We start from the raw sequence: 247,921 nt of genomic DNA, 5'->3' as shown, positions 1-247,921 counted from the left end.
GAAATCTCTAGATAACTTTTGGTTAGAATGATAGAAAATTACGGAGTTAGCACCCCTTAATTGTTAATTTCTAGCCGGTGCATTTCAACCAAATTATATCTTGAATTACCAGAACAGGAAAAGGAAACGAATGTTATATTCATGCACCATTATACAATTTGAACATATATTATATTAATGTCAACTTGAGTGGGTTTTTGTTTGTCATGTTGTCACCACTGCCTGATTGTTAGGCAGATTGGCACTTAACGTGATTGACTTTTCAATTGATTAGTTAGGCCGATTAGTTATACATGTACTTCTATATACTTTTGTGTACATACTAGAATAAGTAAATAAATAAGTATATGTAATAAAAAAGTAAACAAAAAACCAAATAAATAAATAAAATGATTAATTTATTTACCTCGAACTCCCTCTTCAAAATGCGAATACAAATTATTTCCAAATTGTTTATAAATGATAATTTCATAGTGTAAACGTCTACCCTAAATAAGTGTACACCCACCTTGAAAACAAACATGCCTTCATTACCGAGGAAATATTATATCTTCATCTCGCTGTTGTGTCATCTTGTCTTTATACTGATATATGATAAAATGACCCAACCACCATCAAGTTCTCTTTCAGTCCAAACGTCAAAATTATTGGTGCAATCTCGTTCTCTTTTTTAATTTATTTTTAAAACGTTAGCCACCATTTCGAAAACTACAGAGTACTTAGACAATTGTCTATATTTGATATTGTTAAAGTACAGTCAGAAAACTATAGAGTACTTAGACAATTGTCTATATTTGCTGTTGTTAAAGTACAGTTAGAAAAATATAGAGTACTTACTAGACAATTGTCTATATTTGCTGTTGTTAAAGTAAAATTTCTCGCTGTTGTGTCATCTTGTTTTTATCCTGATATATGATAAATTGACCCAACCACCATTTCTATTTCAGCCCAAACGTCAAAATTATTGGTGCAATCTCGGTCTCGTTTTTAATTCATGTTTAAAACGTTAGCCACAAGTTCGAAAACTATAAGAGTACTTAGACAATTGTCTATATTTGCTGTTGTTAAAGTAAAATTTCTCGCTGTTGTGTCATCTTGTTTTTATCCTGTTATATGATAAATTGACCCAACCACCATTTCTATTTCAGCCCAAACGTCAAAATTATTGGTGCAATCTCGGTCTCGTTTTTAATTCATGTTTAAAACGTTAGCCACACGTTCGAAAACTATAAGAGTACTTAGACAATTGTCTATATTTGCTGTTGATAAATTAAAAGTAAAGTAAAGTAATAGTTATTTCAAGTCGGTTTTTTCCTATATACAAATAAACACAGAACATGAGTTCTTTAATTTAGAGCTCTTTAACCGACTAATGTTTTATAGTATAACAGAATATAATAATAAAACGTAGTGAAGTCTTATCACCAACTTATATAAGGTAAATTTTGATAACACATAATAGTTGATAATTATAGAATGGTAACTTATAAACCAGCGTAATTCATAATCAGAATATCAATAAACAAATTGACAAACACGCTTTAGATTAGACCAGCTTTTGTTAGTAGAGGATCAAGATTAATTCAAAGAAAACAGAAATTTGGATTTTACTTTGTTTAGTTTTTGTATAGATTTTTTTTAATTTGGTTTTCTTTGTTTCGCTTTTTACTATCATTGTCAGTTTCGTGTGTGCTTTTTTTTTCAACCAACAAATCTAATAGACGTGTTAGGAAAGTCAATACGATTTTGACGCTGATGTTAAATACCAATACCACTACAGGTTATAGTGGGGACCATCTCAAAAAGCACAGATAATCATTCATTATAGTTACCTGTATGGGTTTGTTTGATAATGCTGAGATGATTTTTAAACAATAAAATAGTAAAAATTTATTCCGCAATACAGGGACGAGGTTCCAGCAAAATCTACAAAGGGATCAAAACAAATGAATAGAAAAAACACAGGAATCAAATCACATTCAAATCTGATTTTTACTCTACATCAATCTTTGTTTAAAACGTTCGTTTATTTGAAATTTATTTAAAAAAATAAATGTCATGTCGGGGCCATTCTTAGCTTTTATATGCGGGAATGGTTTTGCTCCATGTTGGGGGTCTGTCATACGATGATCTATAGTTGCAAACATTTACGTCATTTGGTCTCTGGTAGATAGTTGTCTATTTTGGCAATCATACCGCATCTCCTTATTTAATATTATTTTCTAAAATAGAAAAATGTGTTACACAGTAGCGTAAAATCCTAAAAATAAACCAAACTAGAAATTTGTGTACTTGACAATTAAAAAAAGACTGAAACAAAAGCGTTTTCAATTTGATTATCTTTTATATTTTTATTTTATCCAGAAAGGTCACTGACAATATTATATAATGTTAAATGAATTAATTCTTATTCACATTAAAAATTTTGCCCTGACATTTTCCTTCTATCAACTTTAATCAGTTAGTTTTTTCGGAAAAGAGAAATAACCGAATTAAGTTTTAAAAGATTACAACGCTTGGACATTATCAAGCATGTTAAATTTACGTTTCGGTGAAGGGTCGGAAGTTGTTTTTTTTTTCTTGTTACCACGGCTTCCTCCACCAACAAAACAGAACACCACGATTAAATTAAGATATTGTTGAAAGTGGCGTTGAACTTTCGCATGGAGAAGTAAACGTTAGTATCTTTTGGTAAGGAGGTTATTTTGAAAATGGAATATTCATTTTCACCTCTTTCAAAACAAAGTCTGCTAAATTATATGTCGGGCATTTTTTTTTCGATTTGCTTCATTTTGTTTTGCCTTAGATTCACTATACACTCCGCTTTCTAAATTGGACGGTATTTAGTGATGGTCGAATTGGTCCATCCGTCCGTTTTTTCGTCCCTCTGTCCATTCATTGCATTCATACCCAGATAGTAGTAGACAATACGAATCACATATAGCTCACGAAAAGTGGTTTTCTTGAACATTAAAACGATGCGCAGCAAGACAACCTTCTTCTGTAGGCCCCTGCTTCTTAAAGTTTTATATAGAAATAGCACTGTATCCACTTGTGTCCACTTTTAATTTACTTTTTATATATAGATATAACGATGTGTTCAGTTTAGAACTGATTTGTTTAAGCCACACGTGTATACGCGTCCATGTATTCCTGGACACAAAATGCATGCTAACTATATATTGCAACGGAAATAGGAATATCTATTGTGGAGAGACAAACTGAGTTATTTAAAGGGGCACTAGCTACGAGATATATAAAAAATATAAAATATGATTTTTTTTTTGTGCAATCATTAATGAAAGTGAAATAGTGACATAATATATCGCATGAATTTGACAGCTAGTGCCCCTTTAATTATTAAACATATTCTAATCATATCGCTTAATATATATACAAGTCTAAATTGAAAACAACGTTCAAACCTATGATTGCGTTGGATAAAAACCGCAATTTTTATACGTGTGCATGCAAAACAAACTTCTTGTTAGAGGGGCCTAAATACAGCATAAACAACATTTTCCAAAAAACCAAAAAAGTGAAAAAGTATAGTTTAACAAAACGCATTTGACTAACAGGTCGAACAACAAATGTTCCTAAACCCTGCTGACTGCCATTGGCGATTGCCAAATAAACGCTTAATATATATATATATATATATATATATATATATATATATATATACAAGTCTAAATTGAAAACAACGTTCAAACCTATGATTGCGTTGGATAAAAACCGCAATTTTTATACGTGTGCATGCAAAACAAATTTCGTTGAAGAGGGGTCTAAATACAGCACAAACAACATTTTCCAAAAGACCAAAAAAGTGAAAAAGTATATTTTAACAAAACGCATTTGACTAGCAGGTCGAACAACGGATGTTCTTAAACGGATTATATATATATATGATCCGTTCATCCTATTTTGACTCTTTCAAAATTCAAGAGTCTATCCTAAATTGAGGTAAATTATATGGCCTTCCAAATACCGTTTCGAGTCCTAACATCACTGAAGAGACATTAATTGTCGAAATCCGGCTATGGTGTACAAATTTTTGCACCTCATGTTTGCGGTATACCATCTTTTCCGCAAGTTTATTGTTTTCTATTTGGTAATAATTTAATAATAAGATCTGTTTTGTTACATCTTGTGATCCGTTTATTTGGCAATCGCCAATGGCAGTCAGCAGGGTTTAAGAACATCAGTTGTTCGACCTGCTAGTCAAATGCGTTTTGTTAAAATATACTTTTTCACGCATTTGGTCTTTTGGAAAATGTTGTTTGTGCTGTATTTAGACCCCTCTACCAAGAAATTTGTTTTGCATGCACACGTATAAAAATTGCGGTTTTTATCCAACACAATCATAGGTTTGAACGTTGTTTTCAATTTAGACTTGTTTATATATATATATATATATATATATATATATATATGGACTTGTGGTCGTAAAATCCGTCATTCCAATTCTTGACTCTTACATATATTTTTGTTAAGTTTTGTTTCAAACAAATACAAATTAATGTGTGAATGTATGAAGATCTAGACTACGTAAGGCCAATGCACGTCTTAAAATTTTGAGTCGACGTTAACTGTTCGCTTCATGTTGTATCAAACACACCACAAAGGTAAACTATTATACTACACCGGGATACTTTTCAGTGCAATTGCATTTTGAGAAAGTCCACACTTATATCTTGTATCGGTATTGGCATTTAACATCAGCGCAGTATTTAAACCCCTTTCCTAACACGTCTAATACAATGTAGAAGTTATATCTCCATCATATTACCACAATTTTGTCATTTCAATATGTTATATTGGAATGAGAATTACCTACAGACCTTCTTAAATTCAAACTGACCATTTTTCTGTGCGTTCATCGTGTATCGTGCGTGTTGCGTGCGTGTATCGTGCGCGTACCAATCGTGCGCTCATCATTCATCATTCCGTGTGTTTTCCGTGTAACGTTCGTGAATCGTTCATTCATTCTTAACCGTGTAACGTGCGCTCATCAATCATTCATTCTTGTATCGTGCGTTCATCAATCGTGTATAACCGTGTAACGTGCATTCGTCAATCGTTCATCTCTTATCGTGTAACGTTCATTCATTGTGGTTTTTATATGATAGTCAGTTAAAGAGTTCATCAAAGCTAATATTTTATCTGTTATAGTGTATATATGTTCCGACTTTAAATAAAATTTACAATTTACTTACCTTCTTGTGAACTCTTAATTAACTTCATCGTACATAACGTTCATACAGATTCATGACTTTTTGTGTAAAATTTATTTATTGTCTGTTAATATTTCGTGTTTATTCAGTGAGTCTTCTTGACTGGGACTGACACATTTTGATATAATGATACATGTTCTACGTACAAACAATAACATGATGACATTTCTACGACAGAACAGTTAAAATTGGAATTTCCATTCAACTGAGCGAAATGGGCTAAAAAATATACCGTTGAACAACTGTTATTTGTTAAAAATATTCTGTCAATTAAAAACAGAAGTGCTTTTGCAAGATTTGGATGTGGGGTAGCTCCACTAAAGATAGAAACTGGAAGGTATGAAAGAAAAGACTGAGTCCACGAGATCTCTACTATTGAAGATGAACTTCATGTCCTTTGAAAATGCCCATTATATGTAGATTGAAGACAAATCATGATACATTAAGCTAAACATTTTAATGAACATACGAATATAGTCCCTAGTGTGAACAGTGTATAACTTGCATTTTTTTTTTTGATACACTTTCCTAATTTATTTCTTGATATTTTATGCATGAAATATTAAGTAAGGGGATGAAATTACATGTTAAAAAAATTTGGGTGCTGAATCTTTATGTTAAGTAGTGATTTGGTCCAGTTAAAAAAGGTCAAAAATTAGAATGTCTGAAGCTGTCAAACTGAATTTTAGCCCCCCTTAACACAGAATTGTCAATATTTTGAGTTAGAGCTGGTAGACGTTTCTATAATTTTGATTTTATTTGTATCAATAGTAGTACACTACACTGTAAAAATCTTTTTGAGATACAGCAGGTGCGATTTTTTTAATTTGAATTTATTGTCTAAAAGAAATGCACTACGAAATAACTGTGTTCTCGGGCCATGCTGCTGCTATAGTTGCCAAACACATCAACAATATTTTATTGAAAAGAAACTGTATTTTATTTCACTAGTTCTTAAAGAAACAAATGTTTTATTTTCATTTAGTGTAGATGGACACTGTAAATTTTAAATGTAAATGAGTAAAAATATGTTTATATGTATATATTGTGTCCTAAAAGTCTCTCATAAATCTTTTTAAGATTGGTGCATACAATGCAAATGTTATAATGTTTTATGTTTATTTCTGTGAATCTCATTTTATGTTTGTATGTGGTGAGACTATAATAAAATATTGAATCTAAAAATATTGTAACTATAAACTTACTTAAAACTATACTTGAGTCAGAAAATTAAAACCAACAGTGTCAGAATTAGATTTGTAAGCTGACAAATTTTTGTCCCTCAACGGGCGTTTAATACCATTGATATACTACAGTACCAATCGCAATATAAATGTACATATATTTTGGAAATCTTATCAGTATTAACGTTCAACTTGAGTCATTTTTCCTATGTTGAACTATGCTAGATTATAACTCTTCGCTTATTTGGCAAATTCATATTCTACTAAGATATTTTCAATCATTTAAGTTTTGATAAATACCATTACAAATATCCTATTTGTCTCAGTTTCTGTTGGTCACATGCACATGAGGGTATTCCATTAAGAAAATACAATATACAAGGTTGTCGGGTTGCGGATTAAGATGTTAGATGTCAAACTTGAATTAACAAACTGAGGCGAATTTAACACGAATATATATTTTCTCTTCAACAGTGTTTTATTCTCTGTTCTTTATTTTCATTTAAACTAAGCTAAATACGTTTTGTGGCAAATTAAATAAAAATAAACATTATATGCATTTGAAGGCATTTTGTAATTAAACAAGTATAAGATCAGGCAAATATATCACGTATTCCTTAAGAATGATTTTAAATTGAGGAACTTTTTTAACTTGAAATTGTGTTTACGGGTTTAAAAAACAGTCTTTTTTTTTATTTTCTGATAAAAAAGTTAAATTTATGGTATTATCATAACAAGTCTTTATTTGAATAGAATAAACATGTAACACTTTCTCGGATTCACCTTTCATCGCGTTTATGATTGCACATCCGGGACACCGTTTTTAATGTACGGAGTGTCTATTCGTCCGGCTAGCCGGACGAATAGTTAAAAATCTCTATTCGTCCGGCCATCCGTCTGCGGATGCGCAAATCTTCAATATCAATAAAAGTGTCATGTGACGCGGAAAGTGTCCCGGATGAGGTATCGGAAAACAAACGCGCGTATGCAATGGACGTTTTGAGAATCGGAGATCGTGATTTATATTTAACGATGTCATAAAGAAAACAAGAGAAAATGTGATTGCTTTAAACAAATTTCTATAGGAGTGATTCCAGAACAATAGCGTATACATGTTAACTGTGAGGAATAAGCCTGAAATCAAAGTGAAATTGATGATTTACCCCCATTTACCTTATGGAGGCAAAACGCATTCAGAAAAATACTATATCAAACTTGCTTGGATGCATTATTTTTAAGTTATACTACAACGGAGATCTATGAAAATGCACTGATATGCCTGGACTGGGAATATGACACCAGGGTTGGGGTATCCCCCATTTTTTTTTCTGTTGTATCTAATATTCATTTTTTTTTTAAATTCTATCGAAAACCCAATCCTACTTTTGGGGACATGTTACACGTGCCTACCTTTTTCTCTAATTTCCTATGAATTAAAAATCGCCGAACAATTTAAATGAAGAATCGTGCATAATCATTTCAGGACCTTAATTTAATCAAACTACACAGAAACAATAAATTCAGGATCTTTTGGAATCATAGATGTCTAATGAAGCCAATAATCATTGGCCCGACTATTTACCTTACAGGAAATTCATAGGCAGAACAACAAAAGAGAGAATCATTTTTGCCCCCCCCCCCCCACCCCCCATCCCCAAATTCCTTTAGAATAAAAAAATCTGAATCAAAGGTATAGTTTATTTTTTTATTTGAATGAGTTCTTTTTCATAAAACGATGTTGGACAATATATTTTAAAACTACTCATGCTTCATCTATCTCCTTCAAAACACGATGTCATATCTTCAGCATTATATTTTGGCCGGACAAATAGCGAAAAACCGTAAAAATGCTACTGTAAATTCAGAAATTATTGCGATGTTTTTATTATTGCGAAAAATGCGACATGGTTATAATCGCAATAATTTAAACTCGCATTTTGCAATGTTTTATATAAAATAAACAGGATTTTTCTCAATATCGCAAAAATTAAAATCGCATTTTAGTCTAAAATGACAAAGTCGCATAAATAAATGCACGCAATAATTTCTGAATTTACAGTATTTGTCCGGCTTGCCGGATGAATAGACATTTTTGACTATTTGTCCGGCTAGCCGGACGAATAGCCACTGCCTTTAATGTATGTCTAAAAGATTAATATCCGAAAAAATAATTTACAATAGCACTTTGTTAACCTTCTAGGATTATTCAAGAATGACGGATTTTTTTTACCATGGGGGTATTTTTTGTTCCGTTACTGAGGATATGTTTTGGCCTTTACGAATCCATAGGACAAATTTGACTCCAATAGGGATAAATTTTGTCTGATAGAAAAAACGGTAGTTATTATCCGATAGATTTTTTTTCATTTTTATCGGATATAATAGTTATTTTGAAAATACAAACAATTCATTGAAGTTTCGTATGCATCTATCAAGATCCAGCAAATTTTGTCTAGTACAAAGGATTGCTTTGGTTTTATAGCTCAAAACGGTATTATTTGTTTTGCTTACATTGGTTAAATAATGAAATATATGTTTCAGAAATTTACACAAGTTTAATTTCGGTTTGACTCCCGGGGACACTGTCGTTTACAGTAAAAAAACGACGAAAATCTACACATGTACGTCCTTATAAAAAAGAAGATGTGGTATGATTGGCAATGTTCATAATTATATCATAATTGATGTTCTCCCCTAATAATGAATCTATAATAGATGCCACTGGACGTTAAACGATCAACTATTAATTCATCCATCTTATCCTTTTAGTTTTGTGATAATTTGCATATCAAATACATGAAACAACTGCAGATTTGCACTAAAGTTTGGAGGCCGAAATTATTGCACATATAAAACACTCATTCACATCCCTACATTTTGATCCCCTCACAAAACAACACTTTATAAATTTCTAGGAACGCTCAATGCTAAATATTTGAAAGCCAAAGAATGTATAAAATAGATAAGAGTGTAGAGCTATATGACCAATAAAGGACCTACACATTCACAACATTCTTTGTATATATGTGTCTGTCCAAAGTCAAAGGCACGTAGTTCAGTGGTTTTCGTAACTTCAGTTCTGTTATATATTTGGGCTTTTTTTTTGTGGCAAGATTGCTTTGTTATAAAGAAGGCCGTTAGTTTGCTCAATTGAATTGTTTCATATTTTTTTCATGTCGGGACGGGGCCTTTAATAACCGACTTTACGGTTTCCGTATTTTTTCATTATTGAAGGTCGTATAGATATAACTGCTAACATTCCACTTGATTTGAACTTTCTTGAATAGTTGTCTCACTAGCAATTATACCACATTTTTCCTATTTTTAGGCCAACTTAGTCTGCTGTAACTGAAACCTAAGTTTCTTAAAAACAATTTATTATATTAAATTTATATACTGACAATTTCAGAAATGTTTGTCATAGATATCTGTTCGTGACATACAATGTAAGTATCAAATATTAAAGTTATGAAGATGTGTAAACCCTTAAATAAACCTTATTTCTTTGGGCAATCATACCTACGGGAATTAAAATTATTACTTAAAATAAAAACCATTATTAGAAAATCGGTATAAAAGTGTTTGCAATTATCAAAATCAAGTAAAAAGAAGTGTATATATATGTATGAATCGGAGGTGCAATAAGGATCATGAAGTTTGATGGTCACGCGTGAAGTGCGCTGGTCTGCGCCGAAATGCGACGAGCCGTTCGATGGTGTGCGATGGTTTATATAACGCGGGATACCTATAGATTAAAGTCTACAGTATGGAACACCATGACTGTCTCCTGATGTTGATTGTTTAATATGTTCGGTGCTTTATGTATTATGTTCAGTAGTATTTATATTATGTTCAGCAGTTTTCATATTCTGTTCAGTAGTTTTGACATTATGTTCAGTAGATTTGACATTATGTTCGGTGCTTTGGTTATTATGTTCAGTAGTTTCATTATTATATGCAGTGGTATTTAAATTATGTTCGGTACTTCTGACGTTATATTCAGTGCATTTTTCATTATGTTCAGTACTTTCGACATTATGTTCAGTAGATTCAATATTATTTGCAGTACATTATGTATTACCTTCAGTGGTCCCGGTTTCTTTATATTCGGTGGATTATTCATTATGTTCAGTAAAAGCATCAGTATTACACTCGGATCAATGAACTATATGTTCAGTAGTTGTATCATTATGATGATGCAGTAAAACTTGGGGAATCAATAACGGAAATTGTCGGAAAAAACGAACGCGGACATTTTTGACGGACGTTTTCTTCATGGACACTTTTACGGGATGGAACGAAAATGGAAGAAATGGAAGTAGTATTAAATTGGTTTGGTTTACGTTCCCACTATGGCAATTTTCACAATCACAAGGAAAAAATTACTCCTGACTTAATTTGTAAGATGTCATGATTGATTGATTGTTGTTTTCTGAATGTATAGTGGCAAATATTTCACGCATATTTATGACGGAGAGAAGAATTTTTAAACAAAAAATAAGAAGTTGCATGCGTTGTCGTTGATACACCATGACCATAGATAGACGACAAAAAGACAAACAGCAAAAAAGTGTCGTTGATACACCTTGACCATAGAGAGACGACAAAAAGACAAACAGCAAAAAAATATAAAAACATATTCTATAGCTTTTGTATTCCTAGAAGGTAACCCTTTTTGTTGGTTGGTTGTAGCATATTAATCTCATGCACCGACTTACCGACTTTTAAGAGACCACCAAAAATCTCCTTCTGGATATTCTTATTGTATTCTGCATCCTACCCCGCTAATAGGCGCTTAAATATCAGATATTTATTTGAAATAACCCAAGGTATATGAGGTTGTGGAATGAATAATGTCCATAACCCCCCCCCCCCCCCCAAAAAAAAAAATATCGAATTTATTATTGATATGGAATGAAATGTTGAACTGGTCGTAATCAGAACTGGTTAATTGATGTTACCATGCAAATTATGTACATTCGATATTTTCCTCGAAAATCACGATCTTGCACGAGTTAACAAATTTTGACGTACTATTTCGTCCACTATCGCATACAAGGATAATCTTACATTCCTCTCCTGCATTGTGTCAGAAATTATTACAACAATGATAAAACAGTTCGTGATAGAGTTCAGACAAAAGTGACAGCAAAAAGCTCTGCAACAGCAGAAAAACCAGAAAACAACTAGTCATAAATTTCATACATTCAAAGAGCTACATTGAAATTTATGCTGGTATGCAAGGGTATAGAATGAAATATTATACAAAGTGCTACATTTAATAATGAACATTAAGTATCAGTATGATTGTCATTTTAAAATCATTTATTAAGATCTTCCAAATTCAGGCTGTATACACAAAAACTAACTAGGTCTAAGTGTAAATATGATTACCATAGACTGTCTATTAGACAGGTAATGAATATCAAAATACAAAGTGCAAAACTTTAATTATGTGCAAATTTTCACCAATTCTGTACAGTTATGGTTCTTATTATTTTAAAGTTATGCATAAAACATGACCCCTTTTGTTTAATAAGAGACTAGAAACTACCCAAACCAATAACTTAATATCTGTTCTTGAACAGAGCGTTTAAAAACATATTTCTGGATTTAGTCTCTAGATCCACCAAAGATAACCAGAATGAAGAGGAATAGATTGACTATATCCAGATACAGGTTCAAGGCTAATCCGTGTTACCATGAATTATCATTGATATGGTCATATTTATGAATCAACTTTCTCTATTCTGTAAACCTCATCCACAACCTCATTTATCTTGGGTTATTTCAAAAAAATATCTGATATTTAAGCGCCTATTAGCGGGGTAGGATGCAGAATACTATTGGAGTATCTCCAAGGAGATTTTTCATGGTCTCTTAAAAGTCGGGACATGAGATAAATACGCTACAACCAACCAACAAAAAGGGTTACCTACTAGGAATACAAAAGCTATATAATATATTTTTATATTTTATTTTTTTTGCTGTTTGTCTTTTTGTCGTCTCTCTATGGTCATGGTGTATCAACGACAACACATGCAACTTCTTATTTCTTGTTTAAAAATTCTTCTCACCGTCATAAATATGCGTGAAATATTTGCCACTGTACGTTCAGAAAACAACAAACAATCAATCAATCATGACATTTTACAAATTAAGTCAGGAGTATTTTTTTTCCTTGTGAAAATTGCATACGTGTCAACGTAAACCAAACCAATTTAATACTGCTTCCATTTCTTCCATTTTCATTCCTGATCCCGTTAAAGTGTCCATAAAGAAAACGTCCGTCGAAAATATCCGCGTTCGTTTTTTTCTGAAAATTTCCGTTATTGATTTCCCGACTTTCACTGCATCATCATAATGATACAACTACTGCACATATAGTTCATTGAACCGAGTATAATACTGATGCTTTTACTGAACATAATGAATAATCTACCGAATATAAAGAAACCGGGACCACTGAAGGTAATACATAATGTACTGCAAATAATATTGAATCTACTGAACATAATGTTGATGGTACTGAACATAATGAAAAATGCACTGAATATTACGTCAGAAGTACCGAACATAATTTAAATACCACTGCATATAATAATGAAACTACTGAACATAATAACCAAAGCACCGAACATAATGTCAAATCTACTGAACATAATGTGAAAACTACTGAACATAATATGAAAACTACTGAACAAAATATAAATACTACTGAACGTAATGCATAAAGCACCGAACATATTTAACAATCAACATCAGAAGACAGTCATGGCGTTCCATACTACAGATGTGCAATTATTATGAGCAGTATACTTGTTTCAATGTCAGTATATAAAGCATTTACTAGTGTTATGATCTATGGATGTATTAGTTACAGTTGCATACTAATTGAGAGATCGTCCTATTTGATGTTCTGCATGCGGAAATTATTCTTGCTTCAACATGTATCTTTACTTTTTTCCTCTAATGAGATCCTCATTTACCGTTATATTATAATAATAATAGTTTGTGGACCCGTATGTATTTAGGGAATGCCACTCTCCATCGTACGTAAAAAAAAACTTTCGTATATTTCACGTTTCAGAGTCCTACATGTATATTGAATTTTACTCAGAACTCAAAAAGTTGATACCAGCGCGGGTTTTGCTTAAACCTACTTGTGTTTATGTTGGATTCTTGTCTGATTGACGAATACCCGTCATTTTATATATAATATATTTTTTTTAATTTGTTTTTTAGGGATGCATCCAGTTGCACCTTTTCATTTAAGATATATTTCCGTGACGTAACCTCAAAAGATTAGTCACTTCAATAAAAAAATTTAAGGGAAAATGAAACCTCTTCTCGCATGTTGCACTTCTGCTTTGACTTTCAATTTTGATATAAATATAAAGAAGCCACAATTTGGTTCCTAAAATAAAATGGATATTTTTTAAAACCCCTAAAGCTAGGTAACGCCAGTCTGAGAGACATGTAATACAAGAGATTCGCAACTCTAGTAGAGTCTATATAACAGCCAATGAAATGACGTGGCCACCGGAAAGCCGATTATTCCGATGGATTTATGGGTAAAAACCCGCTATTGTTGTGAAAAAGGTTCTATGTCTCACGATTCTTCAAATGGATAATGCCGATACCTTTCACAGCTAAAGCATGCAAGTATATTTAAAAGTTACAAAAAACTAATTCTAATAATTTGTTATTGATAAAATGTGTTCTAATGATGAGATTTATCAAATACAAACAAAGTTAAAACTCGGCCCATTTTACTTCACCTCCTATTGCCGTAGAAACCATTTGATCTCCCATTTTTTTTCTTAAAACTTGGAAATATGCTAATAAATATACAATTTTATGGGGCAATAATACTCCCAAATGTTGTTTCGTGAAAATAAGACTAATTTCGTAAAATTTGATCCAATAGTGTTTTTTTTCTTCAAAATGATCAACAAATGTGGCGATTTTTTCTTATTGATACCCGAAGCCAGCTGTGCTGGTACTATCATTTTATCTCGTAAAACTTGGAAATGTGCGAATAAATATTCAATTGTATGGGGCTATATTACTCTCAGATGTTATGTCGTGAAAATAAGACCAGTTTCGTAAAATTTGACCCAACAGTCATTTCTAAAAATATCAACAAAGGTGACTATTATTTTGTTATTTATACACAAAGCCAGCTATGCTAATTCAGTTATCAATCTGTTTCGTCAAAACTAGAAATTTACAAATAAATATGTCATATTATGGGGATATATATTACTCCCAATTTTTTTTTCTTTTCTTTTCTTTCTTTTTTTATTAAACTGGCTAAATATTGAAATTGTTCATGGACAAATTTCCTTTAATCAGTCCTTCATTTTTGTGCACTATGAAATTTATAGCCTGCATTTTGTTAGGCAATTTATTCATTTTTCATTCTGTTTATGGTAAAGTTGTTTATTTTCTCCTATGCTGAAGTCATTGTTTTTTCTTCTTTTTAGGGTGCCAAAGATGAACGAATGCAGTAAATTTACAAAAGGAGTAAAATTTTCCTAGTAAAGGAAACCTTCTGCTGGTCGTAATATTATGAATGAGCTTCATGCATAGATCTGTTGTCGTTTCAGACTTCGCTTCTCATTCAAAACATGAACTAATTAATTTTTAAATTAAAATCGTATTGAGGACATTTCAATGGTGACTGCAAAAGATATATATATATATATATTTTACCAGCGTAGATCAGTCAGTGCTGTTTATTGGAAATGTATTTCCACGCTATCGTTGTTGTAACATCTTAACAGTCGTCACCTGTGAAATTTTAGAATTGCACCAATTCATATCACACATTACTATTTTTATTTGAAGCATATCTTTGCAGTCTCTGTTGTAAATAGCTATATAAATTAGGTCATTTTTGAAATTTTAGAATTGTACAAGCGTCTCTATGATGTTCTGTTTTAACTGTTTTATTGTATGAATTTCAAGATTGTTATAGTTTAATCAGAATAGATTGATATGATTCATTTTACATCATAATCATACTGATGAAGGATATCTGTTATCCGACATATTTATAGATAATTACATTTAATGTTTCCTTTTTTTTATTGGTGCTGTTTTGTACACTTTTTATGCGTTTATATATACATGTATATATATGTGTGTGTGTGTGTGTGTAACAAGGTATGTCAAAGTGATTGAAAGTGCCTTCCTCCAAAAATAAAAGTAAAAAAATAATAATGAAATATTGGTATACACTTACTGTCATGCAAGTGAGAGGTTTAGCTAGCAATAAAACGGGGTCCTTGCTGAAATGTCAGGTTTTTTCTTGAATTATCAATTTTCAAATGTGTATTTTTTTATTAGTTTTTTTACTTTGACACTTCATATATTAATTTGTTTGCCACAGTGCTCCTTTATCCTGCAATTTGTTTTCTTTAATATGGAACACATCTAGGTACCACCTCTATACCTTGTCTGATAAATTAGCATAATAGCAGTTCTTGGAACTACTATATTTAGATAAACTACAGTTTGCCTCTTTTTTTTGTTTATACTACTGTTGAACTGAACGTATAGTTTGCATCTGTTTGTACATACCAAAATTGTAATCACCGTACAATGTGCTTCTGTTTGTACATTTCAAAATTATAATCACCATAAAATTTGTTTCTATTTGTACATACCACAAGAATTAATTGTAATCATCATACAATTGCTTCTATTTGTACATACCACATGAATTTATTGTAATCACCATACAATTGCTTCTATTTGTACATACCACAAGAATTTATTGTAATTACTATACAATATTGCTTCTGTTTGTACATACCACAAGAATTTATTGTAATCACCATACAATTGCTTCTGTTTGCACGTACTACAGTTGAACTAAAAATACTTTTTGCCTCTAACTGTACATACCAAATTTGAACTGAACATACAAATTGGCTCTGTTTTTTTTCTTTTTTTACTTCCTACAGTTGAAATCAACATACAAATCACTTCTCATTTTTGTTGTTTACTTTCCACAGTTGTAATCATCATATCGATCGTATTTTTTGGTTTTTACATTCCACAGTTGCAATCACCATACAGTTCGTTTCTAATTTTGTTTTTGTAATTCTACAGTTGTAATCACCATACAAATCCCTTCTCATTTTTTTCTTTACTTTCCACAGTTGTAATAACTATACAGATCTTTTTTTTTACTTTTAACAGTTGTAATCACCATACAGATCGCTTCTATTTGTGATTTTTACTTCCCATAGTTGTAATCACCATACAAATCACTTCTCTTTTTTGTTTTTTACATTCCACAGTTGTAAGCACCATACAGATCGTTTCTCTTTTTCTTTCTTAATTTTTTTACTTTCCACAGTTGTAAGCACCATACAGATCGTTTCTCTTTTTCTTTCTTTATTTTTTTACTTTCCACAGTTGAAATCATCGTACAGTAGCTGTTTGCTTGTGTTTCTTATTTTTTTTTACTTCCCATAGTTGAAATCACCAACCAGATTGCTTCTGTTTGTGCATACCACAGTTGAAATCACCATACTGTTTGTATTCTCACTAAAACATTTCCAAGATGGAGAGTGGTCTGTAGAGGCTTATAGCTTTTTCTTAACCCGAAGACAAAAGGGACGAACTAGGTACTTACCGAAGTTGACCAATTCGTATAGTTTGAACTTGCCACTTTCGTACTTACCATAGTTATTCAACAAAAAGCAGACTATAAGTAATATGATCTTTTTCTGGAACAAATACATTTTCACATTTCGCTTTTTTAAATACAGTTATAACTACATCTCTATGTAATAACCATGTGAACAACAATCTCACGACAATATCCCAACATATGATTTTCAAAATATTTAAGATTTTGATATACCACGTGTATCTAGGTGTACTTATTGATGTTTCAATTAGAAATATCTTGTCAACAAATCAATCATAATTTTTATATGTAAACTTTATATCAACAAATATCTTCAAAACAAAGATTACACAGCACAAACTACAACTAACAACTTGTTACAGTTCAAAATGAAAAACGAGTTATATTTTTAAAATCAAAACCAGATTTAAAAAGTAATTAACGACAACTAACAAATCTACAAAATTAGTGGGATAAATAAGTTAATAGATATAGGAAGATGTATGAGTGCCAATGAGACAACTCTCCATCCAAGTAACAATTTATAAAAGTAAACCATTATAGGTCAAGGTACGGCCTTCAACACAGAGCATTGGCTCACACCGAACAGCAAGCTATAAAGGGCCCCAAAAATTACTAGTGTAAAACCACTCAAACGGGAAAACTAACTGTCTAATCTATATAAAAACGAGAAATGAGAAACATGTATGAACTACATAAACAGAAGACAACTACTATACATCAGATTCCTGACTTAGGACAGGTGCAAACATTTGCAGCGGGATTAAACGTTTTAATGGTACCAAACCTTCTCCCTTTTCTGAAAAAATAGTATAACATCACAACATAGAAAGACACACTATAAACTATCAATTGGAAGGCTTAACTAAATCAAAAAACGTAAATTAACACACAATGAACGAATAAATTTAATCTGTGATACCTGAATGCAAATACATAGTTAATAAAAATTATAAGGGATAAATAATTAAGGTCAAAAGTAAATAAACAGGTTTAAACAAAGTTAAAGTATGATACCACTGTGAAATGTTAAACAATTTTCAGAAAATCATCACTTTTGAAAAAACCTGCGTCATATTATACACAGGTAGATGAAAATAATTTTGTTTTTAAGTATATATCTCCTCTTTGTGTGTATAAAATCTTCCGTTTAGGAATACCAAGAAATTTCTTTAATATCAATAAAACTAATCCAACACTTGGTACATATGGGGTGGATATCAACAATAAAACTATACAATTAGTGCTAGATAAAACTTCCTGTACAGGTGCAAGAACAGTATTTAAGGAGGAATGAAATAATTTTGATGTTCATAGTACGAAGAAATGAAGTGAAAATTTGTAGTAATTCAAAATAATCAAAGCTGGTATATAGACAAGATCCATGTTAACATTAAATAACAAAAAAAGCATTACAAATTGTATCAACAGGTCAAATAAACAAGAAAGTACGATTTGAGAGTACTCGCAGTTACTGACAGCTGGTTAAAAGCCAAAACAATTAATAATAAAAAATCATGCATCAGAGACTGAAATCAACTAAAACACATCCAAGGGATTTAGTATTTTAACGTCATGAACAGTCAAAGAAGACATGACTTGTGCAATACCAAAAAATAATTGTATCGACAGGTAGTAGGATAGTTAGAAGTGACTTCTTTATAGATCAAAATGAACGTGTGTGTGTCTCTATACATCCCGTTTGAAAAGAAAATACAAATTTAGCTATGTTTTAATTTGCTAATGACAAAATTGATATTAGTGCCGATGTAAACTATATTCAGAGATCTAATTACAACATTGGTACGATAACCCTTCCTAATAAGTTTGTTTAAAGGTTCGATGAGTTTACACGGATCACCGCGTTTTAAGTACAATATTACCATAAAATTTAGGATGTGGTACAGCCAAATTTACTAATCAAATCTTTTTATCTATGAAAGAATTTAGTAAAAGTTTTAAGTTATTTATGGTAACGAAATCCCTGACTTAATAATTTACCAGTGATGCATTGATTACGTTCGTTAAAATCTATGACATCACTACACACACGGGCATATCGAACGAGTTGGGATATATAAACACCGTATGATGGAGCCAAAGGCACATCGCCGTCTGAAAAAGGAAAATTAACAATAGGGAAGAAAAATCGTCTCTTTTGTCGTAAATTTTAGTATGGAGTTTCCCTTTAGAAATTGAAATGTCTAAATATAGAAAAGATCAACTGCTGCTGTTTATGTTAGATTTAGTTAAAGTAAGTTCTTTTGGGTAAATTTCGGTAGTATATTTAGAGAACTCTGGATTATTTAACAAAAAAATATCATTCAGATAACGATAGGTATTGTTGAATGTATCAACCAAATGTAACAATGATGTGTCTTTACTGAGTTTGGTCATAAACTGAGATTCATAGCAATACAGGAATAAATCTGCTATTAAAGGGGCGCAGTTAGTGCCCATAGGAATACCTACTACCTGACGATACACTTTATCGCCGAAACGTACATATATGTTATCTAGGAGGAAATTTAAAGCTTCAATCATATCTTCACATTTCCAGTAAGTGTATCTAGCATACTTTCCTTTTTCGTTACAGAAAAAGGCTTTAAACGAGTTACAGAAAATAAATTTACAATGAGATTTTTCGAAAGACCATTTTATTAAATATGAAAACTTTTTCTTATTAGATTGTGTGGAAGTGTAGTGTAGAGAGTAGAAAAATCATAACTGTCAACAGAATTAAAAGGACCATCAAAAGCATGTATTTTATCTAAAACCTCTAAAGAATTTTTAACACTCCAAAAATAATTAATACCATTATTTTCATAAGCTTTATTACAAAAGTTAATAACCAGTTCTTTGATAGTAGTAAGGAAGGTAGTAAGAAGCACTGATAGATTAGTAGTAGAACACTTACTAGATGCGGGGATGAAACGGAATTTAAATGGTTTTTGGAAAATTTAAATCTGCACATGGCACATGTATAAAACATCCAGGTCTTTGTCTATTCAATATAATCAAACTAACATTTGTTGATGTGTTACATATTTGTTTTTCGTTAATTTTTTTGTACGTAAAGTAGGCCGTTAGTTTTCTTGTTTGAATTGTTTTACATTTGTCATTTCGGGGCCTTTTATAGCTGACTATGCGGTATCGGCTTTGTTCATTGTTGAAGGCCGTCTCATTGGCAATCATACCACATCTTCTTTTTTATATTCACTTCACACACACATATATATATATATATATATATATATTATATATTTGATAATAAAAGATTTTATTTATACCAAATGATTGTCTCGTGGAAATAAGGTTATAAAATACTTTTTAAATGGTGTCTTCCATGTTGCTTTGATGTATGACCTCGGCTCCCACTTCAATGTTGTGTTTTTTTTATAGATTTGTGTTGCTTCGAGGACACACATATCCATCTATGAATGCAGTATTGTCAATTGTTTTTGTTGGTGGGTCTCTCGCTTATGTCTTCGTCACTTTCACTATCAACATAGAGTTCGTTATCAGTTTATTCAACTAGGAGTATATCTAAGTCGTAACTATTAAGATTGTCATCCCACGAAATAAAATCGGAATTTTCCATATTGCGTGCTCATGAATGAAGCGTTATTCCAATGAGAAATTAATTTTCTTAAATATTAATTCTCAATACACACTTCGAACATGAAGAAACCATAAATTTACCGACAATCATTTAAAAAACAACTCAATGCAAACCTATGATGAAACTGTCAAACAACACTTAGAAATCAAACATTTACCGACAATCCTACAGAAAAACTCAATGCAAACCTAATTAATGATGAATATAAAAATAAATAAACCCATTATGAAACTATCAAATAAAATGAACTCTGACACAATTTATCAAGTGTTAATTAGTTAATATCAGTTTTTTTATAATACAATATCAAATATGTCTCTTTTTCAATAATACAAATCTGAAATCAAAATTACATTAAAATAAATACTTATATATGAACTCAAATTATTTAATTGATTATGATAAATTTAACACTGAAATCGAGTTTATGTTATGCTTAAACATTCGTCCTTACTTCGAGTACTTTTAATACTTTTATTAATGACTTGATTACCTAAGGAGATCTCGCGAGGTTTAACTAGTGGCTGCGTGTTTTTACGGGATTTCGCCGAGTTGCGAATCTCTTGTCTTATATGTCTCTGGTAAAGCCTATCTCTTGATATAGGCTCTTAAATTCGGCAACTGTTAGAGACCGACCATGCGAGGGATTAGTCTGTATAGCCAGTCAAGGTCGATAAAACTTTCATCATTCTTTTAGAGATTGTTTGAAAATACGATGGTTTTTGCCTTTTTCGAAACTAAAACGTGATCAAATGTAACTGGTGGCCTTCGGCTGTTATCTGCTCTTATCGGGTTTTTGTCTCTTTGACATATTCCCCATTTACATTATCAATTTTAAATAAGCTAAAAATATGATAAAAAATGAGGATCATCAGTAGTTGATTATTGTATCGCCCCATCTGAAAATATAAATAGTTTTAAAAAAATTGAAGTCATTCGTGCAAGTGAGTTAGCAAATAAAAGTTTAACAACAGGATCAATTGAGCCAAAATACATCCCGGATCATTCAGTTTTATGCTGTATTTTGGCAGCCATTTTGAAAATGGTGGCAATGGATAATTTTTTATCCCTGAAACCCTTATGAATAGCGTATTCAACTTTTATACCTATTTCGTTAAAATCCGAGCACAAAACAAAAATGTTTCTCAAAATCTGAGATTCTTTTAAAAACAAAAACTAAATTCTTAAGTAAACGCAAATTTTACACCGGGAGTTAATTTGGAATTATTATAGTGTTTTATACCGTTATATCAATTTTTGTTGAAATTCAAGCACAAAAAAGGTGCTTCTTAAATTTTGTGATTTTTTTAAAGGGGCACTAGCTACGAGATATATAAAAATTTAAAATATGATTATTTTTTTGTTCAATCATTAATGAAAGTGAAATAGTGAAAAAATAGTTCGCTTATAGCGACCAATATGGTTCAATTTTGTCAAAATAAGCTAAGAAACATTGATGATGAGTTATTCACTTGCAAGTGAATAATTCGACCTCATTGAATTCGTATTCATGTAACTTCAATTCAACCCTTAACTAGAGATGGATAACGCATGCATTGTGCGTGTTGAGTTTTTTAAAGTAAAAACATATCAACATTGAAAGTGAAACAAAGGTAAATCATTTGATTTACTGATTCGATCCACAAAACACCATTCTTCTACGGGTAAAAACGATGATTAACATATATTTTTAATCTATAATATGAAATTAAACAGACCTAGAAAAATCCAATTGCACGAGTTAACTTTCTATTTATATCTATATTTATGTTTATATCGCTAATATGACCATGGGAGGTATTCGGAGGTCAACGCGATAGTTAATTAGATGGCGTCTAGACTAAAATACACACGAAACGAAGTTACATATTCTCCAGCCCATGCCCTGTAAATTGTTTATTTTAGACTTTTTATAATATGGACAAATGTTTTACATGGTTATAAATCAAATATGAGAATTTGAGTCAAATCGGTGAACATGAATTTGACAGCTAGTGCCCCTTTAACAAACATTTTACCACAAATGATGTTTTACAATTTCACTTACCGCAAATTTTACACTCATCTGGGAATCAATTTGGAACAGCAGTGGCGTAGCAACCTAAGGCTAGACTAGGCACGTGCCTATACATAAATTTGTCAATTAGAGGTTCCCGATCTAACACTTCAACATTATACACAGAAGACATGTGCTAGGTTTTCAATTTGTTTGGCATTTGTTTCTAAACAATAAGCATTTATCATATTTGATTAAACTGACTTGTCACAGAATCTGACCTACACACAGTATGCATGTAGTCTATTTAACGTATACAAAACTTGTTTAACCCAGCCATATTCTACACATGTACCTGTCAAAATTTATTAATAATAAATAATTAAAGATTTTATTTAATGTCGGGAATACATATAACCAAGGAATTGTATATTTAAAAGGAATGGAAACGCAACCGACTTTAAAGAGAATTGTATGATGCATCTGGCTCCAGATCACAATTAATTCCCTCTGTTCTAGGAATAGAGTTTCCAAGTATTATATGGGGTATTTCTTCCGGAGTATTCTGACTACGGTTTTCTTTGAAAATTTTACTATTTAAGTAGTCATATCAGTTGCATATATATTGAAATGAGTAAAACCTGTGGGAAAAAATATTGTTGAAAGTGAAAGTAGTGATTTGGCCTGAATGAAAGTAGGGTAGAAATTAGCCTTCATCATGTATTCAAGATTCAAATCCTATCATTGGCATGTTAAATAATAAATAGAGCTATCAAAAGAAAAAAAGCAGAGATGGTTTGTCCTGGGACAAGCATATTTTATCAGAATAATAATGGTTTATTTACAGTTAAATTTATTTCTCGTTTGGACTGGTGCAAATTTTTAATTCAATTTGACTTTTACAAAGAAATGCATTGTAACCAATGGTAAGAATAATTGTGGTCAGATATGCCATCTCTGTTTCGGGCGATGTGTTAATTACGCCCCGTACCTTAAACTGGCTAATTACTTGTCTTGCATTTGTTATCTATTTTACTAGCGGTCACTGGTATGCTATATATACAATAAAAGAGTAATCTATAAATGTACGCCTTCTGAGTGACACACTTTCAATTTGGGTATAAATGTTTTCCCCAAGAAAACGGTAGATGCTCAAGGTAATTACGTTGATTTTAAAAGGTCATATTGGGAACCCGTACGCAAAAACACAGTTGCGTACACATCGTAAGTTATTTTCTGCATAAAATGGTCCAAAATTCTTTAGCCTCGCTACGCTCGGCGAATGGTGCAGACACTTAATTACAAGTCTAGCTACGCCCCTGAACAGCAGATGATAGCTACACATCTATTTTATCTTATTGCTGAAATCCTTGGATAACAAGATGTTTAAAAGCAATTTGATTTTTTAACAAAAATTAAGTTGTTTACAGCCATTTTTTTTTCTAATTTCAGCAACAACAAAAACTGACACCCCGTCCGGTAATAAATTTGGATAAGCACATTACACCTATCAATCAGTTTTTAGGTTTTATTTTATCGTAAGGATATGTTGGATTTTCGGTTTCGATATAATGATGTCTTTATACTTTATAACTGTGTTCCTCTTTTTGCAGGTTTGCTGTTTTAATGTCAGTTTAATATAACGACACAACGATACACCAATTGACACATTTTGTCAACAATACCTGAAGATAGTTAGACGACATATTTAATTCCTGTAAATAATCCTCATTTGTTAAAATATGCAAATGAAATGTTTTCACCTGGACTACTTTTTATTATTTTTACATCAAAAGTGACCGTTCCCCTTTTAAATCTCTTACATTAGACTTCCTGAAGGTAAACACTCAACAAAGGTTGTGTCCCTTACGATCAGGTGTGTCGAAATTTGTCTCGCATTAGTTTTTGAATTTTGAGTGTTAAATCGAATTTTTTGGATTTATTTGTGAACTGGATGCTTATTCTCTATTGCCAGGATTGCTAACATTCAAATTTGTGAGTTAAAACATTTATCTATAATTCGTATAAAACAGAATATATGAAACAATATGCACAACACAACAGTGAAAATAACTCACTTAGGGTATATTGTGTGTACTCTATGGTTAACGATCGTCCGTAATTATTAACTTGCACTTTGGACTCTATTAATCGCCTACAGAAGATACGGTATACTTGTATGATTTCTACAGTTAATAGCAGACGAAACGTTTACCTACAGACAAGGACTTGCGAAACTATCCGAATACGCCTAACTATACTTAGTTATTATGAACGACTCTTACACGATTACTGAGCTCCAAGCGGTTGGTTTGTCGTATTTACAATACGGTCAAGATGATAGTCACATAGAAACGATCAATGAAATGGATCTGACACAAAACAAAACGAGGGATGATTTTAATGAGTTCGATGGACCCGACGATTTAGTGTTTAACTATATGGATATATCCTCTCAAGATGCAATAATTAATAACTTCGATGAAAATTTCAGAGGCTGCCCAAAAGAAACTTCCATTTTAAAACTAATCCAAACAACCAGTAGCGATACACATAAACTTGAAGAAATACGAATGCGTTTCTTTTCGGAAGTTAGAGATCGGGAATATTTTCCATACAAGACAGCAACTTTGAAAAAGCGATATGGAGCACGTTCAAAAAATGGGGACACATTATTACAAAAATTAGCCAATGATTGCTTTATTTTGTATGTTGCTTTGAATGACAAGTGTAACGACGAATTGTTAGAAACTATTAATATTCCAAAATCGCAAGGACCAAGGCAATTACAAAACCGTAGATCATCTCATAACGGACAAGATGTAGGAACAGACAGTTCCAACGACTTATTCCTCAGAGAAGGCTTAGCACGGTTGGATCGCGATATAATGACGATGAAAGGTGAAAACGCACAAGATATCGATAATATTGATAAAAGAATACGAGATATGATTAAAGAAAATGAAACGTTAAAAGATGTCGTGAAGAAACAAGCAGATAAAATATACAGACTCCAAAACTCGATTGACAAATCTGACTCTGCTTTAGTTGAATTCATGGCCGAGATTAGATGCGAAATCAAAACGCTTAAAGATGGAAACCATCAGACTAAGCAAAATAGGCACCCCTTGATTGAGGTCAAAAAGGATATTTCAGAAATCGACACAGTTATAAGTTCTCTTGCAACTGAAACAGGAAATAACTCAACCAAGATACAGTCAGTAAAAGAAGATATTGATGCTTTGAAAACGTCTGAAAAGTCTGTAGATTCTAGGATAACAAGGCTGGAAGACTCGAAATTTAGCGGAGTAGATGCTTTACGTGCTAACTTCAAATTATTGAGAAAGGATATATATGACTTGAATGAAGAAATAGACACAGTTAAATCAGACATCAAAGTAAACAACAGAAGTATCTCGGATTTACACAGAAGCGGTGACATAAAGAAGACAAAAACGAAAACAAAAACAACAAAGAACCATCCAAATTCACCGAAAATAAGTACAGACAGCGACATTGATCTCATTTCGTTCGTGAGTCCAAAACCTCTTTCAAAATTTCAAATGGTAGAGCTAACAGGTAAAGAACAAGGAAAGTCGACAACTGAACATCAGTACAGAGGAAAAAAAGATATAATTTCTGATAATTCTACAAATATAGACACAGTCATCGATGATAGTAGTATGTCAGAATTCAGTTCATATGAAATGTCCAAGACTATAGAAAATCATGGGGAAAAACAAACACAGAATCAATCCTCACCAGAACACATTAAAGTTGTTATATCGAGTGATCAAAACATGGTTTCGTTAAACAATTTTAGGGGAGTATCGGATAAACGAGTCGAACGTTTGTATGTCGGGGGAATTAGGAAAGACTGCACCGAAAATGACATGCGAGCCTTCCTACTTGACAACAATATCAAGTTCACCTATATTCGATTTTTCACCAAAGGATTATATAGTAACTCTGCTCAACTAAATGTACAACCCTCAGAAAAAGAAAGAGTGTATGATTCTAACTTTTGGCCAGATGGCATTTTTTTCAAACGATGGTTATCCCGTCGTCAGCTACAAGAGAGAACCAGTTATAAGAATGAAAAATATGGCAATTAACAAATTAATATATCTAGTAATCATCTATATCTTATGTGACACCTTGATGAACATGTTCAGTAAACTAACATTTATGTCATGGAATTGTAGAGGGATTATGTCAAGTGTCCCATATTTAGTGGAGTGCTTGAAAATCCACGATGTTGATATATGTGCTTTACAGGAACATTGGTTGCGTAGACACTGTGTAAATGTACTCGAAAGTATTGATTCGACTTATTCATCTGTAAATCCAAAATGTGTTGATGATAGCTACCCTGAAGCATTCAAAATTCGAATGGAAGGGGGTGTGACTTTTATTGTTAAATCTTCAATCGTCAAATATGTAGAAAGTATTGATATTGACGACACGCGTATAACAGGAATAGAAATTCACACCATTCACTCCGAGAAAATATATTGTTTCTGCGTATACTTACCTGCATCGTCAAAACCATTCGAACATTTTAGAATTTACGTTGAGCGACTGTATGATATATACATGATATACTCTCAGCTAGGTACGGTCATCATTCTTGGAGATATAAACGCCAAAGTAAATAGTCCGATATCATTTAATTCCGGTAGAGATAAACGATCAGAAACATTTGCGAAATTTTTGGACGAATTGCGTCTCGTTTCCTTACATTTAAAATCCTTTGGGGAAGGAAATACATTTACATTCCAGTCGTATGAAAGTGGTCCATCTACCGCTATAGATCATATTTTGATATCAAAGGATAATATCAGTCTGGTAGATTCTGCACGAGTGTTAGACGATCATTCGTTTAATGTTTCGGATCATCACCCAATTATAGCCAAGCTAACATTAGACAATACAGTAATTGCAGACACGGAAACAATAATGAAACAATCTAAGGTATCATGGAATAAGGCTCGAGAAAAGAACAATTTGGAGGACTTCTCGTTTGCAACTTCATAGTATCTGTGGAACGTTGAAATACCGAGTTTAGGATGTTCTAATCGTGATATAGAGTGTTGTTATTCAAATATCGTCGATGCAATACAACAAGCAGAAACAGAAACTTTACCACACAAAACTTTCGTAAAATATCTTAAACCATACTGGACTCATCCTGTAAATGCGTTGCATGAACATATGGCTTCAAAACGTCAACTATGGATTTCTTATAATAGACCAAGGGGTGAACACATCATATTTCAAGAGTACAAATCTGCCAAGAGAAATTTCCGACGGGAATTACGAAATGCATATCAAAAGCATATGAAAGAGACATATGATTTACTCGAAAAGGATTTTGATATAGATCAAAAACGTCTCTGGTCATTTCTGAACAAAAATAAAAAGTCTAAAAGCTGCTTATCAAGACTAATTGTAAATGGGAGACAATGTTCGACCCAGGATGATATCTTAGATGGATGGGCAGAACACTTCGAGTCAATTTTCAAACAAAATACCGAATCAGAACCGATTAGTGACAAGGAACGGGAGATAACCAAGACTGTTGAGGTTGCTCACAAAGATTTCAGAGGAACATTTTATAACAATACTAAGCTAAATATTACAGTTAACGAAGTGGAAAAGGTGTTGAAGAGCCTAAAAAATAATAAAGCGTCTGGATTGGATAACATCGAATATGAACATCTGAAATACGGTGGTAACAGTTTGAGAAATCACATGACAAAGCTTTTCAACTTAGTTTGTTTCAACTTTTATATTCTCCCAAATCTTGGAAATCAAGTTTGATTGTCCCTTTATTCAAAGGAGGAAATAAATGTAAAAGTGAACCAAACTCATATCGAGGAATAAGTTTAGCACCGTGTATTGGAAAAGTGTTTGATAAAATCATTGATTTAAAACTTGAATTGAAAAAAGACAACAAATGCTTTCCAAACCCACAGCAAACGGCATATCAGCAGTGTCTATCGTGTTTACATACATCATTTAATATCCATGAATCCATTTATCACCATCTTGAAAGACTAGGAAATGTTAAAGTTGTTTTACTTGATTCAACAAAAGCATTTGATACGGTTTGGCACAATGGAATGTTGTATAAACTGCTTGAATATGGAGTAACAGGAAAATTATGGTTGCTTATAGCTAATATGTACTCGGACGCTAAAAGTGCAGTTCTTTATAATGGTCAAATCTCACGTTTCTTCCCAGTTTATCGTGGTGTTCGCCAAGGGAGCAGCTTATCATCTAAATTGTATCTGTTATACATTAATGACTTGTTAGAAGAGCTCTCCGACTGTAGACGTGGCATACTCGTAACGGACATTCATATTTCATCACCCGTTCAAGCAGATGATATCGCTTTGATCAGTACTAACTGTTGTAACATGCAGACGATGGTAACAGTATGTGAAAATTATAGCATTGATTGGAAATTTAAGTTTAACCCACTGAAAAGCATTCAACTTAATTTTTCCAAATCAAAACAACATACGGATATTCTACTGTACAACAGCAGCATACATTTGGAAATTTCCGCAAGGCACGTAGGAGTGCTATTGAACAGTAACCTTAATTCTATGGACAGAACACTTCAAGCCTGCAGAACATTACGATCTTCAGCATTAGGGTTAATCAAATCAGGTTTACATCCTTCCGTTATCAGTATTGACACTTGTAACCGTATAGTTCGTCAGGTGTGTTTCACGAAAGCTTTTTTCGGATGTGAATTGTGTACCGAAATTACCAACACCGAGATTTTATTACTAGAACGTGCACAGCGATATGTGTGTAAATCAATACAGGGACTACCAAGGCAAACTAGATCTGATATGGTAAATGCGTTGATTGGCTGGAAGTCCGCCGAGTCATACATAGATGAACGGAAATTATTATTTCTTGGAAAGTTAGTGTTAATGAAAGACTCAATGCTTCCGAAGCAGATATTTCTTACCCGAGCTATGGAATTTAAATATAACTGTGTGAAACACCAGTTTGGGTTTATTCCTGATATACATAGAATTTTGATCAATTATAGATTGTCAGACTTTGATACTTACCTGAGTACAGGTCATTTCCCAACTTACATTCAATGGAAGAAGAAAGTCAAAGTTGCCGTCCAAGAAACCGAGGAATCGTTGTGGCGTTTCAGGACACAAATAGACAAAGATTTTAAATTCTTCAGTCGTATACATACACTTTCAAAAGGTCTTCGTCCTGCTTGGACTTTTAGCCGAAAACATCAATTACTTATAGAACAGTGCCGTTTTATTGTCAATCTATGTACCTTAACCCGTCCATACGAAGAACCATATTTTCTGTGTGACAAATGCGGAAGGTTTTTCGGTGATATAACTATTCACATCGTACTCTCTTGTGAAACTTTCCAGTCAAAAAGGGACAAGTTTTGGTGTGATTTAATAGATATAGGTCCAATCGAATTCAGTGCTTAACTACATAGTTTAACTGACAAAGACTGTTTAGCATGCATCTTATCATGTCATACAGACTTCGATCTAGACGAAGATGAACGGACTATGTTTCAAAAGGCCTGCATCACAAACATATACTGGATGTGTGCGACTTGAATTGAATGAATGGAACAATTTCTACATATTGGACAATAGTTTTGTGTAAAAGATTCTACTGTGTGAACATTGCTACTTTCTTAGGCTGATAAACATTTAATTTTCTTCTCTGGTTACGCATTCTTCACGTTTATATATTTATGTAAAGGTTAATTTTGATATATTGTTTGTAAATATACTGTCCTATCTTCCAACTTTACTTTCACTATCGATCTAACTAATGCTCTTCATTATTGGAGGAAATAAAGATATATATATTGTTTAAATTATTTCCTTGATAGAGATCCTCTGTGGTCTCTTGGTGGATCCTCCGTTGTCTCGGTTTTCTGGAGTGTACATCGCTTCGTGTGTTCGCTAATTTAAATACAGCGTTCTCCAAGTATTTAGGCAGTGTCGTACAATTTTTAAGGGATGTCTCTCTTTCGAAATTTACATTATATTTGTGAAAGTTACACCAAAGAATACAATATTTTACACCACAGATGAAAATGTTACAGTTAAACATTGCACACAAATATAATGATGATGACAAAAATGAATGAATATTAAAAAAAGCTACAATGATGGCGTTTTGCAAAAAGTATGTAATGAATGCTAAATTTGACTCTTAATTTTCATTTTCATGTTGACACGATTTATTCACCTTTTAAGGGACTAGTTTTGGTTCACTTTTATGCAGAGCAACATCGCGAAGTAACTTATCTTAATATACAAACAATTCTAGGTTAAAACTTGATAAGGTTACAAGTTTATAACTATCAGCTGATGTACTACGAATACAGTATATGTAGAACTATATCAGTTAAACTAAAAGGAGAATTGAAGGAAAGGAAAATGTTTGAACATTGAGCTTCTCGACACTGTTATAAAAAACAACAAATAGATTTTCAAAAAAACAGAAAGTAACACACAAAAACAAGCAAACAAACAAACAAACAAACAAACAAGCTAACAGAAAGACACAAAAACAATCAACGAAAGAAACTTAACATAATATGTATTATCCATAAAAAGGAACGTACTGGGCATCATTAAGGAGAGCCTCTTAATATAAGTATCCAAATTTATCGTATTTAGTGATTTCACTTTTATTTTGCCACGCTATATTTGTATCAGCTGCGGATTGCACACTGTAGAACAACAAAAAAAAAGCAAAACAAACCAAACAGACAGACAGACTGACAAACGCAAAAAGTTTGATTTGAAAAATGCATTTGATGGCCATCATGACAAGCCATATCCTTATACTTTGATATTATTACGTGACTACTTCTGTATTGGCATTGTAATTGGTCCAGACATGATGCCGAAGCACAATACAGCTGGCCGAGAACCAATAAAAAGGCCAATATAGAAATAGTCACGTAATGATATCTTTATTAATTAACTACAGTATTTACCCTTTTTGCTTTTAGATTTATTTCATTTCACAAGAATTTAACATTTTTTGTCTTGAAATGGAACTATTCAAAACTGATTTTCCTTTTAAAAGCTGCAATCATTATGTCAAATAAACTGGTGCTGTTTCGAGGGGGTCTACGTTTGTTGATGATTTGTTCACCCTTTTCAGTGTGTTACAATTCATATTTATCCTCAAAACATAAATAAATAATAATTGGAAAGGAACTGCCATTGCATGAGAGATCCAGAAACAAAAGGATTAAATAAAACTGGGAATTGAATATGATTGACAATGAGACAACTATCGAATTCCAGACACTTCGGCACCAACAAATAATCGGCACGAGGATATTGTGGCATCTATAAAGACATTTTTGCACCCAATGAGGACATTTCGATATCAAGTCAAATCGGCACCTCATAATGACAAACACTTACTTTGTTTATTTTCCACGTATAGCTTTCAGAAGTTATTAATTATTACATATCTCAACGGTTTAAGTGGCCTTTCCTTGATGGCCTGTTTGATAACAACTGATGACGAATTGCCCGACTTTGTTGTAGTCATTTGAACACCTGACGTGGTGAAACTAGATTTAAGTAGGATCTCAGCTCGCTTTTAAATGTTCATCAGTTGAAAACTATCCATTAAAGGGACACTAGCTGTCAAATTCATGTTCACTGATTTGACTCAAATTCTCGAATTTGATTTATAACATACTAAAACGTATATTCAAATTACAATAAGTCTGAAATAAACAGTTAACACTGCATGTACTCGATAATATTTATCAGAATTTCGTGTGTATTTTAGTCTAGACGCCATCTAATTAACTTTCGAGATGACCACCGTAGACTGCCGATTGTCATATAACCAGATATAAACATAAACATAAATAACTAGCGACCTCGTGCAATTGGATTTTTCTAGGTCTGTTTGATTTCATGTTATAGGTTAAATAAAAAGTTAATTATCGTTTTTACCTGTATAAGAATGATTTTTTTGTGGATCGAATCAGTCAACGAAATGGTTCACCTTAGTTTCACGTTCAATGTTGACATTCTTTTCCTTTTAATGGCTGGCCACGATTTATACATGCGTAACCAATCTTTAGCTATTGGGTTAAATTGAAGGTCACGTGAATACGGATTCAATGAGGTCGAATTATTCACTTGCAAGTGAATAATTCATCAGCAATGTTTCTTTGCTTATTTTGACAAAATTGAACCAAATTGGTTGCTAAAAACGAATTATTATTTCATCATTTCACTTATATTAATGATTGAACAAAACAAAATCATATTCTAATTTTTTTCATATCTCGTAGCTAGTGCCTCTTTAAAGTTTCTTGATACTGGATGTTACAATATATGGCTGGCGCGTTATAGCTAAACAATTGGAATATTAAAAACAATAAAATCTATTTACATGTATTTCATTTTCTTTAAAAATTTAGAGATCAAACGATCACCATCTACAAACACAAGCTGTGAACTTTTGATCGTCGGTACGAACAACCTATTATGGCTACTTAAAATATTCATTAATGCATAACTTTACAATTAATTATGTTTTTTGATAACATGTACATATCTTTAATCAATATAAAAGCGTTTGGATGGGGTTTACATAATAGAGAATAATTGACCAATACTACAGAATAATGGGCCACACAAATTAAGAATACAAAAAAAGGCCCCAAAAATAAAGATAAGAGAATAATGGGGTGTTAAAATGCAAGGAATAGAGAAAAATGGGGTGTTAAAATGCAAAGAATATAGATTGATTGATTAATTGTTGGTGTTTTAACGCCACTTTTAAGCGCCACATTTGGGCTATTTCGTGGCGGCCAGTTTTTATTGGTGGAGGAAGCTGGAGTGCCCGGAGAAAACAACCGACCTTCGATAGGAAAACTGACAATCCTAGTCAATTAAGGTTAGAGTCGAGTGCACCCACACGAGCGGGGTTCGAACTCACAACCTCAGTGTTGACTGGCTAGTGATTACAGTAGTAGAACTTCTTAGACCACTTGGCCACCGAGGCCCACAAAGAATATAGAATAAGGGGCAAAAAAAATAAAGAATAGAGAAAAACGTCTTAAAAAATTAAAGAATTATTATTATACAGAATTGAGGGACCCCCATCCAGACCCTCATGAAATCAAGTTTTGTTTAGAGAACAATGCACTTTATTGTACATATTTGTTAACCGGATTTTCGAAGGACCCTTTTAGAAATCTTATTATGTGATTGAGTTATTTCCCTTTGAACAGAAATTAATAAGTTTATGTATAGCTGAGATGTATAGATAGCCTATCAATGATTGTATCTGTTCAATTGATTAGTCAGGAGTTGTCAAAAATTTACATATTTTTTTAAGTCATGTGTGTTTTGAAGGTAGATGTCACAGTTGCTATGTTGTATTTTATTTTTGTTGTGTGTGTTAATATGAAATTTTTACTTGGTCCTGTTTGGGTGTCAAGATTTGCAAATATCATTTATATTAGATAATAATCTATTCTTATTAAAGGATATATTTCATTACATTACATTGTGTAGATAAAGTTGTTGACATTGATAGATAAGTTGCAGATAAGATAATAGTTTTTTACAAATAAAAGAAAAAATATTGGGAACTGTTAATTATATTTGATTATAATTTGAAAACATCATATCTAATTTTAGAGAACATTTTTTTCAGTGGTGAAATTATATCTAATTTTTGATTTGCATTACTGGTTCATGGAAACAAGTTTGAGTTATTTCCCTTTGAACAGAAATTGTTTCAATTAATAAGTATTTCATCAAAAATTGAATTTTTATGGTTCTTTGATAAGCTGATTCTAACAATGTACTTAGATTTTGGATATTGAACCATAATAGGTAATTGTCCAATTTCAAATTTTTCAGTTCTTTGACCACATTTATTTTGTGTCACAAACCTATGCTGTATCAAATATTCAATCACAATCCAAATTCAGAGCTGTTTTAAGCTTAAATGTTGTGTCCATACTTGCTCAACTGTTCAGGGTTCGACCTCTGCAGGAAAATCCGGTTTGCTGTCACTCTGACAGCCTCTTGTTTTCTTTTTATCATCATGGTGAATACAAATTAATAGCAACTGTATGACAAACAATGAGGTGCCGAATTGTCTAGGTCTAGAAATGTCCGAAAGGGTGTCAAATTGTCTTTGGGACAGGGTGCGAAATGTCCTTGTACCACAAATATCATAGACCAATTGACCAAAGAACAAAAATTAATTACAATAGATTTGATATTTCCTTAAAGATTGCAATTTAGTTGATATGATAAATCAATGATTTTGGTGTTAATGTTGATGAGACTACATCCCAACAATAATATTTCTACCAAAGTATGTATTTTGAGGGAACATACCGTCCCCTGCGATAACCAGACGCTAACATAATTGTTTTCAAATGTAACAAGTGTTCAAGTATTTCGTTTAAATCCTAAATTTTGTTTTTGTATTTGGACGTTCATGTTAAAATTTATAGTAGACTTTCTGCTTACGGTCCCGCAAATACTTATACATATAAAAAAGAAGATGTGGTATGATTGCCAATGATAGACATCTATTTCCCCGTAATTCTATTGCAAATCGGGCTTTGATGACGGTAATAGTTTCTTTGTCAAGACACAAATAACGAAAAGAAGACATCTAGAGGATGCGATACAGTCTTCAACAAAAGATAGCTGTCTATACAATATGTCCACCTCTGAAGATGGGCCCTAACATTACAATGGTTATCCAGTCTTTATTTTCGAGAGAAAATAAGATTCCCAATGAACGACCCCATTAAGAATTGAACAATGAAGAACAAGTAAGAATAAACAGTAATTTCTGATAAACATCACATTTCCATGGTAAACAATGTCGGTAACTAGACAGGTACATTGTATATAAAATACAACCAGACCTATCAGTTGAATCCATACTCAATTATCAACACACAGTTAAGAAGCAACATGACCGATTCATATCCGAAACTACTCGAAAACATTAGTATCTTGTTAACGTACAGTTTTTAACTAGTTTGTACAAGCACATCTTATATTTTTACAGAAAATGTCGATTTGCCAATTGCTACCATAAATATTACGGAATAGTTACTACTCGATTGTCGAAGATGGGCGAGTTATGGTATATAAATTTTCTCCTGCTCACCAATCATGTCTAACAATTACATTTGTACTTAAGGTTAATCTGAGGGATCGTGCAAAGTTTCATCTCACAAAGACCTGACCCATGTCAATTTTGATGACTGATTGTAATGTTTTAAACAGAAGGAATTCGAATCAATCGAACACATCTTATCATAAGCACGGATTTCTTTTGCAGATCTTTTCGAAAGAAAGTATTACACAACTTTTAAAAACAAGCTCCCTTTTGACTGCCATTCCATAGTGTTGTTGCTTTTCGTTCCAATTGCAAGTTTTATGATATCTCAAGTGTTAACAATATACAGATCTATTCGGAATGTTGGATATTTTTTGGTTTCTTTGAGACGAGCACGTTTTCTTTTGAAAGCCTTTTTCAGATTTATTGCTTATATCAACAAATATTTAGTTTCTATACACTGATACATGTCAACAAGACATCAGCCTTACAATGAATAATTACAAGTAGGCTTCTTTTATATACTTTTTTAATGATATTCAACCATTCTGAAATACAACAACAAATTATATTAGCTGTAAATTTTAAAACTATTTTCAACTTTTTTATTGTCAACCTACCAAATTAACATAATTTCATAAGCCTACCCATTAACGATCTTAATTCTTCAAAATTCATCTAATAATTAAAAACAATACATTACAATTTTCATAGAGCAATTCAAGAGTGATTTTTTTGAAAACGAGCCGTTTTTTAGCCATAATGAATATATATTCTCGAGCTAAAATTAAGGATATGTGGTTAAATTGCCAATGAGACAATTTTCAGACATAAGGCAAGAACAATATTGCTTTATTGTGGACGATATACCCTTAGTTTGTAAAAATCCGAGATTTTAATGAATCGATTTCGAACTGATAATTTTTAGCGAAATATCTTTTGGCTAAAATATATGTAATTGACTAAGTCTATCAAAACATACATAGAAAAAGTACAAATTGGTCATTTATGAAAGTTACTGTCAAATGTTTCCAATAACCTCATACATCTTACCGACTGATGTTTTTCCTGATTTCTTGATTTCATATTTCTATATTATTTATTTATGTCTAATCTTATTCGACGAATTGAACTTTTTAATCAAAACATATTTTACAGTTAAAAATAAAAGTCTTGAATGATTAATATAATGTTTTTTTTTTATTTCTATGAATAAAGATGAAATAACTTTGAAGGCAATGCTCACATTTATTTTCTTGCTAAATGTTCTCTTTTTATGTCATATATCATGATGTATCCTATTGAAATGAGATTTATACAGAACATACACGTTCTTTACTTTTATTATGAACAAAGTATTATAAGTAAAACTATGTATAATATAAATCGACAACAACAAAATTAAGATGTTCCAGAATACAACATGTACATAAATAAATGCAATACCAGGTTACCGATGTTGAAACGTCACCAATCGATTAAGAAGATAAAACATGCAAAATCTATCATAGATCGAAAAGCTACGGTTTCTTTTTTACAATATGATAGTAAAATATAAAACAACACGTTATTAATGTCATGCGTCCGAAGCGCTTTTCTTGATTTTCCTTCATCAGGAACGCTCAAAGCCGAATATTTAAAGCCAAGGATGTTTAAGAACCGAAACAGTTGAAAGCTATATTACCAAAGGGCCTTAAAAATAGCCATATCCATCTAAGGTCAACTATGCCTGAGGGAGTTGAAACTTAGTTCCCTTATAATTTTAAAATGTACAAACGAATGATTTCAGAGTAAGTTATATGTACAAAAAATGTAAGTCTTCTTCTTGAACTTTCCGAAACCTTAAAAATGTCATAATCAGTTAAATATTTTTTTTCAAGTATTTCGTTTCGGTTTTGGTTTAACAATAGGCCTCAATGCTATTTTTTCTTCCGGATTTGTCTTCTTTGTCATCCCATCAATGTTTACATACTGAGGATTCAGTGGTTTTCTAAGATCTGAAATTATAAATTTAAAAATATCGGGACATTTAATAAAAAAAAAATAAACATTAAAATTTTTCCAGTTTCAAACTTTGTCGGATGAAAATAACCCACTGTATACTTCGGCGTACGATTTTAAGCCATTTTAGCATTCGCTACCTCGCACTAAATAAACTGCTGTTTTTTTTTTTTGGGAAAATGTCGCAAGTCAGGAGTCTGTAATTCAGAGGTTATTGTCGGTTGCTGTATGCCATATCTGTAATTCGTTTATTGTTTTGTCGTAAATCGGGCGATTTGTTTTTTTCGGTTGAATTGTTTAACCTTGTGACCTTTTTGGGCCTTTTATAGCCGATTGTACGGTATGGCGTTTGCTCATTGTTGAATGCTGCATGGTGACCTTTATTGTTGCTTACATTCACGTCATTTGGAATCTGGTGGATACTTGGTAATTAAATTCAACTTACATTCTGTTATCAATGAATCAGTATTATAATTCAAAGGGAAAATCATCCACTATGATATAAATATATTACAGCGCACACTTTCATTTTTGTTTTAAATTAAATTTTCAACAAATTTTAATTTCTCATTTTTACAATATTCTTTTTCGTAAAATATACTTCCGTAACATAAATGTATTAAATCTTTGAAAATTTCTCTTTGATCGGATCTTAACATGATAAACGCCATTATTTGCCCTAGTAATTGGAAACATTATAAAATTATTCAATCCTTTCAATATTGTATTTGATAAGAGAATAGGATGTTATAATATTTCAGAACCATAGTTATGATGTCATTGTGGGGTTGTTCACATGTCGAAATCAACATATTTGAAAAAAAATGGAATTTTACGGAAAGAAATTTGATAAAATTAGTTGTGAGTCGAGACCTTATCCAAAACATATTTTATTCACAATTACATTTTTGAAAAAAGTTCTTGTACCAAAATATTTTTCAGGGTAAGGCTTTGTTTCATACAAATAAAGATAAGATATTAACATGGCGCTATTTTGTGTTTTTTTTTTAAATGGTGCATTTAATACAATAAGGTTGAATTCTTATTAAGCCTCAATCAAGTACTTTACGTAAATCGCATTTTAAAGACAGTCGTACTGTCATCTGACGAATTTATGTCTGGTAAACATCTGATGGATTTTTTTTATCGATTTAAAATACTTTTTGAGTTACGAATTCAAGAGACGAAAATAGTGTCATATCCAAATCTTATCTTCTCCTTGTTACTCGTCGGTTTTTTTCCTGTCTACTATTTGTCTTTTGATTATGTTGTTATCTGTCTTTTCTCAACTGTTGATTTGTATATGTTCCATTTCTTACTACATGTATACTATTCATTATCAAATTTGACCATTTATTAGTAAAACTTAATTGCAAAACGGAACAACATGTACAACAAACTAGTGATGGATACAAAGAGCGGTTTTAATTTATTATAAACAGGTAATCTGTCATTAAAATGGTTTCTTGAAAATGTAGCTATATAGACGAATACATTGCTAAGATGTTTCGTTCTTTTTTGTGTTCTGTTTTGTTAAAACTGAATTGTCTGGTTGTTCTGAAATATTCCTCGCCAAAATTAAAATAATCACTTGAGTAATTTCTATAAGTCTGCAACATTGTCATGGCGAGCAGATGTTTGTAATAATGGTTTCAAAAACTTTATCACCTTAAATATTGGTTTAAGGTCTATTGACATTGTGGATAGACGCACACCACCTATTCCTGGCCCTCATTCCTATCCACGTTAAATTTTTCACTTCCATACATTTTATGGGGGCGGGATCAATATACCGTTATTTATACACCAGACCGTACTGGTTGTCGGAATTTTAGATACCCCAAACCAGGTACTTCATATCTGAGAAACAGGCAAGATATGCCCTCAATTTTAGAATTCATTCATAAATTATTGTATTATTCAAAATCATGTCTATATGTGTTCTACAAGGATCACCAGTCCTTCACCTTTCATCTGATACCTTAATTACTAAAATATATTCTACAGTTTTTTATTTACACATGTGCGTAGGAACTAGTTTGTTTTAAATATGTACTACTTTCCAGTATGTTCTTTTTTGACCTGTCCCGATTTGGTGGTGTTACATCTTACAAAGTCTATCCAAATAATTTTGCAAAGAATTCCGCTCAAGCAGGTGCCAGAGGCCGTCTTAAACTTGCAATGAGGTGAGAGTTTTTTTATTGCTCCGTGTTGAAGGCCGCATTGTGACTTTGAGATGAAGAACAGCATTTAAAGCGCTGTTCCTTTGCTTTTTGTGTGTTTTTTTTGCTATGCATGTACTGATTTTGTGTCATGGATGGATACCCAATATCCTTTATTTTTCCATCAATGTATTGAATGATTTGATGACATGGCATGATAAAAATGTTTTAAACCGTGATCTAAATTAATGTTAATCAACTTTTTTCGCGAAAAGATTGCAATTTCATTGCTTTAATATCGTATAATTACGAAAAACTTGTTGCTGACGACATTCTACATCTGTTAAAGTTCTCCCGTCGAAGTTAACATTTCTGTAATCCGAGTTGACATTTCTGAGTTCCATGTTGAAATGTCAACTTAGAACCAAGAAAGGTCTTTCATTGTTACAACAATCAAACGCCAAGCTCTAATGCTGACAGAAGAATCATGTCTCAACATGCAAACAAGATTTTCTGTGCTTGTTGGCCATACTCTTAAAAGTGTTTACATTGTTTTATAGTTAATAAGCTTTACATCGTTTTTCAATTTCAACGATTTAAAGCTCAATGCGGACGACACGTGTTTCCTGAATACGACAAACAAAACAAAAAGTTGGGCAAACCAAATTATGTGCAAATGTCAACAGTACTATTCGGTAGATTAATTAGTCAAAGTATAAATATTGTTAAGGGCTGATGTAGGGAGATTTTCTAGCATAAACTTAACATCGTGATAAAGATAATATAAGAAAGTTGTAGCATATTTTTCGAGCGTATAAAGTTTTATTTGAAACAAAAGGGTATTTACACAATATGAATTCGATAAATATTACGTACCTGCAGGTTTAACTACTGGAAGAGGTAACGTGGTGTTTTGTTTCCCTCTTTGAAGAGGTTCATAGGCGTTCTCGCTGAAATGATAAATATTAACAAAATGAGTATATAACGCCCTGTAACTGAATAGAACATAACATATTACAAAGTAGCCGTGGAGATATACTTACTAGAGCTATGAGCCGAAATTTTACCCACAATGTTTTTCTACATGCTGTCTTTTACAAAAATGTTAAATTAACGTGCTTGAAATATCGTTTTAGGTTAGTACTTGGCTCGTACCATTTTTGTCAAAAACCTACTAGTTAAGTTGTCTTTTTAATTCAATATGTTAATTGTCGCATGTGACCAAAACCATAGTGACACCAAAAGTGATTTTTCTGCACAAAAATGTTCAACTTTATCAATCGGTTCATTTATAAATAACATTTAGTATAATTTTGAAAAGTTTGAATATATTTTGTTGGCAATTTTAAGGCAAAATAAGGGTTCGTTGTCTCTTTATATCGTTATTTTTTTTTATTATTTTACCATACTTCCTACAAATGCAAGTAGTTGTTCTATTATCATGACATCTAACTATCGAAAAAAATCAAAAGGAAATTCCAAAAATGATAAAAATAAATCCCATTTTTCCTCACATAAAAAACGATGGTTTTAATAAGTTAGTGAAAGACTTTATTTGCCATCATAAATCTGGCTTAATATTAAGTGTCAATGTATAACGTAATATGAACACATTATTTATGTCACTTATGGTAAAATATAAATCATACGGTGAAACCGTGAAAATCCTTACCAATTGTCTTTAGCTGCTACGTTTGAGTCTATTTTGCCTGAAAAAGTTAGTAGTTTTCAGGATTTATCATTCATATTAAAAAAATCAAACTACAATACATTATAATTCTTATAATTATCTCTCCTTATAGGAAGTTGTTCAACGCATAGTGCATTTGCATATCATTTACTACAGCAATTTCTTTAAATGATATCTCTTTTGGAAATGTTTTCGAAAAATCTAAGCCATACGTTCAATTTCGGATTTTACAATATGTTAAATTGTCTTGCTTTTCTTATTATTTAAGATCTAAATACTGTCTGTTCACGTCAAAACTATCAGGCAACACCTTATAGGAGTTATTGCCCTTAGGGAGTAGGCCTTGGTAACCCCAAATCTTTCCTCTCGTTTATTTTTTCATACATTTACAACATTGAAATGGTAGGGGTCCATGCATCATCTGCCAAAGTCTTGTGGAATTCACCGTTGCATTTTATGTTTAGGGTATATTGAATATGACCAGTTAAGGGGTTCCAAAACAAACGGTAAAAAACTAGTAGGCATATAGTATTGTGTGTTTTTGCATAATTAAATTATGTTCTTCACAGGAATACCCATGACTCTACAAATGCGTAGAAAAAACACAATCTAAAGTAAATTTGAAATTAACGGTAATATTTGTATCCTGAATGTAAATAAATTGTTTAAAATTAATTAATAAATTGAAAATTATGGCCAGCTCAGACAACACATTTATTTTTCTAACTTTTCCTGAAAAAAATAATATCGTTTAATTCCTGAAAAAAAATTGCAGAAACTATTATCATTTATAAACCTTGAAAATTACAAGCTTTTATTGAATTTGACCGTTTGAAATTGACAAAACCTTCAAACAATATGGCTTACAGACCTAAGAAAAAAGGATTTTTTTGTTGTTGACAAAATCCATTTTTTTCTTTAAAAGCTTCTACAGTTTCTCTATTCATTATTTTTGTGTGCATACGTGAAAATTGTATGGTCCCAATAATAACCGTAGTCAAGTTTATTAGGAAAAGCAGCAAAATTTAGTATGGATCGATTACCCTTAAGACGAATTGACATCTCAACATTATAACACGTAATGTTGGTGTCTCTCCCCAAGACTATAAAATGCCCCTGTCAGCAGACGCTAAATTCAATGTTTTGACAGTTTGTCACTATCTAAGTACTATATTTGCATTAGCTAATGTAGGTTACTAGTTAGCATTACCTTGTACTATGATGGGTGTTCAGATCATATCTTCTAGAATATTGCCGTTTGTATGTATTTAAAAAACCAAGGACATACAGTAAAGCACATTTTATAAACCTCAAACCTTCCAAGATTTTATCTAAATGATTTCAAGAGTCATTCCAAAAATTCCTCAATACATATTATGTTGATGCATTTCGTGAATGACTATTAATTTTCTACCTTTTCAGCATTAGATTTTTAGAATCTTTAATTAATAAATGTAATTCCTTAATTTAATACTTGCTGAAGTCAACCTTGTACAACTTTCTAAATGCTCCTGCATCACTCTTAAAACCAAATGTAAACAACATAAATGGTTGATCACTGTTTCAATTACTGCTACGTTAAAACGCACAAATGACTTCCAATATATTGGAAAGAGTTGTCTCCCATACCCAGGTCTACCCCTTTAAGAGCAGTGGTTGGTCTGTACAGCGAATAGAAACAATTTGAATCCCGAAACATTGGTAAGAATATGCTAAAGCCAAGAGACAGAGTTAAGTGTTAGTCTGTGTGTCATATTCCAACCCATCGAAATTTATCGGATATATACATATTATGTGTGTCCTTAACGTACATGTATCATGTTGTTTTAACAGATATCATTTATGTAGTATCAATTTAAATTTCACTGAAAATCTCTTTCCAAAACAAGTGCAGTGTATTAAGCGATGAAAGGCAACATTTTGAATTGGAGATATATTCCTTTTTCCATTATTTATGAACAAGGGAAGCTATTTCTTATTTTATATATTACCTTACATTACTATTTTGACAACAAATGTACGATAAATATTTTTTTAATATTTATGGTAATACACAAAACTGGAATATCTGAGTATATTAAATTGTTTGACATGTTCATGGATAGGATAAAAGAATATTCACCTTAAATGTAATCTTTACCCTAAACACTATATATAATAATCCTGCCACATGAACATTTGCCACACAAATAATTTTTTTTTGTGTTTCTCTTTTTTCTCTGTGAAATAAATTTCTGTTCAAGACTTCCTGCGATTTAGAGTTGTCTATTTTCGAAAACAGTATGTTCTCTTCTAGATGTGTATAGTTGTGTTACACGGCTTGTGTTTTATTTGCTTTTATTTTATGTTGTTTAATTTAAAGTAAATACCCTCTGAACCATCAAATCCAGGATTACTATACTCAGACGTGGGTTGTGTATTTTCATATATTCCTTCTTTCCCCTTTGATGATCTATAAGATACAGAACTAATAGAAATATTCGCAACGTCAAACACAGATTAACAGTGTAAATTACAAATCATATGATAACAATCTGGGTACTTATTAAACGAATTTTATATGATAGATATGGCCGTGTTTTTAAGTTTGATTACCTCCATCTCATTTTAAACCAGAATTAGATATTTAATGGATGATTGAGTATTTTACTCTCTTTAGTTTTAATGAGATGTTCTTGTTTTCCTACTTTGCTTCCATGCATCTTGGGAAGAATGTCTTTTGTGAAATAACAGACAGCTTTCCAACGATTTGCACAATACTTGAGGGGCTATCTGCTATCAATTACATTTTTTATCCAGTACCAACACATGATTTACCATCGAGATGAGGTTATATATATAGAACATAATTCTAATATAACAATAAATCAAAATACACATATAATCTGCACCATATTTGAAAAATATGATTTTCAATTATTCACATAGGGTCACTGCTGGTGGACTGTTAATCACCGAGAGTATCTCAGGTCAGTAATTGGTGCTTCAGTATCAACACTATTTATAACATAGTTCTCTTAAAGTTTTCGTTGATAAATATAGAAATTAATTAGAAACTAAGGTTCCAACTCCATCAGGCAAAGTTGAACTCAGACGAATTTGGCTTTCAAGTTTTGTATTTTTTTGTGAAGAAAAATCCATAAAAGCACATCCAAAGGACGGAATTTAACAGGTATAGTTGCAAAATGGTGCAAAATTTGTTTGTATAAACCAAATATTTTCTAACTCTTAATTTCAACGGTATGAGGCATATTTTAAAACTCTTTACATAGAAAATCTACACATATACTACATTGTTTTGATAAACCATTAATATTTAAATTGCAAAAGACATACAATGCTACTGAGTATTGATTTTTACAAAAAGTACAAATCTGATTGTGGCAAAAGACCAAGATAATGACAATTTGTAACATTTAAATTTGTAGGTTCTGGAAACTTTAAATACTTTTTGTTATTACAAAAACATGAAATGGTACCAACTTCAATCTGCTTACCTTAATATTTTTGTGAAACATTTGTGGATACAACTTTGACTATGTGTGTCTCCAAATCCTGAAGATTAACGCACAAGAGAAATAACATATTTTAAGTGTAGAAAAAAAGTGAAATAACAAAAATACAAAACTTCAAAAACAACAAGAAAACGCATCTAGCCATGTTTGTTCTCCATTTTCTGATATATTGATTATTTACCATCCCTCAATAAGCCTAAATTAAGTGAGTGCTTTCAATTCATGTATCCCAGTGAATAAGAAATTAAGGATACTATCGACACTTGAAGGATTGTTCGTGTCTTGATCTTTTCCTTGATATATACACATGGACGACTTTAAGCTAAACTTTAATACAAACGCGATGATTTCAGCTAAACAGTTATTAAGTTCCAATTACCTAGCAGTAACACACCCTTTGCATCATCGCATTACTTTTACATATCTCCATAAGTTAGCTACGGTCGAGTAATTCCCTATTAAATTGACTTCGTGAACAGAATTATGCCCCTAACAGAACAATTTCTACAACAGGGATATGAGGAACAACGATTAAAATAGTCACTAGTTGTACGGTCACAATTACAAATTGGTTGACTGATACCATGTGTCTGGTTCAACTAACTAGCGAATTTTTTTGGTATTTGATCTTTAGATACCTGAATAGTCGTCTAAACTATACAGTAAGTGATTTTGTCCAACTCCCTATTGGAGTATGTATTCGAATGTATAGCGTACTAGTACCTTTTCGAAGCTCCCAAACTCGCTCCTTTGTGAGTTCATGCGATTCTTCAAAGTTTTTTTGTTGTCGTTGCATGTGTGTTCTAAATAAATTCTATGTTGCATCTAATATCTTACCTCCTCCCCAAGGGTGACTGGAGAATAGAAATATGGCCATTACGGGTCTTCTTCCGACCGACAGTAAAACCCTTGCCAAGTCGGGCGTACGTTTGGCTGTGCGGGATGTATCAAGTACGCAGTCACGTCCGGTCAGAATAGAGATGTTAAATCCGATGCTTCGTGTAAAGAGAGTACCAGGCTCTCTGCACGTTAAGAACCCTTGCTACAACTCTTTGAGAGATCCGTCAGTGGTCTGTTGCAAGGCGAAATTTCTCTCCCTATCCAATTAACCCTCTTTTGCAGTGGTAGTCTAAATTGTCCCAACCTTCATCCCGGCCGGCCTCTTATTACAGGACCTACCTACTGTATTTATTGTTAATTTGTTCTCGTCCTGACATGCATGAACTATTTGCCACTGGACGTTAACCAACCAACAATCAATCTAACATCTTACCAGTTTGATAAACCACACGTTGATTACATTTGTCTTGTTTTATAAACGTAATATCAATTTGGAACATTGTTCTAGCTCTTACATTTTTCATTTATGTTTGTAAAATTCCTAAAGCCGTGTGCAATTTTCAAAGCAGAACCTTTTGCTAATGACGGTGTCTCTACTTGTTATTTCTCGCATATTCATTGTGAATATAGCGTTTGTAATGCTTAAAATGTCTTAATGAATTATTTAATTTCAAAAATAAATCACTTACTATACAACAGCATCAAAGTTATAATTACAGCAAAAACCAACAAAGCAAGAATAATCAAACTTATTCCTCCTATCAAAGCACCATTCACTTGGGAATCTACCGCTTCAGATGCTGAAAAAAGAATATATTGAATACAATATATCGATGTCTTGGAAGATTAATTCAAGACTATACTGACACAAACGATTTTTGTGTTCTTTTCACTATAATATTGACTTTTGTAACTATAGATTGCTTATTTGTTTATCTATATTTTTAAAACACGTCTCAAAATCAAGACAGATGTAACGTATCTCCATATTTACACAATTATTAAATCTCATTGGTGTATCTTAACAATTCTTTCGTCGAAAGAGATACCGTTATATCATTTTAAATGGAAAATATATACTTTGAAATGTCCTTTCCAGAAAGGCTGAGTCCAACTGCGGCATTTATGTAATATTAAATCACCGACATTGTGATGCTTGCTCCTTGCTGCATAAAGAGGAGAGAATTGTAGTTGAACTTTGTTCCCAATTCTAGTGTGATCCTGGTATGTTCAGGGAAAACAATGACCCGGTAGTACAACGTCTACATCCAACCTTTACTTTGCAATTATTGCGTCAGACATAATTTGAATTGTGGAACCTGAAATTGATTCTCTTTATTCATACAAGTCTCATTGACATCGTTCAAGAAATATTAGTAGCTAGGACTTATATTTTATTTTTTGTTGTCTCGAGCATCCCCAATGAAGGTTGTTCTAAAACAGGTTACTTTTACACTATAACTCGAACCAGACGTTTATTTCCTAATTCGTCTTCTTATAATCTTCTTGTTTCCTACAGATTTTATTCTATGAAACATCTATATTACTTTTGATCTTACACAGACACACCACCTTTGTAGAATTTTGAAAATTAGTCATCTTGGATTGTACATACCAAAAGTTTTACAGCTAACCTCTTCCGACTCCGCACGTCCTAAATAGTTTCCTGATGATATTTTAAACATGTAATTTGTCAATGGTGTCAGGTTTTCTATATGTATGAGATAAATGTTTTGTTGATTTGTGGAGTTAGAGACACCACGAGTTTGCCCTGATTTACTGTTTGTTCTGTAATGTATTGTATAGTTTTGCGTAGGCAAAACGGTCAGATCTGGAATCCAGGCAATTGAAACTGTTGAAGATCCGGTGCAATCCAAAGTCAGTTTTGTTATCTTGGTAGGTAATGCTGAAAAGTACATTTAAGTATTGATAATATATTACTTCATAATTTAATTATACATCATGACACATTGCCAATTTAATGTATTTGCACTTTCGATATCATTTAAATGAGTAGAAAAAATTGCCCGTCTCAATGACACCGCTTTACAAAATTTGAAAATTAGAAATAATTCATTGATTGAAAGAAAAGTGAAATGAGCCCAGATGCATCACCTATTTTAAAGTGAACTAAACTTACTGTGTACAATTATTGATACAGAAGCTTCAGCATAACGGTATGACGGATTTATGATGTTACGAGCTCTACATGTATAGGTATCAGTTGAAGTTCTCCTTATTGATGTTAACGTTAAATCTTTGTTTGCTGAGGACCAGGTATTTTGCCCAGTCCATTGATAACTGCAAGTAGGTCTACAGTCAGCTGTACATATCACACGAACAGTCGTATATTCTCGGACAATAAAGGGTGAGTTGGTTGGTGACAATCGTATTGATTCCGGAGGATCTAAAAAGAACTGAAATGATTATATCACTTGATTTCACAAGTGATAAAAAAAATGTTGATGCCGATTTTAGTGTTACGCTGATTGTTACAGAACTAAGGTTATGTTTTGATATCAGTATAATTTTTACTAATATTAAAACTAACTGTAATCGCTTGTTCAAAACAATGTTTATGTATTGCTTTTTGTTTACGTTACTTAACTTCTTCTTTTATTCATATATATATAAAACAAAACAAAAACACAAAAAAAAATATGAGCAAACCTTGCGGAGTTACGGAATGACAAACTGATCAATTCAATTTGAGTGCGCATTTTATTGATTCATAGTTAGTTTGTCTATAAATATATCTCCACCGGACGTTAAGAAACCTTCAGTCAACCAAAATAAATATATCTTGATTTTGTACGTGCATATATACATTTACAATTATACATATTTTAAAAAATGGTAAAGTTAATAAGATGTTTGGATTTTTAAAGCAGTTTAGATTTCTTATTGTAATGTCAAAAATATATATTCAACTAAATGTCGAACCATTGTACTAGCCTAGGAGTCTTTAAAAATAACACAACTTACAATTTACTGTAACCGTAATGGTTTTCTCTGAATAACCGATGAGGTTGTATCCTTTACATTTGTATACACCATCTTGTGTCCTATTTAGTCGACCAATCATTAACGTGCTACCCGGGTACTTTGTACCATCTTGATACGTCCATTCGAAAGTACACGACGGTTTGCAATCAGCCGAACATGTTATGTTCCATAACGATTCTCCTTCCAGTTTTGTATAACTTGTACTTGATGGCGAAAAGAAAATGCTGTTCCCAGGATCATCTGAAATTTATTGAATTCATATGAAAACTGCTTTCATGCTACTAGTAGTTCAATTCATATGCATTTCAAAAGTGTGAGTTTATGAAAGTTATAATCTTTGTAAAATGACAACACATTGTATATATATCTTAACCGAATAAAAAAGTATCTTCTATGCAAAAAATACTTGACAGTAGAAACTTGGTCATTAAGATAATTTTGAGATATAATAGATTAAAAACTAGAATAATCGCCTTTAGTTCAAGGGGTCGTTAGTGTGATTCTTGGCAAGTCAAATCAAACACTGTTACAATTGGTATTTGCTGCTTCTCCCTTAAGTATGTGGGATTCAGATTAATAAGCAAAGTCTGGTCTTTCAGAGTCGACAAAAAATTCCGAGTAGGATAAAATGTCTTTCTGTGAACTGTTAACTTGTAATATAACACACTTATGATCCGATTCATCATGTCAATTAAGGACAAAAGTTCCTTTTTTTTTTACCATGTTATCGCCCTAAATATAAATGTTGCATTAGCCACATTATACAGCAACAAATTAGTAATCGCCAATCATAACTAGAGGCTCTAAAGCGCATGGGTCGACAATGTTGACTCATTTGTAGCTTTGCACATACATTTTAATGTTTACAGTTTTTCCTTAGTTACCATAGTTTGTGCTAAATATGCAAAAGATGGGTAAACATCTTCATAAAAGGCCAATAACTCATATAAGGAATCATACGAAGATTTCTGTCATGTTGACAAAGTTAATCTTGTTCTTTAGGTCATTGTTGCTGTTTATAAATCTCTGCATATATTATAGTTTCAAAAAAAAATGAGCAAAACTGTCAAAAGTTGGCAAAGATCGTCGTTTAAGGGTAATAATTCCTGCATAGAGTCGACCAGCGACGAATATCAAATGTCTCTCTATCTATTATTTTTTTCACGGTAAAAGGCAAAATATTTTTTTTCAAACGGCAAAAGTCATAACTTACGTGTAAGAAGTCGTCCCACAGTTTTGATGAAAATATACGATAGAACTTTACATGTTGATCAATATTGTCCCAGTCAGATTTTCTCTATTTACAGCGGTTTTCGAGATAGCAGACACAACTTTTTACGATACATTTTACCAACATGTTCAATTTACAGCCATGTTGGCCATTTTTGTTTTTAGGCGGGTCATCGGACACTTTTTTGTCAACTAAATACCTAATGATGATTAATGTCAAGTTTGGTTCCAATTGACACTCGGTTCAGGGGAGAAGATTAGTTTTACTATTAATGGTCGACGACGAAGACAGACGGTAGACGTCGGACGCCGAGAAATAGAAAGTGCTCACTCGACCCTTAAAATTTTAAAACACATTTGGGTCTCCATTTGTTTGTATAGAAATTAAATGAATTAAGATATAAGCGTAAAGCCCAACTCGAGTAAAAAACATGTGTGGTAAGCTACACTTTATGTCCGTCACCGTACATCATTTTGACCAATTTATTTTATTGAGTACATATTCTGGTAATAGAGGAAGAACCGTTCTGTAAGAAAATCTAGAAACCGTCCTTCACAAAGACGTGTGCAACAATAAGTTTTGTTTCAAAATTTGCTTAACAAGATTCAAGATTTTTATTGACCAATCATGGACCCAAAAGGGGCATATACTCCAAATATGAAAAAATCACAATGATTTTAGCATGTATTAACAATCGTGTTGAGACAAGATGAAAAAATAAGTATTTTGTTTAGAGCTGAGGACATATTTATTATTTCAATAACAAGTAGAATGGATGATATTCAGATGATAATTAGATCAAATGATGTATCCCGTTAACACTCAACTAAGATATTTTACCAATTATGGAGTTCGAAAATATTTTCATGAAGATTGAAATAGAAAATGGAAAGGTAGTATAAGTTCCATGTTAAAAAAAATCATTTTTATGATAGTCAGGACGAGAACAAATTAACAATACATCCAATTATAGGTAAGTCCTGTAACACAGGCTGTCTGGATGAAAGTCGGTAGAATTTTGAAGGACATTAAAAAATGAAGGTATATTGGATATGAGCAGAAATTTTGCAAAGCAACAGACACCTACGGGCCCCTCGCAGAATTCGGACGTTCTTAAAAAAGGGATCGTCTCTGCGATAGGATACAAATCTTTTCTTAACCGGTTTAAAATGTTTCCTTTTCAGTATTTTGTGAAAATTTTACTTACAATCTACTGTAACAGTAACGATTTTTTCTTTATATCCGACATCGTTGAATCCTTTGCACTTGTAAATTCCATCATGATTCTTTTGTAAATAAGATAGAACTAAAGATGCGCCATTACGTTTTGTGCCATCAGGGTATGTCCACTCAAACCGACAAGCTGGATTACAATCAGCCGTACACATGATGCTACCAAGTGAATCTCCTTCTTTCTTTGAGTAATTGGAATTCGAAGGTGATAGCAAAATTTCTCTGGGACCAACTGTAATGTAAATGATATATTTGAAACACATACTTGAAATTAGGGGCAGTCTTTCAATAATTTCAGATTTAAGGCTGATGGTTAAACTGGTTGATAATTTTAATTAATTAATTAATTTAATAAAATTGAGAAAGGAAACGGGGAATGTGTCAAAGATATCACTACCCGACAAAAGAGCAGAAAACTGCCCAAGGCCACCAATCTTTTTAATCAGATACTTGCTTTCGATGGAATTTTTATCAGAAAATAAATAATAATAATAAACATGCATAAGGAAATTATTGTATACAACTGAAGACGATTTGACGCAAACATATTACCGAATAATACTTATTGTTTTAACATAGCACCACATATTTAATGGAGATTTCTTTGTAAAACAACAATGTAATGTTTGCTGATTTCCTAACTAGGCTTAAATTATATAATCATTACTAAAAATGAGCATTTCCGATAAGTTTAAGATATTGCTTCTTGACTGGTATTGCATTCCGTACTTTTCCCCTAAAGTGAGGATCCGAGGACGTTTTCAAAACGATATTTGCACGCACGCAGTTAAGAGGTAAACAATATAGGAGAAATTGACAATCAATCGTTTCTGCAGTTATCAGAGCAGTAGGAAATGGACGAAGTATTATCAATGTTGCTGAATATGTGATGCTATATCATAAAAGGGTATGTGTACTTATATTGAGGAATATGAATTTGTCCAGAACAGTATAGCTTATTGAACGAGCAATCGCAATCTTGTGCAATCTGATATATTCCTGAATAATAGTGTTATCACCCTATATTATGATCGTATTACAAGAGGGCAAGGGTAGTTGCGGGCAGCAAAACTTTTAAGAATTTCAACTATAGTTTATCTAAACATTATAAACAATTTGGAGTATAAACTAAACATTATAAACAATTTGGAGTATCTTGAAATCTTTACTCACAGTTTATCGTAACCGTTAAAGCTGATGTTTTATGGCCGAAGTAATTAAATGCTCTGCATGTGTATTTTCCATCATTTGTTCGTTGTAATGATTCGATTTGTAAAATGCTGCTGTTATGTTTAGTATTATTTGGATACGTCCACTCAAAATTGCATGCAGGTTCACATAAAGCTGAACATGTTACGTTTAGGGAATCACCCTCTTCCTTTGTATAATATGTAATCGATGGAAAAAGCGATATATTATTAGGACTATCTGTAACAAAATTGATTAATTTAAAAGATAATACAATATTTTATTTCATGTCAATAATAAACGAAATTTGATCAATTACCAACACATTGATGCCATTTAAAAAAAAAAGAAAATCACCATCAATTGGGTTTAATTTTTATCTCTTTTCAGTACAAATTACGAAGGCAAAAGAGAATGCGTCAGTGACGACGTAAGGCCTCGAGCCGAATAGTTTATAACATACATGTTTGCGCGAATGTTACCAGTTGGAAAGTCAAAACGCATATAACTGGATTTTTTCTATATAAAACAATTTACTTGACTTTTATTAAAAAAGATATGATTTCCGGAATTTTGTCAAAATAAGCTAAGAAACATCGCTGATGAATTATTCACTTGCAAGTGAATAATTCGACCTCATGGAATCCGTATTCATGTGACCTTCAATTTAACCCATTAGCTAGAGATTGGTAACGCTTGTATTAGTAGTGTTCAGCCATTAAAAGGAAAAGAATGTCAACATTGAAAGTGAAACAAAGGTGAACCATTTCGTTGACTGATTCGATCCACAAAAAATCATTCTTATACAGGTAAAACGATGATTAACTTATTTTTTTTAACCCATACCATGAAATCAAACAGACCTAGAAAAGTCCCATTGCACAGCTTATGCCCTTTTAAAAACAAGAAAACTGAACTTAATTTATTGACCATTTTATATAAACTTGTGCATGATTGATCTCTACTCGCCAATTGTTCACCAATATACAATTTGAAAATACACTAAACAGATGGAGTGTATCATCTACGAGACAAATAAAGGAAAGCAGTCTTTGAATTTGTATGGATATGCAATGTACTTTCCGTATGAATACTAAGTTCAAAAATAGAGAAATTCCCTGGAGATGCACACATTAAATATGCAAATGTACAATAAGGATTGACCGAGTATATTGCTAATGGGGACAAATAAACATAACCATGATATTGATGAACGCAAATTATAAAAACAACAAATTCGCTACAAAATAAAGGAGAATGCTTCTGATATTTCCAAACGTCCGTTTAAAATAAGAACTACAGACAAATGGTAAAAGTCATCTTTTGCCACAAGACTTGAAGAGCCTACCTATGACATTCTTTGTTCAAAGAACGAAGATGAATTTAGCCTATCCTACCAAATACAAGGAAAAGGTCCATGACTGATTACAGTATTTGACAAGAGAAAAACAAAGGTTAAAATAAAAAAATAAAATGATATATAATATAAAACAACAACCTCTATACAAAAACTACACTCCACGAAAACCAAATAAGATACTAGTAGACAGCAACCAAAAACATACTTCATTTTTCTAAAAAAGAAATCAGATTAATCTCAGGGTTGAAACAAAGATAAATTCGCACAAAAGCAATATTTTTCAAAATCCAAATTCGCGCAAATGCGGTTTGCCATAAAATATATAAAATGGTGACTCAATAAGTGCAATACGTTTTTTCTTTTGTATATTTAGATATTTTTGATGTTTTTTACAGCTAAGAAAATTAATTATACTGGCGAAATACAACCGAATCTTAAAAACTACAATTCTGGTTCACGAAGATATTCTCAGAAGAAGTTTGTTATAGTCCTGCAGATCGGTGACAAAATTGGGGGTTTGATGATAAAAGCATCAAATTTGGCATGGTAGTAGTTATGGGTGTTTCAAACAATATTAGCTATGGACCCACCTTGAAATTTCAACATGGCGGCTTTTTACAAGATTGCCGTCTCAAAATATCAAGATTAACAAATATCACTTAATATATAAGTTCCATGTTGGCATGTTAGTAGTGCAGGGTGCTTCAAACAAAATAAGCTATGGACCAAAATTGAAATTTTAATATACGGCTTTTCCCAAGATGGCCGCCATAAGATATTAAAAATCAACAAATATTCCTTATATATGTAACACTCCAAAACGTGTCCATCCAACCAAACGTGTCCGATCCCCCAAACATGTCTGTTTTGCCCAAACGTGTCCTTAAAATCCCAAAATCGCCCAAACGTGTCCAATTTCACATCCCCCAAACGTGTCCGATAATTGTTATTCGCCATACCGTGTCCACTTTAAGACGCATGAACGTCTCAAAACTTTACGCGCTATATTATGTCCTCAGTGACGTCTGTGACATTAATGGCAATTCAATCTTTTAGAGGACACGATTAAAGATGTCGGGTTGCGATTGGAGATTAAAGCTGCATTCAAGAGACATAAATGCTGAATTATGTTAGCACAATTACTGGAATTAAAAAAAGGAACAGAGTTGACAGAAGAAAATCCAAAATAACATTAATTAACTTTTTAATGTTGATTGCTTAAAGTCCAGTTACAAATATTTCATGCATATTCAGGATAAACAGGCAACCGCAACAATCTGCATGTATGACAACGCTACGTGAATAAGCTTTATATACAGGTAGTTCAAGAAGACATGATGTAGGCAAAAGTCTTTTCAACAGTAATCAAAAACATTAGTTGATAATCGTTTTGGTAAATATTCAGATGCAGTCGAATTATTTTATTGAGGCAAATACGACGCTATCCATTTCGAAGTTAATTCTGTTTTATTCTTCTTCAATCCTTCATTCAAGTCAACTAGAACCATCTCATAATGTACACAACCCTTCTACTGGATGCTAGGACCAGTAGAGGAGGTACTAAATGACAAAATGTAGAGTTTACATTGGTCGTATATGTATGATCCAATTATCCGTTTATCTTCACTCAGTACTTGAAGATTCCATCTATGGAACATTAAGTATTGGATATGTGGATCCTTCCGCGAATCCTGGTGGTTTTATAATAGAAGCCGTTGACAAAATTGACAACAAGAGTTCAACTACGACTGAAGAATCGTTACACAGTACGGACATTTCAATATTTCAGCATTTATTTAGTCTATCATTGCAAATTCGTCATAACCTAATGCTTTGAAATATATGCATTTCCCTTATATTCTCTGGAACTTTCACTAATATATTATGCGCCAGCACACATTTTGCTTTATTGCTATAACTTAGTATATAATTATATTACCATAGAATAAGATATATCCTTAACAATAACCAAAGATAACCATGCGTTTCATACATATATCAATAATAACCGTTTTATGGACATGTACTCTGTCAATTGTCTAACGATATAATTAGTCTATTGTGCAACTCTAACCTTACATGGTATGCATAAGTTAAAAAAAATGATAACAGATAGATTGAAGCAGATGATAATGAAATCATTAAGTATGTTTTCTGAGACATGTATCAACTATCACTTGTGATCAATCGATTTTTGATTTTGCCAAATCGAACAGTTGAACTGGGCAAACATATTTTAGCATAACAAAAAGTTGTTTTGTTTTGGGTATTCATATAGAAATGGCATCGTTGAAACCTTATGTGATTGGTTAGAAAACAGTAATTGAACAATTGTTCAAACAAGGATACATTGTACGTGTACATCATGAACAACAGATTCATTTTAGAGACTCTTATGCATCATGAACAAGACATTGCCATAAGGTTACCATAGGTGTACTTATCTTTCTAACATAAAAATTCTGACATAATTTTTACTGAGGAACAAGACCCTTGTGAGAACTATGTAACATTCAAAGAATGCAGTAATAAGATGAGATTGGGTCCACGTAACCACAATTGGTCTGTAACATTAAACTGAATTGGACATTTTGATGTGAGATTATCTAGAGAACGTTCCTTCTGCGTTTATATGTATTTCATTATACTGCTTATATAATTTTTTTTCCATTTTACCATCCTAATTATGGTTTCTAGTACCCGTGTGCGACATAATGAGATTCAACTATACAGTTCAAGTGTTTCATACGTAGTTTGAAAATGGTAAATTTAGATCAAGCCCATGAGAAGAATTACATACTTGTAAAAGGAGAAGGTTGGGCAATCGGATTAACCGTTAATATCGCACAAATACAGCATTTAACATGTTTAAATATGGTGTCTTGTCCAGAAATGGCTATAGTAATTATCTGGATATATATATCTATAATTGTGCAAAGTTTCATTCTTTCATCATCAAACCTACAATTTCTCTAAAAATATGCACGAATTTGTTGGCCTAATATCTCATGATATTACAAAGACAAACACATACTTTAAACATATTTATTATCAAAACAAGAAAAACTACAACGGAAAAGACACATGCTATTAACTTTCGAGGTCTTAAAAATAAAATTTCATCAATAAGATAACATGATAAAAACTTAAAATATTTAAACTAATACAACAAATTCATATTTTGGAAAATATATGTACTCCAACTTCTATTAAAAATGAATTAACATTCTAATATATAAAGCTTTAAGACATTTTGATTTTAACATTTTAATATTAGTAAGAAAGGTTAACTTTCTATAAAAAAAACAAAAGACCAAGAAATATGGTTTCATCAACCATTCTAATCTGGTTGCCGTATAAGTAAAGTTCAGGATCTAGATGCAATTTCCGTTTGATGCAGAAATGCATACCGACGGTTTTAAAATCATTTTCAGAAGCCCATTTTTCAATTCTACCAAGACATAATTGTAATTGACGTTCTATATAACTCATATTTTGGCCTCTGTAACAGATTAAGAAATCATCAACGTACAAAGAACCTTCCATATTGCTTTAAAAAACTTCTACAAGACTGGTAATTTTCAAACTGAACAATTATAACAGACAACATACTCCACTGAGGGACACCCAGCTCCTTATTATAAAGATCAGACATGACTGAGTTAACTCTAACATTTAATTGCCTGTTAGAAAGAAAATTCGACATGAAATTTGGCACATGCCTTTCAACCTATATCAAAAAGATCTTTTAAAATACCATACTTCCAAGTAGTGTCATTGGCCCTTTCAAGGCCGATAAAGACTGACACTACATGCTCATTTTGCGCAAGACCATTACGGATGAAAGATTCAAACCGAACAAGATGATCAAGAGTACTACGGCCCTGTCGGAATCCGTACTGGATATTGGCTAAAAGCCCATTAGATTCCAGGAACCACACAAGGCGATCGTTGACCATCCGGTCAGCATTTTGCAGACACAACTGGTAAGAGCAATTGGTCGATAATTTACAGGATCCGTATGATCTTTATTTGGAGTAGGCACGACGTTGGCAAGATTCCATATAGATTGTAAATCACCAGATTCCCAGATGTTATTCATGAGCTCTAGAAGAGCTTCAAGCGAGGAATTGATAGTGGATATTATCAGGACCACAAGCTGTATCATGGGCCTTAGATAAAGATGTTTTAAGTTCTTCCAATAAAAAGAGTTTATTGTTATTTTCCCCATTTTTCGATTTAAAGTTCAATTTTGTTTTTTATTTTTATGTTTTAAATTTCTGAAAATCTTCTTTGTAATTATCAGAAGAAGAAGATTTCGAAACAGTTTCACCTAGCTTGTTGGCAATATCTTTTTCCGATGTTAATAAAGTATTGCCTTCCTTTAAACGTTTGACCGTTGGTTTAGAATGTTTACTTTTGATCCTTTGAATCATGTTCCATACTTTTGTCATCGGAGTGCGATATGTTATTCCCGAGACAAAATTTGCCAAGAAGAACGCCGAGCTTGTTTGCATGTCCGTCGTGCATTTGCACGAAAAATAAGAAAATTGCGATGGTTTTCCGATATAGGTTGTTTATTAAACCGTCTTTCGGATGTTTTACGGTTATTTATAGCTTGATCACAATCGACATCAAACCATGGTTTGCTGGGATGTTTCAGATTTGCTGAGATCTTATGAATTGTTCTGTCAGCAATTGACGTTAAAACTATATTAAGAGTTAAAATTGGATCTTCAACAGCCTCAAACATCTTCGACTGTAATTCCTCTCTGCAGAGAGTCTCAAACAAAGGTCAATCAGCCTTGTTCAGTTTCCAACGAGGGACTCTCTGTTGAGCAGAAGTAAAGAGATGCTCAAGTATTATTGGAAAGTGATCACTTCCACAAAGATCATCGTGTACACGCCACGAACAATAATGCAGAAGAGAAGGATCGCATATAGTTAAATCAATAGAAGAAAAGGCACCGTTTCCAGGATGAAGATAAGTATCCGATCCATCATTAAAAATGCACAAGCCTTCTTGAGACACAAAGTATTCTATAATTTTGCCTTTATCATCCAAAGATTTGTTTCCCCATATTGGATTATGGGCATTGAAATCCCCCATCAGAATACAAGGTGAGGGTAACTGGTCAGTTAAATTTTAAGTTTGTTTTATCATTTGTAGAACTAGGAGGAATATTAATTGAACATAAAGTAATTTTTTTATCCAAGGATAATTGAACATCAACTACCTGCAGATCTGTGGTGAGTTGGGCCGTACTATGAAGGACTTTGCCCTTCACAAGAACTGTTGAACCTCCAGCAGCACGGTCATCTTCCCTAGAAAAAGTACTATACATGATCTATCCCTTTAAAGAGATATTTTTACTTTCTTTTAATTGAGTTTCTTGAAGACAAAAAACAACAGGTAAAAAAGGCTGAACTAAAAGTGTTAACTCTAAAAAACCTCGGCAAATCCATTGGATAATATTGGTCATGAATTAGAAGCAGGGCGAATGTGATCAAATTTTCCAGCATTTTTCTTTCGATTATCCTGTGATTATGATTTTTCTGATGGAACAACATCATAGCACTCCATCTGCGAGTCCTCTAATCCAGCAAACCTACTTTGAGAAGTGAGAACTTTCTCTACTTGACTCGATTTTTTAATGAGGTTTTCCCACCTCGCCCCGTATCACGTCTCAGCTTTCTGGGAGGATGGTCTCATTGGTGATTCTGTGCCTTCCTTCGGGTTTAAACTACGAAGTTGAGACGGATGTTTGGGTGGCTTACTTTGGATCGATTCATTTTTAGTATTCACGGGCCAGATGTTTACACTACCCCAACAGTCGGGTTTTTCTGTAACTTTTACATTTGAAACTGGATTTTCATTTTTTGAAGAAGACTGCTAACTCTATAACGAAGATTTTGTTGATTGATCGGTTTTAGATTTGGTGGTTTTCTTGGAGTTATTGTTTTATCGGAAGGTTCCGTTTCAACAGGCAACATTATAAAAGTGTCAGCATCAATTGGCCAGGTCATGCGAGTTTGTGTAGTCTCATGACTGAATGAACGGTCAACTTTACTGGCATACGATGGTTTGTTTGAAACTAAAATATCATTCGAAACAGAAGCTATCTGTTTAGCTTCTGGGTAACTGATGTTTCTTTCTGTTTTGATTTGATTTGATTTTTTTTCTTTAAGGTAAACGGGACATTCCCTAGATGCTGAAAAATGGGATTCACCTCAGTTTGCATATTTAGAAGATTCAGAGTTACAAGTTGTTCCCTCATGCCCTTCGTCAGAACATGTAAAGCATTTCTGCCTACCATGACATTGTTTGATTCTATGACTAAACCTTTGACATTTGAAGCATCTAACTAGATTAGAAATAAACCGGTCAACTCTGATTCCGAAGCATCCCGATTTAATAGATGAAGGAGGAGTTGGAGTTCTAAAGGTCAAAAGATAAGTATTTAGTTTGATTATATTGCCATTCTTTTTGGTTTGAAATTTAACAACATCAGTTACACCTTGGTTTGAAAGTTTATCTTTAATTTCTTCCACGGTAAGGTCAGCCAGATAATGACTTCTGTCTCGAATGATTCCCATACTACTGTTTAAACTATTGTGAGGAGAGACAGACACAATAAAGTATGTAATGGTTTTCATTATCAGCAAATTTGTTGATGTGCTTTTGTTGGAATATTCAACCAACAAATTCCTTGATTTCATTTTCGAAACTTTTTTCACAGTACTAGCAGTGCTTTGAATTTGTTTGGGAATCACAAAAGGAGATAACTTTTAAATAGGTTTTTCATCTGTATATTTAATTACTATAAATTGGGGCCAACTGTCATCCGGACATGGCGCTGAGTCATCACATTTTCGTATTTTTATTTATTAAAGCTGATTGAAGGGGTTGGTTTTGGGGCGCAATAGGAAATGAGAAAGATTCACTATTCGTGTCATCCACCCACCTCGGAGTGCCTACAAGGGTGATGCTATGTTTCCATGGCGAGCTGGGGTCAAGTGCTAATGCTGAAAACGAGCTCCAAGTATAATGTAGCTCGTCCCCAAAATTAGCACCGAAGATCCTCTGGAAAGCACCAGATGCTCCAAGAATTGTATACTAAAGCAGAGCGTATTAATCAAGGGAATTAGAAAGCGTACCACTTGATTGACCCATGAGACGTCGCCTTCTTCAGTTATCCTAAGTATTAATAGCTTAATTTAAATACATGTGTATACATTGAAAATTGTTAAAAGAAAGCTTATTGTTGAAGAGTAATTGAAGGGCTCGACATGAACAGCCGATTGATCGGACCGGGTCCATCCTTCCTTTCGTTTAGATGATATCGGAGCCAAAGCAGCTTATTGAAACTGTAGTCTCGTCCGTCCGGGTATTATTTGGTACGGAGTCTGGCTACAGTCCTCATCCACAAGGATCTCGTCAACCACCGAAACTGGTAATAACCCACGGTCTACGGGCTATTAAGAAGATTACAAATAAAGATAAAAAAATTACTCGTCCAATAATGATACAAGGACATATAAGCACCAAAAGTACTTCTTTAACTTAAAACAGATGAAACAAACGCATTGTAAACAGTAATTATATATATATATATATATATAAACAAGTCTAAATTGAAAACAACGTTCAAACCTATGATTGCGTTGGATAAAAACCGCAATTTTTATACGTGTGCATGCAAAACAAATTTCTTGGCAGACATGGTAGAGGGGTCTAAATACAGCACACACAACATTTTCCAAAAGACCAAAATGAGTGAAAAAGTATATTTTAACAAAACGCATTTGACATATATATATACGCCCTTTAAATATATATGAAGTGAAAATGCCAGGACCTTAATCATACATGTTTTTTCTACTGAAAGAAAGTTAACACTTAAGTCTTTTTATGTCTCTATAATACAAAAAAAAAACAACAAGTAACTTACGTTGAACTTTAATTTCCATAAAGTTACTGTAATTTGTTCCTACGACATTTGTTGCTTGGCATTGGTACTTTCCAGAACTTGACTTTTTGATGTTGCTCAGTCTTAATTTATCATCATTGTTTATAAAATTGTTTGGCCCAGTCCATTTAAAACTACATTCTGGCCAACATAAAGCTGTGCATGTGAAATTGTGAACAGTTGCATTCTCTGTCACTCTAAATACTGGTATAGCAGGTGATATCGTTATACCTGACAACTCTAAATAAAACAAAAACACTTCTGTACGACTTCATCAAAAGTAGTTATGCGTAAGAATAATTGGTAACAGGTTTATATTTTACGAGACAAGTTACCATAGACTAATCATTGTTGCGTATAGTCATCATTTATTTCATTGTTATCCTTTATATTTCCAAACAATTGGATCATATTAAACCACTATTGCTAATACACCTAAATGTCACATGAAAGCACGACATGTTTTACATCGCAGATTCCTTGATAACGGTAAACTGATGTTAAAAGGAATCCATTGCTCTGTGCTTAAGTACACGGTACAGTTAACTTCAACAAAAGTAACATCCTCGAACACGTGGTGTGTTTGTTTGTATTGTTTGTGTAATGTCTTGTGAATTTATATTTCAAATGCCAATTCAACAAAAACAAAACAATAGAATATTATCTTATTTTACAGATTAAGGCGTTTGGAAAGTGGATTTCTTCTTTCGTGATATATAAGATTTTATATTGCCGAATTGTATTATAATTGTCTTGTTTATTGTTCTGGTACTCATTTATTAAACAAGAAGAAATATAATAAGGTAGGTTGAAATATCAATGTTTTATTGTTTAACGTGTCGTTAAAATGCTGTCTCATTGACTAAAATATTACATTTTATCTAATGTCAAGGCAAACAATAAAATGTTTACTCGTATGAGAAAATAATAACTGAGGTTTTTGTGAAATCGATTTGATCGATGTTATGTCTTTGTTTCTTAGTTTGATAATTTTTTATTTCGAAAAAGCAGATACAAACTATTTGTTCCCCGGAGAGAACCTTTAACCTTCGTTAGGAATACTAGTAATCGATGTGAATTTGTGTCGAACGCACTGTTTCTTGTGGGGTTCGAATTACAACCTCAGTGTTGAAAAACTAGTGATATGGTATATGAAATACTAAGATTGATGTCTCCTTTACGTCCAGTTGCCAATATTTCATGCATGTTCAAGACGACAAATTTACATATACGATACAAAAAGTAGGCCCTGTAATAGGAGGTCGTCAAGAATGGAGGTGGGAAATTAGGACTACAACTGGAAAATGAGGTATATTGGATAGGGATAGAAATGTTTTTGTTTTACAACAGGCCACATACGGAGCCCTCAAATAGTTATTGCAGTGGTTCTTAACGTGCAGAGATCGTGGCCCCCTATCTTCACGAGGCATCCGATTTAACGTCTCCATTTCGATAGGACATGACTGCATATTTAAACATACCGCATAGCCAAAAGGACACAGTTAGTGTTGCAATGGGCATTAATTGTGCATTCCTACTGGACGACTTGGTAAGATAAACATTCGAAGCAATTCATACAGAATCTCCTCAAAAACAAAAAGAAAAAGCATCTTGCAAAGTTCTTATTTTACTTTCAGATATATATTAATGATGTGTTTTCAGCGACTGCATGCATCTCAATAACCGAGTGAACTGTAGATTAAGGATACTGCCGAAACTAGAAGGTATGTTTCTTATATTGGTCTATTACTCAATACTGACACAGGGAGACAAATTCAAACTAGAATCTATGTCAAACGTAATAATTCCAACTTTCAAATTGACAACTTCCGATTTCACAGCAGCCATAGGGATGTGCTCCTTACACATATATTGCTCCTGTATAGTTATGAGAAGGACGACTGAAATCGACACTTCGTAAGTTTTACTGTCATCATCTCAAATTGGTCGATCGATACATTATGTATGTTTCCCTATTTATTGTTTATAATCGAAGATTTTTAGATCACAGACCTATTCCCGATTGTGACATTCAGACTGAGTGTGGACTCGCATTACGGGTGATGCATATATAGCATATACTATCTCGTTGCACCAGGTTTCTTTCCGTTTGGAGATTATGCAATTCCGTAACATTTTGTTCGTTATGGTGAATTGTATCTTCTCAATTGATTCATGAAATATGAGTATCAGTAAACTATAAAGCAAACTGAATTTGTATAGTTTTGGCCTTAAATTACCATATATTTGTAAAACTGTTATATAAGACAAATTATGTAAAAGCCAGTCCTCCGAGTTAATTTCATTGTATTTATCACACATGTATGTAATAATTATACCTTATGATTAGGTGTATATATGTTCTCTATAACTATGTTATTGTAGTTTTATGAGAAATAAAGTCATTCATTCGAAACACAACATAATATAAATGGGACGATGTTGTAGTGCTGTCTGAAATATCTGTTAATAAACCAGTTCGTGGCATTTTTAAAAGTTAAAGATAGATTAAACAATATGTGTATATGTGTAGGAGATTAACAAAATTTAATAAATTTGACAAAAAAACAAGATATAAATGACTGCATGACACCAATTATAAATGAGAGGCGGGAGATACTAAAGGGAAATAATAAGTTTCCATTCACAAAATATAGTTCTTTCCCTTGCCCGATGTTAATTGTATCTGTTTTGATTTATTATTTCATGTTGTGAACCAACACCCGATGTGGGATTGTTTGAAAATTTAAGTTGGTAATGAACGTGACAGTAACACTATTTTAATATAGACATTCGTTACGAAATATGATGCATCAATATTGCTGAAAAAATCGTTACTCTATTATCTGTACTTGCTTAAATTTTGAAACTAAACGCAAAACCTAATCAAAGCCATTCTTGATAAAATTTAAATCTAGGTGACCTTATTTTTCATATAAATTTCCATGATACGTGATTGCCTTATAATTTGTTGTTGCTAAGACTTGAACATTAACCAAAATGTTCACAGGGCGCACATATTTAAAGGTTCATCCCGTTCCCGCTGTGAAAATCAAGTTGGTATGAGATTTTACATACTGACTGATACGTGCAGTAGACTAAACTAACGTCTTCTGACATACCCCTTTTGATACTTAGGTGTTCAGGTAAATTCAAATCTATGTTAATTTTATGTGCATACACGCAGAGCAGTTGATAAAAGAAGTGGATACAACTTGTCAACTGTATTAATAACACAGATGTAGACTGTGGTTCAGGAAGTTGAAAGTCAAATATTTCCTCAAGTGACCTCAGAAACACATTTTGTACATAAATCCCATTGTGTGTTATCAAATAAGTGGTCATGTGAAAAGATAAAGTTGGAAAAACCTTTTATATTTGAAATAATTGTTAAGAAAATCATAAAATTCTTTGTTAATTAAGAAACAAAATTAAATTTCAAAACTCTATACCTTTTTTAGGGTTTACATGTGTATCTGTTGTTTTCCATATATACCAAAACACATATTTTACAGTACCATAACCCTATACACACACAAAACGAAATGATATACAATTGGCTGAACAAGACCAATTCACATACACAAAATTTGATACAATACTATAAACGAAAATCTTAGAATTGCACTCTATATCCTACCATAAACATTGTTGTAAATGAAAGGATTATCGAATGTTGTCCGAACAATGCTTGAATGCGGCACAAAACATATTGGTAGGTTGTACGAACATTGAACGACAGATTCACGTAAGAAGGATGTCAGAATTAAAGAATAAGATATTAGTTTAGTTTTAATATAACTAGGGATTAATATTAAACTAAGTTACTTTTATATATAACTATGATTTCGTGATAAAGCGCAAATTTTCATGCAGAGTAAATCTTTTTTCATTAAAAAATCGATTAAACAAGAAGAAACCGATGGAGAGTTTGACACAAATATGTTGAAGAAAAACTGACACATATCATGCTGGAATTGACTAATGCAAAGTCGGTCGACTTCATGTGTCAACCTTATTATTGTGCAAATTATGCATATCACTCAATATTTGAATATTTCAACTGATAATGACTTCCGTGATATTTTTTTGAAACCCATAAATTGAAAATATTCATATTATGATTTAATCAAGTTTGGGTGACAAACTTGTTTAACTGTGATCACTAATTTACGTACCAGACATTCGTAAGGATTGGTTTCGTATTTCATACATACTACATATCAACCGTCCCTGTCCTTGGAGAAGGTCCGTGTATTAATACAGAATATGTAAGAGTGATACTATGTGTTTTTTCATGTGTGATATAAAATTCTTCTGTGTACTTATAAGTTAGTTCCATGAAATGAAATAACTAAAGCTTACCAGCCTTTTTGACTGTAATTCTATCACTTTGAGAATTACCCATAGTACAGTTAAAAGTAGCATCAATCACGTTTTCACTAGACGGTGTATAGTTCCATATATATGTACTTGTGTTTAAATCACAATGACATTTAGTTGTTAATGAACAGGATGTCATTCCATTTTCACTGCAATTTCGAATGAAGCCAATCAATGTTGCGTCTTTATGGAATGTCACCCATGGATCTGAAAAGTTGTTATCTAAACTGCAGTTCAATGCCAGTTCAGTACCACCCAAGATATAGTCCGGTGAGACTAATAATTTTATACATAATACATGTCCTGAAAATTAAAACAAATTATATAAGATCATTAGTGCAACTTAACTTTGTTTGGGTTGAGACGACTTTTTAATAAGTAAGATAATTGCCACTTTTCATCAATTGCCTAAACAAGTACCTTGGTCCATGGAAAACAAATATATTATTTTTTAACAAAGGAAGTCTTATACAAAAAGCCATTTATATCCCCTTCGATTTTACAAAATAGTACTTTTCGTTCTTTCAATATTGTATTATTTTTATCGATGAATATAAACAGGATAGAGAATGATAATAATAATGCATAAAAAAGATAACAAAAAGATTGGAAACTATGACATACCAACTGACAAACAACCGGTAACTTTGACGTACAAACCAGACTACAACAACGAACAACACATGGTCCAGATTGTCAGACTTAGTAAACTGTGTTGAACTAGTTTTACGTGCGCAACTACGTATGTAGTTTTATTTTTACTTTAACATATACATATCATTTGGATTGTCATTCTGAAGTCATCAACAATCGATAACCATTACAGTCGGATTTGAATTAAAGCTTTCACTTTGGTCTGCTAGATGTGCTTGTCGCTCGTGTAAGGATCTGGGGACATCCAATCAGGAGTCATGTTTAGATGTACTTTCTTCATCCAACAATATCCTCGCCTTCAAATATTTTTGGAATATTTTACTATGAACTACAAAAATTATTGTCGAGTATCTGCGTAATGTTTCAGAATATAGTCCGAAATTCTATGCTTTAACAATTTTCCGACATCGTTTCGACTCTTAAAAGACGACCTTATGGCAAACATTTCTTAACTTAACAAAATAATTATTTTTTATTGTTTTTGAATTTTATATATTATACATATTGTGAACTGGCAAAACATTTAATCATTATAATGTTGAAATTTTGATACAAGATACAATTGCGTTAAACTATGTTTTTGGTTAAAACATTGTAATTAAAATGACGGTTTGTCATCCCAAATTATTGGTTGACCAAAATTTGCATAAAATGGTGTTCAAGATGACCTAAACATCGGATTGAGTGAAAGTCTTTTACATTATGCTAGATTTCTGTATTATAAGGAATACAGCTACAGAGTAATATCAATACATTTCAAATTATTTTGGGGAAATAAATGTAACAAATTCGGCCATATATTAGCCCAAATATAACAAACAAATTATAAACAGTTACACAAACATAGGACACATCACGAGATTTGTCAGATAATTTGGCGGAAAAAACGTAGTCAAAAGAGAATACACATATAACAGAAAGCAATATCTGACGTTCTCAACACTTACGAGAAAAGAACATTATGTCAATATAATGGAAAAGAAAGGATATGGTGAATATTAGAGGCAAGATATACACTACCCCAGTAAAACTTTGAAGCTTCCTCTTTTGAAAACAAATTGAAACAAAAGAAAAAACCACCGACGAAGGCCAGGTTAAATCTAGATTTAGGTTTAACTTCTTCTTTAGTTTTCGTTGCTACGCAAACCATTAAAAGCGTTGTTGATTTGTTTTACCTGACTGAATTCTGAGTATTATATTAATTTTACTAAAATTGAAAGACATGCATAAACACAATTTACTGAATAAAGTATTTTATCACACATAAGAAAAGGATACAAGATTTTAAATATTAATATATGCGGAAGTTACCTTATTTGTGTTTGATTTGATAAAGACTAGTCAAAGCTTCACTTAAAATTGTAAATTATTTGGTGTTTTCGATTTGTTTTCGCTCACAAAAATTTCAGAAATCGGAAATTGTGAATTGATGATCCGTCTTTTTGGAGTAACCTGTTTATGTTTTTTGGGTTTCCTTTTAACAAAATGATATATTATAATTAAATGTGTTTATTTTAAGTATTAAAGTCTACAGAATCGATAAAAATCGATAAACATCGTTACTAGTAATATTTGCGAAAGAGGGATGATAGTTACAGTGTTAATTTTTACAATGTTAAAGTGTCATTGACTTAATTTAACATGTGTCCGAATATTTTCTCTTTATATGAAACAAAGCTTATGGGATGTACAGACATATCATTAACTAATCGCCGTAAAAAGCCCAATTATAACCATAAAGAAGTTACAAACCGCGTTGTTAGCCTCATTAAGGCCACTAGAATCAAACTTTTGATTTAAAAATGAAAAGTCTGCCTCTGAAACTTGTTTTCTTCAAATTTAAGCAAATGTTACAATAAGGGTGTTCCCCGCGAATTAGGGCTCAAAATAGGCCTTATTTCGTTAAAGTTTATTCGATTGTAATGTCATGGACTTTTACATTTGCCGAATCATATTGGACAGCAACTGTCCAAACTTACCCTTCTGTCCTAGCATCCACGGTTTTACCCTACGTTTTTGTACCGATCAACGGCAGGACACGTTAATGTTATATACTTTTTCACAATATGAATATACTTACCTGTAATTATACAAGCGATTAGTGTTGACAATCTGACACAAGTCATTGTAACTATTGGTGAAGTTAGTGCTTTGAAATACTGAAATAATAATAATAATAATGATATTAATAATAATAAAAAAATAATAATAATAATAAAATAATAAATCAATAATTACAGTAATATTAATATTATGGAAATAAATCATGATAAATTCAAACTTATCTATTTAAATTCTCGTATGTTAAGTATATCCCGAAAAACCAGAACTAACCGCAAAGTCTTGCAAAGCAGACCATTCTTAAACAGTCATGCTATGGGAGTAGAGTTAAAAATTAAGTATCACCAAACAAAGAAGTGATCAAAAACAAATATGCGATCACGGTGCAACACATTATTAAGCTTAAAGTTCCTTATGGAATTTTTTAACAAGTAACACAATTAGAAATGACGAACTGATAACTAAGGCAATTTGAGTTTCGTAATAAAGAATTAAATATTCTTAGTATATGAATATTCGATATCGGTTTGTAAGAATTAAAAAAAAAAGATAACATTTAACAAAAAATATATGTTATATGTTACTTATTATTGTCGGGATCGAACTTTTCCAAATCATTACACATGAAACTCTGCGGAGTTCGATGCTCAGTTTAGATTAAAACTCGATAAATATGTTTTAAGATCGATAACTTTTAGGATAAGTTGTATTGAAACTTAATGACTTGAACCTATTTCCATGCTTACAAATTGATGGCATAGGTCTAGAAAAATGAAATTTGACACGATTCTAAAATAAAATCGCCGTTTCGTAAACACTCGAAACGAAATAATTCACACTTCCGTTTCTGCATCATGTACATTCTCAGCTCTCAAAGTTTTGAAAATAAACAAAAAAACAAACTTATCAAAAATATCAGATACAAATAGTTGTGTACTATGGAACGCCACAGCTGTCTTATGTGGAACTCTGATATTACTTTATGTTGTTTTATTATTACTTGATGATATTTTGTCTTTACTTAATATGGTTTTGACATGACGTAATGATGTTTTGATATAACTCAATATGGAATAGTCATTACTTAATGATATTTCGATATTACACGATATGGTTTCGTATTGATTTGATGTAGTTTTGTCATTACTCAATATGGTTTTGTCATTACTCGATGTGGTTTCACCATTATTTAATGTGGTTGTGTCATTAATCAATGTGATTTTAACATTACTTGATGTGAATGTGACTTAACGTTATGTAGTTGTTTCATTACATGATGTGGTTTTGTTATTTTGTAATGATGATTTGCCTATTCTTTATATGGTTTTAACATTACGTAATGATGTTTCAAAATTTGACGATTTTACACTACATGATGTGTTTGTTTCATTATTTGATGTGGTCCTGTCATTCTTTGATGTGGTTATCCCATTACTTGATGAGGTAAAATCACGTGACCAATTCGGAAAAACCTGTTCTATTTTTAGATGGATTTCCATGTTGTATGTGCTTTGGATGAGTGTGGCCATCCATCGAATTAGAGTTCAAATTAAAGTTCGGGTTACTGTTTGAGTTATACTTTGAGTTAGTCTTCGATTTCGAATTCAAGTCATTATTAAAATTAAAGTTTTAGTTAGCATTGAGTTTCGAGTTGGACTTCAGAGTCGAGTTTGAGTCACATTTAAAGGTATAGTTCTAGTTACAACATTAAATTTGAGTCACTTTTTGAGTTTGAGTAAGATTCGAATTTAAGTCTCATTCAGATTAATTAAGATTTTGAGTTGAAATTCGAGCTATCTTATATGAGTTCGTAATTAAATTTTCTATCGCGGAACAAGGACTTTTGCTCGGGCTTCCGAAAAGAGGGCTCTTGGGTATGTGTACAAAAAATAAACAATATTACAGTATACAAAACGCAACATACATGTAGAAGTTTAAATAAAGTTTGATGTGGTGTGATTGACAATGAGACAACTATCCACCAGAGTTTAAAAGCAGTGGGTGCAAGAAATCATATATTGGCAACCGTACAGCCTTCAACACACCGTATAGTCAAGGTCAGCTACAAAAGGCCACCATGCACCATGTGACAACAAAAATTCAAACGACAAAACAAACGGTCTTATTTATATTTAAACAATCTACAAAAAAAATGACACACATTTATACAACGACAACAATTGAACTTCATGCTCCTGACTTAGGGCAGGTACATAAAGAAAGTGCACGTGGCGGAGTTTAAGTTCAATTATCTCCCAAAAGAGCAAATGATAATAAAAATAAAAACCTTGACCACATGCACACCTTCAATAATTGTACAAACAGCCAGCAGAGTGAAAACTTCCTAGCATTCAAACTGTAGGAGGAGTTATCTGGAAACGCTCTTCTTATGCAAGTAAATTTCCCAAAAAATTACAAAATAAATTCAACTATCTCCCAAAAGAGCAAATATTAATAAACATTAAACCCTGACCACATACACACCTTCAATATATGTACAAACAGATAGTAAAGAGAAAACTTCCTAGGATTCAAACTGTAGGAGGAGTTATGCGGAATAACTATATATCCATAATGGGACGGACAGACGGACGGACGGACGGACAGGGGTAAAACAATATGCCCCCAACTTCCAGTTGCGGTGGCATACAAAACAGTTTCATTTGGCTGACTCAATAGATCGGTATGACTGGGTAATATAAATCCATCGGGGTGATCTCGGATGCTCCAGAAAGGCACCCGTCGTGTTATTCGAGAAAGTACAAACCCAGTGATTTGGTTTTTTTTGGTAGTTCACATTCGAGGAAAAGATGACGGTATTATGGTTACGACCACTGGAACATGTCCGTCGTCACATGTGAAACAGATATTCCAAAAAGTTTATTTTTCAATTAGTGCGAGGTAGATCAGGGAATTCAATTGGTTACAAATAAAAGATTGATATTCATATAAGTTCGCTAAAAAAAATCGGAGAAATCTTATTTTATAGTATTTATGCTTTGTCGCTAAGTCGTCGGTAGTGGCGTCGGCGTCTCCATCTCCATTTTTTAAAATTTCTATTGAGTTTAGCCTTTCATTATACATGTTGCTAAACATGTATGCCATCATAATTTTGTACTTTTAGAATATCATACTGTATTTATTTACCTCAACTATTGTATCTGTATTTGTATTGTATGTTTCTCTGTAAACTTGTAATTAGTTTTTAGAGAATAAAGTATCTATCTATCTATCTATCTATAGATCGTTAGGTTTCTAGTTTTTTACATTTTTCATTTCGGGTCCTTTTATAGCTTACTATAGAGTAAAGGTTTTGCTTATTGTTAAAAACCATACAGTTTTGTTTTAGTTAAATAAAACCGAATTAAACTGTTTTGACATGATAAATTTGTAAACCTCCATGAAGTGTTTTAAAACTTGTATAGGAGTTATAATTCCTCAATTTCAAGAAAAAGCATTTACAGAAAAACATTTTTTTTTTAATTTTGTTTTTACCGATAAATGTATAGATAAATGTACAGCCGATCAACATGAGGCTTTTACACTTACAGCAGCAATATCAGGCGAGACACAGGGTTCCGTGGAATATTTTACAAATTTATTACAAAAATACTGCTTCCGTTTGAGAACTTAGGATAAAAACAACAAGACCAAGTGGTTTGGGGATATCCCAATTATGTCCGAAGTACTGTAAACTTTTTAGTACCTTTTTTCTTATTATTGTCCGCCGTTCCCCTTTTTCATACCAAAAAACTCTGAACAACCACTCGAACTTTAATTTTAACTTTAACTCAATGGATAGCGATACCCATCCAAAGCACATTAAACAAATTAATGATATATTGAAATCTGTTTAAAAATAGTACATATTTTTTTCCGAATTGGTCACGTGATTTTACCTCATCAAGTAATGGGATAACCACATCAAAGAATGACAGGACCACATCAAATAATGAAACAAAAACATCATGTAGTGTAAAATCGTCAAATTTTGAAACATCATTACGTAATGTTAAAACCATATAAAGAATAGGCAAATCATCATTACAAAATAACAAAACCACATCATGTAATGAAACAACTACATAACGTTAAGTCACATTCACATCAAGTAATGCTAAAACCACATTGACTAATGACACAACCACATTAAATAATGGTGAAACCACATCGAGTAATGACAAAACCATATTGAGTAATGACAAAACTATATCAAGTCAATACGAAACCATATCGTGTAATATCGAAATATCATTAAGTAATGACAGAGACATATATATATGTCTCTGGTAATGACTATTCCATATTGAGTTATATCAAAACATCATTACGTAATGTCAAAACCATATTAAGTAAAGACAAAATATCATCAAGTAATAATAAAACAACATAAAGTAATATCAGAGTTCCACATAAGACAGCTGAGGCGTTCCATAGTGTACCCCAGATGCAGGTTTCGTTCACATAAATATCAAAATTAAACAGCTGTTTACCAAATCAATAAAAAAGTTGTAGTGCACTGAAAACCAAATATATTGTAATAAATCTGTTCAAGGCTATCTAACTTTAGTGGTTGAAGGATTTGTGCCTTTCATGAATGATGAATATTATTAAAGAGAAAATGACCGTCTTAATGATACATATATTTCATGCTAGAACAGGATTGCTAACTTCTGGTACGTAAAAAATATATTAATTCAAAATTGAGTAAGGTTTCAATACATGGTTACATTTTCATTTAGTAATTTTATATATCGTCGAGTAGTTTGCAAATCAAATACATTTGCTATGTGCTATGTCAATACAAGATAAAATGTCTGACAGAAAAGTGTTTTTCGTCTTTAAAGCTGTGGAAAATATTCCTTCTAAATTATTTTTTATATAAAGTGCAAAAAAACACATTTTTTATAAAGTGCAAAGCGAGAGATATAATATTATCTATACTCACTGGAATGCCTGTCTGTCAAACGTCAAAGTTTCTTTTACGACATAGTTGTCTTGCAGAATTTAGAAAAAGGATACAATACGTTATATATCTTTTACAACTGATAATAAAAAAACGATAGTAAATCACGGTTCTAATCACCTGACATACAAATATTAAGAGGAAATCCTCTAATAAAAGACATAAAAACATGAACACTTCCGGGTGACTTTTTAAATTAAATGTTATGCTTGAGTTATTAGGTATAAAACCTAAATCATTTAAATTTGGGTTATCAAATACTACAATTACAGTTAATGTAAAATTAACTATATGAATTTAAACAACACGTTATAAATATTCAATCAACAACTTAATTACAACAAGTGTGGATATTATAGGGGAAAACGATACATAGGCATATTTGTTTACGTCAAGTGTTGGCCTTACTCCAAAAGCAAAACTGTTATCAGTCTTAGATCTTCTTCTTCTTTAAGCTTTCCAGTCTTCCATCTGAATAAAGATGATTAATAACTGGTGCATACGTGGCCTATTTATTTAAACCAAGTTAATATAAAGTTATATACAAAAACAAAACGTTGTGATTAAAACTATGTACAAGAGATGAAGCTATTTAAATGAGAGTGGAGAGAACAGCATATGTAAGCTGCTCTCTGAAAGAGTCGACTGTCTGTGAATTAACAACTGTAGTTAGTAGGAGATTCCATTGCGTTATTGTGTATGGGGAAAATGAAAATCTGTACGAGTCTTTGGATGTATAAATATGTCTGAAGGTGTGTGAATGATGTTTTCTGGTTCTTGCGTCTGATGGAATGAGAATTGTGCTAGATGGTATAGCAACTAGATGATGTGTGATCTTGTACATCATAACCAGGCGTGCACGTAATCTGCGCTGTGTTAATTGTGGCCAGTTGAGTGTATTGAGTATGTTTGATACACTGCTAGTGTTATGATACCTGTTGCAGGCAAACCGAGCAGCTCTCCTTTGAACCATCTCTATCTTCGAGATAGATTCTGAAGTGTGGGGGTCCCAAACCGAGCAAGAGTACTCGAGTTTGGGACGGACAATTGCTTGGTATGCCTGGCTCTTAATGTTTTGATTTGATGTTTCAGGTTTCTTCTAAGAAAGCCTAGTGTTTTATTGGCTTTCGAAATATTGTCATCTATATGTTTGTCCCATTTGAGGTTAGATTACAGTGTGATGCCTAAGTACTTAGCAGATGTAACAGTTTCTAAAATATGATTGTGAAGAGTGTAATTATGTTGTAAAGGTTGACGTTTAGTTGTGACAGAGAGAACAGTACACTTGTCTGGGTGGAAGGCCATCAGCCAGTCGACTTCCCATTTTGCAGCTGCATCAAGATCAGCTTGCAGTTTGAGGCATTCACCTTGGGATCTAACTGGCATGTATATGATAGTGTCATCAGCAAATAATCTTAGTTTGCTATGAGTAAGGTAGTCTGGGAGGTCGTTAATATAGGCCAAGAATAGGACTGGACCTAAGACAGTACCTTGTGGAACCCCAGAGATGACTGGGACTGTGCTTGATGATCTTCCCAACAGAACAACTGTCTGAGTACGGTCGTAGAGAAATGCAGAAATCTAGTTTAATGTGTTTCCATTGATGCCAAAATGATTTAATTTGTACAGTAAGTGACGATGTGGAACTTTGTCAAAGGCTTTTGCAAAGTCCATTATTATAAGATCTGTTTGTATTTGAATTGTTTGTGGATTGAAGTCCTTGGATGAAGGAAAGTAGTTGTGTTTCGCAAGATCGAGAGTGCCGGAAGCCATGTTGGAGGTCGTACAAAATGTTATTTGATTCAAGATGTTTCATAATGTGGGACGTGACTATGTGCTCCATTAATTTGCAGCAAATACAAGTAAATGAGATTGGTCTATAATTAACCGGTTTATGTTTGTCCCCCTTTTTATATGCCGGGGCGACTCTAGCATATTTCCATTCGTTAGGTGATTTTCCAGTGATGTAGGATTTTTTTTAAAATTTGGAACAGAATTGGTGCAATTTGTGTCTGCATTTCTTTGAGTAAGCGGCCACTGATGTTATCCTGGGCCGGTGGCTTTATGAGGGTTGATCTTATTTAAAAGCTTTTCGATCCCTTTTGATGTTATATGTAATTTACTGATTTTAGGATGTGAACTGATACCCTTGTTTGGTATTGGGTCATTTGTTACTGGGGTAAATACAGATTGAAATTGTTCGTTTAAAAGATTTGCTTTCTCTGTAGCGTCTGTAATGACGTTGCCGTCTTTCTTTAGTGCAGAGATACCAGATTTGTCAGTTCTTATTAACTTGATATATTGAAAAAACGTTTTAGGTTTACTCTGATTTTGTGTTGGAATATCTGGTTCATTGGTGGGAAGATCACAGATTAGTTTTTCAATATATTCCCATTAGGCTTTCCTTTGTTCTTTTTGTACCTGAGCTTTCATCTTCTTATATTTCTCAGTGTTTTTGCTGTTTTTTCGCTTTTCGTACAGTTTATTTTTCTTGTTTATTTGACGTCTTAATTTGTCAGAGATCCACGGTAATCGGTGTTTGTTTGTAGGATCTTTGATGGAATATTTCTTTCGACAGAGCTGATGAGTTTAGATTTAAAGAGTTCCCATAGCTCATTAGTGTCTAGAGAATCATAGGTGTCAATGATTGTTTTATGGATGATACCTATGTCAGTTTTAATGTCCTCCCAGTTGGCTTTATTGTACTTGGAAACTTTTTGTGGGGTTTCTTTTATTTTCTTACGCCAGATGTCTGTTTCGGCATAGACAATATCATGGTCGCTTGAACCTATTGGTGGTAGTGTGGTGACTTTGCTTATGTATGTTGGATTGTTAATCATGATCAGATCTAGTATACGGTCATTTCTTGTTGGTGTATTGACAATTTGATGTAAGTTTGTGTCATTCATTATATTTAAGAGATTTTGGTGAAGTTTGTCAGGTTTGCCTGGTATTGTACATGATTTTGACCAATCAATATGTCCCAAGTTAAAATCACCCCCAACGATGATGGTTGCATTTGATTGACTATTGATACGATTTAGAGATTGATGGAGTTGCTCTAGTGACAAGCCTGTATCAGATGGAGGTCTGTAATAGGATGATAAGATGTGTTTTGAGCCAGCGATATTGATTTGTGCCCAGACTACTTCACATTCTGTTTCTTCTTCTTTTACCTCAGTCTGTATTCTTTTGTAATTGCTATAAGTACACCCCCATAGCTTTGGTTGTTGTTACTTGGTGCCCTGTCATTGCGATGCACATTATATAAGTCTGACGGAAAGTACTCGTAAGAAGAAGTGCTTGGTTCTAATCATGTTTCGGTACCTAGTATGATATATGGTTTGACAGTATCAATGATTTCTAGTAGGTCAGCTTTTTTGTTTTTTATTGATTGGAAATTCATGTTTATAATTTTTTAATCTTCGTCATTGTTCTGAAACTTTTTTTTAGATTTATCCTTAAACCACAGCAATGCACACAATATGCATAAAATTAAACAAAAAGTAGTTGGTAAGATCTTAGTTTAGATTTTATCCTATCTACGATTTAAAATGTCGTGTGTATTTAAAACATACGAAATCAGAGGCTAGAATCTATTTCAGAATTGAGCATGTTGAATGTTTATTTTCTTCAAATTTTGCATGAAAGACGGACATTCAATTATTAAATTCATAGATGTACAAATAGTGTTTTGCACAAGGTACATGAACAATTTATAAATTGATTAGGTAGTCGGGGCTTATCATTCTATAAGCTTGGGCTGCTTTCGTGATTTAGGGTTGTATTCATACTAAATTAAAGCATATGACGGAATTACTTGATTTGTCTTACATCCAATACAATAAAACTTTCATAGTTCTCGTGTACAATGCAACTTGTTTAATAAGTCATTTGCTCATGACAGCTGATTTGATCGGTGATACGTAACACACAGTGACATCGTTCGAAATTCCGATTCAAGCAAAATACAACCTATCAAAGCAGTGATATACACTTATATATGAAGAGTGGAGCAAGTGATACAGGCACAAAAAAGCCCTATTGATACGCATTCATTACGTTTGAATGAACTTGTTCAGAGAGTGTTCCCTAAAACCATTTTTTTGCAGATTCCGTCGGTGATTGGTTGCCAAAAATCTGTCTATTTTTAGTGATAGTCTTATAAATATTTCGATCATCATCATGGTCAGCTGCCCATTTGACAGAACGTAATGCTATTACATTGTCCGATTTGTAAACGACTTGAAAATGCATGAAACATTTCTCACTGAACGTTATAAAAAACATTGTCAGTCTAGCGGATTGATTACTGCAGTGCACCGCGGTTAAACAAGGGTTGTCATTCAAGAAACTGGCTGAATAATCAAAGAACCTTTGTGAGCACGCTCACATACCCCACCCCTCCAACATTGTCACTGGGCAACCAAAATATCACCAGATTCCTACGTTCAAAGACTCATAAATCCTACAAAAGTCAAATGATAACATTTGTTTTGTAAATATGTATATTATTTCCTAATTAATCACAGAGCTTCATGAAATTCTGTTGTTTGGTTTTAGAGGAGTTGCACTGACTGGTGCAGTAGTATATTGTATGGAAAGCCGATCAGTGGTGCCTCAGTGTAATGCTATAAAAATGTTTCCCTTAGTGTATTGCTATTAGAATGACAGTGCTTTTGTAATAAATTACATAAATAGGGAATAACAGTTTACATCCAGTATCGCTTTCATTGGTAGCATGGTACTCTGATATTCCTTGGTATGGTTGGTTCCTCTGGTATGGTAACACCTCGGATATAAAGGGTTTGGGTTATAGGTTTTGGCCTGTGAAAGTGTGTGGTTTTGTATGAAAACACTCCATAATTGATGTATGTATTAATAAAAGACTCGTTAAATAAAATCAACGTATATTAACACTAAATATAGACACTACATTCATATATATATATTAGACAGATAAATTAATAATCTTCAAATCTAAATAAAATATTTTATCAACCGTGAAGTAAAGAAAATGGATAGCGGAAAAATATGCCGAGAAAGTTTACTTAATGGAATTCAGTAATTGACAAATCCACTTTATTTGAACTTTGGTGGACAGTTGTCTCATTGGCAATCATACCTCATCTCCTTATTTTTAAATGGTAAAATTTAATACAAAAAGACATGTATGTGAAGTTAGCAGCCGGTTCGTTATTCGATATTCGATATTCAATATCCAACCGGCTGCTAGCAGTCGGTTGGATATTCAAAATTTAGTTGAAAATCATAAAAAAATTAAATACTTGTTAACATTAAAAGCACGATTTTCATAGTTAAGAGGACTGATAAGATGCGTAGGAAATCGTTTAATGACCTCTTCAAGCTGTCGTAAATTCTCGTTGTCCTCGAAATATAAACCCGTTTCTAAGTTGCATATTTGTCTTTATGTAATATAGATTTTTATCAATAAAACAACTTCAAATATGTACTTTTATATATTATATTTCTTAACACAAAAGGAAAAACCTATAACTCTAGAAACATTTAGAAATATAAATAGAAATTTATGGAAAGCCCAAAAAAGAAATGTATAATGAAAACCTACCTGACACCGCTTAAATGAGGGTGAGACCCCCCTGGTCTTTCAATGTCCATAAAATTCAACTTAATCATAGACTCTGTATATGTAAAGGTTGTATTAGAAGGATTTTCCAGAATAATGTCATCTTCGATATCTACGGAGGGCTTAGATTGTCACTTTTCAGCTACAAATTGTCAAAATTTTAGGACAAAGGGCACAGGGCAATGGTGAGAGCCCCCTGATCTCTCCATCTTTCTAATATTATGCAGACATTTAGTTAATAGGTAGATACAAACGTGACTAAAAGGAATTTGGGTACACTTTCTGTCTTCCATGTTTACGGAGCGCCCAAAGTGCCAGTTGGATATTCAAAATATATAGTGAAAACCTACCTGACACCGCTTAAATGAGGGTGAGACCCCCCTGGTCTTTTAATGTCCATAAAATTCAACTTAATCATAGACTCTGTATATGTAAAGGTTGTATTAGAAGGATTTTCCAGAATAATGTCATCTTCGATATCTACGGAGGGCTTAGATTGTCACTTTTCAGCTAAAAATTGTCAACATTTTAGGACAAAGGGCACAGGGCAATGGTGAGAGCCCCCTGATCTCTCCATCTTTCTAATATTATGCAGACATTTAGTTAATAGGTAGATACAAACGTGACTAAAAGGAATTTAGGTACACTTTCTGTCTTCCATGTTTACGGAGCGCCCAAAGTGCCAGTTGGATATTCAAAATATATAGTGAAAACCTACCTGACACCGCTTAAATGAGGGTGAGACCCCCCTGGTCTTTTAATGTCCATAAAATTCAACTTAATCATAGACTCTGTATATGTAAAGGTTGTATTAGAAGGATTTTCCAGAATAATGTCATCTTCGATATCTACGGAGGGCTTAGATTGTCACTTTTCAGCTAAAAATTGTCAAAATTTTAGGACAAAGGGCACAGGGCAATGGTGAGAGCCCCCTGATCTCTCCATCTTTCTAATATTATGCAGACATTTAGTTAATAGTTAGATACAGACGTGACTAAAAGGAATTTAGGTACACTTTCTGTCTTCCATGTTTACGGAGCGCCCAAATTGCCAGTTGGATATTCAAAATATATAGTGAAAACCTACCTGACACCGCTTAAATGAGGGTGAGACCCCCCTGGTCTTTCAATGTCCATAAAATTCAACTTAATTATAAACTTTGTATATGTAAAAGTTGTATTAGAAGGATTTTCCAGAATAATGTCATCTTCGATATCTACGGAGGGCTTAGATTGTCACTTTTCAGCTAAAAATTGTCAAAATTTTAGGACAAAGGGCACAGGGCAATGGTGAGAGCCCCCTGATCTCTCCATCTTTCTAATATTATGCAGACATTTAGTTAATAGGTAGATACAAACGTGACTAAAAGGAATTTGGGTACACTTTCTGTCTTCCATGTTTACGGAGCGCCCAAAGTGCCAGTTGGATATTCAAAATATATAGTGAAAACCTACCTGACACCGCTTAAATGAGGGTGAGACCCCCTGGTCTTTCAATGTCCATAAAATTCAACTTAATCATAGACTCTGTATATGTAAAGGTTGTATTAGAAGGATTTTCCAGAATAATGTCATCTTCGATATCTACGGAGGGCTTAGATTGTCACTTTTCAGCTACAAATTGTCAAAATTTTAGGACAAAGGGCACAGGGCAATGGTGAGAGCCCCCTGATCTCTCCATCTTTCTAATATTATGCAGACATTTAGTTAATAGGTAGATACAAACGTGACTAAAAGGAATTTGGGTACACTTTCTGTCTTCCATGTTTACGGAGCGCCCAAGTGCCAGTTGGATATTCAAAATATATAGTGAAAACCTACCTGACACCGCTTAAATGAGGGTGAGACCCCCTGGTCTTTCAATGTCCATAAAATTCAACTTAATCATAGACTCTGTATATGTAAAGGTTGTATTAGAAGGATTTTCCAGAATAATGTCATCTTCGATATCTACGGAGGGCTTAGATTGTCACTTTTCAGCTAAAAATTGTCAAAATTTTAGAACAAAGAGCACAGGGCAATGGTGAGAGCCCCCTGATCTCTCAATCAGGGGGTCTCACCGTCATTTCAGCGGTCTCAGGTAGGTTTTCGCTATATTTTTTAGTATCCAACTGGCACTTTGGGCCCTCCGTAAACAAAGAAGACAGGAGAAGTGTACTTAAATTCCTGTTAGTCACGTTTGTATCTACCTATTAACTAACTCTCTGCTTAATACTAGGCAGATTGAGAGATCATTGAGGTCTGACCATTGCCCTGTGCCATTTGTCTTGAAATTTTGACAAGTTTTAGCTGAAAAGTGACAATCTAAGCCCTCCGTAGATATCGAAGATGACATTTTTCTGAGAAATCCTTTTGACACAATCTTTATTTATTCAAAGTCTATGAACTCGTCGAATTTTATGGACATTGAAAGAACAGGTGGGTCTCACCGTCATTTAAGCGGTCCCAGGTAGGTTTTCGCTATATATTTTGAATATCCAACTGGCACTTTGGGCCCTCCGTAAACATAGAAGACAGGAAGTGTACCCAAATTCCTTTTAGTCACGTTTGTATCTACCTTTTAGCCAACTCTCTGCTTAATACTAGGCAGATTGAGAGATCAGGGGGCTCTCACCATTCCCCTGTGCCCTTTGTCTTGAAATTTTGACAATTTTTAGTTGAAAAGTGACAATCTAAGCCCTCCGTCGATATCGAAGATGATATTTTTCTGAGAAATCCTTTCGATTCAATCTTTATTTATACAGAGTCTATGAACTCGTCGAATTTTATGGACATTGAAAGAATAGGGGGTCTCACCGTCATTTAAGCGGTCTCAGGTAGGTATTCGCTATATTTTTTGAATATCCAACTGGCACTTTGGGCCCTCCGTAAACATAGAAGACAGAAAGTGTACCCATATTCCTTTTAGTCACGTTTGTATCTACCTATGAGCCAACTCTCTGCTTAATACTAGGCAGATTGAGAGATCAGGGGGCTCTCACCATTGCCCTGTGCCCTTTGTCTTGAAATTTTGACAATTTTTAGATGAAAAGTGGCAATCTAAGCCCTCCGTAGATATCAAAGATGACATTTTTCTGAGAAATCCTTTTAATACAATCTTTATTTATACAAAGTCTATGAATTCGTCGAATGTTATGGACATTGAAAGAACAGGGGGGTCTCACCGTCATTTAAGCGGTCTCAGGTAGGTTTTCGCTATATATTTTGAATATCCAACTGGCACTTTGGGCCCTCCGTAAACATAGAAGACAGGAAGTGTACGCAAATTCCTTTTAGTCACGTTTGTATCTACCTATTAGCCAACTCTCTGCTTAATACTAGGCAGATTGAGAGACCAGGGGGCTCTCACCATTGCCCTGTGCCCTTTGTCTTGAAATTTTGACAATTTTTAGTTGAAAAGTGACAATCTAAGCCCTCCGTAGATATCGAAGATGACATTTTTCTGAGAAATCCTTTTGATACAATCTTTATTTATATAGAGTCTATGAATTCGTTGAATTTTATGGACATTGAAAGAACAGAGGGGTCTCACCGTCATTTAAGCGGTCTCAGGTAGGTTTTCGCTATATATTTTGAATATCCAACTGGCACTTTGGGCCCTCCGTAAACATAGAAGACAGAAAGTGTACCCAAATTCCTTTTAGTCACGTTTGTATCTACCTATTAACCAACTCTCTGCTTAATACTAGGCAGATTGAGAGATTAGGGGGCTCTCACCGTTACCCTGTGCCCTTTGTCTTGAAATTTTGACAATTTTTAGCTGAAAAGTGACAATCTAAGCCCTCCGTACATATCAAAGATGACATTTTTCTGAGAAATCCTTTTGATACAATCTTTATTTATACAGCGTCTATGAATTCGTCGAATTTTATGAACATTGAAAGAATAGGGGGGTCTCACCGTCATTTAAGCGGTCTCAGGTAGGTTTTCGCTATATATTTTGAATATCCAACTGGCACTTTGGGCCCTCCGTAAACATAGAAGACATGAAGTGTACCCGAATTCCTTTTAGTCACGTTTGTATCTACCTATTAACCAACTCTCTGCTTAATACTAGGCAGATTGAGAGATCAGGGGGCTCTCACCATTGCCCTGTGCCCTTTGTCTTGAAATTTTGACAATTTTTAGCTGAAAAGTGACAATCTAAGCCCTCCGTAGATATCGAAGATGACATTTTTCTGAGAAATCCTTTTGATACAATCTTTTTTTATACAGAGTCTATCAATTCGTCGAATTTAATGGACATTGAAAGAACAGGGGGGTCTCACCGTCATTTAAGCGGTCTCAGGTAGGTTTTCGCTATATATTTTGAATATCCAACTAGCACTTTGGGCCCTCCGTAAACATAGAAGACAGGAAGTGTACCCGAATTCCTTTTAGTCACGTTTGTATCTACCTATTAGCCAACTCTCTGCTTAATACTAGGCAGATTGAGAGACCAGGGTGCTCTCACCATTGGCCTGTGCCCTTTGTCTTGAAATTTTGACAATTTTTAGCTGAAAAGTGACAATCTAAGCCCTCCGTAGATATCGAAGATGACATTTTTCTGGGAAATCCTTTTGATACAATCTTTATTTATACAGAGTCTATGAATTCGTCGAATTTTATGGACATTGAAAGAACAGGGGGGTCTCACCGTCATTTAAGCGGTCTCAGGTAGGTTTTCACTATGTATTTCTTTTTTTGGGGCTTTCCATATATATTTCTATTTATATTTCTAAATTTTTTCTAGAGTGATCGGTTTTTGTTTTTGTTTTAAGAAATATTAGATATAAAATTACAGTTTTGATGTCGTTTTATTGATAAAAATCTATATTACATAAAGACAAATATGCAAATTACATAAGCATTGATAATTGGGTTTATATTTGAGGACAACGAGAGTTTAAGACAACTTGAAGGGGTCATAAAACGATTTCCTACGTATCTTTTCACTCCTTTCAACTATAAAAATCATGCTTTTAATGTTATCAAATATTATATTTTTTATGATTTTGAACTAAATTTGAATATCGAACCGACTGCTAGCAGCCGGTTGGATATTGAATATCGAATAACGAACCGGCTGCTAACTTCACATCCATCAAAAAGACAAGTTTTTTTTAAGCGTAACTTGTAAAGGAATTAACAAACCAAAAATTTACGGACCTAGTCTCCTCAGACATGGTAATCTGTCGTCTGCCTGGTAACTACTACTACTTGGTCTGGTAACTGGTATCTTTACTTATATATCTAAATCGCGTGAAATTAGCGCGAGTTACTTACTCAGGGTAAAGTTGTGCTAAAGACTTATTTGAATTTTCCGCCGTATTTATACTTCGATTGACCAATTTACCGATTTAGTATACCATATATCATTTGCCATAAGTTACAATGGAAATTCCTAAATTACCAAAACCAGAACTCGTAAATACCAAAATTATGTTCGGGTATTTGGTAAAACGTTTTTGTACCTCATTTGAAATAAACAATTAAGAGGTGTTCCGAATATAAAACCAAAAGCATACAGAAGTATCTTTTTTCGGGGGAGGGGGAACAAGTTTCATTTCAGGGAACCGACAATTCAATAGAACTTATCAATTAATTAAAGGTACTACATGGAGAGACATATGTGAAAATTTAAAATCATGTACAAGGCTATGATTGCTGGGTATCAATTTCGTCACACTTCCCCCATTTTGAAACACAATGTTTGTCCCCAAACATGCATAGGTATTCCTTGAATTTAAAATGAGTTCAATATCATTCATAAAAATATTTCATAACATACGTATACAACAATACTTATATATTTTATATGTAAGTCTTTGAAATGTTCATTGTTCACATAAATTATGGGCTTCAATGGAAGCCGGATATCACAGTCTTTTCGGATCCTTTATTCTTGATAAATGATTATAGAGCACCATTATATCTTTTTGCATGACGAATGTTCACAATACACTACTATCATCGTACAAATGAATGTTCCCGAAAATCATTTACATATTAAAACAATCATTAAATTGACAATATTAATCAAAATTTCACCCTCAAAATTCATTAACCATATACACAATAATACTGTCAATTGAAGTCCGACCCCCGTTAATGACAAAACCACAACATTAATTTTTAAGCAAGTTCATTATATTTATAAATTTTAAATATTCTAGTAATTGGCCAAGTCTATATCTGGCATTTTGTTTCAACGTCTTTTTTTCTGTTTTCTTAGGGTTGTTTCGGATCGGATACCAGGGAAGTAATACACGTATACTTACTTCCATCTGGTAACTAAAACTGACTGAAAAAGTAGGTGACGCGAAAACATGTGTGATAAATGGCAGTACATATATTGTGGTGTCGGTGTTCATGATGGTGATTGGATTCAGAATTCTTAAGTTGGGTTGATGAACTGGTAAAATTTGTAGATATTTGACGAAATATCGGACACATTAAATATTAAGAAGTTGAGTATTTTGGTTTAAGGTTGACCGAATAATGTTGTTGTTGGCATCTGATGTTTCAGTGGGATGTTCATGGGGCAAAACCTTACGGGGAGGTTCGAAATCTAAACATACACCACTTTCTTGACAAGCATTGTATAAAAATTCAAACACATGCGCATCTACATTTGCTGGTTCTAATAAGGAGATAGGTGTTGGCGATCTTAAGGGTGATAGAGAAAATTTCTCTAATTTACCATAGTTTTTGAGACAGTCCTTTTTTCCTTGTATCGTGTAACCAAACCAGTGAACATACAGGTATTGAGATTTGTTTATTTGAATGTTATAATTTCTTTCTATCATTCACGGACACACTCCATTTGTTTGGCGGCTACTGTATGGATTCGATCAAGTCTACTTATAAGGTTTGTTGCATAATCAGAATGTGAACTGCGCACCACGGTCAGTGTGAATTTGTTTTTGGAATTCCGCACCGAGAAATAAATTCGGCAACAAATACTTTACATATGGTGGATGCCTTGATATCTGGTATAGGGTACACTTCTATCAAGCTATCCATTACATCGGTGCACCAACATCATATTGACCAATACTGTTTTTCTATATAGTTGAACTGGTTGTTCACTGAGATTGGTTGTTCGTATTGGTAAGTACGGTGACTAGTATTTACCACTGGCTTGGCAATTAGATTGTCTGTGAGCAAATGAATAACAGGTCTGATTTACCCATTTACTTTATATATATATGTATACCTTGTAATACTAGTATTTCCCCTAAAAAAATAATCTCACACAGTGGAAAAGTTTCTACGTCGTCATCAGACGAAATGTTGAAAATAGAATTTAAACAATGTTCATTCTGACAGGTAATAAATAAATTGATCATCAATTTCAATGGTCCTCTTTCGTCTATCTAATAAACATTTATGAAAATCAAATAACCATTGGTATATCTATGCCTGCAACAATGAGACGGCGATAAACTATTTTATTATTCAACTGTACTGCAAATACAGCAGTCCCCATCGGCAGATCTACACTTACGTTAGCCATACATAAAACACTGCATTCATTGGATAACACTGGCTTTAAACTCTTAGTCATGGTATTATACACAGATGAGTTATGGAAACTATGGACCATGTATCAATGAAACAATTTCAATTCATGTGAAAAACACTGACAGTTACAGATAAGCTATCAGGATTGGTTGAATTAATTTTACTTGATATCTCAAAACTATTGGACTCTTCAAAATCAATTTAGTTTCACCCACTGATATTTTCTCCGACCAATCATTTGGTCTGCCACTTTTCTTAGAATTGGATTGATAGGTTTGTTACTTAGGAACCGTTTGGATCTGTTATTTCAGAGTTGACATTTTCTTTCAAACGCCCGGAAACCCCACAACGGTAACAAGAAAAAGTTTTCTTATTTTTTTTCCAATTTCGCAAGACGACCCGAAATGTCATAAATTTTTCCAGACAAATGAATTTCACTATTTAGATCAAAATTATTATTTAACCTTAGTGTCATGTTTACGTCTACTATTTTGGAAGGTTTTATATGCATGAGCTACTTGAATAGTGTTATCAATACTTTTTGCTTTGGCCTAGAAAAAAGCCCGTTCCATGTCAACATCATTTATGGAATCAATAAACAATCGCGTGCTAATTGGTCTTTTACCTCCATCGGAGCTGAAGAATACGTTAATCTTACTAGACGTATGTCTTGGTTTAACACAGGTATTTCTTCATTCCGTCCGAGTATTTTACTTTTCTTTTGCGCCCTGTACATATCTGCTTGGTTTTCCGGTTGAAAAACGAAATGCTAAAGCGGGTGTTAGTTGTTTAAAATTAATCCATATGTCTGGAATTAAATCTGTTAACAAATTTTGGGCAGTGCCTCTTAAGCTTGTGGCTAGTTCTTAAAGTATTCTCCGTGTCAGACCATTTGTTGAATGCTGTAAGTACTGTAAACCAACTTATTTTCGCGGATACTTTTTTTTCGCGTTTATCCCTTTCTAGCTCATTTCGCGGCGATTTAATTTCGCTATTTTCAAATTTACTTGGTGTAGTTACGTAAGGAAAAATCCAAGTTTTACATATTCGCGACGATTTATATTTGCAATATTTTGCGAAAATCGCGAACATATATCGATCACGAAAATTAGTTGGTTTACAGTAATTAAAACTGAACTAAATAGTCTTCCCAATTACCCTCCCCATCATAAAGTGTAATTTAAAAAGTTAAATTTTGTTAAATTTAGTATTTTGTAAGTTAATATTACAATCACGCACAAAAATTGGTTCATCACTAATGCTAGCATAATTTGAGCTATTTGTTATTTCATCAGTACGGTATTCATGGTCGGTCCCGTTAACCCCAAATCTGAATCGTCCGCCGAACGTCAAAGGTAGTGCTTGGAATGTTGTCCCTTGGCAATGGGGTACGCCCCGGACCAAAATTTAAGGTAATTCAACAAAATCCCGTCTACCCCGTTCTGCCTCGGATTCACAAGACGCCATAGCTCGTCTTCAACTACCGGAGTCTACCTGAGCACTATCCATTGCTGTCTGACTCTAAAATTCATACCTAGACACTATGGGCGGGTTCTTGTGGTACATGAACTGACATTGTTTTTGGCTCTCCACCCACCTGTTTTACCTTTGTTTTCGAAATGCACAACCATTGTCCTATTTGAAACTATCGGGTTTTTTTGCTTGATCGCTGGCCACTTTCCTCCACGGTAATACATTACTTGACAATGGACGGTTGTCAGTCTGATGCATACCATCCTTATTGTATCTATCAACATTCACTTGTTAGGACAATTGATCTTGGTTCACTCTAATGCTTATCTATAAGGTCGGTGTCAGAAAAAGTTTCACAGGACCGAGATCGGGGAAGCACTGGTCTACCCTGGGCATTTAACCTAGGTGTTTCAAATTCATTTTCTGCTTCCGCGCGATCCATTTTCCTTTATAAATATTTATGCCTAATTTCAAATATAATAACAAATTTTCAAAAAAAAATATAAAAACGTAGGTACGTGCCTGCGCTGCAGACACTGTAACGAAAGCCGAGCGGTCGAGCCGTAGTGTAATGCTATAAAAAATGTTTTCTCTTAGTGCATTGCTATAAACATGTATTTTTGTAATAAAATACAAATATAGAGAACAAAGTGTACATTCAGTAACTCTTTCTTCGGTAGCGTTTTACTCTGGTATGTCCTGGTAAGGTTGGTTCCTCTGGTAAGGTAATACTTCGGATAAAAAGGGGTAGATTGTGGTATAGGTTTATAGCCTGTGTTGTGGTTCTTAGCATTGTGGTTGAGTTTCATAAAATTTGGACGAGCTCTTTTTTATCACGAATTAAATTCGTGAAAACGAATTACAAAATTAGTGATTACGATTTTGATTAGTGATTACGAATTTTTAATTCGTAATTCGTAATCTCGAATTCAAATTATATTAAAAAAAGGGCTTCCACAATAGAGAGGTGTAACCATAGAAGTTAAGAATATATCTCTGGTATAGGACGGGGTATCTGAATCCGGTTTGTGATATTCAATAATAAATAACAGGAGGTGGAATGGGCATTAAACCCTGTGCTATACCCTTAGGCGCAATGCCTAGGTATTGACATGGTAAGCAAGTATATTTACTGTCTTATTGTCTCCATTTGCCGGAGTGAATTTAAAGAATAAACGAATAACTTAACATTAAAAATGTGTCTGGATATTTAGCAATACGTTCTCTAAACTCATGCTTGAAAGAAAAATCCAATGAAATATGTAAACCAAAAAATGAAGTGAAATACCTTTTGGTGCTCGCTTTAAAAATGAACAGATGTTTCTCTGACCAAGCATAATCTCGCTCGTCTTAGAGGGACATTTTTAGTACTGTCACTTGAACAGAATAGTCAAGGAATATCTGTAAACAACATTAAAAAATTTCCCGTGCATTTACAACAACCGATATATGACCCTCTTGTCTCGTCTAAGGTGCTTAATAACACATATGGCAACTAAAATAAAGCCCCTTAAGTGTCTTATAGTGCAAGAAGATGGTGATTTTTTATATGGCTATATGTTTTAAGTAGCATTCTGTCTTATAAATTTAGGGCCTGTTATTTTACATGATGTTAACTTTGATATAAGTTTATGTTTCATACAAGTTAAAAAAAATCAGTGCAGATAGATTTTTTATAACTACAGTTGTGCATGCAACGTTTCGTTTTATTATTCTTACAAGAAGCTTTTAGGTATAAGTCAAAAAGACAACAACCCAACGAAACAAGAGGGTCATATATCGGTTGTTGTAAATGCACGGGAAATTTTTTAATGTTGTTTACAGATATTCCTTGACTATTCTGTTCAAGTGACAGTACTTAAAATGTCCCTCTAAGACAAGCGAGATTATGCTTGGTCAGAGAAACATCTGTTCATTTTTAAAGCGGGCACCAAAAGGTATTTTACTTCATTTTTTGGTTTACATATTTCATTGGATTTTTCTTTCAAGCATGAGTTTAGAGAACGTATTGCTAAATATCCAGACACATTTTTAATGTTAAGTTATTCGTTTATTCTTTAAATTTACCCCGGCAAATGGAGACAATAAGACAGTAAATATACTTGCTTACCATGTCAATACCTAGGCATTGCGCCTAAGGGTATAGCACAGGGTTTAATGCCCATACCACCTCCTGTTATTTATTATTGAATATCACAAACCGGATTCAGATACCCCGTCCTATACCAGAGATATATTCTTAACTTCTATGATTACACCTCTCTATTGTGGAAGCCCTTTTTTAAATATAATTTGAATTCGAGATTACGAATTAAAAATTCGTAATCACTAATCAAAATCGTAATCACTAATTTTGTAATTCGTTTTCACGAATTTAATTCGTGATAAAAGAGAGGCGAAAGATACCAAACAGACATTCAAACCCATAAGTCGAAAATAAACTGACAACGCCATGGCTAAACAAGAAAAAGACAAACAGACAAACAGACAAACATTAGTACACAAAACACAACATAGAAAACTGAAGACTGAGCAACCCGAACCCCACCAAAACAAGAGGTTATCTACGAATCTGAGAAATAAGTTACCCCATATTTTTGTTATTCGTGATCACAGATTAATTTCCAATTTCACAAATTGTATTTTTCGTTATGACGGATTAAATTTATAATAACGAATCTGTGGGATTAGTAATCACATTTAATATGTAATTCTTCATCATGAATTAATTACGTATTATTTATTTTCAAACCCGTGGCAACGATTTTTGTTTTAAATTGCAAAAACGAATCCGTTATAACTAATAAAGAAAACCTGTGATAAATCGTGAATTACAAAAATATGTATGTAATCACTTTGTAACGAATTACCATTCTTGATAACGAATTATATAATTCATGATAACGATTTAATCCGTAATCTCGATTCATCAAGTTCATTAAATCGAATTCTTAATAGGCTTTTTGGATATCATAAATGGGCTTCCGTATTCTAGTGCACCTTTTGCTATATCCCTGTGGAACATGCACCGCCACTTTTTGAAATTTTTGAAATTATTAAATAGAAAATTTGTATCTAAGTTATCTAAAAAATAAATAAGGTGTCTCGTGATTGTCAAAATGCATTTTACATTGAGAATGTCGGGCAATTTTTGACAAAATTAGTTACATTTATTTGACAATTTGTTAATTGTTCATAAACCCAGCAGTGGTGTTCTTCCGTTGTAAATTAATAGAATTAGAAATAAAGCAAAGAAACCCACTAAAGCTGTGTTCAACATAAAGTGAGGGAATTCCATCTAAAAGTTCCAATTGGACAATAAATGAGATGAAGAACAGCAATGGAGGCGCCTTTCCTTTCCTTTTGTTTTGTTTTTATCTTAATATGTACGTACTGATTTTCTTTTCAGAATTAATTCACAGTCTTCGTCCTTTGCCATTTTATAACTGACACTATCTTGCCTTGACACTATAAAGAGACAGTTTTGCCTCAGCTATATACTGTTTGACGTCACATAGTTTATATGGGTCCTGACGATAACTCAGTAGTACCCTACAGTAGTCACTATGTCTGTTTGTTCGTATGTCAACACTTTTTATATCGTAATATAAGTCAAGATTGTCTCGACCAAATAATTACAGTGTTGAAACCTATTCAAAGAAGGTCCCTTTCGATTTTTTTTTATAAATTTATACAAGCTCGGGGTAAAAAACTTAGTTTCTGGTTGAAAAAAAATATACAATTTTTGAGAAACTTCTGTTTTTGTTGTAGATTTTCATGCTATTTAAAATGGACTCCCAATCAAAAAACAAAGGGGGGCAATTTGGCTAATTAAACGGAGTTTTCGTTTAAAGATCACAATTGTTTTACTTTTCGTGCTACGATTTCAATATCAAATAACTTGTAGGTATGATATGCTATTCAAAATTGTTTGCAGGTGTCTACAATTTATATCTCTTAATAATTAAGGAAAAGATCAAGAGAAGGAGGTATCACACTTACAAATTTTATATTTATATGTTACAGTAGTTTATGTATGTTCAAACTGTTTTTTCATCGTACTACTAGACTTGATTATTGTTTTTTGTTGTTGTTTAAAATAATGTCTTATGTTGTAATATGCTCTTTGTGACCCCCATTGATGGAATATAAAACATTGTCTTCTTGTATCTTCTAAATGGTATGTGACTAATATAATTGAATTTCACATCTTTACATTACAGGTTACAACATTATAAAAAGTCATTGGGTTCCAATATACCTTAATAAAATTCTGCCAAAAAAATGTGCTTTCCCGTAGGGTTTTCTGCTGAATCATTATCGGAAATTTATTCTAGTTTGCCAAAAGAGTCAAAATCGGTCTCTTATAGTTCCTTTCCACATTTCAAGCATTTTTATGATTTTTCTATCACAATTCTGCATTTATAAATGGTGGACACTATAAATCTTGATTTACACATTAACCTATGTTAGCCCTTTGTCTAAGGGGAGATAAATCAGTGATATTACTTCATTTTTACAAGTAAAAAAGGTTGATACTAAATAATTTTATTATAAAATATTGCAAATATAATAATAATATGATACTTTTACAATGAAATCATGATAGGTATTTACACTGAAGTATGTATTATATATAATTGTACACACAGTCACATATATATATACAAATTGATGGATGTCTTTTCGAGTAAAATAAAACTGGTATAAACATCTTCCTATGTTAGCAAAATACAGAATTCAGTATTCCCTGGAATATATAAAAACAAATATAATTTCAAAACACTAAACTACTTTTTTGGAAATTAGATATAGCACTTTCATTTTAAAATCCCAAAAATCTACTAAATATAAATATAAAATACTGTTACAGTACAGTCTCCTAATATATATAACTTAATAATTAGTGTTGAAATAGTCATGGTGTAATCCCAACTTAGTAACAAACACATTCTGCATTATTTTTTAACATAGTAAATGGATTTCTTGCAGTTCAATTGATAAAATAAAATTAGACAAAAACAACTCGGATACTGAGATCAATTATACAGCAGAAATCTATACTGTCAATTTCAAATTTTGTTTACAAAATTTCAACAACAAAAAATACGATAAAAAACAAACGGTTTGCATATAGTATAATACACTGAAGATAGGAAATAACATAAACATTAATTAAGGTATAAAAAACTGCATAACAAAGATTACTAACAAATTTAAGTCATTAAAGATCCTCCGTATCTTTACATTCATAATTAAATATACTGTTACTATGGTAACAGTTTATTCATAATTTAATATACTGTTACTCACAAATTACAGTCGTTCTATAGTCAGTGTGACAAGTCTTGCTAGTAGTCGTATAGAAAGACTACAAACATAACCACTGGACTGATGATTGACTATAATTTACTCTTGTTAGTTAATCTTTTCTTTACAAGTTCGTTTAGTAGCGCTTCATGTACATGTACCATAAGATTACCTTGTTTGGTTTAATTATTCAATCAACACCTGATTGCAGTATAGAAAAATGACAAACAATTCACCTGACCATCTTGCAGTACTATAATATAAAAATAAGGAGATGTGGTATGATTATCAATGAGAAAAATATTTACCAGAGTTCCAAATTAAGTGGATATAAACAATTATAGGCAATCGTACGGCTTTCAACAATGAGAAAAACCATACCGTTTAGTCGGTTATAAAAGGCCCCAAAAATAAAGAGATGTGGTATGATTGTCAATGAGAAAACTATTTACCAGAGTTCCAAATGAAGTGGATATAAACAATTATAGGCAATCGTACGGCTTTTAACAATGAGAAAAACCATACCGTTTAGTCGGCTATAAAAGGCCCCGCCATGAAAAATTTAAACAATTCACTATTGAGAAAACTAACAGCCTGATTTAGAACAAAACAATTTACGAAAAATAACTACGACAGATATAAACCAACGACAACCACTGAACTACTTGTGACAAGCACAATAGAATAGCAGAGCAAACATAGCGTGCGATTTCCTTCTTTTCACACTTTATGAAGTTGGGGTTTTAACTTAAGTCTCCTTTATCATTTATTACAAAAACCAGAAGACCAGTGTAACAAATTTAATGAATTAATAAATACATTATTTGTCAATATTATAAACTGTAAGTGAATGACTGTCACATGAAAGCTGGTGACCAAATCTTTGGTTTCTGTTTATCAACTAGTAGGTGTAAATGTTTACAGTCGTTCTATAGTTAGTGTGACAAGTCTTGCTAGTAGTCGTATAGAAAGACTACAAACATGACCACTGGACTGATGATTGACTATAATTTACTTTTGTTAGTGAATCTATTCTTTACAAGTTCGTTTAGTAACGCTTCATGTACCTCAAGATTACCTTGTTTGATAAAATTATTCAATCAACACCTGATTGCAGTACATAGAAACTGAATGACAAACAATTCACCTGAACATCTTGCAGTACATAATATAAAAATAAGGAGATGTGGTATGATTGTCAATAAGAAAACTATCAAACAGAGTTCCAAATGAAGTTAATGCAAGCAATTATATGAAACAGTACGGCCGTCAACAATAATAACCTCAGTGTCAGGTATAGAGATGTGATTATTTTCTGTGACAAGTGCTTTTGACAATCCACAAGAACTTGCGGTCATCCGATGTTCAGTACTTCAGTACCTTGATTCTATACTGCAATCAGGTGTCGATTGAATAATAAAACCAAACAAGGTAATCTTAAGGTACATGAAGCGTTACTAAACGAACTTGTAAAGAAAAGATTAACTAACAAAAGTAAATTATAATCAATCACCAGTCCAGTGGTTATGTTTGTAGTCTTTCTATACGACTACTAGCAAGACTTGTCACACTAACTATAGAACGGCTGTAATCTCTCTGGTAAAACACATTAATGTGGTAGTGTGGTGTGAATACAACTTTCTTTGAAAGCAAACAATAACATCATTTATGCAACTCTTTTCACAAAAAAATATAACGATTAAAAATAATTGTAAAGATTAAAATTAATCGTGAGTTAGACTGAAATGTTTAGGAGTAATTTTACTCGTAATATTTTTTGTGAAAAGAGACACTGGTTATTAAATATCAATTATGTGTTAAAAATTCATTTCAGACCTTTAGTATTGTATATAAAATATTTATTTATAGTCTTATCTCTATATTATCAAATTTGTTGTTATGACAACATAAAAACTAGCATGGAAGCCAGTAGAACTAAGATTATGGATGATGAGATTGGTAGAGCTGCCAGGTAAGCAAACTGTGTAACTGTCTGGTCTATCAATGTTGTGCCTCCAGCTATAAAACAGAAAAAAAAACTACATTGTAGTACATTCAAACCTGCTTTAGAGACCAACTGTATTAAGCAAAAACCTGTGTTATAAGACATTAATTTTAGGTCCCTCGATCTGTAGTGCATTTCATATAGATTGAACCTGTATTAAAGGACCACCTGTCTTCTGAGATCACTATTTTGCTCTCCCTTAAGTGGTCTCTTAAAACAGGCTTCACTCTTCGTGTATTCATATTCTACAAACAGTGTTCCCGCTAGGATTTCAAAAGGGCAGGGAGCCAATCATGAAAAGGTCAGTTTAGCACGATGATTGATATTTCAAAAAGGGCATGTCAAACATTGTTTTATGTTAACTGCAGGGGTTTCAGCTAGGAGTTTTGAGGGTGTTTAGTCTCTTTTACGCTAGATGAAAATCAACCTTATTTTGGGTAACAGTATTAAAGGGACCATGCAAGGACGTATATTACGCAGGGCGTTTTGTAGAATTATTTTTATTTCATTAGTGAAATGAATTGTGCATGTCAGTTAAAATACTACACTAGATCTGCAATACAGTCAGGCCAAGGCTCCGTGTTGAAGACCGTACTTTGACCTATAATGGTTTACTTTTTTGACTTGGATGGAGAGTTGTCTCATTGGCACTCATACCACATCTTCTTATATCTAGGAACAATACCTTAATTACATTTTCTCCAGGGGCCAACCTGGATCCCAATACGTTTTTCCAAGGGCCCAGTAGAAATTTTAAGGCCCTACCAGGGTATTTTTACTACAGGTACATACTTATTAATAGTCTTGAATGTTCTTATAAAGGCAATAATATATGTTTGAAATACCTAATACATGTAGCCCAGTGTTTCTGATTATGATAGAAATATTAAATAAATTATAATAAACCAGATTGAGCTTTTCAGAATTAAAATCCATTTAACCATGTCTTTTCAGACTGTTCAACTTATATTTGTAATATTATACATAAAAAAATCCCCCCCCCCCTTTTTCCATTTTACACACCCCTAAATGTAGAGTATTAAGTATTATCAGTTTCACCCCAAGAAAGTATTCATTTTTAATGAAATAATCTTAGCAGTTAATCAAAATGAAAATCTTACTGTCTATATTTAACAATGAAATGTAACTGTTTCTTGTTAAAGGGGTTTTCCGAATTTTCCCGCCAAAAAAGCACATTGCTTTCAACAAATGTAAACAAAGCAGTCAATTTGTGATCATGGATTACAGCTTTAATTAATTTAATTTGGATATAGATATACAATGAAAGGTACAGTCAAGCATTGTTTTTACTTTCTTCTGGATTAAAACTAGTTAAAAAGATCAATTTAAAAAAAAAATCTTTGACATAACAACAGACGATCTACGGATACATCTAACGCAAATTGTCATCTTTTGAGAAACATTGAAATTGAAATGCTGACTGACCGAATTTAATGAGAAAAATTATTACAAGTCTAGGTTAGTCTATGGAAAGGTATATACTATGAAATTTAGAGCGAGGGGCTTGCCCCAAGCTCTTAATTTCATAGTATATACCTTTCCATAGACTATCCAATTTAGCACATATTTACAACTCGAGTAATCTTTTAATTGGTCTATTGATAGTTTATTTTGGCTGACTTCTTGTATCACAGGTGTTTGTAAAACGGAGCTCATTAACGAATTTTGTAAATCTACTCACTAGTATCATTGTAAAATATGTGATTTCAAAAAGCCCTTCACTCCAGAATGAATGGATGGTAGCTGCTGGTGTAAGTATGTATACTGATATAAAGCGGTGTTTTACTATACATGTTCTTCTTACAAGGTAAGATGACAAAATAAATTGACCAAAAGCAGGCAATAATTAAATTGCAGTGGAAGCTTTACATGTTTTGAAAACATTTTTTTAATTTCACAGTAAAACTAAAGCTATAATAAATTTGAAACATATAGATAGTTTGTCCCCAAAGATATAGTCTAGCAGATAGGCATTAAAAAGCAACTACAAATAGATCAGAGATTATAGGTTTTGTGTTGTTTTTTTTTTTTATTAGTTCAAAGTAAAAACTAAAAGATTTATCAGAATATGTTTATAAATATATATATATATAGGTGGCACATTATCTTCAGACATAATCACAGTTTTTCAATTCATGACATCGTCCTGAACATGCATGAAATATTTGCCACTGGACATTAAGCAACCAATAATCAATAAATCAATCAATTCATGACGAAATAGATCACTTTCCTTAAGAAAGTTTAAAAAATTATCACCAAGTTGCTTTAATTTTCCTTCACAAGGTTTCATAGTACACACTTTTCTGTGTACAAAGTAATTGCATGGATGATACATTATCATAGTTTTAAGATATCGTTGTACTCTAATCAAGGTATAAAGAACCATATGTATTACCCTTTATTCAAATGATAAAATTTGCAATTGTCAAAAACATTTTTTAGATCCAAAGATTTTAATAGCAGGATATTTAAAAATCAATGTGAAAACTAATTACAAACTATTTAATTTAATTTGGAACACAGCATTTTATTTCAAAATAGCCAGTGGCAATTTTTGTTTTAAATATCTTGATTACGATACAATGAAATCTTACCCTTGTGGTCATTCATGCTAGTTACTTAGTATACAGGAAAAGTATGTACTATGAAAATTAGAAGGCAAATATAAGCAATTTGATTGGACGAGAAGTTGTAAGTATGTGCTAATGGTAAATTATGAAGTTTAATTAACGGATTAATGACCCATCCTTTGTCGATAAGCGGATTATCTGTAATCACAACTTATTACACTAGCTGTAAATGTTAATTAGCTGAGGGTCATAAACTTGTCATAAATATGAAGACAGGTAGAATAATTGTATTTTCATTCAAAATATTACGGCAATAAAGGCATGGACTTACGAAAAAAGGCAGGGCGTCTTAAAAAGGGCAAAATAAAAAGTATACGACGGGCGGGAGACGGACGCAAAGTGGTGGCAATAGTTCACACCGACCCTTCAGTCCAGGTAAACTTACATCAAGAGGTTCAAAATAACATCATTTTGAATAAAATTATTTGATAATAATGTGAAAGTCTGATCAGTTATTTAGAGCGGGAATGCTGAAACAAGAAACATAGTATCAAATATGCGCAAAAATAATAAACTGTGCAGACTTCAGCTTAACCCAGCAAACACATAACATTTTTAAAACATTTTTTAAATGTCATAAGGACGTCTTTCAGAAAACATTGCAATAATATATCATTTGAACATCAAAAGAATGTTTATTGTAATGTTTTAATTCTAACATTAAAGTAAAATGTTTTTACAACATCCAAACAATATTGTTTGTTAATATCTTTTATTCACGTTTTCGAATATTGTTTTAAAATATACCGCACATATTTGTATAATATCAAAATTTATATTATCTTCATTAGGTATTTTGTGTTGTTAAAACATTTAAAGTAAATATTTTCCAAATATCCCCAAAACATTCTGACAAAAACGTTTTGCAGAAAATATAGTTTTGCTATTTGAATAAAAATTAATGTTTTAAAACGTAAAATTAAAACGTTTTACATTTAACATCTGACAAATATCGGCTAAATGTTTCCTATAAAATATTTTGCCATTCACTTTAATCAATATTCATACTGATACTTTATTCAACATTTTACGGATATAAAAATAACATGTTACTTAAACTTTGTTCAAAATCCCACAGACAATGTTTTATGGAATTAGCTTGTTGTTGTTTTTCCCCCATTATTTTATAACACTGTAAATCTTATCAATACTTTAATCATAAAGTCAGATTTTATTTCTTCTAATATCAATATTCAAAAGAGTCAACTTTATATTAAGCTATAATGTATTAATAAACAATAACTTTTCTACAAAAGCCGAGAAGGATCATTCAGAATTCAAAATTCAAAATTTACCGAATGTCATTTCAATCATTTTTCGAATGTGTCATGTTTTTCCTCAGTTCATAACTTGAGAATCATTCATAATGTTTTCATTTTCCTCGTACGATACATTATGTCACTCAGTGATGTATCAGTGAATAATTGGACTTTTCCAGAGCGATAAAATAGTAACTTGCAAGGCACAATTCACAATACACTTATATCATAGTTTAGTCGAAAAATTGGGCGCCAGTAGGTCACGTTTAAAAATTACCCGATGCTAAACCGATCCGAACATTCATAAAGGTCAAAGGTTAGACGCAGATCCATGCATGCTTTGGTGTTAGATGGGGGGCTCCTTGAAATTAGGCATTAGAGGATTTTATTTTGACGCAAAATTGGCTGTAAATGTACCTTTATTACACATTTTTTTTCTTTTTTAAATGGGGGGGGGGGGTGGCAAGTGCGCTCCCGCTTGAATCCGCACCTGCTGGTAAATAAACGGGGCTTATTACATACTTAAATGTTTTCAGATACTATGAAGCTTAAATCTGTTACCTATTCCAAATTCCATATATTAAATTTATTTGCATTTGTTTAGTTTGCAGGTGAATCTTTCTGTGGCAAATTGTACCATCTACATTTATACAACACAAAAATTCATTGCGTCCGCTTTTCGGTGTAGTGAATAAGAATAATTGTCAGGTGTAGAATTAGAGAATAGGCAAGCGAAGAGCGCAATGCCTCCACTGAGGTGACCAATCGATGGAGACCGTAGCGATGTTTTTTTTATTCACACAGGGAACAAATTGAGAATTCTATGCTGTAAGAAATAAAGCGAGAAATCAAGCATTTTCGCATTGTGTCAGAAAAGACAAATTTTCTTACATCGTACAGACGAACAAGCGTAAGGGTTAAAACTAATGCCCCCTACGCGGAGGCTGAGATTTTTCCGGTGACACGTCTGTGTATACCTTCGTATAGGAATAGTCCATTTATAAGAATGGGGTAGGCTGAAAAGTGTGTGTGTGTGGAAAAAGGGGTGGGGGATGGTGGGGGACAAACTTCTGAAAGTGACAAGCAAAAAAAACTATTTTCTATATAGTGTTACAGTCTTAAAGTTAGTCATTGTCCTCTTTCATTTTCAGTATTTAGTTTCAATGTTTGGCTTAAAATTGGAGGGGGCATAGTTTTGTACCTCTTTTTGCCCCTGGTTCCTACGCTAGTAGATAAACTTTACATAGAAAAAAGTGTACGAAGACTATTAGTGCCCCAAGCCTATCATATTGGAGTCACGTTCGCTTGGAAATGCCCCCTTTTTTATTTGTTAATTTTTAATTTAAATAAAAGTAATTTTTTTCATTTCTTCAGTACTTTTACTTATCCCCCCCCCCCTCCTTTTTAACGTATTTTTGCTATTATCGTTTGATTTAACGTTAAGAGTATTGTATGACCGATGCCCCTGTATTCCAATTTTTACTAAATTCCAAAAATGAAATTTAAAAGGAGGGTCCAATCCTCTAAGCGCCTGTGACTGGAGATCTTGTAGAATTCGAGAATTAATCATGAGAAAGCACCTTTAAGAAGGGAATCACATTTTCTTAAAATCTCATTATTTTTACAATTTGAAAACATTATTAATTTTCATGAAAACAGTCTCAAATACATTTGTCTTACTACATTTGTAATATATCAGAAGCTGTTCTGGTAATTTTTAACATTTGACATAGTTTTCATTTGTTCAGTTTTATGCGTGAAACAGATTACAACGACGTTCACATTTAACATGTTGACGACAAGATTTGCGTCATCAGTAATGGTTGCGGTAATCTGGGTGACGGTTTAAAAACAAGAGAACGATTTTCAACTTTCGTGTGTTCAACATTATCTTTATATCTTATGTAGGTAAACTATTGTAGATAAAACACATAAGTATTTTGAAACGCACTTGGTTATTGTCATATATGTGTATTCATGTTTATTTAAAATTTAAATGTGTGGTTCCTCTATGCTTCGCCTCCTGGGTGATTGTGGACTGTATGTCGATCATGCAAGTGTCTGCAGAAGGGAAAAATACAAACTTTATTACAATCTATTATTGCTGCTTTTTGTGCATTTTTTTCTCTCTATAATATCATATATTTATGATAACAATTCTAGTATATCATATCGATGCATCTCACTTGCCATCTTATTGGCGACTAATTATTTATTAGCTACTGATCTGCATTCTCAAATCAATTGAGGTCAAAAACCGAGTGTCTTGGCTTGTCGATTTCAACTGTAGAACGTGTACATTTACAGTGTTTATTGTTTGAATTTATTGTTAGAAAAGTAGTTTGTACTTGTGACAGTTTAATGAAATTGTGTGCTTTGTTAGGACTTTTTACCGTCTGCTCGGAGACGGTATTAAGAGTTGAACAATGCACAGTCTACGGGCTAAATGCTACTTACTATCTGATTGGAAGATATTACTGACTCTATAATAGTTATGTTCGTTGATTGGTTGGGAGAATTCGAAACCTAATAAATGTCTTTTAATCTCGTAGAGTGTTGGATTTGAACTCTTTATTTTAGTAATTAGATTTTGCCTGGTTACCAATCATGCATGTCGGTACACAGGTAACACTAATCTATTAATGGTCAAAACTCCTGAAATTTTGTAAACACACACGTGATTGTCTCACCTTCTACATCCAGTCGCTCACTGTTACGTACATTTTTAATGATTTTATACATGAAAACATAGGAAACACAGCACATGCTTTTCTCTTAAGTTATAGATATTTATACTTAGCATATGCTTTGTATAATCCAAAGGCAACAAAAACATTGAAAAACGGAGATATATCCAAATCTTATTTTCGGTTAATATTAATTTACACGGGAATCCTTATCCTGAGTCTTTATCTGAAGGGGCGGCGGCGGTGGCACTTCGGCCTTTTCAAGGTAGGGGTGAGCAGCTGAGACATCCAATACCCCACCCTTTTCATATATTTTGAATAACAAAAGAACATACTTTAGCTATCATATTTGTTTTTACAATAAGTATGCCTACTGTACATATAGCTATCATTGTTACGCTATGTAATGGGGAGATAAAAAGTTATGACAAATTTCTTAAGCATTTACGACAGTGATTTTAATTCAGTGCATCTGTAAATAAATATCGACATGTGATTAGTTTTAGTTTCAATCATCAACCTTGATTTATATATATATATATATATATAGATATATATATATATATATATATATATATATATGAATAGCAAAAAAAAAAAAAGAAAAAGAATTCAGATATTACTTAAAGCAATGAGCAGGGTCAGGAACAAACTTCTAATAATCGTTTCGAGGTTTATTGACTATTTATACTATACATGTTATGTGAGAGAAAGAGAAATAAAAGAAAATTATAAATTTAAAAGACGAAAATACTGTTGGCATTTTAAAAGACTATTCTTAATTGTATATGTTTTCTACAAATTCAAAATAGTAAAACGAGTATAAGTATACATATAATATGATCATAAAGCAAAAAGATACTTATATGTCAACATGCGAACGGTCTCCCACAAAACATTATGTCAATCAAGTATTTTAAGTTTTGAAGGGTAAATACGATAAGGGCATTATTAGTCAACCAACATTTAATGGTATAATAGTAAATAAATTTGAAGACATGTACAACTAAAACAATAACAAACGATACAGGTTGCAATTCTGTAAATATAGACAATGCAATTTCCCATAGGAACTCCCTTTGCGGCTAAAACTGTGACACTTTTACTATGAAGTTTCGTGAAAAAAAATATCCTAGAACGGAAAGTTTATACACTACTATTTTATTCAAAGGTCAAAATATAGGGCTGTGCGGCATATTTTCAACATTTATATGCCTGGAACTTCTAAGAGTTTAAACTTATACTAAAATTCTATACTACCCTTACCTCCATTTTTGGACCTCCTAAGAATTAAAATTTAGGCGCTACCATGTTTTTCTATACTGGTTACATTCCCAAGTGATGTCTCTATGAAATGAAACACAGAGATCATAAATGGGAACCAGTACGTTAACAAATTAACATATCTATGAATATTAAATATCTCCCCAAAAGAGGCGTGGTTTGAGAAACAGCTGTATTTACAAAGTGCAACCTATACAAACATTTTTTTTCAAATAGAAAACTCTCTAAAAACACTTTTTCTCACAACAATACTTATTTATCAGAATTATAGCCTTAAAGAAATCACTGCATATACTCTAAGTTTCCTTTACCAGTACATTATATACCCCTACCCCTGTTTCAATTTTTTAAAGAATTTGAAAACAAGACTTTAATTATTGCCAGCTTACCCTATGTGCATGTTTTCTGACATGAACTGTCTAAAACCTGTTTGAAACTATTCTGATAACAAATTGAAAGCATTTTGAAATACTATAAATGTAATGTTTAGTAGTTAATCATTCCAACATTCAAGATTATACAAAGTATCCAATCCTACCTGTGTCTCCAGTCCACATCTTACTGTATGCCTATTTGTCAATGAAAGTTCATAATTTCTGCCTCAAATGGTCAGTTTAGAATTCATGTTACAACAGTATCATCCCTAACCATATATCTAACATAAGTTAGTTAATATATGAACTAGAAGTGTTTAAACAAAGCCATATTTGCAAAAGTTGTATTTATGAAGATATCAGTCTGGTGCATAAATTCACTAAAAGTTTGATAGAAATGACTGCTTACATCTGATTTTTGCATAACTTCCTAGCACAGTTATTGTTTTCTTTACAAAAGACCTTTAAAATAATAAAATCATAGCATTTAGAAGTTAAATTATCTGTTTTATGACCCAGGGAAGGCATTTTTCTCTGTTTTTTGCCCCTGGGGCCTCACATTTCCTAAAATTTTTCCCTGTTTCTAGCAATGTGGAATATTTGGTACATATTTAGGATAGAACACACTATTGTAAGTTTTACTGAGGTCTTTTTGTAATTCTAGCTTGTACTTTTTATGCCGCAGTCACAAAAAAGCACATTTAGGTGTTACAGCTTACTTTTGGGTTATCGACAGGACAAAAACACCCCACCTAAAATATTTAAGAAGGATCAATGAGTTGCAATGACTGCGAAGAGTAAATATAAGCACTTCTTAACAATTTATATTACAAATAGGCATATATTATGAATTTATTTTTAATTCAGGGCTTTAAGTAAACAATGCATACTGTAAACTGTGAATTTATGCTGACTCATCATAGTTTAGGCCCAGGATTTTCTCAATCAGAATCTTCATGAAATATTTATAAAACTTCATATTTGAGTTAAATTCTTCAAAATCTGAGATAAACAAGATTTTGTGAAATTCTGTATGTTCTAATTTTTAACCCTATATAGGTTGCAATTCTGTAAATATAGACAATGCAATTTGCCATAGGAACTTCCTTTGCGGCTAAAACTGTGACACTTTTACTATGAAGTTTCGGGAAAAATAATATCCTAGAACGGAAAGTTTATATGCACTACCATTTTATTCAAAGGTCAAAATATAGGGCTGTGCGGCATATTTTCAACATTTATATGCCTGGAACTTCTAAGAGTTTAAACTTATACTAAAATTCTATACTACCCTTACCTCCATTTTTGGACCTCCTAAGAATTAAAATTTAGGCGCTACCATGTTTTTCTATACTGGTTACATTCCCAAGTGATGTCTCTATGAAATGAAACACAGAGATCATAAATGGGAACCAGTACGTTAACAAATTAACATATCTATGAATATTAAATATCTCCCCAAAAGAGGCGTGGTTTGAGAAACAGCTGTATTTACAAAGTGCAACCTATACAAACATTTTTTCAAATAGAAAACTCTCTAAAAACACTTTTTCTCACAACAATACTTATTTATCAGAATTATAGCCTTAAAGAAATCACTGCATATACTCTAAGTTTCCTTTTACAGTACATTATATACCCCTACCCCTGTTTCAATTTTTTAAAGAATTTGAAAACAAGACTTTAATTATTGCCAGCTTACCCTATGTGCATGTTTTCTGACATGAACTGTCTAAAACCTGTTTGACACTATTCTGATAACAAATTGAAAGCATTTTGAAATACTATAAATGTAATGTTTAGTAGTTAATCATTCCAACATTCAAGATTATACAAAGTATCCAATCCTACCTGTGTCTCCAGTCCACATCTTACTGTATGCCTATTTGTCAATGAAAGTTCATAATTTCTGCCTCAAATGGTCAGTTTAGAATTCATGTTACAACAGTATCATCCCTAACCATATATCTAACATAAGTTAGTTAATATATGAACTAGAAGTGTTTAAACAAAGCCATATTTGCAAAAGTTGTATTTATGAAGATATCAGTCTGGTGCATAAATTCACTAAAAGTTTGATAGAAATGACTGCTTACATCTGATTTTTGCATAACTTCCTAGCACAGTTATTGTTTTCTTTACAAAAGACCTTTAAAATAATAAAATCATAGCATTTAGAAGTTAAATTATCTGTTTTATGACCCAGGGGAAGGCATTTTTCTCTGTTTTTTGCCCCTGGGGCCTCACATTTCCTAAAATCTTTCCCTGTTTCTAGCAATGTGGAATATTTGGTACATATTTAGGATAGAACACACTATTGTAAGTTTTACTGAGGTCTTTTTGTAATTCTAGCTTGTACTTTTTATGCCGCAGTCACAAAAAAGCACATTTAGGTGTTACAGCTTACTTTTGGGTTATCGACAGGACAAAAACACCCCACCTAAAATATTTAAGAAGGATCAATGAGTTGCAATGACTGCGAAGAGTAAATATAAGCACTTCTTAACAATTTATATTACAAATAGGCATATATTATGAATTTATTTTTAATTCAGGGCTTTAAGTAAACAATGCATACTGTAAACTGTGAATTTATGCTGACTCATCATAGTTTAGGCCCAGGATTTTCTCAATCAGAATCTTCATGAAATATTTATAAAACTTCATATTTGAGTTAAATTCTTCAAAATCTGAGATAAACAAGATTTTGTGAAATTCTGTATGTTCTAATTTTTAACCCTATATAGGTTGCAATTCTGTAAATATAGACAATGCAATTTGCCATAGGAACTTCCTTTGCGGCTAAAACTGTGACACTTTTACTATGAAGTTTCGGGAAAAATAATATCCTAGAACGGAAAGTTTATATGCACTACCATTTTATTCAAAGGTCAAAATATAGGGCTGTGCGGCATATTTTCAACATTTATATGCCTGGAACTTCTAAGAGTTTAAACTTATACTAAAATTCTATACTACCCTTACCTCCATTTTTGGACCTCCTAAGAATTAAAATTTAGGCGCTACCATGTTTTTCTATACTGGTTACATTCCCAAGTGATGTCTCTATGAAATGAAACACAGAGATCATAAATGGGAACCAGTACGTTAACAAATTAACATATCTATGAATATTAAATATCTCCCCAAAAGAGGCGCGGTTTGAGAAACAGCTGTATTTACAAAGTGCAACCTATACAAACATTTTTTCAAATAGAAAACTCTCTAAAAACACTTTTTCTCACAACAATACTTATTTATCAGAATTATAGCCTTAAAGAAATCACTGCATATACTCTAAGTTTCCTTTTACAGTACATTATATACCCCTACCCCTGTTTCAATTTTTTAAAGAATTTGAAAACAAGACTTTAATTATTGCCAGCTTACCCTATGTGCATGTTTTCTGACATGAACTGTCTAAAACCTGTTTGACACTATTCTGATAACAAATTGAAAGCATTTTGAAATACTATAAATGTAATGTTTAGTAGTTAATCATTCCAACATTCAAGATTATACAAAGTATCCAATCCTACCTGTGTCTCCAGTCCACATCTTACTGTATGCCTATTTGTCAATGAAAGTTCATAATTTCTGCCTCAAATGGTCAGTTTAGAATTCATGTTACAACAGTATCATCCCTAACCATATATCTAACATAAGTTAGTTAATATATGAACTAGAAGTGTTTAAACAAAGCCATATTTGCAAAAGTTGTATTTATGAAGATATCAGTCTGGTGCATAAATTCACTAAAAGTTTGATAGAAATGACTGCTTACATCTGATTTTTGCATAACTTCCTAGCACTGTTATTGTTTTCTTTACAAAAGACCTTTAAAATAATAAAATCATAGCATTTAGAAGTTAAATTATCTGTTTTATGACCCAGGGGAAGGCATTTTTCTCTGTTTTTTGCCCCTGGGGCCTCACATTTCCTAAAATTTTTCCCTGTTTCTAGCAATGTGGAATATTTGGTACATATTTAGGATAGAACACACTATTGTAAGTTTTACTGAGGTCTTTTTGTAATTCTAGCTTGTACTTTTTATGCCGCAGTCACAAAAAAGCACATTTAGGTGTTACAGCTTACTTTTGGGTTATCGACAGGACAAAAACACCCCACCTAAAATATTTAAGAAGGATCAATGAGTTGCAATGACTGCGAAGAGTAAATATAAGCACTTCTTAACAATTTAAATTACAAATAGGCATATATTATGAATTTATTTTTAATTCAGGGCTTTAAGTAAACAATGCATACTGTAAACTGTGAATTTATGCTGACTCATCATAGTTTAGGCCCAGGATTTTCTCAATCTTCATGAAATATTTATAAAACTTCATATTTGAGTTAAATTCTTCAAAATCTGAGATAAACAAGATTTTGTGAAATTCTGTATGTTCTAATTTTTAACCCTATATAGGTTGCAATTCTGTAAATATAGACAATGCAATTTGCCATAGGAGCTCCCTTTGCGGCTAAAACTGTGACACTTTTACTATGAAGTTTCGTGAAAAATAATATCCTAGAACGGAAAGTTTATATGCACTACCATTTTATTCAAAGGTCAAAATATAGGGCTGTGCGGCATATTTTCAACATTTATATGCCTGGAACTTCTAAGAGTTTAAACTTATACTAAAATTCTATACTACCCTTACCTCCATTTTTGGACCTCCTAAGAATTAAAATTTAGGCGCTACCATGTTTTTCTATACTGGTTACATTCCCAATTGATGTCTCTATGAAATGAAACACAGAGATCATAAATGGGAACCAGTACGTTAACAAATTAACATATCTATGAATATTAAATATCTCCCCAAAAGAGGCGTGGTTTGAGAAACAGCTGTATTTACAAAGTGCAACCTATACAAACATTTTTTCAAATAGAAAACTCTCTAAAAACACTTTTTCTCACAACAATACTTATTTATCAGAATTATAGCCTTAAAGAAATCACTGCATATACTCTAAGTTTCCTTTTACAGTACATTATATACCCCTACCCCTGTTTCAATTTTTTAAAGAATTTGAAAACAAGACTTTAATTATTGCCAGCTTACCCTATGTGCATGTTTTCTGACATGAACTGTCTAAAACCTGTTTGACACTATTCTGATAACAAATTGAAAGCATTTTGAAATACTATAAATGTAATGTTTAGTAGTTAATCATTCCAACATTCAAGATTATACAAAGTATCCAATCCTACCTGTGTCTCCAGTCCACATCTTACTGTATGCCTATTTGTCAATGAAAGTTCATAATTTCTGCCTCAAATGGTCAGTTTAGAATTCATGTTACAACAGTATCATCCCTAACCATATATCTAACATAAGTTAGTTAATATATGAACTAGAAGTGTTTAAACAAAGCCATATTTGCAAAAGTTGTATTTATGAAGATATCAGTCTGGTGCATAAATTCACTAAAAGTTTGATAGAAATGACTGCTTACATCTGATTTTTGCATAACTTCCTAGCACAGTTATTGTTTTCTTTACAAAAGACCTTTAAAATAATAAAATCATAGCATTTAGAAGTTAAATTATCTGTTTTATGACCCAGGGGAAGGCATTTTTCTCTGTTTTTTGCCCCTGGGGCCTCACATTTCCTAAAATTTTTCCCTGTTTCTAGCAATGTGGAATATTTGGTACATATTTAGGATAGAACACACTATTGTAAGTTTTACTGAGGTCTTTTTGTAATTCTAGCTTGTACTTTTTATGCCGCAGTCACAAAAAAGCACATTTAGGTGTTACAGCTTACTTTTGGGTTATCGACAGGACAAAAACACCCCACCTAAAATATTTAAGAAGGATCAATGAGTTGCAATGACTGCGAAGAGTAAATATAAGCACTTCTTAACAATTTAAATTACAAATAGGCATATATTATGAATTTATTTTTAATTCAGGGCTTTAAGTAAACAATGCATACTGTAAACTGTGAATTTATGCTGACTCATCATAGTTTAGGCCCAGGATTTTCTCAATCTTCATGAAATATTTATAAAACTTCATATTTGAGTTAAATTCTTCAAAATCTGAGATAAACAAGATTTTGTGAAATTCTGTATGTTCTAATTTTTAACCCTATATAGGTTGCAATTCTGTAAATATAGACAATGCAATTTGCCATAGGAACTCCCTTTGCGGCTAAAACTGTGACACTTTTACTATGAAGTTTCGTGAAAAATAATATCCTAGAACGGAAAGTTTATATGCACTACCATTTTATTCAAAGGTCAAAATATAGGGCTGTGCGGCATATTTTCAACATTTATATGCCTGGAACTTCTAAGAGTTTAAACTTATACTAAAATTCTATACTACCCTTACCTCCATTTTTGGACCTCCTAAGAATTAAAATTTAGGCGCTACCATGTTTTTCTATACTGGTTACATTCCCAATTGATGTCTCTATGAAATGAAACACAGAGATCATAAATGGGAACCAGTACGTTAACAAATTAACATATCTATGAATATTAAATATCTCCCCAAAAGAGGCGTGGTTTGAGAAACAGCTGTATTTACAAAGTGCAACCTATACAAACATTTTTTCAAATAGAAAACTCTCTAAAAACACTTTTTCTCACAACAATACTTATTTATCAGAATTATAGCCTTAAAGAAATCACTGCATATACTCTAAGTTTCCTTTTACAGTACATTATATACCCCTACCCCTGTTTCAATTTTTTAAAGAATTTGAAAACAAGACTTTAATTATTGCCAGCTTACCCTATGTGCATGTTTTCTGACATGAACTGTCTAAAACCTGTTTGACACTATTCTGATAACAAATTGAAAGCATTTTGAAATACTATAAATGTAATGTTTAGTAGTTAATCATTCCAACATTCAAGATTATACAAAGTATCCAATCCTACCTGTGTCTCCAGTCCACATCTTACTGTGTGCCTATTTGTCAATGAAAGTTCATAATTTCTGCCTCAAATGGTCAGTTTAGAATTCATGTTACAACAGTATCATCCCTAACCATATATCTAACATAAGTTAGTTAATATATGAACTAGAAGTGTTTAAACAAAGCCATATTTGCAAAAGTTGTATTTATGAAGATATCAGTCTGGTGCATAAATTCACTAAAAGTTTGATAGAAATGACTGCTTACATCTGATTTTTGCATAACTTCCTAGCACAGTTATTGTTTTCTTTACAAAAGACCTTTAAAATAATAAAATCATAGCATTTAGAAGTTAAATTATCTGTTTTATGACCCAGGGGAAGGCATTTTTCTCTGTTTTTTGCCCCTGGGGCCTCACATTTCCTAAAATTTTTCCCTGTTTCTAGCAATGTGGAATATTTGGTACATATTTAGGATAGAACACACTATTGTAAGTTTTACTGAGGTCTTTTTGTAATTCTAGCTTGTACTTTTTATGCCGCAGTCACAAAAAAGCACATTTAGGTGTTACAGCTTACTTTTGGGTTATCGACAGGACAAAAACACCCCACCTAAAATATTTAAGAAGGATCAATGAGTTGCAATGACTGCGAAGAGTAAATATAAGCACTTCTTAACAATTTAAATTACAAATAGGCATATATTATGAATTTATTTTTAATTCAGGGCTTTAAGTAAACAATGCATACTGTAAACTGTGAATTTATGCTGACTCATCATAGTTTAGGCCCAGGATTTTCTCAATCTTCATGAAATATTTATAAAACTTCATATTTGAGTTAAATTCTTCAAAATCTGAGATAAACAAGATTTTGTGAAATTCTGTATGTTCTAATTTTTAACCCTATATAGGTTGCAATTCTGTAAATATAGACAATGCAATTTGCCATAGGAACTCCCTTTGCGGCTAAAACTGTGACACTTTTACTATGAAGTTTCGTGAAAAATAATATCCTAGAACGGAAAGTTTATATGCACTACCATTTTATTCAAAGGTCAAAATATAGGGCTGTGCGGCATATTTTCAACATTTATATGCCTGGAACTTCTAAGAGTTTAAACTTATACTAAAATTCTATACTACCCTTACCTCCATTTTTGGACCTCCTAAGAATTAAAATTTAGGCGCTACCATGTTTTTCTATACTGGTTACATTCCCAATTGATGTCTCTATGAAATGAAACACAGAGATCATAAATGGGAACCAGTACGTTAACAAATTAACATATCTATGAATATTAAATATCTCCCTTAAAGAGGCGTGGTTTGAGAAACAGCTGTATTTACAAAGTGCAACCTATACAAACATTTTTTCAAATAGAAAACTCTCTAAAAACACTTTTTCTCACAACAATACTTATTTATCAGAATTATAGCCTTAAAGAAATCACTGCATATACTCTAAGTTTCCTTTTACAGTACATTATATACCCCTACCCCTGTTTCAATTTTTTAAAGAATTTGAAAACAAGACTTTAATTATTGCCAGCTTACCCTATGTGCATGTTTTCTGACATGAACTGTCTAAAACCTGTTTGACACTATTCTGATAACAAATTGAAAGCATTTTGAAATACTATAAATGTAATGTTTAGTAGTTAATCATTCCAACATTCAAGATTATACAAAGTATCCAATCCTACCTGTGTCTCCAGTCCACATCTTACTGTATGCCTATTTGTCAATGAAAGTTCATAATTTCTGCCTCAAATGGTCAGTTTAGAATTCATGTTACAACAGTATCATCCCTAACCATATATCTAACATAAGTTAGTTAATATATGAACTAGAAGTGTTTAAACAAAGCCATATTTGCAAAAGTTGTATTTATGAAGATATCAGTCTGGTGCATAAATTCACTAAAAGTTTGATAGAAATGACTGCTTACATCTGATTTTTGCATAACTTCCTAGCACAGTTATTGTTTTCTTTACAAAAGACCTTTAAAATAATAAAATCATAGCATTTAGAAGTTAAATTATCTGTTTTATGACCCAGGGGAAGGCATTTTTCTCTGTTTTTTGCCCCTGGGGCCTCACATTTCCTAAAATTTTTCCCTGTTTCTAGCAATGTGGAATATTTGGTACATATTTAGGATAGAACACACTATTGTAAGTTTTACTGAGGTCTTTTTGTAATTCTAGCTTGTACTTTTTATGCCGCAGTCACAAAAAAGCACATTTAGGTGTTACAGCTTACTTTTGGGTTATCGACAGGACAAAAACACCCCACCTAAAATATTTAAGAAGGATCAATGAGTTGCAATGACTGCGAAGAGTAAATATAAGCACTTCTTAACAATTTAAATTACAAATAGGCATATATTATGAATTTATTTTTAATTCAGGGCTTTAAGTAAACAATGCATACTGTAAACTGTGAATTTATGCTGACTCATCATAGTTTAGGCCCAGGATTTTCTCAATCTTCATGAAATATTTATAAAACTTCATATTTGAGTTAAATTCTTCAAAATCTGAGATAAACAAGATTTTGTGAAATTCTGTATGTTCTAATTTTTAACCCTATATAGGTTGCAATTCTGTAAATATAGACAATGCAATTTGCCATAGGAACTCCCTTTGCGGCTAAAACTGTGACACTTTTACTATGAAGTTTCGTGAAAAATAATATCCTAGAACGGAAAGTTTATATGCACTACCATTTTATTCAAAGGTCAAAATATAGGGCTGTGCGGCATATTTTCAACATTTATATGCCTGGAACTTCTAAGAGTTTAAACTTATACTAAAATTCTATACTACCCTTACCTCCATTTTTGGACCTCCTAAGAATTAAAATTTAGGCGCTACCATGTTTTTCTATACTGGTTACATTCCCAAGTGATGTCTCTATGAAATGAAACACAGAGATCATAAATGGGAACCAGTACGTTAACAAATTAACATATCTATGAATATTAAATATCTCCCCAAAAGAGGCGTGGTTTGAGAAACAGCTGTATTTACAAAGTGCAACCTATACAAACATTTTTTCAAATAGAAAACTCTCTAAAAACACTTTTTCTCACAACAATACTTATTTATCAGAATTATAGCCTTAAAGAAATCACTGCATATACTCTAAGTTTCCTTTTACAGTACATTATATACCCCTACCCCTGTTTCAATTTTTTAAAGAATTTGAAAACAAGACTTTAATTATTGCCAGCTTACCCTATGTGCATGTTTTCTGACATGAACTGTCTAAAACCTGTTTGACACTATTCTGATAACAAATTGAAAGCATTTTGAAATACTATAAATGTAATGTTTAGTAGTTAATCATTCCAACATTCAAGATTATACAAAGTATCCAATCCTACCTGTGTCTCCAGTCCACATCTTACTGTATGCCTATTTGTCAATGAAAGTTCATAATTTCTGCCTCAAATGGTCAGTTTAGAATTCATGTTACAACAGTATCATCCCTAACCATATATCTAACATAAGTTAGTTAATATATGAACTAGAAGTGTTTAAACAAAGCCATATTTGCAAAAGTTGTATTTATGAAGATATCAGTCTGGTGCATAAATTCACTAAAAGTTTGATAGAAATGACTGCTTACATCTGAATTTTGCATAACTTCCTAGCACAGTTATTGTTTTCTTTACAAAAGACCTTTAAAATAATAAAATCATAGCATTTAGAAGTTAAATTATCTGTTTTATGACCCAGGGGAAGGCATTTTTCTCTGTTTTTTGCCCCTGGGGCCTCACATTTCCTAAAATTTTTCCCTGTTTCTAGCAATGTGGAATATTTGGTACATATTTAGGATAGAACACACTATTGTAAGTTTTACTGAGGTCTTTTTGTAATTCTAGCTTGTACTTTTTATGCCGCAGTCACAAAAAAGCACATTTAGGTGTTACAGCTTACTTTTGGGTTATCGACAGGACAAAAACACCCCACCTAAAATATTTAAGAAGGATCAATGAGTTGCAATGACTGCGAAGAGTAAATATAAGCACTTCTTAACAATTTAAATTACAAATAGGCATATATTATGAATTTATTTTTAATTCAGGGCTTTAAGTAAACAATGCATACTGTAAACTGTGAATTTATGCTGACTCATCATAGTTTAGGCCCAGGATTTTCTCAATCTTCATGAAATATTTATAAAACTTCATATTTGAGTTAAATTCTTCAAAATCTGAGATAAACAAGATTTTGTGAAATTCTGTATGTTCTAATTTTTAACCCTATATAGGTTGCAATTCTGTAAATATACACAATGCAATTTGCCATAGGAACTCCCTTTGCGGCTAAAACTGTGACACTTTTACTATGAAGTTTCGTGAAAAATAATATCCTAGAACGGAAAGTTTATATGCACTACCATTTTATTCAAAGGTCAAAATATAGGGCTGTGCGGCATATTTTCAACATTTATATGCCTGGAACTTCTAAGAGTTTAAACTTATACTAAAATTCTATACTACCCTTACCTCCATTTTTGGACCTCCTAAGAATTAAAATTTAGGCGCTACCATGTTTTTCTATACTGGTTACATTCCCAAGTGATGTCTCTATGAAATGAAACACAGAGATCATAAATGGGAACCAGTACGTTAACAAATTAACATATCTATGAATATTAAATATCTCCCCAAAAGAGGCGTGGTTTGAGAAACAGCTGTATTTACAAAGTGCAACCTATACAAACATTTTTTCAAATAGAAAACTCTCTAAAAACACTTTTTCTCACAACAATACTTATTTATCAGAATTATAGCCTTAAAGAAATCACTGCATATACTCTAAGTTTCCTTTTACAGTACATTATATACCCCTACCCCTGTTTCAATTTTTTAAAGAATTTGAAAACAAGACTTTAATTATTGCCAGCTTACCCTATGTGCATGTTTTCTGACATGAACTGTCTAAAACCTGTTTGACACTATTCTGATAACAAATTGAAAGCATTTTGAAATACTATAAATGTAATGTTTAGTAGTTAATCATTCCAACATTCAAGATTATACAAAGTATCCAATCCTACCTGTGTCTCCAGTCCACATCTTACTGTATGCCTATTTGTCAATGAAAGTTCATAATTTCTGCCTCAAATGGTCAGTTTAGAATTCATGTTACAACAGTATCATCCCTAACCATATATCTAACATAAGTTAGTTAATATATGAACTAGAAGTGTTTAAACAAAGCCATATTTGCAAAAGTTGTATTTATGAAGATATCAGTCTGGTGCATAAATTCACTAAAAGTTTGATAGAAATGACTGCTTACATCTGATTTTTGCATAACTTCCTAGCACAGTTATTGTTTTCTTTACAAAAGACCTTTAAAATAATAAAATCATAGCATTTAGAAGTTAAATTATCTGTTTTATGACCCAGGGGAAGGCATTTTTCTCTGTTTTTTGCCCCTGGGGCCTCACATTTCCTAAAATTTTTCCCTGTTTCTAGCAATGTGGAATATTTGGTACATATTTAGGATAGAACACACTATTGTAAGTTTTACTGAGGTCTTTTTGTAATTCTAGCTTGTACTTTTTATGCCGCAGTCACAAAAAAGCACATTTAGGTGTTACAGCTTACTTTTGGGTTATCGACAGGACAAAAACACCCCACCTAAAATATTTAAGAAGGATCAATGAGTTGCAATGACTGCGAAGAGTAAATATAAGCACTTCTTAACAATTTAAATTACAAATAGGCATATATTATGAATTTATTTTTAATTCAGGGCTTTAAGTAAACAATGCATACTGTAAACTGTGAATTTATGCTGACTCATCATAGTTTAGGCCCAGGATTTTCTCAATCTTCATGAAATATTTATAAAACTTCATATTTGAGTTAAATTCTTCAAAATCTGAGATAAATAAGATTTTGTGAAACTCTGTATGTTCTAATTTTTAACCCTATATACAAACATTTTTTCAAATAGAAAACTCTCTAAAAACACTTTTTCTCACAACAATACTTATTTATCAGAATTATAGCCTTAAAGAAATCACTGCATATACTCTAAGTTTCCTTTTACAGTACATTATATACCCCTACCCCTGTTTCAATTTTTTAAAGAATTTGAAAACAAGACTTTAATTATTGCCAGCTTACCCTATGTGCATGTTTTCTGACATGAACTGTCTAAAACCTGTTTGACACTATTCTGATAACAAATTGAAAGCATTTTGAAATACTATAAATGTAATGTTTAGTAGTTAATCATTCCAACATTCAAGATTATACAAAGTATCCAATCCTACCTGTGTCTCCAGTCCACATCTTACTGTATGCCTATTTGTCAATGAAAGTTCATAATTTCTGCCTCAAATGGTCAGTTTAGAATTCATGTTACAACAGTATCATCCCTAACCATATATCTAACATAAGTTAGTTAATATATGAACTAGAAGTGTTTAAACAAAGCCATATTTGCAAAAGTTGTATTTATGAAGATATCAGTCTGGTGCATAAATTCACTAAAAGTTTGATAGAAATGACTGCTTACATCTGATTTTTGCATAACTTCCTAGCACAGTTATTGTTTTCTTTACAAAAGACCTTTAAAATAATAAAATCATAGCATTTAGAAGTTAAATTATCTGTTTTATGACCCAGGGGAAGGCATTTTTCTCTGTTTTTTGCCCCTGGGGCCTCACATTTCCTAAAATTTTTCCCTGTTTCTAGCAATGTGGAATATTTGGTACATATTTAGGATAGAACACACTATTGTAAGTTTTACTGAGGTCTTTTTGTAATTCTAGCTTGTACTTTTTATGCCGCAGTCACAAAAAAGCACATTTAGGTGTTACAGCTTACTTTTGGGTTATCGACAGGACAAAAACACCCCACCTAAAATATTTAAGAAGGATCAATGAGTTGCAATGACTGCGAAGAGTAAATATAAGCACTTCTTAACAATTTAAATTACAAATAGGCATATATTATGAATTTATTTTTAATTCAGGGCTTTATGTAAACAATGCATACTGTAAACTGTGAATTTATGCTGACTCATCATAGTTTAGGCCCAGGATTTTCTCAATCTTCATGAAATATTTATAAAACTTCATATTTGAGTTAAATTCTTCAAAATCTGAGATAAACAAGATTTTGTGAAATTCTGTATGTTCTAATTTTTAACCCTATATAGGTTGCAATTCTGTAAATATAGACAATGCAATTTGCCATAGGAACTCCCTTTGCGGCTAAAACTGTGACACTTTTACTATGAAGTTTCGTGAAAAATAATATCCTAGAACGGAAAGTTTATATGCACTACCATTTTATTCAAAGGTCAAAATATAGGGCTGTGCGGCATATTTTCAACATTTATATGCCTGGAACTTCTAAGAGTTTAAACTTATACTAAAATTCTATACTACCCTTACCTCCATTTTTGGACCTCCTAAGAATTAAAATTTAGGCGCTACCATGTTTTTCTATACTGGTTACATTCCCAAGTGATGTCTCTATGAAATGAAACACAGAGATCATAAATGGGAACCAGTACGTTAACAAATTAACATATCTATGAATATTAAATATCTCCCCAAAAGAGGCGTGGTTTGAGAAACAGCTGTATTTACAAAGTGCAACCTATACAAACATTTTTTCAAATAGAAAACTCTCTAAAAACACTTTTTCTCACAACAATACTTATTTATCAGAATTATAGCCTTAAAGAAATCACTGCATATACTCTAAGTTTCCTTTGACAGTACATTATATACCCCTACCCCTGTTTCAATTTTTTAAAGAATTTGAAAACAAGACTTTAATTATTGCCAGCTTACCCTATGTGCATGTTTTCTGACATGAACTGTCTAAAACCTGTTTGACACTATTCTGATAACAAATTGAAAGCATTTTGAAATACTATAAATGTAATGTTTAGTAGTTAATCATTCCAACATTCAAGATTATACAAAGTATCCAATCCTACCTGTGTCTCCAGTCCACATCTTACTGTATGCCTATTTGTCAATGAAAGTTCATAATTTCTGCCTCAAATGGTCAGTTTAGAATTCATGTTACAACAGTATCATCCCTAACCATATATCTAACATAAGTTAGTTAATATATGAACTAGAAGTGTTTAAACAAAGCCATATTTGCAAAAGTTGTATTTATGAAGATATCAGTCTGGTGCATAAATTCACTAAAAGTTTGATAGAAATGACTGCTTACATCTGATTTTTGCATAACTTCCTAGCACAGTTATTGTTTTCTTTACAAAAGACCTTTAAAATAATAAAATCATAGCATTTAGAAGTTAAATTATCTGTTTTATGACCCAGGGGAAGGCATTTTTCTCTGTTTTTTGCCCCTGGGGCCTCACATTTCCTAAAATTTTTCCCTGTTTCTAGCAATGTGGAATATTTGGTACATATTTAGGATAGAACACACTATTGTAAGTTTTACTGAGGTCTTTTTGTAATTCTAGCTTGTACTTTTTATGCCGCAGTCACAAAAAAGCACATTTAGGTGTTACAGCTTACTTTTGGGTTATCGACAGGACAAAAACACCCCACCTAAAATATTTAAGAAGGATCAATGAGTTGCAATGACTGCGAAGAGTAAATATAAGCACTTCTTAACAATTTAAATTACAAATAGGCATATATTATGAATTTATTTTTAATTCAGGGCTTTAAGTAAACAATGCATACTGTAAACTGTGAATTTATGCTGACTCATCATAGTTTAGGCCCAGGATTTTCTCAATCTTCATGAAATATTTATAAAACTTCATATTTGAGTTAAATTCTTCAAAATCTGAGATAAACAAGATTTTGTGAAATTCTGTATGTTCTAATTTTTAACCCTATATAGGTTGCAATTCTGTAAATATAGACAATGCAATTTGCCATAGGAACTCCCTTTGCGGCTAAAACTGTGACACTTTTACTATGAAGTTTCGTGAAAAATAATATCCTAGAACGGAAAGTTTATATGCACTACCATTTTATTCAAAGGTCAAAATATAGGGCTGTGCGGCATATTTTCAACATTTATATGCCTGGAACTTCTAAGAGTTTAAACTTATACTAAAATTCTATACTACCCTTACCTCCATTTTTGGACCTCCTAAGAATTAAAATTTAGGCGCTACCATGTTTTTCTATACTGGTTACATTCCCAAGTGATGTCTCTATGAAATGAAACACAGAGATCATAAATGGGAACCAGTACGTTAACAAATTAACATATCTATGAATATTAAATATCTCCCCAAAAGAGGCGTGGTTTGAGAAACAGCTGTATTTACAAAGTGCAACCTACAGTATCGGATTTGTTGATTCTATTATGTTAATGTTCTCATAGTGAAATCTAAAAATAGCGTTGCAGAACTGATCACCTTCTTTATAACCAATGACATTATTATAATTTGAAAAAGAATGGTGAAACTCTTATGTTTTGAATTTCAAGCGCTTACAATTGGTCTTGTATATCAAATTACCCTTTTGAGTATTATTACTTAAAACAGTATATATTAGAGGAGTCCAATAAAACCAAATAATCTCAAAAGAGAATCATTCAATAGTAAGGATACTCATTATTCAAATATGAAAAAAAGAGTCGTGGGTATTCCACATCGCAGTCCAACTACAATGAATGGACCTGATCTTCAACGACAATGAAAAATAGACATACATATTTTAAGAATCATTTTGAAAAGATGTGAGATACCGTTGGGAATATATTATTTGTGTTCTTATATGTTTAAATTTTACTACGTTTCACTTTCTACACTTTTCGATGCCTATTATGAATGAAAAACATTCAGGTGGATGCGGCCATACCTTTCTTACACAAAGAAATAAACAAACAACCAAGAAAATGTAAACGAATAACATAAAATTGAGAATGGAAATGGGGAATGTGTCAAAGAGACAACAACCCGACCATAGAACAGACAACAGCAGAAGGTCATCAACAGGTCTTCAATGCAGCGAGAAATTCCCGCACCCGGAGGCGTCCTTCAGCTGGCCCCTAAACAAATATATATACTAGTTCAGTGATAATGAACGCCATACTAAACTCCAAATTGTACACAAGAAACTAAAATTAAAAATAATACAAGACTGACAAAGGCTAGAGGCTCCTGACTTGGGACAGGCGCAAAAATGCGGCGGGGTTAAAATGTTTATGAGATCTCAACCCTCCCCCTATACCTCTAGCCAATGTAGAAAAGTAAACGCATAACAATACGCACATTAAAATTCAGTTCAAGAGAAGTCCGAGTCTGATGTCAGAAGATGTAACCAAAGAAAATAAACAAAATTACAATAATACATAAATAACAAGACTACTAGCAGTTAACTGACATGCCAGCTCCAGACTTCAATTAAACTGATTGAAAGATTATGTCTTCATCATATGAATATCAGGCACAATCCTTCCCGTTAGGGGTTTAGTATCATACCATCATAACATATATGAGAAGAACATAACCCGTGTCATGCCAACAGCTGGTTTTTAAATAAATGTGTTTAGTGCCGATGCAAATACCCTATAAGTGAATCAATATTAACGCCAAAATATGCAATCTTTAATGACCTGACAACAGTATCGTAACTATATCCCTTCTTAATAAGTCTATTTAAAGGTTTTGTTAGCTTCAGAGGTGAATACTGACATTTTTGTGCTTTATAAAGAATATTTCCATAACAAATCGGATGTGAAATACCTGAACGTATAAGAAGTCTGCATGTTGAGCTATATTTACGAATGATGTCCTTGTTATCTGTTTGAAAAAAAAAAAGATAAAAAGGTACAAACGCAGATGATTTAGACATTACCCTTCCCATTTCAGTGTTAATACATTCCCCCAAAAAAGAATATGAAAAATTGTATTCACTTTTTATCATTTTTGTTATCCACTACTATCTATATGCATGGCTATTTTGAATGAACTAATCCACATAGCGAAAACATTTCTCAGTTTCATCAGCTATGAAACGGCTAGCTTTTAAGAAAAGCTATTACTTGTATATAATATTCATCGATTCTTGGAGAGAGAGAATGAGGCTAAGCGATTGGTGCTTTAGGATGTTTAGTGTATCAAAGGTATGAGTTCAAATCCCGTTGAGGGACAAACATTTGTCAGCATAAAAATCTAATTCTAACACTGGGTTTTAATTTTCAGACTTTTATTATAATATATATATACATGATATGCATATCTTTTCAAGACACATAACTTTATGAATGTATAAATTGAATTACATAAGTAAATGACAAAAGTGTCATCTTTCGTTTAATCACAGACCGTGACTCCTAAACAACATAAATTAAAATCATCAAAAACTTGACTCGGATTTTGGATACACAAAATCTATCTGTTGTTTATACATACTTATTTTAATAACTAGAATCTTCCTTTGGAATACCGGGTTATAATAAGAGATAAGTTGTTGTTTGCTTAACCTCCAGTGGCAAACATTTCATACACATTCATAACGAGAGAAAAATAACAATTAATACAAAAGGTAGGTCCTGTAATGGGCAGTTGATCGGGATGAAGGACAATAAATTTGGAATGCCACTGGAAATAAAAATATATTTGGTGGAACAGAAATTTGGTCTGGCAACACGACCACTCAATAGTTGTTGCAAGGGTTCTTAACGTGCAGAGAGCGTGGCATTCTCTCTACACGAAACATCGGATAAAACGTCCCAAATATGACCGGGCGTGACTGCAAACAGCCAAAAGGACTTTATTTGTCAAGCGTTTTACTGCCCATCGGAGGAAGACCAAGGGATGACCATATTTCTATACACCAGTCAAAAATAAAAATAAAAAGAGACGCACCTATATTATTATGAGACAAACTTTAAACAAGAGCTTCTCAGTTCAAATGAAAATAACTGGATTTATCTTAACTTTACTTCTGATTCGCTACATAGATAAATAACTCAGCGTTCGTCGACTTAGGTTATTTAAATCTATATTAATGAACATGAAATAACGATACCATAGGTACAGTAAAGTCTGTATTACATTCAGAAATTGACAACGAGGGTCGGTTGGCATTTAAAACTTCACGAAAAAGCGATGTTTTCAATTTTTCCATTGTGACCGTTCTATTTAATTCAGTGAAGCGCACATTATATATATATGTTACAGGCATTTTCTAAATTTAGGCATTTTGTAAAATGACTGAATTTTCAAACAATTTATAAAATGCCTAACCTTGACAGGCATTATATAAAATGACTAAAAATACCTAGTCATTTTGTAAAATGACTGAAATTTTAAAACAAAATTCAACAAATTGCCTGTTCAGTTTCAGGCAATTTGTAGAAAAAGGATATCATTGAGATACATATTACAAAAAGTGGACAAAAACACAACATCTTGCAAAGAAAATATGTAATGGTTTGATAGAATTAATTTATTCTTAAAGAAACAGCTGGGAAAGTTTGTATGTCATGTGATATGTTATTTTTAGTGAAACTACGTTAAGTATGTACTCACTCTGTATTTCAGATAGTAAATTTAATGTTAAAATGGCAGATAAACAAATTGTTCTTTCTATAGAACAAAATTTACAAACGAATTTTTAGAAATGAAGCAGAGAAAAAGAAGTTTGTTTTTAATTGACTGATTGTTGTTTGTTTGCTTTCAGTAGAAAATATGTCATGCATTCTTAAGACGAGAACAATTTGGTAATAATTCATATGGGCTATTTCTACAGTGAATTAACCTGGATAAAGAACTGGAATTTCTACTGCCGCTTCAAATGAAGGTATTTTTGATAGGGACAGAAAATTCCACATGCAGAACAGTCAAAGAGTTCTTAATTAACGTACAGAGAGTGTTGCACTTTACTAACATGTGGCAATATAGTTAATGTCCCCATTCAGAAAGAATGAGAATTTATACATCCACATCCAAACAAATTCCCCTCTATAGCATGGGTTTCGCTGTACAAGGCCGTGTTTGGTTGTGATGCAAAGATATGAGTATCTTCATCTTCACTGCCTCAAGGAAATCCTGGGTTTTGCAAACTGATGAATTAATGAGACATTAGTTAAATGTGGATAAAATCTCCATAATCGACCAAGAAGAGACAAATAATTTTGCATTGACAAGGTACGTGTCTCCTGTTATAGACGTATCACTCCGTCATTGGCAGATCTGCTTCAGTCCGTTTAAAGCTATCAGCCAAAAGGTACAAAATGTGTACAAGTCAAACTAATCATGACAATGTACTTTGAATCTTTTGGGAACATATGAAAAAGAAGATATTCATGTGTGACGTTTGTGCCTATTGCGAAACCCAATGTTGTCGAAAGTTAAGTGTTTTATCAAAAAATGTAATGAAAGAGCTAATTAAAATGTGTCATGATCTAGATTTCTCCAAAAGCAGATTTTTCGCCAAACAATGTATTTGCAAAAAATCAGGACAAATATTGTGTAACAATTTTGCACCCAAACATTTTAAGAAATAACAAATAATTGTCGAGTTCTGTGCTTGTGTGAATTTGGAATAATTCAGTAAAACTTATTTTTGATTATTAAAACTCTTAAATTGCAAGCTTTAACATTCAGTAATTGCATAAATAAAACTGCTCTGTTGCACAAAACTTTCAATTGTTTTTTTTAACATTTCATTCTATAAAATAATTTCAGGCATTGTGTAAAATTTTTAAGTTTTTGAATTATTGAATTTTTGTGAATTTTGAATTTTGTTTGGAATTTTGAATTTTGAAATTTGAATGATTCTTCTCGGCTTTCGTACTTTTCTTTACTGTTTATTCTATCGTTCGTGTATATTTAGTAAATTTAGAAATGAAAACTGTCTATGAAATATAACTGCCCTCTTTTATTCCATATTCCATATTCATATCGTTATGCAGTGGGAAATCTAGTGACAAAATATTACCTCCCCTGTAAATATAGAAAACTAGATCTTCTCAATGTTTGTCCCAATTTAGCAAGGACGCTATCAATTATGGATTCAAGGGAAAACCTTCTGGTAAAAAGTAAAAATAGAAATAAGTTGAAATAAAAACAAAATTTCCATTCAATGTTATCATTTCCCTCCTTAAGTAGCAAACGACGAGTACAGCAGGCTATAAAAGCTTGATATAAAATTTGTTTAAAATGTATAAATGTAAAAAAAAATTCCTGGAGTACCAACTTAAATTTATTTTTCTCCTGGCTGTATACCTTTCTGGAACGTGCTAATTATCCGAATATATATACAGCTAGATCAGAGAAAGTCAGGGAAAAAATCCAAAAGAAATCGATTGATATGCAGCAAAGATTGGCACTTTTGATTTGATTGATTTACTAAAGAAATTCAAACGGACCTTATCTCGATGTAAACATTGAATGTGAATAGATCGGGAAGACCGCAAATACAAGTACAAAAATTGAGACGACCTTTTCTTAAAATTGTATAAAATATAGTAGAAAGATACCTACTTTATAAAAATAGTTATCTTTTAATTTCTTAGCCTACACAGCCATACTTTTAAATCTTTATATTCACAAAAAGACAATATTTCTCTATTGAATGTACATGTGACAAGAGCAGACCGGTGTGCTCGATAACTTAGGTGTGAAAAAATAAGTATACTTTGGGACTTTGTAACATGCAAAGGACTTTGTGGAACACTCCGAAAATTGGTGACCCGAAAGATCTTTAGATTTTGTATGTTTGTTATCAATATGCAGCAAAGATTGGCAGTTTTTAAATTTCAGTTTCACAAGCTTCTAATGCAATTATCTTGATAAATACTGAACATAAAACATATTGTATTTGCATGTATACTTCTAATAACACGGTTTAACAATTAATTTATTTAAAATGAACAATTATTATTTTGAAATAACTTTTGATCAGTATCGTCACCGGCATTGTTTTATTAATGACTGTCTCGACTCATAAGAAGAGGGAATTTTCTTTTGTTTTCGTTCACTGGATATCCCATTGTGCATTACGGAAAACCGACCTTTTCCGGAATAGGCGCAGAAGTCGACCGTTTTGTTTTACTACAAATGTGAATATCGGGATACGGTAGCGGAAATACAATTTGAAATTTGAAATGAAATTTGAAACAAAGAATTTTCATTTCATATACATTTATATCACCAATAATATCATATTCATCGCCTCAATATGAACTTTTTGCGCTGTTATGGCGTTTAACTCCATTAATCATTAAATCAAATGATTGTCACTCTGAAGCATTCTATTAGTATTGTCTCCACACTTTTTTCTTTTAAATATATACTTCTTAGACTTTTCCTAAGTCGACATGTTGCGCCCAGCGTAGCCTTTTATTATTTTTGTGTTATATTTTAATAGATATATCATTAGTCTTTTTTATAATAAAATGATCAGGGACTTTCTTTAAAAAGCGTTATCGAATGAGCTTTGGTCCTTGTTATCTCAACGAATCCGCTGGATAACTTGAATGACACATAATTCCCTCGGCATCAAATTTTGATTGCACTTAATTTTTCCCTAGCTACGTAGCTTATTGTTGGTTTTAGGATAAACTTAAAATCATATATATGCAGTGGCAGATCCAGAACTTTTCATAAGGGGGGTGGGGGGCGTTGACTGACCTAAAAGGGGGGGCCCAGTCATGCTTCAGTGATTCCCTATATAATCAACCAAATTTTTCCCACGAAAGGGGGGGCCAGGGCCCCCCAAAGCCCCCCCCCCCTTGGATCCGCCTATGATATGGTGAAATTGCTCTTGCCTTATATCAACCAATGCGAAAGACACATATTATTACTAACAGTGGAAAAAATTATCTAGAAATTAAAACAATACTTTTTATTTCAAAAATTTTCCATCATAAATCCTCTATTTAGATGTGGATATCCACCTATACATGAGCAATAACGCATCCAAAAATATCATGGTGAAAGTATAGATAGATTTTGGTCTCTTTTAATGATTTTTAAGCATCTGTTACTACATGTACTAAAATCTCCATTCTACGACTTCCTTCATCTTCCCCGTTCCCTATCTCTAGCACCACTGCTTCTCGTTGTTTCTATTCCTGAAAAAGGGATTTATGGGGGTGGTAGGGGTTTACACATGTCTGTTCATGAAGGGACGTGCGGGAATTAATGTATTCTAGTATATATAACAGTGTTATCCGTTTGAATGAAATTCTTTTTTATAGACACGCTTACGAAATTTGACTACATAAATCTATATTTATGACATTAATCTATTTAAATCCGTGTTCGAGTTTCATTGAGTTGTGTATATCTGGTTAACATTAAAAATCGTTATTTCAAAGTAAAGAAAAAAATGTCTGAGGGTTTAGATGAATAAAATTTTCAGAAAACGTGTTGCCGGATTAACCCGTTTTCACTTTAATATAAATTTCTGAGCGACTCAGCTAGTTGCAATGTACTTTTATGACAAGATTAAAACCCCACTGTATAATTATAAATACATATTAAGGAGCAACAAGCCCGCTTTTGTTTGTTTTGTTTTGGTTTGGTTTGGTTTGAAAGAAACACTGCTCCAGTAAATATGTCTTTAGTGGATTCTGGTAATTTAGAATGCAGACTTCCCACAGACACAACAGTTACGGATAAAAAAGTGTTGGGCGTTGCATTTAATAGGAAAAGAATGCTAATTTATTTCACATTCAGATATATTGATGATGTTCTTTCCATTAACAATCCCAACTTTTCTGATTGGGTTCCATTAATAACTCTTTATTATACATTTATGCTTGCTATGTGCTATTTTATGACCTGATATTATATTCTATTTTTTTATGATACTTCTATTACACATTACATGTGCAAAATAAAATATGTCAATATTATAATTTGTTCATGTTTATTTTATATTTTATAAGTTACATTGATTAAAAAATTACCTGTATTTACCTGTTGTACTATTTCATAACAAATTAATCTTTGTCAAAACAATTCCCGATTGTCCCACATTTAGACTTCCCAATTGTCACAAACATCTTCCCGATTGTCCCACAAAATTTCATTACTTTTTTACCTGTAATTACAAAAAGTGGGACAATCGGGAAGACACCTATTAATATATAGAACTAGAAATTAAAGAAACATCAGACACGGCTTCCTCCGCCTCGTTTTCAGACTTAGACCTCGAATTTGACATAAGCTGTCATCTCAGTACCAGAATCTATGACAAACGAGACGATTTTAATTTTGAAATACAATTTCCCTCACCTTAGTAGCAATATACCAACTTCACCTGCATATGGGATATACATTTCCCAACTCATTCGTTATTCAAGAGCTTGCAGCTGCTACTCAGACTTTATAAAACATCACCATTGGCTGAGCAGAAAGTTAATGAACCAGGGTTATGTCAAAGAACGTCTCGTCCTTTTTCCAAAAAAAAAAAGTTCATCGGAAGATACCAAGATATTGTTGATAAATATTCCGTATCAACTTCACAAATAATACATGATGGTCTTGAAGTATAGATCCTAGGTACTGACAGCTTAATTACGTGTTATAGTGTTCTTAAATGTGTCCTTGTAAATTATTAACCTTTTACTGTTTAGTCCATTTTTGGTAATATCCTTTTGGAGTGGCTCGGTACTTATAGATCCCGCCATTTTGTTATTGTGCTATGGTCATTTTTTTTATTCCTGTCTTTCATTTTTGCTTATGTGCTTTGTCTATATGCTATTTTGTTTTTCTTTGTTGACATATTTGTTTGTTTTTATAGTGATTAAGATTATAACAATGTTGACTGCTGTACCCCTATTTTTGACATTTTTACCAGTATGTTTGTTTGTTTTGTTCACACATTGTTGTCAACATAATGGAATTTTATGCGACTGTCATACAAGTGAGAGGTTTAGCTAGCTATAAAACCAGGTTTAATCCACCATTTTTTACATAAGGAAATGCCTGTACTAAGTCAAGAATATGACAGTTGTTTTTCATTCGCTTGATGTGTTTGAGCTTTTGATTTTCGCATTTGATAAGGGACTTTCAGTTTTGAATTTTCCTTGGAGTTTGGTTTTTTCGTTATTTTACTTTCTATTTCAGCAGGTTTTGCAGTTTTGCATTAAATTTAAGAACTTTGAAAGTCTAATGCAAATCGTGTTAGACAAAATTCTAAAATATAAGTATACTGCTATACTTCTGTAGGATGGTGTTTGATAGATTTGCAATTCTTTTTATACCCTACTCGCCCCACCCTATACTGCAATTACCTTGTCCGTCCGTCTGTTCGTCCGTCCAAAAAAATTCCGTCAATGATTTCTCAGCAGTATAATGGTTTAAGACTTGGTCTTTAGTTTTATCATGATGAATTGTCCTGTGTAAGCTATTACCAGATCTACGGGACAACTATTTTCTGTTTGCCGACACTCATAAGAGTATTGTTTCATACAGTATTAACACACACTTCTCAGCTTATGCCCAGGAGAATAATTTGATATTTGGTCTGTAGCTCGAAATCCTGATGAATTGTATTATGTATTGCATAAACCATTTTGGTACCGGTCAGATGGCTACTTCCTGTTTGCCAAAATATCGAATGTTTGAGATAGGGTTAAATATGTTACAGGCATTTTCTAAATTTAGGCATTTTGTAAAATGCCTGAAATCTTTAGGCATTTTCTAAAATGCCTGCAAGATTCAGTCATTTTACATAATGACTAAATTTTATTAGGCATTTTACAAAATGCCTGGAAAAATTGAAAGGCATTTTACAAAATGCCTGAAATAATTTTATAGAATGAAATGTTAAAAAAAAACCAAGTGAAAGATCTGAACATCGGAGCAGTTTTATTTATGATAAATACTGAATTTAAAAAAAGAGTTAAAATAATAAAGAATAAATTTTTCTGAATTATTCCAAATTCACACTAGCACAGGACACAACACTTATTATTACTTCTTAAAATGTTTGGATGGCAGAACTGTTACAGACTATTTATCTTGATTTTTTGCAAATACATTGTTTTTATACGACCGCAAACATGTTGTATTGTTTTGAGGTGATTGGCTGTCAATTTATTTTTAGAAGTTACTCTTTCAAAAATGCTGATAAATGGTAATTTAAATCTAGCCATGATTATGTATGTCATTTTCTATTTTAAGACTTTTATGATGTATTTAAATGGATTATAATGGTTGCAACTCCTTTGGAAATTTGACCATATCTTGAGGGCCAGATTTATTTTTTGAAAAAGGGGGGGGGGGGGGGGGGACAATTAGATTTCAGAAATTAAAAAGAAACTTTTAATTGCGCAATAGATTTTTAATATCTTTGACAACATTTATTTTTGTGTCAGAAAACTATATGTCAAATATTTGATCACAATCCAAATCAAAACAGTATTAAGCTTGAATATTGTGTCCAAATTTGCCCAACTGGTAAGGGTTCGACCTCTGTGGTCGTATCAGTCTGCGCTCAGGGAAGCATTTTTATTTCTTGTATCTTTTGGCTTTTAGCTTTTAACGGAGGAAGCGATTCTGTCCATGACGGGTGATGCAACTATAGCAGGAGACCCTTATCCTGTCAAAGCACCGTTATTTGTCTTTTCTTGGTTGATTTTTAAAATTCATACCACAGTCAACTACATGTACTGTCTCATTTATTCATCAGATTGCAAAGACCAAGGAACTCTATGGCTGTTCTGCAACTGGAATTTTCTGTCCTTATTCAAAATACCTTCATTTCTATTGCAAGTTTCAGTCGAAATTCCTATCCTTTATCCAGGTCAATCCACTGTTGACATAACCCATATGAATTATAACCAAATTAAAAATGCATATTTGCGACTGAAAAGAAACAAACAGCAATCAGTCAATTAAAAACAAACTTCATTTTTCTCTGCTTCATATGTTTCTCCTTACTGACAAAATAATCATAAATTAACTGCTAGTATTTGAAATACAGAGTGAGAATACGTACTTTACGTAATTTCACTAAAAAAGACCATATCATATGAAATACAAACCTTCCTAGTTGGTTTTTGGAGAATAAATTATTTCTACCGAAGCATAAGTTATTTTCTTTGCAAGATATTGTGTTTTTGTCCACTTTTGTCATATGCATCTCAATGATATCCTTCTTCTACAAATTGCCTGATACTGAACAGGCAATTTGTTGAATTTTGTTTAAATATTTCAGTCATTTTACAAAATGACTAGGTATTTTTAGTCATTTTGTATAATGCCTGTCAAGGTTAGGCATTTTATAAATTGCCTGAAAATTCAGTCTTTTACAAAATGCCTAAATTAAGAAAATGCCTGTAACATATATATATAATATAAGAATTTGTTTTCACGGCTTTCTTTTCCTGTGTTTCATAGAATAATTTGATATTTGGTCTAACGCTTAACTATGGTGAGTTAATCTGTGTAAGCTATATTGGTGCCTGTTGCTACTTCATGTTTGCCAGAGAGAGAGAGAGATCATTAACTAAATCAATATATCAAACTCGACCTTAGTTTACGCGTACGTTAAAGATCTATCATCAACACCAAATTATTAAAAAAAATGATTCTTTCTCACACTTGTAGTGATTACACAAAATCTGCACGAACATAATGATAGAATTCTAGAAAAAAGCAATTCTGACACTGCTATTTCATGTGTCAATCCTGCCACTGCTTTTCCAGATGTTATAGATAAAAATGTATAAATTGTTGCTACTTTTAAGAATATCTGGTACCCAGGACTAGTAGAAAGTATTGAAGCAGATGGGTTACTTGTAAACTTCATGCATCCTTGTCTTTTAGACAAGAATAAGTTTCAACGGCCATGAAAGTTGGACACAATGAAAGAGGAAAGGAAATTCGCTTTTGTTTGTATGTTTAACCCCAAACGTTTTCAAGGGGTGAACAGTTTTGTTAGAAGGGTACGATCTTACTTTGAAGTTATATAGTTAGATTTCAAGAAAACATATGTTAGAATTAATTTATTGATCAGTTCAAGTAACTGGCTTAACTTTGGTCCATAGCATATATGCAACACAAGTATCAAAGTATTAGATACAACAATTTTGTAGTTAAAAGTTTCAACCCTAGTTGTGAATTTGTATTTATATTTCAAAGAATATTGACTTGTATATAGTAGGTTGGAAATAAAACTTGCATGTCACCAGTGTTTTGTCGCAAGTACGATTTTTTGTTATTATAAGGTCATAATATATCCCGACTAGAAACTTACTTTTTTTATTTGGCGGCATTTTGTCCAAGGTTATGGTTGACTTTCTGGTATTGTTTTACATCTAACCCCCTTGTTTTAATAATTTTGTATTTACATTTGTCATAGATCAAATTTATTCGTTCAGTGTTACTATGTTCACTTGTTTTTGTTAATATGTCTTTTGATTGAGTTAAGCCATTTCAATTGATATTTTATAGTGTGTCTTTCTATGTTGTGATGGTACACTTTTGTTTCAGGTAGGGTGAAGGTTGGCGCCTATTTAAACGTTTAAACCCGCTGCTTTTGTTTGCACCTGTCCTAAGCCAGGAACCCGATGTTAAGTGGTTGTCGTTTGTTGGTGTGGTTCATAAGTGTTTCTCGTTTCTCGTTTTTTATATAGATTAAACCGTTGGTTTTCCTGTTTGAATGGTTTTACACTAGTCATTTTTGAAACCCTTTATAGCTTGCTGTTCGGTGTGAGCCAGGGCTCAGTGTTGAAGGCCGTACTTTTACCTATAATGGTTTCCTTTTACAAATTGTGACTTGGATGGAGAATTGTCTCATTGGCACTCATACCACATCTTCTTATATCTATTATCTCCTTAATTTTACATTTTTTGAAGCGCAAAAACTGGCATACTTTGACTAATGTAAATATCGCAAAAGTTATCATTTGTAAATCTATAATCGTCAAATCATGTGATTGTTTTAGAAATTGCGTTGTTGCTTTTCAGGTGTTTTTATACTTGTATAATTTTTGTTTGAATAGTTTTTTATGCATGTAGAATGGGTATTTTACCTTATAAACCACCTCGAATAAAGCTTTGAAAATGTGTGTATCAAAAGTTCATAATTAATTCGTGTGCTGTTCACATATTAAAAAAGAATACTAGCCTTGATTTGAAATACAAAATGTTAGGATGATTTAGAATAAAATGAATAATTTGTAAAAATAAGAGTGTTCCATTTTCTTAGTAGATATTCCTGGTTTAAGGCTTGAATATGTGTACAATTTTTTTATTGTATTTATTTTAGATTTTATTTTCGACAAAAATATTATACTAAAGTTTGGTCCACAAATATTATTTTATTTAGGTTTTAATAGCCCTACTATTTTGCGAAGAAATATCTAAACTTGTGATATTAATATTATATGTTCGAAAATATTTTATGTGTTTTTATAATACATGGATAAGAATAATTGAAATATGACATTTGTACACTTGTTTAATTTTTGTTTAGAAGTGTTGAATATTGCTTCAAAGATGATCACATTTGTTAGTTTTTCCTGATATAATAGTAAAACAAGAATGTGTCTATAGTACACGGATGCCCCACTCGCACTATCATTTTCTATGTTCATTGGACCGTGAAATTGGGGTCAAAACTCTAATTTGGCATTAAAATTAGAAAGATCATATCTTAGGAAACATGTGTACTAAGTTTCAAGTTGATTGGACTTCAACTTCATCAAAAAACTACCTTGACCAAAAATTTTAACCTGAAGCAGGACAGATGAACGAACGGACGCACAGACCGAAAAACATAATGCCCGTCTACTATCGTAGGTGGGGCATAAAAAAAGATTTTATAATTACTGTCATCTAGATTCCAATACTCCAATGATATAATCTTTATGAAGAAAGCAAGATTATACAAAACTCGAGGCAATAAATCTCGAACAACTTGATTACAGTAGTATCTAAGTGCCTGAAATTCCTTGATATAAAAAAAGGAGATGTGGTATTATTGTCAATGACACAACTATCAATCAAAGACCAAATGTCATAGATGTTAACAATTAAAGGTCGACATAAGGAGTTCAACAATGACCAGACCCATACCGGACAGCAAGTTATAAAAGGCCCCAAAAATGTAAAACGATTCAAATGAGTAAACCAACAGCCTGATTTATGTAATAAAACAACCAACTAAAAACAAAAATGAAATACAGTTATATGAGAATGTTAATACGAAGAAAAGGAAGCAAAGGAATACACGTCAATTTCAAAGTATACAAACTAACACAAAAAAGACAAAAAAGGGTCAACATCAGCTCATCACTATAGACAAATATCAGCAAAAATACAAAATGAAAACACCATCTGGTATGATTTTAGTGCGCATACCACGTGTTTCTGGAATAACCTTGTTCAGGTACGACCCAAAATCAATTAAGAATGAAAACATTGGAGATTCCATGATTGATTGATTATTGTTTGCTAAACGTCCAGTGGCAAGTATTTCATGTATGTTCAGTCCGAAAACAATTTAACAATATATGCAATAGGTAGGTCCTATAATAGGGATCGTCTGGGATTAAGGGTTGGAAATTTGGTCTGCAACTGAAAGATGAGGATATAGTGGATAGTGACCGACATTAAGTTTTGAAACGGGCCGTCTGCGGACCCCTCAAAGAGTTGTAGCAAGGGTTCTTAACGAGGTTCTTTTTCTACACAAGGCATCGAATGTAACATCCCAATTCTGATCAGACGATGTTACATACTTTAAGTCTTATACATTCCTCATAGCCAACAGGACGCCTATCTTTTGTAAGGGTTTTACTGCCGGTTGGAAGAAGACTAAACGATACCATATTTTTATTACCCAGTCATCCTTGGGGCTTGGAGATTCAAAAACACCAAAATTATTTAAATACGTGTAAAACAATTCAAATTTTCTTATGTTAACTTTGCCTGGGTGAATTTCAACCTTGTCTTAAAAAACAACATTTGCCACATTTTACGGATAAAGAACGTAAGTATTATATGATTTCATCCAGATTCATTAAACGAAGCACATTCATCAGACTCGTTCCAGACCAAACGGTTAGGAGATAAAGAAAGAAAACAAATATAAAACGATGAGAAACTGCCAGTGCAATGTTCCGAATTGATATGGCGGGCATACTCAATTTAGGTAAATTAATACTCAAACTTTATAACTTCCTATTTACCGCAGTTTATAAAGACCAATAAATTCTTAATTCATCTCATGCAGGTGCAAATGTTTTTAAGACTCATCCAATCTTCACTAAAATGTCCACCATCATATACTTTTAGGGACATGTTTTCAAAAAACAGTCTGGCATATTTTCTTTTACATGCTTGTTATAATGGTGTAAATCGTAAATACTATTAAGATGGCCTACACATGCAATTTTGAAATATTTTGTAAGGATATCCTTCAAAACATTTTGGGTCTTGCAAAAGATGAAAAATTCGCTATATTGTTTTTAAAAGCACTCAACAGCATAGTGTAGATTTGAATAAAATTTCGAGTTTTCATAACATAAGGTAATATTTTTCAATTGTTAAATTAATTCCAGTGTGTGTTAAGATTCGATTAATACCACGTGTGTAAACCAAATGCAATACATCTTTTGATATTGTTAGTTACCATTGTTTTTACCGAAAAAGCCTTTACTTGTATTGTAATGAGACACAATTGAACGTAAGAAGAACTTTATGGTTTGTCATAAGTTTGAATATCAATGAACTTTTATACCAAACCCTTAATCATTAAAACTATATAAATAGCTAAAATAAAATTAACAATTTATTAGAAAGAAAAAGAAACTAGTGACATCATCCAAACAGAAGTCAGTATTAAATTTTGTCAGCAAATGACATATTATGGAAATTCATTTTATTGCATTTCTCAAATCTTTAGCTACATTATGAAATTACTGCAATTAAAGCTATAATTATCTAACAACATTTGCGTTTACTTTTATTTATCAGTTGACGAAATTAGGTTGTATTGTTAGTTTTTTTTTTCTAAAGACAACGTCGCTGTCAGCATGGTCAGTGAGACTGATAATTAACACCGTGTTTATGAAATACAATAATTATTGTATTTTCCTTATCTACTTAAAGATGATTAAGATTACAAGATTTGAATTCATCTCGATAGAACAAACAACTGCGACAAAAAATCTAAATAAATTTTCCGACCTGTATTCAGATAATTCACTTTAATTCTACCTTAATCACGGGTGTCATTCGTTATATCGAGAAAAATGATCGTGAAAGAATAACTAACGGTGGTCAAGTTGCGATCAGATCGTGAAAGATCTGGTATCGGATCGTGAATGTAATTAATTGTAATTCTACTTCAAAATCTGTGAATAAAACTGCTCTATTTTTAAAAGGTGGAACAAACCAGTAAAAAAAATTAAGTCTGTCAAAATGATTCAACATCCTTAATAATACTGTGCACTTAATTACAGAAAAAATGCAGTACTTATTAAGAAAACACAAAAGGCGACACACAATTATTTCAATGAGAATCATTAAGAAAAAAAATCATGTTTTGTATCTAAAATGGTCACATTCCAATATATTATGATATATTTAAAACTTAATCTATATTGTGTCAAATAGTCCGGAAAAATAAAAGTATGCTATTACTTGAAAAAGTTCAGACACTGAATATTAAGATATTATTATTAAATAATAAGAGATTACAGACACCACATATACAGCTTCCTCGACCTCATTTTTCGACATAAACCCAGAATTTGATTACAGCGGTCATCTCAATAACAGAGTCTATGACAAACGAAATGATTTTAATTTTGAAATATGAATTATCTTCACCTGAGCAGCGATTTACCAACTTCATCCGCATATAAAGTATACATTTCTCATCTCATACGATTTTCAGGAGATTGCTTCTGCTACTCAAGAGTTTGTAAAACATTATCAGTGCCTCAGCAAATAATCAATGAACCAGGATTGTGAAATAACGGCTCGTCCTTTCCCTAAAAAAGTTCATAGGAAGGTAACAAGACCTAATAGATAAATATTCAGTGTCTACTTAATATATAATACAGGATGGTTTTGAGTTATAGATTCAAGGTGCTGACTCTGTGTAGAATTTTATCTATTTTACAGTTTTACCTTTATTTGCCTTCGTACGATTATGTTCCATTTGATCGTACGCCTCTTGACATGGTTCAGTATATGTGCATCAAGCTTTTAGCTTTTGGCGTTCATTATGCGGGTGGGTCCAGAGATGCAATTCGGACACATGAGGTTTTTATAGTGTTGTTTTCATTTTTTTATATCCTTGTATTTATATTTTAATTATTTTGTATTTTATCGGGAAAGTGTATATGTCATTATTTAAGGAGCTCCTTACGGAACTGGTGCGCACGTCTTTCAAACTTCATTAAAGTCATGCACACCATTTTGAAAGTCGTACGCTTGAGTCAAAAGTCGTGCGCACCAGTTTTACTGATCATGCGAACAAGTTTGAAAGTCGTGCACACGAGCTGAAAGCCAGCACCAAATTTAATCTCCAGAAAACGAAAGCATTTATATTTACATGACACTTAAGGGACTCCGTAATTACGCTTCACTTTTCTGACTGTATTATCAACTACACAAACTTTTTTGTGGGCGTATTTGTTTGATTTAATGTAAGTGTGTTTGAACGTTAAATGCAGTTGTGTTGAATATGTGATGTATGTTTACACAGTTTTTGCTGCTGGATCCTAGATATGATCACGTTAACCAATTATGTCTGTTTGTGTTGCTCGCCCAATTTGGCAAAATTACGGAACTACAAACAAATGTCATACAAGCAAAAAACCAGATTTAACACACCATTTTCTTAGGAGAATACCTGTGACAAGTCAGAAATATGATAGTAAAACAATGTTTTTTTTTCAATTTTTTTAACAAAAATCAACAAGGATCTTCGTTTTATAAAGATTACTGTGTATAAAAATTAATGAAAATCAGATGAGACAATCTTAACTTTTCAAAACATATGCAGGACGGACAGACGAACTTATATTGTTATAAGAAAACTAGTCCATGTGGTATTATCAAATAATCGGATCCAATGGCATTGAACCACCATAGTTCTATTCACAAACAAAGGTAAAGTGAAATAAGTCATTCCAATCCAATCGTTTGTTATACAAATTAGAAATTTAAATTATCATTTACTAAAGAAAGATTTGATCGTTTTCGTGGAATATTTTTGAAATAACGAATAAGCGGCAACATATCTTTCATGATCCTTTTCACGATCATCAAAATGCGGTACCCGATCTTTCACGATCCGAACTATCAATTTTTTACAAATATTACAATTTTTGCAAAGTTTCTGATTAAACTAAATCAAAATAACTTTAAGAACTATTTTAAACAATAACATTGAACAACATTTTTAAGAAAAAAGTAGTTTATGCAATAATTAAAAAAATTGAAAAAAAAGCATGTTTGTTTACATTTTTATTTCGATGAGCAATCTGCCTTTTGTATTTTTGTTAAACGGCGTACTTTTAAGCCTTGATTTTTCTCGGATACTGATTATAATGTTGAACCATTTTGACAGAGTTTTATTTTTCCAATATTTGTCATTATAACTGATTAAATTAGATTATTTACTGACATTGCATGTGTCTTCTCGATAAGATTTCTTTCACGATCTTTTACCAGATCTTTCTCGATCCAATCGCAATACTTGACCACTGTTACTTATTCTTTCACGATCACGATCATTTTTTTCGATATTCCGAATGACAGCCGTGTTAATACGCTTATTTGTATGTATTTTAGCTGTAACTGTTGTATGATCTTTGTAACTACACACGATTTCCTCAAAAACAAATGTTTGAATGCGATTAAATTGTTACTTGATATTGACCTTCAAGATAAAACTCCAACCTTGATAAATGTGGAATTTTGCGAAAGACTGTGATTATTTATGGTTCCGCTTTTAACAAACAGGATGTTTGATAATGAAAAAGAAGAAACGCATGATAATGTGTCAAACGCATTCATAGTGTATCAAAACTCCACTTAACAAAGATAATTATTGAATTTCAACATAAAGTTCGAAACATAAGGCCGTCAAAGGATAAAGCATATTGCACGACCAACTGGCAAGTAAGTGCAATCTGATACAATGCTTGGGATATTCCTAAATATAAATGCACCCCCCCCCCCCCCCCCCCCATATAATTGATCGTTTTACAGTGAAGGGTGTGGTTGGCTAAAATTATAAGACTTTAACAATAATTTATCTAAATATTTTGGGGTATTGGAAATGTTAACTCACAGTTTATTGTAACCGTTATAGCTGACATTTTATAGCCGAAGACATTATATGCTCTGCATGTGTAATTTCCATCATGTGTTCGTTGTAATGATTCGATTCGTAAAATGCTATCCTTGTGTTTGATATTATTTGGATAGGTCCACTCAATATCACATGCCGGTTCACATCGAGCTGAACATGTTACGTTTAAGGAATCACCCTCTTCCTTTGTGTAATATGTATTCGCTGGTAAAAGAGATATCTGAGCAGGACTATCTGTAACAAAATTCATTAATGTAATTTAATACAACATATAAATGTCGATAATATGCCCCACAAAGATCCAATTTAGAAAAAAAGAAAATCTCCTTCAAGGGGGATTTAAATTTCTATCTATTTTCAGTAGACAAATGCTAAAGGCTAAAGTGGATGTGCCAAGGATGACATGGGGCCTCGAGCCGAAAAGTGTAAGAATCTATTCCATTTAAGTACATGTAAAACATTGAATCAATAGGTTCAATACATTTTTTTAAATTTTGTTTTTCATTCCTTTTCATGGATTTTAACCGTAAGTAAAACCAGTTTTCAAATAAGATAAATAATGATGATGGCGAAATACAACACGATGTGTAATCATGTTTCGTCTTTAATTGTTTTTTGCCATTGCATTGTCAGTTTGTTATTACTGATGAATATCCCTTTGGTATTTTTCGCCTCTTTTTTATAAACTATAAATTTGGTTCACAAAGACATTCGCACAAGAAGTTTGTTATCTGTTATTAATCCAGAAAATAAAAATAATACTTTAAACATGTTTATTGTCAGAACAGGACAAAATACAATGGAAAAGACAGAAGTTTTTGGAACTTACGAGGTTTTCTAAAAAAAAACATTTTATGAAACTCTGGCTTTTTTTAGTGGAAAATAAATATTTCTGAAATAAGCCGATTACAATATCTGACAATAATCAATCTGTCTCAAACGTAACTTTTGAAATTTAATGATATAACTATCAATTAATATCGTCAATTCAAATTAAACCTGAGTCATTTTTTTACATTTTTGAAACGTGTTTATTAAGAAGATTACAATAGACTTTTTTTTTTCTATGATGATACAAGGTCATATGCAACAAATGTACTCTTTAACAGAAACAAATGAAAAAGAAAAAAATGCATTGAAAACAGTAATTATTATAGATACACGCTTTAAATATATATCTGAATAATATTCCGTGAAAATGTCACAATCTTGATCATTCATGTTTTTATTAAGTAAAAGAAAGTTAACACTTAAGCCTTTTTGTGCCTCTATAATGCAGAAAAACAAGTAACTTAAGAACATTAAACTTACGTTGAACTCTAATGTCAATAACATCACTGTAATTTGTTCCTACGACATTTGCTGCTTGGCATTGGTACTTTCCAGAACTTGACTTTTGAATGTTGCTCAGTCTTAATCTATCCCCATTGTTTATAAAATTGTTTGGCCCAGTCCATTTAAAACTACATTCTGGCCAACACAAAGCTGTACATGTGATATTTTCAACAGTTGCATTCTCTGTCGCACTAAATACTGATATAGCAGGTGATACCGTTACACCTGACAACTCTAAATAAAACAAAAACACTTCTGTAGGACTAGTTATACGTAAGAGTAATTTGTAACAGGTTTATATTTTACCAGGCAACTTTCACTACATTTACCGTAGTCTGATCATTGTTTGGGTAAAGTCTTCATTTATTTCATTATTATCCTTTATATTTCAAAAATGTTTGAATCATATTAAAACACTAAAATTGCTAATACACCTGAATGTCACACGATAGCAGGCCATTTTTTATATTGCAGATTCATTGATACAATGTAACGCTATATTTCTCCTTTTCTTTTTGGAGGAATCAATTGCTCTGTGCATATGTATACGGTATAGTTAACGCCAACAAAAGTTACAGTAACATCCTCGTACATGTGGTGTATTTGTTTGCATTGTTTGTGTAATGATTGATTGATTGTTGGTTGCTTAACGTCCAGTGGCAAATATTTCATGCATATTCAGGACGAGAACAAGTTTACAATAAATACAATAGGTAGGTTCTGTAATTGATTAAGGGATTAAGGTCGGAGAAATTTAGACTGCCACGGGAAATGAGGGTATATTGGATAGGGACAGAAATTTAGCCTTGCAACAGGTCACCTACGGACCCCTCAAAGAGTTGTTGCAAGGGTTCTTAACGTGCAAAGAGCGTGGCACTCTCTTTACACGAGGCATCGGATTTAACGTCCCCATTCTGACCGGACGTGGCTGCAAATTTGTACATCCCGCACAGCCAAACGGACGCCCCACTTTAGCACGGGTTTTACTGCCGGTCGGAGGAAGACCAATGGTGACCATACTTCTATTCCCCAGTCACCCTTGGGGGTGTTTGTGTAATGTATTTTTAATCTAAATTTTAAATGCCTATTCCACACAAACATAGAATATTTTCCTGTTTTACAGGGCGAGGCATTTGAAATGTCGATTTCTTCTTGCATAATATATAATATTTTATATTACCGAATTGTATTTTAATTGTCTTGTTTTTTGTTCTGGTACTCACTCTGGAACAAGAAGAAATATTATAAGGTCTGTTCACATATCAATGTTTTTTTTTATTATTTCACGTGTCGATGAGTTCCTGTCTCGTTGACCGAGAAACAACATTTTATTTAATGTCGAGGCAAACAATATAGGATTAAACAATTTTTTTCTAGAGGTTATTGATGTGTAAACTGCGGCGATTAACTCACAAACTGACTAAAGGTCAACAGGACTTTTATGTAAAGTTTGTGACTATTTACTATCAAATGTACAACTGGCATTTCGTAACTAAGGAGTAAGCCGCCATATTGACTTTCTGAAATCCACCAATGTCCGATTGATGCAATAGAATCTAAATTGAAATAACACCTACTTCAAAAACTTCATTTTAATGAGATATTATTTAAATTTGAAGCGTACAAGAAACGGAATAATCTTCATCGAGAGTGTTCATTCACATGACGTTAAATTTTCCCACGACGTTAATGCGCCAAGCTCATTCATGAAATTTCGCGGAAATTAATTTTATTGTAAATTTATACATTTTCCCAGCTTTAATGCATTATTTCTTTTTCACATTATTAGAATAGAGATGACAGTTTTGTAGATTTTTTTAAATCTCAATTTGCTTGAACCCCGATCACATGCATCTGTATCGCGCATGAATAGATCACAATAAAGGTTACGAAAATAGTTTCGGCAGCATGGTTTATCGAAGTGTAAACCAAGGGAAAAAATGCTAACGAACCAATCCAATTCAATTATTTGTAGATATGCAAATCATGTACGAATTATTTAAATGTAACTCTACTCGTATGAGAAAAAAATAACATAAGTTTTTGTTAAATCGATTTGGTTTATGTTATGTCTTTGATCTTAATTTGATAAATTTTTATTTCGAAATAGCAGATACAAATTATTTGTTCCACGGAGAGAACCGCCGACCTTCGGTAGGAAAACTAACTAGCAATCGTAGAAGATTGGAGTCGAATACACTGCTTCATGCGGGGTGGGTATTCACAACCTCAGTGTTGACATCTATTGATACAGTATATGAAATATCTAGATTGATGTCTTATTTACATGCAGTGGCCAATAGTTCATACATGTTGAAGATAACTTATTTACAATACAATTCAAAAGGTATGTCCTGTAACAGGGGTTGTCAAAGATTAAGGTCAGGAAATTTGGACTGCCACTTGAATGTGGGGGTAGATCGGATAGGGATATACTTTTTGCCTTGCAACATGCCACCTGCGGACCTCTCAAAGAGTTATTGTAAGGGTGCTTAACGTGCAGAGAGCTTGGCACCCTCTCTTCATCTGGCATCGGATTCAACGTCCCTATTTTCACTGGATGTGACTGCATATTTATCATCCTGCACAGCCAAACGGACGCCCCACTTTAGCAAGGGTTTTACTTCCGGTCGGAAGAAGACCAAAAGGACCATATGTTTTAGTCTTAGATACATGATTTGTTTATTAGTTGTTATTAGCTTTTAATTAGCTGTCAGTAACTATGAGTACTCTCAGATCTGTACTTAGGTTCTTGTAAATTCCATGTCATGTCCGGACTGTGCTTTTGTTGGTTGTTTTTCTGCTTTGTATAGATCTGATGAGTTCAGCCTTTTTCAACTGATTTTTATAGTTTGTTGTTTTGTACCACTACCGTCCTAGTTGAGGGGAGGGTTTGGCGTCAGCAAAAATGTTTAACCCTCTCACATTCTGTATTTGCCTGCCTCAAGTCAGGAGCATGTAGTTCAGTGGTTGTCGTTGGTTTATGTCTTGTCATATTTGTTTTTCGTAAATTGTTTTGTTATGAAAATAGGCCGTCAGTTTTCTCAATTTAATTGTTTCACATTTTTTATGTTTCACATTTGTCATGTCGGGGACTTTTATAGCCGACTATACGGTATGGGTTTTTCTCATTGGTGAAGGCCTTACGGTTGCCTATGCTTGCTTTCATCCACTTCATTTGAACTATGGGGGATAGTCATCTCATTGTCAATCATATCACAACTGCTGGTTTTTATATATGTCTTTTCCCCAATCACCACGTGGGAGGAATTACCTAGCCTACTCGGCCATTGAGGCCTCTAAACGTACACCGCAGATGATATCATCAAAGTCCTGGACTTTAATTGACAACATATTTGAGTTTGGAAGATTGTTATCTCAACACACAGTTGATATTGCAATGGGCATTAATTGTACATTCCTACTGGCCGACTTGTTATGATACACATATGAAGCAAATTCATACAAACTCTTCTCAAAAACAAGCAATTATACCACGTCTCCTTATATTTATATTGCAAAGTTCTTAAATCTTACTTTCAGATATATATTGATAATGTGTTTCTCAATAACCCATTTTCAGCGAGTGCATACATCTCATATAACCAAGTGAACTTAAAATAAGGATAATGCCGAACTAGAAAGTTTGTTTCATATCCAGGTCTATTCCTCGATATTGACACATGTGGACGAATTCAAACAAGAATCTATGACAAACGTGATGACTCAAACTTCCAAATTGTCAAGTTCCGATTTCACAGCAGCCAAATGGTATCGAGATTCAAATTGATACGAAAATTAAAAGTTAGACTTGTGCACGTTCACACTATAAGGACTTCATTAACAGGATCTTACACAGATAATGCTCCTGTAGAGTTATGAGAAAGACGATTGAAATCTACACTTCGTAAATTTTACTATCCCCATCTCGAATTGGTTGATCTATATTTCAAGTATGTGTCCCTATTTATTGTTAGATAAGAACTTTGGATCCCCAAATTTTACCGATAGTGACATCTAGACAGTAATATGGACTCGTATGACGGGTGATACTCTCTCGCTGCACCAGGTTTCTTATCGTATCGAGATCATGCAATTCCGTAACATTTTGTTTATTACTTTGACTTGTATCTTTTTCTTAATCGATTGATGAGATCAGATCATCGGTAAACTACGTAAGCCTGAATTTATGTAGATTTGGCAAGAAATTACCATATATTTGTAAAACCTTTGTACCTTGCCGTGCCGAGAGAAGACATTTCAGTGATTTGCTCCCCCATGACTCATTTTAAAACAAGTAAGGTCAAATTACATATGACACTATCTTACTATAAAACAATTTAACAAGCAGCTTTGTCTTTTTATTTCCGAAAATACAATAGACTAAGTAACAGAAGTTTTTTTTCAGATAATTTTAATACGATACATACAATTACTTTCAAATGTTGCATTTAAAATTTGCGTATCATTACAAAAGCAAAATAACTTTCTATACATGGGACGATGTTGTAATGCGGTCTTAAATATCAGTGAATAAACCAGTTCGTGGGATTTTTAAAAGTTTATAGTTAGATTTAACAATATATTTATATGTGTATATGTCGTTTTTTGAAAATTATAATATAAAAAAAATTAACAGGTTTGACAATTGAGCAATATATAAATGACTGCATTACATATATACCAACTTATATACAAGAGGCGGGATATACTAAAGAGAAATAATAAGTTTTGGTTTTACAAAACAAAAAGACAGTTCTGTCACTTACCAATGTTACCTCCTAATTTTTCATATAAATTCCAATGATTCATGATTGCCATATAATTTGTACTTGCTAAGACTTGAAGATTAACAAACATTATACAGGGCGGACATATTAAAAGTTACATCCCTTTCTCGCTGTGTAGAGCACGTTGATATGAGATTTTACATTCTGATTGATACGTGCATTTGCACTACAGTCTTTTATATTCTCCTTTTAATACTAAGGTGTTTAGGTAAATTCAAAGTTACGTTGATTTTATGCAAATACACGAAGAGCAGTTGGTAAAAGAAAATGATAAAAACTCATCAATGCTTTCAACAACGCAGTTGCTGATTTTCATGTGAAAAGTTAAATTTGGAAAAACCTTTTATATTTGAAAAAATTGTTAATTAAATCAAATAAGACTTTTGTTATTTAAAAAACAAAATTACGATTCAAAAACTTTGTATACCTCTTTGATGGTGTACATGTGTATATGTTGTTTTCCATATTACAAACACGTGCTTCCACGTACAAATGAGGTTTTGAAAACAATCTTAAAATCAAAACAAATACTCAATTGTACCATAACCGCATATACACACAAAACGAACCATAAGTTTAACGGAAACATATGCAATAGGCTGAACAAAACCAGATCCCATACACTAAATTTAATCCAATACTATAAACAAAATGCTAAGTATTGCACTCTATATCCGACCATAAACAATGCTGTAAATGGAAGGATTATCGAATGTTATCCGAACACTGATTTAATGCTGCACGAAATATATTGGTAGGTTGTACGAACAGACATATTCACGTCACAAAACTAGAAAACTGAAAACTATACTAAGAATTGCTCTACATTTGTCATATCGGTGCCTGGTATAGCTGACTAATTTTGCGGTATAGTTTTGCTCATTGTTGAAGGCCTTACGATGACCTGTAGTTGTTAACTTCTATGTCATTTAGTCTCTGGTGCAGAGTTGTCTCATTGGCTCTTCTTAGTTTTACAAGGTTATCCTAATGAAATAAAAAGATAGTAGTTCAGTTTTTACATAACTAGGGGTCAATATAAATTTATGGTACTTTTATATATGCCTATAATTTCGTGATAAACTTTTTTCATTAAAAAATTGGTTAAACCAAGAAGAAACTAAAGGAGAATTTGACAGACATATGTCGAAGAAAGACTGACCAATACGTATCAGGCTAGATATGATCTATGCAAAAGTCGGTCGACTTAATGTGTCAACTTAGTTATCGTGCAAATTATGATTATCTCTCCATATTTGAAATATTAAAAGACTTCCTTGATATCATTTTGAAACCCCTAAATTGAAATAGACATGTATTATGATTTTATCAACTTGGGGTGAGATACTTGTTTAACTGTTATCAACAATTTACGGACCAGACATTCGTAATGGTTGGTTTTGTATTTAATACATAGTGCATAAAAACCGACCAGGTCCTGGGAGAAGGGTTGTGTAGCACAGAGTATGTAAGAGTGTCATTAAGTGTTTTTTTCTTGTGATCTTAAATTCTTCTATGTATTTATCAGTTAGCTCCATGATACGAAATAATTAAAGCTTACCAGCTTTTTTGACTGTAATTCTATCACTTTCAGAAGCACCCATAGTACAGTTAAAAGTAGCAACAATCACGTTTTCATTCAACGGTGTGTAGTTCCATGTATATGTACTTGAGTTTAAATCACAATGACATTTAGTTGTTGATGAACATGATTTAATTCCATTTTCACTGCAATTTCGAATGAAGCCAATCAATGTTGCGTCTTTGTTAAATGTCACCCATGGATCTGTAACTTTGTTCTCTAAACTGCAGTTCAATGCCAGTGCATTGCCACTCAAGATATAATCCGGTGACACTGATAGTCTTATGCTTAATACATGTCCTGAAAATTAAAACAAATTCTATAAGATCATAAGTGCAAGATCACTTTCTTTAGTTAATTGATTGTTGGTTACTTAACGTCCAGTGACAAATATTTTATGAATATTCAGGACGAGAACAAATTAACAATAAACACAATAGGTAGGTCTGTAATAGAGGCCGTCCCGGATGAAGTTCGGGGAAATTTGGACTGCCACTGAAAAATGAGGATAAATTAGATAGGGACAGACATTTAGCCTTGCAACAGTCCACCTACGGACCCCTAAAATTGTTGCAAGGTCACTTAACGTGCAGAGAGCGTTGCACTCCCTATGCAAGAGGCATCCGATTTAACGTCCCCATTCTGACCGGACGTCACTGCGTACTTGTACATCCCGCACAGCTAAACAGACGCCCTACTTTGGCAAGGGTTTTACTGTCGGTCGGAAGAAGACCTGTATTGACCATGTTACTATTCCCGAGTCACCCGTAGGGATTTTGTTTGAGTTGAGATGACTTTAAAATAAGAAAAATAATTGACAAACAATCAGGCTTTCTTTGCATCATTTGCCTAAAAAAGTACATTGGTCCATGATAAACAAATATATTATCTTTTCACGAAGGAAGTGTTATGCAAAGAGCCATTTATATTTCCTTCGATTTTTCAAAATAGTTTCTTTTGTTATTTCAGTATTATTGTATTCTTTTTTTATCGATGCATATAAACATCATATAGAATGATATATTGCATAAAAAAGACAACAACATTAGAAACTATGATAGACAAACTACCAAACAACCGACTACTTTGAAAAAAAGACGTACAAACCATAGTACCAATATCGAACAATAAATAGTCAGAATTATGTTTTATTGAACCAGTTTGAAGTGCACATACCCCGTTTTGCCTATTTATACCGTATGTGGTGTTTTATTTTAATGTAGAAATATCAAATGAGTTGTCAACCTGAAGTGATCATTCAACAATCGATAACCATCCGAAATGATTAGATGATAAACAAATTGCATAAAAGATCATTCGAACAATACCCCTGTTGGGATGCCTTTGAATTCTCGCATGAGCAACAAGCGAATATGACGGAGCAAAGGGAAAGAACTGATTACATATTTGCATAGCCATACATAATTTGAAACAACCACATAAACACTGCAGTGAAGTTAAAAAAGATATGCTGTTTTACATCATGACAAAAAGAGAGGCGAAAGATACCAGAGGGACATTCAAACTCATAAGTCGAAAATAAACTGACAACGCCATGGCTGAAAAAGAAAAAGACTAACAGACAAACAGACAAACAAAAGTACACAAAACACAACATAGAAAAATAATGACTAAGCAACACTAACCCTACCAAAAACTGGGGGTGATCTCAGGTGCTCCGGTAGATAAGCAGATCCTGCTTCACATGTGGCACCCGTAGTGTTGCTCCAATTAGTAAAAACCCAGTAACAAGTTTAATTCGGTAGGTCACATTCGTGAAAAGGGGACAGGATTGTAGTTACGATATTAGGAACATACCCGCTATCATCTGTGAAACGGATATTTCATAACGGTCAACCAACTCGTCTGTAAAATCTACGAAAGGATGATTTCAACTTCATCATTTGAAACTCTTGGTTTTATAGCTTCCTTGTAAGCAGCAACCCTCTTTCAATGAAATCATGATAGGAAATACAAGCCCGTGGGAATCACTACAGCCCATGAAACAAACAAACACACCTGTTTCATTGAATATAAGGAATCTCTATGTCACATGGAGACCTATAACATAGACCCATGCTCACTGCTAACGTCAAGTTCAAGATGACCTACGCATCGTATTGAGTTCCAGTCTCTTAAATATTTCTAGATGGCTGTTTAATGAGGAATACGGCTGCAAAAAAATATCAATAAATTTCAAACAATTTTGGGGAAATAGATGTAACAAATTCGGTCATTATTCGCCCAATTTTAACAAAGACAATATACACAGTTACACAACCATAGGACACATCAAGATGTTTGTCAGATAAGTTTGTTGCAAATCGTATAACGACGTCGATAAAAAATTAGTCAAAAGGAAACATACACATTTAACAAAAAGAAATACATGACGTCCTAAACACTGAACGAGAGAAAGGATGTTGAAGGCCGTACGGTTGCCTATAATAGCTTACATCCACTTCATTTGAACTTTGGTGGATAGTTGGCTCATTGGCAATCATACCACATCTCCGTGCAAGGCAGACCCCCATTCTTAAACATTCATGCTCTCTGAGTTTTGCTAAACAAAGAAGTGATATAAAACAAAAATTCGATCATTGTACAAAACATAATTAAGATTGAACAATCGTTATTTTTTTGGCGACAGAAGGGTGATAGTATCTTTTTATCTTTGCTTAGTATTAATATTTACACCGTTCAAGTGTCATTGACTCAACCGATTTCCGTGTCCGAATATTTCCTCTTTATATGAAACAAAGCAATCGAGAGTTCAGACATATCATAAAGGACAAAATCGCCGTAAAAAACCCAATTATACATGTTATAACAATAAAGAAGTTACAAACCGCGTTGTTGGGACACTATAATCGAACATTTCAAAAGGAAACACAGTTGTTTTGAAACTTTTTTTTTTCTTTAAATGAATGCCAATGTTACGATAAGGGTGTTTTCCGCATATTACTGCTCAAATTGGCATAACTTCATAAAAGTTTACTCGATTGTAATGACTAACATTTGCCAAATCATATCGGACAGCTGAACAGCAACTGTCCGAGCTTACCCTTCTGTCCTAGCATCCACTGTTTTACGCTAAATTATTGTACCGATCAACGACACGACACATACGTTTGATTTTATATACTTGTTCACTATGTAAATTTACTAACCTGTAATTATACAAGCGATTAGTGTTGACAATGTGACACAAATCATTCTAAATATTGATGAAGCTAGTGCTTTGAAATACTGAAATAATAACATAGTAATAATAAAAAAACAATAATCAAAATGATAGTAATAATATGAAAATAAATCATGCCAAAAAAAACAACATATCTATTAAAACACTCATATGTTAAGTAAAGCACGAAATGCTAGAACTTACCGCGATGTCGTGCAAGGCAGATCCCCATTCTTGAACATTAATGCTCTGTGAGTATTGCCAAACAAAGAAGTGATATAAAACAAAAACTCGATCACGGTACAAAATATAACGATTTCCGTGTCCGAATATTTCCTCTTTATATGAAACAAAGCAATCGAGAGTTCAGACATATCATAAAGGACAAAATCGCCGTAAAAAACCCAATAATACATGTTATAACAATAAAGAAGTTACAAACCGCGTTGTTGGGACACTATAATCGAACATTTCAAAAGGAAACACAGTTGTTTTGAAACTTTTTTTTTTCTTTAAATGAATGCCAATGTTACGATAAGGGTGTTTTCCGCAAATTACTGCTCAAATTGGCATAACTTCATAAAAGTTTACTCGATTGTAATGACTAACATTTGCCAAATCATATCGGACAGCTGAACAGCAACTGTCCGAGCTTACCCTTCTGTCCTAGCATCCACTGTTTTACGCTAAATTATTGTACCGATCAACGACACGACACATACGTTTGATTTTATATACTTGTTCACTATGTAAATTTACTAACCTGTAATTATACAAGCGATTAGTGTTGACAATGTGACACAAATCATTCTAAATATTGATGAAGCTAGTGCTTTGAAATACTGAAATAATAACATAGTAATAATAAAAAAACAATAATCAAAATGATAGTAATAATATGAAAATAAATCATGCCAAAAAAAACAACATATCTATTAAAACACTCATATGTTAAGTAAAGCACGAAATGCTAGAACTTACCGCGATGTCGTGCAAGGCAGATCCCCATTCTTGAACATTAATGCTCTGTGAGTATTGCCAAACAAAGAAGTGATATAAAACAAAAACTCGATCACGGTACAAAATATAAAGATTGAAGTGTTCTTTATTGAGAGCTTGTAACACGCAACAAGGGTAAGAAAAGACGAACGGACATGCCAATTGTTATTTCGTACTAAATTATTGATCATTTAAACCCTTTATGGAAAAAGGCCTTCGAACTCTCGAAATCCCTTGATTCACAATGTGTATATTTTTATATACATTTGCTAAGAACCGTTATGCCTTACCAGACAATAACCCTAAAACCAAAATGGCCAACTGTAAGAATATTATTAATGTAAAGCATTTAAAATCAGAATTAAAAATGAAAGAAATGACTTATATAAAGAATCATATAAAAGTAAAAGAAAAAAAATCCAGCAAACTTTTTCTGTATAAAAAAATAATACCTTCACTTGAAACAATTTGTTACTCATTGTTTTTTTTTTATTTTTACAAAACGTTGCAGAAATAGAAAATGGTTGTTACATTGAAAAAAAACCTCTGGAAAAAAAGACTGCAAAACCTGCTTTAAAGATGAATCTCATTTTAGTGTGAATTGCAAACCAGAAAATCAGACACAATCTATTTCATGATATAAAATTAGATGACAATATTTTATTCATCTTGTTTGCCTATAAATGCAACGCTTCAACGAATGAATCTGATAACAAATAACGAGTGTCAGTTATGTTCCTCAAATGCGACTGAGAATATCTTTCACGTTATGTTCGATTGTCCTTCTTTCTCGGCTATCAGGAAAAGAACGAGTACTGAAACTCAAGCATGTTTCGAGAGTTTAGAAATGGATATCTGTTTTTCAGAGTTGCCGCCCTTAACACAAATACAGTTCATGATAGGTGATCTGGGTTACTTGTATTCTCCAGACTTAGGTAATAGTTTAGATAAGATCGTGAAAAAATACCTTGTAGACGTTATGAATGAACGTTCTTTTCTACTTGATAAAATTTCCAATGTATAATATCTTGAACTTTGTGCGAACGTTTTTAGTTTCAAGATTGAAATTTTTAATCTTTTATGGACGAAAGATTCCCAATTATATATGCATATGAAATTGTTACTGTAATGTACTTTTACGAAATAACCAATGTATTATGATATTTTAGCGTTAATGTATAATAATTTATTAGACTTTTAAATATTTGCAAGCATCTTGTACCATTTTTATTACAATCATAATGTTATTTGTAAACACTACGATGTCTTTTTGATGACGCAGGTGTCAGTACCCCGCTGGCGCTTGCCCCCGTTGTAAAGGGGTAGTTTCACAATAAAATATATATAATATATAATATATATCTTCCTGACGAACAAATATTATTTTATATAGTAAATCCCGCTTTCTTAAGACATATTGGAACTATTGGCTTCTTTTTGAAATGCATTAGTACTGAGAGCATACGTCTCATTATAACATTTCTGTTCAATATAATTGTAAATCTATCACTTATGTTTTTGGTGTTCTGTTTTGTTGATTATTTTTTGTTTAAATTTCTATTGCCACACACATACTGTAAATGTTTAATGACAATAAAATCGATTTTTTTTAATTGATTTAAATAACTAACTAAATATTCGTGAAATATGAATTTTCAATATCGGTTTATATGGAGATAACATTAGAAAAATTATAACTCGATAAGCATATTTTAAGATTGGTTTACTTTTTAGATGATTTGTATTGCTACGTAATACGTCTAGAAAAATGCTGAAAGCTCAACATCGGTTTGAAAGGACACGGTTCTTAAATAAAATCATCGCTTCGTAAAAATTCGAAACGAAATTCTTCACACTTCTGTTCCTACATCATGTAAATTCTGCTGGCAAAGATTTGGAAAAATAACAATTTTATCGAAGATATCACATACAAATACTTGTGTACCCCTGATGCAGGCTTCGTTTACTTACAAACCAAGTTTAAACAGCTGTTAACCAAATCAATAACGATTGGTCGAAGGATTTGTGAACGAAGAATATCATCAAAGAGAAAATGACCATATTGATGGTACATATATTGAATGAACTTATGGTCCGGCAAACACTATTATATTAATTCAAAATTGAATAACGGTAAAATACATTGTTACATTTTCATTTAGTAATTCTATGTACAGTAAAGTAGTTTAAAAATCAAACTTAGAATTTGCTATCTTGTCAATTTGAGATTAAATTTCAGACAGAAAAGTGTTTTTCGTCTTTAGAATTGTGTTTGCATTCTGAAACTTTTTAAGTATAAAAAGAGAAATATAATATTATCTATACTCACTGGTATGCCTGACAGTGTGTGTCAAATGTCAACGATTCTTTGTTTGACATAGTTGTCTTGCAGAATTTAAAAAAAAAAAAGATAAAATACGTTATCTTATCTTTTACACCTGATAATCTAGAAACGACAATAAATTTTCACGGTTCTTATCAACTGACATAAAAACGTGAACACTTCCTTGTGACTTTTAAACATGAATGTTATGCTTGAGTAATTAGGTATTAAACCTAAATCATTGTGTATCAAACACTTAATTACAGTGTATGTAACATTTTCTATTAATATTCACTCTAGATCTACAACTTTTATCCTACACAAGTGTGGATATTGTAGGGGAAACGATACATAGGTATATGTGTATATGTCAAATGCTGGCCCTACTCCAAATGCAAAACTGTTATCAGATCCTAATCTTTGTGATTGTGTTGACATTATTTTCAAATTAAAACACAACAATGCACAGTATGCATTCAGACTCAGCAAATAAAGAAAGAAAAAATACCCGTAATTTGTAAGATCCTAGTATAATGTTCATCCTTTATACGTTATACGAGTATATAAATGTCATGTGTATTAAAAAAACCTAAGAAATCAAAGACTTCTTCTATGACATGTATACTCTATTACAGAATTGAACGTGTTGAATTTTTTTTTCACAGGGCGTACATTCAATTGTGATATTGATAGATGTACAGATAATTGATTTGCATAAGGCACACAAACAATGAGAACGAATTATTGATTGATTAGGTAGTCGGAGCTTATAATTCTATAATTTTGGTCTGTTTGCATACGGCATGAATTCGTCTTTCAGCCAATAAAACGTAGGTTTTCATAGTTCTCTTGTAGAATACAACTTTTTCTCTCAGTCATTTGCTCATGGCAGCAGGTTTATCTATCCAGAGTCCGCAAAATACGACGTCTCAAATCAGTGATATACAATAACATGATATGAAGAGCGGAGCAGGGAGACACAAGCACAAAAAGGCCAATAAATACGCATTCACGTCCAGTTTGAATGAATACGTCACATAGGGTATAAACATGAAACAACTTCTTTCAGATTCCGTCGGTGCTTTGTTTCCAAGAAACCGTCTTTCGCTATTCATTATGCCTTATTTTTTAGTGGTAGTCTGAAATCTTTTGTTTGTCATCATGGTCAGCTGCTCATTTGACAGAACCTACTGCTTTTCTATTGGTCGATTTGTAATTGACCTGAATATGCATAAAATATTTGTATATGTGTAAGGGGAAGGGGATGCGGTCGAACGATTACTTTACCTGTGTGAAAATAAACAATGCCTGATGGACATTCATACTTGGATCACTGAAAATCTTAATGCAAGCGCATTGACGTTTCTGTGTTACGCAAATACTTAAATAAACAAGTGGTAATAACATCAGCGTGGATATTATTTTTTAGTTATTCTTAGTTGGTTTGAGTAGTGTTTCTTCGGAGATTTCATACTGTTCTTTTCACAATGCGCATGGTACAGATGGTGAAATTATGTAAGTAACAATCCTATTATTTATTCCTTTTTAGAACAAAAAACCGGTATTTTTTATATTTAATTTACGGGCTTAACTAAAATGAATATTTAGTATGGTGTTCACTTCCCTAGTACCATGCACGATTTAGTTTAAATGTGTTGAAAGTTTGTTTTGTTGTGAAAATGCTGTTTGTAGGTCTTTTTCCTACAGTTTTATGTTAAACTTTGTTCTACAATGACAGCCATCTTGGATTTCAGATTAGCACCAAACACTTGAACTTATTATGAGTTCACCTTGTATCAAGATTTTTTTTAAATCTTCGAGACGGTTCCAGAGCAACAGTTATTTGTATGTTGTCAAATATAGTTCAATGTTAAATAAATCCAAAGTGATGTACATCTTCTGTGTTCATTTATGGACCAAAACTAAAAACAAGCAGAGAGACACCGATATTTTATTTATACGTCATTTTGGTTTCAATTTTTGTGATTATTTCTACCAAAAAAAAAAAAAAAAAAACTCACAGAGAAAAATTTGGTATTTGTATTTCTAATATAGTTAATATTATATTATTTTCTAGCCAAGCATATTAATATTTCTTATTTTGCTTTAGCAAAAGAAACCTGAGAGTAATATAATGCACGAAATGGGAACGCCTTGTACCACTCTCCGGCACGTCAACCCGCCCTTTGTTGTACATTCATAACATTTTATAATTAAACAGTCTTTAACGGTTCGCAACCCGTTCATACGTTCTGACCTTAAGTAATCCTTTATGTTAAAAGGTACGTCGATATTAATTTTGAAAACGCAAATATTAAAAATACCAAGTATATGTAGGTTGCACTTCTGTAAATATAGACAATGCAATTTCCCATAGGAACTCCTTTAACGGCTAAAACTATACCACTTTTACTATGAAGTTTCGTTAAAAAGTATGTTCAAGAATGGAAATTTAAAGCTCATGTGCACTACAATTTTTTCAAAGGTCAAAATATAGTGTTATGTTGCATATTTTCACATTTATATGACCCTATGTTTGAGAGTTTAAACTTACATTGAAATTCTGTACTACACCTCCCTTCACTTTTGGTCTTCTTCAGAATTAAATTTTATCGCTATCCATGTGTTTCTATAGTGGTAGCATTTCCGAGTAATGTCTCTACGACATGAAACATAGAGATTGCTGCTTTTTTAAATACACTTTTAATTCTTCCAATCTTTTATTGCGTAATAGTTCTGTATTTGTAATGGTAATTATTCTTGACGCTAGATTAAAAGGTATATTTAATTTTACATGTTTTGGATGATTTGAGTAAAAATTTAAATACATATGTGTATCGGTGTCTTTGGAAAAGATATCTGTGACAATTTCGTTGTCTTCCGTTACAAGTACTAAAATATCCAAAAACGGCATTTTGTTGACATTTCTGTTAATTGTGAAACGAATATGTGGGTTTAAAGAATTTAAAATCAGAATGAAAATCTGAGACAGATATATCCGAATTCCAAATTATAAAACAATCGTCAAGAAATCGTTTTCAGTTTTGACGTAGGTAAATGGCAAAGTCATTTCCGTATTTATGGTCCATTTTTTCGTATAATAATTGTTCCAAATATCCAAGTACTAAAGTGGCGTATGAAGGCGCCTTTTTAGTACCCATAGCTGTTCCTTTTTTCTGATGATAGTATGTGCCGTTAAAGTAAAAACTATTTCTTTCTAATATAAGTTTCAAAGATGCAAGGATAAATTCTTTTGTTAATCTGTTTTCAATGACGTTTTCCGTATTTTCTAACCAATATTTTACGGCTGTAATTCCTAAGTCATGTGTGATATTTGTGTAAAGACTGACAATATCAAAAGTAATGAGTTCTGAATTAGGATTTACAGTTGTTGGTAGATGATTTAAAAATTCCAAATCGTCTCGTATAAAACTAGGAACTTCACGACATAAAGGTCTAATCACAATGTCTATAAAATGGCTTAAATTCTGTGTGACGCTGTTGGGTCCGCCCACAATAGGTCGAAATTTTAAATCATTTGGTCTTAAAAGTTCTATGTATTCACTGTTTTGTTCTGATACCGCATTTGAAATTTCCTCACTTTTGTGAATTTTAGGTAAACCATAGAAATAACTTTCTGAAAATTTAGAGTTTGAAATGTAATCATATCATCAGAAACAACGAATACCCAGGAGACGTTCCGGAAGGAAATAGCCTAACAAACACGGAAAAAATTCACCCTAGAATTATAAACTTGTCGCATTAAAAATTACAATTAAGGGAAATAAATCTTTTAAAAAGAGGATTAAAATTTACACCAACTCCAAATGAGGATAAAACACAACTTGGAGCCGACATTGATGAATTTGGCAGAAGATTGAGGATAAATTATATTTTTTGTGAGGATAATGAAGAAAACGAAGAAGAAGAAAATAAACTACTAGTAAGAAATAAACAAAAACCCACAAAAGATAAAGATTTAGAAGAAACAATTAAAACATTAAAAACGAATTCACTTCAAAGCAATAAAAATGTCAAGGACAATTTAACCCACGAAGAGAAAACAGCTTTGCAAAATTTAAAATCAGATAAATCAATAATAATTAAAGAAGCGGATAAAGTGAATGCGGTTGTAATCATGGACCGTGAGTATTACCGAGATAAAATTTTAAATATGTTACAAGATGAAATGGTTTATGAGGTGACAGATAAAAAAATGGACAAACAAACAAGTACATTGATTAAAAAGTTACTAGATAAACATAAGACTGAATTGTATAAAGAAGAGATGGATTACATTTCAAACTCTAAATTTTCAGAAAGCTATTTCTATGGTTTACCTAAAATTCACAAAAGTGAGGAAATTTCAAATGCGGTATCAGAACAAAATAGAACTTTTAAGACCAAATGATTTAAAATTTCGACCTATTGTGGGCGGACCGAACAGCGTCACACAGAATTAAAGCCATTTTATAGACATTGTGATTAAACCTTTATGTCGTGAAGTTCCTAGTTTTATACGAGACGATTTGGAATTTTTAAATCATCTACCAACAACTGTAAATCTTAATTCAGAACTCATTACTTTTGATATTGTCAGTCTTTACACAAATATCCCACATGACTTAGGAATTACAGCCGTAAAATATTGGTTAGAAAATACGGAAAACGTCATTGAAAACAGATTAACAAAAGAGTTTATCCTTGCATCTTTGAAACTTATATTAGAAAGAAATAGTTTTTACTTTGACGGCAGAAAAAAGGAACAGCTATGGGTACTTTATACGCCTTCATACGCCACTTTAGTACTTGGATATTTGGAACAATTATTATACGAAAAAATGGACCATAAATACGGAAATGACTTTGCCATTTACCTACGTCAAAACTGGAAACAATTTCTTGACAATTGTTTTATTATTTGGAATTCGGATATATCTGTCTCAGATTTTCATTCTGATTTAAATTCTTTAAACCCACATATTCGTTTCACAATTAACAGAAATGTCAACAAAATGCCGTTTTTGGATATTTTAGTACTTCTAACGGAAGACAACGAAATTGTCACAGATATCTTTTCCAAAGACACCGATACACATATGTATTTAAATTTTTACTCAAATCATCCAAAACATGTTAAAAATTAAATATACCTTTTAATCTAGCGTCAAGAATAATTACCATTACAAATACAGAACTATTACGCAATAAAAGATTGGAAGAAATAAAAGTGTATTTAAAAAAGCAGCAATATCCGGAACAAGTGATAGATTACGGAATTCAAAAGGCACTGATAAAAGGACCAATCATTACAGAATCACAGCGAACCGAAACAACCGAAGAATCATCAAACAGTTTAGACAAAATTATCCCGTTTGTCACAACATATAACCCACGAGATTATGATATATTTAGTTTCATGCGACAAATTGAAAATAATTTACACAAAAGTGAAAAAATGGACAAAGTATTACAAAAAAAGAAGATTATCAACAGTAAAAGACAGTCAAAAAGTCTAAAACGATATTTAACATCTTCAAAATTCGACTTTAATGAAACTTTGCCTATTGTTAGAAAATGTACCGATAAACGATGTCCAGATTTGATAGAAGAAAGTTCAATTTATTTCAAAAATGGAAAGCATTTCACAGTTAAACAAAATATGTCTTGTAAAAGTTCAAACGTTTATTCTCTCATATGTGCAAATTGTGAGGAATTCTATATTGGAGAGACAAAAACAGAAAAGCGGACTAGAATGACTGTACATAGACAGCAAACTAACCATGAAGATTTAACAATCATCAGGGCTAACGACCATTTCCATCGTTGTTCTAATGGACGATTTAAAAATATTTCCGTTGTATATGGTCAATTGTCAAAATGATTTTCTCCGGAAGAAGAAAGAAGAATTATTCATAAACATTCTCAACCCGGAATTAAATGATAAATAATATTTTAATTTTCACGAAACATTTAAAACTTTACTCCAATTTTAAAATGACATTAGTAGTCTCCCTTGTATTTGTTAACGTCATACTATTGTTAACGTCAATCAATTGTTTTATAACATGTATGTATACAAGTCACATTATCTGTGAAAGCAGTGAAAGCGCTAGTAAAAGTGATGAATTGAAACCGTCATTATCTTATATTATTTTTTATATATATATATATATATATATATATATATATATATATATATATATATATATATATATATATATATATATATATATTAAACGTATGTACACCTGTATATAAACATTACCACTGTATTTGTTTTGAATTGAATGCACTTATATATAAAATGTTTTTGATTTGTTGACTAAAAAAGAGGCACGACATTTGGAGGTCCGTGGAAATATTTCGTGACTTAATTTTGACGGTTGTGTGATTTTTGTACGAACTGAATCATAATTTATTTGAAACTTTTTTGGGAGGCAAAAATGTCCAAACTACCAAAATGTGACACCTCTACAGCCTCACGAACCCTCATAAGACCTTTCAAATGATCTTAAGTATGTTTAATACCTACTTGGAAATATATCTGCAATGTTTGTTGCTTTTCAGTACATGTGATATGGTAAACAAGCAAGAATTGTTAATTTAATCTCTGCTACGATTACAATTTTTCATTCAACCGAGAGCTACTATACATATATGTTTTTCAAGATACTTGCAACATGGTGCATTGTAGTTTCAGAGAAGATCTGATAATGTCTGCTCCAGTTTTTAGAAAGACCGTAGGTGTTTCTCGTTTGTCACTAGTTCCAGCGGGAACTTGCCTATTGTTTGTTTTTGACCACGGTTTTGTCTTATCTCTTAGTTTTTGTTCCACATGCTTGACATTTGTTTTTCGATCATTTCCTCTGATCCGTTTGACCAGGTAAGGCCATTCTGTGCCCTTACGAGAGCGTTCAAAAAGTCAAAGAAACAATATTCTGTCATTTCCATTATTTGCCTATGACTTCTAGAAAAGCTTGAAGGAAAATCGTGATTTTCCTTTTAAATAATTAAGGTGGATCATCGGTATATATTTCCTCAGATAGATTTTTTTATACTTTGCCAAAATGAAGATTTTTCAATGCTTTTTTTAAATATATAATAATAAGTATGGGTCACCGTGCTATTTTTCAAGCTACAAGTCGTGCAAAATTGCCCGAATTTCTATAGATTGTTCATGAAAAAACACATTTTTGTAAATAAAAAGAAATCTATGAGATAGAATTTTGAAATAAAGTATCAGGAGATACGTTTTATAATATGCTTTCAGAAAATAAAAAGAAAAAATGGTGTCAAGACGAGTGTAATGCTTGCACATGTGTTTTCTAATCAAGTGTCCACACTAGAAGAAATGACATATTACACACTAGAAGAAATATTAGTCTCCGACGCATTCTAAGGAAACTCTCAGAAGCGCAACATTGATTGCTTGCTGAACGTCCAGTGGCAAATATTTCATGCATGGTCGGACGAGAACAAATAAACAATACATTCATTGGTAGTTCCTGTATTAAAGACCGTCCGTGATGAAGGTAGGGGACATTCGAACTGCCACAGGAAAATGAGGGTGCATTGGATAGGGACAGAAGTTTAGCATTACAAAAGGCCACCATTACGGAGGTTTTGAACGTACAGAGAGTGTGGTACTCTCTTGAAACGAAGCATCGAATGTAATGTTCCACATTCTGACCGGACGTGGCTGCGTACTTGTACATCCCGCACAACCAAACGGACGCGCCACTTGGGCAAGGGTTTTACTGTCGGTCGGAAGAAGACATGAGCCTAAACATATTTCTATTCCCCAGTCAACGTTGAAAGCCGCAATATTGACAGACTTTTACTAACAAGACGACATTTTTAGAGAACTTAGGTACGTGTACTATTAATTCATAAATTGCGGTAATGTGAATAAGTATGCCTCAGTAACTGAGTGATTCCTTGATAGTACGATAGCATGATGAATAAAACGTCCGTACAAGATAAACATAATAAATTCACTAATTATATGACAATACCTTTCATAATCTCCTTTTTAAGAATCAATTCATTGCCAGACACATGGAGATTGTGTGGAATCAAAATGAACGAGGAGCTGGTAACCTCAAAGATTTACTGGATACAAATGAATACCAAAAAAAAAAAAAAAAAATAAAACTGATAATTGTTTTTATGTAGTCCCTTATGTTGTGTTTTGTGTATTGTTGTTTGTCTTTTGGGCTTTTTCTTTTTTTAACCACATGTATGGCGTTGTCAGTTTATTTCAATCTTATGAATGTGAATGTCCCTTTGGTATCTTTTGACTCTCTTTTACCAATCATACACAATGCACATAATTCTTACAGCTCCAATTATGGTCTCGTACTTTTTACATTTATTACTGATTTCAAATAATTTATAAAAATTTGTTCAAGAATTGAATAGAGATTGCTAGCAAAAGTCTTATGACTCCTTGTCTTCTTAAGTAGAAAACCCTATTCAGTTTCATGTTTTCCCTTATGTAATTGTAATGAACACGCATGACATATTTGTCCATCAACGTTAACACTCACTCAATCGTTATATATAACAATATACATATATCGCATTCTGAACACATTAAGCAGAAAGTTAATATCACAGTGTGAGACCAATGTTTAAGAATCTGTGTTCCTACGAATTTTGTTATTAAGATTTTGTCCCAAATGGTATAATGAACAATCAGGGGGTTCGTATTGCTCTGTTTTTATATATTTATATATATGATGTGGTTTGTATACTTAGTTTGTCTTTTCGTAATTTTTCACGGTCTGTTTTGGTCATTGCATTTTTTAATAAGTTTATTTTGAAATTTTGAATATGCTGTTATGTCAAAGAACGTCAAGTCCTTTTTCTAAAAATAATTCATCGAAAGATTCTTTGACTTGTTGATAAATATGCAGTATCAACTTCACAAATGATGGTATTGAAGTATAGATTCTTGGTAATGACGTTGTTTATTTTATCTTAATTGCGTGTTATAGTGTTCTTTTTATTTGTCATTGTATCTTTCCAACCTTTACTCTTTAGTCCATTTTTGGTAATATACTTTTGGCGTGGCTCGGTATTTATACATCCCACCATTGCGTTATTGTCCTATGGTCCTTTTTCGTATTCTTGTCTTTTTTTTTTGCATATGATCTTTGTCTATATGCCATTGTATTTTTTTCTTTATTGAAATAGTTACTTGTTTTTATAATAGTGATAAAGATCATAACACAATGTTGACTGCTGTTCCCCAATTTTTGACTATTCTACCATTATGTCTTTTTGTTTTGCCCAAATTTGTACTTATAATGTAATTTTATGCGACTGTCATACAAGAGAAAGGTTTAGCTAGCTACTCAACCAGGTTCAATCCATCATTTTCTTATGTAGAAAATGCCTGTTCCAAGTCAGTAATATGACAGTTGTTTTCCGTTCGTTTGATATGTTTGATTTGTTGAAATAGTTATTAGATTTTATAATTAAAGTGATTAAGATCATAACACAATGTTGTCTGCTGACTGCTGTACCTCAACGTTTGACAATTTACCTATTATGTCGGTTTGTTTTGCTTACACATTGTTGTTAATATAATGCAATTTATGCGACTGTTATACAAGAAAGAGATTTAGCTAGCTATAAAACCAGGTTCAATCCATCATTTTCTACATAAGGAAATGCCTGTTCCAAGTCAGACACATGACAGTTGTTTTCCATCAGTTTGATGTGTTTAAGCTTTTGATTTTGATAAAAGACTATTTTACTTTTTATAATCTTCAGCCTTTTTTATAATAGTATAAAAAAGAAGCCGTTTACCCTTTTATATCCATTTGAGATTTATAGATACATATTTGCTAAAGATGTTAATATGGTGACCTGAATTTTTTATGTTATTGTTGTTATATTTTGTATGCTTCTAGCTGCCAATTTTCCTGTCTTATTAAAACAACTGAAAATTGCAAATTCAAATATTAGGTTTTCGATTATATTAGAGATCTGACAGGATTGATCGACAAAACAAAGATGAGGCAGTGGATAATGGTTGTGTGTGATGGATTACACATTAGGCAGTAGAACCCATTTAACATGTTTAACGAATCAGTATGCCAAGGCTGCAAAAAGGGAGTTTGATTGATTGATTGGTGTTTATCGCCAATTTTCGGCAAGACTGTGCTATTTCGTGGTGGTCAGTTTTTATTCACGATGGAAGCCGGAGTGCATAGAGAGGACCACTGAAAATCCTAGTCAGTTAAGATTTGAGTCGAGTGCACCTGTCACGTACGGTATCGAACTCACAACCTCAGTGTTCAAGGGATAGTGATATAGTAGTTTAACTACTTAGACCACAAATGAAGTTTGATGATGCCACCGAAGTTTTAGACCATATCAAACAAGAAGGCCATTGTAGAGATCTTAGTGTCTAGGAAATACAATAATATTATAATGAAACCTAGTAGTTATGTTTAAGGTAGAAAGATAATTGCATTTGCAGATCCACATACATTGGGGCTGTTCACGAAATAATGATAATATTGAGTAAGATTACTATTTATGGGATTATAAAGGATATCCATTTACCAGACAGGAACTTCAAAGTATGAATGCTGATGAGACAACTATTCACCAGAGATCAAATGACGTCATCGCAAGACAATATATGTATCGTTCAGCCTTCAACAATTGACAAAGCCTATGCCGTATACACATGTAGTCTACTCTAAAATTCCCCAACAGTACAAAATGTAAAACAATAAGCGAAAATCAAATACAATAGGCAACGACCAGTGATATGCAGGCATGGGGCGAATTAAATTGTAATGTTATGCATTATATTACAGTTACTTTGACAAGACCATGCATTGAATTACAATTACATGCATTTATCAAAGTAATGCATTAAATTATAATTACTTTTGCAAAGTAATGCATTGAATAACACATTACATTTGTAATTTTTTTTATCAAGTAATAATATTATTTTATTAATATTGTACTTGTATTGTGTCATAGATCAAATTTATTCGTTCAGTGTATGTTTACTTGTTTTGTCAATATGTGTTTTTGATTGAGTTAAACCATTACAATTGATATCTTATAGTGTGTCTTTCTATATTGTAATGTTACACCATTACTTCAGGTTAGGGTGAAGGTTGGCGCCTGTTAAAACCCGCTGCATTTTTTTTGTGCACCCGTTGTTCAGTGGGTGTCATTTGTTGGTGTGGTTCATAAATGTTTCTCGTTTTTCATATAGACTAGACCGTTGGTTTTACTGTTTGAATGGTTTTACATTAGTCATATTTTGGGGCCCTTTATAGCTTGTTGGTCGATGTGAGCCAAGGCTCAGTGTTGAAGGCCGTACTTTGACCTATAATGGTTTACTTTTTACCAATTGTGACTTGAATGGAGAGTTGTCTCATTGTCACTCATACCACATCTTCTTATATCTATGTAAAAAGTATATTCAATACGACTATTACATTTTAACATCATAAGGGTTTCAAAGGTTTTATCCTTCATGCGCAATCTATGTTTCAATGTATATATCTCTGTGTTTTCTCTAAAGAAATTACAGAGATGAAGTTTTATACTTATCTTAACTTAATGTTAACTTTACTTTTATAAATATATATTTGTTTTTTTCTAATTTCAATCAAAATATTTACTGGGAATTTTTTTCCTCATTATATAATAAACATAGAGCTTAATTTATATCCAAGTGTCAAAATGGGGAAAAGATTGATTGTAAAACAAACTAATTAGACTAAGTGTTTTATGACAATGTTCAATTATCTATTATATAATCATGACAAGGTATCCATTAATCTTTTGACAACAATGGAATACATTAATGCTTTTCAAATATCAATCTTTTTTTGCATGAAAATGTGTGAAAATGTGTGAAATAAAATGAAATAAAAAAAGGACTCAATCTGATATATACATTGCTGTGTTATTCATTTAAAATTTTAATTTGGTCATTCAAGTATTTATACCATTTTTTTCAAGTTCTACCTGGGGCAAGGCTTAATCTGTAGTGATTTATGTAAAAGGGGGAAATAAATATTAAATAAAAAATCAATTTTCAAATGATTATGTCCTTAATTAGTCAAGAAATCTTCAATTATGTTTCAGTTAAATCTCTCAATAATCTGTTAAAGATATATAATATGTGAAAAAAGTAATGCAATGCAATGCATGAAATTACACAACTTTTTGCTAGAGTAATGCATACATTTACATGTAATGCAAAAGTTGCTGCATTACACATTACATGCATTTACTTGGAAAAATGTACCATGCATTACAAATTTGCATTACCCCATGCCTGGTGATATGCAACCACTGAAATACAGGCTCCGTATTGTGACAGGCACATTTGTTGTATTTTGTCCACATGGTATTGCTCCATGTCTTCCTTTTGTAACGTAATAATCTCAGACTACTGTTCTATATATTTTGCTATCTTTTCTGATTTCACGTATTGGCCATAATGTAATAAACATGGTGAAACTGTTGTTGGATATTTCTATAGTTGATTTAGCAAAGATGCTTGGTTTTTAGAGCCCGAAGGCCTTGGAATGCTTTCAAAATGTTGGGTGATAAATCTTATAAATTATTACATTGATGTAAATAAAATACCGCAATTTCAAATTGAATTAAAAAAAAAGTTGATTATGTTGTGGACGAAAATTAACGACACGGCCGTTATAAATCTGCATGAACTGTCGTGTATGTAAGGAGCTCTAGACATTATAAACAAAGACATACTAATAAACATGTTCCAGATTAGAACAAGACCATTAGCGTATGGCTTAGTTAAACATTTAGGCGAGTTCTTAAACTCCCCTTTTATACGTGTGAACATAAAAAAACTGCGAAGTTACTTGATCAACTATTATATAGTAGAAATTATTTGTTAGATAATATGCTAAACATAACCACCACAAAAGCTGGCAGAAATTCATGATGTTTGTTCACACAAAGGCAAAAAAGATTCTTGTCCTTTACTGCCGTCAAGAAATGATGAATATTGCCAAACCTAGCTTGACCGGATACTTCTATATGAATTGTGCTACTCCTATGAACAACGATTTTCTTTCAGAAGTATTACCAAATACTGTATGGCACTCAATAAATTTAGACCGTGATTCAGGCGTACAACTACAGACAATCAAGCAGGAAAGTTAATGTTTCGGTTACAATATGACTTTGATATTGAGACATTTATCAGCAATTCATTTGTCTGCGCACAATATCCGCCAGAAATATTCGAGTTCACCCCTCAAGTTTGCTAAAAAGAATTTTCAAGAGCTCAACAGTCGATGATAAACCACTCGACCAGCATCTGATTAATTTCACCAACAAATGAAAAACTCATAGGAATGAATTCTGGTCACAAGTAGTAAAATATAACTTGGCCACAAAAAAAGAAATACGATCCGGGTTTTAGACAGAAAGGAGTATTTTGATAAAACATGTATAAGTTAACACGTAGAACCAAGGCAGATATAATGAATGCTGTGGAGATCAAAATAAAAAGTGTAGTGACGGAATACATACCAAGAAATGGACGAAGGTTAAGAGAAAGAACATAGCCGACCTCTTAAGTTTTCTTAAAGAGATACACATATTCAAACATTTGATAATAGTACTAGAGCATGTTCTTTTTTAACATGTCATTTATTTGAAGTCATTTATTTTTAATTTATTTAAGTTAATTCCATAAACATTGATATCAATATAATACCATTGATTGATTGATTGTTGGTTGCTTAACGTCCAGTGGCAAATATTTCATGCATATTCAAGACGAGAACAAATTAACAATAAATACAATAGGTAGGTTCTGTAATAGGGGCGTCCGGGATTAAGGTCGGAGAAATTTAGACTGCCACGGGAAGGGTATATAATACCAAAAATATTAATTGTTGCTTGCAAAATGTCCGATGTCAAATAAAAAAAAATCCAAAAAGAAAATTAGATATATAGACGTAGGAACTACGATATCGTCTTCAACATGTTCAATTTGTTGGTTTTCTCATGGAATTGTTTTACATTTTGTCATGCTTTTTACGTGCGGTATTGATTTTTACATCGCGATGACCTTGAGGTCATTCCGATGTATTGCTATCGCCTAGATTTCCATTATGTAAATTAGTTTTGGGTTTGTAACCGATCTATAAACATGATAAATATGCGCACATAAACGAGTGCAAAATAACATTCCTTATCGTTTGATATAAATACATCTCTTCAATGCAATGAATACTGATAAAAATATTTTTGTTTACAACATAAATTAATAATATGAAAATGTTTTGTAGTTAGATATATATATATAAGTAAAAAATCATTGATAATATCAATGCACACGTACCTAAAAATTGTGTTAAAGCATGCAGAAGAATATCTTAAAGACCGTTTTGCGACAATACCGGCAAGGACCGGTAACTCTGTAATTGTTTTTGCGGGAAAATATGAATGCCTACTCGTATCCAATCTTAGAAAAATCGAATTTTAACAGAAAAGTGTCCACCATGCACTTGCATTGCACTATTATTAGAATAGTAGAATAGAATGATATACAAATGGATGCAAATCATATATATATGTAACTGTTATTTTAATATAATATATACCAACAAATCAGTGTATACTGATTTGTATCACTACAATATAAAAGTTATTACGGTGAAGTTGAATTTCCTGTCATTTATTCATCATCCACGCACGAACTTGTCCCAGAAAAAAAATATATCTCTGTACATTAACCTCAGTTTCAGGTAAAGAGATATGTTGTTTTTTTCTGAGACAAGTGCTTTTGACCATCCTCAAGAACTTGTGGTCATCCGATGTTCAGTACTTCAGTACTTTGATTCTCATTGTTGAAGGCCCCATGGTGACAATAGTTGATAACAAGTCATTTGGTGGATATTAATTTATAAATTTTGAAATTAGTAAGAAATAAAGGTTTTAACTCCCTCAGTCAAAGTAGACAAACAGCACGTCAATCCTGGTGTCTATGATGAGTTCACAAACCCTCGAATGATTTGGCCATTAATTTTGGTCCTTTGTGGTCATATAGATTTTTAACCGTTTCGGTTTTTATCGGTTTGGTTTTTTTTTTGTATTTTTTTTTGTTTTGCAATTTTTCTGTTAAATGTATTGTTATTTAAGTGTTGCAACCAAAAATGAAGATATTTAATTTGTTTGTTAAATTAGGCAATTCGGAAAATTTTAGTAACTTTTGTGGAAACAAAATTGTTAAGGTTGAATACAAAATTATAAAATACCTTACAGACTTATATCTGGTAAATATCTTAGTTACTTATTTACGATATTTCAATGTTAGAATTATTTTTATTTCAAATGTCAAAACAGCAACTTTAACATACCTCTTTTTTTACTGTTTCAAACAAAAGTGGAAATGGGTATAAGATTTCAATTCAGTGTTTCAAAATTTAAAGCAGTGTTGGTTATATTTTTAAAAGCATACATTTGTTGTTGTGATTAGTTAAAAGTGTCATAAAAAATGAATCTTCAAGCAATGTTTTTTTTTTCTTTCTTTTTCGTGTTAACAATTGAAACAATGAAATTACTAACAATCCTTTAGATTTAGAAACCTTGAATTTAACAGAATTTAGAGCAATTCTTTTTAGGAACATATTCATTCAATATTCTCAAAATATGTCCTCTTTCTCTTTTAGACTGTTTTAAACATAAACGCTCTAGGCAATTTAACTATCCCGACGAAACTACCGGAACATTATGTTTTATACGTCTGTTACACAGTTTTAAAATTGTAAAACATTGAATAAAGGAGTACTTTAACCTTAACAAACAATGAAGTCTTAAACAGAGGATCAAGTAATTTCCTATTCCTACTGAACATACATATATCATAGAATGGTCGAATGCAATGTCGAAAAATAATAAAATTGCCCAAAGCAATTAGGTCAAAAAAGGTCATATTCAAGTGTTCATAGTAACTACTAATTGTACAGTTGTATGCCAAGTATCTGATCAATATAAGGACAGTTGAGATTGATTAATTCTTGGTTACTTAACGTCCAGTGGCCAATATTTCATGCATGTTCAGGTTGAGAATAAATTAACAATAAATACAATAGATAGGTCCTATAATAGAGGCCGTCTGGAACGAAAGTCAGGGAAATCTCGACTGTCACGGGGAAATGTGGGTATATAGGATAGGGACAAAATTTTATATTTGCAACAGGCAACCTACGGACCATCAAAGAATTGTTGCATGGGTTCTAAATGTGAAAAGAGCGCGACACTCCTTTACCAGAGGCATCGGATTTAACGTCCCCATTCTGACCGGACGTGGCTGCGAACTTGTACATCCTGCACAGCCAAACAGACGCCCCACTTTGGCAAGGGTTTTACTGCCGGTCGGAGGAAGACCAATGGTGAACATATTTTTCTTTCCCAAGTCACTTTTGCTACGGCGTTGTCAGTTTGTTTTCGATCTATGAGTTTGACTGTCCTTCTGGTATCTTTCGTCCCTCTTTTTTGGAGGGCAGGACAGTTGAGGAAGTTGAAGCAGTAGGTTGCATGTAAAGTATTGTGAGGAGTCCCTGAACCATCATAAATTCGAAAGTAATTATGTAGGAGAAAGACAACACTGACTAATCGTACACTATTAATACTTTAAAGAATAGTATGACAGAATGGCTACAAAAAAGGGAAAGCTACAAGCAACTAATGTAATGCTATTTTTTTTCCTCGATTGCATTAATTTTGTTTTTCACAAATCATTATAAATGGAATCATCTGTAAAAATATAAACTAGAGGCTCTCAAGAGCCTGTGTCGCTCACCTGTATCAACTGTGGTTTTAGAAATCATGTAAAACAAGCATTCTGAGAGTATTGCATGGCAATACATAGTCCCCTATCGGTTAAAATTTCATTTTACAGGAACAAAATCATTATAAATGGAATCATCTGTTAAAATAAAAACTAGAGGCTCTCAAGAGCCTGTGTCGCTCACCTGTATCAACTGTGGTTTTAGAAATCATGTAAAACAAGCATTCTGAGAGTATTGCATGGCAATACATAGTCCCCTATCGGTTAAAATTTCATTTTACAGGAACAAAATGCTATTCTTGATCTATAACTTGTCATGCTGTAAGCTATATAACAAATATCGTCAATATCTTCAAGCATGATGAAAAAAGGTGTGGAAACTGATTATTTGAGTGAATTTTCCAAGTTCAAGGACAATAACTGATTTGCCGGACTGACGGACGGACAGAGTGCAAACCTAAAGTTCCCTTCGACTTCGTCGGTAGGGGACTTATAAGGTTAAAATCATAATAAATAGTATTAGATACCCGAATAATGATTGAGGCCAAAGTTGGTTTAATTTGGCCTAGTAGTTAAATTAAAAGCAGGTCATCCCATTGTAGTCTTACAATTGTTACTGAAGACCCCTTATCATTATTTAAATCAGTTTCCAAGTTGTGACCATTTGAAATTGTTTTTTTACAATTTTCCCTGAGACTTCTATAGTTAACCCCTATGTTCTATTTTTAGTCATGGTACCATGTTGGATGGATGGCAGGGTCATCGGATACATTTTTCAATCAAGATACCCTATTGAAAATTGTGACCAAGTTTAATTATATTTGGCCCAGTAGATTAAGTGGAGAAGATTTTTGTAAAAGATTACAAAAATTGTTAAAAATTTACTACAAAGGGCAATTACTCCTTAAGGGGTCAATTGACAATTTTTGTCATATTGACTTATTTGTAGATCGTACTCTATCTTCATCTATAATAATATTTAAGATTATAACCAAAAACCGCAAAATTTCCTTTAAATTACCAATTCAGGGGCAGCCACCAAACAACGGGTTGTCTGATTCGTCTGAAAATTTCAGGGCAGATAGATCTAAACCTGACGAACATTTTGTTTATGTCAGATTTGCTCTAAATGCTTTAGTTTTAGAGATATAAGCCTTAAACTGCATTTAATCCCTATGTTCTATTTTCAGCCATGTTGGTTTGCAGGCGGGGTCATCGGACACATTTTTTAAACTAGATACCCTCAATGCTCTTCAACTTTGTACTTTATTTGGCCTTTTTAACTTTTTTTATCCGAGCGTAACTTCTGAGTCTTAACTAGATAACCTATATGCTAATGATGATTGTGGTCAAGTTTGGTTAAATTTGGCCAAGTAGTTTCAGAGGAGAAGATTTTTGTAAAAGTTAAAAACACCATTATGTCTTCAAAACACTGAAATAGAGCTCAAGGTCAATTATCAATTATACCTCAATGAGACAGCAACCAAACAACACACCAATTCACACATCCAAGTGTCAACATATTGTCTTCAACAATACATAATTATATTTAGTATGTCTACTTGTATTATAAATATTAGTCTGAAAAGAATATGATTATATAATAATAACAGGTGGAAGAAATTGGACATTTATTGGTGAATTCTCAAGATTTTAATATCATAATGATATTGTGCTACTTAAAGCTGAACCTAACGCTCTCGCTACTGTCATTTTCCCCTCAACTGTATTCAACTTGCTGATTTATATAAATAAGAAGATGTGGTATGAGTCATGTGAGTGCCAATGAGACAACTCTCCATCCAGTCACAATTTGTAAAAAGTAAACAATTATAGGTCAAAGCACGGCCTTCAACACGGAGCCTTGGCTCACACCGAACAGCAAGCTATAAAGGGCCCTATACATGTAATATTTAACACGTATTTATCTTTTGAAGAAAACACTAACTTTCAAATGTACCTTATGTTGTTGCAGACATTAGAAATGCAAAATACTTTTATGTCTATATCACATGTATAGTACAATAAATACAGTAATCATTAAAGGACAATATAGAGTTATTATTTAGAAATTTTCATTTTTTTAATATTCCGTGATATAATCTTTTTAAACTTATGTAATATCATAAAAGCGGGGCGAAAGATACCAAAAGGACATTCATACCCATTAGTCATGTAAGTCGAAAAAAAAATGACAACGCCATGGTTAAAAAAGGAAAAGACAAACAGATAACAATAGTACACAAAACAAACACAACATAGAAAACTAAAGACTGAGGAACACGAACCCCAACAAAAACTGGGGGTGAACTCAGGTCCTCCGGAAGGGTAAGCAAATCCTTCTCCACATGTGACACCCGTCGTGTTGCTCATGTTAGTACAAACCCGGTAATAAGTCTAATTCGGTAGGTCACATTCGGGAAAAGGGGACAGGATTGTAGTTACGACATTTTGGAACATATCTGCTATCATCCGCAAAACGGATATTCCACAACGGTCAACCAACTCGTGATCGCGCCCGTAAAATTTACGAAGGGATGAATACAAATTCACCACTTGGAACTCTTGGTTTAATAGCTTCCTTGTGAGCAGTAACCCTCTATCAAGGAAATCATGATAGGAAATACAAGCCCTGGAGTATCGTATCAACTGGGAGAAATATACTCCTTATGCAGCGCTGCTATATGTTGCTACTTAAAAATGGAAAGTTCACAATTGGGAAGCTGAAATCACCTCTTTTGTCATACAGTTTTGTTTTTAACAATTTCAACAATTATAGATCAAAGTACGGCCTTCAACACGGAGCCTTGGCTCACACCGAACAGCAAGCTATAAAGGACCCCAAAATGACTAGTATACCTTTTTAAGTATCAGGCTGAAAATCTTTCCCTCCGTGTTGCTCAGTCTTTAGTTTTCTATGCTTTGTTTTGTGTACTATTGTCTGTCTGTTTGTCTTTTTCTTTTTTCACATAAGCTTCTACCTGTAAAATAAAAGCAAGAAATTTGTTAATACATTGTATAAATCTGAACTCCTTTGCTTCAGGACATTGCCGTTGAACTCAAATTCTACATTCAATATGACGTTTTATATTTATACTATTCTTTGATTGCTTATCCTCTTAAACTATAAGAGAAAACAATAATTGATTGATTGATTGATTGTTGGTTGCTTAACTTCCAGTGGCAAATATTTCATGCATGTTCAGGACGAGAACAAATTACCAATAAATACAATTAGTATGTCCGGCCGTCCGGGATGAAAGTTGGGGACATTTGTACTACCACGGGAAAATGAAGGCATATTGGACAGGGCCAGAAATTTAGCCTGGCAACAGGCCTCCTACGGACCCCTCAAAGAGTTGTTGCAAGGGTTCTTAAAGTGCAAAGAGCGTGAAACTCTCTGTACCAGAGGTATCAGATTTAACGTCCCCATTCTGACCAGACGTGGCTGCGAACTTTTCATCCCGCACAGCCAAACGGACGCCCCAATTTGGCGAGGGTTTTACTGCCGGTCGGAGGAAGACCAATGGTGACCATATTTCTATTCCCCAGTCACCATTGCGGAAAAAAAATATTGATATTAGGCTTGTTGACAGCAGGCAAAAATTTCAAATATTATAAAAAAAACAATCTGATGACATTTGTATGAGTTATTGCCCTAACATATCTCAATTAAAGATGAATTGTTTATAACGTCCATCTGGTACAAGATAAAGCCATTGAATCTTTTGCTTAATGATGGGAGGATTGTGACTTAAACAGATCAATTAAAAAAAAAAACCTTATGCAAACCAGAAGTACATGTCTTTTTACAGTTATTTAAAAAAAAAATTAATGCATGCATGGCCAAGTAGTTTCAGAGGAGAAGATTTTTGTAAAAGTTAAAAACACCATTATGTCTTCATAACACTGAAATAGAGCTCAAGGTCAATTATCAATTATACATCAATGAGACAGCAACCAAACAACACACCAATTCACACATCCAAGTGTCAACATATTGTCTTCAACAATACATAATTATATTTAGTATGTCTACTTGTATTATAAATATTAGTCTGAAAAGAATATGATTATATAATAATAACAGGTGGAAGAAATTGGACATTTATTGGTGAACTCTCAAGATTTTAATATCATAATGATATTGTGCTACTTAAAGCTGAACCTAACGCTCTCGCTACTGTCATTTTCCCCTCAACTGTATTCAACTTGCTGATTTATATAAATAAGAAGATGTGGTATGAGTCATGTGAGTTCCAATGAGACAACTCTCCATCCAGTCACAATTTGTAAAAAGTAAACAATTATAGGTCAAAGCACGGCCTTCAACACGGAGCCTTGGCTCACACCGAACAGCAAGCTATAAAGGGCCCTATACATGTAATATTTAACACGTATTTATCTTTTGAAGAAAACACTAACTTTCAAATGTACCTTATGTTGTTGCAGACATTAGAAATGCAAAATACTTTTATGTCTATATCACATGTATAGTACAATAAATACAGTAATCATTAAAGGACAATATAGAGTTATTATTTAGAAATTTTCATTTTTTAATATTCCGTGATATAATCTTTTTAAACTTATGTAATATCATAAAAGCGGGGCGAAAGATACCAAAAGGACATTCATACTCATAAGTCATGTAAGTCGAAAAAAAAAATGACAACGCCATGGTTAAAAAAGGAAAAGACAAACAGATAACAATAGTACACAAAACAAACACAACATAGAAAACTAAAGACTGAGGAACACGAACCCCAACAAAAACTGGGGGTGAACTCAGGTCCTCCGGAAGGGTAAGCAAATCCTTCTCCACATGTGACACCCGTCGTGTTGCTCATGTTAGTACAAACCCGGTAATAAGTCTAATTCGGTAGGTCACATTCGGGAAAAGGGGACAGGATTGTAGTTACGACATTTTGGAACATATCTGCTATCATCCGCAAAACGGATATTCCACAACGGTCAACCAACTCGTGATCGCGCCCGTAAAATTTACGAAGGGATGAATACAAATTCACCACTTGGAACTCTTGGTTTAATAGCTTCCTTGTGAGCAGTAACCCTCTATCAAGGAAATCATGATAGGAAATACAAGCCCTGGAGTATCGTATCAACTGGGAGAAATATACTCCTTATGCAGCGCTGCTATATGTTGCTACTTAAAAATGGAAAGTTCACAATTGGGAAGCTGAAATCACCTCTTTTGTCATACAGTTTTGTTTTTAACAATTTCAACAATTATAGATCAAAGTACGGCCTTCAACACGGAGCCTTGGCTCACACCGAACAGCAAGCTATAAAGGACCCCAAAATGACTAGTATACCTTTTTAAGTATCAGGCTGAAAATCTTTCCCTCCGTGTTGCTCAGTCTTTAGTTTTCTATGCTGTGTTTTGTGTACTATTGTCTGTCTGTTTGTCTTTTTCTTTTTTCACATAAGCTTCTACCTGTAAAATAAAAGCAAGAAATTTGTTAATACATTGTATAAATCTGAACTCCTTTGCTTCAGGACATTGCCGTTGAACTCAAATTCTACATTCAATATGACGTTTTATATTTATACTATTCTTTGATTGCTTATCCTCTTAAACTATAAGAGAAAACAATAATTGATTGATTGATTGATTGTTGGTTGCTTAACTTCCAGTGGCAAATATTTCATGCATGTTCAGGACGAGAACAAATTACCAATAAATACAATTAGTATGTCCGGCCGTCCGGGATGAAAGTTGGGGACATTTGTACTACCACGGGAAAATGAAGGCATATTGGACAGGGCCAGAAATTTAGCCTGGCAACAGGCCTCCTACGGACCCCTCAAAGAGTTGTTGCAAGGGTTCTTAAAGTGCAAAGAGCGTGAAACTCTCTGTACCAGAGGTATCAGATTTAACGTCCCCATTCTGACCAGACGTGGCTGCGAACTTTTCATCCCGCACAGCCAAACGGACGCCCCAATTTGGCGAGGGTTTTACTGCCGGTCGGAGGAAGACCAATGGTGACCATATTTCTATTCCCCAGTCACCATTGCGGAAAAAAAATATTGATATTAGGCTTGTTGACAGCAGGCAAAAATTTCAAATATTATAAAAAAAACAATCTGATGACATTTGTATGAGTTATTGCCCTAACATATCTCAATTAAAGATGAATTGTTTATAACGTCCATCTGGTACAAGATAAAGCCATTGAATCTTTTGCTTAATGATGGGAGGATTGTGACTTAAACAGATCAATTAAAAAAAAAACCTTATGCAAACCAGAAGTACATGTCTTTTTACAGTTATTTAAAAAAAAAATTAATGCATGCATGGCCAAGTAGTTTCAGAGGAGAAGATTTTTGTAAAAGTTAAAAACACCATTATGTCTTCATAACACTGAAATAGAGCTCAAGGTCAATTATCAATTATACCTCAATGAGACAGCAACCAAACAACACACCAATTCACACATCCAAGTGTCAACATATTGTCTTCAACAATACATAATTATATTTAGTATGTCTACTTGTATTATAAATATTAGTCTGAAAAGAATATGATTATATAATAATAACAGGTGGAAGAAATTGGACATTTATTGGTGAACTCTCAAGATTTTAATATCATAATGATATTGTGCTACTTAAAGCTGAACCTAACGCTCTCGCTACTGTCATTTTCCCCTCAACTGTATTCAACTTGCTGATTTATATAAATAAGAAGATGTGGTATGAGTCATGTGAGTTCCAATGAGACAACTCTCCATCCAGTCACAATTTGTAAAAAGTAAACAATTATAGGTCAAAGCACGGCCTTCAACACGGAGCCTTGGCTCACACCGAACAGCAAGCTATAAAGGGCCCTATACATGTAATATTTAACACGTATTTATCTTTTGAAGAAAACACTAACTTTCAAATGTACCTTATGTTGTTGCAGACATTAGAAATGCAAAATACTTTTATGTCTATATCACATGTATAGTACAATAAATACAGTAATCATTAAAGGACAATATAGAGTTATTATTTAGAAATTTTCATTTTTTAATATTCCGTGATATAATCTTTTTAAACTTATGTAATATCATAAAAGCGGGGCGAAAGATACCAAAAGGACATTCATACTCATAAGTCATGTAAGTCGAAAAAAAAAATGACAACGCCATGGTTAAAAAAGGAAAAGACAAACAGATAACAATAGTACACAAAACAAACACAACATAGAAAACTAAAGACTGAGGAACACGAACCCCAACAAAAACTGGGGGTGAACTCAGGTCCTCCGGAAGGGTAAGCAAATCCTTCTCCACATGTGACACCCGTCGTGTTGCTCATGTTAGTACAAACCCGGTAATAAGTCTAATTCGGTAGGTCACATTCGGGAAAAGGGGACAGGATTGTAGTTACGACATTTTGGAACATATCTGCTATCATCCGCAAAACGGATATTCCACAACGGTCAACCAACTCGTGATCGCGCCCGTAAAATTTACGAAGGGATGAATACAAATTCACCACTTGGAACTCTTGGTTTAATAGCTTCCTTGTGAGCAGTAACCCTCTATCAAGGAAATCATGATAGGAAATACAAGCCCTGGAGTATCGTATCAACTGGGAGAAATATACTCCTTATGCAGCGCTGCTATATGTTGCTACTTAAAAATGGAAAGTTCACAATTGGGAAGCTGAAATCACCTCTTTTGTCATACAGTTTTGTTTTTAACAATTTCAACAATTATAGATCAAAGTACGGCCTTCAACACGGAGCCTTGGCTCACACCGAACAGCAAGCTATAAAGGACCCCAAAATGACTAGTATACCTTTTTAAGTATCAGGCTGAAAATCTTTCCCTCCGTGTTGCTCAGTCTTTAGTTTTCTATGCTGTGTTTTGTGTACTATTGTCTGTCTGTTTGTCTTTTTCTTTTTTCACATAAGCTTCTACCTGTAAAATAAAAGCAAGAAATTTGTTAATACATTGTATAAATCTGAACTCCTTTGCTTCAGGACATTGCCGTTGAACTCAAATTCTACATTCAATATGACGTTTTATATTTATACTATTCTTTGATTGCTTATCCTCTTAAACTATAAGAGAAAACAATAATTGATTGATTGATTGATTGTTGGTTGCTTAACTTCCAGTGGCAAATATTTCATGCATGTTCAGGACGAGAACAAATTACCAATAAATACAATTAGTATGTCCGGCCGTCCGGGATGAAAGTTGGGGACATTTGTACTACCACGGGAAAATGAAGGCATATTGGACAGGGCCAGAAATTTAGCCTGGCAACAGGCCTCCTACGGACCCCTCAAAGAGTTGTTGCAAGGGTTCTTAAAGTGCAAAGAGCGTGAAACTCTCTGTACCAGAGGTATCAGATTTAACGTCCCCATTCTGACCAGACGTGGCTGCGAACTTTTCATCCCGCACAGCCAAACGGACGCCCCAATTTGGCGAGGGTTTTACTGCCGGTCGGAGGAAGACCAATGGTGACCATATTTCTATTCCCCAGTCACCATTGCGGAAAAAAAATATTGATATTAGGCTTGTTGACAGCAGGCAAAAATTTCAAATATTATAAAAAAAACAATCTGATGACATTTGTATGAGTTATTGCCCTAACATATCTCAATTAAAGATGAATTGTTTATAACGTCCATCTGGTACAAGATAAAGCCATTGAATCTTTTGCTTAATGATGGGAGGATTGTGACTTAAACAGATCAATTAAAAAAAAAACCTTATGCAAACCAGAAGTACATGTCTTTTTACAGTTATTTAAAAAAAAAATTAATGCATGCAATCATATTTCATAGTAATGGAAGACACTCAGACAGAAGTTTTTGCAAACAAGAAGCTCCTTGGTTGATCTCAAATGTCTAGTAAGTTTTAAGTAATCGATTACATGACAACTAAATTGTCTCCCTTATTTCAAGCTTAACTACAACAAAGCAATATATTTTATAAATTCAGGAAGTGTAAAAAGTTAAGTAAACAGGAATATGAAATCATCTCTATTTTTATATAGAAAATAATTAAAATCATATATCTATAGAAGGAATATATATGTAACTATGTAAATGAGAAGTGAGATTTAAAGCAGAATAATTATGTTCTCGTTCATTATCTAAAATAAAATTAAGGAATAAATATGCTTGTACAAGTCAATTTGTGATCTGAGGGTGATCACAGGTGCTCCGGAAGGGTAAGCAGATCCTGCTCCACATGTGGACTTAATACAAATCCGGTAATCAGTCTAATTCGGTAGGTCAACTGATGCCAATTCATGATCTAAAAGATAGGGGTGTGTATGTGTAATTTGTGGCCTCTGAAAACAATGTTATGAGTGTGACATGTATAAAGTTTTTATTTTCTGAACACTTTGTACCTCAGTATAGTTAGGGGGAAAATAAAGAATATAAATAGAAACTTTTCATTTGGCACTAATATTTGGGCCAAATAAGGACCTTATTGCCCCTGTTACTTCGAATGAAATATACAACTTCAACATGTGTGGAACCTTTCTGTGAAGTATTAGGGATTTGGGTTAAAAACTGTTATATTTATTTATTCAAACTAGGAACTAACTTTTCAACACCCATTTGACATCATCATACTCCAAGCCGAGGTTCGAACCCACGACCCCAACACTCGAGGTGAACACGCTACCACGAGACCACCGAGGCGGTTTTTGTTATAATTTAACCACAAATTTAATGTTCAACAAAGTACATATTTTCTTTTGGGTTTGATGCAGGTTTGGCAATACCACGAAATCAAGTATCTACTAAATTTTAGTTTTTCATTTATCTACAAAAATTAAATTGGTATTCATGAAAATGAATGAATCAATAGTAATCGTTTGGCAAAATTTATCATTGATAAAAGCTCTCTTACATTTGATTTGGAAAAAACTTCATCATTCATTCACATGATGGGCAATTATTCTATAGACAGCCTGAATTCACTGGTTAAACATCTGGTGGACATACAAAACAGTGCATTGAAAACTTTGACAGGTCATGAAGATGGCCATAATCTTGAAAATAGAAAAGTATCAGATTTGTGCAATAGGTCAATTGAACATATAAATTAAGAAAAACAAAAAAGGTAAAAAAAAAAGAAAATTGTTTGATCGTGTTGATTCAACGAGTTACAGCTATTGCTGAAGGAACAAAAGAGGAACTTCTCAAGTCAAAGGACAAGGTACGATAAGCCCCCGTTTTGGACCCCCTATTTTCTCATTTTTCAAATTTTGTTTTGGAAAGCTACTTATTATGTTGAAATATTCCCTTAGGTTTGAAGTTTGTTTGGATGAACTTCAAAACCATTATTTTCAGCAACTAGATGAGGTGAGGGAGGTGAAAGGGCATCAAAAACGTCAAAAGTAGGAAAAATTACGATTTTTGGCCTCTGTTTCTTAAAATTGAATAGCGTGCACCTACGTGACCCGGAGAAAATTATGGCGATCTAGACAGCAAAAACAATGATAATGACATTGTAATAAAAAAATTCCTGGGTCACGTTGGCGCAGGCACTTAAAAACTAAAAAATCGTTGTACAGAACACCTCCAAAGTGAATAATAATTACAATATCTGATTAATAACGGAAAGTTTACCCCCATCACCTCACCCAGTTGTTGAAATTAATGGTTTTGAAGTTCATTCAAAAAAACTTCAACCCCAGGGAATATTTAAACATGATAAGTAGCTTTCCAAAACAAAATTTTGAAAATAAGAAAATAGTCGGGGGGGGGGGGGGGGGGGGGGGGGGGCAAAACGGGGGCTTATCGTGCCTTGTCCTTTAATTACATTGTTACATTTTCTCAAAGAAGCGTTCTATAAAACTGTAAAAAAAAGAACAATTTTCCAAAAAATGAGACTCAAAAAATCGATTTGTTTTCAATGTGAATTTTTTAAATTACTAACAAACAAAGCATGTTATCCATGTGAAGTGTGTTTATTCCTTAAGATCGCTCTCACACTTCCCTACAACCAGTGGCCTTATCGCTTCCAATCATTCCTATAGAGCAAAAATACTCAATGATTAATATTACATTCCACCGAAATTAACAAATGATGACTTTGCTGATGCAATTAGCACAGAAACATTAAAAACAGAGGACGTACATGGTGACATTACCAGTGACAAAATAAAAAAAACCCATAAATTTGGAAGACGAAAATTAAATTATTTATACTGTTACCCCTATAGGTCTGATTGATGAAAAAGTAAATGGTGTTTTGTCAGACGAAATTAACTCCACTGACCATTATTACACTGAGGAAAACACTTGTTGTAGTTCACCTTGTCACTTAAAGCTTTGCCCATTCTTGCACCTGATATTCCATCTATAACTAAACAAAGAAAACCTTTGATTTTCATGACTTGCCCATATCTGTTCATTACTCTACTGTCTTTTTTTATCATTATGTTTATATTTGGGAGCACCTTGCACTGGTCAATTAAACAGAAGCAAAATATTCATGATGAGTCCATAACAGGAACTCAAATGTTCAATTTCATGGTTAAGGAAGATACTATTCAGTTCTTCTCTTTTCGTGATGGAGTATCTTTGAAACTGCTTGACAAAGATGTATTAAGACAGAAACAAGATAAAGTTGAAATTGCACTAGAAAAAAATGTAAAAATGTAAAAAAAAGCTGAGAAAGTATTTGTTTAGAATGCTTGCAAAATGCGATATTACGGATTTGTCTAAAACAGATAAAATTTATCTTCTACAACAATTGTTGTTAAATACATCAAATCATGAAAAAAGACTGAAATTAAGCGAAACAGTTTTCATCCCAAACAAATGAGCAGCACAACAAGAGGTGAAATTAAAGTCAAATGTAAAAGAAAGAATAACAAAGCTGAAAACAAAAGTGCATTAGCCTGTATTTTAAAAGAAACTGATTCAAGCTTATCCTGTTGCAACTTCAAATGATGCTGAAACATGAAAACCAATTTGTGGCCCATCTGAAACAAAGGAGGCCAAAAAAAAAAAAGATAATTGTGTAACTAAAACAGATCCGATTTCAAAGAAAACCCTTACTATTGAACAAATTTACAGAGACCCACAATACTCAAAGGTATCAAAATAAGACATAAATGGAAAGTTAACAAAAAATGTGTAAACCTTAATGGGGAAATACTTGGCCTTACGGACTCAGATGTAACACCTGATGATTCAGACACTGATCTTGCAAATGAAATCTGCTTTAATGTTAAATACTACAAGTATAAAAATAAAATTTATCATTTCAGAATTTTTCCTCTATTGAAATCTGGAGATTTATAAGTATTAGATTAATAGTTCAACCATTTAATATTAATAACTCACTAATGATACCCGGTGTCTATTATTATAACAATACTGATAATTATGATTTTAAAGTAAAGGAAGATAATTTGTATCTCTTTCCTATTGAAGCAAATTGATCACTTAATAGTTAACAAATATCGTTTATTAACATTTACCCTTTAAAACCTCTACTTAAAAAAGTGTTATATTTGCATTTTTTATTTTATCACAATTTCATTGGTAGAAAATTTTAGTCATTTAGATTTAATAAATTGACTATAACAGTCCTATTGACCTTCCTGTAGATCTCATGTTTTTCATCCTTTTTGCAATTCAAAGTTTTAGAGTAATAGGTCTCATAGTGTTGAAGGTATAAGGTAACAAGACCAATAGCAGGTCTGGTCTTGATTCGCCCATGCAATTGATGAAGGTAACATGTACTGGACTGATCATTCCTTTTCAATGAAGTCTAATAATCTTTAACACAAATTTGTATTGTACAATTAGTGTTGTAAAATTTCAAACTATCTACAAACAGGAAGTGGCTGAACAGTGGCTGAACAGTGGCTGAACAGTGGATGTAAAAATTACTAAATAGTTACAACCCAACAATATCAAGCTAAAACCAAATATTAAATTCACTTTCAATGAAGCCACGAAACTTTGTATGATAAACTGTTTAATAAAATTGAGAATGGAAATGGGGAATAAGAGACAACAACCCGACCAAAGAGCAGAAAACAGTCGAAGGCCATCAATGGGTCGTCAACACAGCGAGAAAATCCTGCACCCGGAGGCGGGCTTCAGCTGGCCCCTAAATAAAAATGTGTACTATTTCAGTAAAAATGAACGTCGTCATACTAAACTCCAAAACATATAAATGAACTAAAATTTAAAAAAAATACAAGACTTACAAAGACCAGAGGCTCCTGACTTGGGACAGGCGCAAAAATGCGGCGGTGTTAAACATGTTTTGTGAGATCTTAACCCTCTCCCTATACCTCTAGCTAATGTAGAATAAACAAACACACAGCAAAAAGAAGTCCGAGTCCGATGTCAGAATATGTAACAAAAGAAACTAAGCAGAATGACAATGATACATACATTAACAAAAGAATACTAGCAGTTACTGACATGCCAGCTCCCGACTTTCAATTAAACTGATTGAAAGATTAACGTTCGGGGTTTAGTGTCATCATATGAAAATCAAGCACAATCCCTCCCGTTAGGGGTTTAGTGTCATCATATGAAAATCAAGCACAATCCCTCCCGTTAGGAGTTTAGTGTCATCATATGAAAATCAAGCACAATCCCTATCGTTAGGGTTTTAGTATCATACCATCATAAAATATATGAGAAGAACATAACCCGTATCATGCCAACAACTGGTTTAGAACAAATGTGTTTATTTTCATTTACCTGTTTTAAAAGTTATTGCAAATGGCTGATATTTTTGTCCAAACATATTATTTTTCTTAAATTATTTAACATTTCACAGCAGTATAACATGTTACTTTAATTATTTTTCCCTTAGTTTATTTATTTTGTATTTACATTGTATCATAGATCAAATTTAATTGTTCAGGGTATGTTGACTGGTTTTAATATGTCTTTTGATTGAGTTATCAAGCTTCTCCTCCCAGTGATTTGGTATGGCTTTTTTAAGTTTTGAAAATTCAGCAATCCAATTACATTTGTTTTTCAGTTTTAAATTGATTACTTCTACTGATATTTGCCCTCTGTTATCAACTATGTCGTTTATAACTAAAATGTCACTTTCAATCCATTTGTCAAAAAACAGACATTGTCCTTTAAATTTTATCAAACTATTGCCCCATATTATTTGCTTTCTGATCTGTAAAAAGTTACATATTTGATTATTTTTAGCATCATTCAAATTTATCCATGATTTTATCAGTTCTTGATAGAATAGTGGTGTATTGTTCCATATTTTTTTATCAAGTAATTTTATGTTTCTTATATTTATCTGGAAAATTAGCAAAGTTCTGCCAAACTTTTTCAGGTATAATTTAGGCAACACAGACCAGTTAGCATTTTCTGATTGTATTATTTTTTAAATCCATTTTATATGTATTGACATTATATAAGACTCCAGATCAATCAATTTTAAGCCCCCTTCAGCAAAACTTTTTGTTGATATTGACCTCTTTATTTTATTTTTTCTTCTATTCCAAACGAATCTATAAATTATATTGTTTATGATTTGCAACTTATCTTTAGTAATAATACCGTTAGTAGCAAAATAAGTTTAAGTTTGGTAGCAGAAGAGCTTTTACAATTAAAATCTTTCCAATTTATGTTAAATTTCTTTTTGACCATCTGTCTACAAGTTTTGTAATTTTATCCAAGATTTTGTCTATGTTCAATGTTTGACATTCCTTATTATCATACCCAAAATAAATACCAAGACTTTTGACTGGTTTATTTGTCCAATTGATATTTTCATATCTATCTTTACTGCTTTTTTAATCTCCCTAACCACATCCTTTCTGTTTTATTCCTATTAAGTTTCAGCCCTGATAGACTTCCAAATGTCTCTATTATACTGAGAGCCAGGCTTATGTCTTTACGAGACTGAAGAAACAATGTTGTGTCATCTGCTAATTGACAGATTTTTAAATTACAAGATTGTCCGTCTAATTTTATTGTTATTCCCTTAAGTTCTTTATTTTTTCTCAATCTTATTGCCATTAATTCAACTGTTATAACAAACAGTAGAGCAGAAATCGGACATCCTTGTCGTATTCCCCTATATATTTTAAATGGACTTGAGACCCACCCATTAATCAAAATACACCCTTTAATATCGTTATACATAGTTCCAACCCATCTGATAAATCCACTTTTAAATCCAAACCACATCTTCTTATATATAATTATTTCCGATGCAAAGACCCTATGAGTGAATCAATATAAATACCAAAATATGCCATCTTCAATGACCTGACAACAGTATCGTAACTATATCCTTCTGAATAAGACTGTTTAATGGTTTGGTTAGCTTTTGAGGTGAAAGCCGACATTTTTTTGCTTAGTAAAGAATATTCCCATAAAAGATTGGATGTAAAATACCTGAACGTATATAAGATGTCTTCATGTTGATTTATATTTACGAATAATGTCCTTGTACCGATGATAAAATTTAGTAAATTTTTCGACTAGTTTGTGATATCGAAACAGATATGTCTCGCCTGTCTCCAGAATATTTGAAAAAAAATCAAATTTGATAGACAGCAACATTGCAACAATTCAAAGTCGCTGGACCATGACCTAGGGGGTAGGGACTTGAAAAAGTCATCAAACTGATTTGAACTGACAGTAATGCAACTATATAGAAAATATCATTGATCTATCACAAGTATGTTCCTATATCAAACTTACTTAAGCAGAAATCTTAAAAATTGTTGACGCATCCTCCTCCGCCGCCGTAAAAGCAATATCTATGCCTCGCTTTCCACGACTTTTGTAGCAGTTGAGACAAAAATGAAAGTGTTATACCCAAAATCTTTCAAAAAGTAAAATAACAAAAATAATGAACTCCAAGGAATATTCAAATCGAAAAATCCCTTATCAAATTGCAAAATCTAAAGATTAAACAAATCATACAAATGGAAAACAACTGTTATATTCCTGACTTGGTACAGGCATTTCATTATATAGAAAATGGTGGATTAACGGACAGCAAGACGGAGTGGAGCAGTTGCTAGACTTGATATTGCAGTTGGCGATGCTATTTGTGAACATATCGACTTACATAATTGTAGATCTGGTCTCGTTGATCATTTTGACTCTTTGCCAAAAAAAAAAAAACTCGAAAAGGGATACAAAATTCACCAAAGCCAAGGACAATAACTCTTATAAGCAGTCTCCCCATTTATTATAGTCTTCAAATATGGTAGTAAAAAACGATTAAATGGTAAAAATTGTCATTAAAGGGACACATTGATTGTTGTTTGCTTAACTTCAGTGACGAATACTTCATACATATTCAGGACGAGAACAAATTAAACAAAGATGCAAGAGGTTAGTTCTGTAATAGAGGTCGCCAGGGATGAAAGTTGGTGAAATTTGGATTGCCACGGGAAAATGAGGGTACATTGGTTAGGGATAGAAATATGCCCTTGGAACAGGCCACCTAAGGACCCCTCAAACAGTTCTTAACGTGCAAATAGCGTGGCACTATCTTTACACGAGGCATCGGATTTAACGTCCTCATTCTGACCGGACGTGGCTGCGAACTTATATATCCTGCACCGCCTATTGGACGCCCAACATTGGCGAGGTTTTACTGCCGATCGGAGGAAGACGTTTTATTCCCCAAAAAGGGGGGGGGGGGGGGTTATTGGAAATTATATATATATATGGAGTTGTAAGAGGATTACTGACATGTTGTCATTGATAGTAGTAACAACATGTGCACCATGTAAAAGGTTCATTAATCCTTTTGAATTTCTACACAATTTTAGTTAAACATATGAAGAGCAATTTCTTAAAGAAAAGCATTAAAAAGTATCCACAGATGGCTTCCATGACATTCTGTTGTACAATTCCATCAACTATAGATGTAAGCGTTCCATTTAGACTGTCAACATCTGGAGACATTAGTTCACTGAAAGGTACAGAATACTATACAGTCAGAGAATGGTGTAAAATGAATTTATAAAACATTTGCCAAATACCAAAAGTTATAGTCAGATTCCTAAGAGATTTTTTTCACACAACCTGGCAGAGGTGGACAGTCTATTGTTCAAAATATTCATGTTCTCGAGTCGATTCAAATTCGTGATGAACAAGGTTAAGTTTTTTCAACGCTAAATGAAGATTGACATTTGTCAGTTGAGAAACTTTTCCTGTAAACCCCGATGAAAATTTCAGGTTTTCATCTACCTACCATTTATATAGACACTTAATCAAATTTCAAAATTTGAATCAACTATGAATGAAAGCTCACTTGGAACACTTTAATATTTTGATTTATTATTATTTGTTTTCTTTCAAAAATTGTAAACCTTAAATTTCCAAATGGTTTGAAAAGTTGACACGAATAATTAATTCCTTCTAAAAGATCAACTGTGATCAACTCCTGTCTGCCCTCAATGAACAATGATGGAGATAATTGTGATGAAAATATTGTTGAAGTTGCAAAGATGATATGTGAAAAATCTTTAGTCAAATTCTAGTCAGTGTAGTTCAAACATGAATGTAAAATATCCCCTCATATCACTTAAATATGCATGGTCAGTTATAAATGATGAATGCAAGAATTGGATAATTAAAGTAAAAGAAAATGATTGTGCAAATATATGGCAAACTGGTAACAATGACCCAACATTTACCACCACCACCAAAAAAGAAAAGAAATAGCAGACAATTTGACATGGAAGTTCTATTCTAGTAAAGAATTCATTAATTTAGAAAGGATTGATCTGCCCTTGAAATTATTTGAATTTTCATTGCTTTTAAATATTGTAAAAATTAAAGATGATAAGATGCCCATTTGTAAAGGCATTTCCATTGATACATTTAGAACATTTAAGAAAAAAAGGATTCTATATTTAAAAAAAGGGATCTTTTGAAAAATCATATTCTAGTCATAATGAAAAAGAAAGTGACATTTTTCTCAAACATTTCTTACAAGGCCATTAGCACTTCCCCAAATTGCACGAGATGGCATCCAGAGGTAATAAAATTCTGCTGAGCTATTTATCATTCAAATAAATGTTATAACCAATTGGCCCAGTCTTGTTTCCTGAATCTTCCAAGTGACAAGCTCCTATATTTGTACAGGAGATTTGAAAAACAAACTTCTGGCTGGTGCTATCAAAATATTGAAAATATGTCCACAAATTTTAAAAAGCGGTAAACATGTAGAAAATAAAAATAGGGTGCTTATTTTAATGAAATGAAAATTCAAAAAGGTTAAGTGTGGTCTACCAAAACAAATAATTTGCTTAGTTTCACAGAAATTGAAACTGCCGAAAGGGGGTGAAATATTATACAATTCTTCTTCAACATGTCCAAGAGCATATTAGCAGACTTTGCATACCCCAGTGCATATTTAGACAAATTGACAGGAGCTCAGGTATATAATGCCTTCTGGGAAGGGATTTACTGCTTCACCATTTTATTGTCAATCTGTGATGGTGCTTCTGAAAATAGAAATTTCGTTTAATCTTGTGCAGAATCATTTCTTCGTTACCCACAAGCTCAACATTTATGCATAAATCTAGTGAATGGGGGACTTAATTTTTTCATGTCTGATCCACTCCATCTTATTAAAAACAAATTCGTAATAATATTCATTCGAGTGATCATAAAGAATGTCATAAAAGGACAGTCAAACTAGAAGGCAAAGAAATCATTTGAGAACATTTTGTATCTGTATTTAAGAGGGAGTGTAAAAGAGTCTTGCCAATAACAAAGCTAAATGCAGATGCAATTTACCTCAACAACTTTTCAAAAATGAGAGAACATCTAAGTAATGCTGTGACCAAAGAAATGGAAGAAAATGAAAATGAGGTTATCAGACCCACCATAATATAAAAGTGTGTTCAAGAATGTTTGAAATTCTAAATAGTGAAGAGCCAGTGAAAGAAGAAACTGACCCCTGAATGGCTGCACGTGAAGAAATTAATGGAGTGATTTTTTACATGGTCTACAGAGTTTATGTTGCCTTTCATAATACAAAAAACGAAATATTTCCTGGCAAACCATTCAAAATGTACACCTTACATTGTCTTTTTTCCTAGACCTATTGAAATATGTATGTTCGCAATAATTTCAAATGAAATATCCAACAAAACCATACATAATTCCTACAAGATTCAATTAATATATTGTTGAGGGATGGTTTTCTCATTAAAGAGGCTGATGTGGAGATAACCGGGAACCAATAGTCATCCTATATGGTTGTAACAACACAAAGCTGCTTTCTTTAAAAGGGCAAAATTAGAAGTAGAATGTTACAGCTATGGAGCAAAAATTAAAGAAGTAGAAAGGGAGTAAAATAGTTTAAAACTCGTAAAAACGAAAACAAATAGAGCCAAAGCTTACATGGCCAATTAATATATGAAATTGTTCAATAATCTTCCTTTTTTCTTATTTGTATACGGCAACAGTAGGGTCAGACAATTAAAAGAACACCTACCAATGGCCGTGGAAAAGTTTTTCCGAGGCGAAACTGTTGGACAGATCAACAAAAGATACCAGAGGGACATTCAAAGTCGAAGATAAACTGAAAACGACATGGCCCAAACTTAGCAAACCAACAATTAGGTACTTAGAAGGATAAAAAGATTTTATATGTTGTAGGTGGTATTTGTAATTTAACACCGACAAGAGTAGTACGTATGAAGTGGTTGTGTACCAGCCCTCTACAAATGTACTGTTCAAGTATCTGGGTGAAATGCAATCAGGGAAGGATTTGTTTGCCGGCAGTGACTGTGTGCCCATTTATTGCAAAGTGCCAACCATCAGTCTCAAAACATGGAATGAGATAAGACTGTCTCAGAGGAAGACAGCCTACCTTAAATTTGAAAGCCAATATGATCAAATGCAGAAGAAATTAAACAAATAATTTTATAGGTCAACAAACAAATTGTCAGATACAATTCCGAGAGATGGTTTACTCATCAAAGAGGCTGTAGTGGAGATACCCGTTAACCGACAATCATCAAATATGGTTATAATAACACAAAACTGCTCTTTTAAAAAGAGCAAAATCAGAAGCAGCATGTAATAGCTATGGAAAAATAAATATTAAAGTGGGAGGGAGTAAAATAGTTTAAAACTTATAACATGTATAAAAAAAAAATATATAAATAGAAAAAAAAACGCTTACAAGCCAATAAATATTTGAAATTGTTCAATAATCTTCTTTTTTCTAATTTAGAATGTCCACATTTGCGTACGGCGACGGTAGGACCAGACAATTAAAGGAACACATACTAATGGCCGTGGCAAAGTTTTCCACAGGCAAAACTATTGGACAGATCACCACCTTAGCAAACCAACAATTAGGTACTAAGCAAGGTAAACAGAATTTATATGTTGTAGGTGGTATTTGTAATGTAACACCCACAAGCCCTTAGAGCAGTACGTATTTAGGTTGTTCAATAATCTTTTTTTCTTATTTAGAATGCCCACATTTGTGTATGGCGACAGTAAGGCCAGACAATTAAAAGAACACATACTAATGGCCGTGGCAAAGTTTTTCCCAGCCAAAACTATTGGACAGATCATCACCTTAGCAAACCTACAATCATGTCTCAGAGGAAGACATCCTATCTGAAATTTGAAAGCCAATAAGATCAAATGCAAGAGAAATTAAATAAAATAATTCTATAGGTCAACAAACAAATTGTTTCTTTCAATTCCGACAATAGATTTTCAACACCACATATTTATCAATATATTATAAAATTTAAGAAAGGCAAATATTGGTATTACTATAAAAGATATGTTGACGGTATTCCCCCAAACGACTCTGTTATAAAGATATAGGGACACCAATTGAATAATGCCATTTGTGAAAATTACAAGCGGTCAATAAATTAAGAAAATGCCAGGCACACGTAAAAAAGACAAATTTTTAGGAATCCTGATGATGTTAATCTGAAAGCAGGCATTAACTATACATATGTTAGACATTTTAAGTACTGTCAAATCACATTTTATTCCATGTAAATTTTTAAATCAATTTTTAATTGCTTCAAAAATTATATAAATTTTTACATTATCAATTCATCTCATCATTTTTCAGAAAATCAATACTTTTAATTCACAGTTAATTGATATAATCTTTAACATGCATATTTATTTTGCATGTTCACGTGCTACTGTAAACAAGAGGCTGTCAGTTAGACAGCAAACCGGTTTTTCCTGCTTGAAAATGATATTTGCATATCAGGACCCTAAACAGGATCAAGTAAAAAAAATGAATTTTTGTAGGTTTCAGAAATGATAAGGGCAAAATCTATCTCGGTATCACTTTTCGCTACTTAAGGTCTACAACTCAACAACGATAAAAGCTACAATTATGAAAATCGAACCTGACCTTCATTTAGTCACAGGAAACAACATATCTAAATTTGAACAGATTTCGTCAAAGCCTTTTTAATTTATTGCACAGACACTTTTTTGGCAGCCGCCCGCCGTACATCACCAAATTATTAACAGATATTTTCCTTCGTAAATCCGGTTTAAAATGTAATCAAAGATAGTCTGGAAATGTTTAATGCAAAACACTAAGTCCATCTATCACTAAAATACCGAACAATCAAGTACATGAAGTACACCACTAATTTATTGCTCCATTGCTTTCTATGTTAAATTCCTCAATTTCAAGCATGCACAGCTCTTTTGTCTTAAGTTAAAATAAAGTGACAATCATTGCAGGTCAAAGCAATATCTTATGATGTTTTGTCCTAAAAAAATCAACCTTTAAATGCATATAAGAGAAAACTGGTACCCGAAACTTCGGATGTCCAAAAACAGGTACTTCAGATCTGACAAACAGGCAAAACGTACCCTCCTTATTAAATTTCATGCAATTTTTTTATTATTATAAAATTATAAGTCAAAAAGTGTTCTACAATGATCATCAGTTATCCAGCTTCTATTTGATACCAAAATAACCAAATATTCTACATATCTTGAAAGTTTATGATTAGGAACTAATTTGTGTTAAAAATGTACCACTTTCTGACCGGGCCCGAATTAGTGGTGTTACACCTACACAATAAAATTTAAAAACTTTCCATTCACCAAACATAGGTCTGTTTCTAACCACGAAAACTTGTGACATGAACCAATGAACGATGAAAATGAGTTCCAGTTCATATGAGCGTGTACGACAGACATGTTTAACTAACAATGATTCCATACACCAAATTCAGTTGGCATGTTGATTAGAGTATTTGTTGATAAGAGTATAATGTATCTCAAAAACAGACTTAACCAGAAAACTAAACACCCTACAATCTTTCCATACACCAAATATAGTTGACCTATTGCACATAGCTTCTTATATAAGGACCTAATTATATAACTTTAACCTTGATCACTGATCTGTGGAATGAGGTAAGGATCATGTGAACCCTGTACATATGTATGATGCGAAAACTTAACATTGACCAGTAAACCATGAAACAAGGTCAAGATTTAATAATACTTACCAGTAAGACATGGATAGCTTACAATCAAATCAATCACTAAATATATATAGTTGACCTATTGCTTACAGTATCTCAGTAACAGACCAAAAACACAAAAACTCAACATTGAAAAATGGACAATGTAAATGAGGTCAAGGTCAGATAAAACCTACGAGTATGACATGTACAACGTACAATCACTCCATGCACCAAATATGATTAAACTACTACTTATAGTATGTAAGAAATGGAATATACCCCTTGACCACTGATCCTTGGAATGAGGTCAAGGTCAGTTGAACCTGCCATGCTACATCTGACATGTAGACCTTGCAAGGATTCCATAGACCAGATAATATTAATCTTTTGCTCATAATAAGTCAGACATTCACATGACCAGAAGACATAGTTCTTTAACCATTAGCTGAACCATGGAAATGAGGTCAAGGACAATGCAAACCTGCCAGCAGAATACTTAAAACATAAGGCATTATTATACAATGTATGCTTAAGCATCTATGTGTATACAAGTCTGCATCTTTCAATCAAGCAATACAATAAACAAACATACAGCAGCACAGTTGGTTCATAATTTTCACGGATTGATTGATTGGTTGCTTAACGTCCAGTGGCAAAAACTTCATGCATGTTCAGGACGAGACCACATTAACAATACATACAATAGGTAGGGCCTGCAATAGAGGCTGTCCGGGTTGAAGGTTGGGGAAATTTGGACTGCCACGGGAAAGCGAAGGCATATTGGATAGGAACAGAAATTTAGCCTTGCAGCAGGCTACCTTCGGACCCCTCAAATTGTTGTTACAAGGGTTCTTAACGTGCAAACAGAGTGGCATTCTGAAAAGACGTGGATGTGTACTTGTACATCCCGCATAGCGAAACGGATGCCCCAATTTGGCGAGGGTTTTACTGCCGGTCGAAGGAAGACCATATTTCTATTTCTCGGTCAACTAATTAAAGGTGGTGCTACTCCAGCCTTTAATTGGTTGCTACCACCAAATCTCATTTCTAGCACCATGCACTCTTGATTTCTCAACATAACCCTCAATCAAAGAATTACATACAGCATTTTTATCTTTTTTCTATATTAAAGCATCCCATTATTCGCTATATATGGGAATATTATCATCTCCCGGCTCAAGTGAAAATAAGGGGAAAACAGAGTAATTAACTTGCATATCTGGAACATCATGTTAACCAAATTTGCTGAAATAACTACAGTCAGTGTTGATTTAATCAGGTGCCGATTTGACTATACTGGAAACCTATTTGACCAGGTGTACAATGGTTAGAATTTGTAAGACCTTTAAATGAGGATTAGGTTTACAGTTGTTAATCTTTTTACCACTTATTGAAATCAATTATCAAAATTGATTAAGTAAAATTGAGAATGGAAATGGGGAATGTGTCAAAGAGACAACAACCCGACCATAGAGCAGACAACAGCCGAAGGCCACCAATGGGTCTTCAATGCAGCGAGAAACTCCCGCACCCGGAGGCGTCCTTCAGCTGGCCCCTAAATAAATAAGTGTTGGTTACTTAACGTCTAGTGGCAAATATTTGATGCATGTTCAGGACGAGAACAAGTTAACAATAAATACAATAGGTAGGTCCGTCCGGGATGAAGGTCTGGGGAATTGGACTGCCATGGGAAAATGAGTGTAAATCGGATAGGGACAGAAATGTAGCCTTGCAACAGGCCACCTATGGACCCCTCAAAGAGTTGTTGCAATGGATCTTAACGTACAAAGAGCTTGACACTCTCTCTACACGAGGCATTGGGTTTAACGTCCTAATTCTGGGTTTTACTGCCGGTCGGAGGAAGACCAATTGTGACCATATTTCTATTCCCTAGTCACCTTTGGTAGTCATTTTTCAAGAAACTAATTATTGTTTTGAATGAACAATGATTAATTTCATGCAGGTACATGTATCTCAGGTATGAGCAATTAATTTTATAAGTAATAGATGTAAAATTGTAATGTTATAACCCAAGTTTGCAATTAAAAAAACAGGTGTCCCCATGAGACGGACGCTAATTTGAATAACAATAGTATTTTTCAATATGTGCTTCAAAACGAACATTTAGGAGACGGTCCGATTTATTTGTATAATAGTTTCATTTATATCTTTATTAAACTCCCAACTAAGCTAACGTTCCAGGACATTACTTATCAATAAAAAAAAACTGACAATTAACAAAACTTCATAAAACCAAGACTTTACCAAACATGTTTTTCCTTCATTCTGAGAAATGTTTTCTTAAATCAGACTTTCAAGTTGACCTACTAACGTATTGGAAGTAGACCAGTTTTCCTTTAATATGGCGTCTATTCGGCAGTTAGGTAAACCTGGATGATTCGAGCATTTTATGAAATCAAAATGGCGACTGGCGGAGAAAAATGTTAAGTGTGAAAACGATTTATGTTGGTATTTAAGTTGTAATAATTTTAAAAAGGACGCATCTTAATTCAATCGTTCAGAACAACACATTTTATGTTATTAAAAGCACTAATTAAATCTCAAACCAATGAACAGCTGATGGAAACAAATTTATCTAAGACCAACTTTGGCTGATTGAGTTAACACCTTAGTTTCTTAACTATAAATTTAAAAACACAATTGTGTAATTGTTACAGTTAGCACGTGCAGAAATAGATATTGCATTTTAAACAATATCTAACTTATGGAATGTCTCAACTAATCGACATAACAGAATCGTAGGAAACCTCTTTGTAATGTAATAAAATATTGTATGTTCATACATCTTACATTGGGCCCCCAAGGGTGACTGGGGAATAGAAGTATGGTCACCATTGGTCTTCCTCCGACCGGCGGTAAAACCCTCGTCAAAGTGGGGCGTCCGTTTGGCTGTGCGGGATGTACAAATTTGCAGCCACGTCCGGTCAGAATGGGGACGTTAAATCCGATGCCTCGTGTAAAGAGAGTGCCACGCTCTTTGCACGTTAAGAACCCTTGCAACAACTCTTTGAGGGGTCCGTAGGTGACCTGTTGCAAGGCTAAATTTCTGTCCCTATCCAATATACCCTCATTTCCCGTGGCAGTCTAAATTTCTCCGACCTCAATCCCAGACGCCTCTATTACAGAACCTACCTATTGTATTTATTGTGAACTTGTTCTCGTCCTGAATATGCATGAAATATTTGCCACTGGACGTTAAGCAACCAACAATCAATCAATCTTACATTGGTATTGAGTTTCATTAATTGTATAAATTTCAAGATTATGGATTTTAAAATTACCTGGGTATGAAAATAAGGATTGGATGTCGATACTAACAAGTTCAATGTGGCATTGGGGTTAATGAAAGAATTGAGAACTAAACTTACTGTACAAGGAAAAGTATATGATAACTCTGCAGAAGTGCAGAAGAAATAGTAAAAGGATGGAATGAACACTTTGCTAATCTGGCTACACCTAGAAATACTCCAGAGTATGACTATACCAACAGGGAAGCAGACCTTAATGTAATCATGGAATCCTGTATAGATGACCCAACTCCAATTTCTTTCTCAACCTTGGAAGTCAAGAATGTCATTAACAAGTTAAACAAACATAAAGCTATTGACGTATGGAATAACAGCTGAACATTTCATCCATAGAGGACCATACAAGGTAGGTGCATTGACAACAATAATTAATAACATCTGTATATCATGTGCTATTCCAGATGACATCAAGATGGGAATTTTATCACCAATTTTCAAAACGAAAGGTTTATCTACAGATCCTATAAACTACAGAGGCATTACAGTTCTTCCTGTCATAGGCAAAATCCTAGAAATACTCCTCAAAGAACACCTATGGCAAATCATTGCTGCCATCCAAAACAGATTTCAGAGGGGGTTCACGTCAAAAATATCACCATTATTTTGCGCTCTTCTACTTAATGAAGTGATTATTGATGCAGTATACAGGAACACACCTTTATATGTAGCACTGTTTGATGCAAAATTAGTATTTGACGTCGTAAACCATAGTAGTCTATATATGTGTATATCCTCAAGACTGCGGATACTAAATGGTAGATTTATAGGTGACTCCTTGGGTTATTTTACTTGTTATACTTTTAATGGTTGTAGTACTGTTGATTATGGTCTAGTTAGCAAGGACCTCCTGTCCTCGGTGAAATATTTTTGTACTAAAAGTCCTAATTAGCTCTCTGACCATGTTCAGATTTATTTTGTTTTGAAATGTAAGTTGAATTTTTCTCATAAAATTGAAAAGACCCACTCTTTAAAAAATTGTACAAGCTACAAATGGACACCAGAGTCTAAAGAAAAAATTTATAAAACATTGTCCTCTAAGGAAGTAATAAATATGATTGTAGACTTCCAGCAAAAAAAAATTGAAATCAGTGAGTCAGGTATAAATTCAGCATCTGAAAACCTCAGAATCATATTTGACAACATATCGAAAAATGTCTGCTTAAGAAAAAGTCCAATTCATTATAAGAAAAAAAAGAAAATTATAAAACCTTGGTCTGACAGTGAAATTAGAAACTTAAAATCAAAAATAAATTTTCTTGGGAAACAATTAAAATCTAAGCCATTTGATAAAACATTAAGAAAAAATTATTTTATAACAGCTAAAGATTTGAAGAAGTGTGCTAAAAGGAAAAAAAACCAGTTCAGACAAAATTTTATAAAAAAATTATTAGATGCTAAAACTGAAAATCCCCAAGAATTTTGGAAATTGTTGAAAGACGCTAATAGTTATACCCATAAAAACATCAATACACCTAGCAACGATAACTTTCAACCCAAAAATTTAATGAAACACTTCCAATCTCAGGGTGACTGGGTAGAACCTGAAAATAAAACTCATATAGAAGAGATCGAAAACTTTCTATCAGATTTAAATAATTACAAAGATAATAATATTACTGATAAACCTATAACAATAACAGAGGTTAAACGAGTAATTAAGTCTCTTAAAGTTGGTAAATCATGTGGTCCTGATCTCATATTAAATGAAATAATAAAAACAAGTTGTCCTGTTATTGTTTAGTCTGTAACTATACTTTTTAATTTAATATTTTCATCAGGATTTTATCCAGAAACTTGGCTTAACTCATATATAGTCCCTTTATTTAAGGGTGGTGATCCACTTGACCCAAATAATTATAGGGGTATTTCACTCTTAAATGGTGTAGCAAAAATATTTAGTGCGATTTTAAATGAAAGGATAATGATTTATATGGAAGACAAATTCAGTAAATTTCAATTTGGTTTTCGACCTAAAATGAGGACAACTGACAGTTTGTTTGTACTAAAAACTTTTATAAATAAATACATACATCTTGGTAAGAGAAAAATTTATGCATGCTTCATTGACTTGCGCAAAGCTTTTGATTCTGTGTGGCGTAAAGCTTTATTTTTTAAACTTTTGTCTTCAGGAGTTGGCCATAAGATGATTAATATGATTAAATGTATGTATTCTAAGACAATGTAAGCACTGAAAATTAACAATTGTTTTACTGACTACTTTGATATAAACCGAGGAGTTAGGCAAGGGTATTCTTTAAGCCCTACCCTTTTTAACATATATATAAATGATGTTCCAAATTTATTCTCAGGAAATGAGTGTCAACCGCTAACTCTCGAAAATTCTGTTATTGGAAGTTTAATGTTTGCAGATGATTTATTAATAATGTCAGAATCAAAAGAAGGTCTTCAGGAAAGCTTAGATACATTTTCTTCTTACTGTGATAAATGGCAACTCACTGTTAATTGTAAAAAGACTAAAACTATGGTTATTGGTCATAGTCATAAAAAGACGCAAAATACAAAATTTAATTACAAGCACACTGTTTTAGAATCAGTAAATGAATTTAGGTTCTTAGGCAACTTGCTCTCACAAAATGGAAACTTATTGTCATCTGCTGAAGCACTTTCAAAAAGGCCCTTAAAGTTATGTACTCTATCAAAAGCTATACAAGCGGTCTGAACGAATTACCTGCAAATTTATCTGTTCATTTATTTGATTCTTTGGTTCGTCCTATTCTTACATATAATTGTGAAATTTGGTATATGGATGTGTACAAACCATACTATAATGCAATTGCTAGAGCCAGAAAAAATAATTCTCCTTTGGATAAACTCAGTTTTATAGATAAGAGTCCTCCTGAAAAAATTCACAATAAGTTTTGCAAATTTACACTTTGAGTTAAGAAATGTGCTAGTAATATTGCCTCTAGATCTGAATTAGGAAGATTTCCCCTTTTTTGTTTCATTGCCACACAGTCACTTTTATATGAAGACCGACTTTTGAGTGAAAACTCATCTGATTTACTTAAAGAGTGCTACTCTCTTTCTAAATCACTTCATGATCAAGGTATATACGCATGGTACTCATATGTAAATCATATTAGGTCCGATAATAATATTAGTTAACCCAAAGATGTAACTAAAAACAAAAACGGAGACTGTAAGAATTTCAGTAAAAAATTCTATAAAAATGAATTTCAGCAAAGATATAAAGAAATATATGACAATAAAATATCATCTCTCGACCAAAATAGCATACTTCTTCTGTTTAAGCATATAAAAGCTGAATATAAACAAGAATTTTATTTGACATACCCTAATCTTGATACAAGAAAACTTATATCCAAATTTAGAATAAGTGATCATTCCCTCACTATTGAAACTGGAAGATATAAAAATATTCCACGCCCTCAAAGACTTTGTAATAAGTGCAAAGTTGTGGATGATGAATCACATTTCTTTTTAATATGTAAAATAAATGATGATTTAAGACCTGTCTTTTTTAATGATTTAAAAACTCAATACAAAGATTTTTCTGATAATAAAATGAAATATATACTAAATCCAACCACTAGTCAGCAAGTGAAATCTTTAGGCTCCTTTATTAAACAGTCTATGGAACTGAGGACAGGGGGCACTTGAGGTCATTTGTTGTGTTTAATGTTTTGGATTATTTTTATTTTTTATGTAAATTTTAATGTCATCATTATATTGTTGTTATTACATGTACTTGTCATGCCTTTGGCCCTCTTGTGGGTGTAATTTGTGCTTTAATAAATAAAAAAAAAAATTATATAGAAAGTTAAACCTAGCAGGGATATCTGGTTCACTATGACTTCTTTTGCATGATCTGAGTGTAGGTGCACAAACATCAGTGCGATGGGAAAATTGGTCTCAGAAACCTTCGACATTAAGCAAGGCGTTAAGCATGGTGGAATATTGAGTACAGAGTTATACAAGCTATATATCAATGATATTCTAAACCAAGTAGAGGACAGTACACCTGGATCCTACATTGGTCACATCCACTGTGCTATACCGACTTGCGCAGATGACATCACACTGGTTGTAAATGACCCCATAAATATACAAACCCTCTTAACAACAGTGGAGAATTACAGTCAACAGGAAACATATTCCTTACAGCCTACAAAACGTAAAATCATCAAAACTGGAAAACCAAAATTAGAGGATAACTTCAATTTCACATTAAATGATACACCTATTCAAAATGTTGAAACCGCTGTACATTTTAGGAATTACCCACAGCAAAAATCATCGGCAAACCATCCCAATACATATCCAGGGAAAACATCAATAAAGCAAGAAGAACTATGTACAGCTTGATGGGGACAAGCTTGCATGGCAAGAAAGGCCTTAATCCCGTTACATCCTTGCAGTTATTCCAAGTATATGTGTTACCTCATTTATGGCTTAGAAATACTATTACCAAATTCTACACAAATGGAACCAATTGAAGTATTCTATCGAAAAAGCATCAAACAAATTATATCTATTCATAATTACACAACAGACATGGCCGTATATATATACTATCAGGTACAATTCTAGTAATCAGTAAAATCCATAAATTAGCTTTAGGAATTTTTGCTAACATTTCAAGACAAAAGACCTCTATAGAAAGACAAGTTGCCAAAAGACAAATCCTTATATCAACAGCCGTAAAAGACAGTTGGTTCACAAAAAATCAGATCTTTATTACAGCTAACCATAAATTTTTAACATATTGGATGAACCCCCCTCGAAATTAAAATGGAACAACTCTTATCAGGAAAGCGATTGATACTTTCTGGATCGAACATGTTGTTACCATGTCTGTATACTTAAGAGTATTTCATTTATATCAACATCTAATTACAAAACTGTTCATCTACACAATGCTCTGGCAAGTGTCCAGACTACTGCTAAAGACATCCAGCGTCTCTCCATCAAGCTTCGACTCCTTACTGGTACAGATATTCTCCAATGTAATAGGGCAGCTTTCAACCAAGTTGACGTCAACCCAACATGTCTCTTATGGGAAGAGGACTCAGAAACATTAGATCATTTCATACATTCATGTACTTCTCTTGCCTCTGCTAGAAACTATCACTTGCTTGAACTTTCACAAATTATCAGTTATAGCGAGCTCTGCGCGAAATGTAGAACAATAGAACAATTAGAAATTAGTACACATCTAATTTTGGATGCTAGTGCCTTGATCTGCAACTGTCAATGTAAATGTGGATGTACAGACTTTCTTCATCTTGTAGAATACATTAGTAGAAAACCCTGCTTTGCTCTACACATAAGACGTAATATGATATTATTAACATTACCGGTGAATAAAAAGAAAGGGTTGCTTGCGACCACGCAGTCAAAGGCGTGAATATATAAAATCTAAATTATCTTTTGTTTTAGATTTTAAAAGTGTAATAAACTTTTTAGTGGGTGTTAAATACACCATTTAGGTTACTCTGAAACCAGAGGTGTGCTTTTGAAAGGCAGGATCTTAATACAAGACCAGACAAGACAAGACAATGGCAGTCGAATAATGAGACATAATAACTTTAGTAATCATCCATCATCATGTTTAGTCTAAGGTTCCTCCGTCGGTCTCGTCTACATTTTGTTTCAGGTTAGGTCCAAATGGATATGTACAACAATGGCTGTTTTTACACCTTGACAATTAAGCGGGGGGGGGGGGGGGGGACCGATCCCAAATCCCGAGTTTTTTTTTTTTTGCTTAATTCCGATTTCCTGGGCCTTATTCGACAATAACGCAAAATCCCAATAAAACAACATGCTTTTTTGGCAAAGTTCATCAATGAATGATTGTATACTGCTCAACGTAATCAGTCAGTCTGTTGTGCAGATTCCCTGTATCTTATTAATTTAATCTAGTGAGTTTAGTGTAAAACAGATTATATATATATGGAGATTTCGACATTCCAAAACTTAGAAGACTCATACATAAGTTGGCTAGTTTGAGCTCAGTTACTTGGAGTATGATAGTATATGTTATCACTCTTCTTGGCTCGGCAACTTTTTTGTGTGCCAGTCCGAAGCCAGGATACAGTGTCAAGTATTGGTATGTATACAGTGAATTCAATGTTGGTTTTTTTTTCGAGCATTTTTTTTTTTGTGTCTTACCCATTTAATTTTGTCCGACAATTTATTTTTAATTTAATATGGGTCCTCTTTAGCTCTGTGGTATGGGGGATCACTGCCGCAGTGACTGACATTATTCTTTAAATAACTTTGCAGAGTGCTTCGAAACTTAAGATTGTGTAACCCGAAACTCAAACAAAATATATTTTGGGGTCAAAATCAAACGCTTTGGAAGATTTACTTTGTCTTTGAACACTAATCTTATGCTGACGGTCACGCACCTTGTTAAATCCTGTTTTGTTTCTATGGTATCGTGTCCTCTAGTGTAATAATTTTTAAACTCTAACATTTATAACTTATATAGAACAAACAATGTGCAAATATATCCCAAGTAGTATTAAAAAAATCATAAACCGTTGAACAAATAAACGGGGGTACAAAAGGAACAATCACAAACACAACACCGAACACTAAAAAACATAGACCACACGAACTCTTAAAAAAACCAGGAGTAAAACCAGGTGCTCCGGAAGGGTAAGCAGTTTTTCTGTTCCGCATAAAAACCCGGGAACATAAACACAACCAAAAACCTTGAAGAACAAAAACTCTCTTGTATAGCCAGGTTTTAATGCAAATTCTCTAGAAGGATAATCAGTCCCTGCTCCTTTAACGTCACCCCGTCACCCGTTGTGATGACATGAAAACAAGTTCGATTTCATCTTCAACACTGATTCTCTTACAGTCGTTTAATTTTCTTTAAAAAAAACATAGCGCTCAAAAGTTTATTAAAAAACATGATATTTTTATGTTCCGTCTAGATCTAGACACCCCATAATTTACGATAAAATGGATTTCCTTTGCTACTTCTGTGTTGTCATGATTATTGACAATACCATTATCCTTATCATCATCTCCATCTTCCTTTTCGTCATCTGTATCGTATTTTTCATCCACTCCCTAGTCATTTGAAGCATTCTCCTCGTTTTGCTGCCAATTGAACACATGAGCGCTCCATTCATAGTCCTTATGCGAAAACATATTCAATGGTAAAGTGACACACTTGTACACAGTGGTTTGTTGTCGCACCGTCCTCTGTCTCCCGCATTTACCATGTGTTTTTGCCCAATCGTATAACGTTTTGGATTCATCTGATGTTATGACCGAGGATCCGGCTTCATACATTTAGGTATATCCTTCAAATAGATTACGCTGTCAGGGGGATATCTTTATTGAACTTATTCATTTTATTACGGATAATTGTATTGATCAGTTAACCATAACCAAATTACTGACATTACTGATAAACATTGTTGCCATTGTTGATCATTCTTTAACTTATTTTCACATTAACGTTGAATGCAATTTTTTTTTTTTTATCTTTGTCTTCAAAGAAGAGTCCCAATAGATAAAATTCCACGTAAATACACGTAAATCCCGATATACCGATGCTAATATAGCTCGTTCCCGAAATCCCGAACTTAAAATGGACAATCCCGGAGTCCCGATAAAGGTCCGATCCCCCCTTTTTTACCCCTCTATTCTCGTAGACAGTTGGAATAGTTTTAAGGCCTATGATTTCCCAAGGGTGACTGAAGATTACTTATATTGCCACTTTTGTCTTCTACCGATCGGCAGTACAACTCTTGTAAAAATGAGGCATCCGTTAGGCCGTGTTGGATGTATAATTACGCAGCCACATCCGGTCAGAATGGGGATTTAAATCCAATGCCTCGTGTGGAGAGTTTGCAACGCTCTCTTCAAGCTACGAAACTTTGCATCAGTTATATGAGGGGCCCGTAGGTGGCCTGTTGCATGGTACTATTTATGTATAATGTATTAGTGAAAGAGTTTTTGATATTTGGATAGTAAGAGAGACGCGAACATTGGCGAAGGATACTAAAGAGACATTCAAACTCGGAAGTCGAAAAATAAACTGACAACCCCACGGCTAAAAAAGAAAAACAGACAGATTAACAGCAGTACACGAAACATAACATAGAAAACCATAGACTGAGCAACACGAACCCCAACAGGTTGATCTCTGTTGCTCCGGAGGGTAGGCAGATCCTGCTCCACATATGGCACCAATCGTGTTGCTGATGTTAGTATATTAGGAGTGAAACATGTAAAAAGTCTTTGCATAATGATACATGTATCTCCATAAAGGAAGTCTAAGGTCCCGTGCCACCTCTAAATCCGCAACTGCATCTGACAAGGATATTATACATTAATATTCTAATGACGTTTAAGTTTTGTTTTATTAATAATTTTCAAGATATTGTACAAATACTTTTATTTTACAGGTTCGTTCGGAAAGTATTTTAAAAGAACACAACTACATGACTTGTATATGTTATTAAACATTAATTGATATGGTTTTTATGCCCCGGCAACTGAAAGTTGTGGTCATAATGTTTTACCCCTGTCAGTCAGTCAGTCCGTCCGTCCCAGTATGGGTATATAGTTATTCCAGATACCTTCTCCTACAGTTTGAATGCTAGTGAGTCTTCACTCTGCTGGCTGTGTGTACATATATTGAAAGTGTGCATGTGGTCAGGGTTTTGATTTTTATTGACATTTGCTCTTTTGGGAGATAGTTGAACTTTGTCATTTGTGGAGTATATACTTGCATAAGAGGTGCATAGCATTTCCGGATAACTCCTCCTACAGTTTGCATGCTAGGACGTTTTTTTTTTTACTTTGCTGGCTGTTTGTACATATATTGAAGGTGTGCATGTGGTCAGGGTTTTGATTTTTATTAATATTTGCTCTTTTTGGAGATAGTTATTGTTTGGAGTATTTACTTGCATAAGAGTGCATAGCGTTTCCGGATAACTCCTCCTTCAGTGAACCTGAACCTATGTGCGCCAATGCTCAACTTTGTGTATTTTAAAATAGCACTTGGCATCTGCGGGAGCATCATTTGTGTCTCCCAGACACAATTATATCTCAAAGAAAGTCCTACATAGACTTTGTTTATTACAGTTACTTCAGAGTGGAGTGCGGGGCATCAGTTTTTCTAGTTTTTCCTTATTTGTTAATGGTTCTCATTTAAAATCATATTTATAAAAATTCTTCAGAAGCGATAACTGATTATTACCAAACACTTAAGACATCCCTAATATTAAAAATTTTTGTTTTAATTTTCTCTCAGCTAATCTTTGTTTAGTTTCCTACATAGTTGAGAGGCGAATATATTTCAGAAAATGGGGTGGAGCTTTATCCATGGAATAGCATCAAAATGAACATGTTGTATCATAGCTAAGCTCCGCCTATTTTTTTAAGATTCTAGTTGGGTTCGTGGTTAGTTATCAAAGTATGGTGCAACATCAAATTAAAGATAATAGACCATGATTTTTCATCAACACACTTTTTAAGGAAATTATTTCATTAAGATTATAAGAAAAAGTGCAATTTATATAACTATGAAATTGAGAATGGAAATGGGGAATGTATCAAAGAGACAACAACCCGACCAAACAGCAGGAAACAGCCGACGGCCATCAATGTGTCTTCAACACAGCGAGAAAATCCCGTACCCGGAGTCGGGCTTCAGCTGGCCCCTAAACTAAATGTGTACTAATTCAATGAAAATGGACGTCACACTAAACTCCAAAACATATATATGAACTAAAATTAAAAAGCATACAAGACTTACAAAGGCAAAAGGCTCCTGACTTGGCAAAAGCGCGAAAATGCGGCGGGGTTAAACATGTTTTGTGAGATATCAACCCTCCCCCTATACCTCTAGCCAATGTAGAATAAACAAACACACAGTAATACGCACAGTAAAACTCAGTTTATAAGAAGTCCGAGTCCGATGTCAGAATAGGTAACTTAAGAAACTAAGCAAAACAACAATGATACATACATTAACAAGGGACTACTAGCAGTTACTGACATGCCAGCGCCAGACCTCGATTAAACTGATTGAAAGATTGTCTTCATCATATGAAAATCAAGCACAATCCCTCCAGTTAGGAATTTAGTAACATACCATCATAAAATATATGAGAAGAACATAACCCGTATCATGCCAACAACTGGTTATAGAATAAATGTGTTTATTTCCGATGCAAAGAACTATGAGTGAATCAATATAAATACTGAAATATGCCATCTTTAATAAAGTATACTTATACCACCCATCAGTCTATATATACCTTATAGCACAGGGATTATACAATTTGAACATCAACTTATTCCATAACTGCAGAAACGGCTGCTGTATGAATACAACCAGGTATTCTCATCTTAAAATCTAAAAATGATTATATATAATAATCCACAAAATATTTCAAACTAAGTGCTGTCATCGGCACTTTAAGATTGGATCCCCTTTTTCCTTTTTGTTTACCTTATTTATGTATTTAAAGGTAAAATCTCTTACAAACTTATTTTCCCGTTTTCTATCTGTTTTATTTACGATCTAACAAAATCAGTATTTTAAGCCAATCTACTCTTATTTTCTACTGACATCGCCTAAAAATATTGGCATTTTTGAATCGTAAAGATAATTGCAAGAACACTTTTAAAATGGAGAAAAGAAGTTTAAATATTTAATGTGTGGTTAGCTTCAATGAGACAACAATCCAACAACAAAACTATTTAAAGAGAGAAACATACAATTTGACATTACACAGGAATATCACAAGCTTCAGATCTTCACAAATCCATATATAAAGTTAACAGTAACAAATAAAGAATCGAAACCCAGTTGTCTTATATAAGTAAAGTGGCTATTAAGGAGATAATTTGAATGACGATACAAAATACGAGTTCATACAACTGGGATGAGCGAGCAGCCAATCCTCATTCACCCGTAAACACTTTAGATTTTATTGTCGCTTCTATTCTTGAATTCACAGTTTATAGTACACCCCCCCTGTTTTTGTTAGGTTAGTCTTGCTCAGTCTTTAGTTTTTCAATGTTGTGATTTGAGGACTGCTGTATGTCTTTATGTCGTTTCTTTATACTTTGCCATGGCTTTGGAAGTTTGTTTTTGACGTGGGCGTTTGATTGCCCTTTTTGTATATTTCACTTCTTTGAGATAGCAAATGATGCAGCGTATACATGTATGTTTCAATGTCGGATTGTTTTCATATGCTCATTCCCCAAGGGTAACTGGGGAATAGAAATGTGTTCACTTCTGACCGGCAGTAAAGCCTTTGCCAAAGAGGGTGTCAGTTTGGCTATGCGGGATGTATAAGTACGCAGCCACGTCTGGATAGAATGGGACGTTATGTTGATGATTCGTGTAAAGAGAACACCACGCTCTATGAACGTTAAGAACCCCTGCTACAACTTTTTGAAGGGTCCGTAGGTGGGCTGTTTCATGGCAAAATTTCTGTCCCTATCCAATGCACCCTATTTTTTCCTGTGGCAGTCCACATTTCCCCGACCTGCATTCCGGTCGACCATTAATACAGAACCTACCCATTGTATCATCAATTTGTATTGTTAATCTGTTCTCGTCCTCAACATTCCTGAACTTTTTGCCACTGGACGTTAAGCTATCAACATTCAATCATTCTTTGTTGTTCAAAAACCGACTGTAAATATTATCGTCAAATTCGTTTTCTTTGCGCATTCTTAAAAATATAGAATCGGCACATGGTTTGAATTGAAATGGCGATATGCAAAATGTTTTGTCAACCGGATAAAAAAGGATGAGTTAGGAACGAAATTTTGCAATTTAAATGCGATAAGAGTTTCTTTTCATTCATTTTAAGGTTGTTGCTATTAATTTTATTAGTTTTGGCAGTGGGTTATTAATTTTAAAAATTGCTTCGAGAAAATAGCTACTTCCGATAAGACTTCGTGGTTCAGCATTAATAGTAAAAAAATATCCGATAAAAAACGTTAAATGCAACGATATGAACCTACGAAGTCTTATATTATAGGACTAGAAACAATCACAAACTGTGACACGTAGCTATAATTAGATGCTGAGAAGATACAGACAATATTAACAGTGCTCTAGCTATATAAGAATAAGGAAATGTGGTGTGATTGCTAATAAAACAACTATCCACGAGCCAACAATTAGTATTTTTTATTAAATTCATCTGTAGATGGATAATTTTATACATATATTTTTATATATTAATATATAGGTTGTCATTGTAATCACATTTAACAACAAGGAGGGTAATGTTAAAATAAAGTGGTATCCATCTATAAATCAACATCAAATTTCAGATGGATAGATGTAATGTCCTCATGAAGATAGTTTGTCGAGGAAAATGTTATGATTTTATGTCAATCTTTATAAAGTATCAAGTAATTTTTAAGCACTTCATATGATTTTAATTTAATGACTGCTTCTGTTGCACTCATAGATAAGATAAGAATTTTTTTTGCTATTTTTAGACATTATATATATACAATATAAACTATACGTTAATATAACATGTATAATGATTTAACTAGATATGCTATGCATATAAAGGGAAACGTACCTTCAGAATAAGTAGAGATCATATCAAATCATCTAAAAGCCCGTCAAAAAGAAATATCTTAACAGATTATAACATGACCTTTTCCTTATCGGTATCACCTAAAGAGTCCCATATAAGTCGGAAATTGTTATTGGAGTCTCAAATTGATTTAATCACATACAGTACCATCATATTAACATTCAAAAGTTTAAAGTCTGAATGATTTGCAACAGGAGGGATTAAAATTATCAATAAAAAAATAAACAAATGCTTATTGGACCATATAACAAATATTGAAATATCGAAAAATTTATATGCAGTTCTGATTAAAAATTCAATAACAACTGACTATAACACTAGAAAAGTAATATCTGTGTTCTATGATGAATAATCGCAAGCAAGACAACGTACATACTAAAACGTGTTAATGTCTTGCCATCATAATCTTGAAAGACAAATTCTTGATAGTTGTTGTCTACACTAAACAATCCATTATTTCATTTCAGTTGATTAATGTAAACTTCTGTAGGCAGTTCATTGCATTGGTACATTCAGTGATGTGAATCCCATCATTACATTGGTACATTCATTGATGTGAATCCCATCATTGCATTGGTACATTCAGTGATGTGAATCCCATCATTGCATTGGTACATTCAGTGATGTGAATCCCATCATTGCATTGGTACATTCAGTGATGTGAATCCCATCATTGCATTGGTACGTTCAGTGATGTGAATCCCATCATTGCATTGGTACATTCAGTGATGTGAATCCCATCATTGCATTGGTACATTCAGTGATGTGAATCCCATTGGTACATTCAGTGATGTGAATCCCATGGGAACATGCCTTTTTACTTTCAACAGTTTCGTCCATAATCTACAAATTGAAAAACCGTAGAAACTGTATGTAGAATAAAGATGACAAAATTAAAAGAAACCTTGGATAACAGAACCATCGGATTGGCTAATTGTCAGGTGTGCATTAAGCTTAAGTAACATATATTGCCGGGCTAAATTTCTGCAGCTACCTTACATCGTTATTTTTTTTTATGGCAATCAAATTTATCTTTTATTCTGGTTAACTCACTTTTTGAAGAACCTACCTATTGTATTATAGCACTGTGATCCTGACTGCATGAAACATTTACCAGTGGATTTAAACTAACTGAATTCAATCAAATAAAAACTACCTGCCCATTGCTGATTGCAATAACATCTTGCCACAAGCTACAAGAAGACGACTACACACCTAACTTTTATTCACCAGATGTCCTTACTTCTTTTCTTAAAGTGGCAGCTCTTATTCTTTTCTGAAATACAGTATGAAATTTAAATAAGTAAACTAACATAATTATTTGATGAATGGTAAATGTATACATGTATCTGTTCTATGTGACAAAAAATGTCCATGTAACAGGTGGGTGGCATAAGTATACATGTATCTGTTCTGTGACAAAAAATCAAAAAATGTCTATAATAGGTGGGTGGTATAGGTATACATGTATCTGTTCTATGTGACCCAAAATGTCCATGAAACATATGGGTGGTAATAGTATATATGTATCTGTTCTATGCGACAAACATATCCCAGTAACAGAAGGTGTTATAGATATACACTTAACTGTTCTATGTCACTTTAAAATTTCCAAGTAACAGGTGGGTGGTATAAGTATACATGTATCCGTTCTATTGTACAAAAAATGTCCAAGTAACATGTGGGTGGTATAGGTATACGTGTATGTGTTCTATGTGACAACAATTGCGCTATAACATGTGGATGGTATCAATATACATGTATCTGTTCTATGTGTGAGAAAAAAAATCCATGTAAAAGGTGGGTGGTATTTTCATATATATATATATATCTGTTCTATTGACAAAAAATATCCATGTAACATGTTTGTGGTATAAGTACACATGTGTGTGCTCTACGTGACAAAAAAGTTTGTCTAACAGAAGGGTGGTATGTGATAAAAAGTGTCTGGAACAGGTGCGTGGTAATAGTAGATATGTATCTGGTCTGTGTGACAAAAATATCCTTGTACCAGAAGGGTGGTATAAATATACATTTAACTGTTCTATGTCACCAAAAAATGTCCATGTAACAGGTGGATGGTATTAGTATACATGTATCTGTTCTATTGACAAAAATGTCCATGAAACAGGTTGGTGGCATAAATGTACACGTATCTGTTCTATGTGACAAAAAAGTCTGTATAACAGGTGTGCAGTATAATTATACATGCATCTTTTCTATGACAAAAGATATCTTAATAACAGGAGGTGGTACATGTATAGGTCTACATATATCTATTCTATGTGACAACAAATGTCCATGTAACAGGTTGGTGGTTTCAGTATAAATATATCAGTTCTATATGACAAAATACGTCCATGAAACAGGTCGGTGGTATAAGTATACATGTATCTGTTCTTTGTGACATAATAATGTCAATGTAACAGATGGATGGTTGGTGTTTACATGTATCTGTTTTTGTGACAAAAATGTCCTTGTAACAAGTGGATGGTAAACGTATACATACACTAGTAATTATTTTGGGGCCCTTTATAGCTTGCTGTTCGGTGTGAGCCAATGCTCCGTGTTGTACCTTGACCTATAATGGCTTACTTTTATAAATTGTAACTTGGTTGGAGAGTTGTCTCATTGGCACTCATACCACATCTTCCTATATCTATGTATGTGTTGTATGTGACAAATCTTGTCTATGTAATAAGTGGGTGGTAAATGTATTTGTATCTGAACACATCTTAGAAGGATTTGTTATTCTGAAGCACAAAATGCACTTTAATTTTATATATCTGGTGGATGCCAGGCCTTGAAACTGCACAGGTCACCCTGTACTCAGTGTAGTTTTTGAGCTGAAAACACCCATTTTTTTTGTCCATTAGTTATGTCTTATGATGAACCTTAAATCATTAAACGGATTGTGGCAACATGAATATCGAAGAAACACAACATTGTTTGTGGTTTCAATTATAACTGTTTTGGCATACCTTTTTACTGGTTCTGACATATGTAAGTATTATGTCTGTTTGTTTAGTGGTGTAACGGTGGTTTTGTTAATGTCATCTGCACAGGCATTTGTCTCTAAAAAAAACCTATATACTTTAATGTAACACAAGGTACCTAACTCGTATATTTCAGAAATGCAATGTAGTCGCGAACGGTTGAAATATAAAGGAAGTTCGCGACTAGATGATATTTCTCAAATATACGGGTTAAGTACCTTGTGATATATCAAAGTATATAGGTAAACTTTTTAGAGACAAATGCCTGTGCAGATGACATTAAAAAACCACTGTTACACCACTAAACAAACAGATCTAATACTTAAATATATACGGGATAACAAGTTTTAGTGGGATAGACAACCGGAAAATCGAAATACAACAGAAGTTCGCGACCGGGTGACATTTCTCAAACATACGAGTTTTTTTCAGAGAAAATTGCATGCGGTCATTAAAGAACAGCCATTTTTTTAGAGCATGCGCAAACCGTTATGAGAACTACGTCACCGTTCTATGTATTCTATTTGGAGACGAGTCACATAATATACCCCAGATACTGATCTCATCTGAGCGACATGGTATAGATAGAACCCATCATGTCAAGTGGTTGTCTTCTGTTGGAGCTTATTGTTTTTAGGTTGTTTAAAGTTTTGTGTAGATGGCAAATCTTTGTTTATTTTTAATGTATATATACATATATTAGGAGCCACCATTTATTTTTCGAGAGTTCGGGACAAGAATAATCCCTTACAAGAGTTGTTAGCCCGGCTTTTCTGTATCACACGGCTAAACAAATCATTGTATACACAACTATTTCCTGCATTTTGTTGCAGCTCTTGAAAGGGGAATATTGTATGGTGCATGAAAATTGTTGTATGGTTTTAAATTAAAAGTTTGTTTTTAAAGATGTATCGAAATTTGTAAATCCCTCAAGCACGTTAGCATTGTGAGATATTTTAAATGCTAAAAATCTTCAATGATTTGAAAAGGGGAATAGTGTTTCAATTAATCATTTGTATGTGTTTTTTTTACATTTTTTACAAGGTAAGAGGCTGTATGCAGTTTTATGACTATTGAACAGCGGTATAACTACTGTTGCCTTTATTTACCTAGGCAATAACATCGCTTTTGTCATCAACAAATTAAAACATAACTAAATTTGTATTCTTTTCGAATGGTTTTTGGGATGTATAAATACACAGCCACGTTATTTTCTGTTTAGAGATTGGTTTATCTATATATAACATGATAAATGAGGGACGAAAGATACCAGAGGGAGAGTATATCGTGTCATATGATAAATATTTATTATAAGGTTAAATCCTAACGATCCTACTGCCTGTCGATACTTTTATTTTGGCATTGCACAAGTCAAGTCTTCTTTAACTGTCCATGGCGTTAAATCACTAAGTCCCTGGGATGTCTTTTAATTGAATTTAGTCTCTGGTACATGATTTGTTATTGTTATTTTTTTTTTTTTTTTTTTTTGCTTTTAACTAGCTTTGAGTAACTGCGAGTACTCCAAAATCGTACTTTCGTGTTAATTTGACATGTTGACACAATTTGTAATGCATTTCTGTAATTCAATGTTTACTTATTTTGTGTTATATCTCGTCTCACTATTTTTCATATGTACCACCTTTGATAAGTATTTAGTATGACGATAAATTTTCACTTCTGTACTCGTGCTGTGAACAACAAATTTATTAATTTTGTAAAAAAATGTTTACTCCAGTACTCCTAACAACAAAATTATTATATTTAAATTTACCTGTGTATGTTGTTTTATTTAACGCCATTTTGTTGCAGGTAAGAGTTGTCGTATTGACACTCTTCCTACACCTTTTTTATTACTACCTAAAACGTCTGTTATATAGGCAACTACGTTTTAATATTGAATTGATATTGTGTCATAGATCAAACTTATTCGCTCAGTGTATGTTTACCTTCTTTTTTTTTTTGTTAAAATGTCTTTTTGATCGAGTTAAGCCATTTCAATTGATATTTTATAGTGTGTCTTTTTATGTTGTAATGTTACACTACTGTCTCAGGTTAGGGTGAAGGTTGGCGCCTGTTTAAACGTTTAAACCCACTGCATTTGTATGCACCTGTTCTAAGTCAGGAGCCTGTTGTTCAGTGGTTGTCGTTTGTTTTATATAGATTAGACGGTTGGTTTTCCTGTTTGAATTGTTTTACACTAGTCGTTATGGGGCCCTTTATAGCTTTCTGTTCGGTGTGAGCCAAGGCTCCGTGTTGAAGGCCGTACTTTGACCTATAATTGGTAACGTTTTATACATTGTGACTTGGATGGAGAGTTGTCTCATTGGCACTCATACCATATCTTATTTATATAGCAGGATACCATTAACTTGACGGCAAACCCGGGCTCGCTCCTTTTGGAGTTCATGCAATATTCTCAGTCTTTGTTTGTTACTTTGTATCTTTTAAATTGATCTACCAGATTTGAACATCGGTAATGTAATGTTTTCTTTATTTTACGACTATTAAGAATAAATTGTTAAGAAAAATAAGTCATAATATTCAAAGACTTTTATTTTCCATAACAACTGTATTCCCACCTCGTTCCGAAAACCTTACAGGTACACCCATCAGAATTCTTCTGACCTTCATCTACACATTTACCATTTGTGTCCTCGCATTCTACAAGGGAAAATATATAAATTTTTGATATTAACAATCATAACAATGGCCAAATATTGACGATATTCAATGATATTCTTACGCTGTTGGAATTAAATTACATTTTTTTTCAAGTGTTACATGTATATTTATCAGTTCTTCGTTTTGTCAGTTCAATCTGATGAAGACGAACCATGCGCCTATCGTTCCAAATTATAAGCTTGGTTTCTTATGCGATTTTTTATAATATATTGACAGGGTGTTATACTGGTGGAAACTTTATTTCTCTAACCGCTGAGACTACTATTATACATTACTTAATTGTAAAACAAAAGAAGAATAGTTTTCGATAAAAACAAAACATGAATTTAAAAGATTTTGTTTAAAACACCAACAAGCAATAAGAAAGAATGCATATCGTCAACGGAATTGATATTTTGAAATAAAATGTAAGAATGATCACAATCTGTTAACCCTGTCATGTTCACGATTTTTACAAAAGTATACGTACGTGTTTTCACTATTGATGTTGCCCATTTTGTTTCGTAACCATTGGAATCAACAGAACATTTTTTCGTCGAACATTTATCCAACCACTGTTCATTGGCAGAATAGCAAACTCCTTTTACGTTGCAACCTTTACAACCATTTGCTAGTAAAAATATAAATATTAGAAATGAAAGGCATGATATTTGTTTATAGATTCGACACAATAACGTATGTATGAATATTTAAAGTCCGCATTCTTCCAAGAGTTTCAAAGGTTTTTTATTTGTGAGAGGCAGGACATATTTCCCTTGAATTTAGTTCACATCTAAGTCATTCCTAAATATTCATTAATTTGATTGATCCAATGACACTAAAAAATAAATAGATTTATCTAAAACGTTGAAAAAACTTGAATGTTAATGAATTTGGCTCATTCATAATCAAATGTAACTAGGTAAAGATTTCCGGTAGGCGGTAACGGTAGCCATTACCTAAATTCTCCTGCCCATATCATGATCTTGGATATGTATGATGGCTCGTTTCGAAGCTTAGACATTTTCACATATGTGGTTAAATTTTCTTGGAACGAAGTGAATTTCATTTTTCCGTAATTTAGCACACCTTAAAAAGCTTTATGTGATGCGGCTTCTCGAGGTAAAAAAACTCCCCTTTTTCACAAAATAAGTTCTTTGAAAATTTAGTTCTTTGCATAAATTAAATAACTCTATAGTATTTACACCTTTATTCTATGGTCCTCTGCTCTCCAAATCAGCACAAATGGATAAGCTTAGTCACTTGTTAAACATTGAAACATTTCCAATATTAGTGCACAGAGATTATTCCTTTACGGACTACTTTTATGTTCCTCAATTTGAGGTGCATGAGGGATATTGACCCAACTAGCTTGCATTTGACCCCATTCAAAAAATTAAAACAAATTCCAAAGATATTGGTAGTACCTTTTTGTGCTTAATATTGCACGCATCTAAAGTCTTGTAAATACCAATTTGATTGGGTTTATAACACTTTATGAGATAACAAACAAAACGAGCCATATTGTGAAGGGGAAGCATCTTATTTTTTCTAAAAAAAAATTTCATCGTGTTTTGCTGAATAACTGTCGATCGTAAATCTAAAGCAGAAAAAACTAATCGATAGATAGTCATTTATAGTCATTCTTATAAAATGCGCTTCTCTTTAAATCATGAATACTAGATAATGAATAAAATTCAATTGTGAATAATTACATTACATGTATGTTTCACGAGAATCCGTTAGTTATGATTGGCTAACAACAATCGAACGTCATTCAAAAATTAACCTTCATATCAAAATGAAATGTTACATTCGTGATGACACGTGCTTCCACAAAAAATCTCACAGGTAAATAAAAGAAAAACTTGATAAAACTTTTTTCATCGTCTTATTAGCATGAAAATGTAATTATAAGAAATGAATGCTTCTTTTGGTAATTTTATCAGGGTGTAAAAGTGTTGATTGTGCACACATTTTTAGAATGTGCTTCGGTCAACACTTTAACAACCCAATAACATAACAAAAGGAAGCATTCATTTCTTAAGTATCTGTCACCATATCAGCTAATTGTAAAGGTCGCATGATCAGGTGCAATTCAAATGTCAATTATTTCCCCGTAGAACTTTTATTTTTTAAGGAGAAATTAAATTGGATGTTAATTCGACAATAGAAATGTATTGCTACATATCTAAATAAACCATAACCTTGTATAGTAAATGTGGTAATTATATAAAATATAAATGAAGGCAATAGTATACCGCTGTGCAATAGTCATAATTCGATTAAGCAAAAACAAATCCGGGTAACAAACTAAAACCGAGGGAAACACATCAACTATAAGAGGAAAACAACAGAAACACTGAACTAAACTAAAATTATCTTGCACAACATTATAATTGAAACCAGAAACCGTTATATGCTAAGAAATAGTGAATAATTCAAGAAACGCATCTAACATTTGGTATTTTATCCTGTTCAATTTCAAATTTTAAATTTGTTTTACAATTATTTCGGGTATGTGTTCTCAAACAAAAACATTAAATCGGAGTGATCCCCAAGGGTGACTGGGGAATAGAAGTATGGTCACCATTGGTCTTCCTCCGACCGGCAGTAAAACCCGTGCTAAAGTGGGGCGTCCGTTTGGCTGTGCGGGATGTACAAATTTGCAGCCACGTCCGGTCAGAATGGGGACGTTAAATCCGATGCCTCGTGTAAAGAGAGTGCCACGCTCTTTGCACGTTAAGAACCCTTGTAACAACTCTTTGAGGGGTCCGTAGGTGACCTGTTACAAGGCTAAATTTCTGTCCCTATCCAATATACCCTCATTTCGCGTGGCAGTCTAAATTTCTCCGTCCTTAATCCCTTAATCTATTACAGAACCTACCTATTGTATTTATTGTGAACTTGTTCTCGTCCTGAATATGCATGAAATATTTGCCACTGGACGTTAAGCAACCAACAATCAATCAATCAATTAAATCGGAGTGAACATAATTGACCTTTTAGTATTAATTAGTATGTGCGACAACTGGTTTGTTTATATTTCACATCATGTTACATTATGTAATAATATATAATTACTTATTCCTAACTGAGCAGCCATTACCACTACCATCAAAATCAAGCCACTTAATAATGCATTCATCTACAATATAACAGACATTTCATCAGTTTTATAAAAGGGTCTTTAATAATTAGACATATATGTATCATTGGTAAATTGATAAGTCATGGATTTCGTTACATATACCACAAATAACTTAAAACCTTCGATAAAGTGTTTTATAGTTATAATGATTTGGTTCGGAAGTTTGATTGTCCTGTAGGCAACTTAAAACTTATGAGATATCGCATCCTAATTTTTACTGTGAGCCCGTAAATTTAGATCAGTTCATGTTAGCTTATCGATCCTTTGAATAAACGTATTTTCAAAGGTTATCAATTTATCAATAATTCAAAGCATAACTAAATATGTATTGCTATTAGTTAATAATGTATAAGCTCTACTTCATGTTGATACTTATATTTTGGCATTGGTCATGTTTCCTAGAATGTTTAAAACGTCTTGACATTATATCTATTGGATGTGTATTGATTGATACACACTTTTGGATACGTGGTTTTTTATGAGTTGTTTTTTGCTTGGAACAAGATTTTAATAACTACGAGTACTCGCAGATCGGTATTTTGTGTCTTGAGTGTTTTAGTTAGTTGTTTGTTTTGCTTTAAAATCGATGAGACACCGGCAAAAGCATGGGCTACAAAACACTACATAGATACTAAAGACCGAACAACTTAACATATTAGTTGTTGGTATACTTTACAGAGATCATGCAAAAACACCTTTATTATATAGACACTCCAGACGACCTTTACACATTTTTTTATTACGAGCCTAAATTACCGTATCCGTTATAATGAAATGATGCTTTACGCGTAAGTCAAATTTCCAAACATACCAGCCAACAACAAATATACAAAAGAAAAAACACTAACAGACACACACACACTGAACTTTACATTGCAACTGTTTAATGTATTAGATTTTTAATATTATTCTTTTTCAAAAATGTTATCTTTAAAACTGCACATCAGTATATAGTGTTTTTTGTTTTTGTTTTGAACCAAAAAATGATTTAATACATTCATATATTTGACCTTACTTCATATGTTTCCTTGATTTGTGTGTTTTAATTGACCTCACACCATCAAAAACATACAAGTGACAAACGCAATGTAAAGCAAAATACAACTATGCCCTTTATACTGGCCAATGAATTCGGTATACACGAAACAATTATTACAACGTCAATTCTAAATTATGAGCACAAAATTTATGTAGAAATTGTGTTTTTCAACCTACCTTGTACAATATGAGATCACAACATTGATGTAAATGAATCTATCAAGTTGTATATATACTGCACAAAAAACACAGCTATTGAACATCCTCATTGAAATTCATTAGAAATAAACGATTAACTATAATTCATCATAAAAATCAAATAATTATGCAGAATCATGAGATGTTTGAGTCATTATATATTCCACTCAACAAATATATTTTAAAAAAGAAATACATAGTTAATTTTGAATGCTTTGACGTTGACATAGGTTTCTATTTTTTTTTTTGCTTCTAAAATTAATCAGTACCGCTCATGGTTGTCTGTCAAATCCCTGATGATACTATCCGTAAAGAAGCTTGAACGTATTAAACCAAGAGTTCCAAGTGGTGAAGTTGAAATCAACACTTCGTAAGTTTTACGGACGCCATCACGAGTTGGTTGACCGTTACGGAATATCCGTTTCACAAATGATAGCGGATATGTTCCTAATGTCGTAGCTACAATCTCGTCCCCTTTTCCCGAATGTGACCTACCGAATTAGACTTATTACCCGGTTTGTACTAACATGAGCAACACGATGGGTGCCACATGTGGAGCAGGATCTGCTTACCCTTCCGGAGCACCTGAGATCACCCCCAGTCTTTATTTTCTATGTTGTGTTTTGTGTACTATTGTTTGTCTGTTAGTCTTTTTCTTTTTAGCCATGGCGTTGTCAGTTTATTTTCGACTTATGGGTTTGAATGTCTATCTGGTATCTTTCGCCTCTTTTTTGTATTCCAATAGAACGAATTTTTCGCACTGGAATCGGTATCATACATCTACGTTCTTTTTACCTTGAAGTTTACTTTATTTCTTCGACGACGTTTTTTAATATCAAATAAGATTGTTGACTTCTACCAATCTGCAGCTTTATCGATCCTTTACCGCAGTTGTATATTAGATAATCATGATACATTTTAATTGTTCCTTGTACAAATAACTGTCAAATAAAGTGTAAAACCCATATCATTTGTATTATATTGACTTATCAATTGAAATTTAAATTGTTACTTTTCATTGAGAGAGAATCAATGTTCTTCATCCGGCAGTTAAAATAATTTTGTATAGTCCTTTTAATAGGACCATTTAATAAAGGAACGTCGGGAAATTTGCTCACATTAGATTTAACATTTGCAGTTCAACTTCGTAGAAATCATTTTTAAAACATTGATGTATTCTTTTCTGTAAGTAAAATGTGGACGAATCTTGACATGTCTTTATTTTAGAAACACCAAGGAAAATATAATAGTCCTACTACATCCGCAATAAATGGTGATTCATGGACGAATTTCCAGTTTCGATGCATTGTGACTATGTTATAAACTACGGGTAGAGTGACAACATAGACAGCAAAATTAACATACATGTAAACTGATTTTGATGGTAAGTCAAACGTGCTTTTTTTTACCTTCATCAGGAACGATCAAATCCAGTTTTTTTTTGTCAAGCATGTATAAGAATTTGAATATATATGTAGCAGTATGACCAAACCAGACCTTAAAAGAATAGCCAATTCAATATGAGGTCAACTTAAGGGTTTTTGAAACCATTATTGCCTGTATTTTCGGGATAGTTTTAAATATATCAACGGAGAACTTAAAACAGTTATGTTATAAAGCATGTTGCTTAGGACGCATGGATTTGTTTTTGTATTAATTTCTACATGTTCTATCAGTACTAAAATACTGACAACTGAGCTGTTTTCGCCCTCGAAACTATGCCAAACTTCCAAAATAAATATTTGTATCTATGAAAGAATTTAGTAAAGGTTTAAAGTAATTTGTGGTAACGAAATCCCTGACTTAATAATTTACCAGTAATACATAAATAACGCTCACTGAAATCCAAAACGTCGACACAACATAAATATAGATTCTACCACTGCATCGAGTGTAATACGATATTTATCCACTCGAGACAGTTAAATTTTCAAATTTAAAACGCGAGGCTCGTCGAGCCTTTTAAATATTTAAAATTTAACTGTCGAGAGTGGATAAATATCGTATTACACGAGATTTGGTGGTGGAATCTGTTTCTCTAATGATTTTCAAACAATATGAAGGCAAACTTATTCCTTCTTTTCGAATGATCTGCAAAAAGATGTGTTCTTTCTATGTGACGTCATCAGGCATGGTCGCCTTTTTTCATGCCGTCACAATAGGAAATTCAGAGGAAAGCAAGAAAATTCGACGTCATAATCGGATTTAAACCAATGAAGAACTGAGATCAAACGAACCACACGTTGATTAAATTTTTTTATACAATGGGTGCAGAAAGGGATAAATTGACGAAGAATTAGAGAAACGGGCATAACGAACGAGTGGTGATATATAAACACCGTAAGATGGTGCAAAAGCAACATCAACGTCAAAAAAAAGAAAATTAATAATAAGGAACGAAAAATCGTCCCTTTTGTCGAACATTTTTGTGTAGAGTGTAAAACTGTAATATCTAAATCTAGGAAAGGACAGTTATTACTGTGTATATATGATTTATTTAAATAAGATCCTTTGGGTAAATTTCGGCAGTATATTTAGAAAATGTTTGATTATTAAACGAAAAAAATATATCATCAAGATAACGGTAAGTGTTTTTGAATTTATCAATTTAATGCAATTTAGACAGGTCTTTTCTGAGTTTGGTCATCTTTGATTATTGTTAAATATCTTTGTCACATATGACAATGGAAATGCTCAATTTGTAATAGATATGTTTTCTTTTCATTATTTATATAAAAATGTTGACAACACTTAATGCGACTTATCGCAGAATTTTTTCTTTGTGTGAAATTCACTACGGGTGCCCCAAATTAAAGAGAGACAGCTTAACAATCGAGGACAACTTGGGTTGATGTTGCTCAGTCTTTTATTTAATTTGAAGTGTTCTGTGAATTTTGCTTTTCTTCTTGTGATTTTGCTTTCTGTCTTTGTCTCGCTATTTTGGATTACCCACTTTGTACATTGATATTTTGTTTAAAACTAAACATATAAAGAACATACATATAATATTCAGTATGAAAGAAATAATGAAACACCACAAAAATGGATTATCTGTAAAAGAAAAATCTAAATGCAAATGATAATTTCAGGAAAAATACTGTTTTTCGACAAGAAAACATTATATATATATGGTTTGATTAAATCAAAATTATGCAGCTAATGAAGGGTTTAAAGTTATTTTTTGTGTCAGTGATTTTTATCTTGAACTAGTTATATCTGTCCTTTGAGAACAGTGTAAGCAGTTACTACAGCAAAAAGCGAAGTGATCGAAAAACGTATCACCTCCAAAATGAGTAATAAATAAGTCAACCTTTCACGCCCGATTCAAAATGTGGTACAACACTTAGTTTAAAAGTATTTTCAAAAAACATTCGCGTTAATAACCGCTTCTAAAATATTGGTTAGCAAAATTAAAAGACACCAATAAAAGAATGCATCATTATTTTACTTGATTATGGATACAAATTTGATATTAGATTACATTTGACTACTTGAATTATTCAAAACTGATTGATTGTAGTCAACATTTAAGATTTTAATCAAGTTGTAAAATAGGCAATGACACACATATGTGTTGTTGTCACGACAACTTTTTAAATCAGAAAAGATACTGAATTTCATTCATGAACTAGATACTAATTTTGGAAATTCCAGTCATTGGTATGGTTATTTAAATATTAGGTATTAACAAATATCAGACGCTTGAATAAAACAATAAACCAATATAACTAAATTTGGTGTATTTACTGTCTTCTGATTGGTTAAAAGTATTACCTTTATTTTCAATGTTCTAAATTTTTATGGCGACACGCCCACTCTGACGTTGTGTATTCATACGCCAACATGTGTGTACGCGGTTATTGTTAATATGAATAATATAAAAAGCTCTTTGAACCTTATTTTTGATAGAAATTTATTTATAATGAATAGCTATTATTTATTTTGAATTTATTGAACCCAAGGATTTGTATTATACAAATCCTTGTTGAACCATAAAATTATTTTTTGACTCTTCACATTGAATAATCCGCGAAGTTCATAAATTCAAAATAAATAATAGCCATTCATTAAGTAATTTAAGGAGAACGCTAAAAACCAGTAAACGAATCCATTTGCATCGGGAGGACAACCCTATTCTAAAAAATATTTTGCAGTTTAGACTTTTCTCAAGATATAATATTACGATAAAATCATGCTAAAACTTTAAATTTGATTTGATTGTGTTTGTTTTCAATTTCTTTAAAGGCAGGGTACACAAGTATACATTAAAAAGATATTTTAGCTGAATCCTATGTTATAGCATTAAATATGAAAATAAACAATATACCTATATTTGTAAAGAATTTCGAAAAGAAAAAAAAAGAGAAAGACAAAAGTGTTTTCCGTGATTTTCTACTCAGAACCAGGCTAAAGGTAATTAAAGCGCATAGTTATTTCAGCTTACTTTGCGACACATCTTAATTTATTTCAATCGTGATTACAAAAACATACACGGAACCAATTTTGATGTACCAGATGCGCATTTCGACAAATAATGTCTCTTCGGTGATGCTCGGGGCTAAAACAGCTTGGAAAATTCAAAAATCTAATACAAAAGCGTGGATCAAACGGAATAGGACCTAAATTAGGCAAATATCAGACAAGGAATCAGAACTTTGCATGAGGGAGATATATTCCTTAGTTTGAAATAATACAACTGTGTGTTTTCGTTACCTTTTAATGAAATACTATCTATGAGTAATTTTGCGGTTCATTTTTTGGATTACACAAAGTGTGCGAAAGCTTAATGGTATGGCATTGACATAAAATGATTATATATAGTTTTATTGTTAATCAATTAAAATTATCCTATATATTTGATTTCGTTGATAAGTGATGAAACTGTTACACCAATGTTCTTTTATTAAAACTGATTCACTTGTCGTCCATTATGATAATTAAAGCAACACATAACATGACATTAATTCCTCGATCGAAGGTAAGAAATAGTGCGCGCATGCACAGATGCATTTTGAATCATTTGAAATGCTTGATTTAAATCTAGATACTAAATTATAGATTTTGTTTAGAACATTTTGGGAATCAATTTAGATTTGATGGTCACAAATATTCATTTACTGGCTTCGATGATATGTAACTAATAAACTCAATTTGCGATCAACAACCGCAAATTATTGCCCGCAAATAGGAATGATTTGTTGAAAAAATGCGAATGACCGTTCAAAGACAAGAACCAAGAGATTTCCAGTGGACGTATATAATAACATGCTTGCGCAATAAACGTTACACAGGAATATACAATTCGTCTCCGCTATAAGTGTCAGGTACAATTGATTTTTTTTTTCTGAGTAATGAGATGAAAAAAGATTACGCAATAAAAAGAATTGGTTTGCTTTTACCTAAACAACTTAAAGTTACTGTACCAATGGAAATGCGATATTCCCAAATGTTACTGGTTTAACATGCATTCCTCGTAAATAACAGATGTGACTGTGGTATAATCCATTAAGTTGTCATTTGTTTTGTTTAGCAACGTTCGTTATATTCAAAATTAATGTTTTAATAATTAAACTTTCGTCGTCTTGTTCATTATTTAATGTAAAGATATTTGTACATTTATTATCAAATTTTAATGTTACAAAACTAGAAAAGTTATTACTTAAAATTTGTTGGAAAATATAAATCCTTTTGTTCTATTTTTATGCTTGTAATGTAAATTTTTCTACTACTTACAGTATTTTTTATTTATTGCCGATTTTTGGTTTGTAGGATTCCCGACACATATTTTCAGTTTAAATGTTGGAGATAATTAAAACATATGATGCAATTGTGTCTAATATTTATTATTTTCAAGTGTCTGGAAATTTTGTCAAAATGATAATCTGCGGGGAAGTTATTCCGAAGATTTTAAGTTTTGCAATCAAGCTGAGGCAGATCAAATCGCCGAAGATGATTATTTTGAAGACCACTAAACTAATGAATTTGACGGAATTCTAATGTCGAAGAGATTGTTTTAATTGGAATAAGAATAATAATTTCGTGGTTAATTGTTGCTTTCCATTATTTGCATATCATTCCCTTAGAAGTTATTAGTATACATTAAAACTAAAAGGCGACCATTTAAGATTTAGCTTATATGAACTCATATTAATTAAAGAAATAGCAGTGAACTTGTATAAACAATAATGGAATACCGATAGCGTGGTAACCTCGGGTGCGTGATGTCGTGCGTTTGTTCTCCAGCAAATCACGCGGAATTTGGGATAAAGTGCAAGGACTTGTCCGAATGAAGTCGATATAATTTGTTTGCGTATGATAATATGTCTTCCGTGGAACTGTGAACTGGCACCTTAGTGCATGTATGTCAGTGTAGTACAATGCATGACATATGTTAGTGAATTAGCATATTTGCATGTCACATTTGTATTTTTATATTGAGAAGCCATTAATTTAAAATATACGAACGGAAAAAGATAGCATCTTCATATGATAACGCAACTGGTGAGGGTTTTTAAAATATGCATTATCTGACTTATATACCGTCATTTTAACGATTTGCAGGATTTGCATCCTATTTTACCGACCACACTAAAGTTGGATTTTCTTTTCTGATGCGTTTAGGTTTTAATACGCACTGCAGCTCATTTATAATGTGAAGTCAAACTCACTAATAAGAATAGATATAAACTTTAGAAATCATTATCCAGTTACAATAAAGAAATATTACTGTAACTGCATGAAGCATGACATAATTGAATTGTTACAGTGTATGAAAAATACAATTCTCTTTGTAAGTAATTCTGTGTATCAACTTAGTTTATGAACGGGGGATGCCATGCTTTTCTTTTTTTCATTTAATTTCTATCGCGGAAAAGCAGATCACTTTTTCAACAATTATTAACGAACTGTTTAGAACAATTCTTTTCTCTCTCTCTCTTTTGTCTGGCAATACATTTTTTAAACTGAGAATCAGGATTAAATATTTTATAACCCCAACTCCTACCCCATTAAAATTTAAGCGGCTGTTATTCTATAGAAAATAAGAATATTTGGTCATTTGATCATTTGATAGAGTAACATGTATATATAGATGTCAAAAGTTAAGAGCTTGTACGAAGAGAGCACGTAATCATAATACGTGTACATGTTACACGAAAAACGAATATCCATAGGTTAAAATATAATGTCCAATACTGTGTGAATCATACGATTTTCAAAATCCTACACACGAATGTGTTAAATCTGGCTTGTTTTAAACGTGTTATGGATAGTTTTGTATTATCAAATTCATCTCACACAATGTCCCTTTAATGTTGTAGTGATAAATTAACAAAACTTCACATTTTTTTGTTTCAAAAGTTAAATTGTGAGTCATCGACGATTTTCGGCATTTCTGTCTAATAAAGGGAGGAAAGGATTGTTTCTACCTAAAACATATAAAGATGGAAAATTAAAAAAGTAAACCCCAATAGACATAACATACGATTACTATCAAACGAATAAAATGTTAAAATCCTTTATAGTTTGCATTCTAATTAGGGAGAATACACAGGTCATTATTGTATGCCTTGAATCAAATTTCATTGAAACTTGGTATCGTCATGGTTGATTATTTAAAAGAAAGACCTATCGTTCTGAAAGAAAATAACTCCATATAGGTATATAAAAGCAGGTTAATACTTTGACCCTTATTGTGATTGACTAATTGCTTTTTTTTTTGCGGTATTATTTAGCAATCTTTGTGTAGCATTGTTTTGGTTGTCTAAAATGCCGATATTTCTTATATTTTTAAACTGATATTTTAATTGTCGTTTTTTATTCACCTCAACAGCTGTGACATGTGGAACAGAATCTGCTTACCCTTTCGGAGCACCTAACCCCCGGTTTCGATATGGTTCGTGTAGCTCAGTCTTTTGTTTTCTATGCTGTATTTTGTGGACTGATGGTCATCCAGGGCATTGTCAGTTTATTTTCTACCTTATAGTTTGACTATTCTTTTGGTTTCTTCGGCCTTTTTTAAGTTATTCTAATGGTTGATTTGAATTTGGAGTCCACACAGAGAGACGAAAGATACCAAAATCGTATTCAAACTCATCAGTCGAAAACAAACAGACAACGCCAAGAAAAAAACGAAACCAAGACAGACAACTTATTTCTTTTTCAACGCTTTAACAAAATTATTGATATTGAATTTCCAAACGTTTGATCTTGAGCGTTCTTAATGAAGGTTACTCCAGCAAAACGTGTGCAAAATTGATAAATATCAATGATTAAACCCCGTCAGATATGCATGTGACTGACCCAAGTAATGGACCTCGTCATTGGTTGGATTACGTTAAAAATACATGATTGTAGGGAGATTCCGGCAGGAATTAACCTTAGTGGAGTGACAAATCAAGAAAAAGGTGCTTATTTTACGACTTTAATGGACCGGCCTAACTGCAGGCTAAAAACGATTTTTTTGCAAAGCCAATACCTTAAGCTAACTTTTTTGCCCGGTCGTAAACATTTTCTGCGGTGCAGTTTTTTACAAAATGGAAAGAAAAAAGACATTTGGATTTTTTTTCAAATTTCAACGTGGGAAAAAAATTGAGTTTTGTTACTTTGTTTTTGTCTTTTGACATATGATTTTTCATTTTATACATAGTTTAAGTGTTTATTCATATTGTAAAACTAGAATTCCTAAATTTTCTTAATTTTGTCCATTTTTACTAAGTTTAACGAAAGTACACTCTGTATTATTTTAACGAAGTGGTTACAACATTTGTAAATTTAGATTACATCGATAATTTCATGACTTTCCGAATTAAAATGCTATAAAACTTCCTATTGTAAAGTTTTGGAGCCATTCCTAGTTAGTATTTCTAATAAATTAACTTTTATGAGGAATTTTAACATTGCTTTATAGTTCAATGACTATGATATGGACCTCCTAGTTATTCTGATGCTCATGGAAAGAGTGTAGTAATGCTTCTGAACTTCCTGCCAACAAACTGCGAAAGGTCCTGTTAATAGCAGAATGCATACTTGCTTTAAACAAAAATATGTTTACCCCATTTCATCTTGGTTTGACATTTCAATTACACCATGAGTTTGGCTCTATAAATTTGATTGAAAATCCAAACTCTCATGGTTTTTGTGCATCCTACTCTGAAGTACGTAGATATCGGACTAGTTTAGCAAATTTGGAAATAGACAGAATCCAAGACATGTCCTATATACCTTATGGTATTGCTCTATTTAGAGAAGGTGGTCGTATTATACAGGAGGGAGCAAAATGCTGAGACAATCGATGGTAAAAATACCTTTCACTCCATGGCTAGAGCTGTATTTCAGTATCAAAACGAATCATCAAACGCCCACATAAGTTCCATCAAGGTTAAACAGGGACTAGAAAGATCTTTGACGTTGAATGATTAGAATACCAATCTTATGGCATGTTTACCTTTCGACAAGCCAACAGAACGATATGGACCTCCTCGTTATTCTGATGTTTATGGAAAGATTGTGTCTTGTTTCATGGAAAACCTAGATATATCTGTCATGTCTTTGGTATTTCTGCGACTTCTTTCGAAACAGAACTTAGATTCGATTCCCTTTTCTGCAGAAAGTACTGAACAAATTGTTCCATTTTGGACTGGTTCTTACAAAAGGCTATCAGAGGTTAAATCTGAAATTTTGTTTGTAGCCTATGCTCCGGTTATAGATGACAAGCCTAGCGACATGGCAATAGTGTTTACAACTATGAAACAATGTTTAGATATGTCAAAACATGCCGGTCAACAATATGCTGTGCAAACATTCGACAATTAGTTGTATGCTGTTGCCCAACAAGAAAAATGGTCTATGCCAGACATTTTCAATCACACATTATAAGACTTGGAGGAAGTCATGGCCTTTTCTGTTTTGCAGTAACAGTTTGCAAGTTATGGGTACCAGCTGGGATTTATGACCTTCTTGTTGACTCTGGAACTTATGCTCCTAATACGGTAGATCAGATGATTGTTGGAAAACAGTGTAATCGTGATGTGCGAGGATTAACTTTGGCATATCAGGCTCTCATGGCTCTTTTGTTTAATTTAAAAGCATTCTTCAATTGGTGTAGAGATGACAACCGTTTAAATAATATTAAACCAAATATATGGAAGGCGTTCTTTGACTGTCACAGTTCATTTGCTGAAACACCCAAAAGCACTGAAGGTATTGAACATTCTTTTTGTTTTTAAAGAACATATGTTGCCATTGTTTGAAGAATTCAGAATACACTCTTGTAAACTCTCACCAACCTTTGCATTTTGGGATATGTTTCTTCGTGCAGTTGAGATATTGTTACAGAACATTAGGGCTGAACGGAATGGGTTGTGGCTTTTACATTTGCAAATGGTAGCTGCAATCTTGCCATGCTTTTTCATTACCAATCGGACGAACTATGCTAGGTGGACACCAGTCTACATAATGGATATATTGAATCTGCCTGAAACGGTAAAATCTGTCTTTTTGTCAGGTGAGTTTTCAATCAGACAAAAACCTGGTTAAATCAATTTTGGAAGGCTGCTTTAATGAGTCTGTAACCCGTGTCTTCTACAGTCCTATTTCGAGGTCTCCTCTTAATACCTTCGATGATATGACCAAGACCTCAAAACTAAAGTGTAAATCAGGTGACTTTGTTAAGGCACATATAAACCCAGTAAAATTATTTCGTCGTGCTTTAGTTCTTGCTTATGTTCGTGAGGATGTGACTGTAGTCAGGATCTTGGCATATTTATTGGTCCCATACCTTCAGCTCTGTTCCATGATGATGGTACCATGCGGAAGTGTTGTAAATCTGATATATTTCACCTCCTTGAAGAGGAAATTTGCTCTTCTTTCAATTTTCCAAGTTATGACAATAGTTATCAAAGGTACCAGACTTATAATTTGAGGCGCGTTCCGTCTACAACAGACTCATCAGTGACGCTCAGATCAATATAGTTAGAAAGCCAAACAAGTATAAACTTGAAAAGCATTGAGGATCAAAATATCAAAAAGTTGTGCCGAATACGGCTGAGGTAATCTATGCCTGGAATAAGAAAATCCTTAGTATTTCGAATAATTAATACTTTTGCAAACAGTAAATTTATAAAAATGACCATATAGTTGATATTAATGTCAACACCGAAGCGCTGACTACTGGGCTGGTGATACCCTTTTCCGATAAGTTTAAAACGGGAGATCAGGAATTCGCCGTTAACATTGGAAGTGCATTTGTCGCCTCATTGTATGATTCCAAGGGAAAGTTCAGGAATCTTCATGATGATCTAAACAAGCTAAGGGTGAAATTTGCCACCACAAAGGATGCCAGTCTTGTGAAAATTTCCCCATGTGAAAACTCGTTTTTACAGCACATCCCACGTACAATGCTTCAAACGCAAGTTTGGATGAACTCTCATATTGCTAAACCAGTGATTATACTTTCCAAAGACTGGTTGACAAGAGAGTAAACACGGTTTGCTCTCGGTTTTCTTTGAGGAACCTATACTAGCAGATTTCCTTCAAGACTTTGTTTGTACGTATACGTATACGTGCAAGGGAAAAACAGCTTGCAATAAAAACTGTATATGAAACCAACAGAATTTGGCGTGTACCAATATTTGTTCATGTGAAGGGTCTGATGGTTGTAGAAATTATTTAACTCAGCGAGCAATATTGGAAGAAGACGACGATGAACACGATGACTGATGTCAGGTTTTCGAAATTTGTCATGCCCTTGAATTGTTAAAATACCCCTACAACCACTCTTTCTGAGGGCCCATGTGTGCTTTTGTAAGGCAACATCTCATAAAACCTAAAAAGTTTATAGAGCTAGAATATACGCTGAACCTTTAGTCCTTCATTAAACTCATTTGATTTAATTGCCTTGTTAAATATTTGTGACTGGCAATAAAAATACGACAACGTTAAAATCAAATTGACTTCGATTCTTTTTTAAAAAGCCGTAAAATTCAGAAATATATCTTTAGAAGTACATGCAATGTACAAAAATGAATTGAGAGTCGGTTGTTGTTCCATCTTCTATTTTCTTATTGCTGCTAGTCTGAATTCCCTTTAAAATGGGCATTTGGTGGTTTCATTATTTTCAAATTCAGTTGAAAATGAAGTGTCACAGTTTATTTTATTATAAATGTCTTGTTTAGTAACAATGCAGATATTATTTGGAGACTTTTTATAACCCCTTGTGAAATAAATTGACAATAGTGAAAAGCTCAATCACTAACCTTTGATTTGGTTTTCTATGTTGTGTCATCTGTACTATTATTTGTCTGTTTGTCTTTTTATTTTTGGCCATGGCGTTGTCAGTTTGTTTTCGATCTATGAGTTTGACTGTCCCTCTGGTATCTTTCGTCCCTTTTTTTTTCTTTGACCTTATTTTAAAAAAAATTGCACCATATTTCAATTCAAGGCAAAACTTAAAGAATAAACATTTCTCTTTCCAAAATGTCGTGATTTAGCCTGCAGGTAGGGTGGCCCATTAAAGTTGAAAAATTATTGGCTTGGTCACTCCACTACCTATCTGATGTATTATTGAATTGCGGTAGTATAATTCCCCTTGAATTATAAAGGCCTGAAGATATTTGTAATCTACATGTATAATATGAGTAGCCCCTAAATGAGTGAGAAAACAAGTCTAGATATACATATGTATAAAACTAAACTAAATGACTTAGATAGTTTTTAATGATTAAAACAATTACTTAAGAACTAATATCATAAAGTCAATATTATGTATAATCATGACCAGACAATCATGTGATGTAGATTTATTAAGAAGTTTTGTGTAAAGATGCCCCTAGGTTCGACAAATACATTTTGATGCTTTAACTATCTATCTAAACACTAAACAAATACATTCTGGAAAGACAAGTATCTTGTGCGAAACCCAGATGGTGTAGCTTGGGCTGGTGGGTAGGATAGCTGATTATAAAACAAGTTGATTTAAAAAAAAAAGACAATACGTGAACCTTAGTTACAACTTTTTTGTTCTAATCATTAATTCAACTGAATAAGAAATTATATATCAGTGTTATCTTGGCCATGTGTGTGGAGGATAATATTTTCTTTATATTGTAAATCATTACAATTTTGGCATGTTGAGAGAAGTGTTAAATATAAAGCAAGGAGAGAAAAAAAGATTCCCAGACGTATAATTTCTTAAAGAATAATAATAATTCAAAACATGGAGGACACATGTACCTTCTTCCAAAAATTCATAAGATTAATCTAGAAATAAGTAATGAGGCATTGCGAACTGGTCAGCTAGCAGGACACATTAATGTTCGTTACCGACCAATCATCAATAAGTGTAACTCTCCCACGAGATATACTTACTTGATCTAATTATAAATATAAAAAAGAAGATTTGGTATGATTGCCAATGAGACAACTCTCCACAAGAGACCAAATGACACAGAAATTAACAACTATAGGTCACCGTACGGCCTTCAACAATAAGCAAAGCCCATACCGCATAGTCAGCTATAAAAGGCCCCGAAATGACAAATGTAAAACAATTCAAACGAGAAAACTAACGGCCTAATTTTTGTACAAACAAATGAACGAAAAACAAATATGTAACACATCAATAATCGACAACCACTGAATTACAGGCTCCTGACTTGGGACAGGCACATTCATACAGAATGTGGCGGGGTTAAACATGTTAGCGGGATCCCAACCATCCCCTAACCCGGGACAGTGGTGTAACAGTACAACATAAGAACGAACTATAAAAATCAGTTGAAAAAGACTTAACTCATCAGATGGATACAAACAGAAATACTACACAGAGTGGACGTGGCCGGGTACTTGTATATCCCAACAACAAATAGACACGAAGTACAGATCTGAGAGTACTCGCAGTTACTGACAGCTAGTTCAAAGCCACTAACAACTAATTAAAAAAATCATGAATCAAAGACTAAATCATCAATTAGTACACATCCAACATCCAATTATTGAAGAGGCATAACTTTTACATTCAAGATACAAAACATTTCATTAATAAAATAGAGTCACACGAGGTAAAAAAGTATGCATTCTTATTGCCTATGATGTACGTCAATGTACACAAATATGATCACTGATAATTTAGAAGAAACTGTTATCAATGCATTAGAATTTATTGACACACAGGAGAATATACTTTAAAGATTCACAACAAAATAGATTTAACTGCATTTGTTAAATTAATTCTTAGAAACAATGAATTTGAGTTTAATGGACTGTTTTACAAACACATCAAAGGAGCGCCCATTGTCACCAACATGCACAGATCTGCATATGTCTGCCCTGTTCATTAAAATCTTAGATAAGTTCCAATGGAGAGAGAACATCAAATTACACTGTCATTAGGGATGACGGTTTTATGGTCTTCACAGGCAATTTAGAGCAAGTTGAAGATTTCTTTAACCTTGCAAACGAAATTGATCATCTTCTTAAGTTCTAATATGAGGTGTCGACATCTAGTATGGCCTATTTAGAGGGTGGTAAAGGGTTTTTTTCGTGCAATGTTTTCGACCTTTTTATTTCACGTGTTTCCGTGTTTCGACGTTTTATTTCTCGTTTTCTCGTGTTTGGTTCGATGTGCGTGCTTCGTGTTTTCCCTTAATTATTTTCCGTATTTCGTGTCGATACTCTTATTTTCTCGTGCTTGTCCCGCATTTGATTAAAAAGTAAATCGGGACTAATTCAAAGTCAGCCCAAATATTGTTTTAAATTATAAACTAATCAACTGGTCCCAAGATATTTATTAATAGCCTATTGTATTACTATGATAAATCGGATGCAACTAACGGACGCTAAAAGGTGACCACATGCAGGGTCGCCATGTCCATTTATAATAACTGCATGATCTCCAAGAACGGCTGAGTAATAACGTTTGGTCCTTTTCTCCTTAATAATTACGATTTTATTCCTTGGCCTTGTTTTTCCAGAGTGTTTTTTTTTCGTGCAACGTTTTTGCGATTTGTTATTTCACGTGTTTCTGTGTTCAGACCCTCCTTTTTACCACCCTCTTTTTAGATACCGAAGTGTACAAAAGTGAACGATTCCATTATAATGGAATTCTTGATGTTAAGTCACATATATTAAAAACACAGAAACGTATCAATATTTACCAATCACTAATGCACATCCAAAACACACATACATTTAAGAGCATTACAGTGTGTGAATAATATAAGAAATTTCTACTTCTACCACTAAGTGACCACCGTCATTTGGTTGACTATCCTGTCACTGTTTGGTGTGCGCTTGCATACTTAACAAGTCCAAACATAATTTTAACAGAAAGGAAATAATTTGTACTGTACATACCATTTATACATGGTGCAAATAAAAACATGGGACTTGAAATTTAATGTGCATGCAGTAGTCTCTTGAACGAGTCAAGACTTTCTGCCGCGGTCACTGAAATAATAGTGACATCAATGAATTAAATAAACATTTAATTAATTTACAAGATATTATATCCCATACAGAAAAATAAATGAACAAATTGCTTTCAAATCGTATTCAAATCTCTTTCAAATCGTAATTCTGCAATTTGTTAGTACCATTTGCTTGCAAATCATTAAAGAAATTATAAACAAATCAGAATTCGCCAAATTCCCAAAACTGATTTCTTTGTGATTTCTTTCAAATGTATGATTTGTTAGCAATTTGTTTCTGTTTTTGTGTGATTTCTTTATGATTTGTTTACTTAGAATATCGTATGAAATGATTTCAAAAAGATTTGTTAACTTTATTCGCTAAAATTGTGTGATTTCGTTATGATTTGTTTACTTGGAATATCATAGGAAATGATTTGAAAATGATTTGTTAACTTTGTTAGCTATCATGGTGTGATTCATTGATGATTTACTACAATGAAAACAATGTTATTGCATTCAGATTTTCTGGGTTTGTCTTTATCTCTGACTTCCGGTTGAGGTCAAATTCAAATTTCAAATACTGTTCTACGTTAACTGAACAAAGAAGGTTGCAAGATGAAGAGTAAGATATACTATCAATGATGACAGTGGTAAGTATCTTAGTCATTAACTTATTGTTTCATGAATTCAATTGTAAGTCAACTATTCAAACATGTCAAAGGTGTTAAACTTTTATATTCGGAAACTGTGCATTTCAATATCTCGTTATGTGTACTGTCTGGATAAATTTTCAAAAAAAAATGTGTAAAAGACATGTAAACAGAACGAGACAAGCAATTAAAGAGTAGCTTCGCGAGTCAGCAGACAATATGCACTGGCAAGTTTTATGTTTAAATTTTTCATGATGTTGACTGGTCAGGTATAGAGCTGTAGCAGATTTGGACCCAGACTAAGACCCATCACCTACTAGTATTCGACATTCTTCTAGTAAACGTGGTTGCCCATGTTGTCAAATCTCGTTAGATTCAAATTCTGCAGAAGTGAGAGAAACTTTTCACAGAGGGAACAATTGCTCCCTCATGACAACCCGAAATAATAATCCCTTAACAATCAGAGGAGTAGCTTATGTAAAATAAAGACAAGTGCACTTCAAAGTTTGGGGGTCTCAGGGGCAGAACAGATTTTTGATCCAGATGTAAATGATTTAATCTGTGAATCGATGATGATGTCAATTATTAATTGACGATTTGCTTGTGATTTGCTTAATGTAGGAATATGATTTACTTCTGATTTGTTAAAGATTTGATAACGATTTGTTTATAATTTCTTCATAATTTGAAAACTATTTGTTTGCGCTTTGCTTGAGGTAGGAATATGATTTACTTCAGATTTGTTAAAGATTTGATAACGATTTGTTTATAATTTCTTCATAATTTGAAAACAATTTGTTTGCGATTTGTTTGAGGTAGGAATATGATTTCATTCTGATTTGTTAAAGATTTGTTAAGAATTTCTTTATAATTTCTTTACAATTTGAAACAAATTTGTTTGTGATTTGCTTAAAGTAGGAAAGCAATATCCTCTGATTTGTTAATGATTTCAATACAATTTCTTGACAATTTGTTTATGATTTGCTTATGAATTGGAAGCAATTTGTTTGTGATTTGTTGTTATGATTTGTTAGCTCATTTGCATGTGAAATTTTATCACTTTCAAATCATAAAGAAATCATATGATTTGGTTATCATTTGTTACCATGATTTGTTCCTCACTTTTTTTTGTTTTGGAACTTAGTTGATAGAGAATACTGTAAAAAGGAAACAGTAAAAGTTGTAAAAATGTATATTAACGAACAGTCTTTATTTTACTTGTTTTATTTTCATTTGAAACATATTTTTTTTTATCTGATTTGTCAAAATGACAAGTGTGCATAATGATTTTATTGTTACAAATCAAATCCCAAAGCCCACTATAACTCTGTAGAAACCACAGCACTATTTTAAAAATTATATCTCTCTGTGAATATCTAGACACAGATGTTTGATACCATAGGTCGTTATAATTAAATCTTGACCATCTAACTTTCACTTGTTTATCAAAGGGTACAACTGTCAACTTTGCTCAAGTCAGTAAACCCTTGCAATGCATAAAATGTAGCTTTACAATAAATATACATGTTTGAACAGGATCTATAGATTGTTTATTATCATATATCAGATAAGTGAATTAGCGATCTTCGAAAATTCTTTATTGCCATGTTTTATATATCTTAGAAACACCGTATGGGGGTGCTCTTAATTGCAGGAAGCTATTAAATACAGATAAGATGAATTGGTGTTCCGAATGAACAACAATTTAGCTTCCGAATATTCCTCCATAGACTATATTTCTAACTAATAAATATGCGTGAACCCTCAGGGGTTCACGCAAAAAACGTATGATAGGTCAGCAATACACATACCCCCTCTAGGAGTAATTGCTAATAGAATCTAAAAATAAATTGAAATGCATGTACCTAAAAATAGATTCGCGGAGACTTCTAAACTGTTAGATAGAAGATACATTGTATTGTGTATAAACTATAATTTAATAAATCAAATTTCCTTTTATACACAACACATTTCCAAGAAAACTTTTATTATATACTAGTAACATACTAAATCTAAACTTCATTATCCAAATTAGATACCATTACATTACAATATACATTTCTATGACTAAAACTGTTACATGTAAATTGAATATGCCTAAAAGAATTGGTAAAATTCTGTGAATACTTGTACAAAAAAGTTTAACATAAATTACATAACAATGCTGAGGAGGTCCCTGCATCAAACTTAAAACTGTATGAAATGTCACAGATCCCGGCAGGTGTGAGCTACTCGACCAAAGAAAATTACCGACCTGGGGAGATCCCGGCAGGCCTATTCCTGGGGACATCCCCGCAGAAATTAACTTAATACCTTAAAATATATAATTGTTTCTGGGGAGATCCCGGCAGGAATTAACTTAATGAATTAAAATACCCAATTGTTCCTGGGAGATACCGGCAGGAATTAACTTAATGAATTAAAATACCTAATTGATCCTGGGAGATCCCGGCAGGAATTGCCTTAAATATTGAAATACATAATTGTTCCTGGGGAGATCCCGGCAGGAATTAACCTATCTGATGTATTATTGAATTGGGGGAGTATAATTTCCCTTTGATTATAAAAGCCAAATTGACTGAAGTTATAATATTGAATGAGTGAAAGCCCCAAGAAATAATGCTTTATTAAAATAGAAATTGATTATATGAAAACTATAACAAAGACTAAAAAAAACACATTTTTTCATGAGCTTTACAAATAACCTTCTTATCAGTCCTGGTGTACCTTATATAACAGTATGAGGACCATCGCCCAGGTTTTTGAATAACATGATCCTCGACTCCAGATACTGCAGCTGAAGTAGCAGCACCAATTATGAAGGAATGACCACAAAACCTGCTTTCTTAATAACCAAGGCGTATTAAAAGTTGTCATAATTAATAAAGAATCCCTAGATACATTTGTAAAGGCCTTGTATCAATTTGAAAGTTTTAACGAATAGAGGAGGAAGTTGTACGGCTGCCATTTCTAAACGATACTTTAAGTACTTATTCATTGTCACAACTGAAAGAAAGCTGTAAAAAGTGCACAATGTAACATTGAATCTATGAAAAGTGAGAAAACTCCTGTTGATAACATGTTGCACAAACGCTGTAATATGTCTGATGTAATTGGTAGCCTGTTCATAGAAACATTAAGTTGCGATTTCTTGATTCCACGCAATATATATGGTAGTCGCTCGGTCCCTGCTGTTGGGTCGTTATGACCTGCACGAAAATAATGATATCGAATCTCAGTTATATACGATTTAATAGTGTCTTGCTGCATTTTTTTTACTGTTCTAACAGTGTGTTTCAAAGTAAATCAAATGGTCCTCTGTAATAGTTGGAAGACAGTTCATGGAACCCTGTATGCCACTTATATTAAGAAATGATTATCATTATTTGTGATGACAGGAGGCAAGGTACTGGCTTTCCTTCTGCTTCCGGTGCTAGCGTTCTGAATTTCTGCATCTGATAACGAGAAAGAGAATCAGCAATGTTGTTATTTTAACCTGTATCTGTACCTGTATCTTGTGATGTAACTGTTGTCATCATGCTGTCATGGCGGTTTCAATGCTGGGGAGATCCCTGCAGCTAGCTTTATACTGTATGAAATGTTCACCTAGGGAGACCCCGGCGGATGTAAAGCTATATAGACTAAAGAGAATAAACGACTTGGAGAGATCCCAGCAGGCCTACAAAACTCCGGGGAGATCGATTCTAGCGGAGTAAAAATAATACTTTAAATACATAATTGTTCCAGGTGAGATCCTGGCAGGAATTAAACTACTGCTTGGGAGATCTCTGCAGCTAACTTTATATTGTATGAAATGATCACCTTGGGAGATCCCTGTAGGTGTAAAGCTATATGAACGTAAGCGAATAAACGACCTGGGGAGATCCCAGCAGGCCTACGAGACTCCGGGAAGATCCCAGCAAAGTAAAAAAAATACATTAAAATACATAATTGTTCCTCGGGAAATCCCGGCAGGAATTAACCTACTGATGGGGAGATCACTGCAGGTAACTGTATACTACATGAAATTTTCACCTGGGGAGATCCAGGCAGGTGTAAAGCAATATAGAATAAAGAGAATAAACGACCTGGGGAGATCCCAGCAGGCCTACGAAACTCCGGGGAAATCCCAGCGGAGTAAAAAATAATACATTAATATACGTAATTCTTCCTGGGGAGATCCCGGCAGGAATTAACCTACTGCTGGGGAGATCCCTGCAGCTAACTTATACTGTATGAAATGGTCACCTAGGGAGATCCCGGCAGGTGTAATGCTATATAGACTAAAGAGAATAAACAACCTGGGGAGAACCAAGCAGGCATACGAGACTCCGGGGGAGATCCCAGCAAAGTAAAAAAAATACATTAAAATACATAATTGTTCCTGGGGAAATCCCGGCAGGAATTAACCTACTGATGGGGAGATCCCTGCAGGTAACTGTTTACTACATGAAATTTTCACCTGGGGAGATCCAGGCAGGTGTAATGCTATATAGAATAAAGAGAATAAACGACCTGGGGAGATCCCAGCAGGCCTGCAAACTCCGGGGAAATCCCAGCGGAGTAAAAAATAATACATTAATATACGTATAATTCTTCCTGGGGAGATCCCGGCAGGAATTAACCTACTGCTAGGGAGATCCCTGCAGCTAACTTATACTGTATGAAATGGTCACCTAGGGAGATCCCGGCAGGTGTAATGCAATATAGACTAAAGAGAATAAACAACCTGGGGAGATCCAAGCAGGCATACGAGACTCCGGGGGAGATCCCAGCAAAGTAAAAATAATACATTAAAATATATAATTTATCTTCCGGAGATCCCGGCAGGAATTGACCTACTGCTGGGGAGATCCCTGCAGACAACTTAATACTGTAAGAAATGTTCACCTTGGGAGATCCCGGCAGGTGTAAAGCTATATAGACTAAAGAGAATAAACCACATGGGGAGATCCAAGCAGGCCTACGAAACTCCGGGGAGATCCCAGCGGAATAAAAAATCATTCATTAATATACATAATTGTTCCTGGCGAGATCCCGGCAGGAATTAACCTACTGGTGGAGAAATCTCTGCAGATAACTTTATACTGTATGAATTTATGTTCTCCTGGGGAGATCCCTGTAGGTGTAAAGCTATATAGACTAAAGAGAATAAACGACCTGGGGAGAACCCAGCAGGCCTACGTAACTCCGGGGTGATCCCAGCTGAGTAAAAATAATACATTAAAATACAAAATTGTTCCTTGGGAGATCCCGGCAGGAATTAACCTACTGCTGGGGATATCCCTACAGCTCACTGTATACTTTATGAAATGTCCACCCGGGGAGATCCCGGCAGGTGTAAAGCTATATTGACTAAAGAGAATAAACGACCAGGGGAAGATGACAGCAGGCCTACGAGACTCCGGGGAGATCCTTGCCGAGAAAAAATAATACATTAAAATACACAATTGTTCCTGGGGAGATCCCTGCAGGAATTAACCTATTTTATGTATTATTGAATAGGGGGAGTATGATTCCCTCGAATTATAAAGGCAAAGTTTCCCCCAATGGAAGAGATTCAGCTGCATACCAGTAAGTGGTGCGAACGTATCCTCTCCTGTTTGCCCTCGAATCCCCGTGCTGACTCTTCACTCCCTGCAGCAGCAGTATGGTAAACCCTGCTATTTACAGACGATGTGTATATAAAAAAGAAGATGTGGTATGATTGCCAATGAGACAACTCTCCACAAGAGACCAAATGACACAGAAATTAACAACTATAGGTCACCGTACGGCCTTCAACAACGAGCAAAGTCCATACCGCACAGTCAGCTATAAAAGGCCCCGAAATTACAATGTAAAACAATTCAAACGAGAAAACTAACGGCCTAATTTATGTACAAAAAATGAACGAAAAGCAAATATGTAACACATAAACAAACGACAACCACTGAATTACAGGCTCCAGACTTGGGACAGGCACATACATACAGAATGTGGCGGGGTTAAACATGTTAGCGGGATCCCAACCCTCCCCTAACCTGGGACAGTGGTGTAACAGTACAACATAAGAACGAACTATAAAAATCAGTTGAAAGAGGCTTAACTCATCAGATCGATTAAAATACAAATACTACAAATAAAGTGGACGTGGCCGGGTACTTGTACATCCATACAACAAAAAGACACTAAGTACAGATCTGAGAGTACTCGCAGTTACTGACACTAGTTCAAAGCCACTAACAACTAATAAAAAAAATCGTGCATCTAAGACTAAATGTGTGTTGGCTTTGAAGTGCTGTCCCAATTGTGTAATTTGTGGATGAACTATGAGTTGCCGTAAGTGCTGTTGAATTAGGAATTGTCGGGACAATGTACTTGTGTGAATCGTGTTTGGAAGGACTGGCGGACTCTTTACCAACGGTGTCGTAGAAGTAGGAGAAAGTCAACGAGAACAGCAGTCCGATCCTCATTGTTTATATTTTAATTGTTTTGGAGATGTTGATTCATCTTGGGATCGCGCACTCGTATTAAAATCAGTGGGCGTGTCTTGTCTATGTACATGCTGTCATGGCCGACATCTAAGACATCGGCCCCGAATTCTAACTATACGAACTAGAGCTATCCTACGAGTGTCAATGGGAAACGAATGTTATTTCTATCTAGCTCAGAGCGGAATCTTGTCAAAGTCCAATTCTCCAAAGGTTCCGGATCATACGGAGTTCGTTTAGGACCCATACTGTAGTTTGTCAAATGTAATGTTAGATAATAAACAGCTGATAAAAATCATAAACACAGTCTTCACAATCAAAATCAAAATCTTAAATGTCCATTAAAGTTCAAAGATTTAATATACTCCATGTGAAATGTTGCAGATTAACAATATGTGTAGATACTTCGATTTCAGTGAAATAATAGCCGTTTATAACAAACATATGACAGGTCAGCTTGTTATTTTTATAATTAGGTCAGCAATACACATACCCCCTCTAGGAGTAATTGCTAATAGAATCTAAAAATAAATTGAAATGCATGTACCTAAAAATAGATTTACTGAGACTTCTAAACTGTTAGATAGAAGATACATTGTATTGTGTATACTATTATTTAATAAATCAAATTTCCTTTTATAGAAATGATATAACATCATGTCATGATCAGTATAATGTAACTTCACCCTATAGTTTTTTAACACAATCTACTTCTTGCTTTTAACCCCAAAGAGGTGTCACTAAAAGTTCATGATCAGTAAACATGTTCTTCGATTAATTTGCACTTCTCATGTGTGCAAATTGGAAGCACACTTTTTTTAACGGTAGAATCATCAAATTTAGCAATAATGTACCCCTGGGGATAGGTAACACAATACAAAAAAAATTTTGGTGTGGTTCGCCTGGTTCGGCAACTGGAGTGAAAACAGTGACAAAATCCTGTAGGATATTATTTTCTCCCTTAGGATTTAAAAAACTCCTACAGGATTTTGAGAAATCCTATGGGATAAAGTCATAATCCCGTAGGATATTTTTAATATCCTACAGGATATTTAAATCCTACGGGATTTATAATCCCTTAGGAGAATAAAAATATCCTACAGGATATATTTTCTCCCTTAGGAGAAATAATAGCATTTCCTACAGGATATTTTTTATCCTATAGGATATTTGTCTAATAAAATAATCCTGTGGGATAATAAATATCCGATAGGATTAATAAAAATCCTAAGGGATTTCATTACAGAAAAAATATCTTGTGGGATAAAAAAAAAATCCTAAGGGTTAAAAATAAATCCTAAGGGAGAATAAAAATCCTATGGGAGATTAAAGCAAATCATAAGAGAGAAAAATCTCCTATGGGAGAAAGAAATCTCCTATGGGAGAAATAAATATCCTATGGGAGAAATAAATATCCTATTGGAGAAATAAATATCCTATGGGAGAAAAAATCTATTTGGAAACAAATCCAAAGAGAATAATTTTTATATGTTCTGGTACTAAGTAAAGGTATTATTTTATTTGACCAAAAGTAAGCTTCTCTGATATGACATAACCAGGCTGCAAAATGCCAATGGTGTATCATGATTGAATGATCAATCTACATATACACAATTTGTTACAATAAAATATTCTAAAGATAAACATGTTTGTTCCAAAGTCTCTTTTTTATTAACTCTGTTATCCTCTTTGTTGAAAACTGGATAATTGTCAATAGCACGAACTAACGTAGTTAAAGCACTCACTACCAGCAAAAATATTTTATCAATTTAGAACTTTATAGGTGGGTGACATTTTTAAAAACAAGCATTTAAAGTTAGTTAATGGTTTTAATGTGCCCAGCTATAAACATACGGCTTTATTAGATATCATTCGAAAGCTTATTTATAAGTGATATCTGTTTGGCGTCATCCTGGAATGCCTACATGTTATCAAATAAATATTCTTCGTTTGCCTAAAACGTAACTTAAATAGATGTTGTTTTCTTTTCAAGTTAATGGATGTTGTTTTAGAATACATTTGACCTTTAGTGAAGAAAAGGAAGTTTAAGAGTTCAAAATTTTTTTTGAATTTAAAAAACAATAAAATTTTATTAATTGCACATTTAATTGCATTTGATGTTTTTTTTTAATAGATTTAAAAACATGGAGGTAATGATATTTAGTCTTATGATTACATATATACATCTTTTTATTTCATAAGCTATTATATGGTTTATTGTAAAAAAAATATAACTGTACAAATCATTTATTTTGATATCAGATTACAATTCGTAGAAATATAAATGTATAAACGGTCAAAGGTTTCAACAATTCAGTTCGCAGATGCTGCCTCATACATCTTACAATTGGACTAGATTGACAATATAGTGTATGCTTGTGGTTTGACTTTTAATGGTGTAAAATTTGGATAGATGTCTTTTTAATTTATACATTTATATATTCATATGACTGTTATTGTGGCATATGTTTTAATATGATGTTGTTTTTTTCTCTATCTGATATATATATATATATATTCCTATTTCATGTGATCGAATAATCATTATTGGTATCCTTAACAGTAACCTGAATAACAATGATTGATTCTTATTTGATGTAAATGTACATATTAAGAAATAACAATGTTGCTCATAGAGAATAGAAGCATTGTTTCACAGGCTGATCATGTCTTCATTTTTGGCTTTGGCATAATGAGCGGTTTCAATGCCTTTTTCTCTACACGATCGTTCTTCTTATTTTTTTTAGTATTTATGTTAGCATACTGAACCAAAAGTTTGTTCCTTTGTCTTCTTATCTCTGAAATTAAATATTAAACATTTAAGTCCTTACCGTCATTTCAAGTAACGTAACTTTTTGCTGAAGATAATTTAATTTTGATGCTTTTTCTGATTGGTTGTCGATTAACTACCCTTTTGTATCCCCCTACACAAATGCCACCGACACCACTGAAGAGTGAGTTATATTCGTTATAAATAATAAACACAAATACAATAATATTTACAATGATATAACCAACACAACAATTTATCTTTTTTTTAAGGAATTATCAGCACCATAAATGCATTATCAATTGTAAAAATATTTTTAAATTTTATTTTGTACTTTTTGTTATTGCGCACTTAAATTTACTTTCTTTTAAACAGAAGCACACCATTTTCATTTGATTTTTGTCAATTGATCAAATCTATTGACACAGGGTATTGTGGCCTTTCTAAAAAAAAATGTATTTGTAGGCGTTCACATTTAGAACTATTATATAAAAGAACAGAAAAATAAAATACAAATTCTGCACAAAGTTTTTGTTTTTGTTTACTTAATGTGAAACGTGCCTCAACGATTCCCTTTTATTCATACACACTAATTCTACATTTTTGTACAATGCACATGTAATGTACTTCCTATTTATCAGTTGCAAGTTAGATATTTGTATATATATATATTGATTGTCACTAACTTAAGTTAAACATTAAGATCTAAGTTTTAATATTTTCCTATTCAACTTGATCGTTTGTTTTCTGATTTTTAAGGGAGGTTAATTAATTACCTGTGGCAGTCAACCGCATATGTTCATGTTCTTTTTCTGTAAAATTTCTGCCTGCAGATGTCCTTAAAAACTTATCACCTGACGTTTCACTGAAATGTCTATATTGTTGTAAAAATATGATTTTCAATTTTTATATAGACAATAAGAAGTCAAACTACCTATAAAAAATTTTACTCCGTATTTGAAATTATTGATTCAAGCAATGACAGCTAATTAATATATGAACATTGCTTAACACGCCTTTAATCTTATTACCTTGATAGTCACATGGTTTCGCGTTGACAGCTAATTACATTTACATTGCAACTCCTTTGTACAAGCAGGGGTGATCAACCTAACTTGAGTTCCTTTGTTCTGCATGCTTTCTTTTGTTCTGTAACATTTTTGGCGAGAATGTCGAATACACGATAAAACTTAGATATATTTATGCGGAATAAAGACTTACTTTCAAAATGTATGTAGAAAAAATCCACTAAATTTCCAGTGTCTGTGCGGGGAATCGAACTCAAGACCTTATGCATATGAAGCCACGATTCATACCCCTCACCAAGACGACTGGATACAAATTCAATGTTAATTTAGAATATGTAAACATTGTATCCGGGGTTCATAAAGGGTATATACTATATAGTAATATATAAAGTATATTATAATTATTGTATGGCATTCTGAACTAGATGTCATAAAGCGTTAATGTTTTTTCATATAGTCTAGAAGAGCTAGGATGTAAAATAGTTATCCCACTCGGACTTGGTGTATCAGTGTAAGATCACCCTCCGGACTCCGGCCAGCGGGATGATCTGACACTGACACACCGCGTCCTCATGGAATAACTATTACGAATTAGTATATGAACTTTACTATACACGCCTTCAATCTTATTACCTTGATAGTCACATGGTTGATTTTGGAGGCCGAAAGTGAGAAATGTGTTAAGATCAAACTAAAGCTATATTGGATGGCTCGGAGACAGAATAATGTATCTTTGGCGAAGAAAACCGAACGGAAAAATACAAGTCTCGAGTCTAAAACGAACCAACAAGGAAAGGCTAAAAAAAGGGGAAAACGACTAAAAGACAAACAACTGTATACAAAAGACGACAATAAATAAATTCAGTCCATCTGTGAAGTTCAGATTTCATTTAAAATATGATCAGCGTACATATGCATTTGACGCTGGCAACAATAATCAATTAATCTGTCCTGAAGTTTTGGAATTTTTGGTAACTAATGCTCAAACAATCTGAACTTTATTTGGCCTGTTAACTTGATTTGATTTGAGAGTGACTGATTAGTCTTTTAAAGATAAAACGCGCGTCTGACGTACAAAACCATAGGCCACTTCCATATGTATATTTGTTGGTTTTTTTTTTCTATTAAAGAAGATTTAATTATCACGTATAAAGTATGCAATAAGTTAACAAATTATAATGTGTAGTGTACCTGAGTTCCTTTGTTGTTTCGTTATTACTGCGTGATGCTGCAAAATAAAAATTCAAATGATTAAAGGGTTCTTTTTTCCCCTCATTTAATTAGTTTTGCCAATAGGACAGGCGCTCCGTGGCAAAAAAAAAATAACAAATAAACACCTGTAGGGCAACATTCAGTCTTTAACAAAAGATCGATCGCTTTGAATATGCCATGCTCTAAATCGACATAAATTTTAAGAACTTGTGAGCATATTTTACAGAAACATTCAAATCTGTTTTAACACCTAAGTGTTATTTCCAAATTGAAATTTAAAGATTTTATCATCGAGTTTATTTTTGACTTTCTTTTTGTAATAACTTCATATTTGGAAAGCATCATACAAAGCATAAAAGTATTCTGGGAACAGAATATTTTAAGAAACAACGAGCAAAAAGAGTGCAATTGTTATAAAAACAAATTTGAAATGTCTTGTTATAATGAAATATTGAAGCCAATTAACAAGAATAGTGACACTAGTTATCCCAACTGATCTCACCATTCAACGAGGCTTTTGGTTGTATAATTGTCTTATACTTCTGAAGGTTTTTGTTGGTATTTTGTTGTCTCTTTGAAATCCGTCGGTCCAATCGTAAACAGAATGACCAACGCAGATTCAAAAGTCTTGATTTCAGAAAGGGACAAGTCATACCTCATGATACATTGTGGCAAAGCCACCATGAAGTAAAACAAAGTTTACTAAAATTATAATCTGCAAAAAGCTAGATTTTTTATTCACAACATCTTTGAAACATTTAAACATGTCGGAGTCAACGTTTCGTTCAATCGACAATCGGCATTCTTATTGGTACCAATATTGCGCCTCTGCTTGGCGACTTGTTCCTTCATTCTTACGAGGCAGAATTCATACAGAGGCATCCCAAGATAAAAATACACGAAGCTGGCTCAATCTTTTAATTGTACTTTCTGCTTTATAGATGATGTATTTTCACTGAATATTTAGTGTCTATTCTGACTGCATTTACCCCGATTGGGTTGAAATAAAGGAATCCAAGGATACAATTAAGACTGCCTCATTCCTTGCTATTATCTAGACTTTGATCATAAGGGTTGACTTTACGTCAAAAAAGATGATTTACTTTTTTCTTTATTTTGAACCTTCCATTTCTGAGTAATAACATTCCGGCTTTTAAATATTATTTAGTATGTTGGTTTGCATCTTTACAATACGAATCCTGACGTTATCAACAGTATCTATTTTGTCTTATAAATAGTTGAATAAGACGAATAAAACAGACACCATGACACAGAGAATAACGACAAAAAGAAAAACAACAGTCTACAAAATACAACATATGAATTTGAATACTGAGAAATACGACATCACTACCTTGGGTGATCTGAGTTGCTCTACAAGAGGCAATTGTCTTGTCGTTTTGCTGATGGCAAGAAAAAATTGGTGACGTCATAAACGGGGAAAAGGAGATTTCATTTTGGCCATGACAAAATGAAT

At 32.9% G+C, this 247,921-nt stretch overlaps 2 protein-coding genes and 1 long non-coding RNA gene across 6 annotated transcripts in view; all 3 read right to left on the bottom strand.

Moving 5' to 3' along the window:
- Positions 1-36,375: 36,375 nt before the first annotated feature.
- LOC127702464 (carcinoembryonic antigen-related cell adhesion molecule 5-like) lies at positions 36,376-153,858 on the bottom strand. Of its 4 annotated transcripts, none has more exons than XM_052206670.1 (15): positions 153,665-153,858; positions 151,100-151,178; positions 66,428-66,748; positions 62,045-62,302; positions 52,718-52,972; positions 51,519-51,776; positions 49,060-49,320; positions 48,215-48,481; positions 47,690-47,980; positions 46,764-46,874; positions 45,217-45,274; positions 44,089-44,171; positions 41,702-41,738; positions 40,906-40,979; positions 36,376-37,863 (listed from the first exon to the last, which is right to left on the bottom strand). In XM_052206670.1, exons 2-15 carry the CDS (start codon positions 151,143-151,145, stop codon positions 37,742-37,744), a joined length of 2,442 nt encoding a protein of 813 aa, XP_052062630.1. In that variant the 5' UTR covers positions 151,146-151,178; positions 153,665-153,858; the 3' UTR covers positions 36,376-37,741. The 4 variants fall into 4 exon arrangements, with proteins under 4 accessions (XP_052062630.1, XP_052062631.1, XP_052062632.1 ...); XM_052206671.1 differs by lacking the exon at positions 151,100-151,178 and adding an exon at positions 150,323-150,401; XM_052206672.1 differs by lacking the exon at positions 151,100-151,178 and adding an exon at positions 69,180-69,258.
- Positions 153,859-214,391: 60,533 nt separating this feature from the next.
- LOC127700838 (uncharacterized) lies at positions 214,392-218,931 on the bottom strand. The gene is made up of 4 exons (XR_007981736.1): positions 218,884-218,931; positions 217,602-217,665; positions 215,008-215,148; positions 214,392-214,517 (listed from the first exon to the last, which is right to left on the bottom strand). It is a non-coding gene; the product is annotated as an uncharacterized LOC127700838 (long non-coding RNA).
- A 24,669-nt stretch (positions 218,932-243,600) lies between these two features.
- Positions 243,601-247,921, bottom strand: part of LOC127702028 (uncharacterized) — an 8,052-nt gene continuing 3,731 nt past the window's right edge. The window contains exons 5-7 of the mRNA XM_052206004.1: positions 246,424-246,460; positions 244,981-245,069; positions 243,601-244,232 (exon numbers count right to left, since the gene is read on the bottom strand). Of these exons, the coding sequence (XP_052061964.1) occupies positions 244,099-244,232; positions 244,981-245,069; positions 246,424-246,460 (260 nt within the window). The 3' untranslated portion in view covers positions 243,601-244,098. The remainder of the gene's footprint in view (positions 244,233-244,980; positions 245,070-246,423; positions 246,461-247,921) is intronic.

The sequence above is a fragment of the Mytilus californianus genome, unplaced genomic scaffold, assembly GCF_021869535.1.
Source record: "Mytilus californianus isolate M0D057914Y unplaced genomic scaffold, xbMytCali1.0.p SCAF_5, whole genome shotgun sequence".
Taxonomy (NCBI): domain Eukaryota; kingdom Metazoa; phylum Mollusca; class Bivalvia; order Mytilida; family Mytilidae; genus Mytilus; species Mytilus californianus.
This window is presented reverse-complemented; position numbering and strand designations above follow the sequence as displayed.

What these genes read in the sequence shown, in the direction of transcription:
- LOC127702464 (XM_052206670.1), bottom strand. Translation starts at nt 151,145, where the DNA reads ATGATTTGTGTCACATTGTCAACACTAATCGCTTGTATAATTACAG. An exon ending in TATGGAAATTAAAGTTCAAC is followed by an intron (nt 52,973 to 62,044) that starts GTAAGTTACTTG and finishes ATTTTGTTACAG; the next exon opens with ATAGTCCTAATAATATATCG. An exon ending in TCCAGTAGTTAAACCTGCAG is followed by an intron (nt 37,864 to 40,905) that starts GTACGTAATATT and finishes TTATAATTTCAG; the next exon opens with ATCTTAGAAAACCACTGAAT.